The sequence below is a fragment of the Diceros bicornis genome, chromosome 1 (assembly GCF_020826845.1).
Source record: "Diceros bicornis minor isolate mBicDic1 chromosome 1, mDicBic1.mat.cur, whole genome shotgun sequence".
Taxonomy (NCBI): Eukaryota; Metazoa; Chordata; class Mammalia; order Perissodactyla; family Rhinocerotidae; genus Diceros; species Diceros bicornis.
Window position 1 is genome coordinate 40,105,244 of NC_080740.1, and position 288,358 is coordinate 40,393,601.

Sequence of the window (288,358 nt, forward strand, 5' to 3'; positions counted from 1 at the left end):
GGCTGGAATGTTTGAGCTAATTTTATATAAAGAGGTTACATCAACTTTGCCTGAGTATGTTTTAAAATGTCTGACTGGGAATGCTCCTCTTGTCCAAAATTAGAAGACCAAGACCTATTGATAAAAATCTTAATGATAACTATGTTTAAAGATATAAGAGATGATGAAATTTACATGAAATTTTGTAGGAAAAAACCGATGTTATTTCTATTACAGAACTGGTTAACAAAAATAGTAATTTAAATGATGGCTAATTTTATCTAATGTCTTATGAAGTCTTGTAGGCAATCTAAACAATTATTGGGAACAAGTAACTAAATAGTTGTGAAAAAGATGAAGGTTGGATGAACTTTAAACAATAATTATGTGTTATGGTGGTTACAGCTTCCAAACTCTTTTTGGTGACTTAAAACTTTAGAGTTTTGCTAAATTTATGATAAAAATTCTCTATCATCATTTCCAAATAAGATAAGATATTAGACATTGATTGCTAAATGTATGTTTGTCTACTTTTGGCTTTTCATTACAGGATAACTAAAAGGTGTTTTGGGTCTATTGGTAAACATGTGTTTTATTAAAAGATTGTACTATAAAGTAACATATTTCTAGAAGTTATGAAGTGTTCATAAATTTTCCAAGCCACAAGATACTAATGTAAAAGAAAGTTGATAATTGCTTACTTAGTTTTTACTTACAAATTAAGATTTCTAAAGGTTAAAATTTCTAATTAGTATATGTGATTGAAGCTACTAAAAATTAAAAAAAATATGTCTATGTACAGGAAAAGTAAGATGTATAAAGAAGGTACAAAGAATGGAAATATTTTGCTTGGTTGACTAAGATAAATTTGTCCTCAAGTATTAGAAGGGAAAAGAAAGACATGGGACAAATTCTGAATGTAAAAAGAAAGTTATAGAAGGTTTGTGGAAGAGGAATTCTGGAAAAGGAGTTTTTGCATGGTCAAGTTGGCTAAGATTGAAATGAATTTAATTAAGTAAATGAGTTTTAATAGCAGAAGTCAGCTGGTGCAAAATTAAAATTTGGTCTTCTGTCTCTTAAAAGGATAATTTGCTTAAACTTGATAAAGAGGTTACAAAAGCTTTTTTTTTTACCTTTGAGTAAGTCTACCTAAAAGACAGAAAATCTATGTTTTGTTAAAATAATTTCCTGCATTCAAAAGACTGAGGTCTCTCTACTAAGGCTTTTTGGACTGTTAGTGCTCTGTTTGCATTGACTTGACTGTTTGTATTTTTGACAAGCTCTCCCAAATTTCATATCTTAAATAAAGTCTTTTTTTTACTTTTTTTCTTTGAGAGTTTTCAAAGGGCCCTGGAACTTCTCAAAGAAATTTGCTCTCTTCCTATAAAGAGAAAGATACTAAACTTATTAGGCTGATTCAGTATGTTAAATTACATGGAAATCATTGTCAGACAAGTGATGATAAGCCTGTTTAGGTGGTATTATGTGGGTAAATGTTATTGATATAGGTGTTTTAAAATTGTATAACATTACTGAAAATCTGATCTGTCCTGGTTATCAGTCATAATTCTGGTTATTATTTTAAAGTGTTGTATGTCACAAAATTAACCAAATTTCTCTGTCAATTGCCATTTTGAGGTCTTGTTGTTTACAGACATTTCTTTGCTCTAATGCTTTTGCAAAATGTTTCAACTTCAGAAAAATTCATGGAAAGGACTCTGACATTTACACTGGAATACAGGTTTCTGACAAACTTTCTGATCATAAAACTGAACTTGATAAGAAATTACAGAAATCTAATGGAGAAACTGACTTCATGAAGCTGCTAACAAAAAGACTGGGATCAAGAATGGATTACACAGGACTGAATGAACTGATAAGGATGATTATAATTTTTATGATTTTTCATTTGAAGTATTGCTGAATTTTTAATGTTTTGTGTTTTTCAGATTTAAGGAAAATTTTTTCTTTCTCCTGAGCTAGCTATGACTTATAGCAATTTGGTGAATGATACTTTTGTAAGTAAAATTGAAATAGTTCTCTTTTTCTCTCTACCTGATCCCTCCAGGATTTGGAAACTCTTAGTGAGTATTGTTGTTTTCACGGCAATATAGTTATTTGCATAAGTTCAATAAGAATCTGTTCTCCTTATAACAGGACACAATTGGAAACACTGGTTATATTACCAAGGCTGTGACTGGAACATCATATTTGCAATATAACCATACAGCTTTTGAGGAATGAAGATTGGACTTTATGGAATAAAGGCACGTGGAAATATTGGCCTGGTACCTTATGTTCCAAGCAGCACTTACCAGGATAAGTAAAGAATGTCACTTATCTGGCAGGTGCAAGGAAGCTCGAAATATTTTGGGAACCTTGGAAGAGAGGAATTCACCCAAATCTGTAGGTATTGCAGGCAAAGTCTAATGACAAAATCCTTGGCTTGGCTTTCCTGGCCTTGAGAGGCCTTTAAAGTTCAATCTGAGATTCCTTATAAAAAGTTCCAGCAAAGCAGATTTAAAAGAGCTTATGTGATCAATGGCTATTCTTGCTGTACTTATGTAAATAATTGGGCCAACTTTATTGGAACTAGACTTATTTTACAAACTAGTTAGTCTAAATTTGGCTATCTTAATAAAAATGAGGGTGATTTTAGAGAGAAAAATTATATTTCAGTAAAAACTATAGTATACATTTGCGGATATTAGATCCTAGTTTTGTTAATTGTCTTTTAAGGTTTTTGTTTTATATCTGTTGACTGGACTGGATCCTGATTACTTCTAGTCTCCTAAAATATCTGGTTACAGATGTCCAAACTAACGTTTTTGATTTTTTCCATCATTTTCATTTGAAATCACTGAAAACTGAACCTGCCCTTTTTCCTGAAGCCTTACAAACTGAAGCCGATGGACTTGATATTGTCGGGGGAAGAGGGAGAATCTCCCTCTGCCCTTTCCCTTAAGGTTCTTCTGGCTGGCCAAATAATCAACAAGACAGGTTAGCAGGAGAAAATAATACCAAGTTTAATAACATGTATACATGGGAGAAAGCAGGGACACTGCGTTTCTCAACACAATAGCAGAAATTCTCGTCTTAAATATCATTTTCAGCCAATGACAAAGGAGGATTTGGGGGTGGGGGGAGTCAGTTACAGGAGATTACCACTAAAGCACAGTAAACAAGAGTAAGGTTTATTATACAGCCCCAAGGCCTCATCTTCCACATTGATAAGTTACTAGAAATGAGCTCACCCCCCCTTTTTTTCAATACAGAGAGGGAGATACCTTTACAAATGGAGACTTCCCTTGTAAATGATTGTCTGACAACTCCTCGCAGGGCCATCCAAAGAATGTGGCCAGAGAGACAGAACTCCCGATAAGATGGGCTTGTTGGTGCCTTTTCTATTGTAACCTCTGTCCTAAATTATCTTTTATAGCAGTCATGATAATAACCCCTTCCTAAAACAGATTTTTTGGTTTTAAATTCTTTAGGCAGTTTGGGAGGGGAAACTCAAATATTTTTCCTGAGCTCTCTGAGTCCTTATTGTCTTCAGCTCGAAATAATCCGCATACCAGAGTGGTGCTTCCTGGGGCAGCTTGCCCTGAGCACCATCAATATAAACTTAAGAGATGACCTGACGACACCATCAGAGACATTTTAAACTGCAAAAGATACTTTGACGCTGACATCTAAAAATCTTCTTAACTGGCTGTCCTCTTAATTCAAACTCGTTTCCAATTTGCTCCAACCATTAACCTTGTTTTTCTTTTGTTTATGTAGAAATGCTTCTATTAAATACTTGATTGCTTGCTTCCATAATATAGATGTAACCTTGAGAGCCCACCTGCATCACCACCTTCTAAAATGAACTTAATTGAACTGATCTATTATCAGGACTAAGAAATGTGTTCAGTGAGATGAAACAATCTACCATCTCAGCTTCTGGACTACGAAACTTATTTAAGTTTCAAAAAGACTGTGAAACTTTTAGTTTCAAAGGCGGGACTGTGGGAGACCAAGATTTGGCCACCCTGAAATATATCTCTTTACCTTGATTGTTTTCTCTGAGGGACATTTGACCTCCCCCACTAACTGCCTAAAGAATTTGACATAGTAACTCCTTCCTGGAACAGATCTTCTATCTGATGGCTATAATATAATGTAAAATAGATGTTACAATAGAAAAGACATCAACAAGCCCATCTTATGTCTCTCTGGCCACATTCTCTGGATGGCCCTGCAAGGAGTTGCCAGACAAACATTTACATTTATAAGGGAAATCTCCATTTGTAAAGGTATCTCCCTCTCTGTATTGGGAAAAGGGGGGGTGGCCTCATTTCTAGAGACTTATCAGTGTAAAAGGTGAGGACTTAAATCTGCATAATAACCTTACTCTTGTTTACTGAGCTTTAGTGGTAATCTCCTGTAACTGACTCCCCCCACCCCCAACATCCTCCTTTGTCGTTGGCTGAACATGGTATTTAAGACGAGAATTTCTGCTATTGTGTTGAGAAACGCAGTGTCCCTGCTTTCTCCCATGTATACATGTTATTAAACTTGGTATTATTTTCTCCTGCTAACCTGTCTTGTTAATTATTTGGCCAGCCATAAGAACCTTAAGGAAAAGGGCAGAGGGAGATTCTCCCTCTTCCTCCAACAGTATTCTTATAGGAATGATCCCGTAGAGAGGGGGAAATTTATGATATAGCAGAGGGGAGAATCGTTGGTGATATGCTCTTGAGTAGGTGAGATGGGATAGATTTTGTGCACAATCTTAAGGGACATGCTTTACAAAGCAAGTCAGACAGTTCATCTCATGAAAAGTGAGAAGGCGGTGCCTGGTGCTGGGAGACTATGGACTATCTCTTCTGATTACTTCAATTTTCTCAGGAAAATAGGAAACAAGGACATCATCTGGGAAGAAGGTAGACTTTGGAGGTTTGAGGAGATAGGAGAAGGTGTAAAATGGTGAAGTAGAGTTGGAAAAGTGCTGGACCCAGGCATGACCACTTGAGGTTTGTGGTCAATGAGAAGGGCAGCAGAGTTGTGTTTATTTTGTTTTGTGTTTTCTCTAGTCACTTCATCTACACAGGTGAAGGTACAGAGCAGGGCAAGAGTTGGATTTTGCCTGGATCGTAGTTTTACCAAATGAATGATAAAGCAAGAGAGGTTCAAGGGAATCAGGGATGTTTGCTAAGCGATGGTTACAGTGATTGACCATGAAATTTACATGAAAGGAAAGACATTGAGAGAGGTCCAAATAAATAAATACATGCTACAGAAACAACTTGAACTCTGACTCTACTTTTATACGAGAGTAAATATTTATTCGTTTTGTTTCCAACATAGAACTACTACTAATATATTATTCATATATTATAACCTTCACAGAATCCATTTTGAAATGCCACTCTTGGCTTATGGTATGCATCTATTTCCAATGAAACTCCTGCATGCAAAAGACACCATCAAAGAAGAGGTAAGCATGCAAATATTACAATAAAAGAATTGCTCCTTTTAAAAACAGCCACTCAATTTCTGGACGGCACTACATTTTCCTTCTCTTCATTCAGAATGAAGTAATTATTGATGATGTTTTTTCCCTAAAGGTAACTCAGATAGTTCGTTTCTTTTCCATGCTTTCAATCTTATTTCTGCCTGCAAAGTTGTCAATAGAAGTTTCAAAAACTTTTTTCTTCATTGCACACTGAGAAGAGATCACAGGAAAACTGTCCCATCACATAAATACAACTCACAGTGTCTTATCTTGTTGTCCATTCCCATAGTTACTGCGACCACAGACTTAGTTACACATAATATGGCTGCAGCTCACATACACCCACCTGTGGAGTAAAAGTGGCTTATCTCCCCAAAAGGATATCTGATTCAGATTAATGGGGCAATGTTCACGCTATGCCAATGTGTTATCAGAGTTATCTTATTATTAGACTCAAAATCATTTTAACGCATTATATTTCAGAAAGTTATGATCTTCATGTCAGATAGGTAGATAAATGAGAATTTCTTGCATTCAAGAATTGCAATTCAATCCTTTTGAAGTTTTTATGTTGGCTTCTTTTTCTCCTTCCATCTAGACAATCCCTTATGCCCATATGTCTTTACAGCACAAATCTATTTGTGCATAATGTCTCCCTCTGCTCCAATATAAAACTGCATATGTTAGACTATATGCCTGCGTGCAGGAGGGATCTTTGTGAACTGGACTATAACTGAAATAAACATTCATAACTGAAATAAACATTCATGCTGAGTCCATGATGAAAAAAATCCTCATCATTTAAAAGGAAACAATCACCTCTAGATTGCATTTTATCTTTCTTAACCTAGAAAATCTTAATAAAATTGAAAACAATGTTTTGGTCCTAGAGCCTGCTAAAAGGGGAAACTAAGGATTTTTTGGTTTGTTAGCTAGTTCTTTTTAATCATAGATATTACCCAGTTCTCACACGTTACTGTGACTTAACATACCTAAAACAAATAAAATCAAAACATTATAAAGTAAACTAAGGTTTAAAAAAATCAAACTGGTCTCTTTTTTGCCTAAGGGATGATGGGTCCATCATGACAAGACTGAGACCTGGAGGTGTGGGGAGTACATTTAGGAAAACAAGCCCCATGATGAACATTCACAACACTCTTATTACTCAGTTGATCAGGTTGTAAGCTAATTTCAAGTGTAAAATGTAGGTTTGAGATTTACGCCTTGTATAAAACAATCAACTTTCATTATTTCCATGAGTCATAACATTTTAATCTTTTCTAATTAGATGTAATTACTATTCTTTCTCACAGGAGGACAGCAAGAAAACACAAAAAATATAAAGTACACATTTATAAGGGGAAAATACCTACAAAAAGGAAAAATACAGGCATCATTAGTAAATAAGAGAGCTTTTTGTTCTCAGGTGACACTGGTCATTCCCTCAATGGGAAAAATGGACACTGACAAAGCAATGTAGGTAATTATTATCTTTTTATAATATTCTTTTGTAACAAGTGGATCAAGGTCTAAGGACAGAAATAATTTCCATGTGAAGAATAAAATTTTGATGTCAGAGTTTGTGTATTTTAATTAAGGCAATTTAGTTGATCAGAATAAATTGTTTTTTAAATATTATGAATAATGTACTTTTCCTCCAGTTTTCTGTTCCTTCTACCTTTACCTGCTGATAAATGAAAACCAGCCTTTTATATAGAACTCAAATAAGATATCTTTCAAATCTAAAAGAATCAAAGATACATGGTTCTAATGTTAGAACGTTGAGAGCTGATCCCATAAAGAGCCATCATAGAAGCAAAAGTGTACGTGAAAGATTCCAGATATCCTTATTCTCCATTTAGAAAAATTTTTTATCAAAAAATTATTTATTCATGTAGAGAAATTCTTTACACATTTTTTTGCATGTGAGGTCTTCAGTGAGCACTTTTTTCCCATGTAGATTCTGCAAAATCAGTTGTTAAGTAGACACTTGGTGAAATTAGGTCCAAACAACACAAATTTAACAAGTTATTTTACAATAATACAGTCTACTTGTCATACAAATCATATAATTCTTTTGGGGAAAACAATCTGTTTTGAGACCTGAATTAACTACTTAAGCTGTCTACATTGATCAAATCAACCAGCTAAGTGTTAATTTTAATTCTCCTCTTCACCTTATATTGTGCAGAGAGGGGAAAAAAGTCAATAAACCAAAATAGTGAGTTTTACTAATTAAAATTATAAAGATTTACCTTTTAAATGCTGTTTATGTTGATTCAATCTGCAAGACATGAAATTGGAAATTTTATACAAATATATTACACAACATAAGGGAACCCCCCAGGTCATTATTCTATTTCCAAATTTATGGCTGCCAAACTCAGATAAATCCTGGACAAGCAACGTAGATTACCCAGATTACCAAAGTTTTCCTAATTGGCAATTCGTAACTTCCAGCTGCTCTGAACGAAACCTATCACCCATTGAAATGCTGACATTTTCCTGCCTCATTAAAATCTTTCGCAATATTCTGTGTGACTATATTGTTCAATTAGCCATTATTTCTGAAGATATACAAGGAGGTGATAAATGATTAGGATACCAAATACAATTTGTGTGTCAAACAAGCCTATTTACACTGTACCCACCTGCATATTGAGACAATATTAGACTCATTGTCATGGTGGGTAAGAAGAGAGTTTTATCCCATGGAACACATTATATTTTGAACCTTAAAATGTAATTTTGTTATGGTTTCAGTTTTCTGATGACTTCATCATTATTCTTTCTAATATATTTTCATAATTAATGCATTTTAGGAATTTTCTATAACACAGTTAAGAGATCTTCTTACAAATCTCTTGATAAAATTTTGGCATTAGCTATAGTTTACTTTATTGGCAAAAGTTGTACAATGACGATCCCTGATTTCATCTTTTGTGCACTCACTGTGGGGATCTCAGCTATCTAAGAACACTGTATAGATTTTCACAGAAGATATGGATCACTAATAAGTAACTTCTGGATTTTTGGTCTATGCCATAAAATTTAACAGAATTTCCCAAAAAAAGAATTACAGTTAATGAAGTCTTACTCATACAACCCCAATCTGTTTTTCTCTATTAAAAACAAATATTTCATCACATAAAAATTAATAAAATCCACATAAATGAATTGCATTTTGTATGGAAATGTCTGCTTTTGGTTGCCATAAACCCACAGACCATGGCATAATACATGGTACAAAGGTAGAATATGTTCAAAATATTTAAGGTTTGTACATGCCAGTTTTTTCTTTTCTTTGTGAGGAAGATCAGCCCTGAGCTAACATCCGTCACCAATCCTCCTCTTTTTGCTGAGGAAGATTGGCCCTGGGCTCACATCCGTGCCCATCTTCCTCTACTTTATATGGCACACTGCCACAGCAAGGCCTGACAGGCAATGCATCTGTGCGCGCCCGGGATCCAAACCTGCGAACCCTTGGGCCACCGCAGCAGAGCGCGTGCACTTAACTGCTACGTCATGGGCCCGGCCCCTGTACGTGGCAGTTTTTTTTTCTGATAAGTAAAATATTTCAATTGTTATGTCATAGAACAAATTGAACCATAACATATTCCATATTTACATAGTATGTTTGGGGCAGTTATAAACATTCCCCACAGCCTTGGAGAATGTTCTACATTTATTAACTTCTATTCTCATGTTTCAATAGCAACAATAACCATAGTAATTTTCATAATCATATGTGATTTGTCTCTTATTTTTTTCCACCATCGTCTTGATGGTTCTCCAACCAATGCCCTTTGGGAGGAGTTAATGTAAGACTCGGAAGACTCTGAAAATATGGAACATAGTTAATAATGCAACAAACAACAATATTAATGTCTGAAGTTGTGAATGCAGGTTATCTCTCCTTAAGTTTCTATCTACTAATAAAGTCAAGTTTACCTCTCCCCTCAGCATCGTTTTCAGGGACATTATAATATTTCTTAGAACAATGCAATACAGATATCATTACATTGACATTTAAAAATCAATTTTTGCTGAAACTTGAGATAGAATTAATCTATTCCAAACAGAAGAATATTTGTACTTTACTCCATCCCAGTGTCAAACAGAATATTGTAACTGCATATGGGCATATTTGGATATTTAAAGACGAGGTTAATTTTTATATGTGGCTCATGAATAAAACCGTTCTTCATGATTTTTGGTCCCAGACCACTTCTCACACATTTTAATTATCGGTGTTTAGGATCTAAGGTCATGACTGTCAAAGCTAATGCCTGGTAGCTGTATTGTGCTACCTTGCTGTTTGACCTACAAATAATCCTTTTCTCCTTTCCATTGCTGTATATTGCAATGCAGTGGGATGTAGAGATATTAAACTAAATAGTACAACAGACTGCTCCAAAAAGTCAGACCCAGAGCACTCCTTATAAGGAAGCTGTCTCACTAAGCATCCCTTTTCTCTAAACCTGGAATCTCCAACCCAGGGCAGAGGCTAACCAGATTCCAGAGAGTTATAGTGTGGATTCAGGTAGCCATATTCTGGGAGGCCCTCCCCACTCTACAAATGTCTCATCTGGCGTCTTCAAAAAATTTAGAGTTTCACTGGGGTATAAAAACTGTACATGTTTAAAGACTGCAATTTAATTAGTTTTGACATATGTATGCACTCATGAAAGCATCACCACTATTAAGATGATAAACATATCTATCATTCCCACAGTTTCTTTGTTCCCCTTTGTTATCCATCTCTCCTACCATTCCATGACTTCCCCCCTCCCAGGCAACCACTGATCTGCTTTATGTCATATAGATTAATTTTCATTCTCTAAAATCTTATAGAAATGTAATCATACAATATGTACTCATTTTCATAGGGGGACATCTGGCTTCTTTCACACAGCATGATTAAGACTCATCCATGTTGCTGTGTGCTTTAAAAGTTCATTTTTTTAAATCATTGGTTAGTTTTCCATTATATGGATATACCACAGAGCTTTTATCCATTCATCTCTTGTAGATATTTGAGTTGTTTCCAGTTTTTAGCTATTACAAATAAAGCTGCTATGAACATTTATGTAAGTCATTTTGTACACAAATGTTTTCATTTCTCTTGGATAACTGTTTAGAAGCGGAATGTCTGGGTCATTTGGTAAGTGTGTGTTTTGCTTTTGAAGAAATTGGTAAACTTTTCCAAGATGTTTTACCATTTTACATTCCTACTAGGGTGTATGAGAGTTCCAGTTCACCCGAGTCGTTGCCCATTCTTGAAATACGTTTTAATATTAGTGATTCTAGAGGCTGTGCATGAGTAGCTCTTTGCAGTTTTACATTTCCAGAAAGAACTATTGATATTGAGCAACTTGTAAAGTGTTAATATAATATCTATATACCTTCTTTAGTATAGTGTTCAAATCTTTTGGCCATTTTTAAATTGGTTATCTTATTAATATTGAATTGTAACAGTTCTTTATATAGTCTAAATACAAGTCCTTTTTAAAATATATATTTTGAAAATATTTTTCACAATGACTTGCCCTTTCATTTTTATAACAGCGTCTTTTAAAGAGCAAACATTTTAATTTCAATGAAGTACTATTTGATCACTTTTTTTCTGTAGTTCATGCATTTGGTGTTCAATTTAACATATTTGACCAAACCCAAGCCACTCTAGCTTTCTATTGATGATTGTTAGCAGGTCATATGTTACTTCATCCTTTTACTTTTAACCTACTTGTGCCTTTAAACTTAAAATGTGTGGCTCATAGGCAGTTTATGGTGGCGACTCGCTTTTTAAATCTAACATGACTCTGCCTTTTAATTGGAGTGTTAGGCCATATACACTGTATATGGTTATTGATATGGCTGTATTTAACTCTACTGTCTTGCTTGTTGTTTTCTATTTGCCCCACTTATTTTTTGTTCCATTTTCTCTCCTTTCAACCTTCTTTTGGATAAAGTATTTTTATGATTTCATTTTATCTCCTTTGTTGATTTACAAGCTATATCTTTTTGTGGACCAGTTTTTGTTCGTTTGTTTCTGTTTTTGAGTAGTTGCATGGGAGATTTTGGTGTACTCTTTAACTTAGCATAGTTTATCTTCAATTAATGTTAACCTGCTTCACATACGATAAAAGAGCCTTACCACAGTACATTTATATTTCCCCTCTCCCAGCCTTTGTTCTATCGTAGTCATTCACTTGACGATAAACTCCACAATTCAGCATTGTTAATTTTAAACCCTCAATTATATCTTAAAAAGATTTTTAAGGGGCTGGCCTGGTGGCGCAAGTGGTTAAGTGCATGCATTCGGCTGCGGCGGCCTGGGGTTCGCCAGTTCGGATCCCAGGCGCGCACCAACGCACCGCTTGGCAAGCCATGCTGTGGTGGCGTTCCATATAAAGTGAAGGAAGATGAGCACGGATGTTAGCCCAGGGCCAGTCTTCCACGCAAAAAAGAGGAGCATTGGCAGATGTTAGCACAGGGCTGATCTTCCTCACAAAAAAAAAAGAGAGATTCTTAAGATAAGAAATACAGGACTTTTATATCATTTTGTCATTTCCAGAGCTCTTGCTTCCTTTGTGTTTACTCAGATTTGTATCTGGTAAAATTTGTCTTCTGCCCAAAGGACTTCATCATTTTCTGGAGTACAAGTCTGCTAGTAATGAATTCTTTGAGCTTTTGTATGTCTGAAGGAGGCTTTGTCTTTCTTTTAAAAGATATTTTCGCTGGACTTAGAATTTAGGTTGACCGGGTTTTGTTTCTTTCAGTACTTTAAAGATGTTGCTCCACTTTTTTCTGGCTTCCATTACTGCTGAGAAAAAGTCTGCTCTTATTCTTATCTTTGTGCCTCCGTACATAATGTACCTTTTTTCCTAAGTGCTTTTAAGATTTTCTCCTTATCACTGGTTATAAACATTTGATTAGGATTTTCGCAGACAGGATTTTGTTTTTTTGTGTTTAAACTTTGTTGAATTTCTTGGACCTCTGAGTTTATCATTTTTATCAAATTTAGGGAAATTCTGGCCACTATTTTTTCAATTAATGAACTTTATTTTTTGGAGAAGTTTTAGGTTCACAGAAAAACTGAGCAGAAAGTAGAGTTCCCATATACCCTTTGTCCCCATACATGCATACCTCCCCCACTACGGACATCTCACACCAGAGGTAGTTTTGTTACAATCAGTGAATCTACACTGACACATCATTATCATCCAAAATCTATAGTTTACAATAGAGTTCAGTCTTGCTGTTGTATATTTTATGAGTTTTGACAAATGTATGATGACACGTATCCATCACTGTAGCATCATACAGAACAGTTTCACTGCCCTAAAGAGCCTCTGTGCTCTGCCTATTCATTCCCTCCTTCATTTAATCCCTGACAGCCACTAACCGTTTTACTGACTCCATAGTTTTGCCTGTTCCAGAGTGTCATATAGTTGGAATTATATGGTATGTAGGCTTTTCAGATTGGCTTCTTTCACTTAGTAATATGTATTTAAGTTTCTTCCATGTCTTTTCATAGCTTGATAGCTTGTTTTTAGCACTGAATAAGATCCCACGTATGGATGCACCACAGCGTATTCACCCTTTCACCTACTGAAGGACATCTTGGTTGCTTCCAGTTTTGGGAAATTATAAATAAAGCTGCTATAAACATCCATGTGCAGGTTTTTGTGTGGAAATGACTTTTGGTTCATTTAGGCAAATACCAAGGAGTGCAATTGTTGGATCGTATGGTAAGAGTATGTTTAGTTTTGTAAGAAACAGCCAACCATCTTAAAGTGTCTGTACCATTTTTCATTCCCACCAGCAATAAATAAGAACTCCTGTGACTCTACATCATTGTCAGCATTTAGTGTTGCCAGTGTTTCGGATTTTGGCCATTCTCATAGATGTGTAGTCATATCTCATTGCTGTTTTAATTTATAATTCTCCACTAACAAGATGTTGAACACCTTTTCATTTGCTTACTTGCCGTATGTATATCTTTGGAGGTGTCTATTCAGACCTTTTGCCCATTTATTTTCAGGTTATTTGTTTTCTTCTTGTTGAGTTTTAAGAGTTCTTTATATATTTTGGATAACAGTCCTTTATCATATGAGTCTTTTGCAAATATTTTCTCCCAGTCTGTGGCTTCTCTTATTCTCTTGAGCCATTATTTTTCAAATAGTTTCTCTGTACTTCCCTCCTCTCCTTTTGGGACTCCCAATTACACATGTATTAGGTCACTTGAAGTCATGTCAGATCTGATGTGGTTCATTTGTTTTCTGTCTTTTTTTTCCTCTATGTTTAAGTTTGGATAGTTTCTATTATCATGTCCTCATACTCACTTATCTTTGCTTCTGCAATATCTAATCTGCAGTTAATCTTCTATAATCTCATCTAGTGTATTTTTCATCTGAGACATTGTACTTTTTTAATCTCTAAAAGTTTGAGTAGCATCTTTTTCATATCTTCCATGTATCCTTAATATGCTCATTCTTTCTCTACCGTTTTGAATATGTGGAATCGATTTATAATAACTCAATTTCCTTGTCCATTAATTCTACCACCTGTGTCATTTCTGTCTTTTTCTATTGACTAACTTTTTTCCCGTAATAGGTCACATATTCTTGCTTCTTTGCATGACTAGTAATTTTAAATGAGATGCCAGGCTTTGTGAATTTTTCACTCGGCTTATTGAGTGTTAGATATCTTTATATTTCTTTAAATATTCTTGAGCTTTGTACTGAGGTGCAGTTAAATTACTGAAAAACAGTTTAATCTTTTCAAGGCTCTATTTCAAGCTTTTTGAGGTGGGACCAGAGCAGCTCTCAGTCTAGGACTAACTTGGCTCCTTTACCAAGCGCCCTTCTGAGTGCTCCATCTGATGTCCCATGTATAACGAAGTTTCTCCATGCAGTCTGGAAGATCATGAACTCTTCCAGGCCCTGTGCAAGCTTTCTGGATTGTTCTGTCTGTCCTTGCTAGCAGTACTTTCCCTGGTCTCAAATGGTTTCCTCAGATGTGTGCACTGATCAGTAACAGCTGAAGACTCCAGGGAAGCCCTGAGCAGATATCCAGGCCTCTTTCTCTGTGCGTCTTTCTTTTTTTGTTCAGCTCTCTCATTTCCAGTATTCTGTCCTGCAAATTGCAGCCACCTTGGCTTAGTGAAATTTTGAATTCGGCCTCTCCAACTCAGGAAGAGCACTAAACTCCACCAGTCTTCACCCTTCCTGTTCTGCCGCATGGAAACTCTCTCCAGGTAGTAAGCTGTGACAACCACTGGTACTTATGTTGTTTGTTTTCCCTCTCTTAGGGATCCTGTGCTTCCTGGTGTCCTCTCTCTGCAATCCATTGTTTGAATTATTTTGTCTGGATTTAGTTGTTTAAGGTGGATGGGCAAATCCAGTCTCTGTTCCTCCATTTGGGACAGAAGCAGAATTCTCATACTTTTTGTTTTAATGTAAAAAATCTTTGTTATTTATTTGCTCCTCATTACACACTTGGCGGACAGATTGAAGGACACTAGAAAAGCTCCTTGGACTTAGAATAGAGGATCTTGGGGTCATCACACAGGTCAGAGTCTGCAGCTGTCCTGACTCAGAAGACCTTGACCTAAAGCAGCCTCTTGGGAGTGATTCTTATCAAAGTGCATTTGCCCACTTGGCCTAGAGGCCATGCAACTAGTACAGCTAGCTTCCTGGTGCTCTTTTACCTTCCTACAGGAAATAAAGCTATAGGAGCCTCCCGAAACTGGAGTTAGTGCAGGCAGTGCCTTGGGTATACAGATGCAGCAAAGCATGCTGTCTTGCAGGCTAGGGCAGCCATGAAGATATGCTCCTGCGTATTTTCTTCTGAGAGTAGCTTTGCATACCCTAAATGAAGCTCAAGTGTCAATCTGGTTTTCCAGCTTCAGGAGGCACTAGCCATCCTTTTCTTCTTCCATCAATACACAGAAACAGTGGGTCTTGCTTGCCAGGGCCGTGTTGCCGTAGTACACTCTGCAGTTGAGGAGAAGCAGGACTGGAGGCCTGTCTGCCTCTTTATCTGGCAGCAAATCAGGGGGTGATGTTGTCGTGACGCATATGGACTTACTTCTTTTGCTGTCATCACATTTGTCTATCAAATACTTTTTAAAAAATATATGTCAATTGTCCAAAATTCAAAGAAATGTAAAACTGAACATTCAAAGCATCCTCAGACACGTAAACATTGCTCAGTATCATTTTATAGACTTCCTGTCTCATACTGGAATACGTAGGGTTTTATAAATATGTATATTTGTGTGATAAATATGTGTATTAGGGTTTTATAAATATGTATATTGTATGTATCTTTGCATGTGCGCACACACACACATATTACACACATACATTATTGAATTTTTTTCACTTAACCTTGTTTTGTGATTATCTAAATACTCGCGTAACATAATCATTCATTGATGGGCATAACAAAATATATTTCAACATTCCTCAATAGCAAAATATTTTAGCTGTTGAAAGTTTTTGAGCATCATCAGATTATGCCAAATTAAATTTTTAAATGACAAACTACATTGGATAAAATTTTCTGTACATTTCTTGTTATGCTATTTGAATACATATCTTTTCATTGCCGTGCTTTCAGTCAGTCCACACGTGTGTTAATGTTTATACACCCTGAAGAGGTGAGAGAGGATCAGCGTGGGGGCGTATGTGGGTGTGTATCACCAGTTCACTGTTACCTGAATCAGCATGCATCTAAGAGTTTTAGGAAGCCGCTCTCTACTTAGCTGGCAAAAGTTGGAGAGTTATAAAAGGACTCACTCACCAAAATATCTCCTCTTGATTGGTCTGTCAGAAATTTCTAATTTTCCTGTCACTCTTTAAAGACCTTCTAAAGGTGCTGTGCATTTTAACTAGGCTAAAATTGACTTTTACTCAAGAAGAGTAACATTATCAGAGATTAGTCTATCGAATTATTCCATTAGCACCCATTATCATTTAAAAAAATGCACGGGCCTGAGGGAATGAGACTTAAGGTAGACAAACTGGGATTGCATGAAGATGGGCTGAAATATACGGTGGCGATGATGAAATGTTAGGTGCAGATATACACGGTGGGGTGGCAGTGAGTGTCAATCTGTAATCAGTGGGAAGCCTTAAGGATAAATATCAAAGTAGCCACATCATGTCCACGGCCATGTCAAAGGGCTGTGTCCAAGGGCCGTGAGCCGCATGTGTCTGCAGCTGTGCAGACATATTGGAAGTTATTCTGGCCAAGAGAGGAAGTGGGAAAGAGAGGACCGAGGATATTACCGCTGTGCTTTTCTTTATCTTCCTACAGCGTCTATATCCTGGCACTAAAAATCAAACTGTTAAGACTTCTCAGTAGCCATAGAGCCAAGCAATCCTCCAGTGATCTCAGAATGTACCAGAACACACATGAATGGGCATGAAGGGGAAGTTTTCATCATAAATTCAAAGAGGGAAGATACAATCCTTGTTTGTGTATTACAACATGAGCTCTCTGTATGTGAGCAAAGAATAGTTAGTAACAATTAGTAACACAGTCTCAGATCAACTTGCTCTCATAAATGATTATCAATTATTTTTGTAATCCTGAACGCACACTGAAATGGCCCAATGCACAAATAGTTTCTTTTCCGTGTAGAGAAGAAACACTAATGAAGAGGGGATCAAACACCAGTATACTCAGTCAGAAAACCCTGTTCATTCCGCCAGTAATTTACTCACAGCAGCCAATTGCAGAAAGAGCAATTTCTTCACCACCGAGGACTTTCCTCTTTCCTCCTAAGTTCTTCTCAAAAAACTATTTAATATTTCCTGCTTGGCTGTTAAACTGCCAATTGCACACACAAAACTACCAGACTGGTGAATTTAAACGATATTGCACTTAATTTTGAACAGCGAGTTTGAACAAATTACTTTGCTATTTTGACATCTTATGGGCATGTCTGTGCTATGTTAACTCTACTATTACATTTTTTTTAGGACTCAAAAATGGACAAAAGACAGAAAAGGAATAGGAATGGGAATAAAATAGAGTGGTGTTTCAGCCTGCCATCTTAAGACCCACTAACACTATGGTAAAAATTTTGGTACGAAAAAGTTTTAAACTCTTGGCTAGAATCAATTGTGTTGAATTAATTAATAGTTGTAGCATAGTGACTAAGACAACATGCTATGGAATCAGACTGGCCAAAATTACTGGTTCTATCCCTCACCAGCTGTGTGACCTTGACCAGTCACTTAACTTCTGTGTGCCTCAGTTTTCTGATCAGTAAAATTGGATGATAGTAGGACCTCCCTCACAAGGATGCTGTGAGGATTAAGCAATATATGTCAAAGCTCATAGAAATGTGTCAGACTCATAGAAAGAGCTTTATAAATGTTATCTACTGCTATTATTATTTTTATCATTATTATTATTATTGACTGAGTACCTACAAAGTGCTACCAATGTGAGGAGAATGAGAGATACATATATATGGTCTCTGTTCTCAAGGACCTTCAGTCTCATAAGGAATAAAAGCCCCACTGAGGAAACAGTGAGAGAGCAGAGGTGCTATAGTGTGTAATTCTGATTATTAGTTCAATAGAAGCTCCAAGAAGGTCAGGATGAGCCTGGGCTGCCTCTGCTGTAACAGGATTCTTGGAAAAGCAGGCATACAATGCAGGCCTTGAAGAATGAGTAGGATTTCGAAAGTTGCTTTAGGGTCACCCTTGGACATGTGGTCCACAGATGTGTTTTGTTTGACTTATACGATATTTTTAAAACATTTTAATTAGTTTCCAACATTTAAAATTAGATCATCATCCACCCCTCTTCACCCATTTAATTACCTGCCTGGTTCCTGTCATTATTTGAGTTTGCAACTCCTAATCTATGGACTTAACTCCCATTTTCATTGTCACTGGTAACTATAAGCTTTGGTAAACATATTAGAATGATTTATTTTCTTCATATAGTGTCACAAAGTTCTGCTCCACGCATACTAACAAAGGTTCATAAAAATTCTTTTAAAAAGTAGTCTTTCTTCTCAGAAACTGATTTCTAACAAGACCAGGTTGGACTGGATTCAAGGAATAATTATAAAAAGCATTATGATTTCTCCTACTGTTATGTCTCTATTGTTCCTTTTTTATTGGACTATTGGATTAGGGCTTAATGAACTATCTTTTATAGGCAGAGAAAGAATAGTCCATTGCAGCACGTTGGGAGAACCTAGCACAAATCATTGCAAAAATTGGCATCAAAACAAAAACTTCCTAAGAGACTAACTCCTGATTTGACCTTGGTTAGAGCTGAAAGAGCTGCCAGCATGCGTTTGGGGAAGGATAAGAGAAACACTGAGGTTTATGTCTATGTGCTCATCTGATCACCTCCCATTCACCCTGTTGGTGAAAGAGGGATCCCAGGCCCTAAAATGTTTGAGATGGCCAAACGCACAACACCCAATACTGGACAGTGACATGAACAGCAGTTTATTAGTCACAGACACTCACAGCCTGGGGGAGGAAGATACCGCACACCATGCAGGGCCACACAGGGGTAGCACTCGTGAGCAGAGCAGACCAGCAGGGGCTGTGGGAGGCAGGCTTTGTAGTGGCAAGAGATGACCCTTGGTTCCCACGAGAGGATGGGATGGGTTTGTTGAATAATTTTGCTGGCTGGCATGGGAGTGGAATCCATTAGGTTGAGGTCCAGGTGGGGTGCAGCTCATCCAGCTGATAGGGAAACTAGCCAGATGGGAGCCTTTCTCACTGGGTGGGGGGGACCTGACAAGAGCAGGGAACTCACAGCTAGTCTCTTGGAGCCGATGAGCTCAAAGATATCGAGGCAGTGCATGGAATTTCAGGTCTTGCCACACACATGGGCACAGTTTTTTACTATTTATCCTGATATTTTGAAATCAGGTATAGAACAGTGTAAGCTTCTAACTAATGGTTTTCATGTACTGACTATATCTCTTTTAACATCAAGGTGTTGGATTTTCGACTTTTTTCCGACACTTTTTTTATGAATTACTATCATGTACAGTTCCTTTCTCATTTATAATATGAATGCATGTTTTCTATAATTCCATATCAAGTCAACTCAGACCGTGCCTCTTGATGCCATCTCTTTTCAATAAATTCCCATAGGCCATACTTGATAAGTTCAAAGATACAGGTGCTATGGCCCAAACCTCAGTTCTCTCTCATCGTTCATTATTTTATGAGTCCTTGTACCATTTCCTTCAACATCAACTAGGTTTCGTTACTTCAAAATTGCCTTTTTAGATCTTTTAGAGTGTGAGATGACTCACACTCACATTGTGGCTATGTGAGAGTGTGACACCCTCCATAGAGAGGTAGTGAATGTCCATAATGCCAGCCCACAGGGAAAGAATAAAGGAATACAGCACCAGGAAGGGTGGATGATAAAATGATCTTCTCCAGCTTATAAACTACTTCCCTGAAGCTCTGGGAACCTGAGGATGCTTCCTGGATAGGTCTCCATATTGGTCCTTTGTAAGCTGCATTAGGTCATTGAGATCTCTTAAAAATTAATTAAGAACAAGTTTTCTGACAAAGGTACATCAGAAAAGCAAAGACAATATTGTTCAAAAGAAAAAATTTGATGTCAAGAAGATCCTGTGTGATTAAAAAGTGAATAGCTCAGGGACCAGCCCAATGGTGTAGTGGTTGGGTTCGGCGTGCTCCGCTTCGGTGGCCTGGGTTCACGGGTTCGGATCCCAGACACGGACATACACCACTCACCAAGCCACGCTGTGAAGGCAACCCACATACAAAATGGAGGAGGATTGGCATGGATGTTAGCTCAGGGCCAATCTTCCTCACCAAAAAAAAAAAAAAAGGTGAACAGTTTAAATTGTGGTTATATATTTTCTTATTATTTTACTTGACATCAGAGTTTCTTCTGTCCTGTATTTGCCTCACTTTTGATTACTTCAAATATATACAAATGTGTGGTGCAGCATATATTTCCTCAAAATGAGTTCTTATCCTAGATATAAAAATTAAGACATTGATTTCTCAAGAAATTTTTTTTTTTACAAATTTTCATAGAATGTTTTTAACTAGCACTTTAAAACTATTATTTTGTTCCACACTTCATAAGATATAACCAGTGACATGTATTTGCGAATTTTTTCAAGTGGCACAAATAGTGTTAAGCTTCACAATAATAATAGTAAAGATGCCTTCTGATCTACAAGACAACAGTTTAGGTTTTCTTATTCTTTTATACGTAATCTTTGCCTCACTGTTGGAACACATTTTCTTAGAAGTTCTAGTTGTCACAAATAATGAATATGCTGATCCTTGATGAAAAATTCTTCCTCAGATCACTGTCTCATTTCTCCACAGAAACCAGTGCATTCACTGCAGGGTCAGTGCAGAAGATTTTCTTTAAATAACTCTCCTAAAAATTTGGCATATAAATTATCAACAGGGGGAAGGATTTCTGACTTTCCTAATAGAGCTCTTATATTTATTGAAAATGTGAGACTAAATGTAGACAACCTAATGGAGGGTTTTTTTTTGTTTTTTTTTTTTTTTTTTTTGTGAGGAGATCAGCCCTGAGCTAACATCCGCCAATTCTCCTCTTTTTTTGCTGAGGAAGACGGCCCTGGGCTAACATCTGTGCCCATCTTCCTCCACTTTATATGGGACGCCGCCACAGCATGGCTTACCAAGCAGTGCGTCGGTGCGCGCCCGGGATCCGAACCAGCGAACCCCGGGCCGCCGCAGCGGAGCGCGCGCACTTAACCGCTTGCGCCACCGGGCCGGCCCCATGGAGGGTTTTTTAAACAATGATGTGTAAGCTTAGCTACACATCCATCATAATATTTCCTAGAATCCTTTTTATTTTTTGTGAGGCAGATCAGCCCTGAGCTAACATCTGTCAATCCTCCTCTTTTTGCTGAGGAAGACTGGCTGTGGGCTAACATCCATGCCCATCTTCCTCCCGCTTTACATGGGACGCCGCCACAGCACGGCTTGCCAAGCGGTGCATTGGTACGCGCCTGGGATCCGAACCGGCAAACCCCACGCACTTAACCACTTGCGCCACCGGGCTGGCCCCCACTAGCACCCTTTTTTGATCAAAGAACATCTAAAGCAACTGGAAACACATTGCTCTTGAATTAAAGATTATTATAAACAATAGGTTCTACGCTATGCTTTAGTATATCCGAAAAAGAGTATATATTATATTGTCAGAATTGTCAGTCTGAATAAAAAGAATGCATCTTTTTTAATCATCTAAACATTGATAGATTTATTAATTAACTTCTTGTCAAAAATCAGTCAATGGATTTTTTAAAATATGTATATTAGACTTTTTTCTTCTAATATTCTTTTATTGACCATTACAAAATAAACATGTTCTTTGAGTGGTACATCAGATTTTCTGAAAATAACCAAGAATCCAGGAAATGTATTCTATTGTTGAACTTAAAAATAGATGACAGAAGTCTTCTTTACTTGTTCTTGTATAAGTAATTTGTCTAAAATTGTTTATCTAACCCATGTTTTTTCTCTTTTTACACATCCAAACAGCGAGAAAGTTATGGATCTTATTTCTTTATGCTTTCGTTTTAGGATACTTAGAACAAATGAGTGAAGTGTATGCATTTCATAAATGTGTATGCTTCGATATGTGCCTCCAGTCTGCCTTAGGCCAACAATATTTAGAGCAATCAGCTAATAATATACCCTAAATTACAGGCACTGAAAAGTGTTGTTAATGTTTTCACTTCCTGTAAGTACAAATGAGCCAAGGGCATTATTTTGTATCCTAATTATGAAATAAACATGCTATTATCATTTCTTATTAAATTAGTATTTTGAAGTTGCAGATTTTAAAGTACTCATACTGATTTTTACAAAAAGAAGAATAAATGGAGACTGGCCTTAAAGAGATTAAAATATGCTATAATATATTTAGAGCTATAACATATTTAGTTTAAAGCACTACTAATACAAGTATAGACCTTTATATCAATGGAATAAAATAATACATAAAATTAAGGAGGTATTCCAAGTTAATAGAATATCAGAAGATAATTTCAACAAAATATTCTGGTAACATTTTTAGGGCTATTTGGGAAAAGGAATCCATTTTGTTGCACAGGACACACCTTATACCAAAGAATAGAGGTGAATTAAAGATTTAGTATAAAAAAATAAAATGTAACAAGTTAGAAGAAAATGTAAATAAATATCTGATCACAGGGTGGAATAACCTTTGTAAGCACATGTGGAAAGGCAGAATTCTCAAAGAAAAAGTTAAATAAAAATTCAAAAAGAAACCACAAATAAAGGTTACTTACAAAAGGTTACTACCTTTAATATGTACATATATAAAAAAGTCTTCCTTTTTCATTCTAATGAAATACATTATTTGTACCAACTTTTCTCCTAAAGAAGTCAACTAAAATCACTAAATAATGCATTTTTAAATATGCCTTAAAAGCTTTGAAAAGCTGCCCAGATAGTAAAGAACTGTCAGGACAAATTCTGGAAGGAAGCATAAACCCAGAGAGGGAAGCAGAATTCTAAAAGGATTTAAGCTGCTTTTGCCTTGAGGGCATTTGCATAAATCTGCCAATTTGGGCTGCAGTTAGGCAGCATCATCAAGTTACAAGGGCAAAAATAATGACCTAGAGTCTGCTCAAGGTGAGGAATGTCAGGATATCCACTCTGCCTTAAGCTGGAACCCCCTAAAGGCCTGGACACTGGATAAAAATGTGCTTGTATTCTCCAGGAGGAGGATAAAGATATAGATTAACCTTGACTTTGATAAGTTAAGAATGCATGTTGTAAATTTAGTATAACTGCTAAAATAATAAAAATTGAGTGTATGACACGAACTACTGCAGCGAAAAAAAGTGAAATGATAAATAATCAATCTACCAACAGGGAACCAATGAAATATATGTGTGTGTACAATATGTATATATACATGTACAATTGGAGAACACAAAATAGGATGCTTGATTTAATTTCAAATATATTCAGTAATTATAGTCAATATAAATGTTGCAGTTAAATAACAAAGATTAATAAGTTGGATAAAAAAATGTGTGTACCTGTATCAATAATTATAAAACGTTCAGTTCACCAGGAAGATATAACAATTATAAATCTGCTTATTCCTAATGATAGAGCCTCAAAATATATAAAGTTAAACTGACAGACCTACAAAGAGAAATAGACAAATCCACAATCACAGTCAGGATTTTAACACAAAATTCTCAACAACCCATAGGAAAGAAAGAAAGAAAAAATGTAAGGATATAAGAGAAACAAAAATAAAAAACATAATTGACCTAATTATGGGTCATAATTATGGGTCATAAGGATACATAGAGACCCTTGTGGAATAAATATTGGTTATAAGCATGTGTGAAACAGTTTTTTAAATTAACAACCAACAATATTGTTATAAAGCAAAATTCAGCAAATTTCAAAGGACTAAAATCATACAGACAGCTAGAAAATCTCTACATATTTGGACATTAAGAAAACTATTCACAAGTAAATCATAAGTCAAAAATAAATCATAACAGTAAACAGAAAACAATTTGAACCTAATTTTGAGATGAAGTTGAAGCAATACTTAGAAAAAAATTTACAGTCTTAAATGCATATATGAGAAATAAAGGAAGTCTGGAAATTAAAAGAGTTAAGTATTTATCTCAAGAAGGTGAATAAAAGAACAGCAAAATAACTTCAAAAAATATAGAATAAAGGAAATGTTGATTATAAAAAAGAGAATAAACAATAGAAAACAAATATACAATAGAAGAGAATAGTAAAGAAAAAAGTGGTTAATTAAAAATAATTATAACATAAAATTTGGGAGGAGTGATCATGAAAAAAGAGAAAAGACACAAATAAACCAATATCAGGAATGAAAAAGGGATTATCACTCTTGATACTATAGACATTAAAATGAGGGGCCGGCCCTGTGGCTTAGGCTCCACTACTGGTGGCCCGGGTTCAGATCTGGGCACACACCTACGCACCGCTTCTCTGGCCATGCTGAAGCCGCGACCCACATACAGCAACTAGAAGTATGTGCAACTATGACATACAACTATCTACTGGGGCTTTGGGGGAAAAAAAAAGGAGGAGGATTGGCAATAGATGTTAGCTCAGAGCTGGTCTTCCTCAGCAAAAAGAGGAGGATTAGCATGGATGTTAGCTCAGGGCTGATCTTCCTCACAAAAAAAAAAAAAAATGATATGGGATATTTTTTAACTTTATGATAATAAATTTGGACTTTAAATGAAATAGACAATTATCTTTAAAAAGATAGCTTACGAAAACTCAAAAGAGAGAGAAGGTGGAGAGAGAGAAAGCAAAATCCTTAATTATCCTGTAACGATTAAAGAAGTTTTTTGGTTTTTTTAATAAACTCTTTTTACAAAGAAATCTGTAGTTTCACAAGGCTTCACTGAAAATTCTTCCAAAATTTAATGGATAAAAACATTTCCTGTCTTCCATAATCTATCACAAAACAAAAAATGAGATAATATTCCCAAACTCATTTTACAAGACCATCATAACCTTGAAATTAAAATCCAACAAGGAAAAAGTGAGAAAGTAAAATTACTTGCCATTTTCATCTATGAACACACATGAAAAAAATCTTAAAAACAAAAAATAGGAAATGAAATTTGACAATATAGAAAAAGGATCATACATCATAACCAAATTGTATGACAAGAAGACAAGGTGTTTAAACATTAGAAAGTCAAATAATAATTATTTGATTAAAGAGAAAATTATGTTATCATCTCAATAGATGTGACAAAAAAGTGGTAAAATTCAAAATTATAATGAATATGCTATTAAAAGAAGAAAAAATACCTCCGCTCAAACTAAGAATAGAGCCAGTTTCTTATTCCGATAAAGGATATCTATTTATAGAAAAACTATATATCATACTTTATGATTAAATATTTAAAATATTTCTCTTGTATGTTCAAGATGAGGATATCACACTGGAGTTTCTATCCAGGTCAGTAATGGAATAAAAGGAAATGAAAGGCATAGAGATTAGATAAGAAGGAACAATAGCCTCATTAATTTTGGGTGATGTTTTGTATATGTAGAATTTCCAAATTCTACAAATAAATTTTTTGATTTAATGAGTTTATTGAGATTATAGATATAAAATGAGTTTACAAAAATAAATTTTGTTTCTATTTATTAACAAGAAATATAAAGAGATACCATTTATAATAGTATAAAATACATTATGTCTAGTAATAAAGACAGCAAAACAACATGTAAGACCTCTGCAAGGAAACTTACAAAACTTTACTCAGAGACATTAAAGAAGACCTTAATAAATTGTGAGAGGTACAATATTTATGGATTGAAAGACTCACTATTTTAAGGATTTCAATTCTTCTCAAATCAATTTATAGTTTCAATTTATTCCCAACCAAATCCCAGTCAATTTTTATTGTTATTGTCATAGTTGCTGATCTTGATGAGTTAGTTTTAAAACTACTGCACGAAAGTGCAGTATTTTCAAGACACCCTTGAAGAAAGATAACATGATAGGAATATTTGTAATATCAAATATCAAGATTTATTTTAAAGCCAAAATAGTTAAAACAATGTGGTATTAACACAAGAATAGACAAACAGCGAAGTAGAACAGATTAAGCCCAGAAACAGACTTACACATATGGACTCAACATAGAACACAAGAAGCACTGCAGATCAGTGTAAAAGAGTAGGCTTTTCAATAAAACTCTTTGTCCTTATCATGGTCTACACCATCTTGCACCCAGCTACTCCTCAAGTAATTTCCAACCATTATCCATGTCCCTCACTCCCCACCTGCTATGCTGTCCTCACAATTGCTCAAATATACCAGGCATATGCCTGCCTCTAAACCATTGTCCTACTGGTCCTACTGCATGGCATGCTTTGCCCTCGGATATTCCCATGACTTGTCTGGGAATACACTACATTTATCTCTCATTCAAATATTGTCTTTTCACAGTGGTCTTCCTTGACCTATGTATTCTGAAAATTCCAGAACCACTTTTACATCACCATTGGACTTTTACTAACCTTCTTGGTCTACAGAGGAAGCGAGAGGCAAAAGTTAAGCCCATCCTCCAACTCTGTGTGAGAGAGGAGAGAGACCTTATAGGTTGGACTCCCCCAACAACAGGCAATCAAATTTTGGTAAAGGAAGGAATATCCCATGCTCTACGTCACAATTTAAGGTGGTCAAGTTTTCCCAGTGTGTGACACTATACACTTGGATAGCTTCTTTTTGTAGAACACCATGATGTGCTTCATCTGTGCCACCTGATATGAGTCACTCTGGAGGCTTAGCTGAAGCAGTATAGCATGGAAATTTTATATTTTTAATATCATTTTCTTGATTTCTTTTTTGCTTTGCCCATTAGTTTATTTTCTCCTGAGCTGCTGAGAGCACAAGGAGTCTCCTCAGCAGACTATGCTAAGGGAGCATCTCTCCAATTTTTACCAATGTGTTACCCTGTCATGAACACCCCATGGGAGATCTCTGCTTGCCATTAAGGTCTACACTGTGCACACAACATCCAAGTAAGACACAGCCTAGCCTTGACCTAACCATGCCACGTTCAACTGCCAAATGCCTCTCAAGATCATCAACCTACAGTAGAGATTACTAAGGCTTCAGTCAGGTGAACTGTATATCTAAAGACAAGTTTTTGCCAATATAATTATAACACAACCATACCATAAATATTTTCTGAGCTGGAAATACTTACATCACTCCTTCCTACATCAGTACTCCAATGGCCAAGACAGTAACCAGAGTAAGTCAAATATGTCTGGAACATAAACTATTAGTCATATTTTCAAATTGTATTCAAAATTTTATCTATTGATGATCTTTTTTCTGTTTTAACCATGCCAATTTACTTTAACTCATATGATATTTTTCAAAGTGCTGATAATCTGGATATGGTTTCAAAAATAGAAGCTTTCCAGAGTAAACTTCAGGAGTTCATCTCTTCATCACTTTATCACTCCCTTCTCAAGAGTCTTTGAAAAGAATTTCCATGCCTGTAAATCAAGAATAATTATTAGCAAACTCAGTCACTTGTATCACATTAATATATTCACTGCCAAATAAATTTATTTTTAAATTAATTTCAACTTGTTCTAATATAGTCATCACTGCTTGTCAGTAAGTGATAACATATATGGCTTTCACAAGTTCATGAAAATTGCACAACTGTTAAATTTTAGAGCAAGAGTTTAATACTGGAGAGGAAAATTTTTTAGAGCAAGGGACAAGAACTTGGTATGCTAAAAATGACCTTTCATTTCATAATACGACTAAGACTAGGACTCTGTAGTCACATTCTGTAGATCAGGTTTGAGAAGAGAGAGCTGACTAAAGGACCAAGGGCGATGACTTCATTGTTGCATGATTTGAAAGATCAAAAAACCAGGACAAAGAGTCCAAATATAAAGCTCATGAGGACTCGATGAGAAAAAGAACAGGAGTTGATAAGGGAGGCAGTGATACAAGTACCCAAGGCCTACTTTCTCTCTCCTGAGCAGCCTGCTGGAATGTTAGAGTCCACAGAGGAGTTAGACAGGAATCCCCTCCTTGGAAGCTCTTGAGGTTTGTATTGGATGCTACCACCTGGAGGTCTGGGATCTGAGAGGAAGAAACTTCAAAGAAGTTTGGTAGACTGGCCAGGAGGAGGCCTGAGGAAAACAAGGAAGCCCTTCCCTGCAGCCCACTCTCTGCTCACCTCCTGCGTTTTTTGCAAAAGAATGACTACTGTCCAGCCTTTGAGTTCTCTCACGGCCTGCCACACTTTCTCTCTAAAAGGTAAAAGCCATGTTTTTAACTGCACTTCTCATTTTTAAAAATCATTACTCTTTCATGGAATTGCACTATTTCCTTTTGAGGCAAAGTCACTTCTAGACCAAACTGGACAAACCATACTTGACTTAAACACATGTTTTCCAAGCAGTTTTATTCCATTATCTGAGAATTTAACACCACTCTGCAGTCCTAAGTGGCATCAGAATACACTTCCACTATACAGAACTGTCAAAATATAATATGGCCTGCAATAAAACCTAATAGGTAAATAAAGTAACAAAACCAACTTCCTTTTCAAAGGGGCAGTGCCGTAATATTTTAACATGTACTTCTGATGCAAGATAGTAATATCTTACCAAATATGTTTATTTGCAGTTTGTATGCCTTATACCCAGGCGAGTACGTTATTTGGGATTAGTTGTGGTTTTTGTTAAGATTATCATCAAAGTCATAAATAAAAGAGAGAAATTTTGCCAGTTGGGAAGGAGCTGAAGTAGAATTGCATGCACAGCAGCTCTCAATGATTTCTCTGGAATATACTAAAATATCGCTAAAGAATTGTGGATTACGGCAAGTAGACTGTTATCAATTTCGCTATATTATGGAGTTGACTTTCAAGATGGGGATTTTTATTTCTTTGTTTTCTATCATAAATGTATATCTTTTTTCTTTTATTTCCTCTTTCTTGGTGCAGCTTCTGAACTGCATAGTCAACATTTTATCTTTTCTTGGGTTGCTTTCTGTTTGTAAATCTTTCAACTCAGTGTATTTCTTAAGGTGACTATGTGTCTATTGCTTTGTTCAAGGTACACAATTGAATTCATTTTATACATGAATCAAAGGACACATGGGATGGGGTCTGTTTTCTTCTAAAAGGTCATATTACATCTTAGTTCAACAAAATGAATATAATTCTGTTTTCAATGAATAATTTCTCTCTGTATATTAGATTTGGGACATGCATACAAATAATAATAAAAAAAGAAAATACAGCAATGAAAATGTATACTTCTAAAATACTGTAAAATGTTGATGGAAGCCTTGTCTTTTTTTCCCATATATGCCCATGTAGGAAAGGCACTGAACTCACAGGGCTCTTCTTACAAGCCGTCAGTGGAAATTGTATGGCCTCTGTGTAGCTAAAGGGGTACCTACTAAGATCTAGAAGAGTACACACTCCACTTGCCATCCTTATGCTTGTTCCATTGCAAAGATGCACTTCAAAATTTCTGGGTTGACAGCTATTGCTTAGACAATTTTTTAATCATTTTGATAATTACAGTTTCTGTGATTAGTAGGGCAGAGTGACAAATTATCAATGACATATTTACGCTTTCAACAGCATCCCCTGGCAGCCAAGATGTTGGAAAACATACTTGAGTAGCAACGTGTATAGAACATACTAGTCCACCATCTGGTTGTTTGGGTTGAATGCTGGAGGGAGTTCTTTTGTTTGAACTAGATAGGGTTGAGATTGTGACTGGTTCAGCAAAATCTCACTAAATGAAATTTTTCTATTACATGTCAATGTAACATTTTCCCCATGGAAGGCTATGTTGTTTCCCAACAAGAAGCAAGTGAATCTTGTTTATATGGTAGCTCTCAGCCTTCCTGGGGAAGAGTAAGCTTGAGTCACCAGGAAAACTTTGTGTATTTTCCCAAACGTTCATTCCCTGAAAGCTATGAATGTGTCTAAAAATGTCAACCAAGCATATGAACCACATCATCTCTGCATCCTTATACATGTGTATTCTTTCCTTAGACTAAAGTCATTTGTCAGCAGTAATAACTTTACTAATATTCAGATAAGTTACATATCAAGTAAAATGATTTGCAGGTACTACTGAATTGCTTAATGTACAGGCATTTAGTTATTCTCATATAAAGTCTGATATGTCACACCAGAAACATATGGAACATATTGTCCATTTACAGTGGAATTATAGTATAGTGGTTATCAGCATAGAGAGTTGTCTCAGAATTCCTTGGTTTGAATCTCAGCTCTGACACTATCTGTGTGTCTTTGGGCAAATTACTTAACTTCTCTGTGCCTTAGGTTTATCATCTGTAAAATGATTACATTAATAAAACCTCCCTGACAGGGTCATTTTGAGGATTAAATGAGAATACAGATGCAAAGTACTTGGAACAATTTCCTGGCATTTAATAAATAATATGTACCTGTTAGATATTATTGTTATTTTTATTATTATCATTACAAGTAAAGGAAGGTTATCCATATATCACTTTGCTGTTTTGCACAGAGCTTTTTCACATGAATTACATTGTTCATACGGACCATCTCCCCTCTTTCTGATTGGGAGCTTCTTGAGGGTGAAGGTCCATGTCTTTTCCCCTTCTTAAACTCAACACCCATCACACACATTAATTAATCATGGTCCTGCCATACCCATCACCTCTTCTGAGGGAACCTGCCTGGTCCACCGAGTACCATAAATTTTGCTCTACGGGGTTGTGAAGCCAAACACAGTCCTCTCCTAGGAACACAAATCACCTGATACAGAGAAAATCAGTGGGTTGGAAGCAGCTGAAGAAAGCTGAAAGGTTGTATCAAGAGAAGATACAACTAGAATAGGGCCATGAGGGGTCAGAGGGGGAATTTATATGGAAACTATGAGAAGAAAGAGAGACAAGTAGGGAAGAGCTACAAGGAAGAGAAAAATCTAGAGTAGAGGGCATGGCCGTCCATGAGAAGTGGGAAGAGAAGTGACAGAGTGAGAGAGAACGGGGCGCAGAGAGCAAAAGAACACAGATCTGAGAATATCTTTCAACAGCCTTCCAATCCCAGCCTCCTCAGCCCTCCTCTAACCGAAGCCTGACGTTTTCATTTTACTTAAGGTTTCATAGGCTCATTCCTGATTTCCCAGTAAGCACCTCTGTTAATTGAGTTATTTAAGAAAGATTTCTAACAAACAAAGGTATATTAACTATGTTTTCTTACTTTCTGTGTTTCTGATGCTCTGACGTCTGGGCCCCTGCTGACCCAGGAGGGACTGGCCTCCCTGGGCTAGCTAATTCCTAGAGATAATAAAAGGGCTTGCCTTCCAGAGCGCCTTTGTAATGCAAACCAACCAATCCAGACCTCATACCTCCAACCACCTCTTTTTTTGGGGAGGGGGGGTGCTTTCATAAAAGGGCCACTATCCCCCTGCCCTAATCACTCCAGGACCAGAGACCAGACAACTATATAGACCCTATAGCCCAGAACCCACAAAAATTATTCAAATTACCCAATTCTACACCTGCTTACCCTGCCTCACTTCTTTCTTCCTGTGGAAACCAAGATCAGGACTTAGCCCACTAGTCCTCTCTCTCTCCACCTGCTCATCTCTCCTCCGTGCTTCCCCACGTGGCCCTGCTTGGTATGCCATGCCACCTGCTTCCAGGGGACTGTGAACATAATAGAAACTTCTTCCTTCATGATGATCATTTCTGTGTCTGTGTGTCTTACCATACCTCATTAAAACAAATCCAGGTACAGTTAAAACGGAAGGCAAACCTCAGGTAGGTAACACACACTTTAGAGTGGCAGGTGCCTCAAGGGTACAGACTAAAGGGGCCAGGGACATCAGAGTGTGAATAAATGATTTCTGATGGTGAGAAGAAGAAAATGCTTCTCAGAAAGAGTGGCATTTGAGACCTATGTTGAATGACAGAATTTGGACATATGCTGCACGATGGGGCAGGGGAAAAGGCCAGTGGAGCGAAGCCTGAGCATAGGTAGAGACGAGCGAGGTATATAGTAGGATGGAGGCCTGATTAACTGAAAAGACCTGAGGAGGCCAGGCCTGGACGGAAGGTCAAAGCTGAGTTCACATTCACATTTCCTTGAAAGATTAGACCTCCATGATGGCTTTAATAGAGTACATGCTATGAACTGAATTGTGTCCCCTCCAAATTCATATGTTGAAGCCCTAACCCCTAATGTGACGGTAACGTGATGGGGCTTTGGGAGGAAATTAGGTTTAGAGGAGGGATTAGTGCCCTAATAAGAAGACGCACAAGAGAACTTGCTCTCTCTCTCTCTCTCTCCCCCACGTGAGGACACAGCAAGAAGTTGGCCATCTGCAAGCCAGGGATAGAGCCCTCACTGGGGACCCAAATCAGATGGCACCTTGATCTTGGACTTCCCAGCGTCCAGAACTATGAGAAATAAATTTCAGTTGTTTAATCCTCCCAGTCTATGGCATTTTGTTATGGCAGCCTGAGCTGGCTAAGGCAGTAGGGAAGGGATCAAACAAAATGCCAACTCCCAAAATGAACGTTTGCAAAGTTAATGTTGTCATTGCCTTGTAGTGTACTTCCTAACCTGATGAAAGCTGGTGGCTGGCAGGAGAGAATGTATGTACAGATAAGGTAATGATAATGGCAAGGCTTCTGAGGCTGCTTGCCTTTATGGCCTAAACACCATTTCCAGCAGTAAATGTTTCCGTCACAGTGTGACAAACGTAATAGGTTTCGGAGGTTGCATTTTCAAAAATTAATAATACACATGCTGTGTAAAAACATTATGTTCAGAGGCATGTTTTCAGAAGTTTCTACTAGAATATCTTAAGGAAATCACTCTAAAATGAACTCATAAACTTTCTCGATGTATAATTCTAGTAATAGTGCATGAGAAGTAGATTTATAACTGAAGGACATGAGAAGGTAACAAAAAACTGGGGTATAGTCAGTGCTCTGTCCACTAATCTTTTTAAATCACTTTAATTATATACTTTTGCCAGAGTACAGTGGGGAATCAGTTAGTAGGTATTTATGAAAGATTGAGACAGAAAAAATACACAGACATCATAAGTAATAAACAAGGAGGAAAAACTAGCTTCTATGGTACCAAGGCTCATTCAGAAAACTCTATGAAAAATAATCTACTTCCATATGCTGAATTCAAGGGAAATTTAACAACAGGATAACAATTTGAGGTAGACCTTTCCCTGAATTCATTGATCTAATGGGGAACTACTTGATTATTATAATTTGGATTATTGTAATTTTTAATGATAGTCTTTTGGCTTTGATTTGGCTTCTAGCATAATCTTCAAAAATCCTGTGCCTGATTTCTTCACACTGAAGAAGGGAAAATGGAAAATCAAATCATTTACTCCTTCGATAAGCTATGTTTTCCTTCTGCTTGTGTACATACAAACATCAAAGAACTGAGAGGATTAGGTACATGTTAAACATGGATTTTGAGACTATCATACTCCCAAGTACTTGCAAACAAACATACTTTGCTTAATCCCTAAGAAGCTTAACACCGCAGGACACATGAGGGAAGGAATGCACATTAGGACAAAGAAGACAGAAGGAGCTAAGCAGTTTGAGATTTTGTAATCATCAGAGCTTGAATTCTTCTTTATGCTTCCATTCAATTGTGATAGGCTTCCTTGACTAGAATGAAGGATTTTGTAGTTCACTGAGCTACAAGTATAGACAGCTTCTTCAGTTTCAGTTACTCATGCAATGTTGCTGTGGAATAGGTTTAAGTTTACCATAAACTGAAATTTGTTATCTACATCAAATTAGCACTTAGACACACTTCGATTGGTGAATTTGCAAAACTCCCCAGATCTGCCTATTGGATGTCAGGTGGACCTAAGTAACAGTATTTACTGAGCACGTCCTATGTACCAAGCATGATATAAAAGGAACATGGCATGGCTCTGTCCTCAAAGGGTTCACAAGACCCAGTGTACTGACAGGAATGGTTAGCCAGCAACACCCTCCCTTAAATGTTAACTGCCAAATGAGTGGGTCAGAAAGTTGGTGCATAGGAATTCCCACTTGCGGGTCACCACTTCAGTCAGAAGATTAGGTAAAGAAATTTAACCTAATCTTGAAGCAGGTAGCAGAGGATCCAAAGACACAACCACATTGTTTCCCAGTCTATGACCTGTGTCCAGGTTTGGGGGTGAGAAAAGTACGCATCCCTGAAGAGGTAAATAATACTCCAACAGTAGCAAGAAAAAGTCTGGTGTGTTTGAGGTATTCAATCCCCTCACAGGATTTACTAGGATTAGCAGTTGTTTGTTTAGTCATTTGGTTGTTTTTAACCTCTAGAAAGGTCAAGAAAGAGATCCAGGCACAAATACATGCAGCCAAATGTGAACATGCCATCTTTCACATCTAAAGATGAAGCCATAAATAGTCAAGATGCTTGGAGATTTTCCCAGTGGTCATAAGTGTTTCTGAGGCATATATTTCTATTCTTGCCCATGTCTCCCCACGGCCAGGTAAACATCTGAGAAGTAATCACTGGTTAAGAGTACAAACTTCAGAATGAGAGAGCTCTGATCTCACTTTCTAGCTTGGTCACTTACGAGGTATGAAACCTTGGCCAAATCCTCCGTCCTCCCGGAGCCCAGGTCTCCTGATAAACACTCAGCTCAAAGAGGAATGGTGAGGATTCAATCAGAGAATGCATGTGAAGCACCTGATATTTAGTAGGTACTCACACACACAAAAAATGGCCACTATTCTTGCAGATAAGTATGAAAGCTCACTCCAGCCATGGAAAACACATTGCCAAATGACAAATGACCCTCCCTGCTGCCTCCAGGATTGACTGTTGGCCTCATTACCACCAGCTGAGCTAACTGGCCACAGAGCAAGGAAAATAGGAAACATTCAAGGCAAAATGCTAGATGACTAAAGAAACAACAAAAAAGTTAGAACAAATGGGGAAATTGGCTAGAAGAGATCAGATCAGTCAAAGAGGAAACAGAGCCCCAACTCTAAGGCCATGTGGACACTGAACTGTAAATGACTTCACTAAAAATGTTCATTCGTAAGCAAATACCTACATGCTATGCTCTTTCTCCACATTTTAGTTTTATCCACTCATAGCCTCACTTCCGTATTCCAGTATTGCAACACTTCCAACGCTCTCCTTCCTCCTTCCTCATTAGGGAGTACACGTTGAACAGGCCACATGGAGAGATTTACACTGCCATGACTGTCAGTAGGAATTCCAGCACAGTGATTTACTTCAGCATCACATGCAAAAACTAAGACCAGAAATCCTTCATTATCATTTAATATGAATCTATTTCATTAACTAATTTAAAACTATGCATAATTCATCATATGCATTGTTCATTTATAGTTTCGCATGTATTTCCCCAGATGTAGTCTCTACATTAGCTTTGCCTCATTATTTTTCTTGCATAAAATGATTGAGATATACAACATTTCTGTATTGCTGGAAATAGGATGGCTCTTTATTCTTTGTCAAATTAGGTCACTGATTTCCCTTTGTAACATAATATTTCCCATCTTGTATTTTCAAAACACTTTCCTATACATTCTCATTTTACCATTCTAACAATCATGTTTTTATCAACCTGATTGTGTTATTTATTTGTTTTAAAAGCAAGAAATCTGTGATACCAAGAGACTGAGAAACTTATTCAAGTAAAATGTAGTGATAGGTTTAAATCTACAGTTCAAATCTCCTGGCTTCTAAGTCCTCTGATTTTCTAAGCAAAAATCCAAAATTTGGTTTTTTTTCTGTCTTGAGAAAATATCTATACGAAAACATTAGTGATTAAGCATTTCTATGGGGTTACTACAGGGTTAATGCATCAGTTTTAAGTCCTTTCCTAACTTAACATAATAATAGCAATAATTGTTGTCTAAAAATACTGTCTTAAAATGTGTATTTTATTATTATTTCAGGTATGGAGAGGCCAACAGATGAGGAAACAATTGCTATTGAAACCACAGCTTGTTACTCATAGTTCCCAAGAGGAGGAGGCATGCCACTGCCACACAGGGGCCACACAGGGAAGCATCAGAGTATGTTAGGAGGCAGAGGGAGCAAGGAGAAAATGTGGGCAAGAGCCTTTAGTGCGGTGTCCATGGGATGGCATTGGTGAGGCAGGGAAAGCAGGCTTAGGATTAGCTAGTTTGAATAATTTCAGTGGGCTCTGGGGCATAAGGGTTGTCTCTAATTGTCTGATACCTGACCCTGGGATGATTAAGGCAGGGGAATAGTGGCCCTGAGAGTGAGAACAAATAGAGGAGGTGGTGGGGATGTGCGTTCTGGATTGGTTAGTCCGCACATATGAAAGGTGCCCTCGCAGGTGAGTCATTTACTATCTCTAGGATTTGGCTAGCCCTGGGAGGAGCAGTCTCTCCAGGGTCAGCAGTACCCCAGATGTCAAAGCATCACAAACACAAGGTTAACACAAATACCTGGTCATTCATAAGTGCCAGACACAATGCTGAGTTCTCAGCATGCATCATCTTACACACACTTCCCGACAACCCTATAAAGTAGACACTATCATCATCATCATCTCTATTTTTCAGATGGGTGGCCTGACGTTTAGAGACAACAGGAACTTGGCATGGACCACACAGCTAGTAAGCGGGGGGACAGGGACTTGACCCCGTGCAGCCTAGTTACAGGGCTCATGCTTTTAACCACTGAGCTGCAGAATCTATTCAGGAAATTTCATTGATTTCATTGATGAAATGAAAATGAATTTCATTCATTTCATAAATTGACTTTAATTTTTCCATAACGTTTCCATTAGCCCCTAAATCGTATCCAGGGTTATCATGTTCCTAAGCTGATGAATTAGATCTGTTTGTGTGCAGGTAACATGGTTGAGAATCTGCTGCGTGAGTGGAAGTGGAGATGGGAGTTAAGAATAAAACAGAAATCTGAGAAAAGTCTCTTGACTTAGGAGCTTTTGTAGTCAAACTCCAATGTAAGTCTTCTGACATGTGGTTTTTTCTTTTATTATAAATTCTCTGTCTCTTTTCAAACTTACTGAATTTTGTCTCCAACTCTGGCTGCATAGCACTGTCAATGAATGGCCCAGAGAAACAGCATAATCTCCAAATCTCAAAGATGAGGCTGTAGCTCACAAGGGGATTGGAAGGATAAGTGCATTTAAAATATTATATAATAAAGCTCGAAAAAAACATGGGCATGTGAATCTTGTTGTTTATAAGGTAATCTGAGCAAGGCCAACTAGAGGATTCACCTGAAAGGGAACACCCAGATCCCCTAGTTGAATTCAGGGATCTACCAGAAGGCAAAAAGTTTGTGAAGATGTCCCTTCTGCCCCAATGATCAATTCAGGCATTCCCCACTGTCACCAAAGCAGGCTACCAAAGCCTTTGGGTTCCCTGGCTACCGCAGTTGTTAATTGTGCCAACCCCATTATGAAAGAGGATCAAAGACTCTGTATATTACCAGTAACAGGACCCACCTCTATATCCACCACACACCCAGCATACACACGCACATTGTCATAGCTCTGTGGAGTCATCAGTGTTACCTTGTGAAGATAAGGACTCACTCTGCTTGCAGAAACTTATTAAATATGCTGAACTCAAGAAGAAAGAGGTCTCAGCTCTAAGGAGGAAATCTTCTCGTTATTCCAATTTAGTTCCTGATCCCCTCTCAATTTATAGGTCTTCAATACTGTATTAACTGACATCCCATAATAAATAGAGGGCTATTATGAGTAGAGGTACTATATAATTTATTATCTAAACTAAGATACTTTTGAGGGTGCAAGGGGTCACTATTAATAGTTACACAGGGACAACAGGCACATCTAGGTTCTATTCCAGAGAAACAAGAATGTATGAGCACCTGAGTTGTGGAAAAGAGAAGACCCAGGTCACCATGACATTAATGCTGGCTTTGGAGATGCTGGTCCCCATGTGTCATCTGTGAGCCTTCAGTGGCCACCGGAGACTGCATTGGAAAGTCACTTGGTGATCAGGTAACAATATATAGGTTCTCCCAAATGCCTAAGCAAAGTGAATATCAAGGTTACATAGCATTTTGTGGGAAATTATGGCAATGTTAAAAAGTGGTAGACTTCATAATCTAAATTTACCCCCATCCCAAAAGGAATCTATAAAACTTCTAAGATAACCAAGAACTCAAGGTATCACTGAGAATATGGAATGTTATAGAGCCAAGAAAAGGTACTATCTATAGAACAAAATTAAGAGAAAATGGCTCACCCTAACACCATTTGATTGTTCAGCTTAAATGTGATCGAAGGAAAATTTAGGAGGTGCTACTGCAACCACTGGTTACAGAAGGGCTTAACATCCGAGAGTAAAAAAGAGACCAAGAGTCCTTACCTCTAAGCCAAGACACAGGGACATTCCTGATTTAATTATATATACAATACTGCATCACAAAATGTCTACACACCCTCACGAAGAGGCAAATCTAGTAGGGAGCTATAAAAAGTGCGCAAATGTGCATAATAAGAATTTGATGAGTACCTTCAAAGATACAAGAATAAAGAGCTAAGAGTTCTCAAAGGAAGAAAATGTCAGAGCTGGTGTAGGGTAATTATAATCTTGAAGGAGCAAGAAAAGCTTCCTGGAGAAGGCGAAATTTGAAACCAGCATTGTAAGATGGAAAAGATTTTGACAATCAAGGGAAACGAGAGGCATTCTGGGTACAGGTAATGACGTAAGCAAAGGAAGAAAGTGGAATAGTCCTCATTGCTGGAGCGCAGCACTGGAAAGGTAGGTCAGCAGCCAGAGGCGAGAGGATCATCAAGTTAAGAAGCTTCTAATACAGACTTTCTTTACAGCAATTGCAGAGAAATGATCCAGTTGTAATCTCTAAAACTTTGCCACCATAGTTGTGACTATTCACGAGAATTAGCATACCTTTGGGAAACAGAATATTGACGGAAGTATTTGTACTCGCAGATCCAGAGGTAAAATCTCCCAGTCAGCCCAGCTGTGGGTAACCTAGACAAAAAAATGAAACTGTAAAGTTTTTTTTTAACTAAAAGCAAAAATAGCAAAAGAGAGGTTGCAAACTAGCAAAGGCTCTCTTCGGATTTTTGCACATTAAAGCTTTACATAAAGTATAGCTATTTCTGAATATCATAAAAACTTTAAAGATGCTTTAAAATGCGTTTGAATTTCATGAAATTGAAGGACTGTCTTTCTTCAGAACAACGTGGTAGAATAATTAGGGCATTAACTCATGATTCCTACAGAATGCCTTATAAACTCTTTACTAATAATAGCAGCTAACACTTAAATAGTGCTTGCTATGTGGCCAGTACTGTTTTAAATACTTTACATATATTTATGGAAACAACCATTTGTTCAAATGAAATTTTAGTCCAAGTCAAAAATATTAAGACATATGTATAAGGAGCCCTGAGGGTCTGCCGGGCTCTGAGGGAACAGTTCTTAAACCACTGTTGCAGACTTCCCACAGAGGTGGACACCACCAACCCAGTGCCAGGGAATGTTTGCATAGCTCCTGCTGTGAGAATTATGGGAATATTAAAGAATGATGGCAGACATGTCTACTTGCCCTACACACAGTTTCAAAAAAAATTTTATTGGTTGCCAACATTTTTAAATTAGGAGATGTGATATTAAAATTTGGATGTCTGGCTTCTCTTAGAAAATCCAAAGATCTGGCAACCATGGATCCCCTCACCTTACATGGCAGCCATATCATATAGGGCAGAATCGTGGGTGCACCCTATAGACAGTGTGTGTGCTCTGCTCTTCAGCTCACCACTGCCCCCACCCAGCGTCCTTCCTGACCTATAGGTATCGGCTTTGAAAACCTTGGCTTATGGTGTAAATTCCAAATGCTGAATATAGATTACCTGGAGATATGGTTGGGATATAGTTGCTAGATCAGAAAGAGATTCACTTTGACTTTTTCCACTCAGCTAGGAGAAAGTGGAGGTTCACAGAATGTGGCCAACCAGGTAGTATTTGAACATACAATCTTAGTTTTCCAATTATTTTTCTTTACCTTTTGTTATAGAAACCTTCCATGATAGAATTTTAGAGATGATCTAGTCCAACACCCTCTTCTTCTATAGATGTGGATACTTGAGCCAGTTGGTGGTGGAATCAATCGTAGGACTCCAGTCATAGGGTTTCTTCATACATTACTGGTTCTCAACACCACCAAAATCCTGACAAATTATTAAGGGTTTTCTTTGTCACCTGGAAAAAAACATTCTTTTGGTCCACTCTTAAACATTTTAATTTATTGATATTGGAGTTTAAATATATTGTGTGTGCTCGTGTGTGTGTGTAAGCAGGACGAGAACAGATGTGGTCTAACCTTAAACTAAGTGAAAGAATTGGGAAGACAAATAAATGGTTCCAAATCATTAAATGTACATTATGGAAATTAGCCAGCTTTTTGTTTTTAAGAAAGGCACAGTCCGGGGGCCAGCCCCGTGGCTTAGCGGTTAAGTGTGTGCTCCGCTACTGGCGGCCCAGGTGCATGCACCAACGCACCACTTGTCCGGCCATGCTGAGGCCGCATCCCACATACAGCAACTAGCAGGATGTGCAACTACGACATACAACTATCTATTGGGGCTTTGGGGAGAAGAAGGGGAAAAAAAGGAGGAGGATTGGCAATAGATGTTAGCTCAGGGCCGTTCTTCCTTAGCAAAAAGAGGAGGATTGGCATGAATGTTAGCTCAGGGCTAATCTTCCTCAAAAAAAAAAAAGAAAGAAAGGCACAGTCCACCATTCAAGAATGACAGTGAGTCAATTTTTTTTTCTACTCTAGGCAATGACAGCAGGGAAACTTAAAGAACATTGAGCTGGTCCATTAAAATTTGCAATTCTATTCCTAGAGCAAAGAGAAGCCTCTAGAGGTCTTTCTTGGCTTGGCCTCAAATTCTAATTATAACCCATAAAGGGATTTCTTAACCCAAGAATAGCTTCTCTGAAGTTAAAGAGTAAAGAATAAAATGATAAAAACTAAGTGTTCATGTATGAGTACCCTAGAAGGTCATAGTCAGGCTAGGAAGGGAAACTTTTCATATACTAGGACTTTCCTGGCATAGCATTGGCCATATGATCACCTATATTTGTTTGCAAGGGCTACCATAACAAAATACCGCAGACTGGGTGGCTTAAAGAACAGAAATTTATTTTCTCACAGTTCTGGAAGCTGGAAGTCTGAGATCAAAGTGTCGATAGGTTTGGTTTCTCCTGAGACCTCTCCTTGGCTCCAGATGGTTACTGTCTTGCTGCTTCCTCACATGGCCTTTCCTCTGTGTACACACATTCCTGGTGTCTCTCCCTGTTCTAATAAGGACACCAGTCATATTCGATTAGGGCCCACCCATATGACCTCACTTAATCTTAGTTAGATCTTTAAAGGCTCTACGTCCAAAAAGAGTCACATTCTGATATATTGGGGGTTAGTGCTTCAACCTGAATTTTGAGGGAATGCAATTCAGTCTACAACATCAGCACAAGTGGAAAGAGGAGAAAAAATCAGGACCAGAATAGAGAACTTGATTTAGCCACAGAAAGCTGATACACAGGATCCCTCTCCTAGATCCACAGAATTCTTATTCCACTGATATATGGGTCAAACTGCTCCAGGACTGCAGCAAAAGTGTGATCTCCTCCTCCAACCACATTCTAATGTGTCTGAATGCCTACTGCATACCTCATTGGGAAAAATCAGGAGGGCCCAGGCTAGGAGGCATTCAGAGTTGGCACTTGCACTCTGATAATGAGTGCCTCCTTAAATGTTGCACCCTGGGCATTTCTCTTGGTTCATCCTCATCTCGGCCCTCAGGACATCCAATTATTAGGACAGTAGCACTAGAAAGACCTGAAACAGAGAAATCACATAGTTTCTGATTGAAATTTCAGGTTCCTGTTGGAAGGTAAGGAAGCATGGGACCACCAGAATACTTTCCTTCTTCTCTGTTTGAAGGTTTAGATAGCAGTCAGAAGAAGAAATAAAAACAAATAGTGAAAGAGGGCTGATGGACGTGAAGTTATTTGGAACATATATTTTGTCTAAAATAACTACAGAATGTGTTAAAATATGTTCGCTGTTTTAAAGGTAAGATATGAGTTGTTTTAAAAAGTGTAGAACAATTATAGCCAAAGAGATATTAATGGCAAACAAATACCTTGACTCTTGGCAAGGTAGTAAGGTAATGCAGCAATTGGACCACGACCACCACCCCATCCCCAGCAGAGGGCAGAAGACATGAGATAGGGAAGTATACATTAGATCACTTAGCCTAGTAATTCTAAGGTTGTTCTAGGCAGTTTCAGATTCACTGGGCAGGCATCAGATTCAACCTTGTTTGATTTGCAAGTTGATTTTCTAGCACATTATTGCAAAAACACTGAGTATCTTGTGCTTAGGATTTTTTTAATCAATGGGGTATGATTCATACTTTTTTGGGTAGTTCACTCAAGTGTCGAGCCCCACTGAGAGCCAGTGGTTATAACCATTTTCTTTGCTTGTTTCCTCGGGTCTCTGCCAGATGGAAGTTTATAGCACAGAATAGCACACAATATGAAACCTCTTAAGCTTTACAAGGCCACTAACCACAGTTCTCCTTGCCAGGCACCTGGTTTGATTGGGGGATATTTCAGAAATGTGATTAAACTCTTCTAGAGCAATCTTTAGTTTAATTACGGTGTAAAGGTTGACGTAATTGGATTATTAAGCCTGAAGAAGAAAAAGGCTGAAAAGTGACTTAGTAACTGCCTTAACTATATAAAGGATTTTTCATTAACACTATTAACTAAATGAAGGATTATTGTAAGGAATCGGCTATTCCATGGATACAATGATGGGGGAGGAGGCATAAGTGGATTTTAGGAGAAGATTTAAGGCTAGTTAATAGGAGAATCTTTTGAAATCTTATGAGGTTCAATACTAGACTGTATTTAGGAACTGTTAACAAGGGCAGTTGTTTTACAGAACCACAATCTCTTAAAAGTCTTTAAAAACTTCATGGATCCCTATCTTTCTGGAATGACAGATAGTCAAGTCTCTTAGCAAAAACTGATCATTTTAGTCATATACAAATGTGCTAGAAAGAAGCACGATTAGCCCAGAGCACAGTGTGTTATACACGGTATATACTCTGTAAATGTTTATTGAATGACAATGAGTGAATAGAAAAAAGAGTAGTTCAGTAGCCAAAATCCAGAAGCTTATTTCACTGAATTTGCTCTATTGTGGAACAATAGTAACCAGATCCAATTTTTCAGTGAAAAGTATACTAAGAAGCTTTTGCTTCAGTGATGGATCACATATTAATTAGAATAAAAGTGCTATTGCCATAAAGGACATTACAAGGCCCTGAAAATATATCTGCTTGAACACATCTCCATCAGCCCACAGACGTTTCCCAGGTATGCCTCACTTCACTAGGTGGATCCTCCTGGCAGTGAGAGATTAACACTCCTCAACCTTGAGACTCCAGCTCTGTCTGCATTTGGTAGCTCATAGACTCAAAGAAATTATTTTGCCTCAGAAAAGATGAAGAATTAGGGCATTTCTGAGAATATACATAGGAAAATGTAATGATTATCTCTTCAAGGCTCAGCAGCTGGGAAAACTAGTTCCTGGCTGATATTTCTACTCCAGATTTAAATTCCCAGGCGCAAATCTGATTGAGCCAGCAAATGTCACATGGCCAGGCCGTGGCCAGGGAAGGACAGATCCTCAATGGGAAACCAGAATGTTTTATGAGAAGAAGGAGAATGTATGCCAGGAGACAAAAAAGAAACAGGACCATTTCAGTATCCTCTACTTTGAGTGCTCACTTTCAGTTATCAGACTCATATGACGGCTGGTTTCTGAGAGCTCCCTAATTTCTTTCCTCTACTTTCTCTCACCAGTTTCCGTCAATGGCAGAAAGTGTTGCAGGACAAGGGAAGAATAACTTCAAGGTGCTCAGAACAGACAGATCAAGTCAAGGACATGTAGAAAATAGTGGACCTCTTCTTATCAGCCACTACAACAGATATTTTTAAACTTCTAAATTAATTTTTCATTACCTCTGTTCTATTTATAAGCTAAGCTTCTGTCTATTCCACTTCATTCTTTGGAGATTTCTAGTTCTGGTTTACTAACTCTCTGCGATTGCAAACGTGGGTCAAGAGCAAGTTACAAAGTCCTTTAATTAATTATGCTCCTCACAGCTTTAGAGTTTTCCTTCCAGTGACAGCTCATCACTTACTGCCCCATTTTCTTTTCTTTTTTGTTCCCAGCTTTACTGAGGTATAATTGACAATTTGAAATTTCATATATTGAAGGTGTACAACTTGATGATTTAACATACATCTACCTTGTGAAATAATCACCACACTCAAGCTAACTAACATATTCCTCACCTCACATAGTTACCATCCTTCGGTTGTTGTGTTGGTGGTAATGAGAACACTTAATGTCTTCCCTTTTAGCAAATGTCAAGTATACAATACAATATTGTTAACTATAGTCACAATGTTGTATAGTGGATCTCCAGAACTTACTCATCTTCAATGCAATCTCTATCAAAATCCCAATGGCATTTTTTACAGAAATAGGAGAAAATCCTAAAATTCATAGGGAACCACAAAAGAACCCAAATAGACAAAGCAATCTTGAGCAAGAACAAAGCTGGAGGCATCACACTACCTGATTTCAAAGTCTATTACAAAGCTACAGTAATCAAAAGAGCATGATACGGGCATAAAACCAGCTATATAGACCAATGGAACAGACTAAAGAGCCCAGAAACAAACTTACACACATCTATGGTCAACTGATCTTCGACAAGACCACCAAGATCACACAATGGAGGAAAGATAGTGTCTTCAATAAATGGTGCTTGGAAAACTGGATATCCACATCCAAAAGAATGAAATCGAACCATTATCTCATATCATATACAATAAATCAACTCAAAATGGATCAAAGACTTAAACATAAGAGCTAAAACTGTAAATACTCATAAAAAACATAGGGAAAAACCTTCTTGACTTTGGCCTAGACAATGATTTTTTGGATATGACACCAAAAGCATAGGCAACTAAAGCAAAAATAGAGAAATGGGACTACATCAAACTAAAAAGCTTCTGCATAGCAAAGAAAACAATTATCAGAGTGAAAAGGCAACCTAAAGAATGGGAGAAAATATTTGCAAACTATATATCTGCTAACGGGTTAATTTCCAAAATATATAGGCAATTCATACACCTTGATAGCAAAAAACACAAATAACCCAATTTTTAAAAGTGGGCAAAGAGGGGTCTGCCTGGTGGTGTAGTAGTTAATTTCGCACACTCTGCTTCAGGGGTGGCCTAGGGTTCGCAGGTTAGGATCCCGGCGCAGACCTATACACTGCTCATCAAGCCATGCTGTGGTGGCATCCCACATACAAATAAGAGAAAGACTGGCACAGATGCTAGCTCAGCAACAATCTTCCTCAAGCAAAAAGAGGGGGATTGGCAACAGATATTAGCTCAGGGCCAATCTTCCTCACTGAAAAAAAAAAAATGGGCAAAGAACCTAAATCAACATTTCTCAAAAAAAGACATAAAAATGGCCAGCAAGTATATGAAAAAATGCTCAACATCACTAATCATTATGGAAATGCAAAACAAAACCACAATGAGATATCACCTCCTATTTGTTAGAACAGTTATTATCAAAAAGACAAAAGATAACATTTGTTGGTGAGGATGTGGAGAAAAGGAAACCTTTGTACACTGTTGGTGGAGACGTAATTTATATAGCCATTATGGAAAAAAGTATGGAGGTTCCTCAAAAAATTAAAATAGAACTACCATATGATCCAGCAATCCCACTTCTGGGTATTTATCCAAAAGTATTGAAATCAAGACCTCAAAGAGATAGTAACACTCCCATGTTCATTGCAGCACTATTCACAATAGCTGAGATGAGGAAACAACCTAAATGTCCATGGATGGATAAAGAAAATATGAGATCGATAGATAGATACAGATAAAGATATAGATGTATAATGAAATATTATTCAGCCTTAAAAAAGAAAGAAATTACCATAGCAACAACACAGATGAACCTGGAGGACATTCTGCTAAGTGAAATAAGCCAGACACAGAAAGATAAATACTGCATAATCTCACTTATATATGGAATCTAAAATATCAAATGCACAGAAGCAGAGAATAGAATGGTAGTTGCCAGGGGCTGAGGAAAGAGCGAAATGGGAGATACTGGTCAAGGGGTACAAAGTCTCAGTTATGCCAGATGAAAAAGTTCTGGGAATCTAATGTACGACGCTGTCACTTTGTTTCTTAAGCCAACCTGAGCAATTCTGTTTGCATTGTTTTGTCTCTCCCTTACATCCCATTAGTCACTCCAAAATCCTGTATATCAAATTTGAAGATTATTGTAGGAATTCTAAACAAATGTGACAAGGAAATATTAGCTCAGAGAAATGAGTGAAAAACAGTTATTAGAATTACTGCAAATCTGTAAAGCCAATTGAAATCCTGGTGACTTTCTATTTCCAATTCTATACTAATTATTCAGGTAGTAAAGCTAAATCATAATGTTTAAGGGCTGGAATCAAATTGGAAGATGATGTTATCAAATATTATTTAAAGTTCTTTGAAGCTATTTAAATTTTTATTTTCACTAAATACTGCACATTTAACTTTTAATTCCCCCAATGAGTACCTATTGTGCTATGCCAGGGACTGGATATACAGAGAGAAAGAAAATAATGCACTGTCTAATTTCCACTAGAATATGTCGAAACCAAACAAAAAGGAAAGTAAACAATTATATATAGTGACAAATGGAGATCATTGTTTTGAAGGAAACAAATTGTTTGTTTAATATCATTCTCAGTCTTGATGATTTACTAGAAGAAATCCCAGGACTCAGAAAAGCAGTTATACTCACAGCTACAGTGTATTACAGAGAAAGAACAGAGATTAAAATCAACAAAAGGAGGGCTGGCCCCGTGGCTTAGCGGTTAAGTGCGTGTGCTCCGCTGCTGGTGGCCCGGGTTTGGATCCCGGGCTCGCGCACCGACGCACAGTTTCTCCGGCCATGTCCCACATACAGCAACTAGAAGGATGTGCAACTATGACATATAACTATCTACTGGGCCTTTGGGGGAAAAAGATAAAAATAAATAAAAATTAAAAAACAAAAAATCAACAAAAGGAGAAGGCAGATGGGGCAAAGTCCAGGAGAAACCGGGTGCAAGCTTCAGGAACCCCCTCCCAGTGGAGTCGCATGGAGATGCCTTAATTCTCCCAGCAATGATGTGAGACAACACATTTGAAGTGTTGCCAACCAGGGACGTTCACCCAAGCTTTGATGTCCAGGGTTTTAACTGGGAGCCAGTCACATAGGTACGTAGCTCCTACATGACTGACCTCCACTACTCAGATTCTAGCCCCCCATAGCAAAAGCAGTCATTCATCAATCACATTGTTAGGATAAGCTATGTGATCAAAATGGCACTGTGTATTTACACAGCCTCAGGCATACAAAAATCTCGTATCAGGCAGAATATTCCAAAAGGCTCAGTATTCATCTTCTAGGAGATAGTTCTAAAGACAGGACTGCCTTTGGAATGTGCGGGGTTTTAGCACCCTGGCTTGATGAATTAACTCTTTACAGCACACTATAAAGGGGAATAACAGGGTATACCTAGTTTAAATTAGGTCCTTCAGGGATTCCTTCAATGAGGAAGTAGCATTTAATCTGAGACTTGAAGGATGAATAGGCAAAAATTAGGGGAAAGAGTGTTTCAACCAGAGGGAGCAGCAAGTGTGAATGTTCTTAGATGGGAAAGAACTTTGCCCCTTTCAGAACTAAATTAAGGCCAGTATATTTGAAACAGAGCCATTAATCTAAGGGGAGAAGGACTCAAGATAAACACAGAAAAGCAGAGAGGGACCAGATTGCACAGAGCCTAAAAAGCAGTGATAAGGATATTCTACTTTTTGTTTATCTCAAATACAACAGAAAATCATTGAGGCGTTTTAAGTTTTTTATCACTTTAAAAAAAAAAACAACTATCCTGGCTGCTTCATAACAAGCGAATTGGAAGGAATTAAGAGCAAGATGGAGAGACCAGTTACAAGGCTACTGAAATAATCCTGATAAAAGTGACTGTGGCTTGGACTAGCAGTTTAGTGAGGATGAAGAGAAGTAGATAGATTCAGTATGTAGTTGGGGGCTGGCGGAGTCCAGGATCACTCCCATGTTTCTGGCTTGAGCAACTGGGTCAATGGGAGTTATATTTACTCTAGCTAGGAAGCCTGGAGGCAGTTAGATTCATAGGGGAAAGATCAAAAGTTTAATATACACTGAATAATTCTGTGATACATCCCCCCACAAAAAGCGAAAGGATCAGAATGAAAGATAGTAATTTCATCTAAGACAATCACTGCTTCATTAACTACTTATTAAACAGTATGATTTTTTTCCCATTCAGATTCCTCATTTAGCAATCTTGGTAGAGGGAAGTCACTAACCACTTTTATGACTATGTCAATAGGGAAAACTAGCATCCTTGCCCTGGTTATGCTTTCTTAGCCCCTCCATTGAGAAAAGTTGACTATTTGAAAAAAGAGAAAGCGGAAAACTCATTTATTTTAAGAATTCAAAGTAAATTCACAGTGAGTCTAAAATTCTTGATGCATAGAGACTTCTGGGTTGTGGTCCACCACCTGTATAAATATACAAGTACAACTCTGAGGTCAGGCCAATTAAGTACACAATAAACTGCTTTCAAGAAAGCAGTCACAGAGACCTGTAGGTTTAAAACCCGGCATAGAGCAATAAGCCATAAAGGAACAAGGGCTGATAATAAATAAAGGGATCTTGATGTAGTTTTAAGTCTTTCATCATGTGTCATTTCTAACACCTTCATTTTTATCCTTTTTTTATTTAACTTTCATGCATTTATGGGGTAACTAAAATAAGCAGTAAAATATATTTTCCTTAAATTCTAACCAAGGTGATAATAGCCTAGATAAGGTTAGCAAAATTAAGCATAACTTTAGAAAGAACAGGCCTCCAACAGTTAATTTGTGTCCTACGATCAAAGTACGCAATACATGGCTAAGGCCTGAGAAATGCAAATATTTCTTTTGACTGCCTTCGCAATAATATTTATTTTCAAATAAGCAATTTTAAGATCAAGTGATACAGACAACATTGTCATGCACTAAACTTGTAGTTAAGCTGCATGTCACCTGTACTGCACTTCTTTATCAATTTAGGTAATCCTTACATCTTATCATCTAGAACTCATCATCATTATTATTCCCCAGTGTGTTGTCCCTTAAGTCTATGACTTGGAAATAGCATTTAGTATATTAGTTTATCACTACAGGCTATTCATAGTTGGACAATGTGATGAGTTTTTATGTTTTGTATTGTTTTTCCAAAATAAAACTAATATGAAAAGTGCATAATCTAAAAAATCAGTTAATAAGTATGGAACATTTTCAAGTCATACTGAAAGTCCTATTAGTAAATAAACTAAGAGAAGCAAACTATAGAACATCCATCTATAAAACACATTGGAGTCATGGAAAGTAACTTTGTCTTGCTATTAGAATCTGTCGCTCCATTTGTTTAAATAGAAGATGCCTTAATGCCCACTTCAAGCATGGCTGACATCACTTGAGTGCTTGTCTTCAGGGAAAAGAGACATTATTCCATCCCAATGCCTTTCTACCAAAGGGCAAGTCTGTTCCAATAACTTTTTAGACAGCCAATACAGAGCTGCTCCTGCAGAGCTCTGGATCACTTTGTGTGATCTACACTGATTTGTGTTGACATGTAAATGGGGGCCAGCCACTTAGAAAAGTGTATCTTTGTGAACTTCACGAAGATCAATTGAAACGAACTATGGATTAGTTAGCTGTTGAACTACTTTGGCAGTTGCAAATTTTGATTTTCAGAACGGAGTTTATAAATAAACAGGCAAGGAAAGAAAGGCCTGCTTCTGAACTCTGAGGCTGCACTTCAGTGACCCAGAGTCACACTTGCTTCTTTGGCATCACAGATGGTTCAACTCTGTGTTCCCAGCAAGTTTAGAGTTAGATTATGCTACAGAAGTCAGAATGTTCACGAGCTTCTCAGGGATGACGGAAGAAATTTGGAAAAGAAAATGGGAAATTAGTGATTAATATTCTAGACCAGCAGATATTTCAAAGCCCTTCTGCTCTTAATTTTTAAAGTCATCTTCATGCAGTTAACAAGACAATATTATTGTCTTATTGGATGGATATTTACCTCTAAGTGTGTGTGCTGTATTATGTATGAGTGTGAGGGTATATATTAAAATTACAAACCTAAATAGAGTTGAGGTTGCCAAGAATCTGATCTTTCAATAACAATGTGTTACAGCAACTCAATTATTATTTTGGTAACTAGCATAATGCTACATACACTAAATAAAGAACCAGAGATTAATCAGTGATCTTAAAAGTTCAAAAACTTCTGAACATTAAAACTGGTATAATAAAAACTCCAAAAATGATTAAATACCTTGGTAACTGTGTAGCTAACAAAAATGAAGAAACTAGTGCTTTTATTCTGTTTAAATTGCCCTGTAGTGAGGCCACTTAATTTATTTACCAAACTGGTTTCCTAACATGCATTAGGTATTCAAATATGTTTATTGAATTAATGAGTCATTCATTAACTTGCCCTTTTAAAGCTTTCATCAACTACTCCATTCAACTGTCACTTTAACTGAAAATCAGTGGTCTTCTATTGAGCACTCAAACTAGAATCTAGAACTAATACAGGATCCTTTTAAATGTCTAAATTTTGTCTCCCTCTCAGCTTTGTTAGGTAGATTTCCAGACCTCTAGAAATTCTCTTTTGTTCTAATTTCTTCTGGTAAATACTGCTTGAGATTTTCTTTCCTATGATTTATATCATATTCTCAATTAAATTTTATGTATTTGGTTTATATATTGTGCATATAATCCCACAGATGGCACAAGGTTTCCTGGTCCTGAAGCAATACGTATGTTTTAAATAAGCCAAATGGTAACTTCAAAGTAAAAGGTCAAAGGAGGTGTTGTGATGGAAGTCAGCGAGGAAACATGCGCAATTACAGGCTGTGCAAGAAGAAAAGGAAAGGTTGGGTTCAAAAGGTTAGGAGTCAAGGATCCACCTCTAACCACATTTCACTAATATTTCCTGTATAGTTCATTGCTTCTTCATTTAGCTAATCAATTTATTCTCATGATTTTATAAAGATGTCTGTGCGCCCATTGTTTGTCATAACCAAAACCATCCTTCTCCAATGATAAATCCCATTAGGGCAGGAATATGTCTTTTTAATTTTCTGTAAACAACTCCCAGAACAGTCCAATGCCAAAGGCAGGTTTGTCTCTTGTTGATGGCAATGATTCTTTTATTATATATCTTCCTCCCTCTTCAGGAAATTCTTTCACTTCAAAAAGAGTTCTATACCTTTGGATTCAGACCCTGCAGGGACCTCATTGTAACTCCTCTCCAAGGTCCCCTGGTCTTTGTTTCACGGAAACACACTGGAGGCCAAAAGACAAAGAGTCTGTTTGAATCAACTTGAAGGGAGCTTCTCACGTGTTGAGTTCACATATGGTTACTGAACAGAGGGAGAAACGTACCCTGCTTGTTTTTGAAGTGTTTGGGTAATATTGTTTACGCTGCCATATGGCACCACACCCCTCTGCCCGTATTTCAAATCTTTTTTTTTCTTTAGGCCAGGCATAGTTATAAAAAGAAGAGGAGAAATTAGAGTTTGGAGGTTTAATTATCTTCATATGTTGAGGACCCAAGACATCCACATCCCTCTTTCCCATATTTTATCACATGGACTCACTAGGGGTGCCTCTTTTTATTGCTGCCTCAAATCATTGCTGGTGTTGCTCATACTGAGAATGCTACCTCCTCCAGACAGGAAGTGTATAATCTTGGGACGATTCCCAGATGTGGGGATTCATATTGGCAGCCAAATGCACACTATGATTCATTTAAAATAGCATTTTACATTTAAAAAGAAGGAAGAGACCTGTGCATACAACAAAATTAAATATACAACTTTTAAGCCCTTAAGATATCGCCTGGTAATTTTGATAATGGAACTTAATGGGGTGAAAACCAAAGATTTTAATGAAATGTATCTGTTTAGGACCTAAATTGATATCAAATATTTTAAACCACACATAAAAACATTATCTTCCAAACACTAGGGTAGCCACACTATTAAAAAAATAAATACAACCTTCAAAATGTTTTCTTTCTCATTAAATGTCAATTGCTGCAAGAAAAAAACACCAACGTGCAGAGGTAAAAGACTATCCTATCCCTGATGGGATAGTTTTTCAGGAATAGAATTCTTTATCTCTATTCATACCCATCCCTAAATGAAGAAAAACTTTCAGTCTAAGTAACGGCTTTTGAAACAAGCTATCCCCTCTATCCCAGCTAGTCAGAAACAGAATGCTAGTCCCTTTAACTATCTCCTTGATGATAAGAGCCCCTCCAGAAGGCTTGACAGCGCTCTGTTTCTTCCCTCACCTCTTCCCAAGAGGTTATGAAGACCCATGAGGGATAAACCAGAACTTGAGACTAGGCAGCTTCAGCACTTCAAAAACTAGATGAAGTCCAAGCTCAGGAGACCATGAAAAGCAACAGTTGGAAGTAACAAATTCTTCACTTCCAGAGTTTTACTGCCAATTCTAAACTTTTCTTTCTCCAGGTTTTCTAGGCTCTAGGACTAACATTTTTTCTAAAAAATGTTGTTTTTACTCAACATTAGATTGGTTAGAATTTTTTAAACTAACCATGGACAGCCTGTACGCAAAGCCAGGTTGTCAACTTCTATTTACATTTCAGTATCTCTGCCAGTAAGATATAGACTGGTAATTTTCCATTTGGAGAGCAGTGAATGATAATAGAATAATTAATATTAATAGAGCCATTACATCTCCACAAATCATTCACATATTTAAATGAACTCTCCATCTCTTCCTCTCTCTGGGCTATTTTTGCATTGATATTATTATAACCTTTAGATCTCTATTTTAACTTCTGAAAGCAATTTACCTCATCAGTTTAATATCAAAGACAAAACTGGAAAACCTCATTTAAATATAATTTTCATCTTTTACTTCTTTCAAGATTTCAAACTTTTCCTTATAATAGGCATCCTGCTGCTGCATCACTTGGCTTTTGAGCAATTACTCACATACTACCCACATCTACATATACCCCTGAATGTGCAGCACTCTCATAAAATTTAGAGAGATTTCTTCATAAGAAATAAGGCAGAATAAGAAAGTCAGATGGTAGACCAAATGACAAGAATGGCATTATCAGCTCAAGACAATGTATTTATTTCACACATCTCACTTGGAACCCACTAAGCAAAGGGAAATTGCGTGAATTTGTCTGATGCAATACTAGACAGCCTTTCAGAATGAAACTACAGTGAAGGAAAAGGATGGGTGCTCATTACTGAAACAAAGCTCTGAATCTGGGCTGAATCCTCTTCAGACCAGTGATGACTCTTTCGATGGTTTGAAACACTCGCATATGGTTTGTGATTCCTAATGAGAGACACAGAGTCTAAAGACAGAGGACAATTCAATCTATAAAATTTGGGAGCTCATTGAAAAGTACAATTGACCTTTAGCTTTTAAACGAGGAACAAAAGTAAGGAAACAAATTAGTTTATATTGCATATATGTGGATATTTAGATTTCTTACTTATTTGCACTAAAGGTCATTCTTCTTTTATATCTAATTTAAAGGAATACCATTTTCACTAAAGAATTAAAAACATTTGTAGAATAGGAAGAAATTGCCCCAACTTTGAACAAATCTCTTTCAAAACATAACTAGGAATTTTGCAATTTAAATGGCTTGTTTAAATGATTCAATTTAGAGTTATTTCAGATTTCTTTTGAGACTTATAGTATGGGCTACTACCAGCAAACATGACAATGAATTCTTCTCTAACAGAGAAGGGAAGAAAATGAGAACAAATTGATAGAACTTTCTTGTCTAGGATTTGCAATTGGCTCTATTTTAGATTTAAATATCTAAATACCCATTCAGATCCTTTCACATAGTCACATAGTTGCCTTTGTGCTAAATAACTTGCATTTCTAAGACAGCGTATAGGGTTTGTAATTTCAATCTGATGTCATGGTGTCAGGGGACCATACTGAAAAGAATACGCGCTTTACTCGAAGAAATGAGTAAGATCCAGGCTTAAAGTTAGGCTTCACTGCTTATTATCTGTTTGACTTAGTAGAGGTTACTTCACCTTTTGAGTCTCATTTTCTTACTTTGCAAAAGTAGTCATGAGGCTCACCTGAGATGAGGCACAAAAATAAAATACCTTAGGCAATGGCTGGCACATAATAGATGACTGATTGATAAATTTTAATTGTGCCCTTGTGGGTGACCAGTCCAAAGAGAAATTAAATCGTTAACCTTGTTTCTTTGGTACTTTCCCCCAAATAAATTCATGACCCAGTGTTAACATTGCCTGTGATCTCAGTAACAGGATCTGGGACTAAATGAGATAGTGAATCTAAACAGCTCTGAGATCTCCTTTAATGCACTCTTCAGTATGAGTTCAACAAAGTAGTCACTTCAGGACCTGAAAATGATAGAAAGGGCTTCCGTGAACATATGGTTGAGACCACAGAAACAAGACCAACGAAACTTACATTCTGCTGAACACTTCACTGCATTTAACTTTTTAAATCCTCTCAACAACCCTACAAGCTAAGTGCTATTATTATCCCCATTTTCCAGATAAGGAAACAGAAATGTAGATCAAATGAATGATCTGCTCTAGGTAGCAGTCATTGTAATATAGGATGACTACCATATATACCACTATATGTTAGTAGTTGAAGTATAACAGGGGTTACTTGCTTCTAAGTAGACCCCAAATTTGTTGAACTCCGGAACCTAACAAAATCAATTTTGCTAAAAGTAAAAGAAACAGTTTTAGTTTCCATGGGAAGAAACTCCTCAACACCACAAAATGTTCAAAAATAACACCATTTCAATTCAAACAACTCTATTTCTGGTGATGGGGGAGGAGAGGGAGGACTCTGTGTGTATGTCTGTGTATGTTTAATATTTTATTTCTGTGGCTTGTTGAGTTACTTTTCATTCACATCAATCTGTATTGAAAATGTGAAGGCTGTGGTAGAAATTGCCCGCCAGGAATTCAAAGATTCCATTTGTCTTCAAATTGCCTTAGATCTACTAAATACAGTTTTTAAAACCAACCCACAGACTCCTTCACTATCATGACGTCTATTTGGAAAAATTTAGAAATTATCCAGATAACACAACACATAAGCAAAAGTGCATCTGAACCCTATCATTTTCTTTCCATTATCTGTGTCATTGAACTATGCTTATTGTTTTTGATTCAATATCATAACATATGGCTACACTTGACATAAATTGAACTATCACTGGCCAGCCTTCACGAAGAGATTTCTTTAATTCTAAAACATATCATGGCTTCCATCTTTATTTTCAGATTATTTTTAACTTCTGAAAGCATCTTCATTAAATCCAGAAGACCATATTCCCATATGATTAAACCGAGTCAGTATATCTTCTTCGTTAACTTGAAATCAGATTATGCAGTATGCTGATCAAAAAACAGGAGGTGATTGTATTTCTTCTAGAAAGATTGATTGCCCAGCAGGATTTGAGGGAAAAAAAAAAATAATCACAATTACAGCTGCATAAATATACTTCACATGCTGTCTTGTATGTTTAGCAATTCAAGGCAAATGGTAAAATGTGGCCTGGAAGAAATACTCTATGTTGATAATGTTTAGCCAGGATCTGCACTTGCAAGCTATTATGCACATGCCATCTCTACTGCTGTGTCTCTGAACATCTGAGAAAAAAAAAAAGACATGTACATGGTGAATCCAATCTACTTGAAGAATCTAGTGATTTTTCCCTTTTAAGTACACTATGGACAAGGTGTGTTAAGATCAGCGTTAGAGTTTAATGAAAAACCCATGCTCACATGAATGAGCACGTGAATGTGTATTCAAAATGATATAACATATAACATTTACTAAGTCAATTGTATAGCCAGCTTTACTATTCTGACTGAACCCACAGATTTTCAATCAAAAATTTGTTACTAGCTAATTGTCTGGACTATTAACTGAACTGTCAAGACAGATTGATTAATACAGAAGAACCAATCGCTTATCAGTTAAGAGGCCACATATTCTGAAATGAGAATTAGGGAAACTTCAAGAGGGAACTAGAATACTGGAAATAGGGAAAGGCATCACTTTTTTATATAGCCTCAAAACTCTGAAACTAGATATCTCCCAGTTCTGCTCTCCAATTTGATTTTCAGGGCCTGTCAAGACTAGTCACTAAGATTTATTAGATTTCTTGTGCTAAAATGAACAAAGATGAAGTGTTAAAAAATGGAACAGAGAGAGGCTGGCGCAGTGGCGCAAACGGTTAAGTGCGCGCGCTCTGCTGTGGCGGCCCGGGGTTCGCCAGTTCGGAATCCGGGCGTGCACCAACACACCACTTGGCAAGCCATGCTGTGGCAGCGTCCCATATAAAAGTGGAGGAAGATGGGCATGGATGTTAGCCCAGGGCCAGTCTTCCTCAGCAAAAAGAGGAAGATTGGCAGATGTTAGCTCAGGGCTGATCTTCCTCACAAATAAATAAATAAATAAATAAATGGAACAGAGATAACGTGAAAGTTGCATTGGACTCTCTATGTCATCAACAGTCACCAGTTTGTCAATCATCAAGTATGTATTGAACGTCCACATTTATACAGCAATATATTCAACCAAAATGTGATTGAATTCATTGTTAGGGTGACCCATTATACTGCCGAATCAACAGCATAGTAAACTTCAGTGATTCAATCCCCAACTGCACCCATCCTTTTTGTGTGATCATGCACAAAGATTAAAGGAGATTAAGTACATAAAGCTTGTAACACACTGTGTGGCTTATAGTAAGCACTAAACAAATATTAATTATTATACAAGGATGGGAGAGATACTTTTATCTCTGGATGGTTAGAAGAGGGTTAAAAAGTAAGATATCAAGATAAAAAAATTTGGGAGACTGATAAATCAAAAAGCATAATACTATTTCAATATAGTTTAAAAATTTATAAAGCTTTTCTTGATATGCTTACTCGGAAACATGTTTTTCCCCCCCAAAAAGAGGTCAATAATGTGCGAACTCTTTTAGACAGCTATCAGAATTCTGATATAGAGGAAGAGATTTCCTAGAAACTGAAATAAAGTAAAAATTGTCCTCAGCTTAGTGAAGTTAGAGATTTTACCTTTCAATAGATTTATTTCTTTATGTTCTTAGCAACTTCATTATTGTTATCTCATTTTGTCTGTGTTTATATTTCACCTTTTCTCAGTAGAATGTCAGTCCATTAAGGCACAGATACATTTCCTTATACTTTTGTTTTTAACTCCTACAACAGGGTCTTGCCCAAAGGACACACCCAATAAATATTTGTTAATATAAGAATATTACCAATTTTTTCCCAATACTACTAGATTTCTTTTTCTAGAAATGTCATTGATTATGAACTCCTTTCACATAGTAATTCTTCAGCAGAATTTCTTTATAACTTTTCAAATATACATTGAAAGATAATAAGCAATAAAAGATGATCATACAGAAAAGCACATATCTGAAAAGTATACACTCCTCCTGGTGAAATATTTCTAACACTGAAAAACAAAGAAAAGGAAACAACAAGCTAAAATTAAAAGCTTTCAAATTATAAGGAAAAAAAAACAAATTCTAAAGTGATAGCTTGCAGTAACTTTACTGCCAATCTTATACTATTATTTTTTCAGAAATACAGAAATAAAAATTTCATTGTTCATATATTTCACCTCCTACAATCTGATATATAACCAAAAAAAAGAGAATCTGAATATTCCAAGCCAATGGATAATTCAGCCTTGTGTTTCTATAACTCTATTTCTCTATTGCTACCTGATATGTATTAAGGAATTAGATTACAGAGAACACATTTTCATAGATCTAGTGAAAGACTGAAAACAGTAGCTAAGTCTCAGGAAAATTAAAAATGCCAGTTATCACTGGATACACTGAGGGGTTTGCCACGACAGAATATTCAGTCCTGGGCAAAAGAGATCTATTGATAAGGACAAAAAGAAAAAGGCCTAAGTAGATTATTAAATAGGATGACTTCTGTAATAATCTAGGCTCAATACACAAAGGGTTATTTTGATCTGAAGAACTACTAAATCAATCCTAACAAAACACCATACTATATGACTCCAGACTGATTGCTGATCTAGAATGTGTATTTCTACCTACTCAGAATGGAAATGGCATCTATCTTTCTGTGGCTGTTTACCTGATGACATGCCAATTCACCCTTGTGTGTACTCAAAGAAATTTAGCAAATGGAGAAATGAACAGAATGCAAATGACTCAGAAGAGAAACGGCCATCTGGTCTTTCTTTCAGTTCTATTTCTTTACTGGACTTCCACTTAGAGAAGTGAAAATAGTGTGGACAATTCTTCTTCCAATCAGACTGGAGAAAGATGCCAAATACATTCAAAATAAAATAATACAACAACAGCAAGTGTGTGTCTGAGAGCACTTGGACATTACTGGAAATATAAACCCATTTCATTCAAAAGCGATTTCCATCCAGAGAAACAAAATCCATCTTATCTGCAAGATAGGAGTAAAGTAATAGACTGAGTACACCCACATTTCTTTTCTTCGCATCAAATTCTCTAGAAATGATATTAAATTATACTTACATTAAATTCATAACAGCCCCCAAAATCACGTGGAAGTGCCAGAGGGACCTAGAAATGTTGAGGAATCCTGGAAAACAAGAAGATACATAACAAATGAAATGGGAAACCACAATTCAAAGGGTGTGCAAGTCATTTCAGCTGAAAAAGATGGGAATGTCCTGAGGGGGGTCACATATGCTTGCAGTGGGATATACAGGGAGCAAGCGAAGCCTACGGCATCCACTAGGCTGATTGGTTAGATTCATGTGGCTCTCCACTTACGCACTCCACCCTCAAGACACTAGATTAGAAGAGTGATTGAGGGACTTGCATTTGAAAGGCGGAGCAGCATCCCAGGGAGCTGGTGATGAGCAACGAGTGGAGGAAACCCCCTGGTCAAAAGATAAAAAACCACTTCCTTTCACCCCACAGCATATGCCATCCTTTCGCCACAAAAAGAGATCATTTTTAGAAAAATTGATTTATTTCACATCAGGAGCTCCAACTGATTATTTATAGGAAAAAAAAATTTATCACATCATCTTGGCTCACTTAATAGAATAGGAGATAGGTAAAAATTAGACAAAATATTGAGATATGTGGTTATAGAACACTGATTGAGAATTCATGTGAATACAAAAAAAAATTGATTCAACAAATATGTCAGCAAGCTTTTGTGGAAGAATTTGCCTTAAATTCAGTATTAAAAACACAGAACTACAGGGGCCGGCCCCATGGCTTAGCAGTTGAGTGCATGCACTCCGCTACTGGCGGCCGGGGTTCAGAGCCCAGGCACGCACCAACGCACCGCTTCTCCGGCCATGCTGAGGCCGCGTCCCACATACAGCAACTAGAAGGATGTGCAACTGTGACATACAGCTATCTACTGGGGCTTTGGGGAGAAAAAGGGAAAAAAAAAAATGAGGAGGATTGGCAATAGACGTTAGCTCAGGGCCGGTCTCCCCCAGCAAAAAGAGGATTGGCATGGATGTTAGCTCAGGGCTGATCTTCCTCACAAAAACAAAAAAAAAACCCCACAGAACTACAATAAAGTCTTTAAAAATAAATGGGAACATCTTATGATCGAAATTAAAACGCTATGTCCAAATGAAACCTAACAACTTTGCTCATTAAGTTTCAGTGTAGGTCCAAAAGGCCTATTCCATATAAGAATAAGAGAACCAAGCTACTAGAGAGTTTCACATCTATTCCACATCTCAGAATGATATCCCTCTGAACTCTTCAGCATCTCTCTAATCCCTGTCGCGTGGTACCTGTTGGCCTGTGACATCTGCACTCTCACAAGGAAGCAGCGGTGACTCAGCAGTCACATCCTAAGGTGATCACAAAGAGCATTTTCATCACACCACTGGTTCTGTAGGGAGTGTTGGGAGGTTTCTGTTGTGGGGAGGAACTTGCCTGGCTCTCTGTCTGTCCACATTCTCCACTATCCCAAACCCCATCCTCTGCTCCTATAAGCCTTGGGAGAGCCAAGTTTCTTTCCAATGTGATGCACTTTCACACTCATTGGCTCAATTATCTCAGAGATCCTGCCCCCCTTACTTTATTTATCACAGTTCTTCCCACCTCAAGAATCAATATATTCTTGGACACCTCTATTATTTTCCAATATATTCACTAACTTCTGAGGCTTGTCTCTACGGTTCTCATCATCAACTTCCAATCTCAGCATCTCCTGAAATTGGAAACATTTAAGCAGGTGGTGTTCATCTTTGCTATCAGATGTTTCTCATGGGTATTCTGTCCTCTAATTTCTCATGGTAAATGGAGTCAGCTAAGCTTCTCCGTCTGACAATTGTGCTTGAAGTCTCTGAATTGGAAGGTGTCAAGAGAACTGTGTATGTGCAAGGGGAGGGGAGGGGCTTCATCCCAGATTCACAGAAGACATTGACAAAAGATGGGCCTACAGACAGAAGCCATGCATTCAGAATGCCTCAGCTCTTCTTGGAGACTTAATCTGGGAAATTAATTGGCTGAAGGCAAGAAAACTAGGTTCAAAGTGACAGAGGGGCTATTTTGATAGAAGAATCCTTACAGATTCTTTTCACAGTGCAAAGCTTCCACATACAAATCTCTTTTTGTAAATCCTACTCAGACAACCTCAATCTCTCTAGCATTTGAACAGGACATACATTACATTCTTCCTGAAAACAGGCAGATATTTATAAAAAGGTAAACATTTAAGCTCTTTCCCTTTTTCTCAATTTTATTTTCACTAATCTACTGCTACACACACACACACACAGCATGTTTCTCCAGATAGTCATTTTAGTGTCAATATCAGTGTTATCACATAAAGCAAATGAATTCAAATAGAGAGGATGTTCACTACATCAAGCATCACATCTCTTTTTTTTTTTCTTCAAGAAACACAAATTTAACTACTTTTATTTATTTATTTTTCCCCCCAAAGTCCCAGTAGATAGTTGTATGTCATAATTGCACAGCCTTCTAGTTGCTGTATGTGGGACGTGGCCTCAGCATGGCCGGGGAAGCGGTGCGTCGGTGCACGCCCGGGATCCGAACCCAGGCCGCCAGCAGCGGAGCACACGCACTTAACCGCTAAGCCACGGGGCCGGCCCAAGCATCACATCTCTTGATCTTGCACTGACAGCTTTAGAATTCACTCCTCCCTTTACACTGTCTGGATTGAAAAAACAGCTCTGCAATTCATGACAGGGTTACTACCAGCCCATCTCTGCATTTCATGGCGTCAATCTACGTTATGGCTAGAGATTTTGACCAAGAGATTACATTTAAACTGAATTTAAAGAACGTGGTTTACCGACAAACCTGCAGAGGTTCTCCAGCTTTCTAGCCTTGTCCAGACTGTTTTGCTTCTTCAGAATTCTGACTTGTCTGAGTGGAGCTCCACTGGTTTCTTTTGTTCAGTTTTGTTTATCTTCGCTACAAACTCTTTGGAAACTGTGCAAATGAGAGACATCAGTCTCAATTTCATTCCTTTCATAAAATTTGCCATTATACAAAATTCCATAACTTGCTTTTTTCCATTCCACTTGTACAGAGAAAAAAAAATTTTCCTTTTGATCCACTACTAAAGTTAGATGCACACAATAAGTCATTTTTTGAAGGCAAATTAAACTTTTATCCACAGGTTACTTTGGAACCTCATGAGCTTAGCCATCAAATCTTGACAGATTTTGGTTCCACTATATCTGTTTTCATGAGTTCTTTAGGACCTCATTTCAGTTAATAAATCAGGCTTTTCACCCAGTCATAGCGCAGCCTCTGACAGTACCACCAGATTTGATGCTCTGTCAAAGTGTCTTCCTTAAGAGTTCAGCCCTTGACTGACTTCAGCAGAATAAAATAAAACACCATTTGTTCTAAACCAAAGGTGTTCATATATATTCTTAACCCAACTAAAACCAGATAGTATGACAGAAATATCATGTTATGATCACAGACCAATCACAGTGTGTCCTTGTGTTTTGGTACATCTATTTTTCTAAATGACATAAACTTAAGGAACACAAATATGACACTGTTGAGGTAAAGAACATTGAAATAAAAAATTATTTTTTATTAGCAATAAAAAATTGAAAAAATGACAGAATGTTCCTAAGACTAATTTTCACTACAGTTCTTCAAGCCTTACTGTGAATTTTCTAATTATTGAATTATTATAATTCTAAATAAATAATATTTTAAATAATATAATAAATAATAATATCCTAATACTAGCCAGGATCTTCATATAGCAAGTTAGACTACAACTGGCCTACAAACAAGAGTCTGGCCATACCAAATATACTATATATTTGTTTTCTGGAATGAATGTATGGAAAAGAATAAACTGTAAATTATACTCTATATAAAAAAGTGTCACATTTGCAAATACTTTACCAGAAGACTGGCACACCCAGAACTCACTACACTGAGCACTCATCAGTTTATCTAAAATTCAAAGATAAAAATTAATTACAAATACCAAAGTAATTCAAAATAAATTAAAATTACAATTTTATTTGAAAGAGATTTATTGTGAATTAAATGTAAAATTACTAGCACTTTTGAAATAATAAAGAAAATGTTAAAATCTATCATCTGTACTTGGTATCTATATTAAGGTGCCCCCCACCCCCCCGGCAAGAAAATCCTGAAAAATAGAAATGAGAATGCCTTCTTGAGAATTAATCCTACTGTTTAAGACCAACTCATAACAAAAAGATCAAAACAAATTTAGATACAAATTTATCTAATGAAGCAGAATGGTCTCAAAGCCAGTAAGACTGGATTATCACCTGATTTGATATCTAAAGAAAGAGTTTCTCCATTTGCGAGGATTGACCAAGGTATATGTTGACAATGACAATTTTCATATCCTTGTTCATAAAAAAGAAAAAAATAGCAAATTATAAGATAATCCCTATTGTAATCCATATGCATTATCCTAAAGTTAATACACAGGCAAAATTCTTTTTCTGAGTCCATGCACACCAGATACCTGCTGATTTTGCTGATGTGCCCATGGAAAGGGAGAATATGAGGATCTTACAGACTTTAAAATTCTGATTCTTGTGTAGCACATTTTCATAGTAAATTTAAAAATTGACTGAATCTTATATGGTATTAACTCTGTTCCTTAAGTTTATGTCATTTAACAAGGTAGAAATAATTAGCCTTATTTATCCTTAAATCCTCCATTACCAGGGCAAAGTCTGACGTAGATCATATTTTCAATAAATATTTTCTCACTGGAAGAATTTTAAGAATGTGCATTCCAACCACCTTTAGAGTAATCTAGTCTCCATAGCAGTAATATTTGCTTAATAAGTAGACTTAGTAGAAAATCTGGTTTAAAATATCAGTTTTGAGATAAGGTATTAAAATGAGTTTACTCCTAAGAAAAGTGTCTTAGAGGGTGGACAAATCATATTTCAATATCCATAGGGTTGAGTGCCAGATGATGAAAAATGGAAAATTCAACAAGGTAATGGATGTCAACACCTAAATATTGCCATGATATTGAAAAAGTCCACATTAGTATCTACTAAATGTGTTCCAGAACTTGTGGACAACCCTGACGTGAGAAGAGTTTGTAAATCTTAACTACACCAATGGTTCTAAGCAACCATAAATATTTCTCCAAATGAGGTGAGAGTAGACAGGCCAATTTGGAGATAGTAATTCCTATCTCTCCAAATTTGAAATAAAAATCAATTATAAAAAAAATTATGAGGAAACAAATTTTAAACTTTAACCTTAAAAACGTTTACATTAAACTTTAACACCACCTCCAAAACAAAAGAAATCGGACCACTTGTACCCTTCATTCAAAGTGTCTCATGTAAAGCAAAATACAAAACATACTGGTTACAATACCAAATCTGCTTAACTGTGGCATAAGTATTCTCAGGGAACCAGCTATAGAAAAGTACACAAGTTACAGCTGAAAATAGCTATAGAATAAATACTGACTCTAAAAACTAGGGTTTCAGTTCTGATAAAATGTAAATCTAGTAAAACTGTTGGATCCCTTGGCCAAGATAGACTCTGAAAAAACTAGAGAATGAAAATGCAGAAAACTGTGAAATCCCCAGAATAATGAGGAGCTATTTTGAACTAGTGTTTATGTATGTGTTGTGTAGAAGGCTTGAGGGGGAGATGGAGCGAGTGGCATTGATCTTGGTTTAGAGGTGGGAAATCCATTGATAGAGAAAGTGCTAAGTTCCTGTCTTATTTGGAGAGACGTATAAATAAAAGTAATAAATTCAATCAACCCAAATCATAAAAGTAATAGAGAATTAAAAAGGAACAGAGAATAAGGAGCAAACTTAAATAATAAATTGGTAAAGTCAATAAAAATAGGCCTAAGTATATCAATAACTAATATAAGCATAAATATACCAAATTGGAAAATGGTGATCTTAAACAAATAGAAAACCAGTTATTTCTTCAGCAAAAATGAGTTTGTTCAGGATGAGCAAAGAATTGCAATTTGGGGTCTGCAACCATGGCGAGGCACAGGCAAGTACCCAAAGAGAGGAGAAATTCTTTTATAGAGGGGAAGAGAAATTTGGGAGGGCTATTACAAACAAAGAGTCCATTGGAGAAGACTGGGAGTTTGAAGTGTAGTGACTTTTCATTGGTTGAGTTGTGACAGTCTGTCATTGGCTGAGCTTCTTGCCAGTCATGAAGAGGAAGTCTTTCTTCTTCCTATTGAGTTGGCTATCCACCTAGGGTATGAGACCTCCTCCTTTTGGCCTCCTGACTTCTTTTTAATGAAGTTTCTGTTTATTAATTTTCACATTTCCCCTTTGGGTCAAGATCTTTCTCTAAAAGCATTGCTGATCAAGAGTCAGGTTTTTCTGGTTTCAGCAGCCTTTTGTCCCTTGGTGCCAGGTAGGACACTTCCTGGGTGTCATGTCCCACGTCAGAGGGAAAGTGCATAGAATAGAAACCTATTATGGCCAGATTTGAGTAACAAGAAGCGGTAGAAGGGAGGTTAAAGACTGACAGACAGGTGCTGCTTATAAGTAATACACCAAAAACATAAGAACATGCAAATATTGGGGGGAAATGGTAGAAAATGACCTATCAGGGAAATACTAACCAAAATAAAACTGGAATAGCTATTTAATATCAGATAAAATACACTTTAAAAGAAACAACATTATTAAGAATGGAAAGGATCATTACATAATGATAAGGGCCTTAATTTACCAAAGGATATAATAATTTAAAACACATGTGTATGAGTCAACCAAGATGGTGACATAAGAGGCTCCTGAACTCCACTCTCCCCACAGAAACACTGAATGTACAGCTACACACAAAGCAATTTCCTCTGAAAGAAATCCAGAAAATAGCTGAAAGATTCTTACACATCAGGCAAATGAGAAAATATCCACATGGAAACATGTAGGAAAGGCTGAAACACACTCTCGTTATAAATCCCACTACTGGCACAGCCCATACAATCGGAGGCAACTCCTAACTCCCAGCTTCTCCCTGAGGAGCAAAGGGTTTGGTCCCACATTTAGCACTCTAACTTTTAAGACTCCTGTCCGAGGGATGGGCCTCTAAAACACCTAACTCTGAGAGCCAATGAGGCTTATGTCCACAGAATCCTAAGACTATACAGCACACAAAGAAACAGTTGTTAACCAGCATGCAAGCACTTACCACTGCTATCCACTCAGGGCTCAGCTCAGAGGAAATGGGAAAATGCCCATCTCCCAGTTATGCCACAATGGTATGTAATTAGAAGTCAATTACAAGAAGAAAACTGGAAAATTTGCAAATATGTGGAGGTTAGATAACATGCAACTGAACAATCAATGGGCTAAAGAATAAATCAAAAGAGAACAAGAAAATCTTGAGACAAATTAAAATAGAAACACAACATACCAAAACTTATGGGATACAGCAAAAGCAGTTCTAAGAGTAAGGTTTATAATGATAAATGCCTACACATTAAGAAAAAAGAAAGAATTCAAATAAATAACCTAACTCTATACCTCAAGGAACTAGAAAAAGAAGAACAAATAAAGCCTAAAGTTAGTAGAAGGAAGGAAATGACAAAGATCAGAGCAGAAATAAATCAAATAGACACTAAAAAGACAACAGAAAAGATCAATGAAACTAAGAGCTGGATTTTTGAAAAGATAACTAAAACAGCCTAATCTTTAGCTAGACCTACCAAGAAAAAAAGAGAAAGGATTCAAATAAATAAAATTATAAATAAAAGAGGAGACTTTAGAACTAATACCACAGAAATAAAAAGGATCATAACAGACTACCATGAACAATTATATGCCAACAAATTGGACAACCTAGAAGAACTTAATACATTACTAGACTATAATCTATACAGCCTACCAAGACTTTATTTCTTCAATCATGAAGAAATAAAAAATCTGAACAAATCAGTTACTAGTAACGAGATTAAATCAGTAATCAAAAACCTCCCAAAAGAAAAGCCCAGGACCAGATGGCTTTACTGGTGAATTCTACCAATCTTTCTCCAACTCCTCCAAAAATTGGAAAGGAGGGAACACTTCCAAACTCATTCTATGAGAACAGAATTACTCTGATACCAAAGCCTAACAAAGATACCACAAGAAAAGAAAACTACAGGCCAAATTCCATAATGAATATAGATGCAAAAATCTCCAAGAAATAGTAGGAAACCAAACTCAACAACACATTAAAAGGACCTTACACCATGACCACATGGGATTATTACTGAGATGCAAGGATGGTTCAATACACAAAAATCAGTTATTATGATACACAATAACTGAATAAAGGATAAAAATCACATGATCATTTCAATAGAGGCAGAAAAAGCACTTGGCAAATTCATCACTGTTTCATGATAAAAGCTCTCAACAAACTAGGAATAGAAGAAAATTACCTCAACATAATAAAGGCCAAATATGAAAAGCCCACAGCCAACATCATACTCAATAGTGAAAAACTGAAAGCTTTTTCTCTAAGATAAGAAATAAAGGAAGGATACTCACTCTCACCACTTCTATTCAATATAGTAGTGGAGGTCCTAGCCAGAATGTTTAGGCAAGAAAAAGAAATAAAAGGCATGCAAATCAGAAAGGAAAAGTAATATTGTCCCTGTTTACAGATGACATGATCTTATATATAGAAAACCATAAAGACTCCATAAAAAAAACTGCTATAAATAATAAACAAATTTAGTAAAGTTTCAGGATACAAAATCAATAGACAAAAATCAGTTGCATTTCTATACATCAACAATGAACTACCCTAAAGGGAAATTAGAGAAACAATCCCATTTACAATAGGACCAAAAAGAATAAAATAGTGAAGAATAAATTTAATTAAGGATGTGAAAAACACACTGAAAACTACAAAACATTGATGAAAGTAATTAAAGATATAAACACATGGAAAAACATCTGATATTTATGGCTTAGAAGACATACATTGGTAAAATGTCCATACTACCCAAAGTGATCTACAGATTCAATATAATCTCTATCAAAATTCCAATGGAATTTTTTACGGGAATAGGAAAATCAATTCTAAAATTCATATGAAACCACAAGGGACTCTGAATAGGCAAATCAATCTTGAGCAAGAAAAACAAAGCTGTAGGCATCACACTTCCTGATTTCAAAATATATTACAAAGCTATAGTAATCAAAACAGTATGGTACTGGCATAAAAACAGACACATAGGTAATGAAACAGAATGGAAAGCCCAGAAGGTGTAAACCCATGCATGTATGCTCAATTACTTTTCCACAAAGGAGCCAAGAATATACAATGGGGAAAAGATAGTCTCTTCATTCAACAAATGATGCCGAGAAAACTTGATAGCAGTATGCAAAGGAATGAAACTAGACCCCTATCTGACACCATACACAAAAATCAGCTCAAAGTGGATTAAAAACTTAAACTTAAGACCTAAAACTATAAAACTCACAGAAGAAAACAGAGGCAGAAATCTTCAGGATATTGGTCTTGGTAATGAGTTCATGGCTATGATACTAAAAGCACATGCAACAAAGGCAAAAGTAGAAAAGTGGAACTACGTCAAACTAAAAAGCTTCTGCACAGCAAAGGAAACAAAAAGTAGACTGAAAAATCAATCTACAGAATGGGAGAAAATGTGTGCAAACCATGCATCTGATAAGCGGTTCATTTCCAAAACACGTAGGAAACTCTGATAATTCATTAACAGAAAAACTAATAACCAATTTAAGAATAGGCTAAAGATTTAAAAAGACATTTCTCCAAAGAAGATATACAAATGGGCAACAGGTACATGAAAAGATGCTCAATGTCACTAATCCTTGTGAAATGCAAATCAAAACTACAATGAGATTTCACTTCACACCTATCAGGATGGCTGTTATGAAAAGACAAGTGATGAAGTGATGAGGGGATGCAGAAAAATTGGAACTCTTGTACATTGTTGGTGGGAATGCAAAATTGTGTGGCCACTAAGGAAAACAGCATGGTGCTTCCTCAAAAAATCAAAAATAGGACTACCATATGATTCAGCAATCCCACTTCTGAGTATGTATCCAAAAGTATTGGAATAACAATCTTGAAGAAATAACAGCTGTTCATTGCATGTTCATTGTAGCACTACACACAATAGCCAACATGAGAAAACAACTAAATGTCCACAGATGGAAGAATGGATAAAGAAAATGTGGTACCCTACATGTAATGGAATATTATTTAGCCTTCAAAAAGAAGGAAATTATGCAATATGCAACAATATGGTTGAATCTTGAGGACATTATGCTAAGTGAAACAAGCCAGTCACAGAAGGACAAATACTGCATGATTCCATTTATATGAAGAATCTAAAACAGTCAAACTCATAGAATCAGAGAGGGGCAAGGTGGTTGCCTGGGACCAGGGGGAGGGGAAAATGGGGAGTTGTTCATCAGTGGGCATAAAGTTTCAGTTGTGCAACATGAATAAGTTGTAGAGATCTGCTATACAACATTGTGCCTATAGTTAACAATACTGTATTGTACACTTAAAAATTGTTAAGAGGGTAGATCTCACATTAAGTGTTCTTACCACAATAAAATAAAATGTTAAAAATAATAATAAAGTCAGGAATGGTACAAGGATGCCCATTATCAGTATTTCTATTCAGTACTGAGTTAGAGGCCTTAACTAGCACAGTAGAAAGAGATCAGAAATATAAAGATTAGAAATGAGGAAATAAAGCTGTTATTATTTGTAAATGATATAATCAATTGCATTTTAAAAACTCAGAATTATTGGATCTCTTGACCAGGTGGCTGGCTATACAAAGTCAGTTGCATGTCTATATAAGAGGAGCAAACAACTAGAAAACTTAGTTGAAAGGAAAAGACATTTTACAATAGCATCAAATACAAAGCACCAAAGAATAAATATACCAAAAGATATTCAGTATCTCCACAGGGAAACTGTGGAACTATATTGAAATGAACACAGTTTTATCTGACATAGGCTCTTTTCTAATCTCCAGAATATTCTGTTCCATGGTCAGTGAGGTTCTATAACTCAGGTTTTCAAAGGAAATAGAGTCCTTTCTGACCATATAAGGGCTACAATCCTTTGCATCAGGCCAAAATTGCCTTTCTGGCACTCCCTTAGCACCCTCAAAATGGCACTCTATTTCCCCTAGTTATCCACTGGTTTCACAGGTTATCCCTTTGGGAGAAGTCTGTGTTCTCAGAAACCCAGCCAAGCCAAATTAGACTAAACATTTCTCTCAACATTTTCTCTCCCTATGTTCAGTTTTTCCCTTACCTCTATTTAGTCCTCCCTTATCTCAATGTACATTTCCTACTCTTCAGCAAAGTTGATCCTAGCTTGTATATTTTTCCGTTATTTGTGATCAACACCAATTATCGGCTCTTTACAAAACATGAATTCCCAAAATGCACATTTGCATTGCATGTGTATAAATGTGTATATATGTGTATGCATATATCTCCTACAACATGATGGTTAAAAATCTGTTACATGCGTAACTATCAAGCCTATTCAGAATCTTTATACACAGACTTCCCATTATTCATATTAGTGTGGGAGGGGGAGGTAGAGGCAGATTTAAAAATAATGAAATTTACAAGTAATCAAATACAGTTTCTTAATAACTCTTAAAAAGCCATTTAAAGCATTATGTTGTTAATTGTTTTGTCTGACTTCTCTTTCTCTAATAGTGTATATACTGAGAAAGAGGAACATTAAAATATATACATCTTTGGGGATGTAGAACATGCAAACATTTTTTTAAAAGATGAAATTAGGAAAGTGCTTAATTTGATATATCAAAAAGTCTTCAGGCTTGATGTGACTCAAAGTGCCTGAAATATGTCTAAAAACCAATGAAATGACAATTGAATGAAGCAAAAACTGATGCAGTGAAAATTATTTTAAGCCAGGGAAAAAAGAATTCAGATCACACTTCTATTTGATTCAAGACTTCAAACTGCAAGCCAATTCGGTGACAAGTGAATTTGTCTTGGCATGCATAGCTATTCAAAAACCTCCTACCAATTTCCCCGGAAAAACCACAGACAAATATTTACCAAAGTCCACAGGATTCTGTTCTCAGAATAAAAAAATCTTGAAGTAATAAAACAGTTACTATGCATCCTGCTACAACATACTTTCTCCTTGAGTACAAGAATAAAACCTATGATTTAATTTCAAGGGTTCAGCTTTTCTTCTTTGAGTTGCCTAGGGAGAGTGGATAAATGTGCTGTTGAAGGAAAAGTCCTGGAAAGTCATTATACTTATGCACTCATAACCTCATTAACTTGTAATACATCCAATGCACCTTCACTCACTTGTCACCTCAGAGGTTCCTTGCTTGTCTTACATTCATTTTCAGCCAGCCTAATTGCCATCCAGTGCACCGCACTAAAAGCACTGTTGTTGCCTGACTGGTTTTCACCATGTATTGTCACTCAACACTGTAATTCACTCCGTGGCTTACCATCTGTCCTGACTTTATGCCACCCTTTCAGAGCGCCCACAAACCAGACACTGAGAGTCTCTTCCCACCCAAGAAGCACACTTTTAAGAATAACTGAGTGACTTAAGGTAATTTTTTTTCTCTTGGGGACTCAAGATGCTTTAATAACATATAAAACCAAAAGTGAGTTCATGAATAGCAGCTCTGCAGCTAAAGCCAGCTTTCAAAACTAAGCTCTGTTTCTTCTGCTACATAAAACTCTTCTCAACCTCATCCCAAGCTCCTTCTCCAGACTTGTCTCCAATCGCTTCTTACACACCAAACCTTCATGCAAACCCCACCAAACTCATGACAGTCACTTTATGACTCTGTGCCTTGGTCCATGTTGCTCTCTCTGCTGGGGAAGTCCTTCCGTCTCTTTTTTTCTTACTTGGCAAACTCCTGCCCATCTTGAGACCCAGCTCAAAATCACCCTCAATCTGCAGCTTTGCCAAAATCTCCATCCAACTTCTAGTCAAAAAAAAATCACATTCTCAGATGTTCTCCCACAGATCTTTATATATACTTCTATTACAGCACTGACTACACTGTATTATGATACTGGTTTTATGGATTAGTCTTTCTTGAATCTTCACACTCAACTAATTTCAATGGACATTTGTCATTTTGGGGCCGCTCAGCATCAAACACCTTTCCTATTTGGGATAGGGTTGTCAGAATTAGCAAAAACAAAAACAGGACACTCAGTTAAATTTTTGAACATACTTATACTAAAAATTAACTGCAATTTATCTAAAATTCAAATTTAACTGGTTATCCTGTATTTTATCTGGCATCCCCAATTTGGGGAAAACCTAAGACTGGGGGGTATCAGACTCTCACTTCCACTAGAAATCGCGTAGGGGAGCAGACGATCTCTCTGCAAAGCTCAAGTATGTGTGTAAGACTTATACTCAGCCATCAGAGATCCCTGCCAGTCTCTGACTCTGGAGTGAGGTACACAAGTAGAATCACGGTGCCAGAAGCCAAAGTCCAGAGTCCCAGTGCTCACAGCTTCCAAGGTATAGCTAGCAGCGTCCTTCCCAGACTATTTTGGCTGTGGCCATAACTGCTTAGCCTCCTATGATTCCTGTTTTTTTGAACCTAATTCATGTACTTCTCATCAACCCCAACTTCCAAACCCTGCTTTTTTTTTTTTCTTTATATCAATTTTCACCATTCAACATATTGCATGTTTGTTTGTTTAGTGTCCATCTTCACTAGTAGACATATAAGCTTCTTGAGAGTAAGACTTTGCTTTGTTCTCTGCTCTCCCCTAAGCCTAGAGTGAGGCTATGCCCTTGATAGGTGCATATTTGTTGGATAAATGGAAGGAATGAATGAATTCTTTCAAACAAATACCTTTTCCACTTAAATTTAACCCGAATTTATTTCTGCTTTGAAACCAAAATACTTGTTTTGTACATTCAGTTTTGAGGGGAAATAAATACACAGATAATTTAAAGCAGTATCATGTCTACCACATCAAAAATAAATTATACAAATCTTGGGTAAAACAACAAAATGACTCTGGCAAAGTCCATAAATTTTGGTACCATATATAGCAGACTCAGTAATTAAGAATCCAGACAGACAATCTTCCAGTTTGTACCACTAATACCTAGATGACACTGCTTCTATGGTGTAAGATTTGTTTCAAAAAGAGTTGATGAGGAAGCCAAGATCTTTTATAAAAAGAGAAAAACTTTCTAATAGATTAGAATGATCGTTTTCTCCCATCATTTCTTTCTTTTGTAATAATAATTTTATTTTATAAAATATAATATTAAATAAATCCTTATTCACATATATTGTAAAATGGTCAAAAAGAGAAGGTTTTTCTTTGACTCATATTTTCCATGTAACATTTTTGCAGAAATGAGCTGTTAGCAATTGCTTATCTAAAAAGAAATATCTTCATGAAATCAGATCTTGTTATAGTTGTTTATAATTTTAGAATAAAATTAAATATTTTTCCTCATCAAATCATAAAATTTATTATTCATCTATGAAAATGACTTTCAAAATTTGCTTTTAAATTCAGTTATGTCATTACACTCTCCCACAGAATAACTTGGATACATTTCTTTTCCTAATTCCATATTCCAACAGTAAAACTATCCCATGATCCCCTGAACTATGCCCACTCAAACACATACACACACACACACATACACACACACACAAACATCTCTCTATAAGAGAAAAGTGACATTCCAGAGGAGATTGATGTGTGAAAAGAAACCAAAGGGAAGAGGAATAAACAGTAAATCAATCCTATTTGAACTTTGTGCTTGTGGGCCCAGAATGTAAATGTTGGGTATCCTACATGTTGAAGGCTATGCTGGTCTTCACTCCCCTAATCACTCTTAAATGAAGGACCCCAAAGGGTCCAAGTGACAATCCAAATTCATTTAAACCTAACCATACCCAGATTCCATGGACAACTTCTGCTAGAATCCTGAGTCTAAATTTGCATTTATTACCCATACATCCTCTCTAGGACCCATGTTCACTGCTTTGCTATAAATACTCCACTGATTTGCAAACCTCATCAATACCTCTATGCATTAAAACCAATGTGAAATTTCCCCTCCATATTTTTCTTGACTTCTCAGCAGACTTCCACACAGTTGACTATTCTCATACACTCTCTTCCTTTGAAGTCTTAACATCACCCTCCACTGATTTTCCTCTTATCTTACTAGTTGTTCTTTCTTGGTCTTCTCTAACTGCTTCTCTTCTTCTACCTAACTTTTAAACATTGAGATTCTAACTTTTAAATATTGACTATTTTCTTCCAGGCTCTTTTCTCTTTGTACCTTCCACTTTTTCCTTAGGTAAATTTATATCAATTCCAGGGTTGTATGTAACACAATGATACCTACTTTGATACCTCTAGCTCAGACAGCTCCTCTGAACATCACACCTTTATACCCAACTGCATAATTGATATCCCAGGCAGATATATCACAGGTCCTTGATTTTACATAAGCAAAATCCAACTTATGATATTTCTTCAACAAATGGTCTTTGTTCTGGTTATACTATTCAGTCAATGGCAGTCACCAAAGGTCCATAGCACTGGTTAAGATTCAAACAGACATAGGCTCTCGTCTTACCTCAGACACCTAACTCAGTTCCATATTAACTAGCTCTTAACCTCTCTACGTTCAGAAAATACTTGTATATTATTAATTGGATGAATGAGTAGAGAATCAGCACCCAAGAGTGTTGTTCCCTCCATTCTTTCTGATTCCCAATTCCCACTGGCATTTCTCCAGTATATTTTTTCTCAGTCACATCTGTCTCATGAATTCCGTTTTATAGACTTACCTGAGCATCTGATCCCTCTCCACTTATTTCAGTTTTGGTATTAGAAACCATGATATTTTCCTTGCTAATGGTCTTTATGTTCCATGCCTCTAAACCCTTGAGTTCCTCATCTAACATTTTCCAGAATACTCCTCTACATCAGTGTTTCTCAAACATTTTATCTACAAAATATGTACTAGTTATTCAACACACATTGGTATCACTAGTTTAGGTAAGCTTTTTTTTTTTTTCTGAGGAAGCTCAGCCCTGAGCTAACATCTGATGCCAATCCTCCTCTTTTTGCTGAGGAAGATTGGCCCTGGGCTAACATCCATGCCCATCTTCCTCTACTTTATATGGGAGGCCGCCACAGCATGGCTTGAAAAGTGGTGCGTCAGTGCGCACCCAGGATCCGAACCTGCGAACCCTGGGCCGCCAAAGCGGAGCAGGCGCGCTTAACCTCTACAACAGCAGGCCAGCCCCCAGGTAAGCTTTAAGTGTTATGATTTTAAGTTCAAAAATAAAAATGTTGAAATTAGTACTTTCATTAATTTTCTATCAATGATAGGGAAGATATTGTTTCTAATCTTTAGATCTCTGTATAATGTCAGTGATAAATAGTAAAATTAGCTATAGGTTAGGTGCCTATCTGGGTTGGTTTTATTTTCTTAGTATTACAAGTCAACCAGAATGGCAGCAAATGTAGATAGTTCTGGCTAAAAAGTTAAACAGTGATCCAAAAATTATGAAGAAATTTCACATGAAACGCTATTTTAAAGCGCCTTCAGAACATAAATTGGCAACCACACCACATGAAAATGTTTTAATTTGGAATATTGCAGCAAATAGATTTATTTCCAGTTGCTACATGGTATTTGGCCCTGGAAAGTAATTTTGTGGTGGCATTTAGAGGTCGATGTAAAGTATAACTATGATATATCACCCATGTTTTTCCGACTCATGGTTTGAGCCATTTGTTCCATGATTTAGTCTTATTTTAAATCCCGGTATATTTTAATCAAAAAATAAAGTCATGATATTTCTGTTTTTAAGCAATAAAGTTAGCCTTTTCATGATTCAAACATATCACTAAGATTCAGCATTTGAATAAGCCATTGAAATTATTGGCATAATAAGTATCAAGAAGAAATGTTTCATATCATCTTCATTTCAAAAATTGGTGAGAGTACTTGTTTCCCATTGATAGCCAGAATACCCCAATGGAAAATCAGTCTTATAAATTCCGTCCATTTTTTCTCAAACTCTCAGAAAAGGAGTACAAACACTGACAATAATTTCATTGTATTCACAATTTTCACTATTTCATTTCATTGAATGAAGAGACATTGTTTCCCATAAAATATTTTCTGTGAATGAAGCTGTGTCTTCCTTGGTGTTCAAGGCAATCTCTTATCCACTCAGTAATGCTATTCCTTCCTGTACAGATGGCTTATATTCTGCCATAGCAGTCTCAGAATACCCTTTCTACTCTGCAACACAGCTCAAGTATAGTCATTAACGGTTTTTTAAAAATCTCTTCTGTGGCATTATATCTAACGATGACCAAAACATAGAGTCATTGAGCCCTTTGTCTCATACACTCACTGCATATTTACCAAGAATGTATTCATGTTCAGCACATCACTGGTTGTGTCCAACTGAAATTGCTTAGTATTTAGTAAGTGCATGAGAACTGCTTTTCTAAATCATAAATCCTTGATATAGGCAACATCCAAAAGGGTTGATTTAAAAATTGTAACTTACAAATAAGTTTTTATTTCTTTCTCAACATTAACTATACTAGTTTATAACCTTTTTGGCAATATCAGGACTTGTACTTTTTTTTGAGGAATGTAATATCAAAAAAATCCCACAGTAATTTTTGTGTCCTCTTTGATTTAATGATAAGACTCAACAATTTCCTATGTAGAGTAAAATTTTTTTTAGCTCTCAAAGATTTGGAGTTTCTCCAGCCTTCCAGTTTCATCAATTAACTTTTTTTTCCTTTCTTGTCACCAAAGCTTGTGATTGCTGTGCTCCAACAACTTGGAGATCCCAGTAATTCTCTAAATAAACATAATTTAATTCTCATTCTTGTTCTAGAAAAATCTGGATTAATTTGATTGTTTGATTCACCAGTACTTTGAAAATGGCATCATAATAAATATGGCTTTTTGTCTATGTTTGACAAAATTTTAGAAATAAATAGATTGCAGATCTTATAAAACTACATTTTCATATATTCATCTAAATGTTCATTGTATGTCTTATCTATGTTTTTCTTTTTGGCTGCTTGTGTGAACTTATTACACTCGATTAATTTTTTTCTGAGAACATATAGATTTATGTTTTATATTCATATAATTATTTTGAGATGATACATTTACTTTACAATTTTTATCACTGCTTTTATGCTTTTATAAAACATTTTAATCAATTTTCCATGAATTGGGGCTAAAAGTCAAAACAACTGTAAAAATAAAATGTGAACTTAGTTTAACCAATAAGCAAATGATGTGCAAATACTTTGGCCAAAACAAACTATTCCCTAATAATTGAATTTGAGCCAAGATGAACTGACCAATTTAGTACATGTAGCCCATATAAAACTGTAAAAAAGTTCTGGAATTTCTGAAAATCTAATAATTAACCTTCTATTTCAAAGCTGTGAAATATATGTAAATAAAGCTATATCATTACTTTTTTCTTTGTAAATAGCAAATCACTTGATAGGCCAATGAGTATCACCACGTATTCAAGAACCACAAGATGAAAAACTTTGTTCCACACATTAATATAGATGTTTACTGAAAAAGTATTCCATGGTCAAATATCTTTGGGAAATTCTGGGCTAAATGAAGTCTACCAGCTTTCTTTCCTGAGACTCTCCAAGAGCAAAGATTTAGCATGTGATATCGCCTGAGCTTATTTCAGCACAGAGCGTTTCTTTCCTTCTTATGGAAGTTTCCCTTGGAACATGGTTTAGAAACAAATTTCTTGTTTGTTCCTTCAATCCCAGTAGGACTTAATTGATTAGTGGGTTTAATGAGTCTAAGTAGGTCTCATTTATGGCCTCAGAAAATAGCTCAGCTCCTGGATAGGCCTGTCAATTTACTTTTCCTGGAGTCTTCAGTTGAAAGATATTTACCGTCATTAATTCTTAAGAGTTACGGTTGTATTTATCTACTTAACCAATGTCCATGCATTTTTTGCATCATTAGGATTTCATACAGTCTAGTATTTGTATCCTCTGGAAAAAGTACAGCTTAATTTTCTAGGATCTCAGATCTTTACTTAGCTCTCAAAATAGTGAATTTACTTTCATTCTCTTACTCTGCTTTGCCACATTCTTCCACTTACCATTTTCTTCATCTTGGCACTGATATTCCTTCATCTTCATAGAATGTTTTCCTTCCTTGCTCCCTTCTTGGATTATTTCTCTCACCTTGTCTAAACACATTCAACCCTTTAACAGCAAATCATAATACAAAAGAAACAGAAACTACTGCTTTAAAATCAAGGTGGATTTCTTTGTTATAGTTAATTCTAGTTCTGAAGAGATACTGTGACAGTAGAAGGATGAGATCATTCTGGGTTCAATGTCTGAAAATTACCAACAAGTGAATTTTATGAAAGTTTCTTCTCCTTGTTGAACCTCAATTTTCTTATCTGTGAAATATAATAATACCCAAATATAGCTTGGGGTATATAATATACTGAAAATAACAAGTATATAATAACTCTTGATTATCTTCATCCTGTTTTCTCGGGGCAATAAGTATTTGTGGAACTCAGACAAACTGCTTTTATCTCATTTACCTCATTTACCAAGCAAGAAGGTTAAACCAGAAGATGTTAAAGGCCCTTGAATTTCTAGCACTCTGTGATTGTTGGTGAGCTTAAAGAATGTTCCTTTCACCTTCTCTTACAGAAATCCAGCCACATGCCATCACACATAAGTGGGAGCTACAGAAAGGTAAACATAGCATGCACCTTGGAGGACACTGGAGCCATTTCCTGGGTGCCCCTACTTGGTGTCTCATGATGAATTATAGCCTTTTGAGGGCTTCTCTAAAAACTCCTCTTATAAACAGCCACAGAAATAGTTTACTTTGTATTTCTCCTAGGCCATATGTACTTCCCTGAGGCCCAGGGATTTCCAGAAGTTTTACTAAGAATTCACATATTCCGGGAACCAATTTCGGTCACCAGTTTCCGTGACTACTGGTCAAGGATGTTTTGGGCACCAGCCTTATTTATGAAGACTGGCTCTTCTGTTTCCAACTAGGGAAGTTTTACACCACTTTAACCGTCGTTTTTAGTGGAATGATAGTCTCTACTATTCTCTTTTCATTATAGTATTAAGAATGAAAGTTGTAACTGTAAATCATTGAAATAAAACTGACTTCACTAGGGTTGTTGACACTTATTTTCTTTTCTTTCAAACCTCTTCTAATAGAATGGATAAATATAAATCTAAGAGTGCATTTATTACTATACTTTTCTCTAAAACCATTGCCCAAAATGATAACTCGTTAGCATAAAGTAACTGCAATGTTCTCTAATATCCCATATGATAGCTATTGGCCGCTCAATACAGCCTTGAAAATTACATGGAAAATTAAACCAATCCAACTAGCTAAGATATAGTAATGTAACATTATATATCTGACAAACCACTCAAGCTAAAAATAATTAGCACTAAATCAATAAATTCAAGCTATTTACATAATTGTCCCAATCTTTTAGAAGGCTGCTTTGCCACTCCCTGTTCACTCTCTTTTCCACTACACATATCATAGTTAATAGGTTTTTAATTAACTTGCAAGCAGACAGTGTTTCTAAAAGGGGTTGGAAACTACTTATTATTAATGGTATCTAACATTTTTACACACGCTCCATGTTTATGTAGACTTTCACTTGCACAGTCTCATTAGGATCCTCTGATAACCATTTCTATTTTACAATCAAAGGAGGTAATGTTCACAGAAACTACACAACTTCCCTAAGACCGTCCAGCTAATAAAATGTAGAAGTGAGATAAAAAGCCCAGGTCACATGATTCCAATATCTACATTTAGACACTGTCTCTCAATTCATTACATCACAGCCATAAAAATTAACATTTAAAATATCTTCAATTTATTTCTAATCATTCAGGTCTCCCTACATTGTCCAAATATTTTTTAAAAGTTCTAAAAGAAATATGACCCAAAAAAAGACTTAAAGAAATATAATCCTATTTTTTAAGAAATGAGAAGCCATGTTTTACTTCTTCTGTATCATTTTTATTTCCATCAATGTTTGATTATCTAAGTATTGTCATTCTTTCAAACAGAGAAAGTAATTACGTGTATGATAGTGTTTGAAAAGACTCCCATCCCAGAATACCTTCTCCATCTTCTGCCAATTATTTCTTTATGGAACCTACAATCTTGTATAATGCAGCCACCCTAAGAAATGGGTCACACATCTAACTAGGATCAGGGAACATTTTAGAGAAGGAAAGTAATGGACATCAGCTAGCAAACCTGGTGAGATCAAGTCCAAACAGAAACAGAGGTTAGGTCTGTCTTATTTTGTTTTTGTGTGTTTGTGGATGGCAGGCAAGAGTATAGAGTATTAACTGGAGGTTGGAGAAAGGAAAAAAGATAGCTGTGAGGTATTAAAATGGAATGCTCAGTACAACAGTCTCTACTTCGTGATTTGCCTAGAGTCCATCTGCTCTAAATTGAGTTAATTTTACAGAGCATTAATGCTATTAGGTGACCGTGAGAAATCTTGAGGCTGCTTGCCCTCTAACCTCCACACTAGCAAAGGCACTAATTCAATATCCCTAGCTCTCTTTGACCCCTGTCTTTCTGTGAAAAGCAGGGGTCCTCACATGGCCAAAGGCATTGGGTATTAGGGAAAATCTTTGTAATAAGTCAATGTATCTTTGATAAAAGAAAGTGCCCAGGGCACTCAACTTTTCTACCTTGTGCTTTAAAAAAGAGAAGAGCCCGGATCTTGGCATATGCTCTTCAAATGTCCTAACACACATCACAATTTCAGCTATGTTCAGAGTTTGGAATATTGCACAAATTCAAGGTTTTTCTCCTTTTTTTAAAAAACAAGTCATGTGAAAAATGATGAAATTTGCTATTCAGGCTTCCATCTTTCTTCATGATTTGTTATCAGGCCCTGCTATGCTTCAAGCCATAAATAAAAATGCAACTTTCATCTGCATTTCAAACTGAGGTGGAAGTATAAAAATTAAACATTTTCATTTTTGTCTGAGTATCAGTCACTCTCTGTGTGCTCCAAAAACAGCAAGACATACTTCCCGCTGCCTCTCCTCCAGAATGATTTCGCGGAAAGGCCACCCGAAAAGAACAGCTTATTATTAGCACATCTACAACACATATAATTTACAGCTCTCCCTACCTATTCAGCACTGAAATGGAATTCCCATGCAACTTGACAAAACAGGACAAAAGAATTTTCTAACTGTGTCAGCTACAATCAAACAAGTAAAATAAAATACATCCACCTACCCCCAACATAAAGAAAACAACCTCTTAATTTCCACTAGAATCTGGAGGGTTCAATTATTGAAAAATAAGGATTCAGTAAGAACAAAATCATATAAATATCTATTTAATATGTCATAGCTCATCCAAGGGGAAAATTGGCCAAAGTAAAAATACTTTAAAAAAATTAATTAAAACTCAATCTATTTCCATGTAGGAAAGCACTTCTTGCCAGGTCTACACATTGCTACCACACTGTGTATAAGTATTTGTGTGTTGTGTGGTGAGCGCTTGTATAGGTGGATGGGGTTGTATGTTATATTTTCCTCTTTGGAATTTAATTTTACGAAAAGCAATCAGATCCTGCTGGGTAGCTAAATGAATCAATCTGTCTGAACTATTTTTTATAAGAACTATATCTACATTCCAGAATCTTGAAACTATAGTAAAAACACACAGCAAAAAAATTAAATTAATCCCCAGTGGACTGTAAAGGTTGCTGTTAATAATGCTCATCTGAACTTGAGGCTTTACGTGTTGCATGTCTGTCAAAGAAAGGAGACAGGCTTCGAGGAGGGGAAGCCAGGACAGGCTCAACACAGGGAGTGCACTTTCAGCTTCCACAGGTACAAATTGCAGATGGGAAATAGATCGTTAGCAAAATAAATTATTTCCTGCCCTGCTGTAATTTTTCACAATCTGTGTGGCAAAGATTTCACTGCTGACACTGTCAACATCTTCTTAGCATCTGTAGCCATTTACTGTGACCTACTGGGTAAAGCGGCCTTCTCCGAATAACCAAACACCACATTCTGCATGATGCAAAACGCCTTCTGCTTTCCCAAGTGTACAATGGAATTAGAAAAACGGAATTGGTCCAAATACTGCATTTGTTTAAGAAGGTGGTTATACAGCGAGCAAGTGTTTATGAAGTCTTTTCTTATTTTCAAACTTCTGGCTCAATTTACACAAAACAAATCCTAAACTGCTCCTCCAGGAAAACATTTCACAAATGATATTCCTCCCTGAATCTCCCCAAATACACATAAACACACTCACACACGTCCTTATCCTTCTCTCTGCCCCCTGCCTTTCCTCCATGAGTGAGGCATTCTAATCAATTTGTTGTTGTTTTTATTCAAAGTAGGGACAAGGAGAATAAGGCTATTTTCTGGGAAAAATATAGAGTCAATATCCAAACACTTGAGAGCAGTCTGAAACCACACAGAGGCACAGCTTATTAAAAAAAAAGTCTATGTGTTTTGAGTCTATAGTCCTGACTATTTATGAGTAGATCATTCTGAGTAATACTACACTTTGGAGCTTGAGAGAGAGCCACAAATATCACGGTTGGAAGATAGTGTCTCTAGACTCAAACTGGAAAATGGCCTTTATGAGTATAACTTTTGAAAGAGAATGCTGTGCAGACACAGCACAATCCCTATAGAACAAGGCAAAAAATAAAAAAATCAAATATAAAGAATCACACAACACAAGGGACTGAAGTGAAGGTCACTTAACTCTCAGGATCATGAGAAGCCCTTTGACCAAAAGGTCACCTAATATCACTAAATTGTAGAGTTGGAGAATCTTTTAAGGAACATCCAGTTGATCCCTTTTGTTTGTTAATGATGAGGAAATTCAGAGTCAGAGTTAAGTTTCTTCAGGATTAAATGTGAAATGTGTGGTAGAACCACAATAAGAACCCCAGTCTCCAGTTGGGAGACCAGTATCCAGTTGTGAAGGTTCTGTCCTTTACTGTGCTGTCTGAAACTCAGAATCACAAGGCAGTTCAGCTTGTGAGCTTTAATTTGGGCTTCCTAAGGATGGTGCGAGTAAAAACTGGAAAATTCACTATGGATCTAGCACTGTGTTTTGTACAAAATAATCCCTCAAATAAGTATGCTGATAAGGATGATGATTCCAGGCAATAAGGCTCACACGCTGTCCTAAAGAAGGAAAGGATCCAAAAACATTTGGATGTACACATTTGAGTAGTGGTACATTTCTATACAAAGATGAAATAGATAGAACACTGGTCATGGTAATGGATCTTACTCTCAGCTGTTCACACCTACCTCCCTCATCCTTGCTTGATTAAAAAGACCTCCTAGAGCTTTGATATGTGAGGAAATGAGATGGAAACACTACTCACCCAGCTGTCCAGCACAAAGTAACCTTGCGAGAAGAAGGAATTGAGAACTAAAATCAAAGAATACTATGCTTGCCATTACCTCAACTGATTTGAGTCAAAGTGTGTTATCTTGAACTGTCTCATCCCTGGGGAGTGACTGGATAGACTTCACTCTCACTATTAACTTAACCAGTCACATATGAGAGCGTTAGAAAAACAGTGACATCCCCCTCTGTTACACTGCATCAAGCAGCCACATGTTGTCCCACTGTAGACAGACTGTCACTTCCACCGCAGAAGCTGTCATAGGATGAAAAAAGTTATCTGAGTGTCTGACAGCCAGACAGCCCATTTGGGGGGAAGAGCACTGGGTCAAAGCCCTTGCCTAGAGTTCAAATATTTTTCTGTTAGAATAACAATCCTGACTGAACTGTCAGTATTCTGAATATATTTTCCTTAGTTCAAGGTTTTTCAATAAGTGGTTAGTCATTTCTGGGGCTAAAAAAAAGAGACCCGGTATTCTAAGAAGTTTCTTCGTCCACCAACAACCTTTTCTTTTTCAACAAAGAGTTACAGATGATTCAAATATCTGGGTCAATGATATTCTTGAAGAGGATAAGTGTTTAAGGCAGGAGAAAAAGCCCTCCTGGTAACCAAGTCTCTAGATGTAATTAAGAACACTGAGGTTAGAATGTGCTTGTCTGGATCAAAGTTCAGATAAACAACACTTTGTTTTAGCCACAGAAAGATGGACACTTTATGAAATACAAAAAGACGTGAGTGAAATGAAATCCACCAAATGAAATTATACTTTTGTTTATATCAAGACTAATTTTACTTTATTTTTTCAACAGATTAGGTCAACAATTAGAGAAATTGAAAGACCAAGCTTAGAAAACTTATAAGAAAAGTATCCCATGTAAACAAAAATGAGATAGAGATAGTGAATCAAATTAAATAGGCTTCATCTTATTTCTTGCTCCTGATGAAGGCACTTTCACTCATATTTTGTGTTTAAGAAGGGAAGTATGCATTTATCATGCTTCTAATAATACTGCTGTTTACATAAATTAGCATGAGATGGGCCTGGTAACTTAGGGTTCATGGAAAAGAACCATTCCCATGATAGAGGTCAATACTGTCACGGCAGATACCACCACAAGCCCAGGCAACAACATTTTTCAAACAGGATTTTCTCAAATAACTTTTTTATTTATTTTTTTGCCGAGGAATATTTGTGCTGAGCTAACATCTGCTCCCAATCTTCCTCTTTTTTTTGCTTGAGGAAGATTAGCCCTGAGCTAATATCTGTGTCATTCTTCCTCTGTTTTGTATGTGGGTCACCACCATAGCATGGCTGACAAATGGTGTAGGTCTGTACCTGGGATCCGAACCCACAAACCCGGGCTACCGAAGTGAAGCATGTGGAACTTTACCACTAGGCCACGGGGCCAGCCCCTCAAATAATTTTTTTTTTACTCTAATATCTTAAATGGAATCTGAACACTTTTGTTTTGGCCTTTGTTGTGATAAGATTATAGCATTTTGATCTGTGTAACAATTTTTTAATATCTACAAAGTCCAAAACATTGTGCTAAGTATTGGGGGTGAGTTTGGGGAGTGGATTATAAATAAGTTGTTGTCCCTCAGCAGTATTTGATGGCTGTGGCAAAATCTATTTGTATAGGGCAAAGAAAGCCACAAGGCTGGACAAGAAGAAAGCAGGGGAACAAGGGGAAGGAAGTGCGCTGAATACAGAATTTGCCAGTAGCAATATGGTGGTTTTGAGCTGCTTTCACACCCTGTGCAGCACTGCTGTCAATCTTAAAGAAGCCCAATCCAATCTGAGAGCTGCAGAATTGACTGGGTGGGGCAGCCATGCTGCTGGGATAAAGCTTAATGGGCTCCCCTGCTGGCCTGCTAGCCTGTATCCAAGACAGATTTGGCATGGGGACAATTTTATTGTTCTTTCTTGTGGGCCCTAGATGGACAGACATAGATTAATCATAATCCTTGCATGGCTCTCTTTTATGTATTTATTTATTTATCTGATCATTTTCATAACGGCTTTAAATCCCATTTTGGGGCTGATTTGACTCAGAAATGACAAAATTCTTAACTATAAATGGAAGGCCCAAGAGGAAAACCAGAGTCCAATAAGGGGCAAGGCAATGGTAGTACTAACCACAACTAGGGTAGAGTTGCCAAATTTAGCAAATATAAATACAGGACACCCTGTTACACAATAAACAATGATTTTTTTTTTTTAGTATAAATATGTTGCATGCAACATTTGGTGCACACTTATATTAAAAAAATTATTCATTATTTATCTGAAATTCAAATGTAACTGAGTATCCTGTACTTATTTGGCAAGCTGAGATTAGGGCTTCAGAAAATCTAACACAGCAAAACATTATTTACCTCTCATCGTTTCTCACTGAATTTATATATAAAACACGAAAGAATTGCCTTCTATTATCTTCACCAACCTAATTATGTCAAACATAGCATAATCCAAGAGCATCTGAAGCACCAAAGAGAACTAGAAAATTAGACAAAGTTAAACATTTTCCATTCTTAAACATTGTTTCCTACATATCTAAAAATATGATCCTTACAACCGTTCAAAATCAACATTGACAAAAAAATTGCTTACCATTCTCTTAATCACAGCAGTAGAATTTTGCTTTGAGATTCAAAATCTGCTTAAATTTAAGTTGAGAGATTCTTAAAATTGTTTACTAAATTTGAAATAGACACATACACATACATAAAACAAGTAACTCTGATCTATATAGCAAAGATTATTCAATAGGTAATTTAATCTCATCATCCTAAAAGCCAGATCAAATCATTAGTTCTGAGCTTTGTACCCCCAAAGTCACCTTAGGGAAATAATGGAGACTAATAAATATAGATACTCTTGATAGTATGTCAGAAGAGCTAAGGCACCAAGAGCCAAACTGAACCTTTTGCCAAGAAGGGAAAAGGTTAAGAAAAAACAAAATTCTGTATGAGGTAAAAATGTTCTAAAAAAAATAGAAAAGAAAAAAAAGATCCCAAATCTTGTATCCACAAGATGCCAACACCAAGCAACTCTTATTATGGATAACATCTCTTCTCCAAGCAGGGTATCCCCACACCTTGCCTGATTTACTACCCCAAACAAGGCTAAGACAGGACAAATGGCACAGTCTAGATCTACAAATGTCAGGATGACAAATATTATTTCTCTATTTCAAAGGACAAATCATTGATGCAGAGAATAACAAAATTTCAAAAGCACTCTGGCATGGTACCCTGAAAGGAAAATAAAATAAAACAGTAAATCCTACCTTGAAGTAAGAGCCTGTATCACAGTACTGACCTGAGATACAAAGTGAAGCCAGTGGGACACTCAAACAGAAAATGGAGAATAGAATTTTCCTTCACAGTAGCTAAGTCTTAGACATGAAGTTCACATCCTATAGATGAAAGGTAAATTAGAGAGGTGGTTTTAGCCAAGAAGTGGAATTTTCTAGAATGAAGCCATTATTTTTCAAATATAAGACACTGCTTCCTAGTCATGTAATTTTAACCTCTGGCAAGCTATTTAAATTCCCTTTGCCTCAGTTTCTTAGTCTATAAGTAAAGATAATCATTTATTTCATAATAAAGTTGTTATGAAGATTAAATGAATTAATATTTGTAAGATGCTTAGAATAGAGTCTGGCACATAGAACACATTAAAAAGTGTTTGCCATTTCAAGAAGTCTTGGGTATAAGGAACAGCAAGAAGTCAGGAGTCCTGGTTATTAACAATAAAAATAAATAATCATCATTGAGCTAACCGTGTGGTATAGCATTCTACAGAGCATACACATATATTACCTCAGTTAATCCTTCTGACTTCCCATTTAATCCTTCTCACCACATTTTATTGATCCCATTTTATTAAGAAGTAAAGAGGTCTTCCCAAGATGATGTGACCAATGCATGTCACCTGTGAGTAACAGGCAGTAGCAGCTGGGTTTTTTTTTTTTTTAACTTCTATTAATTTTTGAATGCACTTTTAATATGATGGCCTATCAAGGTTTCACACTCTTGATTGACCCACTTTTTTCTCTTCTTTACTTCTCAAAAGCACCACAGGAAATGCGCAGGATACAGAAAAAGAGACAAAATATAAATTCAGACATGCCAAGTTTAAGCATCTGACTTTGGCAGAGTCACAAGACCATAACTGAACTGTTTCGGCACTTTTCTAAATTACTTTAAGCAACATAAATAGTACCATCTTCCTCTCTGTCAGTCATCTTTCCATTCCAGCATAATTACAAGATTTTCTCCTATGAATATCAGTTTTTAAAATAATTTATGCAACTGTGTATAGCTCAACTATGAGCTTAAATCAAAATTTTGATCAATGTAAGTAATCAATGTTAATTTACATATTCCCCAATGATTATCTTTGGTTTAGTGTAAATAGTCTGAGATTCTTTGCTGCATCTTAAACAATCAGAGATGACAGTGCCTACATGAAACTGGTTAAAAGGTCACTTCAGGACAGAGACAAATAGTCTAGGTAGAGCCTAAGAAAGTATCAGCAAAGGTCCAAGCAACCCAAAGAATTCCATTATGATGAGCAAACGAGCAAAGGGCTTGGGCAACAAATTTTCATAAAAATGAGGTAAGAAGCTATTATTTGTTCATTTATACATATTAATGAATCCCTAATATGTGCCAGGCACTATACTAAGCATTGTAGAGTCTGTGGGGAGAAAATAAAGACCTGGCCCTGCTCCACAATAGTGTATAGTAATGGCAGTAGATCTAGTCTAGGGAGGCAGGGAGTGTGTTTCTGTACAAGTGAGGGTTGTGCTGAGCTATGAAATGAGATTAACTATGCAAAATATGGAAGGAGCGATATTCAAAGAACTTGTGGCAAAAGGGATGGAAAGTAGCTGGAAGAGAAGGAGCAAGTAGAAACACAGTGACAGATGAGGCTGGAGAGATACCAGGGATAAGAACAGTCACGGCGCATCAAGTCACACTAGTGACTTCTTTTTTTTAATTCCAAGAGCACTGGGGGGTTTAAAGCAAGAGCAGGGGGTAGGGGTGTCCTAGGGTGCATTATCAGCCTTTGGAAAGTTTGTTCCAGCAACTGTATAGATAGACTAGATAGAAGGTTATTGCAGTAGAGTAAGTGAGAGATGATGATAGCTTGGAGTAGAATGGATGAAATGGTGGGAGTAGGTTATACATAGGAGGTAAAATTGACAGGACTGAGTGATGGATTGGATATGCACTTATTTGATGATGTATATCTGGCACTAAAAACAATGCCTGATACATAACAGCACCTAATAAATATTTGTGGAATAAATGTTGAACGAGCATAAACAAGGATGAGGAAAATGGTTATCAAGGTTGATTCCTGAGATTCCAGGTGGCATATCTTAGGTGAATGGTGATGCTATACAGAGACAGAACACCCATGAAGAAGGCCAGGCTTTGGGTAAGAGTTTAGTTCTAATCTCAGTGATTTTGAGATGAGTAACTCATCTAAGAGAGAGGTCAAGAAAGCAAGGAGAGTGGATAACCTAGAGCCTGGAGGAGAGGTCTTATCTACAGATATAAATTTGTGAGTAGCTTATTAAAGGAAATGATTGAAGCCATAAGTATAAAGGTTATTGACTAGGGGAAACTAGAGAGTGAGAAGATGATCAGATCCAGGACCAAGCTTAGAGGAGCTCTGTATCCACAGAAAACAGTTGTGGGGAAAGAGCCTACAGAGAAGAAGCACACAGAGAAGTATAGATGCAGATAAGAAAGATACTTGAGCCAGCCCTGATGGCCCAGTGGTTAAAGTTTGGTGCACTCTGCTTCAGCGGCCTGGGTTCGGTATTATACCACTCTTCTGTCAGTGGCCATGCTATGGTAGCGGCTGACACAGAAGAACTAGAAGGACTATGTCCTGGGGCTTTGGGGAGGAAAAAAAAAAGAAGAAGAAGATTGGCAACATATGTTAGCTCACGGTGAATCTTTCTCTGCAAAAAAAAAAGAAAGATACAGATTGTGGAAAGCAAGCTAAGAGACTTTTAAGAAGACGACAGTGACCAACAACGTTGAATGCAATTCAAAAGTTATGTATGATAAAACCAAAAAACATCCTTTGGGTTTAGCAATATAAAAAACCTTCGTGAGTTTATAAAGGGCTATTTCAGTGGAGTGATGGGACCAGAAGCCAGATTAAATTGGATAATTGGTGAGCGTTAAGTGAGAAAATGGAGGCACCGTATATAAGCAAGAAGAAAAGGAAAATCGCATGGTGGCTGGACAGGAATGAGAGAGGGGTCAAATGACCAGGATATAAACCAAAGAGAAGCATTCAGTTGACAAAAAGAGGCTGACTATGTTTGTGACAACATGGATGGACCTTGAGGGTATTATGCTAAGTGAAATAAGTCAGACAGAGAAAGAAAAATACTGTATGATTTCACTCAGTGTGAAAGATAAAAAAACAAACACACAGATATGGAGAACAGATTGGTGGTTACCAGAGAGGAAGCGGGTAGGGGTTAGAGAAAGGGGTAAAGGGGCACACATGTATGGTGTTGGATGGAAACTGGACTTTTGGTGGTGAACACGATGTTGTCTATACAGAAGCCAAAATATAATGATGTACACCTGAAATTTACATAATGTTATAAACCAATGTGACCTCAATAAAATAAAAAAGAAGAAGAAGAGGCTGACTATACAACAGAGAGAAGAGATATTCAAATGTGAAAGTTTCCTGAGAAAAGCCAACTCTGAGTAATGTCAGTGTTAGAAATGCTCTCGGCAGGAGTTTTTAGCAGATTTGGGATACCAAAATATGGTGGTAGACAGGATGTCCAAGAATGGATCTAGAAAATGGCCAAAAGCAACCTTAACTTGTATCAGATTAGATATTTCATAACATCTAAGAAGAAACATCATTTGAAGTTCTCTAAAATTGTTTCATTAAGGTGAAAAAATACCTTAAACTTATAGACCATTTCCATATGCTTTTCATATGGGTGGAGAGTAAAAAAAGAATGAGAATAACTATTAAAAACTGCATCCATGGATATGCCCAATACTCCAAATATAGGGGGAAATCAAGGGATTTGGAGCTGGGGGACACAGGGCTTTGGACAAATTTATTAAATCCAGTGCTCTTTGCACCACGCCAACCATCTTGCCTCCTGTTGAAATATATTTTTTAAAATGTATTTGTAATTACTAAAGCAATTGCTGTACATATGACTGTTCCTTGTGGGAACAGTGGAGAAGACACCAGAACAGATAGTCTAGTGAAAGGAGGAAAAACCGACACTATCACTTCCCACCTTTTTTCTCTTGATAGACTGGATGGATGGATGGATGGATGGATGGATGGATGGATGGATGGATCAGTGGAAGAACAGATGGATCCATGGACAAAGTTTCTACATTTGTATTAGTACTTGATATGTCTTTACTTGCAATTAGCAAATGGTAAGGAGCATTCATTGTACAGAGAGTAATTCAGACTCTTAACGTGCCTAAACCCATGGGAGCCACCTACCCTACACTGTGTAAGGAGTAAGGTGTACCAGAGCCTTCCCCATTGGGGAAGTCATTGACACATCACTCACATGATTTACTTACACATGGTTGAATGCTCTGATTTCTTTGGTTGCTCCTCCTGCACCAATTTGTTGATCATAAAACTAGGGTTTAATTTTAGGGATAGGGAGAAACGTTCTCAACCCTCCAGCGGAAGCCTTCTGTTACAGCCTGGTTTAACAAAGAATCCTGCTTTGGGAGATTGGACATGTGGACTCAAGGGGTATTCGTCTTTGTAATTGTCCATCGTGTGCCTACACTCATCAAGGCCTCCTGAAGAGAAATGGCTTTGCCAAGGCAGGATTCGGACATTGCTGAACCCCTTGGGCTAATACCAATGACTTTCAGTTTGTCACATAAAAACCAAGCATTTGCTAAGATTTTAAATTAGAGTTTTAAATATTTTAATGATAAATGGGAAGTGAAATATGCCCAAGTCCCAGAAATTGAGTGTCAGCAGAATAAGGAAACAGACCTAGAATTATTGTCTCCTTCAATGAATTAGTTCAAAGGAAAGAAGCTGTAAACTAAAGATCCTTGATCATGAAAAATGTAACTGCTATATAATATACCCCCAAACTTACTGCTCTATCTCCTGCCCTTTGAACTAATTGCAAGAAAGTCAAGGGCAGCAGGTCTAGGGTTGATTTTGAAGTCATTTTGTGGTAATTTAAAGTAATTGGGATTTTTTTTACGACGGTTGCTATAAAGAAGAATATATAGCTTTGCTATTCCTTGTGACAGGTCTTTGAATTACACCTCCAGAATAAGAAGTATGAGACATGGCTGTTAATTTATAGCAATACACCCATTCCACCATCATGGGCTGGCATTACAAATGAGCAAAGGGAAAAAACAGCCTCTGGGTAAAATGAGAAGTGCCTGTGAGTGCTCTTACCCAGGCCAGCCGCATTTCGACCCAAGTGCACATCCACACAGATTCTAATATGGCCTTCTGAAGCCAATCTGCAGCTTGGAGCCAAATGGCAACTCATCTGGAATCCTGAGTGCTAAGTGAAATGCTTAAAACATGCAAGAATCTTAATTAGTAAAGGATCAGGGAAAAAATAAGTGTTCTATTAATAATTAGGCAAAATCGAAGCATGATGAAAAATGCTCTGACTGCCTGTCTCTGAGATGCTTGCTGGGGGTAAAGCTTGTCAGTTGCTGCCTCCTTAGCACAAATTGCATTTGATCTCAGGAAGGGCTCTTCAGAGCAAAAGAGTATAAAGATGTTTTCAGTATCTCCTCTTCCCTTCAGTGCCCCTGCTGTGTGGGCCCCACCATAATTAGATGCTGGCTTTTAGTGGGATGCTTTGAGTGTTCAATTAGGTCTCCGTTCTTCCTAGCAGTCCTGTTTTAATATGAATGAACACAAAGCCAATTATCTTTTAGAAGTAGGCTTTTGTGTCACATTGACAGTATTCCTGCATGTTTGACAACTATCGCCATGAGACACTGCCTTTAATTCAGATGTAGGGGAGAAAAAAAAAGCAATGGTCTAAATTTCTGTTTGAATCCAACTAAAATCATGATGTCTCTTCCTCTCTAAACAGAGAGATAGAACAAAGGCTTGCTATTCAAAGTGTGCTCTACAGGCCATCAGCATCATCACCTGGGAGCTCTTTAAAAATGCAGAATCTGGGGCCACACTTCAGACCTACTGAAGCAAATATGCACTTTAACAAGGTGCTGGGTGATTTGTATGCACAGTAAAGCTTGAGAAACATTGATCTAAAGCCATCAAAATATCTATGGTAATACACAATGTTTAGGAAAAAACTGCTTGTGGTTAAGAGAAATAAAGATAAAAAGAAAGAGAAAAAATGGTGCCCCTGTTTTGTCTCTTCACCAAAATGGTGAATATAAGGTGTAGAGTTTTAGCAATATTCAAGGAAATAAGTCAGAATATAACTGGTGTGATAGACATCAGTGGGTCCATCAGGACTTCCAATTCGCCTCCCATTCTGAGTACACGGAAGGATTTCATTTCCTTGCCCTCTTAAACTTGGGCATGGCCGGTTGACTTGCTTTGCCCAATGAAATGTGAGAGGAAAAGGATGCACGCCACTTCCACGTTGGAAGCATTGCGGAACTAGTGTGCCATTCTCCATTCTCCATGCTTTCTTTTCCACTGTCAAAGTGTTCATGGAAGCACATGTTGATGTGGAGGTGCTATAAGATAAAAGAACACAAGAAAGAAACAGAAGGGGAAAAAATGGTGTCCTTCTTTTGTCTCCTCACAAAAATGGTGAACATAAAGTATAGAATTTTAGCAATATTCAAAGAAATAAGTCAGAACATAACTCCACCAGCACCTGGAGGACAGCTGCCCCAGAGAGATGCCTTGACTTTCAGCAGATTTTAAGTGAGTAAAAAATAAGCCTCTGAGATGTTTGGGGTTTCATTACTGCAGCATAACCTCATCTCTCCTAACTGATACAACTGGCAATGTATAAATGAAATGAGGTAGAGAAAAGTAATCATTGCCTATTGGGCAATGGAAGGCTAAGAGCCTAGCAGTAGAGTCCAGCCTCCCCTCAGAGGCATCCATGTCACCGTAATATCTAGTGTAACTGGGAAATGCCCTACAACTTTCAAATTTGGCACAGCACAGCTGCATAATGCAATGTAATATCTTGAATTACAGCCTGTGGAAGTAGGACAATAGTCCTTTCTTGGTTTAGAGGAGAATGAAGAGACTCTAATATAATTCGGAACCTCCTCTTTTTCCTAAAATTATCCAAATATGTTGCTTTGTATTCATTGCAAGCTTTACCCATCTGTTTCTGAGGTGCTTAAAAGCATTTACAAGTTTTTTATGTAGCAAGGATGACATTGGAGATGATTCCTTTCCTTTAGAACATGGATATGCCTGGATCACAAGAGTACAGCTATGCTTGTTTCATTGATTACTCTTTATCCACCACTCATTGACTTTTAGCAGAGCCAACAGTGGACCTACAGCTTACCTTCATTTTTCAAAGCATTAAATGGCACTGAACCGTGGTTAATGACACTGAAATGTCTCCGATGGTGTCACCGGAATCTCTCTTGGCTCTGAGAACCTTATCTAATCCAGAGAATCCTTAGTGTTAAGCATAGCCACTATCCTAGGTATCCCTGCCAAAGGTCTACTGACATTATGTGGGAGAAATTTTAAAATGCTGAACAAAATGCTATGTTTGCATTCATTTCTAATTATTTGTAGCTAGAGGACACCATACCCCAATGAGAACACCTATGCAGTGATAGAAAAGGACCCATCAGATATTTGCTCCATTAGACAATGCCATTTGACAGAGAAATGTTGATACAACTAAGAGAAATACTGATATAAGAAAAAGATAAAAGAAGTAGTTATTGAACAAAACTCTGTCATGATCTTGAGTAGGTTTAAACACAAAACGTATCATGCCAATTTGTGATGAAATATAACGGGAACTTCAAGGCAAAGGACATGATTATTTGATCCAATCTCATGTTCAAATTTTCCCTGATCTATGCAACAGAAAAACATTAAACACAAATCAAGGAAATTTGTTTCAGGTGTGATACTGATACCGCAATTATATTTTTAAAGAAAAGATCTTGTCTGTTAAAGAATGTTGAAACATTTCAAAATGAAATAGTTGTGGAGTCTAGCTTTGCTTCATCATAATCTGGGTGGAGGTGGGATGAAGTAAGTGTTGATATAGATAAAACAAGATTGGCCAATTACGATCATTGCCAAGGCTAGGTGATGGGTATATCAGATTCATTACACCATGCTCTCTACTTCTGTGAATGTTTGAAAATTTCCATAATAAAGATAAAAAAACATCAAAACAAACAAGCCAACCAAGGTTCATGAATTAATTTCTTGCCATGCCAAGTCCTTGACTTATAAATCACAGTGGGTCAGCAAAGGTAAAACGAACCCACTCTCCTCATTACTTTACCTTCCTGCCCTGCACACAGGGTTGTTACTGATTCAATTTAATCAACTACACTAATTTACATTTGATAGTTGGATATTTCTGAAATATTACAAAAAAATACCATTGATGGGGAAAAAAAGAAGAGTTTTTCTAATGAGCATTTAAATCTTATTGCTCTGAGCTGCTTTACCCCATGTGCCCTTCTCTTACACCCCAACAGCAAGACTGGCTCTCAATTTAGACATAACTTTTATTTATCTTTTTAAAGAATTCCAAATGAGTCATCTTCTCCTTCTTTAAATTTAATTTAAATGTATTACAAGTCTAATTTTCTAAACTTTCTCATACTTATCCAAATTTCCTTGGGCTTCCAAAGTGAATTAGATATACTTCAAATTTTGTCTTAATCATGCTTCTCTTTGAAAAATAAAATTTCATGGCTCTGTGGAAGATTTTTTTCTCTGTCTCATAGGAATTTACAGAATAGCTAATGATAGTGGTTGGGGGTGGGGGGATAGTAGATGTTGTTCTTTAAAACATCATAAACCTGCAATAACCAGAAGATTTCAAAATAGTTAATGGACTAGAATTTGACTAATTTTGATCTCAGAAATCTACAACAAGGGATAGTTGCAGGATGATGCTTTGCCTTCTTCTAGTAATCTTTTCTAAAAAGAATAGAACAGAAAAATGATTTGGACACAGAAATCATTAATAACTAAGTTAAGAAAAGTAAATTAGTGGTAGGAATTGTTTAACAAGAACCGACCAAGTTCGTGTCTTCCATTAGGTAAGATCTATAGTTAAGTATCATTTTAAATACTTAATTATATATACAGAGAATTATCAAGAAAGAAATTTCCTCATTTACCAAGAAAGTCGGCAATATTTTCTAATCATCTGCATGGAAGTGTAAATTGGTACAACTGCTTCAGAAAACTCTTTGGCAACATCTACTAAAGCTGAAAACACAGAAGTCTTAATTACCAAGCAACTCTACTTCTAAGAATATACCCAACAGAAATGAATACATTTATTCACCAAAACACATGTACTAGAATGTTCATAGTAGCATTTTCATGATAGCCCTGAGCTGGACACTATCCAAATGGCCATAATCAGTAAAATAGATAAATAAATTGTGGAATATTCATACAGCCTCAAGAGTACAACCCTCTAGGTGTAAATCATTAATCTAACTGTTACCAATCTCACTATTTTCAGTAAACGATGCTGACAAGCTGGTACAAATCTCCCCAAATTCTGACCCATGATTACAAAGCAATACCCTTAATGTTTCATGCCTTTACCAGGAACTTAGTGCTGTTGAGGTACACTTTTTAATCCATTAGGACAGAAAGCTAATTCTAGGCCTGCTGGAATTAACCCTCAGAGCATACCAAGTTAGCCCATTCCAAGCCCATCCCATACTGCCTTCTGAAACAAATTCCACTGCAGATAATCTTAGGGTTAATGTATCATTTCCAGGAAATCCTTGGTAGCTTATAAATCTGTAAACCATGAGTAGTAATATATTAAATCACTGACAACCTTGGAGAATTTAGCAATATTTGTTTCCAAATACCAAGCAGAAAAGATTCTGAAGCAATGAGATATGGGATTCTATGAGCAAGTGGAGAAAGTTCTGGACATGGCGGGAGGCAGCTGTCCAAACCATGTGCTGGAGAGAGTGACCCTAACCCACAGATATGGAGTGTGAACTCTGGAGGCCTGCAGGATGCAAAAGCTGCAAATGAAGTCTCTGCTCCTGGGTTTCATTTAGTTCCCTATAAACTTGTTCAACACATCCATTCTTTACCCAAAATAAATTTTCATGATACCACTTATTCTCTTAAATATGTGTATGAAAATATATACGTAAATACTTAATTATATGCATATTCTAAACAAATATATCTTATGTCAGTTCCTATAACTTTTACCATCCATGTCACTCAAAACTATGCCAATCTTCTAAGGGACTAACTTAACTAGTCCTCAAGGAATTTAGAGAAATTTCTTATTTTCTCAACTACTTATATAGATATTGGAAAGAAATACAAAAATATTCAGTTCCTTTTTGCTTATTATCACAACACTTATTTTGTCTTTTTTTTTTTTTTTTTGGTCAAAATGAACATGGCCTTAGTATTTTTAGGATTATTAAAGTAATATATGTTAATTATAAAACACAGAGAACAAAACACTTTAAAAAGTAGGACATTCTAGTTTAAGAGGGCCAAATTCATTCACTGAAATTTGTTTTCTCGCAAAACTCCACTGAAACCAGAGTAAAAGTGATTTTTTTAAGACATAAACCCATAAGGAGAGAGTGAAGAAGAGAGGACAGCAATAAAACCCTGCATGCTGCAAAGGAGATGGGTGTGTAGTAATGATTTAGTAGATAGAAGAAAGCTAAATTCCCTGTCAATAGAGGAGAAGATTGTGAAATAACCTTATTTATACCACAGAATCCTTACAAGCTCAGGATTTGGCAGCATTTGATACCTCTGGAACTGAGGAAGAATTGGGGATGGGGGACTATAATTTAAAGGACTGTAGGAAAACTGAGAAGCAGTAGATCAGTAATTAGATCCTCTAATCTATGTTGTTGGGCAACTTTCCTTCCTTCATCTCAGCAGAAACTTGTGGATTTAATCTTTGAGGCTCTCTTTCTGGAGGGATACCTGCACAGTTGAGAGCATGGGTACCTATTTTTAGTTTTAAACTGTTTGTCTATATTCATTCCCAATTCTAAAAGAAAAACATACAACTTTACTTCCAGAATTCCAACAACCAGATTTTTATCTTCCAAGTAGGAGACTAGAAGGCTTTTCTCTAGGGAATCTGTCCAGCCCAATAAGAAACACCTAGAGGTATTGTTATTAGAAGTTGCCCCCACAAACAGCCAACCCAGATCACCCTACAATAAAGCATAATATCAACAAGCCCAACACATAGGGGGAGGGGGGAGCAGTATCTTCATCAGCAGCAGATTGTCAAGGATGACCAGAAAAAGGTCTAACCTAGAGGGTTGAGTCCAAACAAACTTATATAAAGAATGACCAAGAAAACAAACACTACAACAGGAGAAGAAAATTTTAAATAATGATTTTCATTAGCATTCTCAAAGAGATGAAAGAAGATACTGTAATACAAACTGGCCATTTATTTAAAAAAAAAAAAAAGAGCTTCTAGAGTACAAAAAAGAGCTCATGAAAATTAAAGACATGATGGCAGAAATGAAACACCCAACAGAAGCATTAATAGGTCAAGAAGAGGAAACTTTTCCAGAAATTAGAACAAAAGAACAAAAGATGGAAAATAGCTATGGAAAAATAAGAGAATTAGGAGGAATAGTTCCTCAGATGCAGCATCCATAAAATACATTTTCCAAAAACAGAGAATGAGGATGGGAAGTAATTACCAATAAAATCATTCAACCTGAACTTCCAGATTGAAATGGCCCACTGAGTGCCCAGCACAGTGGATCAAAAACCACTTGTAACAAGGCATAACTTGGTTTTTTTCAGAACACTGGTGATCTCCATGTTTCTGGCAGAGTGAGGGAGATGGGGAAGGCTGCATCACGTAGACAGTATGAGGAATCACATGGTTTTGGACTTCTCAATAGCAACCCTGAAAGGAAGAAGACCAGGATGAAATGCCTCAAAATTCAGAAGGATAGTGATTTCCAAAATAGCATTCTATATCCAGCTAAATTATCAATCAGTACGGAGATAAGATAAAGACATTTTCAGACTTGAACTGTCTTTTAAAAATGTCTGTCCCTCCCACTCGTTCTCAAAAATCTACTATGGAATGTGTGCTAACAAAACAAGAAAGAGTAAACAAGCAGATCAACAAAAGGATATTAACAGTATCAGGAAACAGGGGATCCAACCCAGGAGAGAAGCAAAGAGGCAAAACGAATTCTCAAGACAGGGAAGAGAGATCCCAGGGTGGCAGCTGTGCACAGGGATATACGGCAACCAGTCCAGGCTGGAGTAATGTCACTCAAGAGACAGATATGCAAGAGTTCTAATCATATAGCTCTATTTACCTGACGACAGAATGCCTGGATGAGGCTAGCACAGATTATCTGTATGCCTTGTTTGTCTTCATTATATGCTGATGAAGCTCCTGCTCTCCTCTAAATGCCCTGCACCTAGCAGCAGGCATTTCACTCATTTTATCTCACAGAACTGTTCTCTTTGGATAAACCTGAGACTTGCAAAGTAGGCCCTGGTGAACTTAAAATAAGAAAAGAGAAAGCAGTCTACTCCATTTGACTACATTTCTGTTGGGTATTCAGTATGAGGCCTGCTAGATACTCTGATTAGTGTGCGAGCCCCATTTTCCCAGGACTCAATCAGAACCTTGTAGACTGACTTTTCTAAGAAAGGACTCTTGGAAACTATAAAGATGCCTGAAGCCAATGAATCAGAGACTGTTCGTTTTAGCTTCTCTTGGGAGTCTTCATCTAAAGGTTTGTGCATGCTACTCAGTTTTTCCAAACCAAGCAAGATATTGTTTAGATAAAATACACAAAGGAAATCATCTTTTTTTTTTTTTAATTTTTTATTTATTTATTTTTTCCCCCAAAGCCCCAGTAGATAGTTGTATGTCATAGTTGCACATCCTTCTAGTTGCTGTATGTGGGACGCGGCCTCAGCATGGCTGGAGAAGCGGTGCGTCGGTGCGTGCCCGGGATCCGAACCCCGGGCCGCCAGCAGCGGAGTGCGTGCACTTAACCGCTAAGCCATGGGGCCAGCCCGTAAATCATCTTTTAAAGCAAGAGAATGAGTCAGGCAAAAGACAGATAGTGGTTACCTGGAAAAGAGGAGTCAGGATGAGAGCAGATGCATTTGGAGAGGAACATACCGGTAGCCTAGGTGGGTAAACAGTCTTTTTGTAATTTTATATATATACATAAAATTGTGCATATATGTATATGGTATGTACATGTATAATGTATATGTATTATACTTTTATGCTTAAATTTTACAGTAAGAAATTAAAACAAGTGAAAATAATTCATAGTCCAATCACACAGATATAATCCCTTTTATCACAACAATGTTTCTATGTGTGTTTGTGTGTGTTTTATGTGACATTTTCAATTGTTTTGGTTTTATTATTTTCTTATTTTTTCATTTAACAACATAGTGCAGACATTTTGTCAAGTCAAAACATATCGGTCTCTTTTAATGCATTATATAAATGTTTCATAACTTATTCAACTATTCTCAGTAGGCAACTTTCCATCTTGAAGTTTTTCTCCTCCTGAAATGGAAACAAGTATATCTGTCCCTTTTCCTCTGTTCAGAAATGCAGTAACTACCAAAAAGATAAGACAGTAAGCACTGAGAACTCACCGGAAAATAAGCCCTCTGAAGATAGCTCAGTTCCATCCACTGAGAGAGATAACCGTTAGTATCAATTTTTTTTAATTGTGATTTTATGTCCATACATTTCAGTATTTCACTATTTTGGGTTTTTTTGGGGGGTTTTTTTGGTTAAAAGTGTTTAAGTTATATAATCCCCTAAATAAACACAATAATTAATCTTCTTGGAAGAAAATAAAAATCCGCTACTATATTTTATTTAATGATTTTTAAGTAATTTTTTGGTATTCAAACAATAAGAAATGTATAAACAAAAGAGTTTAAGGTCTTCCTGTCACCATCCCCACTACTATTACTTTATCCCACTACTACCTCACGCACAAGGTAATTAGTGATAATAGTTTGGTATATACCCTTCCACACATTTCTCTATGAAATGTTCCCTTTCAACGAAGAGAAACTACTTGCAGTACAGATTGTTCCACATAGTCTCTCTGGAGGCTTCTTAGCATTAGACATAATAAGAAACTTGATGTCAGCTGACACGACTGCAGAAACAAAGGGACTGTGTAATAATCTTGTTCTTAGAAGTGCCCACGATTCTTTCACTTTCCTTTATGTATCCATCTACCCAAATCACTACACAACTGTGCAGTTTTCTATTAACAGATCCACAGGGCCCAATTCCTTTGACAGAGACCATTTGAATTCTTCCTGGAAATCTTACAGGCAACCCTCTTAAACCAACTCAGACTCCAGAACCCTGGGAACCAAGTTTCTTCCCAGCCTATACAGAAGAGGTGGCGACTCCCATTGACTCCCATGCCTAGGCTGGCTTCAAATCAAACAGTCTCTTCAGAGACCCAAATACCTTGAACTGACCATCAGGGCTTGTTACAAAGCACAGCATTCACAAGAAGACATCAATCTGCACTTTTTGCCAAAGCAGCACAATATCCTCGTTGAGTGCTTGTTAAACAGGGACTGAGAAAACACTTGAAGCCCAGAATCATGTCCATAACCCCAGTTCAAACCTCTTCCCACCCCATGCCCTCTCTTGTTCCCACCACCCTCCTCCTCCCCCCATCCTTCCTGTAGTTTAATAAAAGGGGTTAATAGCTTACAAGAAGTGGGGAATCGAAAACAGTTAAACCTAAAAATCTTCCCAAACGACAAGAGAATTAAGCTGGATCTAAGATTCCCAAACATCAATCAGGATCACACACACAGTGATCTGAATAAATTCATACACATTTCTTCCCTTTATAGATCAAGTGGAAAGAAAATACCGCAAGCTGATGTGGGTGAGGGCCAGATTTTTTAAGGTTACTTCCTAACTCCTAACTCATTCAATGTTTGGAAACTTGGTATGGTGAGCAGAATTAGTCACAAAGCATCCCTACTCTGGAACTTGGTAAATGAAAACTTAATGTTTTTAACCAAGAACATAAAATTTTATATTTTCTAAAACTAAATGCCATTAACCTTTTTAAAGAAATTGACTTATGTAAAATAAAAATTGGAAATACAAAGACATATCATTCTTTATTCATTTGTCACTGTTTTCATACTGTGCTATTTTATTTTCTATTACTGCTATAATCGGATTGTGTTTTCCTAGTATTTTATCATGATTTCTATGAATAGATTATTAATTATTTCTATTGCTGTCTTAGATTTATTGAATGTCACCTCAGTAATATCCTCTGGCACTGTGTGAAGTATGAAGCTATTAACAAATAATCAAGTGAGAAAGGAGTTTAAATTTCTTTCTTTTCTGTAGAAGTTCCTCTATTTCAGGGTGTTATTTCCATTGATCAATAGAACACAGCTTTGCCATCGTGCAATGAAAGTGAATATGCTATATTGTTTATTGGTGGTTGGCTAGCCTTAATGTCGTTTTCAAATTGGAAATTTTAAGTTTCCATTTCATTTATTCAATAAATACCTCCAAATTAGGTCTTCTGTAGAAAAAAGCATAAGACACTTCTCAGAACCATTTTTATCAGATCTATTTGAATTACGTTCCAGTCCTCTGAAGGGAGATAAAAGAAGCTTCTCTCTTCTACAACTACGAGCTCTCTGAGAACAGGAATCACGTTTTAGTTACTACCAGTACCTAGCACAGTTCTTGGCACATAGTAAGCAGCTGATAATTGTGAAATAAATGAATAAAGTTAAATAAAGGAATGAATTAACATTAAAGATATCACTAGAACTAACAATATAACCTTTGTATACTCAAGTCAGAAATAAATAGGTTTCTGATAGGATATGGGTATTTGAGTCAATGCAATATTTTGTGAATCTCTAATGCATTCATTCATTCCTTTGTCATAAAGAGAATGTTTTCAACAAGACTGTGGTTGTCACTTGCCTTCTACAGAGCAAAGAATAATTTATATCCATAGGAAAATAATCTCTATATTTTCCTTTTGCTGTTACTGAAAGAGTGAATCCAAAAAAGGTTGGTAACCCACCTCAATACCAGAGAGGAGCAGTAAGGGGAAAGTTAGCCCCTATCTGCCAGAATGTCTCAGAGACTAGGAGGAATAGAAAGCTCCTAATATATCCAGTGGAAAAAAACAGTTTCACTGGAGTCTCAAAGCCATGTTGGCTGATAACCATGATATATATTTAGTCACTCAGACTAATGGTGAGACAGGCAGGTAAATGAATGATACAGTAACATTATGCACAGAGTATTTAGAAGGGTGGAGGAGCCCCTAGCTCAGAAGTTTTGAGGTTTAGGATTAGGGAAGTGTTCCTAGAAATGTTGATACTGAGCTGGGCCCAGAAGCACAAGAGCAAGGTGAAAGTCAGGGGCAGCGTTTGAGGTGGAAGAGGACACATTAAAAGCTCAGAGGCAACGGAAAACCTGGTGCCTCCTGGCAGTTATGAGTTCCCCAGTAGACTGGACAAGAGAGGGTGAAACTGATGATGTTTTTGACCAGTACCAGACATGGAGGGCCTTGAACACCACACCAATGAGCATGGACTATCGTATAGGTGAAAATGGATCAATGAGGGATTCTAAATTAGAGCACGTTATGATCAATTTGCATCTGAGGACCGAAATTACGTGAAGAATGGATTGGCGATGGCCAGACTGTGGGCAAAGAAACTAGTTTAGGAAGTTACTACAATTATACAGGCAACAAATTCTGAGGACCTTAACAAATGTCCATTGTTAACATATAGTTAATCCTAAAAACCTTATCTCCTTTCATTTGCAGTATTTCCTTCTATTTCTTCTCCCCTTTGCTTAGGAGGATTCACTCAGATATTTGACCCAAAATATTTACTACACCATGGGACTCCCACTTTCTGGGACATCCACACACCTAAAAATACTAGCTAGCCAGTAACTGGGATATATAAGCACAGAATCAATTTTCAAGTCTAACTAAACAAGTCAACCTCAAAAAAGGCATGCCCAACACTCTGATATTCATTTTTTGCAACAGTCTCATTATCACCCACCCCAAACTTTATTCCAGGGCAGACACAATGCATAATTAGAGAGCATGTGCACTGTTTGATGTGAAAATATGAAATGGTAAGTTTATTTAGCTCTATCTAGCAGTAGTACATATTACTGATTTTATAATTGCCCAAAATGAGCATTTGAAATAAAATAATTCAATTTACATATGGTTAGAAAAATAAGAATAAATTTTTCTGTAATAACTATTGAATCATTTACTTGATTCTGGAATATATCCAGACACTAAATTATACCACAGGCTATATGATAAGGTGATATGCATACCATTGCTAGAGGTCTTGCTTGCTATACAGAAAGAGTTCTACATGTCAAATAAAATAAAAAGCCAAATAGTGAACATTATAAGATACTAGTTTTATTTAGTATATAAATTTCTCAGTATTCATAAAATAAAATACTGTAATTATATTAAACAACCATAAGAATTACATAACCTGGTTCTTCATAACCACTCTGATGATCTCTATATAATCCCGAGAAAACCTGTGACAAAACCAAAATTGAAAACTGGCTTCTGAAATGTTTGTGTTATGCCTTTTATTTAGGCAGTTATTTTATTCTTTTTACTATTATTTCTTAAAACAATTTTGCTTTTTTAAAAAGTGTTTCTTTTTCATTTTGTCCAGAGAGAGAAAAGAAGAGCTTACATTTTGCCATTTGGTATAATCGCTACAAAAAAACGGATGTTTATTCTCAAATAGCATGTGGTTTAGTTTCATTCTCAGTCAAGAAATGAAAAACATAACTTTTCAATAGACTTGTTCAACAAGTTAATGGAGGCCAAGCTGAGCAATGGCCTCTATGCCTGGAAGCGGAAATAATAACTGCTGTTTTGAAATAGGTCCTGGCTATTGTTTTTATTCTCTCTTAAGAAAGTTTATAATGATCTTGGATATTGTTGTGATTGTAAAATGTATAATAGAGAAAAGAGAGCAATAGACAATGAGAAAGAGCTGGAAAGTGGCTGACTCTTTCTAGTAGGCTACCTGAGTTAAAAATCATAAATACTTCAGATTTCCTAAGTATAGAAAAGTAGTTATAGAGTAAAGTGATCATTGTCTGGGATAATCAATACCAAACAGGGAAGTAATTTAGAACTTCCCTAAGTTCTACATGAAGTTAAAAAAAAAGGCCGGGGGGGGGTAAAAAAAATTGGAAAATATAAAGAGAAAAATGCTGAGGGAGAGGAAGAGGATGAAAGGGAGAGAGACTAGAAAGAAAACAGCATGTTATGCAATGAAAAAAGGAAGAAAAATAAATGAAAGGCAGAAATTCCAGTTTTCAATATCATTTTCTTACCTACAAAGCCCAACGTGTTCTAAGTAGAAATGTTTGTTGTTGTTTGTCTTTTCTAAGACGGAAGAAAGAAACCACTGAATAAAACAAAAACCATTTTGCCTTACCTGCATTCTCGTAAGTTTCTTAAAAATAACAAAAAAAATAAGAAGTTGTTTAGAGATAAATTATAAATAAGATGAAAAATACATTAAAATATGCTTCTCCGTGTAAATTACTCATAGCACATATGTGTTACATGACAAAAACATGTCACACTGAAGCATTGTCCTAATTCATCCTTCATACGTCCAATATTTTCAGAAATATATAATTAGATATCTTACAAATAAAGGAACAGTGGCAATTATTTCAAGCATAGAATGATTTTATGAATCAATTATTCAAGAAGCACTTTACCAATCAACATAAAATAATAAATAATAATTCAGAAATTAGATTGAAGTGTTTCAAACTGGAGCATATTCCAAGAAGTTGGCAATAGTGTGCTTTTGCAATCTGCTTTTCATCTCTCTAAAAAATAAATTGCTCCTGCATAAACAATATTTCAGTAACTGACAGAGTTGGCAGCCAGGTTGAAGACAGCAGGGATATCAGCAACCATGACTGATAGCAAAATTGGGGGTTGCAGAGAGAGGAAAAAGTATATATTCAAATTTAAGGAATAGCTGTTGTATTTCAGATTCCTTTCAAAAATGTGGGATGACATATTGAGGTCACCATTGATTAAAAAGATACATCTACAAGGGAGTCTTTCACCTCCTCTGAAATCTTCAGAGAAACCACTTGGAGATGCGCTCGCATACCTCTTCCTGCTGTGGGCACGCCATGGGTGCCTACAGCTAAATTCCTCTAAACTGGGGTAACCCACTGGATGGCGCAGCTAATTAGTGAATGAAGCTGAAGACACAGTCCTTTTTTTGTGTGTGTGTGTGAGGAAGATCAGCCCTGAGCTAACATCCATGCCAATCCTCCTCTTTTTGCTGAGGAAGGCTGCCCCTGGGTTAACATCCATGCCCATCTTCCTCCACTTTATATGGGACGCCGCCACAGCACGGCCTGACAAGCGGTGTGTGAAGACACTAGTCCTACTGGATGTAATGCCAGTACAAAACCTCACATCCACCAGAAGAGCGGGAAGAGCAAGTTGGTAATACCTTTATGTAAAACCCTCAATTTAATCGTAAGTTTTCCTCACCAATTTTCTCTAAACTATATTTACTGGGACAGCCTATTAAATATCATCTTTCAGATAATTCCATAATAAAAACTACTCTAAAAACTACAAAAGACAAACATATTACTTTTTCTGGGCTGCTTTCTCAAAACATTTTTCTCCAAAATTTTTATTGTGTAACTTGTCTTGAAAAAGAGATGGTCTACTTATTAAATGGAAGAGTGAAAAACAATACATTCCTTTCCAAAAGTTTCTCGAAATTTTCATTATCTACTGACTTAGAAGGAAATGTTCAAATTCAGTCTGTGTAGCAGATACTACTTGCTGTCCTTCAGTACCCAGTCTTCCCTCCTTCCTCTTACTAATAACTCCTGAGTTTAACTGGGAACATGGCACCCAGCCAAACGTTCCCAGCTTCCCTTACAGTTAAGTGTGCCCTTGTCACCACATTCTGTCTTTTGGGATGTGATGAAAGTGATGATTACAACTTCCAAGAGCTTGCCTTCTTCTTCACTTCACCTGTCCCTATTTTTCAGCCCTTTAAAAAGAGCAGCCAACTCAGATAGGGCAACCACCTGCCCTGGTTTACCCAGAACACTCACATTTGCTTCTGTTGTTCCAGGGTCTTGTGGTCACCTAATCTGAGACCATTAGATGGAAACCATATTGAGGGTGGCCAGGTTACAGAACAGAAGCTACTGCTATTTTGGCCTTCGTTAGAGCAGCTGAAAGAGGGGACAATATAAAATCAACAGAAAAAAATCTGAAATCCTTGTTAAATTTCATACTAAGACAATTATTTCCTTCAAGGCATCTAACATCTAGTAAGATATTGAACATTTAAACAAATCATTTTAATCAAGGCAGGATTTTTTTAAATGCTTAGAAACTTAAAAAAAGAAAACCAGTGGGTGGAGGTAGTAAAAAAAAACGCCAATAGTTTTTGTCTCAGGAAACCCAAGAAGCCTTCTTGGATGAGGTAGCATTTAACCTGTGCCTTGCATAATAAATATAATAGTCTTTCAAAATGCAGTAAAAAGATCATAGGTAAAGAGATTAACATGAGCAGGTGGTGACGTGAATGACATTTTCAAGAAATGAAATAGTAGAGTATCAGGTGGGTGGAACGTGGGAAAAGCTGAAACAAGTGTAACTGGGATCCAATTTTGGAGAAATTTGAATGCTATTCTGAGAAGCTTGGAGTTTATTCTGCAGGAAGTGTGAAGCCACTGAAACTTCCCTGGAGAGGACAGAATGAATTCAAGAGATAGCATAGTGTTCATATCCATATGACATATGTCTGATTAGATATGGTTAATGAGGGGAAAGAATTAATGATACATGGTGGGATATTTTCTAAATAACTAATACTGGTCTCCATCCCCATCTTCTGTTATTTCTAGGCCCTTTCTTATCCCCACCCCACTCTTTCAGTCAGCTAGATCATTCTTTCCTTCTAAGTTTCAAAAGCCAGGACCTTGGGGAAACTCAAGCCTTAGCGAAGAAAAATAAATAGATTTGGAAGAAATCTCGAAGAGAAAAAACATACTGCCTCCCCATACCACATTGTAAACACACCAAGATTTCCCTAGGCCTGGGAGAAGAGAAAGTTAGAATATTATTCATCAGAACCAAGGCATTGATTGGTCCCTGAGAAACGAACCCTGCACTGTGACTGTCCCCAGAACTCCTAGGAAATTTTGTGGGAGCTGGGAGTAGAAGAACAAGTGCTCCTTTCCTAAGTAGAAGAATGCAGTAAATCCTCAGATGAGCAATAGCAGCATGGCATTGCAGAACTAATAAGATCTTGGTCAACTGCAAGAGTTCATCATGACTTAGCCCAGGCAGGAGAACTGAATGGCTCCCATATGCTCATGAATGCAGAGAAGTAGCAGAGAGAAGTGGTAGCCTGGCAAGGGCCTTTCAAAAAAGAACTTGGAATTTTATTGGGTAACTTGCTTGTTCCAGTGACCAAGGACCAGACGGAGGATTGTACGGCCACAGATACCAGGATTGCCAGATGGCAAAGTGGGTCAGGTAGATGCACCACACCAACACCTACACTGTGGCACTATGGAAGCCTTCTAGAACTTAGGTTCAACTCAGCAGAAAAGGTGAGGGAAACCCTAATCAGAACAATTTTCTGGCACTCCAGAGAAATAGTTGCTCAAAATAGAAATTATGGGGCCAGTCCCATGGTGTAGTGGTTAAGTCCTCACATTCTGCTTTGGCGGCCCAGGGTTCGCAGATCCAGATCCCAGATGCGGACCTACGCACTGCTTATCAAGACATGCTGTGGTGGCATCCCATATAAAGTAGAGGAAGACGGGCATGGATGTTAGTCCAGGGCCAATCTTCCTCAGCAAAAAGAGGAGGATTGGCAACAGATGTTAGCTCAGGGCTAATCTTTCTCAAAACAAAAAAAATAAAAAAAATAATAATAATAATAGAAGTTAAGTTCACAGGGTCAGCCTGGTGGCGTAGTGGTTAAGTTCATGTGCTCCACTGTGGCGGCCCAGGGTTCGTAGGTTCAGATCCCGGGCACGTACATACACACCACTCATCAAGCCATGCTGTGGCAGCATCCCATATACAAAATGGAGGAAGATTGGCAACAGGTGCTAGCTCAGGGCCAATCTTTCTCATTAGGAAAAAAAAAAAAGAAATTAAGTTCAGTTGCAGAAAAAGTTACAGAATTTCTGCTCACCTGTGTTTTAGGAATTAAAGGCAATATCAGGTCACCATATAATGTCTCTGAAATCTCCAGCCCAGGAGACTTGAAAAGATGCTACTACCAACTATGACAGTTAACACAGGTAAAGAAGGAGACAATTACCAGCCCAACACAACTTTTTAAAATTCTGCCTCATTTAATTAATGATGAGAATCATTTACTTAAGAAATTACTCTTCTTAATTTCTTTGTTTCTTCAATGAAAGACTATTGATTAGATTTTCTTAGGGGCATTTTCTCTAAATCAAGTTAAATGAAAAAAGTGAATTAAATGATTTAATAAATTAAAATCTCAGAATCAAATTAGAAGTTACAGTGAATCTTAAAATTAAAATGAGAGCAAATGAAATGAAATATAAAATATGATTAAAAATTAAAAATTACCCTTGCCAACTAAATGTCTACTTTTAATTAAATGTTTTCTGTTGAGTTTAATTACCAATATTGCAACAATGCTGTTTTATAATCTCAATATAATATTTTAACAACACTAATAATTAAATCTTATGAAGTAGCATGGAATCTAACCATCATTTACAATATCACTTTATTGGAAAATATACTCCATGTGCCAAACCAGCTTACCAAGTAATTGTGAGGAAATTGAAGAGGAAAATGGAATTGGGGTGGAAGGGGAGAGGAGGAAGTGAAAGAAAGGAGGAGGAAAAAGAAGAGGAGGAATAAAAAGGAAAAAAAAAGAAAAGAAAAAAAGAAGATCCTTGCCACCTGAATGTGACAAGCAATAATGACTATGAGTCTCAAAATTTTGTCCAAATTCTCTATGCGCCTGTTGACTTGTGCTGCCCCAGTCAGTGAGCATGCCCAGTTTAGCAATGCACTGCACCTCCATGTGAAGTAAGAGAAAGGAAAGAGTCAGCAGAGAGCAAGATGGAAGTGAATCCTCACACAGAAGCATCACAACTGTTGGGTCCCTCGGGACCTGAGGGAGGTAGGGATGGAAACACAGAGTTCTAACAGACCAACATGTAGAGGGCAGTCCTGGGCGATTCTCCGAGGGTCTGTCACCTTTGGGGGCAGGTGTTCCTCATTACTGCCTCCTTTTCAGTGACCTAGGAAACACTCTACCCATTCTCACCAAAACAATACCTGCAGGATTGTGAGGCCTGCTTTTGTTGTTGAAAATGTAACGTTTTAAACCTTGAGTACTTAAAAAGAACCCAAATTAAAAGTAAAATTCATTGATTTCAAGTGCTTTACATTTGCTAGCCCTCAATAAAAACCAGTGTGAAATTAAATGAATTGTTCTTTTTTCCCAGAGGGCTAAAAATTTTTATTAAGTACCTACTCTCAGTAAGTATAATATAAAACAAGTATACTTACATCAGAATTAAAATCTGGTTTATAGTTATTTTTAAATCATACCCTTTTTCCCTCTTAACAGGCCATATGATTTACTTTTAATGAGTTTATGAACATATTTTTAAATAAAGTAATAGGTATTGCCATAAGCAGGCAATAAGATATCTACTCTGTTTTAATGAGGGCTATTTTGCAGTGCACTCAAAGTTGAATTTTACTAATGTTCTCTATAAATAACATTAAAGACAGATATTTTACTTTTGTTCCATGAGTTCATCATGCAACTGCACCACGAATTCTCTGGAAGAAAAGAACATATTAAGATGCTCTTCAAAATAGAAGATAAGAGTAAAAACACAGCAGCTGATTCATTTGAAAGGAAATATTCAATGTGGATGATTGTTCCCAGAAACTTAAAAAAAAAAGAAATTCATTTTCAGGTTTTTTTTCAGTCAGAAAATTTATGAGAGAGAGAAGAGGAAATATTTATGAGAGAACAACTTCACGCAAAATCTGTGACTTCTTGGGATGCCAAGATAATAGGATTAGGTTGAACCACACAAAATTGCCCCTATTTGACAATTTTTGACTTACACAAATGGAAACTTCATATAACTCACCTAATAATTACCTTCTGAAACACAAAGGTCAAAAAAAAAAAACCATTTAATGAAAAAAAAATTCCATTTTTCCAATGTCCCTAATAATAACACTTACCTAAAGTGTTTCCTCTTGAATTATCAAGGCAGTCCTAATGAATAAGTAGTTTCATATGAAGTCTTCCCCTCGGAACCATTAGTCTTTAACATATGCTACTAGAGAAAAGAAACTGAATATTTAAGATATGAACAAAAAAGATAACTTCTGTGTAATCACATATTTTAGGGAATTCAACATTTTCCTTAGGAAAAGATGTCAGAATTCCTCCAAATCCTAATGTTGGATTCCTGTGAAGCATGTGGCTCTGGTCTCTTGGGCTAAACTAGGAAAGGAGAAAAAAGTAAGCTCATTGGATATCATTTTGGTAAAAAGAAAAAGCTTCCTAGGAGAAAAGAAAATGATTCTGGGAAGAAAAAAAAAATGTATAGAAAGTGCAAACCAAACTATCCTGACCTCCTTCCCCAGAACCTTATAGGATCAGTCTCTTCTCATTCAAATTTTTTAAAGCCAAAATTTGAAGGAGAGAAGGATATTGGAAAGGAGGAAAGATTATAACATTACACAATTAATATCCCCTAAATTTTCCTGCTTCATCTATCTTCTCAATAATTCCAGCAAAATTTGGAGAAACACGTCAAGCACCAGAGCTCTATGGGGCCTCTTCTGCCTGGCTTTGTGGCGTTGGGCAGCATAACAGAGGTAAGAGGACTTCCCCAAATTTCCAAGCATTAGGATTTATGGATCTTCATGCTGATATCTTTCAGATGACTGAATCGTTGGTCAGTCTCGTGATAGGTATTTAAAAGCTCAGAGAGGTCTGTTCTCATAACATTGAAACAACACAAATAATCTAAAACCTCAAGAAATGAGTTATTCTGAATTAGCAAATGCTCCTTAGAGCTGGGAAATATTTCTCTTCTTCACGTTAGCACTTTTGATGGACCCCTTTTGAAAATGTATTCTGTACTTTCTTGCTTTCTTAAATTATTAAACCACACTGTAGATGGTGAGGGACTTAGACAGCACTACAGATGATAGATGAGCTTGAACTGAAATCAGATCACACTAGCTGTGTAATCATGGGAATGTTACTTAATATCTGAGTCTCAGGTTTCTATCTCTAACCATCTCTCTCTTTGCTGACAGGCAGAAATGTGGTAATGTATCCAAAATGAAAATCAGTGCCAAGAACCTGTGTCCTCAGTAAATTTTGGTTACTCTTGTTCCTTCTCCTCCTCTAACTCAAACACTACATATGCCTACACTTTCCCCACCCCATCGCAACTGTGCAACAGTACTGGTCAACTGTTGCTAAAGTACTTGAGATACAAGGGGCTTTTTGTACTCACTCCCACTTTACTCCTTTCCCCAGACTCTCCTCTGTTACCTCTGGCTTTCTAATTCATTGTCTCTGTGTCTCCAGGAGGGATGTCAATTACCTCACCCTAATCTACTACTCTCTCCAACCCATTTATGCCAGATAAAGGGTTTGGGCTGAAAAAAAACAAAAACAGAAATCCTGTCTCAAATTGGCTTAAATAATTGGGAAACAACCATCTCACATAAAAATAAGTTCAAAGGTAGAGGAGACTTCAGAGGTGTTTGGTTCACCCAGACTCATTCTCTCTCCCTTTTCTGCATTTACAGGATCTGCTTCATCCCAAGGCTGTTTTGCTTTAGTCACAAGGCTCTCAGAAGCAACTAGGGTGGCAGGCTTCCTTGGCACATCCAAAACGGGAGAGAGACTCTTTCCCAGTAATGAAATAAAAGAACTTCAGTTGCGTGTGATTAGGCTGTTAGGTCACGTGGACACCCTTTACTAATGAAAGTCACCTGGGGAAATGCATGGACGGCTTAAGGTTGGATTATTGAAAAGACACCACAACCAGAATGGAATTACTATGATTAGATAAAACTAATATCTATTCTTGGAGTGGGAGATTGGAGGGGATCCTCAATTTCCTCTTGAGTTACAAGAGCCAGTTGAGAAAGGACAGACACTTCTACACCTGTGGGTTCTACTAGACTAGAATGTGAGTTAGGTAAGCACCAAGAGCCCACTGCACTTGTGCTGTGCCAATGACTGTGTTGATCACGCCCAGCATTCAACCAGTTAGCCTGGCGAAGCCTCAAAACCTCCCCACAGTATAACAGGAATAATACTTTCAAGACATTAAACTGATAAACGTTTCATTCCATGTAAATCACTTTGCCCTACTCCCTACAGCTACTCACCCATTGAATCAAGGGCATGAATCCTCTGTAGGAAGGGCTGAACTCAGTCTAGAACTTAAACTCATCACTTCAGTTTTGTGTTTCCACTTAGATTATTGTTGATAACACAGCCAGCATTTGTTGAGAAAGTTAAGAGTCCTCTAAGTCCCCAAAGTTTCACTCCACCCATCAAAAGCAAGGAGGTCTGAGCATAGCCTAGAGAGGCAGATGGTAGAAAAAATGGGAAATATCTTCCTGGATGAGTAAAAAGTCCTTGTAGGATACAGGGAAAGAGAGGAGGTAAAGGTCAAATGGTTTGCCTGGTTTCTCACATCCACCCCCACATCTCAGGTTGAAAATCAAGGGTAGTGATGTCAAAAACAATCATTAAATTCCGGAAAAATCTCCAAGCTCGGTGCTTGTATCTTACTTCCTAAAGAATAACTTAGAAAAATATCAAGTGCCTTAGGAAAGGTTTACAACAAAATAGAATAATAACAGTGAGGTAGATATTGCAGTGTGACATAACTAGGCAGAGAGAGGCACTGAAAAATGATATTATGTATTGAACATTGAGATCCAGATATTCCTGTACATTCCAAGGATGATGCAGAGGATAGCCGAGGGTGAGGTTGTGAGCTCACCGGGGGTCTAGAGGTGGGGGGTTGGGCAGGGTAGGAAGAGTAGTCACTCAGTGAAGGACAAAGTGACCCTGTAGCAGAAGACCAGAGGGCAGGTGGTCCAAGCCAATAATAAAATGGGAACTACAGTCAGGCCTCAGAGAAACAGCAGTGCTCTCTTCCCCAACCCCCACCCCACCCTACATTGTGAGCTAATCCATTCCATCAGAGTCAGGAGCAATTGGCAATGTAGGTGGCAGAACTGAGAGCTAGAAGCAGAGATGACCAGTGCAGATTCAAATACATCACGAAAGCCAAGCTGTTAACCAGATATGACAAGGAACTGTCAGCTCTGTTTTCCCTGCTCCTGAGTTCTAGAAATCACTACATGGTTGGGCATACCCACCTCTGCAACTCCATCCCATCTGCTCTGCCCCATGCTCACCAAGCTCCACCACACTGGTTTCTCTTCCTTTTCTTGACTCATCACTGAATGAAATGCTCTTCCTCTTTGTACAGCTGGCTTCTCCCATCATTCAGGTCTCAGTTTGTTGTTGTTTTGTTTTTTGTAAAGATATATTTCAAACCAAACCATCATGCTTTATGGCTTTGAAGCATTCCTGTTAACCTTCAAGAAGAAGAAATCAAAGATGCCCACTATCACCATTATGACTTCACTTTTTCTAAAAGTACTAGCCAATGCAATTTCCAAGAGAAATAAAATATAAATATTGGCAAGATGTAGGCATGATTATGACATATACTTGATATAATTATAGACTCAGAAAACCCAAGAAAATTGAAAACCTATTAGAAGTGATAAGAAAATTAAGTACAGTGGTGGGTATACAGAACAATAACATTCATATATATAAGCAGTAAGTATGGTAGGAGTTCTTAGCTAAGATTACAGATTGAATAAACACAACTAATTTTGCTTTCTCCTGAACTTTAGCAAAACTAATTTTTTTCAGGGTGTAAACTCACAGGAATGGGGAACAACAGGGAGTAAAAACACCAGTAGAAGTGGAAAGCTATAGTGCAGATGGACAAACGATAACCCACTCAAGAAAGCCAAATCTCAAATCAATGGGAAAACGGAGAATTTACCCAATTTATACAACAGAATCCTTAAAAGGTACAAAAGCAGAAAATATAGAGCCATCTACTTCTGGTCATCTCCCTGCTGGTGGTCAGTACCTGTTTTTTTTAAAAAAGTTTTATTGATATATGCCATATACCACAAGGTTCACCTGACTAAAGTGTACAATTCAACGGTTTTTTAGTATATTCCCAGAGGTGTGCAACCATCACCATAATCTAATTTGAGAACATTTTCATAATTGTGGGTCTCAGTTTAAACAGCCTCTCCTTATAGAGGTCCTCCCTGATTATCCTTAATAGATCCACTCTCTTTATTTCCTGCGTCTTTCCTTCAAGCACTAATAATGATCTGTAGTTATTTTATTTAGTTATTGGCTTTCTTGTTTACTGTCAACCCTTCTCACTAGAATGCAAACTCTATAAAAAGGCAGTTTGTCTCTCTTAATTGTCTTTGTAGTCCTGCTGGTAGCACAGCACAGGGCCTGGCACATACTATATGGTCACTAAAGACAGTTGCTGAATGAATGAATCAGTAAGACATAATTACAGCAGAAGACGAGCTCTGTTGCGTGCTGGGGGATTAGTTGTCAAGAACAGCATGTAGCTCTTCCATGGAATGGAACAGCAAGCAGGAGGGCACTGAGCAGATAACCCAACTGTCAACCTGGTGTTTGGAAGATGAACCAACCCTATGGGACTGAGTAGATCCTTTAGGTTCTTGTACCATTGGGGACAGTGGGGAGGGAAGGCCTCAAGAAGATAGCACCACTAATAAGAGTTGGTCGATCTCATGCAATTAATTGGAAAAATAAGACAATATGATTGTATATGCAGCTCATGCTGAAAAAATCATTCATATTGCTTACACTAACACATTAAAATATACAAAGTAAATGTGCCTTTGATGCATCAACTCCATATCTAGTGTAGTGAATTAGATTCTGAGTGGTTATACAGGGTAGTGTAAAGTTCTGGAGCTAGAATTTGTATCCCCATTCTGCCACTTACTAAGTGTGTGACTTTGAGCATGTTACTTAACTGCTCTGTGCTTTAATTTGTACATTTATAAAATAGACATATTAATAGTTCCTATACCATAAGAGCTGCTGTGAGTATTAAATGAAAATAATCAGAACAGTGCCTGTCACATACTGAGTTGCTTATAAAAGTTATCTAGCAGTTGTAGAAGTAGCAGTAGTATATTATAGGTAGGTAGTGGTGGTGGCAATAGCAGAAATAGTAGTAAGTAGTAGAAAAATGATAGAAGTCCCATCATGCCTGTTTTATGGGGCAAGACAGTTAGATTTAGCTCAGTGTCAAGCAGTGTCAAAGTACTAAATTAATATCAAATTGACTTGTGCTCACAATGTTTCCTATCATACTGCAAGATGATTTGACACAATTGATTTTTCCTCAAGAACTGAGTGAATCAGCAGATTCATGGTCCCTGTTGTTGGCAAACTGGTGCCAAGTAATTCACTTTCAACTTTGGCCCAGAGAGAGTGTCAGAAGGACGGCATATTTCCGAGCGCACGAATATCTGCATGTGCCACAGATGACATGCATTGGACTGTGACTCCGGGTGTTGCAAGAAGAACCTGACAACATCATTCTTTTAGAAAGCAGGTGGGAAAATAGTGGACAGTCCTGAAGGCATAAGCCATGGTATTCATAGATCAAGAGAGTCATTCTTTAGAGGAGAGAGTCACTGGTCTGCATTTATTAACAATATCTTCAATGCTTCCTCTTCGAAGATGAATGAGAGAAGCCTTCATTTAACTTTTTAGTTGACTTCACATCTTATTTGTCCAGTGGACTCAAATGGTCCTTCACAGTATTATCTAAGGAAACTGGAAAGCAGAGTGGGAAAGTGGTTTTATCTTGTGATCTGCATCAAAATCAGCTGCAGAATCAGGGCAAGCCTCCAGGTTGTAAAAGCAGAGAGTGAGACCAGTTATTTAATTATCCAAGGGAAATCAGGAGAGAGTTCTCTAAAAGAAGAAGTTTTCAGCATAAACAAGGGTAAGTGAGCTGACTTCAAGTTAAGAGAGAATGTGTTATTTTTTAAAATAACCTAAAGAATTATTTTCCATCTATGAAATAAAACACATCTAGAGAACATTCTGCAGAACGGTAAGTGGAATAAAGTTAAACACTCAAGATAAGTATAGAGTAGAATTATATGACTTACCCTATAAGAAGACAAGTAGTGAAGAAAGTAATGATAACTCGCTCTTATAATAAGCTGCCTGATCCTTCCACTTCTAGCTCCTCCTAAAAAATAAAATTTCAGACACATGTAGAAGAAACTTCCTCCAAATCACTCCTGTGGCTACTTACGAGTGAGATTCACAAATAAAGAGCATTTTTGGCAATTAAAACATATAAATTATGTTCCATTAAGCACAGACATAGTTATTCTTAAAGCAACAACTAATTATACTGAAAAATGGGAATATTAATGGTTTTGTTAGTCCTTTCCTCATTACTCAAATAGTGACTGAGTTTCCAGTACAGGCCTAGTGTCTTATTAGCTATAGCCAATGTCTTATTATTTATAGTAACTCAGTTTCTTTAATCTAAATGCATTCATATATACATAAAAGTATGCATTTGCATCTTTGTGGCAATGAAAATATACTAAGAGTGGGAAAATGAGGATCAGTCTTTCACCTGACAATCCTAGGCAGATAAAAAGCACAAAAACTCCTAAAAGAGTTAATATAGCCTGTGTCAGCAGCACCTGGGAGCAAATATAACCAAGAAAGGCAAAGGTGATATGTCTTCTGGAATAATGCAACAAGAAGGACCTGGAGATTGGGTTTGGGAGGTGAAGCTGGGGGATGGCGCCAAGAATGTGCAGGTGCACTTGCGTGATTCGTCTCCACTTTCACTTCTAAAATGGAGCAGAGATCTTCTCTGAGTTTGTAGTAGGGTTTGAAATTTAGGATGGCCAGTATGGCATTGGGAGAGGCAGAATGTTCGAGAACAAGGCTCTGAAAACCAACAGCCAGGGTTTAAATTCAGTCTCTACCACTTAATAGCTGTGTGACATTGTGTCAGTCTCCGTTTCCTAATCCCTTAAATGGGAATAATGATAGAACCTATTGTTATCATTACTAAATGCAATAATCCTTGTGGAGCACTAAGGATGTGGCATATATAAAATGCTTAAATATGAGCTGTTGGTAATATAATTACTATTAATCAACCCATGTTTACTGAGCACCTTTTACTTGCCAGGCACTGTTCTAGGTGCTAAGGATACAGCAGTGAACAAATACATATATAATATAGTATTCAGGAAGTGCTAAGTGTGATGAAAGAAAAATAGTAAGTTGGAGCGATAGAGGGAACCAGAATAGTGGTAGGGGAAATGGTAGATGAGATTGGAAAGGAAAACAGGTGCTAAATCAGGTGAAGCTCATGGGCCATGATAAGGACTTTGGACAATATTCTATGCATTGGAAGATTGATAATCAGAGAATAATATGATCCAATTAACAATCTTAAAGAAATCATTTGGCTGCTGCTGCATAGAGAATAGACTGTGAGGGGGAAAAGGTGGAAGCAGTAAAACCAGATTGGTGAGTATTGAAATTACTCAGAAGAGAGATAATAGTGGGTTGGACTAGGGTCGACTCAGGGTGGATATGGTCATAGTGATTGGATCAAGATATCTTTGGATGGTAGACCTGGTGAGTTTTGTTGGTGGATTGAATGTCAAGTATAACAGAATGAGAAGAATTAAGCATGACTCCAAACAAATGTATGAGTGCTGCTGTCACATAATGAGAGAGGGCTGACTGAGAAAGGAAAGGGCTGGGGCTAGAAATCAAGAGTTCTGTTTGAAACAACCATTTTGTGATGTTTAGCAGATATCTATATGGAAATGTAAAGTTGGCAGTTAGATGTTTGAGATTAGAGTTCAGGGTAGAGGTAAGGGCCAGAGACATAAATTTGGGAGTCACCAACATTTGGATAACATACAAAGCCATGGAATGAATGAGATGAAGGAAATGATGGAAAGAATGGAAGGCTGAGGACTGCACTTTGGGGCACTTCAACATTTAGATGTCTGGAAGAGACAGGCAATGAGAGGAGTAGCCATTGAAATGGTATGCTTCCCAGACTTGTGGTTTAACTGAAAATGTGTGATTCCCAGAATGCGTGGTCCCCAGAAGTAAAGAAAGTGTTTCCAAAAGAAGGAAGTGAACAAATGTATCGAATGCTGCCCAGAGGACAGGTAAGATAAGGACTGAGACTGGCCAGTGGATTTGGAGAGGTAGAGGTCGCCTAATGGAGGCGATCCTTACAAGAGCTGTTTATCCAGATTCTTGGAGATGGAAGTCCAGTTGGAGTTGAAGGTGAAGATCAGTGATTAAAGACAACTCTTTCATGAAGTTTTGTTCTCAAGGGAAACAAAAATGAGAAAATGCCTTCAGAGGGATATGAAGACAGGTGAGAGCTTTTCAAATACTGGAGACATTACAGCATATTATGTGCTTATGGAAATGATCCTGTAGATGGAGGGAAATGGTGCTGGGGAGAGGGAATGGCAGAAGCAAAGGACACAACTGGAGAGGTCTGCCTTCAATGGGAACACAGAAAATTCACCTATTGTTACAGGAGGGACAACAGAGTATGTGAGCACAGTTATGGGCACATTGGTAGATTTTGTGATTAGTGGATAAAAAGGTTCTACTCTGTTTCCTTCTATTTTATAAATGAAAAAGAAACAAGGGCATCATGGGCATTAGGAGTGTGAGAGGAGTGAATGAGGTTTTAAGAATGGGTAAGATGTGAAATAGGTATGCGAGAGGGGAAGAATTAATCAATAAGAAAAATGTATGTAATAGGAAGACTGAGCAGTATTGAGAGGCCATTTGAGGTTTGTGGTCATAAATTTTAAGTGAGACCAGTCAGCATTTAAGTGTGTTTTTCTCCAGTCATGTTCAGAGGCTTGGGTTCAGGTGCAGAACTAACCAAAAGTCAGATTTAGCCAGGGTCATGGTTTTGCACAACACATTTCACCAAAGGAAGGAGGAGAAGTCTGTTAAGGGTATATGTAAGAGAGCGATTATAACGAGAACCTTGCAATCCAAGCCAAATAGGGACGGAAGTAAGGCCATAAGGAGGGAAGTGAGGCAGTGGGGTCAATGGATGGCAGGTCCTATGAGGATAGCAGAATTGCTAGACTGGAACTTTTAGAAAAAGAGGGCTCCCGAGATAGGAGACGGAAATCAGAGAGCAGGATGCCTACAATTATGATTATTTCCAACAACAATGTAAAGGTATTTTTCAATTGCCTCTGCAGCATCCATTTCCCCCTTCTAATAATAAAACAAGCCTTGATAAGGGGCTTCACCCTATTATGGGTTGAATTATGTCCCCCAAAAATAGATGTGTTGAAGTCCTAACCCACAGTAGCTATGTGACCATATTTGAAAATAGAGTCATTGAAGATATAATCAAGTAAGATGAGATCATTAGGGTAGTCCCTAATCCAATATAACTAGTGGCCTTATTAAAAGAGGGAAATTTAGACACAGATGCATGAAGAAGAATGACATGTGGCGACGGAGGCAGAGATTGGAGTTACACAGCTGCAAGCCAAGAAATGCCAAGGATTGCCAGCAGCACTAGAAGCTAAGAAAGGCATGCCAAACATTCTAAAGCCTTCAAGAGAGCACTGTCCCACCAACACCTTGACTTTGAAGTTCTAGCCTCCAAAACTGTGGGAGAATAAATTTCTGTTATTTTAAGGCACGCAGTTTGTGGTACTTTGTTATAGCAGCCCAAGCAAACTAATACACATCCCTTCCCTGTTTTCAGCCAAATCCTTTGGGTAGAATGGAACCTACCCCTAACTCAAAGGAGATCAGCAAAGCCCATCTCCCTGGTCATATGGTTGCTTCAGGGATAAACATGTGACTCAACAAGAGCCAATAGGACTTGAGATCTTTTCTGGGCTTCTAGGAGGAAAAAGAGCTCCTTCTTCCTTTTCCTGAGTTGCTGCCAAAACTTTCTTTGCCTGTTGGATGAGAAGAATGTTCTAACCCTGGAAACTGCTGGCAGCAATCCTGAAACTCTAAGAGAAGAACCTCCCTCACACTGGTGTCAGGATCAAGGAAACAAAGCAGAGACACTGATCAAGAAAAAGAAACTTTTTCTGCCCTGGATCAAACCAAACTTTACCTGGAAGTTTTAGTTACATGAACCAAAACATTCCTTTTATTATTTAAGTCGGTGAGTTGACTTTTAGAGAAGCAACCATTTAGATCTTTACCTGATCTCACTGGCCTCTTAAACACACCGTCAGAGACCCCTAACCTATATTGACTAAGATGGACTTAAGATTCCCCTCGGCTTCGCTAAACTTTAGACAGGCTTCTTCCAGACTATAAGCCCCTGACCTCTCTTTACTTACAGCATGTAATCTAGAAAATTTTCTATTGTAAATTCTTTCTCTGCCCCTTTGAGATTCTTTCCCTGCCTCTTTGACTAAATCTTTTAAAAAGCCTCTTGCCAGTTTTACAACTCGAGAATGTCTTTCTCAAGGACCTGGGAGCCATCTCTTTGACATGTAATCATCGAGGGAGATAGCATCCCTGCCTCCCAGTCTTTGTGGAAGGGTAGGAGCTTAACTTCAATACGCAACGATTAGCAAACACAGATGGCCTAATCACATTGACCAGCCTCCCCCTTGACATCTTCCAGTAATTTCCACTAGCTCACCTCAGCACTTAAAACACGCCTGCATTTTGCTCCAGGGGAGTTGAGTTCAATCTCTGTCCTATTGCAATGACCTTAAAGTCTCTCTTCCCAGTTTAATTACATCCAGTGCAATTTTTCTTTTATATCTATCTCCTTTATTCTAAATTCTGCTTTAGAAAACCAGGCACTACACAAATTATTAAAACTTTCACAATAAAGTGTTTTTGCTAGTGTACCCTTAATCTGACACTTTCCTGAGGAGCATACAATACTGGCTTGTTCCAATGAGATGAGAAGCTTCAATCCTCAGAGAAGGGGACCAGCATTCCCAGAATGAGTAATCCAGCAGTAGTTTCCCACTACACCTTGTTTGGATTTTTTCCAGTTCATTTTATGCTCTAAATTTCCTTCCTCTGGCTTCTTCCCATGCTTTTTTCTCTTAGCCCCAAAGCTTCCTTTCTCTCCCACAGCTAGGTTTTCCTTCCAAGTCAGAGCACCTGAAGGTCTTTTCCTTGTTTATAGGAAAATAATCAGCTACATCCTCTCACACTGAGTGGGCAGACACTTCAAACAGGAAATGTCTTTGAAACGGCTTGTGAAGGCAGCCCCATTTAATTGTTAGGAAAGCATGTCCGGAGGCCAAACACTTTGGTCTATTTCATTCTGAAGTATTTCTCTTAAAGGGACATAGGCTGTAGGTGAAATTCTCAAATGAAAAATCTTTTTGTTCTTTTTGTTTTGGTTTTATAATACCAACATTTAATCAAGTAAAAATTAGAAATTAGTCTTTCAATGTAAGTTTTGCTCTGGCAACACAGGTAGCCCCATCACTGAGCAAGAATGTTCCAAAAGATACTATAATTAGCCTTTAACTTTCTTACTTCCTCAGGCCACATCTTCCAACCTGATTATCTGAGCGTTCTGTTTCTATTTAGGCTCCCTTTAATTATTCCAAGCTCCCATCCAGAGTTTTTGAACTTCCTTGAAAGAATCATCAGGAAAAATGCATATAAAACAGATCCTCCTCCTCAGATCTAAGGAGCCTCACGCGGGGATTGAGGATAGAATCAGCTGCTTTCTGTCCTTCTCTCTTTGGAGGAATACTGCAGCATCTCAGCAACGGTGGCTGCCAGTGTCTCTCATCTCACTGTCCCAATACTGGCAGAGCTCAGCCCCATGAGCAGCGCTAATGAGGGAGCCACCACTGGCTTTTACAAGTGATAGTGATATGATCAGATTGTTGGTAATAAATAGATTTGGCTGTACTGTGGAGACTGCCTAGGAGGGGACAGGAGTAGATTAGGAAAATCAGCTACTGGGGTGATTTTCAGTCCAGATATGGGATGAAGATTGTAGTAATGGCAATAGCAGTACACGGAGAGATTTTAGAAATCTTTAGTCAGAAGAATCACTAGAATCTGGTGATTGATTGTATATAAACAGGAGGGGGTTAGGGAGTTGGAGATTTCAGGAATGATACCCAGGTTTCATGTTGGAGCAATAGGGTAGAAAATAATAGCTGACATTCATTGATATTTTCTACTTGTGTAGCACTGTTCTCAGCCCTCTACATATAGTCTCATTAAGACAATGAAATTTTGAGGTACGTATGACTACTATTATTCACATTATACAAATTAGGAAACTGAAGCATAGGAGATAAGTAATTTGCTCTAAATTACACAGCCAGTAAGTGTTAGAGTGTAGATTTGAGATGGGCAGGAAGCTAGATATGAGCTGGGAGCAAGGTTACTCCACCGGGTGCAGCGTCGTCATTACCGGGCAGCGGCTCTTCAGACATACAGCACTGCCCCGGCTCCTACCCTGACAGAGAAGCCCCAAGCCTCATTATACCCTCATTTGCAATGCGGTTTTGACCTCCCTTGCGGGGGATCACCGCCATGACAGTTCCAGAGATCCCTATGTAAGGAAAAAATCTCCCCCTTCCAACGTGAGAGTGGAGACAATGCCCTGATTGGCACATGTTCCAAGGCCCTCCCCCGCCCAACTTTCCAAAGACAATGACCACCACAACTTTCCTGCAGTTGCGCCCCCTCAGGCCTGCCTGCTCCTCCCCTTGGGGGTGTACTTCCATTTTGCTAATAAATCCTCCTCTGTTAAAACTTATGCTGTGCGTCTGCTCTCAAATTCTTTTGTGTTTGTGGACCAAGAACCTGGAACCCCACCGCACCTATCCGACCAGTGCCCGCGACAGATTCAATCCAGCCACACTGTTTCAGAGTCCATGTTTCTAACTTCTATGACATTCACTAAGGAGAGTATTTCAAGGATAAGATGTTTACTTGAGTTCTAAACAAGCTGAGTTTCAAGTGCTTTGTAGACCTCCTATGAGAGATGTTGCGTAAGTCATTGAAATATACAGGTCTTGGGCCAGCCTGGTGGCTTAGTGGTTAAGTGTGAGCGCTCCACTACTGGCGGCCCCGAGTTCGGATCCGAACGTGCACCTACGCACTGCTTCTCCGGCCATGCTGAGGCCGCGTCCCACATACAGCAAATAGAAGGATGTGCAGCTATGACCTACAACTATCTACTGAGGCTTTGGGGGAAAAATAAACAAACAAATAAAAAAAATTAAAAAAAAATATACAGGTCTCGAACTCAAGAGTAAGGACTAGGTGAAAGGTAGAGATTTGCGTCATTAGCATGTAGATAGTAACTGAAACCAAGGAGTAGATGAGATCGCCCAGGGAGAGTGCAGAAGCACAAGAGCAAAGCTCCAAGACTGAGCCCTGAAGAACACCAATATTTACAGGATGGATACAGAGGAGGACAAAGGGGGTAAAAGAAACTTTCTGACAGGTAGGAAGAAAAAACAGGAAAAGGTGGTGTCATGAAAAGCAAGAAAAAAGTGGTCAACAGTGACAAATACTCCTGGAAGAAAAGTGAGAATTTAAAAGTGTCTATTGTTTAGACGTGAGAGAACTAAACCTGTGTAAAGGCTGGTAAGAACGGAGCTGATACAGACGGACAGATGAAGATAAAGCAGAGAGGAAATGAGCAATAGACTAGGCCCACGAGAGTGTGTGCCAGAGGGGCTGGTTCAGAGCACAGGGGAGGAAGAGCCTAGGTAGGAAGCAGACCCCTCTTCCCCTATGAAAGAAGGGAAGGAGGATTGAACGGAGAAGCTGTAGGAAGATTTCTGGATTTGGTTGAAAACATTATGGCCTAATGGTTTCTGTATCTTCTATAAAGGAGGAAAGGTTATCAGTCTCATCTTATGCCAATGTCCCCTGGATTTTCTACATTAGCGGTTCCCAAACTTTTTTGTCATTGAGAATCCCAAACAGCTTTAATTTATGTGGATTTTATCTATCTATATTCACTGTCTAAGAGATTAAAACTGAGACATTTTTAAATGTTTGTTTATTGTTCTATTTAAAATAATAATAGTAAAACTGGTACATATTAACATAAAAACATATTTTATGGAAAAAATATATACTTTCCAAACAAAAAATAGTGACAAGAATGACATTGTTTTACATTTCCTTGCAAGTTTCTTTAATATTGGGCTTAATACAAGATAGCTGGATTCTCATATTTGCTTCTGCCTTCAATCTGTTGTAACATGCTATGGAAAGGCTGGTAAGCATTGTACTAGCCTTGCCAGGCAATTGTGGATATTGTTGTTTGATATAACCCAAAGTGGACAAGTATAGTTTCTCAAATATTGGTTGCAATGAAAAATCTGAAATCATATCAATGTACTTTTCATATTCTGTTAAATTAAAATCCATTGATCTGTCTTGCATCCAGTCCTAGTAGATTATGTAAGGACAGAAATAAATTTAACTAAATGGTTATACTTGGATCAACACTATCCAATTAGATTATGTAATTGGAGACATTGGCAAAGAGATACAAACAAGAGATCAGTCAATAACAGAGCAGAAATTAGAGATTTCAGAACAAAGTAAGTGGTTCAGAATGAGATTGAGAGGTAGAGCCTGGATTCATTACAAGAGGTGGGAAATAAGCTGGGACAGTGTTACAGCTTGAATTGTGTGCCTCCAAAAGATATGCTGAAGTCCCAAAACTGTACCTGTGATGTGACATTATTTGGAAATAGGTTGTTTGCAAATGGAATCAAATTAAGATATGTTAAGATGAGTAAGGTGGGCTCCTAATCCAATATAACTGGTGTCCTTGTAAGAGGAAAATGCGGTATGAACAGAATGACACACAAGAAGAACGCCATGACAACAGTTGGAGATTAGAGTGGTGCATCTGCAAGCCAAGGAATGCCAAGGATTGACAGCTACCACCAGAAGCTAGGAAGAAGTAAGGAAGGATTTTACCCAGAGTCTCAGAGGGAGCATGATCCTGCTAGCACCTTGATTTCTGACCTCTGGCCTCCAGAACTGTGTGAGAATAAATTTCTGTTTTAAGCCACCCAGTTTGTGCTCCTTTGTTACGGCAGCCCTAGGAAACGAGATGAAGGAGCAGAATGTACTAGGTTCCTAATTACTCACTCCTCTTTTCCATGAGAAGAGTTCTAGATCACCACCTATTGCCATGTGACACTCAGCACCTATTATGGGAATGAATATACCTCATTGCTCCGCTGGAGTTGAGCTTGACCCTGTGACTTGCTTTGGCCAATGGGATGTGAATGGAAGTGATGTATGCCACACTGGGAGCAGAAGCTTTAAGAACCACCAGGCATTTCTGTTGGCTCCTTTGCTCCTTTCCTTTTGCCAAGAGTATGGCAGGTCCCAGATAGGGACTGTTCCTTTCTCCTGCGGCTGTTTCTTCAGCCTATGTGTGAGAGAAACAACCAACCCAAACGCCACATAAACATTGTTGAAACCTATAGAGATTTGGGGTCATTTGTCACTGCCATAAAAACTAGAAATATCTAGGGCCTCAAATCCATTCACACAAATGAATTTCCCTCCATTAGGCCTAGTGCTTTTGATATCAGATTGTCATCATAACCATTAAATAATTCTATCTATGAAGGCTACTGTAGACATTGGCATTGCAAGTCTCTTTTCGCAATGCTCTAGTACTCTACTGCTTACTGAAAGCAAATTACCTCAGTTTCTTTAATGTATAAAATTTCAATAATATAAATCTCGCTTATGGTTTTATTAAACTTATCAGTTACCTGTATATTGATGTAACATTCTGATTCTATTTCTTACACAAATGGAGCCATGACATTGTTACCTACCTTAGCCATGGGTGGGGGATGTTGCACATGGAGGTGAGAGCTGAAAGCAGGAGGAGGACCACAGGACAGCTATGTTGTTTCACAGTCATATGACTATGGCCAAATTTCCTAACTTCTTAGAACCTAGTTTCTCAAATTTGTAATAGCAAACTAATACTGCTTAGTATTCGAGGAGAGGCACTCAGACAGTTGAATGGACAGAGGTGGATTTTTAATATTATATTTCAAGTCTAATCCTAACGAACTAAGACAGTAAATAGTTTGGAAATTGCTATAGACTGAATATTTATGTTTCAATATTCATATGTTGAAACCTATTCTCCAACGTGATGGTATTTGGAGGTGGGACATTTGGGGTGCTGATTAGGGTAGAGCCCTCATGAATGGGATTACTGCCCTTATAAAAGAGAACCCAGTGAGCTCCGTCACCCTTTCTGCCATGTGAGGTTACAGCAAAAAGATGGCCATCTATGAACCAGCAAACTGTCTCTCACCAGACACTGAATCTGCCAACACCCTGATCTTGTACTTCCCAGCCTCCAGAACTGTGAGAAATAAATTTCTGTTGTTAAAGCCACCCAGTCTATGGTATTCCTGTTATAGCAGCCTGAATGGACTGAGACAGAATAAAACCTTAAGTACTCAGGAGAAGATGGATCACAGGATACTATACATGACTTTCATTCATTCAACAAATATTTGTTGATAATGTACCATGTGCCAGGCATTCTTCTAGGTGCTGAAGATATAGCTGTTAACAAAACAAACAAAACCCCACTCTTGTGAAGCTCACATTCCTAAATGATATGTTATTTATTTCTGTATCTATCTTGTCATGGGGCCTTGAATACAAGTTTAATTGTCGTTAATTAGTACTGCTACTTTTTTAAAAGTACATGTATACTATCTTTTCTAATGTAATTCTAAGGCTCCCATATTGCCTAATTTCTCAACAGTATAATAATCATAATTGGTATCAATACCCATTTAGAATTACATTAGCAGCACTAATTTTACAGTCCCTCAATGGATATAATCAACAAAAGAAAAATGTTTACTAAACATTAGTTAGTCTGGAGACATAGATGATACTTTACCATTCACATAATGACAGACTTTACTTACAGACAATTTGAAAGAAATGTCACTCTCTTTATTCAAACGGTACAATAGTGCAATTAAAAGAAGACATTTGTCTTCGAATGTGCCTTCTCTATCACTACTAATGCACTGGGTCATTAGCTCCAACACTGAGAATAGGTTCTCACTACCCCATTCAATTTAATTAGTGTACCAGATAATATATAAGAGCACACTCTGTACTGCAGCTAATAGTAGATAATGGGCCTTAAAAAGAGAGAGCAATTGCCTTACTCTTTGATGGCTACCCAGAAGAAAAAAAATATATATATAATATAAATATATAATACATATTTATATATTGGTATATATTTATATATATATTTAAAGTCATTGAAAGATGTCAAATCACAGCTCCCTTATGAAGAGCAAAAGTCATAATTATCTCTCTAGAAATTAAGGATAATCTCAGATTGGAATAAATCATTGCACACACAAAGAGCAAATATGTCAAAAGTAGTCTCATCCTATATTTTTGGTTCAATCACAGTAAACAGACAGAGCATGGGATTAGCTGGCCATGATCATTTCATACTTCTTGATAGAGTGTTCAAATCCAAATACTTAACCAATATACTCTAACATTTTCTTGTAATGTAGGCTGATACTCTGTCAATTTACCCTCAAATATGACATTGAATCAATATTGAAATCATACCCTTAACAGAAAAGGAAAGATGTGTTTCTCACTGTGATGGTGTTAGTTCTACACATTAAAGGATTTAAGGTAACTCCTCTGCTGAATTCACTAACTCCTTAAATCTATTTTCAATCAGTATCTATAGGCAGTTATAGAAATCATCAGGATACACTGGCAACAGAGAATTTTACATTCAATAAACCTCAACTAAGAACCAGCCCTGTGTCAGACAGAGCACTGGGTCCTGGCACCAAGGCTCCACCCAGGCCTCAAGTTGTTGACCATTTAGTAGGAGAAACAGGTAAGGGAAAGTGTGAAGAACTGGGAAATAGTTTGGCTAGCCAAGAATTAGGCTTTGAAATCAACACAGGGCCGCATAATTGAACAATTTCCTGTAGTACCACTTGAATACTGAATCAACAGGTAATGGATCCGATCTGAATATGTCAAATCCTCTTAAAATGGTAGAAAGGCTTCTAGGTTACAAATGCATGATTGATTTAAGGTATTGTGAGAGAATCAAAATCTTAAATTAATGCCTGGAATTAGATTGTTATTAAATTAATGGTTCTATTAAATTCATGTCTCAAACATTTTAGGGAGAGATTGATTTTGCATGTACCACCACCTACCATCCTAGAGCAGGCTTTTAGGCAGCCCCATTTAATTTGGATTAAAGTTTTAACATATATAAAGCCAAAATGCCTAGGGCAGAAGAAGGACAAAGGATGGCTCTGTCCCAGGATAAGAGACAGAGATAGTGAAAAGTCAGAGGCAAATGGTTACTGTCTTGTACTTTGAGAGACCAGGAGGTCTCAGAGTTTGAGGCTCCATCTCTCAGTCCAAAATGCAATAGTTGTTTATTTTGGAAAAGAACTTAAAAGAGATAGATTGGTGTTGGCAAGGACTGATTTTTATTTCCACCAATAAGTGCAGTGGAGAACTATCACATTCAATAAATCTCTACTAAGTACTAACCTATTGAATCAGAAATGGAGCCAATTTCCATTTGGCCAGTTATGTGAGGAGTCACATGCAGAAATCCAAAGCTGTTTAGACCACCTTGTAGCTTGGTACTCTGGCCAGTTGTCTGGCTAATCTGCCTACAGTTCAGCTCTGCCTACAGGGAGAAAAAACGAATTGGCCAGACAGTCGCAAATATCTGATTTGGATGATAGCAAATTTCTCATTTTAAATAAATAAGATGATATTCTGGCCTTAGGTTAGTCTTATGGGTTTCTCAGCATGAAGTTGCAGCATCCTGACATCTCTCTTCTGGGACCTTGATAAAACAAAGTTCCTGGACCTGCAAAGTGGCTCAAGTCTAGGATAAATTTACCAATAAAATCCAACTTGGTAAGGACCCACTGTGACAACCCAACCTCTCCCACTCTGGCCATACCGAATTAGACCAAGGATTGGTGTCCAATCCTTGCAGGCTGTAGAGAGCTTTAGTGCAAGAAGTGGGTGATAAAATACAGATTTTGTTAGATTTTTCTTAGGACATTTTGACGTAACTTCAACAGACATCAGGATGGATAACAGTGGAGAGAGAGAATGCGGTAGACAGAAGCCAAAAGGCAATAGAGACCATACGGCCACAGAAGTCATAAGCAGAATCCATAAGGTACAGAGGAGAGTTGGGAGATGTTGGTCGGCAGTGGGCAGAGACAAATTTGCAGAGGCCCATAAAACTGGGAAGATCACTGAAGCTGCTGTTGTAGCCTACACAATATCCTGGTTTTCCTTGAGGCCTGTTTGTAGTTGTAGAAACAATTCCTTGCCTCCTTTTATTTCTGTATCTAGCCTTCCCAGAAATCCCCACTGAGATAGCTAATAGTGTTCTATTCCTTGCAACATGGAAGAGCCTAACATCATTTTTTTAGAAACATTAAAATATAGACCTTCTCATTCGAACAACTTTTTGATTTTCACAAGGCTATTTTTAAAAGTTGAGGGCCCTGCCCGGTGGCATAGTGGTTGGCTTCCCGTGCTGTGCTTTAGCAGCCCGGGGTTCACGTGCTCAGATCTTGTGCAGGGACCTGCACACCACTCATCAAGCCATGCTGTGGCAGCATCCCACATACAAAATAGAGGAAGATGTTAGCTCAGGGACAATCTTCCTCAAGCAAAAAGAGGAAGATTGGCAACAGATGTTAGCTCAGGGCCAATGTTCTTCACCAAAAAAAAAAAAAAAAGTTGATAAAATGGTTTCCTGTGTTCATGTGCTGATGTATTATCAAGAGAAACCCTTTTTTGAATGAAAACTTCTTCAATATTTTTTCAACCAAACCAATAAACATATTTTTGTAAATGAATGACAAAATAAATCAAAAAGTTCAGAACTTGCTCATAAATAGAAAATTATTACTTGTCATATGTTCTGAAAACAAAGCAAAATAATCCAAGTGAATCATTTTCTAATTCATAAGATAGAAGAAACATGATATATTTTGTCACTGTTGATTTAATACAGTTTATATGTTTTTCTGAGGTTCAGTAATTTGATCCAAGTATATTCATTTAGCTCAATTTATCCCTGTCCTTACATAAACCTGTTCTAGTCTCATTCAAACCAGTTGAATCTCTTGTCTCCTGCTGAAGAATACATTTTCCTTGAACCATTAAATAAAATTCTATTCTGTGCTTAGTCCTACACTAACCACTGATCTCAACCCAAAGTGTAGAATGAGAAATCTCTCCAATTAAAATAAAATTAATAATTCAAAAAAAAAACTTGATTGCTAGCTAAGAAAATAGGCTTAATGGATACTAATTTAAGAGACTATACCAGAGAGTAGCATAGACTATATATGAAAGTGTTTTTTCAAATTGGAGAAGCTCTGTGACAACACTAGTTATTTACAATGAAACAGAAAATTCATGTAAGGAGGAAGTCACTCTGGTCTAGAGTTTGACTGGAAAAACTTGGTGAAAATGAGTGTTGGCTTGGGCTTTGCCTGACAGATAGGATTAGAATGGCAGAGAAGAGGGGAGACCATCTCAGGCCGTGGGGCGTGGAGTCAGGGAAAGCTTTTATCCGGGGGCAGGAGTCAGGATGGCAGGAGCATGGAAACAAAAAAGCTAGGCAGTTTCATTGAAGAACCCTAGGTGGGGTTCATTGGTGACAGATCTAGAATACAAAGCACAACTGCTTGAACCCGTAAGAACTGTAGACCTTAAGCAGGAAATTGTCCTAATAAAAGTGGTTTCAGGAAGAGACACATTGCCAGCAGCAGGACCTGCTAGGAGACCTCTGTAATAATCTAAGTGCAACATGACAAGTTACCAGAGTACAGTCAATGGAAAATGGCAAGAGGCAAACTGAACAGACATAATAAGTGAGTGATTGGAAATTAATGGATTAGGAGATAGATGTGAAAAGAATTCAAGATAAAAGTTAACTACCATCTTAAGCCTGTCATCAGAGTTTGAAAGTGAGGGTGGAAAGTAAGGGAGACGATGTGTTGGGGTGACAAAACTATAATTTAGAAATCATCAGAGAGCCAGCCTGGTGGAACTGGACATAAGACAGGAGAATAGTATGTCCTTTGTCCTGCCTACCTGGTGGGTGATGATCACACGAATTCAGAGCCATTCTGCTGTGCTCACTGACTGGCCACATACAAGTGCCTGTGTTGTTTGACAATCTAATAAGGTGCAACCTCGCATCCATGAGACCAATCAGCAGCAGAGAGCACAGGTCTAAAGAGTGGGAGAAAATTCTCGTGCCAAAGCCATGCCATAGCATGATAATGAAACTTATTAATAAAAAACAGTGGACACATGCAACCGATACATAAGGCTCAAATAACAGTAGAGCATTTCTAAAGATACTAGAACCTTATGCTCAAAACAAGGTCCCTGAACTCTCCCTATAGAAAATCTGACTGACATTTACCACTGTTTTGGGCAGTTAGTTCCTCTGAGCCAAACCTCCCAATCAATCCAGTGTGCTCGCCTGAGGTTCTCCTGTCTTCTCTGGAATCTGCTTGGCTTCATGCCCTGACACCCGTTTAGTCTTTGAAACTGAGACCACTGTGCTCACTTGTATGTTTGATCTGGTCCCACACTCTGGATCCAATACTATCTTAAAAGCAGATAGAATTTAAAGAGCTCTAGGCTAATAATTTTGTGGCTCTGTGCTACATCTCAGCTATACGGCCCATATTGTTCTGACTTCATATGCAGAGGACACCTAAATAAGAGGACACTTGCCTTCTTCTGTGGGACCCAACCAACCACCCAAGCCGGGTCACTTTGTCTGAGGTTTGTCTTCTTTTTCTCTCTTGGAATTCTTTAGAGCTCTAAGTCCTACACTGACCAGAAATCATTATATCTGGGTCCCCAGTCATTTGTGTGGTATTTGTGGTAAACTTGTGCTAATAACTCCCAAAGACATATTCCATATAGTTAGATGTATAGAATAGTTCCCTTTTTTTCCCTACAAACAGGACTGTACTCTTCTCATTTTCAACTTCATCATCTAAATTAAACAGTATTTAATCTAGTACCAAAACTCCTCAAGTCAGAAAACAGTATGACATTTTTCTTGTTAATAAAAGCTATGGTTACATCATGAAAGGACTATATAAGGACTTAATAACTGTATTTCAGGAGAATTGAAAGTATAAACATGAGCCCTCAAATATCTGAAGAACTAGTTTCTTTTTTATAATTCACTATATCATACCCTAAAAGACTTAAGTTAGACTAATCCTAAGAAACCTTCTTTTGACTAAACCTTCTGAATGTTTTCACCATGCAAAAGGTCATTCTACAAAATCTATTCATGATAAGTTTGGTGCCTTGGATAGATACTATGACTACTTTGCTTAAGGGAAGATACTTTTTGATCAGTAAAAACAATATTCAGCAAAGAAAACCTACCCATCAAAAGTAAAGAAATCTGGCTCAGTATTTTGTTTCAACTCCAATATCAAAGCAAGAGTAGAGACATTATGTGATTCGGTATATGGGTAATCTATACTCAGATAAGCGCGAAGTCATAATTTAGGGAAGTTTGGCCTTTAGGTTAGCTTTGATTTTATTTTGTTTTAGTTTGTTTGTATGTTTGTTTTTTGGGGGAGAGGGGGAATGGGGATAATATTGCCCAGGTGGTTCCAGGCTTCCCTTGCTTCGCCAAGGAGCCTGAGAGGACGATCAGAGAATGCAGCCTTGCTGTCTCCTACTCAGGGGAGATGCATACTTTCCTGTAGACCTTTCCATCTAATAGTCTTAAGTGGTTGGGGGGCTGAGGGGAGCCCTCAACCCTTTCTCATCCAGGGCCCAACCAGCTGATCAGGACATTGTCCTTCTCCAGCATCACCATGCCCATCCTCCCCCACTGAACCCACACTGATGCACAGGTATGAGCAGTTCTTTCACTGAGGCATCAGACAAGCATCACAAAGCAAATCAGAGAGAGAAGATTGGGACTTGGGACTCTATTCCTAGGCCAGTTTCTCAGGGCAACTCAGGGAAGATCCAAGAGGTTAGAATTTAGGCCTTGGGAGATTGCCCCATGTGGCTGTTTCCTCCCTTACTAATTCTCTCATCTTCCCAGCTCTCCCACATCATCTTCCCTCAGCCTATCTATAAGCAACTGTCCTGGCCAGTGTTCTACCTTTCTCCTGCAAAAAATCCAGCCCTCTACCATTTGTGCAATGCCAGCCCCCTATTCCTTATTGTATCTTGCGAATTCTCATGGCTTCAACTTCAGCAGGAAGTTCACGTAGGTTTTATTCTTCCTAAGGCTCCTGTTGGCTTCAAAAGGATGGATGAGCTCTGGTACTGTAAATGTGTAAAGGGAAACAGTATATAGTCTGATTTTGGTTGACTCTCCTCCAGTGAACCAAGAGACTGAATATACAAACAGACAATGGCCAGACCATGTATAAAAATGGAACTCTGACCCACCATCTGCAGCAACCACCAACTGTTATCTACAGTAACCAGCCCAGGAAGCCAGCATCACTTGTAGGATGTCAGATCACTGTCTCTAGCAATCAATCCAGGAAGCCAAATAACAACTCCGGTAACAATCAGCCCAAAACAGCCAGAACTCGATTAATAACTGATGGATTCCTTAATTTTGTCCCTGCTTGCAACTGAAGACCAACCAGAGAAAGCCAAATATGCACACCTAACCAATCACATAGGATGTTCCACTTCTAGTTAGCCCACCTATGTCTCCCCATGCCAACAGCCTCCATTCAGGATATATCTGAAGCCTTCTTTTTTTCCACTATAAAGTTTTCCCACTCCTCTGCCTGCCTTTGAGTCTCCGCCAAAACAAAAGTGATGGTAGCTGACTCCCTTGCAAGCTCTGAATAAATAGCCTTTGCTTCTTCTCATTTGGTTGGTCTTCATTTATTTCCACAGAAGCCTGGTGCTAAGTTCCTCCCTGACTAAGGACAAGCACATTTCATCACCGTATAAATTAATTAATTATTAGTTAGTTAATTAATTAATTAATTATCCTAGGGAGGCTCAGTCTACTATTCTCACATGAAGGAAACATGATCCTCAAATTAAGATGATTTGAAAGCTACTTCTTGAGAACCTTGATAAATAACTGACATCATTTTGCTAAAGGAACATTTGACTCCTACTTGTTCCCGCTTTTATTACCAGGAGCCCACACATTAGCTGAGAATGGCTCTGTCTGAGTCAACGAGAATGGTTGGCACAATCTCCCAACAGATTATTTATAATCCTAATTGGACGGGGGGAGGGTCATTTCATTCCATCCCACTACCTTAATTTACTTTTCCCCAATTTGAAAGCAAAAGACTTTTTGAAAAGTCATACAAACCAATGTAATAAAGGAGATGTAAGATTAGATAGCATCTTTGGAGAGAGCAGGAGAAGGAGAAATAACTAAAAGACAAGCATTTACCTAAAGGAGATTGTTTAATTAATTACTCCCATTATTATGGAATGGGGATAGTAGGGACAGGATTCAAACATTTCAAGGGTTTCTTTAATTTGTCGAAATCATTTGTCAACCCAGGAAGTAAGAGACCAAAATATTTACAAGGGATTGCTTGGTACATTTACAGATTTAAACAGAAAGCTGTAAATCTTTAATTTATTTAAATTATATGTGGAGGTAGGAGCCCCAGATTAAGAATAAATTTTACTACCATCGCGATATAGTATCTGGAAAAATGGTTGGAAGAGCCTACAAGTTATGTGTTTGCATGAGGAATTAAGGAAACTCCCAAAGACCAAACACACAAAAAGTATACCAAAAAAGGAAACAAGAGTTACAGGCTTGACCCAATAGCAACACCCCAGGCACCAAAAGAGGAGCAACAAGGTTAGTTTTGCTCTGTTCTGTCATAGCCCATGATGGAACTATGCTATGAGTGGCAGGTTAACACTGAATAATCTTTGTACTCTCAAAAAAATCCCTGAGAGACTTTAAGAAGTATGACTAGCATACTAGGAGAAGAGAGACCTTCTTGCCATTTCCTCATGGCCCAGTGTAGAGAGGCTTCTGCACCTCATGAGTGCAGCCAGAGCAGAACAGGAAGCAGCCAGGAGGAATGACCCTCCCTTCCTGGGGCAGCAGCAGCACAAGCCTCAGCAGTTAGGTTCCCCAAAGACCCTGCACCAAGCATGTCCAGAGCAACGGAGGGCAGTCTGTTCGTAGGTAGCTGGAGACAGCATCCTTGGCCTAAGCGTCGTCACCCTCATCATCAATGTTGGACACCCATCGAAGGGATGTGCAGGGCTTCCCAGATAGCAGAGTCCATGGAGGAGGATTGGTCACACTCACACTACTTAAAGAAATACATGAGGAAGAATCACAGAAATACATGCAGAAAACTTTGAGTGGGAACTAGAGTCCCCAAATAAAAGGTAAATATGAGAACCAGAACAATAGTACATATTACCATTCATTTGATCCCTATTTTTCTTCAAGGATGATACGTGGTTTGGGGAAACACTAGTTACAGGTATATAATTTTATTTCAGGATGCTATTTTGAAATTTTTAAAATGATGTGTTTTCTATTTCTCTCCCTCCATTCACCACCACCTTGAATCATGATGTCTGGCAGCCTCTCTACCCAAATGACCCCAGAGAAAGTTCCTTCCAGATTGGAAGCAGAAATAAAGGAAAACCTCTAGGGAAGAAGGAAAGTGAAGGAGAAGGAAGGAAGAGGCAGCCATACACATACGTCCTACTTCCAGCTCCAGGTGAAAATCCTAGGAGACAGTGATGATAGTGAGGTGATGGGAACACAAGGACATCAGGGTAGTGGTTGGCCTCCTCAGGGGTAGCCCGAAAAACTTGCAAGCTTCTTGGAGTAGCCTGGTGTGTGGCTCAGTGCCACATCCGGCGTGCACAGGAGTGAGGTAGCCCTGGCAGATGAAGGAGGCAAGGCAGATGAGCCTCAGGTTCTGCTCCTGGCTTTCCTCCACCTTCACATTCTTCAAGGATTTATGGAGTCCCGCATGCTGGTGGAACGCATGCAGAGATGCACAGGCACTGAGAGAACTGCTGGATTGGCAGAGGCATGGAATCCAGACATGCTGCAGTATGTGAGGATTTCTTCATCAGAAGAAAATGGCCAGAGTCACAGACTTCAGCAGCCAGTGACAGCACACATTTCCAAGAGTGCAGGTGGGGTCAGATGCACCTCCACGCACACCAGGCCAATCAACACAGAGAAGATCCAGAGGATGCCTGGCAGACAATGAGGCCCCCTGCCCATATCACAAGATGACATAAGGACCTCCTCCTACATATGGCAAGATGCCATCTTAGAAAAGGGCTGAGGAGGGAGAGCAAACCTGAGAACTGAGCATTCACCTGAAAAAGAATGCCATACAAAAGAGGTCATTAAGGAGTCACAGAATCATTTTGCAACTTCATAATTTCCCTCTTCCACCACCGGCTGCCCCACCCTATACATACATCCAAGAAGATAAGCCTCATAAGGAAATTATATAAATTACAGAAAAGGCAAAGTTCCACTTTATTTTCACGTCCAAGTTAATCCCATACATTTCTATTCTAAGATTCCCTCAAATATTTATATATATATATATATATATATATAAAGTCTTAAATATTATAGTTTATGAAAGACAATGCAATTAACATGGAGGGAGAGAAAGAAAGTTCATAAGACAAGTGGATGAAGACTGGTTTGGAAATTCCCTGTTTGGTCTGAGGATGGCCAGGGGACTTGGTAGGAAGTTGAAGCTGAGAGCACACGGAACACTGGAGAGAGCCACACTGAGGTGGGTGAACACAGTCTGGCGTGTCAGAGAGAGGAATAACGGTGTGAGTGAAGAATACAATAGTACAGCAGGAGCTGTCAGCATTAATTATGACAAATCTATAACTGATGGAGATATTGGCATTTTCAAAATGTGTTTCCAATGTTGTGATGAATCTTTGCCTTTACCTTCAAATGACAGCAAGAAAAATGGTGAGGCATTTTTTCCACACACTGCATACTAAGCTTTAAAATTCAGCATTATTTCAGAATCATATTTTATTGACTCCTGTGGAGTGTGAGGTACATGAGTTGTATAAAAAAATAGAATCATGACAGAAAGATCATTCTGATTTTAACTTATTACAGGTGCTGTATGGACTTATTTACAATAAAGAAGTTGCTGGTTTCCAGTAAGAGTCTAGAATTTTGTTCACGCCATTTTTCATAGTACTGCACTGGCTTGGATGTAGGACAGAGTAGAATTACAAAGAGCTTATCTTTGGACAGACATCACAGAGATCTGGAAGAGCTCTCCAACATATCCCCTAAAAATATTATGTCTAAGCCCCAAAGGTCACACTATTGTCTACATTATTCTTAAATATTGATGTTCTTGAATTCCCTAGTTTAAATCTATGCTGGGTCCATTCCTCTCTGAGCAGCAATTCTGAGCATCCCCAATGAAGTGAGGGGCAGGCCCCTGGAATGGCATTTGCATGAGGAGCTCCCAAAGGGAAAGTGAGTCTGGCAAACACCACTGGACCAGTGACAAACTTCAATCATGGGAGAGGATTGAGGATTCTGAGTACAATCTGGGGTGACTTGGGTTTGCCCTTCATCCCAAGGAGGGGGGAATTGGAAATAAAAGTTAAAGATGTGTCTTGCTGAAGACCATCAAATCAGAACTCATTAGAAACTGCCTAATTGTAATAACAGTTACACAGAAGAGAGAAAAGCATTCTCCCTGACAGTAGAGTGCCTGAAATCATTGAAATTCTGGAGAAGACAGAGCATACTTGGCCCCTCAAGGGCTCCAATGCTCCAGCAGAAGGAGAACACCACGGACCCCAGCAAAAGTGATAGTAATGTGCAGGCTGGGCATCAGTGCCTGACACAGGTGGCAGTACTCAGAGGAATAAGAGACATCCAACAGAGAGGGCATCAGTATCCAGCAAAGGCATCAGGACCCAGAGGACATCATGTGACCACCATCCGGGCTTGTTCATGAACATAACAGAAACGTTTCGAGGACTTCCAGACATAACTACTTGGGGGAGGGAAAAGGATTTTGCAGGAGATGGAGCCCCCGAATTGGCAGATTGACATAAAAGGCACACGGCACAGGTTATTACTGTTAACATCTCCCTGTATATAAGATTAGGTAAGTATAGCTGGCAAAAACAAATTACACAGATGTCAAGGTAAGTTTCCATAATCATCCTCAGAGTTCCAGGGATTCTTAACCTGGGGTCCAGGACCCCTAAACAATCCAGAGAAGTATTTAGGGAATAAATACTTTCAAGTTTTTATAAGTAAACCCACAAGTCTGCAAAATTCTATGTATGTGCCTTTATGGATATTTTTTTCTGGGAAAAATATTCATGATTTTTATGTGATTATCAAAGGGGTATGTGACGTCCAAAAAGTTAAGAATCTAAAGTCTTTCTTGCTGCATCTCAAATATACATCTTATTTCTCAGGACTCAGTGGAAATGGGAAATGCCTATTTTTGTCCACTCTGAAAGTTTTAGAGTTGCTTTCAAAGATCAATGATCAAGGATATCTTTGATCTTCTGAATCTTTGCCCTTGCAATGTCAGAAACTCCCATCCAAGTGGTAGGGTTATGCTTTCTCTCCTCCATCCCCCAGACTAGCAGCACAGAACTGTGTTCAGTCTACCCAAAAGAATCTCGATGGACCCCAGATGACAATGAATGCAAGTTGCAAAAATACAGCCCATTTGCACATTATTTATGAACTTTTCATAGGAATTTTCCCGCCACTGAAAATGGAGGAAACCAGAGTTGAGTGAAGACTGGAAAATCAGGCTTTGTGTATTTAGCAACAAGCACTGTCTGGATGGAGAGATAAGATACTGGACCAGTTTTAGTGGGCATTCTTCATGGGCAAGGAGACAAAGTGTGATTTTTTAGTTTTATGGTCATAGCAGCTCTAGCTGATAGCCGAGAAGCATCCCATTTTCTTGCTGCGATCTGTAGGCATTTTACATTGCCTTGGAACCAAAAAGAGAAGAAAAAAAGCATAAGGGCATGGTTAAACTTCAGATGATTAACAGACTTTTTTTTTCTCTTTTTAGTAACCACATTGCAACTCTCCTCAGCATTTTAAACTAGGTTATTATAATGATAAATCCAATCAAATATGTGAGAGTTATCAGTATGTAACCTTAGTCTAGCTCCATTGACCTTGTAGGTATTTCAGTTCTGTTGAGATAACTGCAAAGAGAACAAATTATATATATAGCCCGTTACTACTGTAAGCAAAATCCACTGCAAAAGCAGTTAGTTCTGAGATAAATTGCTTAAGGAATCCACCAGATCCCCAAGGTCTTTCCATTGTGTTCACTAGTCAAGATTCTAACATGAGCACTAAATCAAAAATTCTAGTTTCCAGGGACTTCTCTCCTCAGAACTTTAAACAGTGTCTTAAAAATGCATTTCACTATGCACATTAAAACCTAGAACAGAATTGTCACTTCAAAAATTATTACCCTGTGATCTACGGTATTCAGACAATCTAGCAAATTTTGGTGACACATAAGGACACATTTATAACAAAAAGGGAATTTTCAAAGGACGTTTCTTCTGGTGAAACTATTTTTTTAATGACAATAATTACTTATTCTGGAGACACTTAACCACTAATGGTGGGATAATCTCAAGATACCACTGCGCATTTTTAGAAATTTAAGCCAAAATTAATCAATCTATCTAATTTCTACTAAGGGGAGAAGAAATGTTCTCTGAAGACCACACTTTCTTATGAGGCTATAAGTTTAAGGCGGCAGTATAATTGGAAAGTAATTTATTAAACGGCTGGAAATTATCCTCAAATTAAAACATTTACTGCTTAAAGGTGTAATTAGGGCAAAGGTAAAGAGAAGAGATTCACAAAGCAATCCTGGCTGCTTCTGACTGCTCCTTGGATGCCGTCTTTGCTGATTCATTATCTTCCTTCCATTGTTAATTATGGAGACTCCCCAAGGTTTGATAGTGACTCATTTGCTTCTTTTCCTTTCCCTCTATTTTATTCATTAACTGACATAATTTTAACAATTCACATAGAGATTGAGCTAACACTGACTGATGCCTCCTGAATGCTAAGCACTGTGCCAGGCACTTTGAGAGTTAACTGCAAACTTTATGTGAAGCACCTAATTCCTTTCTACCAAACAATTCCCCATGACTTTCTTAGCTCTATCAAAAACCTGTTCAGAATGTGGTGCAGGAAAAGACAACTGGGAGTCAAGGGGCGAGGTTCTTGTCCCAGCTCCATTATTGACGAGCTGTGTGGCCCTGGGCAAGTCACTAGATCTCTCCTAGTCTTAGTAAAATAAAGGTGTTGAACTAGATAAAAAAGTTGCACCATGATCAAGTAGGATTTATTCCAGGGATGCAGGGATGGTTCAACATCCTCAAATCAATCAACGTGATACACCATAATAACAAAATGAAGAATGAAAATCACACAATCATCTCAATAGATGCAGAGAAAGCATTTGACAAGATACAGCATCCATTTATCACAAAAACTCTGAATAAAATGGGTATAGAAGGAAAGTAACTCAACATAATAAAGGCCATATATCACAAACCCACAGCTAATATCATTCTCAATGGTGAAAAACTGAAAGCTATTCCTCTAAGAACAGGAACCAGACAGGGATGTCAGCTTTCACCAATCCTATTTAACATAGTATTGGAAGTTCCAGACAGAGCAATCAGGCAAGTAAAAGAAATAAAAGGGATCCAAATTGGAAAGGAAGAAGTGAAACTGTCACTATTTGCAGATGACATGATTTTATATATCGAAAACCCTAAAGAATCCACCAAAAAACTTTTAGAAATAATAAAGGAATATGGCAAAGTTGCAGGATAAAAATCATATACAAAAATCAGTTGTGTTTCTATACACTAACAACGAAGTAGCAGAAAGAGAAATTAAGATTACAATCCCATTTATAATTGCAACAAAAAGAATAAAATACCTAGGAATAAACTTAACCAAAGAGGTGACAGACCTGTACACTGAAAACTATAAAACATTCTTGAAAGAAATTGAAGAAGACACAAAGAAATGGAAAGATATTCTGTGCTCTTGGATTGGAAGAATTAACATAGTGAAAATATCCATACTTCCTAAGGCAATCTATAGATTCAATGCAATCCCTATTAAAGTCCCAACAACATTTTTCACAGAAATAGAACAAAGAATCCTAAAATTCATATGGAACAACAAAAGACCCCAAATAGCCAAAGGAATCTTGAGAAAAAAGAACAAAGCCGGAGGTATCACACTCTCTGATTTTAAAATATACTACAAAGCTATAGAAACAAAAACAACATGGTACTGGCACATAAACAGACATACAGATCAATGGAACAGAATTGAGAGCCCAGAAATAAACCCACACATCTATGGACAGCTAATTTCAACAAGGAAGCCAAGAACATACAACGAAGAAAGGAAAATCTCTTCAATAAATGGTGTTGGGAAAACTGGACAGCCAAATGCAAAAGAATGAGAGTAGACCACTATCTTACACCATACACAAAATTTAACTCAAAAAGGATTAAAGACTTGAATGTAAGACCTGAAACCATGAAACGTCTAGAAGAAAACATAGGCAGTATGCTCTTCGACATCAGTCTTAGTGACATATTTTCAAGTACTGTGTCTGACTGGACAAGGGAAATAATACAAAAAATAAACAAATGGGACTACATCAAACTAAAAGCTTCTGCACAGCAAAGGAAACCATCCACAAAATGAAAAGACAGCCTAACAATTGGGAGAAGATATTTGCAAACAATATATATGATAAATGGTTAATATCCAAAATATATAAAGAACTCATACATCTCAATAACAAAAAAACTAACAATCCAATTAAAAAATGGGCAAAAGATCTGAACATACATTTCTCCAAAGAAGATATACAGATGGCCAATAGGTACATGAAAAGATATTCAACATCATTAACTATCAGGGAAATGCAAATCAAAACTACAAGGAGATATCACTCACGCCTGTCAGAATGGCTATAATTAACACGACAGGAAACAAGTGTTGGAGAGGATGTGGAGAGAAGGGAACTGTGATACACTGCTGATGGGAATGCAAACTGGTGCAGCCACTCTGGGAAACAGTGTGGAGATTCCTCAAAAAATTAAGAACAGAACTACCATACGATCCAGCTATTCCACTGCTGGGTGTTTATCCAAAGAACATGAAAACACGCATGCATAAAGATACATCCACCCCTGTATTCACTGCAGCATTATTCACAATAGCCAAGACTTGCAAGCTACCTAAGTGTCCATCAAGGGACAAATGGACAAAGAAGATCTGGTGTGTGTATATATATATATATATATATAAATATATATATACACACACACACAATGGAATACTACTCAGCCATAATAAATGATGAAATCCGACCATTTGTGACAACATGGATGGACCTTGAGGTCCATTATGCTAAGTGAAATAAGTCAGAGGAAGAAAGTCAAATACCATATGATCTCACTCATAAGTAGAAGATAAAAACAACAGCAAACAATAACATAGAGACAGAGATTGGATTGGTGGTTATCAGAGGGGAAGTGGGGAGGGAGGGGGGCAAAAGGGATGATTAGGCACATGTGTTTGGTGATAGATTGTAATTAGTCTTTGGGTGGTGAACATGATGTAATCTATACAGAAACTGAAATATAATGATGTACACCTGAAATTTATACAATGTCATAAACCAATGTTACCACAATAAAAATAAATAAATAAATAATAAAATATCTAAAAAAAAAAAGTTGCAAACTGGTCCATTGGACAAATCAAGCCCTTAGACATATTTGCTCGGCCTGCACAATGATTTTTAAATCTGGAAGATTTAGTAAAAATCTAGATTTCTGTCTTTTCTCAAAAAAGTGGAAGATCTAAGCCTGATTTCTGTGATGGCAGTAATTGACTGCAGCCAAGCAGCAGCTGCCCCTTTCAATTGTTCCCTACAATTCCCAATAGTCCCTATTGTGTTACAAGTGTTCCTCTTCACCCATTTACTTTATATGACTTGCCTCTCAACCAGATGGCCAACCTCAGCACGAAAATGCACTGGTTTTACTTCTAAATGCAGCTTATTATTTACTTTGTTCCATGCCTTCTCCCCATCCTAGTTCAGCAATATAAGCACACATTTGAAATCTACCTCAAATTTTTCAGTGTTAGATAAACTCAGATCTTCTATTGGAGGCTACTCATCCCTTTCTAACATCTGTTGGACCATTTTTTGTCACGTCTAAGCTCCCAAGGCTTTAAAAGCTTGTTTTTATCTCCTTTCATACTTTACTCATAATCAAATCCTATAAACTCCTTCTCAGAAATTAAAATTTCCATCCTCTTATACCCAGGTCATTATACCCAAGCCCAGTATTCTTACTTAGACTCTCCCTAACCAATTCATACATTGAAAACAAGAACAACCGTATTCCTTATAAGTCTACAAAGCTTCTAACAACTCAGTGTGTCTCTGAAAGAAGCAATCACGGGTTTCAAGGGATTTTTGTAGCAGAGACTACAAGTTGCTATCTAAGAGCCATTCTCTCATCCTTCCTTAGTTATGAAACCCAGATTTTACTTTTTGTGTCAATGCAACCAGCTGAAAGACATTTCCCAGACACTCTTGCAGCTAGATGTGACCATGTGACCAAGCTCTGGCAGATGAGATAAACAGATGTCTTGCATGGGAATTCTGGGAAAACTGCTTAAAGGAAACCAACTTAACTCAGAGAAAGTCTCTTTTCCTTCTTCCTGACTACAGAACAGATTTACTGACTGGAGCTTCAGGACCCATTTTGGACCAAGAGAGAATACCTTTGAGAATGGAAACCATGCCCTTAGATGGTAAAAGAAGATTGATGGCAGGCTGAGTCCCTGACGACCACAAAGCACCATACTAGTGTTTAATGTGTTACATTAACATACTAACATACTAGAGTTTAACAAACTCCTTTAAAAAAAAATCACTACTAATCTTTCCTATTAGCAGCTGAACCTAATTCTAACTGACAAAGGTGGACTCTCTTCTCCAGCTGGCCCACCTTCCTGGTCATCCTTACATTTTCTCTACTTAAATCATGAAGACACTCCTTTTTTTCAAAACTTTTTATATTTTACCTTGTCTATGAAGACTTGCCAAATTAAAAGCATCAAGAGTCCTTGTCACCCCTCTTATCCCAGGAACCTCTCTGCTCCTCATATTACAAGTTTCTTTCCTAGCTATTTTCTTAGCACCAAGGCTGAAATGTTTTACGTAATGGATCAGAATCAAAAAGCAGGTGGATAATCTCAGCAGAAAGGAAAAGAAGGAGAGTTGGAAGCAATCAAAGCAAAGAGGGTCAAAAAATGGAGAGGACTTCACTTGCTTCTCAATTTGCTGTGGAGGAGTTATGTTTTAACACATGAGCATCTGTATCCCCTCAGCACAGAATGAGCCACAAAAAAGAAGAGTTTAGGGAAAGTTACAATTAAAAGGGTATAATTAAAAGAGGTACTGTATACCACCAGGAATAGGAACTTTTCCCACAGGGCATTTTTAGTATTTGTAAAAGGCTTGAAGTTGGCCCTGAGTTTGGAACACGGATTAGGCTTCAATACGATGCCCAGAACTAACCTCAATTCTCACACAGTCCATGGTCTATAGGGGAAGATCCCTAGGTCTGTCTTTGTTCATTGTATGACTGGAGTCTTAAGAGTTTAGAGATCTCAATATGCGGTGTTTAAACCCTACTGCTCAGGTCATCATTAGTTTCTCAGAAAACCACGAGATGCATAGTAGTGAGAATCATGGGGCTGCCTTGCCTCTAACTACTTCTTTGCCTTCCCTGCCATTCTGATCCCATTATAGTAAAATCTATTACAGAAATTGCTTTCATCATCTCTTCCTTTTATGAGAAGTTACCAGCAAAGTAGAATGTCACAAAGGTCACTATCAAAGAAAGCAAAATGATATAGCAATGTCTACAATGGAAAAAGAAAAACTCATGGGCCAGTGACCTTAATATATTTATGTATCCAGGGGTCAGTTATGTGAAATTCCTTGAAGCCTCCCCACTTTGAGTTATTGAACAGATAATTTATTTGTTGAGTCATTAAGCTTTCCTAAAATACTCAAGGGGAAAAACACAGTTGCTATATCTTGGAATTTCATCCAGACTGTAAAAGAGCATCAGGAATGAATATGAAATATCAGCATGTTCCAACAGGGGATAAACCCAGCACAGAAAATATGAAGGTGGGTGGAGATGGTCAGAGACGCAGGTCACAGGTGATATCAAGAAGGCTGTCAGCAAGTGAAAGCCCAACCATTAGACTGAAACTCTATCACTTTTTTTAAAAATTCAAGCTACAGAAAATCCAATACAAACTTGTTTAAGCAAAGTAGAGAACAAACTGACTCAGAGCTGGCTTAAGATATGGCTGCTTGAAAGGACTCAAATGATGTCACCAGACGTTCTCCATCTGTCACAACTACTTGGCTCTTCTCTCCTCTGCATATTTTTTAACACAGTTACCCTCAATGACCCATAAGTCTTTGCTACAGCTCTAGACCTTAGATCTTACAGCTTCTTAGACCTTAGCCTGGAAAAACTAAAAGCATGCGTTTCCTGGTAGAGTCTACAAAAGTGCTCTCATACTCACTCTGGCAGAACCTGCTTAAGTCACATGCCTAGCCTTGAAGAAATGACAAGGGCTAGTGAAACATGAATGATTTAAAACTGGGTCATGTACTCTATACTCGCAAGTGGGGAAGGCATGGCCTCTGAAGAAATTCGGGATGTGGTTACCAAAGAAGGCAAAGTGGTTGAGGCATAGCCATAAATAAACGCTTACTGCACGAGTATATTGGACTCTGATTATGGAAACATGCAAATATAGTCAAGAACAAAGACAGGGGCACCCAGAAAAGCAGGAGAGAGAAATCGTTTTATCAAAACTGTTAACAAGGTTGAATCCTAGTTCACAACAGAGTTACAGATCAGCAGCAAAGTAACAGCAAGAAGAGATTCGGGTAAAACTCTGTAACTCCCACACGCTGAGGTCAAGATTTGTCTTAGTTTCTGGTAAGGGTATGGTCACATCACTCTGTCTACAGCAAGAGAAGCACCTCAGAGGCAGAGCTTGACATTCTTCTGCTGAAGAATGGAGTGGGCTTGAACTGGGTCCAGAGTAAGAAAGATTAGCTTCATCCAGTTTTCTTAAACTCTCCGTCTTTTCATTTCCTTGGCAATGATGAGTATGAGAAGAAAACGCCCAGCTACTCAGCTTTCATGTCCCATGGAACAGTCCTTGTGAAGAAATTAATGGTTGCATCTAAGGTCTTGAAATTGTCAAAACCATGTAAACTTTGCCCAAACTGCAAAATAGTGACTAAACAAATTAGACCAAGTGTGTAAGAGGGCAACTGAATGCCTCAATTTGGATTCTGAACTTGTTTCTTATCTCAACTCCTATCAAAAGATGCAATTCAAAAGCTTGTGAGAGAAGAGCACTCAGTGAAAGGTCTTGTGTGTCAGCCAGGGGCTGCCTAATAGATGATGACAGCCTGATGCCTCTCCTGGAGAGCATCACGACAGGTCTGGATACTTGAAATCATCAGCTGCCAGAGGCAAGGTTCCAAGCAGCTATTGCCAGGCATGGACAAAATGTAGACTCATGTGAGCAGGCAGCATGCTAAACCCCAAAAGCAGGAGGGAAAGGGGGGTGTTTTGTGTTCTGATCCTGATTCCCACACAAAGCTCAAATCTAGCATAAGCAAGTGCATGCCTACTCTCAGTGGAGCTTTAAAGAAAACTGTCAGTGGATCTTGTTTTCCAGGGCTCTTACTAACTGCACCTTCTGTTCTTGCTGGACCCGATGCTCCAACTCTTGTTGTCAAGGCAGGTCCTGGTTCCCACAGATCACTGCTGACTGCCCTTCATCTCACAGTTCTACACGGAAGGTCTGAATTCCATTCTAATGAGCTTATTTTTAATGTAATATTCTCATTCTAACTAGATTTGGTTTTACATCCCGATTGGTTTGAAAACTAGAGAAATCTTATTCTAAATCTGAGTACATACCATAGTAGAATGCACTAGTATTCCTTCTCCAAATACTAATTTCCTGCCAAGTTTAAATTGGATTCTGTTTCCAAAATTCCTTTGCAAATCCAAATTATTTAGTACATACATTGATTAAAACATTAAATTACGTATTGACATTTAATTTGAATGTGTTTATGTGTTATGCCGCCAAATAGGTGGCATATTCATTCAAGACAGAAACAGAGAATTAAATAATTTTTGCACCTGCATAACAATTGGAGAAGTGCCAGTGGCTTTCCTTACTTCTCACCTGAGGCTATACCACCACTGTCTGCATTTTCTTCCCTATTCTGCATTCTGGAATCAGTCCCCTTCTTAGACAGGGTAACTGTGAGGAGCCACTCAGGTCAGTACTGAGGGATCAGCATTAAACCACGCTTGCTGTCAACCTCACTCCAGTCTCATTCAAGCAAGCAGACTTCTGCAAACCGCAAACAGGCTTTATCACAGATGCCTGGTAGGTTCCCACATACTGAATCCCAGGTTGATAAATATGCCATGTGCCTCAATTCCTCTAAACTATGAGTCTTTACAGTCACTTCTTCCAGCTCCTGAGGACTCAGTTTTCCTACCTGCAACCAGACCTCCTTGACGCTCCCCAAATGCTTCCTCCTGGACGTGCCATTACTTTGTTGACCTGCCTGTCAATATAGTCTTTTTGCCTCTTCTAGACCAGCCTGAGGACTCTGACCTGCTAAGAAACCTCCTATACCCACTTGCCAGTTTCAGTATGTTACGGGACATTATGTTCCATCCACCTGCTAGACTTGTCTTGCTCCCCTGAAGCTCGGCCAGGGCCTGCCCTACCTGTGGCCATGAACGCTGCCTGTCCTGGCCACTTCACTACATACAGTTCTGGCTTGTATATAGCAGGTACTCAATAATGGTATTTATTTGTTTTGTTTTTATATCCTCAAATAATTGAAAATGGGAAAATGGTCATCTTAGTGTAAACCCGGATCTGTGTCCTATTTCCAAATACCTGAAGCCAAGTATTTTTTACCTTTTCAGACCATAAAAGAACATATTAGTTTATTTCTTGTCCAAACACCAATTTCCTGATCGTGCAGATCAGCGTTCTCAAGCTTTGCTACTGAAAAAGTCCTTACTTGAGAGGAGAATAAATACATACTTCATGGGTCTGACTTGCTTTCCTATAAACTGTAAATGTCTTTGAACCTTAATGTTTTATCTTAAAAATAAATACAAATTTAACTTCTATCTCATTGTGTGTATGTATATATACATATCCATGGATTCAGTTTATTCTGTGGTTTCACACATTTTCATACACATAGATGTTCCTCTAGCATGTACTCACACTCTAGTTTGATAATATATGTAGACCAATTAATATTCTTTTCAGAAGGAAATCTTATGATCTATTGGATTGAATATAAATATGTCTGAGAAAATCTGCCTCCTTTAGCTTCCTTAAAAATCTACCTTATTTTCTATTTTTCTATGTCCCATATTTAATTGGACAGCTATGTATCCCTAAGAATGTTGTGAATTGAAAAGCTTCTATTTTTCCTTTCAAAAGGAAAATGGCAATTCCTACCTACTTGAAATAAGATGAAATAGATGATGTGATTTTTATTCCTAACTTCACTGAAAATACATTAAATCTGTGTACTAACTTTGGATCTACATTCATATCTTTAATTAGTAATATCAATAAAAACTTTTTTTTTTTTTACTTTTTCATCTCTGACCCCTACCTTTCAGAAGAGAAAAAAAAAATTAAGCATAACATACTTGAAATAAAAGTCAACTTTATTGACTTTGATTAAGACACTTTTTGGTACCCATTAATAAGGAAAATTTTATGCCAATTAAGATCTTCAAAAAGATAACGTAGTCCAAAAATGTTACTTTCATGAGAATTTGAGGGACTTTTACAGAAGACTTAAAACAAAACAAATGCCAATTGACCTGGGAGCTCAATCCTTTAAAAATGAAAAGGCAGGTTTTATTATACAGTAAAGTTTTACAAAATAGTAGCATTTATTACAATGTGGTGGGTGGGAAGAAAGAAAGGATAGTGATCAGAATGACAGATTTCACAATTCAGAAGATCATAGTCCTAGAGGAGTCCTCAGGTCCTTCTCGGCCTCACCATGTCCTCGAGTATTGGATACAACTCCCTTTGCAGGAAACAGGAGAAGAGAAGAACAAAGGCCTCTTTGAAAAGCAGTGATAAAGGGGTCCCTGGAGGATTTCTGAGCTCTTGAAACAATCTTCATGGCAACAGCTTGACTCTGCTTCCTGCTTCAGTGAAGGTTGCTGGAATATGAATTAGCGGTGAAGCACTGAGGCTACTTGCAAGTTCATGTTAAAATTTGATTTCCCAAACTCAGGAATACAGCCGATTCAGAATTAATCAAAATAGTGCTTGAAAGGTGCTCTATGAAGAAGCTCAGTGCATTAAGTAAGCACCAACCAGCTTTGCTCTTACAAGTGGTCTCATGGGGTAAATGTAGAGAAAATGCCATCATCCCCATGTTAAAGACCCAGAAACGTCTGCAGAATACGGTATCTCATCAATGGTCCTAATATCAGAGAATATTGTCAAAAGTTATGTATGGAAACTGCTTCTCAGGTCAGTATTCTAGCATCCATATTATACCACTTCCCATTTATTTTTAAATCTTTTAATAAATCTAGTTAATGCCTTCTTTACTATTATACCATTCCTTTCCCATCCCAAACCATTGCATGTTTTTCTTCCATAAAAGTACAGACTCTAAAACAAATAAACAAACCAACAAGTCTGAAAAACAGAAAATAGGGGGGAAATGTATAAAATAGGCACTTTGTATAAAATATGTAATATAGATACCTACTTCCTGAAACTATCTAGGGCACTTTTGACATGTGGCTCCACGTTCTCTTATTTCCTCAATTCTCAGTTTCCACCAACTTAACAACTTTTGGGGGACAAATACTAGACAGTAACCCCTTTATTCTCCAGGATGAAAACCAGTTTAAGTATAAGTGCTCTTCCGATTCAAAAGTCTAAAATTTCTTCAGCATCACTTTTGGCATCAACAGTTTTCATAGCATCATGATGACAAATTGTTTATAAGCCATATTTTCAAATCTTTTCTTACTTAACAATTTTAGGATTGATAGTATAATTTCAAGCGTTTAATCTGCACTTCTCACAATTTGAAAAATCACAGGATTAAATTTGTTGGGTTATTGAAAGTCCTTATTGAATTAGTTATTAAAAGTTAAATAGCTTCTTTTGCATGTCACTTGGAAGCTGGTGATGGTGGCAGTTATTCAGTGATGGTCCTTCATGACACATAAATTGTTCCTGCAAGCCTGTCCTAGCTTGGAAAAAAAGGAAGCTCTATCCAAAAGAGTGGTGACTTCTATTACAAAATTATACTGCCTGGGATTTGACAATCATCTGCATTTACATTCTCATTCAGTGCTGCACCATGGTATGATATTTTCAAAGGCATTTACATGACCCATGGTGCTACCAATACCAGTAACATAGCTGAGCCACCCTCAGATGAACTGATACCTTCTGTGAATGAGCAAGTTCCTACATGCACAGGCAATGTGTCCTAAGTTTTGGTCCTCTTATTGTTGGCTACCTGGTTTCTTGTGCTATTAACCAAATAGAATGTCTCAATATCAGAAACTATGCTCTAAAATAGATCTTCAGGGAACTCACTGGGGCTATATGCAAAGTGACGGTGTTTTGTTAATAGACTGTTAGCTATAGATATCCTCCATAGAAGACTGACTAGCCTCTATCTGGCAAAGTTTTCCTTTTCGGGAAGTGTGGTAGACAGAATTTTTAAGATGGCCTCTTAAAAAATTGCCCTGCCCTAGTCCCCAGAAACTGTGAATATAAGATATCATATGTGTGAATATGTTCTGTTACATGACAAAAGGGATTTTGCAGACGTAATTAAGGTTACTAGCCTGTTGACCTTAACATGGGGAGATTATCCTGGACTCTGGGTAGTCCAATGTAATCACATGAGCCCTTAAAAACAGAGAATACTTTCCGGCTGGTGGCAGAAGAGGAAGGCAAAGGTGAAGTGCAAGAGATTTGAAGCAGGCAAAGGATTCAATGTACCATTGCTGGCTTAAAGATGGAGAGGGCCACATGAAAAAGAATGCAGGGGGCCCTTGGAGCAGAGAGCAGACACAGGCTGATGGCCAGTAAGGAAACGGGGATCTCAGTCCTACAGCTGCAAAAAACTGATTCTGCCAACAATCAGAATGAGCTTGGAAATGGATTCTTCCCCAGAGCCTCCAGGTAACAGCCCAGCATGACTGACACCTTGATTTTGGCCTTGTGAGACCCTGAGCAGAGAACCCAGTTGAATCCATAAAGACTTTGATCTACAGAACTGTGGGTGTTATTTTAAGACAGTAAATTTTGTGGTAAATTGTTATGGTAGCAGTAGGAAACTAGCACAGGCAGACTGCATATGGAAGGAACAGTAGGAAAGGATGGAGAGTCCTGTCCAGTCAGCTTGAAGAGGCAGAGCAGCCCAGGTGATCAAGGGTGTGACTGGTATCCTGGCTAGTTCAACTTCACTTACTATAGGTAGAGATAACCATATAACCATGTGAGGAATGCATGGGGACCATCAGGGTACAGCTATCTGTACCTATGATTAAGATTTTTGTGGGGTTTCTACTTTTTAGGAAAGAAGTACTTAAGGACTTGTTCTTCTAAGCCTGAATTTTTAAGTGGATATTATTTTTTAAAAAGAATTGTTCCTGGTTCAGAGCTTAAGAAGTCAAAAATCCTTAAGATTCATGCCAAAATGGCAATGTTGTATAAGGCGATGTTTTTGGCGAAGTCAGCATATGTAAAATTCAACATATCATATGTCATGCCAGGCGTTTTCCCACTTTCTCAAAGATTTATATCTATTTATTTTACTTGTATCTCCTTCTTTCTCCCAATCTCACCCCCAAAACAATTATTCCCTCTGTCAGAAGGGCCGACGTTTGTCTTTATTCATCCAGCATAGATTAAATGACCCCTATTAGGTGCCAAGATGTTTTATTTGGAACGGAAGGTGATCAAAGATGAAGAAGATGTAATCCCTTCTTTCATGAAGATTCAAGAAGTGCAGTACGGAGGACCTAAAACAAAAAACATTCACTTACTCAGCTGTCACAGATCTTGAGAAGAAATCTAGAAACTGGAAACTAGAAGATAAACAGCTTGCTGAGGTTCAAAGTGTTACAGCACACAGAGAGAATGGAAAAACTGCCATGGCCCTCATGAGAGATACTGTGTATTTGTTTAATTTTTTAGTTCACCTTTAAAGCAGACCTCTAGATCCAGAAGTGGTAGAGAGGTGTGATAAATAAGTTTAATAAGTGAAAAACATAGGTGAGAAAAATACCAAGTGTTACAATTTCATCTGCACACATCTTAGTCTAATCAAGAGGAAAAATCAATCAGAAGGCATTTGATGTGTGTTTTCTTGATACCATTAGTTCTATAGCTAATCCAGCATCCCAGGAGCCAGGGTTTGTTTTTCTTACGTGTGTTATTAATTTATTAGTATAAATTTACACCTGTCAACACAGATTTACAGCAGTGGAACTACCTACCACAAATATTATAGGCTTCAAGGACACACAGTTAAGAACTCGAAACACTTAAATGGCTTTAACACTTGCTAATATATTTCAGTTTCACTTACATCAAAAGATAAATAGCCAGAGTCCTGCTAGAAAAATTATTTTGGTAATAATTCTGATTTTTCCCCCTGGCTTTTCTTAAAAATTCTAAAGTTATTTTCACCTGTGAATCATTGCTTCCAATACCAACTAATGATGATGGTAATTCTGCCCACATGGGGACACTGCAGAACAGAGGGCTAAATTTCACTTCCTGTCTTGGAGCAGTTCAAATGCTAAAGGACTCGCATGCTTTGCAGTTTTCTCCTCTGGGATTCTTTTCATTGGTTTTATAGCAAATGCAGCTCGTAGCATTGTGGGCATAAGAAATAGGGGATTTCATGTGCTAGGGATTGTGCTGTAAGGCCAACAGAGTATGAGATGACTACTGCCCACAAGAAGAATTCAAGGTGATCCACAGGAGAAAACTAGACTGGGTGTGACTCCATGGACTACCTTCCATTCCCACCCACCGCTCCTCACCTAATCCAGGACTTCATCATCTCTTGCCTGGGCACGTGCAACCGTCTCCTCACTGCCCTCCCATCTACTATTCAAATACCTTCCAAACAATTCCCCTACTACATACAGCCTTAAACATGCTTAAAAATGCTCTGTTTTGGATTATATTGTACCCCTGCTTAAAATCTTTCAATGCCATAAGAAATAATGAGTAAAATTCAAACTCAGTAAGTATTCAAGAAGCCTATGTCCTGGCCTGTGCCCACCTCTCCCTCTAGCCTCTTCTCTGGGTATCCCCATTGCTCTGCCATTATAATGCATGATCCAACCATACTGAGCTATTTACCATTAGGCAGCACAGCTGGTTGTGTTTCCTACCCCTGGGCCTTCTTGTTGCCTGGAATGTGTTCCTTTTTGAGCTTCTCCCCAGGACCTCCTCTCCTGATCCAAGTCTTCTGGTTCCTGACAAATACCTGCTCATCTTTCAGAACTAAAGTATCATCTCTCTACAAAAATCTTTTCTGCTCCTACCTACCCTTACCCCAACCTTCACAGGTAGAAGAGAACATCCCCTCCTTTGTGTCTCCTCAGTATTCTCGTAGACGTCCATCAGACTTCCTATAAAGGGTGAGGAAACGTCTTTCTTTTCACGTCTGTAACTCTGTGCCAAGCTACCATGACGTGTAGGCCACATCTTTGTGTTTCCTGGAACTGCCGTCAAGTGCATTAAAAAATCTCTGGAAATAGAAAATCCACATGTGAAACCATCGCTAATACCAAGCAACAGTAAATAATGAAGTGCTAAGGAATGTGTATCTTGCTCTAAGTACCTTAACAATTCTAAGAAGTCACCGGTGTGGTGGAAAGACTTTTACTGTCAGACAGACCTGAATTCATGTCCTGACTGTTCCACCTCCTGGCTGTGTGACCATGGATATGTCAACTCATTTCCCTGTGCTAAAGCAGGACACAGTACCTACCTCACAGAGGACTTGTGTAAAGATTAGATGAGATTTGTGACAATCCAACACAGTAGTTGCTAAGAAAATATCCATTCTTGTCCCTTTTCTATGAGAAAGGAGAGTAATTATATGTGCTAAATGACTCAAGGAAGATTTAGGGTTGACCTTTAAGCAAGGATTTAGACAGTAGATTTTGATAGAAAGTGCCATCCATATGGGGAAGTAGCTTGAGCAAAGGCAGTTGACCTGCTGAAAACTCTTCCCAGATGTACCTAAGACCCAGCATTCAGATGCTATATCATTCGCACAATTCGGCCCCTTGTAGCAATGTGAGAGTAATTATACATGAACATAATCCAGCTTCAAAGCCCAAGAATACTGTAAATTAGAGAGAAGACATAAAATAGTCATAATGTATTTAGGAAAGACTCGTGCTTAGTGGAGGAATGTTCCCAAAAAAGATGTTGAAGTGTATTGGGGCTGTTCACTCATTTGCACAGAAGTAAGCATTATACTAACAGACAGCAGATCTGGCACGAAAACATCTACTAACATTTAAACAAACAAAGGATAGGTAATAATTTCCACGTGTGGATGGTTCGAGTGTTAACAGAGCAGTCTAACGCAATCTCATTTACTTTTATGGCTAAGTGTTCAACAAGCATCTTTTTTTTTTTACATCTGAATGTTTTCATGGCTGAAGGGAGGCCAGTATAGCCTGGAAAACAATTTACAATGATGTGTAAAGTAGTTACATTTTCCAAGAAGTCTGGTTGCTCAATTATTCCACCTATATTAATAGCTCTTGGTGGCATCTGATGTCTAATAGTCTCAATCCAATCACCCTCTTCAGCTGGAGGAGAGCAAGTGCTATTCAAATGGAAGAGTCCAAGTTCAAAGTAGATTACAAACTCAGACCTCTGTCCTGACCATTTCCAGCATTAGCTGGCTGTCACTGAGAAAGGGTGCTGTCGGCAGGCTGGCCTGCTATCACTCTAATGCCAGTTCATTTTGTTTCAGGTCTGCAGCTGGGTTTGTGCTATCAGAAAACCAAAGCAATCGATTTCTTTCTACCTCTGTCGAGATAAGTGTAACAATGTGTAATTTGGTTTAGGTAAAAAAAACATCTAGATTGTAAGAAAAGTTGTAAAGAAAGCGATAAAGACACAAATGGCAATTTTCACAGTATCTTCAACATAGTAGGAATTTAATAAATTTAAAGAGAATTACAAAGGATTGAAATAAAAAATCCGAAGATAAGAACAGAAAGTGAAAGAATGAAATGTTGAAATGTTTGTTTCCGATACTGTTCACTTTGGGGTTTCTCGTGTGTGGTCGACTGCAATAGACTCTGAACTGGGCTCCTCGCCCCCTCAAATCTAATCTACGCTCAATATCCACAGTGAGTCTTTTTAACTGTTAAGTCAGAACCTATCACTTCTCTGCTCAAGATTCTCGAATGGCTTCCAACCTCACTCAGAACAAAATCTACAGTCTTCACCAAGGCCCACAAGCCTCTCCTGAACTTTCCACTTTTACCCCCGCCACTCCCCGGCCTTACACCAACTCAGGCACACTCCGAACTTCTTACAAAACACTAAATGAGCATCTGCCTTGGGCTCTGCATGCACTGTTCATTCCCCACCCCACCCCTTGCAGGCTTTCTCTTCATTCAGGTCTCTGCTCAAATGTCATCTACTCAGACGTCACCTACTCAAATGTCACCTTCCCTGACCACCACATCTAACATAGAAGCTAAATCATTGTTCCCCCCTTGCCCTGCTTTATTGTTCTTAGCAGTTACCATTACCACACATTACCTTATTTGTCTAGATGTTTATCAATTTATCTGTCTTGCCCATTAGACTGGTAGCTGCAGGATGATGGATGCTGTACCCCAGAGCCTGGAATACTGGGTGCCACATAATAGATAATAAATGTCGTAGGAGGGAAGGAGGAAAGGAGGGAAGATGAGAGGAAGGCTCCCTTGTCTTACTATTCAAATGTTTGTGACTTTGCTCCCCAAATAACTGGACGTGGGTCTGTTTAAGCAGCAACTACTTATCTCCCTTGATCTATCTGCTAGAGATTGTAACCCCAGGGAAAAAGCATGGGCTTTGGAACCAGAGAGACCAGAATTTAAATCCCATCTCCATCACCAAGTAGCTTTTTTACTTTGGACAAGTTTTTTAACCTCTCTATAGAATTTAACAGTTGATAAAACTTTAAACACCCACAAGTATTGGGCTAGGCACTGGTGATACCTCAGAAAAATTGAGAAAATTAAATTAGCTAACTTCCATTAAAACTAACTTGACAAAAAATGCATATTTGATAAATATTAGCTCTCTGTCCCCCACACCCTCCACCCCATCCTCCCAGCAACCTCACATGGTATTATGCCCAATAAATGCACCTAAGACAAGCAAAAGAATGAATGGCTGCTGTGAGTTTATGAAAACCAAGTGAGCAAACAAAATCACTCAGGTGAAAGTACTTTGAAAATGGTAGCACAGTATAGAAATAAACTGCAGGAATTATCACTACCATTGTAAAAACTTATTTTAGAACCAGGTTTCTATTTCTTGAACTTCTAGTCAAGTAAATTGAGGATAGTCTAAGGAAAGAGGACTTTGGGGTAAAGAATAAGCCAAGTGAAGATGGAACAGGGAAGAGACAGGAAGAGTTTCAAGGGGAATGGCCACAGGTGAGAAAGCATTCAGGAATCCCAGGGTCTGAATGTCAGGGCTCTGGCTGGCCAGAGGCTTCAGGAAGTGCTCCATCAGACTCACCATGACTAGAGTTTCCATCTTTGTGGGAGAAGAAATGGAAGCAGGCAACACTACAAACAAGCACATGGCTCCTCTGTGGCCATCTTTCCTGCTGCCATGGGGCCACCATCAAGCGCAGGGAAGATTGGGACATATGATACATTAAAAATCATCCTGCCAGGCGACAGAGGTGAGTAAAATATAAGCAATGAGAGAACTCGGTGCATATTTATCATCAGCCTACGTGGACTCTCCCTGAATCACTGCCCTCAAGCACACAGCGCTGCAGGGAAGGGAGCTAACATTTTTCTAAGTTCCTGCAATATGTTGGGTCTTGTGCTAGACACCATCATATACATTATCTCATTTTTATCCTCACAATAACCCAAGTAGGCTTTATTATCCCCATTTTCTAAAGGAAAAAACTGAAACTCAGGAAGCTATTGAAAATATTAAAGCCAGAAAATAGCATTCAGTTCCAGCTCTGTAAAAAAAAAAAAAGTCATCCCTCTCATTTGTATAATAGCACCTCATAATTTACAAAGTGTTTTCATGAGTAAATGCATGACCTTCACACACACTTTGAGAGGTAAATAATATAGTATCATTATTCTCACTAAATAACGGAAGAAGCTGAGGCTCAGAGTAAGATTTGTCTATAACTGCACAGCCGGGAAGTGGCAGAACCGGGCCTTGGACCCACTTTTCTAATTCTAAGACTGGTGCTCCTTCCACTAAGAGAAGATTCCCTACTTTTCAGAAGAGGACTACGTTTGTTTGAATAAACCATATGTATTTTAAATCTGAGCTGGGAAAGAACATAGTTCTTATCTAGAACTGCCTAAATAATAGGCCACGTTCCATGAATTACCTAGGGTAACAAAAGCTGTTGACACCTCAAAATCTCAGGGGCTCAACACTATAAAGGCCTACTTCTCACTCAGGTGAAAGTCCAAAGCAGGTACTCTTAGACATGGAGATCCAGTGACCCAGTTATCCCTTATTTGGGCCTCAGAATACTCTGTACCCAGGCAGAAGGGGAAGAAATGGACACATCATTTCAGCTCCATTCCATTGGGAGAACTAGTCACAGGCCATTCCTGGATTCGAGTTAGCCACATAGTTATGACTGGGCAGCCACTTCCCAGGAACAACTGCGTGTTACATGCAAGGGAGAGCACAAACTGTCAGTGAGTAACTAGTCATGTCCACCACACTCTGCTAACACAACCAATGATGAAGTGAAAAGTGACCGTGAAATAATGCCTTCAAGCCAGAAGTCAGCTTAGATTGCTTTACATAGCCACAAGCAAGGATCATAGTTTTAATTATTTGCTGCTGCTGCTATGTGTTCTTTTGAAGCATACAAATAATAACAAATAAATGTACACTTGCCCCCTAGGATAGTGGATTCTTATCCATCAGGGAGTATGAGATTACCTGGAATGCATGCTAAAAAAAAATGTAGAATCCCAGGACCCAGACTCAGAGATTTTTATATGAGTGATTCTGATGCCTAGGCCCACAGACAGTACTTTGTGGAATACTGGCATAGAACCACAGATACTTCATGATGGGATAATACAATGGCTTCTTAACATTAGACTGAAGAGAAGAGGAACACATCTGTCTTCCAACAGCCTCTCACAAATCCCCAGCAGAAGTCAGCTCCAGGAAAAAGCAGGAAATCTACATGGTTTCAGATTTTCCACATTCAAGCAACACCCACTCCCACAAAAGGTTTGTTTTTCTATCCAGGTTCTATTTTCTGGTCTCCTTGACAATGCGGAAACAACTTGGCCTGTCACAGAGACTCAGCTTACTTCAAATGGCAGGAGTTGCCTCACAAGGATGAAGGAGACAAAGATGGATTGGGTGGACCCGAGACCTAGAAAAAATGTCTGTATTTAATAACTTCTATTTTACCTACAACACCGCGGCTCTCTCTAGGGCGGGGAGAAACTAGGGTATACGGTATGGGCCACGCTCAAGCTGTGAAACAGTTGTTGCTCATTAACCTTGTATAACATGACATCTGATTCTTCCTCAACATGGGTAACAAATCACTTCTCATATCAGGTGGTTGCCCAGGAAGGCTTCAAACTATTTTAAGCCCAGTGCTGTGTCCCAGAAATCATTCTGAATGTTATCAACAGTGATCCTGAGAAATGCAAGAACAGTCAGTCAAAGAAAGTAATTCAAAATACTTTCCACTTTGGGTGTCTTGAAAAGACCTTTTTATTGGAAAAACAGAAAAATAAGCTAAGATTTAGAATGCTCGGCTTCATCCTGATTGCCAGGTTTTACAGTTGTTTATTGAACTAGCTAGGATAAAAGAAAGACAGAGATTCATAAAGCACCTGAATGTGAGCTGGGACAGGTGGCTGGGGACAAAAGTGACACCAACATAATTAATTAGACCTGCAGCAGGGCCTAGCAACTGTGGGGAAGGGGGGAGTCATGGTCTGGGCACACAGTAATGCCTCCACCTATGTGGGGGTCTCCTCGAGCATGATGCTCAGATAAGTCTCCAGTCTTGAGAGCACTGGAGGGTAACCCAGTAAGACATACACACCCTCCTCAGAGCCCTGGGAAACTCCCATTTCTCCAACATGATGAATCCAAATTATTGTCCATGAGCATCAATCTCCTGGCCTCAGCACACTTCCAGCACTCACAGTCATTATCCTCCCACCTGCCTTGCAGCTGTAATCACACAACCCTTCCCTCATGTTGCTTTCCTGCTGCTCTGTCTCCCACATACCTGACCTACTCACGTCACCAAGCTTCTCTCTTCTTTCACAAGTTATCTCCAGGCCTTCACCTACTTGGCATGAGTGGGTTACCTGCCTGTTATGGTCATTACCACCCTCCAGATCACTGACTCCAGAGTCAATCTTGCCTCCTCCATCTCCTTTGCACTGTACCCCCATCCATAGCATAGCCAAGGTAGGCAATATCTCCCACCACTCGACTCTCATTTTCCCAGTAACTCCAGATTCTGGCATTGCTATTGTTTTCCTGGACGGGTTCCTGTCCACGCTCCCTGCCTCTGGTTTCTCCCTCCTCCAATCTACCCTTCGAACTATGCCCAGATTGTTTGGTAGATAATTAATCCTTAACATTCCAACCTTGTATAACCCATAGTGTTACTGATTCATTAATGGTCCCAATTCTTCACCTCTCCTTGAATCCATGTTCTTTGCCATGTAAATCTGCAGTTCCCTTCTGCACTGACTCTGGGCTTAGTCATGAGACCTGTCTGGCCAATAAGATGGTTGCACAGTTGGCCTTGACTGCTCTCACTCTTCTACAATTGCCATGAGAACTTGTACAGGCTGGCCTACTGGGAGAGAGACATGTGAGGAGCTGAGCGGGCCTAGTCATGCCAGCAGGAGCAATCTTAGATCATCCAAAAGCCCAACACTATACATAGGAATGAGCCTAGCTGAGACCAGAACAACTCAGCCAAGTCCAGCCTATATCACCAATCCACAGACTAAATAAATGCTTATTGTTTTAAGCCACTGATATGTGGGGTGGTTTGTTATGAAGCATTATTGTGGCAATAGATAATCAATATGATAATACACAATACAACTAGTGATTTCAGAAGATGTCTAGCCCCATCCTGGTCAGAACTGAAGCTTCCCCTTCATGTCACCACCATCTGTCAAGGTCCTGAGTCTTCCACCCTCTTGTCTGTGGAGTTTGCATGCCCCTGGGTGAGTAGACAGAATAGGTCAGATCTAGACAGAACTTCTCCTACAGACAAGCATGACTCCCCACTGGATAAGAGGAAAAGACTCCTGGTGATTAGTGATATTCAATGTCCAGCAATGAAAGCAGTAAGTCAGCAGTGACTCAGTTTCCTCATAGCTGGCTGGAACTGGTGACACAGGGCGTTTGCTTCAGTAACCACTCAGGGTTTACAGTATAGACTCTCAGATCAGGGAAAATGAACACAAAGTGTGCATCAGAATCTTTCCCTTACACTGACTGGCAGCTTCCCAAGAGAATGGTCGAGTTTTACACGGTTTGTTTCTGATTTGTCTCATATCGACACCTGGGGGCTCTGGGGGACAGAGGGGGGGCCGTAAGAGAAGTCCTCAGGATACAAGCGAAGGGATTTTGTGAGGATTGTGGAGAAAGAAAAGAAACCAATTAGTACTTTGAAATGTTATCCCATAAAATATTTTGTGTTTTCTCTCTCCAACTTGAGTATGAACTCCTTGAGAAGAGTTTCCCAATCCAATCCCCTTTTGAGGTGGCAGTCGAAGTAATGGAAAGAAAACTGTATTTAAAATCATGAACTCTATGATCAGGGAAAGAGACTTAATCTCTGTTTTCTGAGAATAAATAAGAGTCATCATGCTGTCTTATGTAATCAAAGAAGATAGGGTAGATAGATGACCGATGAATAGAATAAATTGATCAGCTAAATCTTACCTCCTGGGCCGGCCTGTGGCTTAGCGGTTAAGTGCATGCACTCCGCTGCTGGCGGCCCAGGTTCGGACCCCGGGCTCGCACCGACGCACCGCTTCTCCGGCCATGCTGGGGCCGCGTCCCACATACAGCAACTAGAAGGATGTGCAGCTATGACATACAACTGTCTACTGGGGCTTTGGGGGGACAAAAAATAAAAATAAATTAATTAATTAAAAATAAAATAAATTAAAAATAAATAAATAAATCTTACCTCCTCATCCTAAGAAATTTTACCCTGTGTTATCCCAGAGCCTGTTATTCTCCATTATGTTACTCCTTTTTATTCTCTTCATAATACTTTATCATTATCCAAAATTGTCTATATATTTTTTTACATGTTTATTTTCTATTCTTCCCAACTTAAATATAAGCACCATGAAGGCAGGGTCTCCATTAGAGGAGGATCCCATGAAGGCATACTATTTTACTGTTGTATCTCTAGGTTTTAGAAATTGTTAGATATATAGTAGATAACAATTTAAATGAAGGAAAGAAAGAAGGGAAAGAGGGAAGGAGATGATTGAATGCATGGATACTTTATCTTTAGGGTTATTTGACTTCTTGTTAGTAACATCCAGTCCATCAAAGAAATTGTATTTCTTTGGTCACATTTGGGTTTACAGAAATAATTTCAATTCATAAAAAGAAATGTAATATTGTCTATGCATTAAAAAAATTTCTTAGTATTCATAGAAATATTTTAGCCCAAAGATTTCTGTGTTCTCTGATACTTAATTCATTCTCTAAATAATCATGAGTTTGGTAATTCTGCATATAGATATGCAAACAGACCCACTCAAGACCAAAAATAAGCCATTTAACCCTTCGGAGCATATTTCCTTGTCTGCATAATTGAAGAGTTGAATAACATGATTTTTGTGGTTGCTTTTTAAATTCTGTGAGTTAATGATAATTAGGAAAACTATTTTTTCTGGCTGCAAGTTCTCCTCCAAGAAACCATAATCTCTACCAGGCATATGCTCAAAATTAAATAACTACAAAAAAACACTAAGATTGGGTCTTCAAAGTGCTATGTTTGTATGTTTAAGCTTGCTGCAGAAAGATCAGCTGAAATTGCAAAATCCTGATTTAAAAATACCCCTCCACCAACATTAATTTTGAATCTGAGAATCAGACGCCTTTGGCCAGACCCTAAAGAAGCATTTTGTAGCCAGGAGCCTCAACTCCCACGAGGCAGGCCCCGTCATAAGCTCCAGCTATAGTGGTAGAAGCACAAAATGCTCCCTGGCCGACAGAATCATTATATTGCTCTGAATCTTTCTACAGGCTTCCTTGGAATAAAGCATGAATGAGGACCCAAAATGACATTAATGGAATCTCCTTCCCATTCTCTTGATTCATCTCCGTCACAGTAGGGTTTTAGTCAAGGCTCTTCTGTTTGCGAGTAACACAAATCCTCTTAGCAAGGTTAAGGAAAAAAAGGACATTTTTTATAATGTTATCTTGTGGAATCTGGGGCCAGAATGCCTGGGCCCCAGCACGGGTATAAATGTTGACTAAGAGCCAGCAGTAACAAGGCCACCACCTTCTTGATCTTTCTCAGACCTTCATCTTTGCTCCGCTCTGTCCATCAGCCTCAGGCCTCTCTCTCTGCAGACCTGATTTTTACTTTCACTATGTCCATGGCCACCCTCCAGGCCCTAAGTTTACACCATCTCAGTTCAAGCCACATGCAGAGGCTGTGCCTAACCCCTCTCTCAACCCAACCCAAACTGCTGGGAAAGAGATTCTGATTGGCCCAGACTGGACCAAGTAACCTCTTCTGTTCAAATCAACTGTAACCAAGTGGGTAATCCTATAGTACAAACATGACTGTGAGTGGTTCATCTGTGAGTCAAAAGGGGGTAAGCTACAGAAAAATAGGGTCCTTATTAAGACACTCCAAAGGGGGCCCACCATAGCATGTTGTCAAAAGGACTCTATTAGGAGAGAGGCTTTTATGATAAAGGCTAAGAAATTGCCAGAGTTAAGATTTTCCCCAACAGGCATCTTGAGAACAAAGACAGCTATACCAGTAGTATATACACAAATTTATTACCTTACAATTCTGTAGATCAGAAGGCCCTCACTGGGCTAAAATCAAGGTGTTAGCAGGGTTGTGTTCCTTTCTGGAGATTCTAGGTGAGAATAAATTTCCCTTGCCTTTTCCATCTTCTAGAGGCTACCTCATTGGCTCATAGCTCCCTCCTCCATCTTCAAACCCAGCAATGTTGCACCTCTCTGACCATCTTCCACCATCACATCTCTTTCTCTGACCACAGTCTGAAAGGTTCTCTGATTTTAAGGACCCACGTGATTAGATTGGGCACACTCAGATAATCTAGAATAATCTCCCCATCTCAAGGATTTTAACTTAATCCCATCTGCAGAGTTCCTTTTGCCATGTAAGATAATATATTCACAGATTCCAGGGATTATGATGTAGACACATTTGAGGAGTCATTAGTCTGTCTACCACAGAAGCCTCTTGAAATTAAAAATTTTCTCTGGAAAGTTATAGTTTTCTCTTTGACATGTTTTTTTCTCATTTGCCTAAATCTCATAATTATTTTCTACCTTTTCATCCAGTGATCACTTCATAATGGAGATATATAACCACGTGCATATGAAAATAGGAAGTTTTCAGCCTCACCTACAAAGGCTTTATCAACATTTGATTTAATTAATATCAAATATCTGCAATCACCAATTATCAGTTCTATAAAAAAGCAGAAGTACACATTTTGAACCTCTACTAATGCTCAAGCACTTTCCCAGGCACTTTATAGCTCTTATTTCATTTAATCTTCACAATGACCCTGCAAAGTGGATGGTATTACCCTATTTTACAAGTGAATAAAACAATGATAAATAAATTGTCCAAAGTCAAACAAATAGTAATAAGTGGGGCCAAAATACACAGTCAGAGCCTTGTCTAACTCCCGAGTTACTGTTCTTTCCTTTATATCAGACAGACACTTAGAATAAAACCCCATCCTCAGGTGGCCTTATAAGTTTCTGCTCTCCCACAATCAGAAATGCCATTAACAATATCAATCATTCCATTAATAAACAAATACTTCAGGAGTGTGGGACACAGAGACACGGGATTTACTGCTGAGCAGAACCTCAGTGAGTGGGGCTGACAAGGTTCTGAGGATGACCAGGATCTTACAGACAGCTGCTTTTTATTACTTATCATGCTTTAGCTTTTCTTTCCAATCCTTCCCAATTACTTAGAAATAGAGGTAGAAATGAGGAAGAGAAAGAAAGAGAACTGTGCCTCAGTATCCTCATCCATAAAACGGACATAACCAAAGGCATTTAACTAACCTAAAATGATTGTTGAGGGATTAATTAGTTAATATATGTAAAGCACTTAGAACAGTATCTGGCAAATAGGAATCATCATCAACCTTACCACCACCACCACCACCATCATCATCATCATTTTCATCTTCATCATCTCTTCATCAATATTTCAGACTTAATATACTAACAAGTCAAAATATAAGGGCCAGACATGGGAAAGAATTCTCAGATCAGCTAGACAAACTATGCCCTTGTGTTTCCGGTCTTCTTTGGTCTCAAATACAGGCATTGGTTAGACAATGACCACTCTCTCATAGAATTTTTGTTGCTTCATTACAATTATAGGCTTTCATTTTTTAATGCTATTTCTTTCCCCTAGTAATCCAAGAAAACACAATTCCCAGCCAATCCATTTTTAAAATTTACTTATGTGTAATTTCTCTCATAATAAAATGACATATTGAACTTCACTTTCAGGAATATCTTAGAAATACAATAGTGCCTTTGTAAGCAGATAACTCAAAATATATCATGCCACTCAAACTCTCATCCAAACTATTTTCTTTTATCAAAAATTGAATCAACTCACTATTTTCACCCAAAATATGTTTCAACCCCCATTTTTTCCCATCTCTTCCAGACACTCTATACTGCTCTAACTTTCATCCCAAATGTTCTCTTTGAACTTTTTGTTTGTGCTTTTATTTTGTTCCTCTCATCACCTCCCACTGTCTTCAATTTATCCTACTTTTTTTGGACACTTAGGGCCAACTGTTTCCCTGCTTCTTTGCTTGGGCTCCGCATCTCTCTCCTCAGTGGAGTTCACCCTGCTGCGTCCATAGACTTCCGGCGTTTCTCCCCGCCCTCCTGCAGCTTTCTCTCTCCTCTCATGCTGACTCCCTCTGCTCCTTGCTCCATATGCTGCCACCCTCTCTCTTGCCCTGTAGCTGTAGACAGTAAGAGATTGGCTAAAGCTGCTCATCAACCTTCTTCTTGTCAGCACCCAGTTGTTTGCCTCAACAGAGTGGAAGCAATTTAAACCCTTCTTTTTCCACCAGCGCCTCATGATTTCATCCTGCTGTGCCGCTTCCACTTCCTCCTCTGCAAGGCTCCAACCTCAGCAGACTGTCTCACCTCCTCTCCATTTCCATTTCTTCACCCCTGTCCCTTCTCTAAGAGCCCCCAATATCTCTCACTAGCTAAAATCCGGAACAGAATCCTATCTGCTAGGCTTATAATGTAATTCATTTCCTCATAGCTTACTACATGAGCAGAGTACTTCTTAGAATGTGTGCCACTTGAGAACAGAGGCCTGAAGTCAAGTTTTAACTATACAAACATGCAGGGCTGACAGCAAGAGCTAGGAAGGTACATGACGTAATGAATAGTGCATGGAGCTTCATGCCTGAAACCCAGTACTTGAGAATGATTCTACCATTGAGTCCTTGTTTGAATAAAATGATTTATTTAACCTCTCTGGGCCTATGTAATCTCCAAAATATGGTAGTCAAATTGTGATTCTTTGTTCCAAGCATCTTTGCTGCATAACAAACTACTCTAAATTCAGTGCCACAAAACAACAACCATTTTATTATGCTCATGGGTTCTGTGGGTCAGGAATTTGGAAAGGATACAATGGAGCAGCTCTTCTCTACTCCATGATGTCTGGGACTTCCATGAGGAGACCCAAATAGCTGGGGCTGGAACAGTGGGGGCTGGAAGATCTACTTTCAGATGGCTTCTTGATTCACGTGTCTGGTGGCCTCTCCATGTGGCCTGGGCTTCTTCACAGTATGGTGGCCTCAGGGAAGTTGAATTTCTTACAGGATACTGGGAACTTCAGAATGCGATGATCCTATCCAACAAGGGAGAAACTGTATGACATTATATGACCTAATCTTAGAAGTCACATAATGTCCCTTCTACTGTATCCTACTGACTGAAGTAGTTACAAGCTTGCTCAGATTCAAATGAGAAGAATTAGACTTCACCTCTTGGTGGGGGGAATGACAAGTTCACACTGTAAAAGAGAATGAAGGATGGGGTTTATTGTGGCGACCATCCTGGAATATACAACATGACACATCCCTACATTTCCTTCTAGCTCTAAAAAACTAATTCTAAGCTTTATTTAGACTCTCAGTAGATGCTCAATTAAAATTTAGCCTCTGCTTTCCAGAAGGCGACTTGAGAAAAATGGGATACAGGCTTTTTATACATACAACACAGCAAGAGAACTATTCAAAACTATACTTGTTCAAGCATCAAGGCGAATGTCATAGATTGAAGTCTCATAAGTGTAACAGGAATTCAAACAAAGGAGGTGCCATTGAAGGGCACAGTAGTCAAAAACAGTATCATAGAGTGGAACTAAATTTGCTACCCACCAATTGCTCACATTATCTCATTTAATCTTCATAATAATACTGAGTGGTAAATATCACAATCCCTGTTTCACAGATCATGAAGCTGAGCCTCAGAGAGGTTAAAGAGATTAACCCAAGATCCCACTGCCAGTTAGAACAGTCTCAATGCCACACTAGAGGATGTGGCACTAGACTGAACTGGGATTGAAGCAGATTCTCTGTGTAGGATTCGCCATGACTGAGCACACCAAAGAGCCATTTCTTAGCTTGAGGACGATATAAACAAAGACAAGAAGTAGGAATGAGCAGGATAAATAAGGAGGGCAGCAGCACTGCACGGACTACTCGAAGAGGAGAGTTACTATTGGGCTGCAGTAAATCCTAAATCCTAAATAAGTCCCGTGCAGCGATGTCCACATGTAACAATATACAGCCTGAGGTTATTTTACTTGATCAGAGAAAAAGGACATTAGCATTTGCCAATCTCTGTGAAGGCTCTCAAACACAGACTCTCCTGCTTAATCGCCTTGTTAATCACTTATGCCAATGGGGTATAAAGACCTAGTTCCTGACCATTACTATGCAAATTACTATTGTGGCTTAGCATGTCATATTTATAAAATATTTGCCAATAATTTAGTGCCCACTACTCTCCACCTACAAAGAGAAGAGGGTAATAACCAGTACGATTTTCATTTGCCAAATGAAGACTCTGGGCATTAAAGTAAAGATGGGTATCAAAATTATAATTTCAAGTTTTTCCTTAAATCTCTGAAGCCACACACATTCCCCCACCATTTGATTTTTTAAATCATTTAAAAATGTTGAGCACTCGTGTGGTTCTTTAAAATTTTATAACACCATGCCTTTCTCCCTTCAGTTTTAATTTTCAGTTATATTTTTAAGATTTCTGCAGTTACAGATGAAGAATCCGAAGGGTATTGGGAGAAAAGAGAGGAGAACTAAGACAAAGGCACGAGCACATTCTTCTTTCGTGGTTCAACTTCATTCAGCACATCTTTTTTGAATTTTTTTTGTCCTCTAGGATGGCTAAGTCTTCAGAGAGCAAACAAGCCCAGGAGGAGAAAGGGGGTGGGGGAAAATACCAGAGCCTGCAGGATGTTTAAATTGCTATCCAGGCTCTGCTATTTAATCAAGAAAGTTTTCCCTCCCAAACATCCATCAATTGGAGGACTAGTTGACTAGACTATGGTACCTCCACTCAATGGGATACAATGGTAAAAAGGAACAGAAAAGACTGATAACATACTTCTACAAAACAGCTCCAGGATATATTAAGTAAACAAAAGCAAAGTGAAAAACTATGTTTCACCACATTTATGTGACAAGAAGGGGTGGGAAACAAATCTATATATACTTATTTCCTCATATTTTAAACAACAAACAATGGAAGAAAAAAAACAAAAATTAATAAAATTGGTTATACAGTGTGGGGAGAAGAAAAGTTCCCCTGCCCACAGACACACAGACATAAGCACCAGAAGGTTCAGCTGTAAATAGAGAAAGCTCTTGAAAAGAGCATAAGTCCCTGGCAGAAGTCAGAGTAAGCACCATCTCAGATCTCTCTGTTGCCATCATAGGCTCCAGGAAGCTCTGCCCCACTAATGTTTCAACCCCAGTCCTGAATGTGGCCCTACAGCAGCTCTGGGTGTGATTCCAGATGCTGGGACCAGGGTTGTGGGACCCTTTGACTATGACAGCTGCCATGACTCTGGGCTGACCTGTCTGGCTGAGCTAGTGTCCCTCTTTCCATTCTCTACAATATGCATGTACCTTCTTAGGTGTAGGAGAAACACATTTCAGACCATAATATACAGGTAACTGCTCATCAGCTACAACCACTTAACATATGGACTAAGGGCAGTGCCTCATTGCCTCTTAGATCTATAAGGAATGATCCAGCCCAGCTAAAGAGATCCCAGGCTTAGCTGTAGTACTTACTCACTCAGGACCTAGACCTGAGGCCTTAACAATGATAAAGACATAAACAACTAACTTTTATGGAGCATATACTAAGTCCTAGTCACTCTGCTGAGAGTTTCAAATACTTATCTCATTGCAACCTCACAATAAACCTCACAAGTTCCTACCAATATCCCTCTTATTTTACCAGTGAAGAAAAGTGAGGCCCCAAGAGGTATGGAAAGTCAGTAGTGAGTGATAGTAGCATTTCAAACCTAGGCATCTTAAAACCATACTCTTAACCCCATTCCAGTCTGTCTTACAGACTGTGAGACTGTAAGTCTCTGCTCAGACAAGAACTGGCTGATCCAGAAAAAAATAGCACTGAGTGAGGTGCTGTAACAAAGCTAAAGAATAATACACAAGGATCCTGTTCTCTAGGCCAAAGTATTGTCAAGATAAGATGTCCATACAAACTGGAATAAGTGAATAACAGCACAAGACACAATGCTACACAACTGTCCATCAGACCCTCAACATCCCAGAGAGATACAAGATGTTTTCAAGAATCCCCAAATTCATCAATTCCCTTTTAGCATGCAATTTTCCTCAGAAATTGTGACTGTGCATGGCTTCATACATGGAACAGTTTCACACCTGATCAGAGTACAGACAGACTGAGCAGCAGGTGTGGCTTGCTCGATCACTGGGTGACTCACTCTGTCCACAGCTTCATAAAGATTGCAATTCATCCCTAGGCACAGTTATCGATCCCCAGTGAACCATGGGACAACCTCAGATTTTAAATAGTTAGACCTGTGAATGCTAATCAGAAATTCCCAAGATTTAGTGAGTATGTTTAAGGCCAAAATGAGAGAGGCAAATAATCAACAATAGTATGACCAAGTCCCCTTCAGAATGACTTGCCCACTCTCTCACCTGCTTGCAAAACTCTGATATTTACACCTACCTCTAAGGCTGAATCACATCCCTAGAGACTCTCTTCGCCTTCCTATCCGCCTTCAGGACTCTTCATCAAAGGGGCACATCAAAACCACACACAGAGCATTTTACACCTTTCATCAATACTGGGCAGAGGGAGATCAGTTACTGTTAATTACAGATGCTTTCTGTCATAATGGGCCAGATTTTCAAAAGACTCTCAACTGCAAAGCTCCCAAATGCCATGCACAAACCTGGTAATGGTCCATGCAAATTGAATACTTGGTGGGTCTGTGTGCATTCTGTTCCAGAAACTACCTTTGAAAATTTAGCCCCATAACTCCAAAGCATTTGTAGCATCATAATCTGTCATCATTAGCAACAATGCTTGACTTAGTGCTCAATATTCTTATTAACCATGCAATTATGAATGCAGACAATGTTTAATCACTTTTACAAAAATACAGCTGTGTTGTTGGGGAGCTGTCATCTACTGCTCATTAATGATTGATTTTTTTAACCATCTAGATTGTTTTCACGAGAACAGCAGATTAACTACAAAGAATTCATTATTGGTCATTAAGGGATATTAAAATGGAAAACCTTTACAAGATGTGTCCTGTCTTGTTGCATTCAGATGCCTGAGACTCTCTTGCCAACCTGGGGGTGGAAACAAAAAATCATTCTTCCAGAGCTCTGGCAAGGAGATCCAGCTGAGGAGAGGTGGACTGAAGAGAGAAATTAAGAAAAAAATCTCTTTTTGCTGTAATAAAACATTGATTACATTTTACACTGGCAATAATTCACCCCCAATAATTACTTCAGCTATTATCCAGCTTGTTTAAGGGCTGACTGAGCTGTAGGTATCAATCGATTTGGTGTAGATTACTAATAATGGGCTATTTTGAAAACTTATAGCTGTTTCTCTATATCTCCTATACACTGGAAGACACTAATTCCTTTCCCACATTGCACACTTAATTAAAGAAGAGTCAAGGCATTATTTTATGGCCAAACTTTCCTTATACCCTGGATGCAGAGAGCTGGGTTCTGCTCCATCAAATGTCTCCTGGACGTACTGTGATAAAATGCACTTTACCACTGCCTACCTACAAAGATAACAAGTTTTGAAACCTAAGACATTGGAGAGATCAGATTTCTCAATGCCATGCCCTCCCTGGATTTCCAGTTCTGATCCCCACACCCACATGCGGGGCGCTTCATTTCCTCACTTGCTCAGCGGCTGCCAGGATCCTGGAGGACCTAACCTGAGGGAGAAGGTTTTTAATAAATTACAACTCCTCTTTCTCCTGTTCTGGCTTACCCTTACTCCAGGTCTCTGAAAGTGCTGCCTTAGTTCTTTTCAATAATTTTTTGGTTGCTGTTGTGTTTTTTTCCTGATAACAAGTGTAATATGTATTTGTTCTGGAAAATATAGAAAAGCACATAGAAGAAAGTTAAAGCTATCTGTAGTACTACACCCCGAAATAACCACTCTGACATTTTATATTTGCTTCCAGTATTGCTCCTATGAGCATTTTTTATAGTGGCAAGACCTTGGCAAGTTACTTATCTTCTCTGTGTTCAGTTTCCTTCTCTGTAACATAAAGAAATAATAGCACCTACTTCACAAGGTGATTACGAGGATTAAATGAGTTAATATTTAGAAAGCACTTAGAAGAGTGTCCAACACAAATTAAAAGCTATGTACAGTTTAGCTATCATGATGCTATGAATTGTGGAGTGAGAAATATAAAGAAAAGAAAGACATCATAGTTAACTAGTACAAATTTTTTAAAGTATAAATTCCCAGGTGATGTTGATGCTACAGGCCCAAGGAACCACACTTTGAGCACCACTGCTTTATGTTATATAACTATAATGAGAAAAACCAACTGCAAATGAGAAAAACACAAACAAGAGATGGAAGTGTATTTGTTCTAGTGAGCTCCCCCTTGAGGGAAGGGTTTGGAGGGATTTGAGAGGGGTGTTGTGCTACAAGGCATGATGTGGTGAGTGGAAATGATGACTTACATTAGGTACAAGAGCTGTGAGGGACTGCTGACCTATCACTTCTCCAGCTGACTTTGGTCCAAGTCATTGCTAGGCAGTAAATCTTTTAGTTACATTCCCACATTGTCTTGCCGAGGATATTCCAGCATCATGCTTGGAAAGAATTACCAGAAATTGGAAACTCAGGCCTGGAAAAAGCAGATAGATCCTCAGACACCCCATGCCTGAGTAAGTATCCAGGACAACTGAGGCAATCTGCTGCTCTCCCTAACTTAGCCATCACCCAGAAGTGCCCAGGCAATGGAGAAAAACAGAGTCAATGTGAATATGCGTGCATTTTAGAGAGCATCATACTATTGCTATTATTTTATATTCAGCTTTTTCTCTATATAATATGAGCATTTCCCCATTTTCTTTTAAAAAGTTTTAATCTGTATTATAACATTGCATCATATGAATATGCTATAATTTTTAACTAAACCCTTTTGTTTAGTGTTTTTACTTCTTTAATTTTCTCTATTATAAATAACAGTGCTTATTTTTATTCTTTCATTCCGTTCATGATTACTATCAAAAGTTCTCTGATTTAGAAGTCTGTGTCTTAAGTACAAAAGATTTAGAACCACTGCACCAGAATTTGGTGATTGTTTTAGAAACTCCGAGTCATTACGGAAAGTTTTCTAATGGCTGTTGTCCAACAAAAGTAAAAACTGGCAGACTTCCTTTGCTGGAAAAGCCATACAATTGCCTATCACATGACACTTTAAAGCATTTGTCTCAAAGATGTTGTGGTACCAACAGTAACTCTACAAAATGATTTGTCTATTTCCACAGTAAATTTTGGTTATGAAGATACTGGTGTGTTGGCTTGTAAGACTGTTTGGTGCCTGATACATAAAGGGATAAATCATTCATTGAATCAATGAATGATTGAATGCTGAAACATTCACTTACTAACAAGAGCAGAAGTCACTCTTAATATTGGTTAAATCTCATAGTAATGGAGGATAAATAACTAAAAAATTCATCTCTTTGGGTAACATAAACATTGCCGGAGTCTATTTGGTTTTCATATTTTTACTGTCGTCAGGTTAACCATAAACTAATAAGTTATAGTTAGTCCCTTGAGATGAAAACAGAACATTTGAGTGTTAACACATGCAGCCATCATATTAAAGCCATCTGCAATAAAACTGTCAGCTACAACTCTTTTTTTCATGATGGCTTCTAAGTCTGCTAAAGCATGAGTGCTTTCTAATAAAAGCATCTCTTCTCATTACACAATGCTACAAAGGAGTTATCACTTTCCATCAGTGGCTCTCAACCCTTGCTGCATTAGCTGGGAAGCTTTTAAAAAGGAGAAGCTTGCTAAATTACCTCAGGAGCTTTCAAAAACTACCAATGCCCGGGTCTCATCCTAGGATAGTTAGCGTCACCAGGGGTGGGGCCCAGGCATTGGCACTTCATACAAGGTGCTCTGTTGATTCTAATATACCACCACAGTTGAGAAGCACTGCTTTAGAAGATGTGGATAACCAGTATAACATCCCATGACTTCAAAAGGATGGTGACCTCAAAAAGTTCTCCAGGCATCACTTTGCTATGTCAAGACAAATTCATTCAGGCATTGATTAGCTCTGTCAGTACTAGAAGTAATATACCTCTCCAGGGGCCATAAATAAATCTTGGCAAGTTGCAAACTTGTGGAATAATACGGGAAAGAGTGACGAAATGCCAAACTGGAATAATTGGTGGGCAATCTTGGCACCAACATATCTTTGTTATAAATTAGAAATGTGGTATCAGTTATTTTGGATTTTCTACATCTTTTTATACTAACTACTAAAATGGACTCACTTGCACTCAAATTGATAGCACCCTTAAGTGGCAAGAAATTCTCTTTCAGCTCATTGGGACCCACTATCTCTGAGGATTTCTGTGATATAAATTGCATCTTATCCTCAGAAAGCCACAATCCCTGAAGCCTGCCAGCTCATCTCACTGAGTCAAGTAAACTGGCAGTCACAATCTGTTCAAATTCCATAAGTGCATAATGAAGCTGTGGCACTTTGATCTCAGAGTGAGTGACTTACCACCTAATTTACTTTATTACCTCTATGTTTATAATAATAATAATATATTGCTACCCAATAACAATGCAAGGCAAGCAGTTAGCAGAAAGAAATACTCTTAGACCAGGGTAGATTCTCGTACAGGGTCTCTTAACTAAACAGATACTTGACTCTAGACAAATACTCAGTCTTCTTTGGTCTCATTTTTCTCAATTGCTGGCCATAAATAAGAGTAGGGAATTTCCATAGCTCCTTCAATTTCAAAACAAAACTTCTGTGAAAGTTTATCACCTCCCTAGAAATGACCTTTGTGAAGTACAGTGCCTGGTAGATCTAAAAATCCAAGGACTGCACAACCATGAATCCAATGGCCACAGCCCTTCAGGTGTACCTGGGAGATGATGTAATGGTATAAATGCAGGGACCAGTGAATGTTACTGAACCTACAGAACTGTGATTTTGCAAACAGATTATTCAGGAATATAGTCATTGTAATGTGAGCTCTAACCCCTTGGAGAACATTTTTCTTTAAAAATGTTTCTATTTATACTTATTCAAGAATTGATTGATACAGAATTTTCACTCAGGACCACCTCAGATCACAATCACAAAAGGAACATTTATTAATGTTTCAAAGCATTAATATTAGAACAAGCCTAATAGGTAATTAAATAATAGAAGGTATAGTACATCAAATCCACCCTACAGATTTGCAGGGTGACCAAGACTCACTTCCAAACACAAACAATCAATGGATGAAGGAGAGAAGTCATTTCCTCCTATAAAATTAGGCTTACATCTTTCTATGGGACTGAAGCTGGGCATTGTCATATGAATAAATATGATCAATAATAGTCCATCCATAAATAGTAACTCTTGGGGTTTTAAGACCTTAGGAGATGTTTTAAAGGAAGCTACACACAAAGCTTTGAAAGGAACCGTTAAGCCATGTCTGCAAAGCCTTCAAACAAGAGTTCATAATGGAAACAGTGATAGACTTTTGACGATAGAAACATTAGCAGACTCCATAACAATATTGTAAATCATTTATAAATAACAATATTGATAAGACAAGTCCTTCAAAATCACCCAGGACACCTCTTTAACAGCTAATTAAAACTAGGGAGTAGGGGCAGCTCTTTTATCATTCACAATATTGTAGCTCTGATCATCCCACAGTGAATGATTTTACTTCAGTAATAACCCCGATCCGACATTCAGTTAGCAATTACCACATCAGACTTTATCTACTGGTAACAACTGGTTCGGAAGATATTACCCTGCATGCATTAATTTCATCATGCTAATAAAGTTCCCTGTTATAAAATGCAAAAACATATTAACCTGTCTAATACAATAGAAGAAACATATATATCTTTCTTGCAAAATGATGATACACCAGCATTTCATTTCTATTTCAAAACTTAAGTGGGTAAAGTACATTAGAGGAACAGAAAGTAACAAGCTATAATCTGTAGTGAACACAATAACATAACTAAGTGCCAACAAAACTTCCTAAGAGTAATTGCACTTATTGTAATTTATACGCATTCTATTACCTTGGTGTTTGCATAACAATGCAAGACTGCTCATTTCCAAACACTGAACACTGTAACAGAAGAAGCATATGCATCTTGTCTTTTGCACAGAATTCAGGGAGGCCACTGCTGACTCCAGTTAACTCTCTTGGAGCACCTAGCAAGTATGGACTGGTGGAAACATTTAATAAAGATGTAGATGTGACTAATGAGGACAAGCTAGCATCCCCAGGGCACAATCCCTGGCACAGAGTAAGCAATCTGTAAAGATGTGTTGAATGAAGGAGGAGAGCAGCACTATTATCTTGCTCAGGAGTAATAAAAGTTCTGTTTATGGTTCCAGGCTCTGTCCTGGATACCCTTTTCCCTTCCACCCTCCTCTTCCCCTCCTGACCTTGCCCAAGTACAATCTCCATTTCTAAGTGAGGAATCCAAAGCAGAGATGCCTCACTTGCCCCTGATTAGTACCCCTCACCCCACCTTCACTAACTTCCCAGTCCTAGTATTTACAGTGTGACACAGTACCGCTGCCTGAACTATACTCAGCATTGGCTTGCTCTATTTCTTCCTCTCTGACCCCACTGCCTCTGGTTCCCCACTGCCTTGTTCGTTTTTCAGAATTTTAAATGTGAAGATGTTACAATGTTAAAATCCCAATGGAAAAACGAGTCATGTGATTCAAACTAATACATGTGACATTTTGCTTTCCCATCTCCAAGGACTCATCCACCATCATCAACTCTTTATTAAAGCCATGCCTTGACTTTCTACAGGAGATGGTTTCACTGCTGGCGCTGCCAGCCTTGGGAAGCCCAATCAATCTACTAGGATGAAAAAAAGTGTCTGCGACTCAATTAAATCTGAAGCAAAATAAACACATTGCCACCTTCCATAGTTAAAGCACCCCACTGTCAGGGGCAGTTGAATGCATCTATACACAAACGCTGGAGCCCCGCCCTTGGACGTTGGTCAAAGGAGACCACTGTATGAGCTAGAGCCCATTCCTGTCCCGTGTCTGGAGGTTTATCCACACTGTCCAGCCAGGAGTGCTCAGCTCTCTCTCGGGAAATGTGGCATTCTCACATACGATATAGTACTAGCTGGAGGCCTAGCAAACAGGCATGGGAATGTGGAGGATTTACAGACTGAAAATGTGCACACAGACAGCAGCACCGAGTTGGTCAGGAAACACATGTGCTGTGGCCGCACTATGGGAGGCCTAGGTGGGATCCCCAGAACTTGGCAGAAACTCTAGTGGAGACCCAGTGTGGGTGTGTACAGATCAGAGCTGTAAATCTAATAACAAATACTCCTCAGTGGTCTTACAAAGATTATGAAAATACAGGCATTTCTAAGACTGCAATGTCAGGAACGAGGGAGGCCATTTGGAAGCTGACTCTCATACCGAATTGTTTCTAGGCTTCCAGAGTGTACACAGGATAAGCCAGAGCTGGGCTTCCCCTTTTGCCCCAAGAGGCAGCTGTGTCCACAAGGCATAACCTTCTGGAGAAAGCTGTGCCTCTGAAGGGGAACACACTAATTTGATGACAGTTTCCTGTTCAATCCAAAATGCTAGCCAAGACATCTCTTTAAAATTTATAACAAAACCTTTTTTTAAAAAATTTATCCAGCAAAATTTACCATTTCACTAAGTTTTATATTCTCCATTAACTGCAGGGTCACACTCAGAAAGCAACAAGTGGGTTAAAAAGAGGAGGAAGAAGTGGAGATGGAGGAGCCCAGAAGACAACTCACCAATTGTACTTTGCAGTTCAGGACAAAAAAACTTTATTTACTTGGCCCCATTTACTTAGCCTGCGCTCTGGGCTTTCATAGCACTTTCATTCCGCAATCCATTTCCAGAGTTTATGGCCACCAAGGTTATGTGGTCCTTCCCAAGAAAGCTTTCTTCACCTATTAATATGCATTATGGTTCCTCTTCTCAGAACGGTGGTTCTTGTCAAAGCCAAGCAATTTTTATGTAATACACATGTAGCATGAAAGGGAACTTTTCAGTGGATTTGGATAAGAGTTTTGTTCTGTGTTTTTAGAGTTTGTGTGTGTGTGTGTGTGTGTGATTAATCATGAGCAGATTCTAACATTTCTATCTGTCCATTCTACTTAGTCTGAAGAAAGAAGGAAAAGGAAGAGATAAAAATACTCAAATTGCAAATTTTCATTTCAAATAGAAATTTCATTTCTATTCCCTTGTCTTGTGATTTCAAAATAGACTACTGGTCTGAAATTATAGTCCATTAACACTTAATTTGCCTTAACTTAATCCTACAGTGACAGCAGAGAAAACAGCAAAAATAACAACAAAAAACTCTCAGGTCAACTGTTCTGTAACTAAAATGGCCAGTCATTTTATTTCCTGGTACTTCTCTTCTCAAGGCCATTTCTCCAATTCATCATCTAACAACTCACTCACCAGCATCACAAAGGAGTTTTGATAACCCAAGTGAGCAAATGCTGTCACACTGACTTTACTGATCAGAGGATGTCTGTCAACTAACATTACCTCCAGGTCTCAGCTAGGAATACTGACTAAATTCCATAGATTCTCCTTGTCTTTCCCAGAATAGCGCTGCAGTTCATTTTCTGATTGTGTTTTGTCCTGTACATTTGGCCAGATTGCAACTCGTAGGCACAAGGGTTACTATCACATTCTAGAATCTGCCTATTTCCAAATAAACATCCCTACCTTTAAGTGCTCAGATGGCTACCATCTAGATTAGGCTAACTCTAAACAGTGACACCCTTTTAAGAGGGCAGGTACGACTTGAGGTAAGCACGGTAAGCAAACGCCTTATCAAGTAAGAATTATTTTCACTGCCTTGCTGTGCTTTCTGAGTCATCTCAGTCAGGTTCTCAAAACTATATGCCTCCCAAAGACCATCTACCACCATAGCATACATACATACATATACGTACATATAAGTAGACATATACACATATTTATAAAATATGTTCTTTATTTAATTATACTTAATATAATATAAATAATAATGTTTAAAAATAATATTTTCTTCCTTTCACTTCTATACAAATGATTTGGCAATATGCATTTTCTACGGATTACTGTTTTTTAACAATAATGGGGGGACAGTAATAATAACGGCAAATATTCCTCAAGTTCGTATAATGTACCAGGCACTATACTAGCATTGTGCCATATATGCAATCTCACTGAATCCTTAAAACACCTCTATGAGGCAGCTACTATTATTATTACCATGTTACAGAGGAGTAAATGGAGGCATATGTCAGAGATTCAAACTCACATCCTTCTGCCTCCAGCACCCAAGCTCTTAACTGCTTTGGACCAGGCCTTAGCTTTGATTCAAAAGAAAAAAATACATAACAAAAATATGTATGTCATAAGTATGTATATGTATATCATAAGAATGACATAAATGTTTAGACTGTATAAGTATTTTTAAACTCCAAACGTTTCTCTACTTTTCCAGTATAATATACACACAATTTGTGAATTAAAACTTAATTGAGCACACCACTATTGGCAAATTACAAAATACTCAAAACTTACATCAACTCAGCCTCCATCCCATTATCAGGAGAGAAGCTGCTTATGCATTCCTACTCTGGCAATTAAGGACAAGTGTATTTTCTAAAGTGAAGGTTGTTCTGACTTTGATAAGTATATTGCTCACTGTCTGATCATAAAGGGCCAGAGCTGGAGATGAATAACGGAATACTTTGTCCTTCACTCCAGGCATGATGGCTGGACCTCCCTGGCTGTAAATTTCCCAATATTTGATGGCCCCGATGTCAGCCGCAAAATGATGCATAATAAACACAACAATACATTATGTGCCACTTCTTGATTTGGTGCCGAGGCAGGGAAGGAAACAGTCTACTTCTGAATGGGTTTTCTGAAATAATACACAGACAGTGTGTATTGGAGAGATCTGAAGAGGAAAATTGAAACTTGTTTTTCATCCCTCTGTCTCCAAACTATCCTTTGAAGTTGACAATCCAGAGTGACGTGAACCCTTCTCCCACCATCGTTGGGTTGATATCAGGAAAAGCAGGGTACACAGGCTTTCATCTAGCCAGGAAAAAGGAAACACAGCTTATTTTCAACAGGAAGGAAAAAAGATATTTGATGAAAGCCAGAGAAACAAGCTGCCTAAATCCTTTGATGAAGAAGAGACAAAGGGAATGGGTTTGTGAAATAAAGTGCAGACCTAAAAATAATGTTTCAACCAAGTTTTTAATTGCGCCATTTTATCCAGAATGTTTTTTGCAAAGTCTAAAATCTTGCTTTAGAGTGGAAAGAGAAAACACTGTTCTAAGGCCTGCATCCATGAAATAGTATTTCTTAACCACTAAGGAAATGTGAGCCATAAAAAGGGAATGACAGTGCAGCTATGACATACAACTATCTACTGGGGCTTTGGGGGAAAAAATAAATAAAAATAAAATTATAAAAAAAAAAAAAAAGGGAATGACAGTGACAGTGGGGTGCACGTGCAGCTTCACCTTCATCTGCCTGCATCCAGATCAGAGTCTTCTAGTGCTGGCAGGGACCTCAGAAATCACGGGGTCTAATCCTGACATTTCATAGATGACAGTCGTAAAACTGTTACATGACGTTCCCAAGGTCATGCTTGGTGTTGTATGCTTATTATTTTCTGAATAATAGATGACAAGTGGATAAAAGCAAACGATATCATGTTTACCCAATTTACCCAAAGACTCCCTGTAAGGAAAATGATGGTAATTATGGTTCCTAAATTCACGTATCTACCCAAGCACATTATCAGAAATGCAAGAAACATATATACACAGCATTTCCTAACGCAAGAGTTATTTTTAAAACTCAGACATTCTGCCGGGCATACTTGTTTAATTCACTATCAGGTTAGGGTGGCCCACTCAGTTGTTCTTTCCAGAAAGGATAGTGAAAAAGTCCAGGAGTTCTTCTCAGGGAGCAAAAACAAGCCAAACATTTGGGTAGCTCTTTCATTTGGATCTCACATCAAGTCTACAAGTGCAAAAGCACTTGCACATCAGTCAACTAAATTCTTATTGGCAAACCTCGATATAAACAGCTTGCAGTGGAGAAATGTTATTTTCCAGCTTCTCTGCACTCTACCATCTCAACCCAGGAGCTAAAAACTGACCCTTCACTTTTCTGGAAAAAGCAGAAATGAAAATCCCTGGATTATTTGCCTTCTCCCCACCTCATTATCCCAGAATTTGGGCCACATCTTAAAGTTCTGGATGACATCCATTCAGCCCTGGGGACCTGCTCCAGTTCACAAGATGGTTTGCCTAAGGCCACTCTCCATCTGGAAGGTCCCTTGGAAGATGGGATAGACTTCAAACATGCCAGAGGCTATACATGCTCCCTTCGATCTTAGACCATCACCCAGGAGACATTAAGGTGGGCATTCAAAATGGTAAAAAAGACTCCTTCTGATACTCAAGCTTCCCTAACCGCCCCTGCCTTACCATCATAACTTTTTCATAAAACAATTAATTAGAGTCCAGGAGGGTAATTGTTTTCCCCAAGGCCAAGCTCTTTATAACCTGGTATCCAGGAATTGCCCATGATTCTTGGCTATTGTGGGCAGATCCCAACCACTGTCTTTACAAGTGTTATATTCATCCATTTTTCCAAAACTGAAGTCTGGAGGTAGCCAACATTCAAGCTGTTCTCCACCCTCTTCTTATTTCCTACAGAATCCCACTTGCACTGAGGACTCTCACTTAGGAGTATGTTTTCTGAGACAAATCAAATTTTTTCTTCTCTTTTCCCCCATCCTTCTTAATCTTCATCGCATACAAATAATAGAGTGGGGAAAGAACATCAATGAAACAGTAATATTCCTTGAAGAGCAATCCAGGGCGTTCGTATGGACACAGAGAGTGGCATCCTCTCCCAATTTTCCTTAATGTTGGTGGGTGTGGGCACTGTATTATGTGTGTATAAGCCTCGGATCTTTGTTAGCAACAGCAGCTGGAGCACATCTCTCTCTCCAAACAGCAGGCTCCTGGAGTTTCTCAGCATCAACAACAGGAAGACCCTTCAAAGCAGCGGGCCAGAGCCTGCCCCTGATTCTCAGCCACATGACTGATAAAAAACAAAAGGAAACTATTATTTTGCTACTAACCCAGTTTGAGTCATCCATCACATATTAGGTTCTAATTATGTGTACAGTACTGGTCAGACCCTATGGACACCTAAAAATGAATGAGGGCCAGCCCTGCCCTCATGGGTCTTACAATCTAGAGAGTAGAATTTAGGTAAATGCATAATATGACTAGATATAAATTCATAAGCCAACATCCAAATTAATATACAAAGGGCAACTATAAAGTGGATTGACTTCTCTTTTCTTTTTAAATAAATATTCCAAATGAATGTCACCTCTTTCAAAACACTCACCGTAGTGGGAGCAACACATTCCAATCACATTTCTATTGCCCAAAAGTTTTGAAAACTCCTCCTTGTAACTGCTTTCTGAGCAGCTACGTAACAAAGAGGGAAAGCAGGAGTGGGGAAAGGAGGAGTATTTTGTCCCTAACACTGTTTAGAATGGCACCTTTGCGGTGATAATAAAAAACAGACTGTATCTCGGTCGGTTCTATTATTTTTAAGTTTTCTGTAAACAAGACACCTTCTTATTGCCTGCACTCTACGTGAACTGCCTCCATATCCCCACTCCCACTCTACCCTTTGTATGCTACTGCTTCTGAGGGGCCCATTCCTTCCAATAGGCTCAATGGTGTTCAATCTATTCTTTGCAGCAGATGTAGTTAAGAGTCAAGTCTAATGAATGGAATGGAGGATCAAGACGGGCAATACTGCCAGACGGCAGAGAGCAAATATGGCTTTACACTGATACTGTGGTTGTCACAGACTGCCCCTTAAAGCAATTCCACCAGGAGAATCACTGAAATGTTTTGAGCAAAGACAGAAATATTGGAATATGTGTGTAATCTCCTCTGTTAGTCTAGGCAGACCATGAACAACAACCCCAAATCTCAGTGGTGCAATGCAACAAAAGTTCATTTCTCACCCATGCTATATTTTTAACATGGATTATCAGAGGGATCCCGCTCACTATAGTATCTCATGAGCCTAGGCAGACACAAGCCCTATTTCAACCTTTGCTTCCACTATCACAGCGGCAGTGGAACGGAAGCTTCTAAAGCTTCCTCCTGGAAGTGACACAAGTCACTTCTGCCCACATGCCATTGTCCACAGCAAATCACATGGCATGACTAACTTCCAAGGAGATGGAGAAGTATAACACTGTCGTGTTCCTGGGGGGAGGAACGTCAGAATATTGGTGAACGGACCTATGACTACCACACCTCCCCTGTGCGATCATTCTTTGATGAGGACTAGAATCACTTGGCCTTATAAACTTTGGAAAGTTAGTTTTCAGAAAACCATCCTCATTATTACATGGTCACTCTCCCTGTGGCGGATTTCTTTATACTGCAGAGCTCTGACATAGCTGAAGAAGTCATCATAACACCAGTAGGTGACTTGTGAGGTACAGGCAGGTTTGTGAAGGGCATCGGTATGACTGACGGGAGATGCAGTGTGGCATAAAAGAAATGGGAAGAAAGCTGACATTCCAGGTAGACTTGTAGGTGCCAGGCATTGCAGTAGACACTGTACTCGTGGTATCTCATTTACTCATCCCAACAACCCCACAAGGCAGGTAACGTATCCTCATTTAACAAAAGAGAGAAATGGACAGAGAGCTTAAAATACACTGTACCGACCATGTCATGGGGAATTGGTGTTGGAGTCAGTGTTCAAACTCAGATCTGCCTAATTCCAGAACCCTTAGAGTGAGCCATAGGAAGTTCAACCCATACAAATTCTCTTATTACTTTATCTGTATCCTTTTTATAGCCTTTCCAATTAGGTAATTAATTTTTTAAATGAGAATGTGCTAAGCTACTTAAAGACAGAAACTTAGCTTCATTCATATTTGTATGACCCATAATGACTAGCAAATACTCCTGCACATGGTAGGTGCTCAAGAAAATGTTGGTCGTTAATGCATGTTGAAAGTCAAGGTTATTCCCCAAAGCAGTATCCCCTTTCCTTTTGCTTGCACAGCACACGAAAGGAGACTGACTAGAAGAAATGTTTCCTTAGTGATTCTAAAGAAAGGCAAAGTTGTCAACATTTTCTCTTATAAGGATGTTCTCTAAGCGAGAAAATAGAGAGCAGCTTCCACAACCTAGACCTGAATGTGAAGATAATGGTCAGCAGGGCTCCAGGAACTATCCGTGTTCCCACTCTGAACAAGCTTTTGACAGGAACATGACTGCCAGGGAAACAGAGAGAACCTCATTTTGCTAGAAGACAACACACAGCGGCACAGTTTCATACTCCACTTAATCCCAGAGATAAATACACAAGTTGCCTTAAACGTATCATTCTACAGGGGATTCTTTTTCTTTTTTTTTCCTATTTCCAGCCAGTGTCTGCTGTTTGATACACCACAAATAATTCATATCTCTCTCTCCTCTCTCTCTCACACACACACACACACAACGTTCTATCCTAAAAAGTTTACGTTGATTTTGAGTCTCCTTTAAAATCTCCACACAGGACACTGGAGGTCACAACACAGACCGTTTCTTCACACTGGTACTATGATTTTCTCCCACGATGAGGGATTGTTCCTGTCACCGCTCCTTCCCTGAATCCTTTCTAAGCCTTTTTTAAAGCACATGAGCCATGCTTTTAATTGAGCATTTCATTAGAGAAGAATGAGACATAAAGGAAAACAAAATGGTCTGTAGTCATTTGTTTTGAGGAGATCATTCTAGTCATCAACATCTGAACCCTGATGAAGTACAGTTTCATTTTCCCTTCCCAACCATGGGTAAAGCAATGTTGACAACATATATTTCTCTCTGTCAAAACATTTCACTTACTCGGGAATCTGTAGACAGTTTGAGAGTCATATCACCAGTGAGCAGTGCCATAGCATTCTTCCCATTATTTTAAAATCATAATGCCACGTGCTTCATGAGAGGGGCACAAGGCAGGCCAGGATCCAAATTGAAAAGAAAAATGCTAACAGAGTCAGAGAGCAGAGAGGGCACTGTAAATAATGGGCCTTGTTATTGAGCTGTGAAGAAAGATGGGGCTGTCTGCATTCCATTTCATCTGGAGAGCTAGGCCCCATTGCCCTTGGAGCTGAGTGTCTGGGGGGTCACTCGGGGAATTCTGTGAACTCTGTGCTCAGTTGAAGTTGCAGGCTTTGGCTCACATCCGAGAAATGGATTTCATACCATTGGACCTAATTAAATGATTATTTTTGGCTGGGGGTGGGGAGAGGAAAAGTGAAGTGATCACTGATTAAAGAATTATATTCAAGTACCACTGAAAGACCAGCCTAGTGTGTGTCCCTGACACAGGAAAGGAAAAATAATAGGGGACTGAAACTAGACATATAGTGACAAAAAGAGAGAATGTTCAAGGAAATGGAAATGTGCTGCCCAGATAATGGCCTTAGGCTGCAAGACAGATACTGCAGGGCATCAAGGCCATGGCACTGGCAGAAAACAAAATACTGAAGCAAAGCTGAAACACTTATTGTCAAGGCCAGAGAACATGTACCAGTCATGAGGTTCAGATTCATGGGCATTATTGTTAAAGCTCATGGGAGAAATACACTCAACAAACGGCAAATACAGTCAATAACATGCCCTCCAAGCAATGAACAGGCTCACCAATGGGCGGCCACATCTGTCCCCAGGCTCTCAGGCGAGAAGGCTGTTTACCAATTATTGCCGATTGGCTGGGTTAGTAAAAGTGCTCAGACCTCCTATCACTCACCTGCAGTCTATCTTTCAACATATCTTGCTAGGTTTTGCTAAACTTATTTTCATCCATTTATGAAAGGTCAACGAGGCTGTTTGTTGACTTGACAGTAGTAAGTGCTTTTGCTGTAATCCCTAATGATATTAGTTTGGCTGGGTTTCACAGGAAGTGTGCAGTTTATCTTTCTTATAAAATTCTTTGATTTGTCAGGTTGGTACCAGCTGTTATCATTTTAATAGAGATCACTGTATAATTTCAAAATATCTTATTCTGTCTGAAATTATTCTGATGCTCAAAACTGTCTGGAGCTCTAAAATGTGCTTCTTGCTTCTGTCACTTATCTGGATGGGTTAATTAACTTCACCCATCACGCTGTTAAGCTGTGCTACAAGCCAGGCATCAAGCTTTACCACAGTAGCTGCCTTCCACCATGTTCCTACAGACACAAACAGGTACGGCCAAGGGGATAACTTTGGGTTTTTCTTTTTTATTTTCTCATGAAGAGGAGCAGTTGGGTGGTAACTACTTGGTGGGGCAGAAAGTGGCAGCCACTCAAAGTCCACTTGTGTGGTTTGGGGTAACTCAGGCATTTGATGGCAAAGGCAAAGTCAGTTGAAGAGAGAAGAGTAAAAAGAGAGACAATAGCAGGTATATAAAAAGTAATGAATAAATATTTCATAAAATACTATATAAAGAATCTCTTTCCTCACCCTTCCCAAAATGCACATATCTGCCTCGGCTACGACCCTAAGAAGCATTTTAATCCTTAATTCCTAATATGAAGGTAATCTTGGTGGACATCCACCTTTAATATTGTCCAGCCACTTTGCCCTAAGATAGTGCCAGTCGAAGTGTTCTTGGCCACAGCCCTCACCTCCTTTGCTTCCCAGAGCTGGAGACACAAGTTTTAGGAGAAGACTAAGTCAACGTGGCATTAAAAACAGCTAAATTCCCCAGAGAGAATCCCATTTACACCACAATGGAGTGCCCTAGATATTCAAGAAAGGCAGATGTGACTGTCACAGAGAAGTAATGAGGGATTCCCACCTGTGCAGTGCCATAGGGAGGGGTCTCCAGGGGTTGAGGTCACTTTTGTTTCTGCGTGTCCTAAATCCTTGTCTAGAACAAAGCAAACTGTCTCTAGAACAAGTGTTCTACCATCATCTGGTTTACTCTGACCCTTAAAATGTTTAAATAAAACCATGGGAGAAAAGGTGCAAGTGACAACAACAACAGATGGAAAGAAGGATGGATCCAGGAGACAGTAAATAGGTCTGGATCTTTCAAAATGCAGATGGCTTATTTTAAAGGTTCAAATTCTTGATATAAAATGAGGACCTCTGCATATGCCAATGAACTTATTAAAAATCAAATTTTTATTGCAGAGACATAAAATTGCAGATATGTAAATAGGCTTGGGCTAAGCTATACAGAGCTTCCAGTTTAAGGGTCACAGCATTACTAAGTATTTCAAACTTGCCTCAGCCTGACTGCTCTCATCCTTTCCATTTATCTGGATAATGTCCAATGACACCTGCATTTCTTTTCCTCTTAGAATATTTTATAGTGAGTTCTTAGTGAGTGGGCCACCATATTGATTCACCATATTGATTCACCAAGTTGATACCATTTGGTTCTTTACCTCAATAATGAGAAGGACACCTTAGTTTGAGCAGTATCCCTGATGCCTGGATGACCAGTGCATATTTAGGGACCAAGAGATCAATGAATGACTAAGAGCAGACACATCTCAAATGGGGTCAATAGGTCACTATTTACGCCTTTCTCCCTGCCCTGACAGTCATCTATGGACTCTCCTACTAACTGGGAGGGGACCTAGGTCAAGCACTCTGCACATTAGAGGCATAATTCACTGGGTAGTGACTGACAGACCCAAGAAGATCCTCCTTCTTAGGATGTCTGACTGTAAGACATGAAGAGGGATAGAAGACACCCACAGAGAAAAAGCAGAAGCAATGAGACAATGGAAGCCACCAGTAAATAGAAGCCATGGGGCAGGGAACAATAGAAGAGAGAGATGGCACTCAGTAGCCTCAGAAGGAGAAAGTCACTGAACACAACAGAGAGGCAGAGACACAAAGGCAAGAAATGTGGGCAAAGATAGCAGACTCATATGTTTCTGTTGTACCTGAACACCGTCCACTTCTCTTTGAGGTCTTCTTAGGGGACTACTGAGATGGCTTTTCCTTCTCCCTATTCCTTACATCCTAATGAACTCAGGGACTTCCCCCCTTCAGCGTAGTAACAACGTGACATTGCTCATAGTATTTGGGAACTCTCTGGGGATTACTTCAAAGCCTGAATTAGATTCCCCTGAATGTCCACAAAGTGAAATGAAATCTTTTATCTCTGAGGAAAAGTTTGAATTTTGAAAAGTAGAAAAAAGTAATTGAGTCAAATATGCAGCAGAAATTAGAGGATCTAATTGAAGAATCTTTTTTAAAAAAATTAGACGTGATCCTAAAGACATGATTCTGTAAAAGACCAGACAGTAAATATTTTAGGCTTTGATGGCCATATGGTCTCTGTCAAAACTACTCAAGTCTGCCATTGTAGCATGAAAGCAGCCATAGATAGTACGTAAATGAATAAAAATTGCTGTGTTCCAATAAAATGTGATTTATGAAAAACAAAATTTGAATTTCATATAATTTTCATGTGTCACAATATATTATTATTCTTTTGATTTTTTTCAACATTTAAAAATGTAAAAACCATGCTTAGCTGTGGGGCCATACCAAACAGGTGGCAGGCTGGATTTGATCTGCAGGCCATATTTTGCTGACCCATGTTCTAAAGAAATGAAAGTGACAATGAGTGCACCTGTGTGTGCATGTGTGTGTGTGTGTGCACGTGCACATGCACATGTGCAAATGTGTTAAACTGGCTCTGAAAACAATTCCAAAGGAGTTCCTAACCATTTAGCAAGAGCGATCTCGTTGCAAAAAGATGATAGCTTCCCAAGGTGATTATATTGAAGTGCAAATTATTACAATACATAAGCTCCTTGGAGACAGAGACTATGTCTTATGCATTTCAGTTTCCCTCACTTGCCTTACAAATAGTCCACATTCAATTTATCTTTTGTCAGTTGAATGCGTTTTAATGAGTTTGTTAAAAGCTATCTCATTACATGATAGCCATCTCTTGAATACTAACTAATGATTCAAAGATTCTTGAACAATTTAGATCAATATGCCTTTACCAGAGTATTAAAATATTACCCATCATTAACATTTGATTTATTCGTTACCAATTTCAATCTAGAAAACTGTAACCTGTTTTAAAAAATATCCTCTTAAAATTACTGGAAAACTAAAGCCATTCATTTCTATTCCCTATCATGTTATCAAAATCCTATTTGACAACAGAAATACTCTATTCAAAGTTCAAGCATCCAATCACATTATACAGCCCTAGACTTAAGACGGAGTCAAAAGTTAAGTTGGTTTTTGAGTCAACAACTCAACTATTTCTACAGACTTTTAGTGTGACCCTCACTTAAATTCAGAACTATAGATAGCATCAGAAACTATAGACAACATCTCAATGTCTCAGATTGATAAGCGCAACACTTGCAACACAAAACAAAAGTTTTGTATGTTTTTTTTTTATGTTTCAGGAATTTCACCTTCATCCTCAATTTGGGCAAAGCACACCTTAGAACACTTTTTACAAAAAATTTTGGAAGATAAGCTGAACTCATCAAAATGTTGTCAAAACCTTTCACTTTCTCTCTTCTTCCTCTGTCCTCTTCCTCCCTCCCTATCCTACCCACTTTCCACAAACACACACATAAACATACACTTTCTTTCCAGGATAGGAAGCTTTCTCAGACAACTTCTCTCAGATACAATTTTCCTTCACTAAAGCCCAATTTAGAGAGACCAGCCTCCAGGAATGGCCCAGATTATCATGATGCCATAGAATAGAAATAAGAGCAAAGAGGCCTAGGGAACATGCTGGACTGCAGGAAAGGACCTCATGCAAGCCAAGCTCCTCCTCAGGGACACTGTGCCAAACATTCACATAGAACCTTGCTCTCCTCACACAGTGACACACAAGGATGTGAGGCAGTTTTACATGAGGGAGGACCATCCTTAGCTAGTCAACCCAGTGTTAAGTTTCAGACCAAAGTGAAAACTAGAAATAGTGCCATGGTCAATCTCCCAAACAGCTGTAATACTACCACCCCAACCCACCTCCACCATGTCACACTAACCTCAAACAACACCCCAGCATGTAACATTTATGTGTGATCCTGTACAAAGGATCAACCAGCTTTACCACATCAGGGAGGGCCAGGAGCCAGTTTATAGTGACTGAATCCTACTGTGCAGAGACTGGGTGGCAGGCATGGGCCATAGCACGGGTCTCCTAACAAGGCAGCCTGCCTCCACCTCTGCCTCATACAGTCAAGTGTCCACACAGCAGCCAGAGTAATCTCTTCAAAACATACATCAGACCATGTCACTCCCCTTGTCAAAATCCCCTAATGGCTTTCCATTATGCCTAATATTAAAATCCAAATTTGTCAGCAGAGTGAATTGGATTCTTCTCCACACCCTGCTAGGCACACCCTTAGGCCTACATCAATGGGTTCCTATCTTCCTGCTGCTGGTTGGTTTGGTCAATGGGAGACATCTATGGGAGCTCTGGAATGTGGAAGGGAATGAAGGGACGGTATTCCCCCAGCTTCCTCCCTGTTGGGTCACTATGCTTTGGCTGCATCCCTCCACCGTCAAGAGCTGTCCCCTCCCCTTGCCCACCTCCCTAACTCTTGTTACTTTTCCTAAACAGTGCCCACATCAAAACTCTCCAAATAACTCAATTTAATTACACCTTTGGTTTCCTGCCAGAACTCTAGCCAATACGTATGGACTACAAGGCCCTAAATTATCTGACCTTTGCCTCCCACTCTAGCTTCATATTATTAAACTCACTACCACTCACTTCCCTCACAGATACTCAGGCCTTCTCTCTGGTTCTTAAGCACTCCAAGCCTGTCCCTATCTCCGAACATTTGTCTTTGCCTAGACTTTCCCCTAACCCCACCCCTCATTGACATGGTTGGCTCCTTCCCATTCTTCAGAGGCGGTTCAAACATTCCCTTCTCAGGCCATCACTCACCACCCACCCTGTCACTCTCCAGAACATGATGCTGCTATTTTTTTTTTTAATTGTACACAGCACTATCTAAAATGTCCTTGTTTATTTCTTTGCGTATTTTGTTTCTGTCTCTTTCCTCGTGCTCTCTGGACAGCAATGATCTTGTCTGTCTTGTTCATCCCTTTAAAGCCTGAACCCAAAACCATTTCTGATACATAGATATAGTGATGCAAAATCATTTTCTGTTGAATTAATAAATAGCATCTAATATGTTCCATCTACCATGGGAGAAGCAGAATATGACTACAGAGAGGCCAAGTAGAAGAAAAACATTAAACTTATGCTGGAAACTTTAAAGTAGACTTTCAAAAGTAGCAAATTAATATTATTTTAATTATCAATGATTTTTTTCAATCAATAAGTACTTAAATCAATAAGTGCCAGTCATTGGGAAAACAATAGTAAGCAAGATAGATCTGACCCCTGTCTTCAGGGGGCTTACAGGAACTTGGGAAGAAACTAAGGAATCAGGTGTATATCAGATACAGTAACTCCCCTCAGGAAGTACAGTCACTTATTATCCCTCAGGAGGTATCATCAGTTATTATCAGATACAATAACTCTCCTCAGAAAGTACAGAGTGACTTGGAACACATAGAAAGAGCACTTCATTTCATCCAGAGAGGGTCACGAAGAATCAAAATGCAGAGACTTCTAGACTGAACTGGGCTGAGACACCACGGGTACTCTCACTGGGCAGAGCAGCAGAGGAAACCAAAGCTTCACAGACAACTCCTCTACTGTGTGTAGTGATGCTAAAAGAACTTCTCTATTGGGGCCGGCCCCGTGGGGTAGTGGTTAAGTGTGCGTGCTCCGCTGCTGGCAGTCTGGGTTCAGATCCCTGGGCGTGCACCGACACACCGCTTATCAGGCCATGCTGTGGCAGCATCCCACATAAAGTTGAGGAAGATGGGCACAGATGTTAGCCCAGGCCCAGTCTTCCTCAGCAAAAAGAGGAGGATTGGCATGGATGTTAGCTCAGGGCTGATCTTCCTCACAAAAAAAAAAAAAAAAAAGAACATCTCCACCTACTCACATACCACCCAGTCCTTACCTGGGCCCCTCCACACCTGGGAGCCTCACATTTTTTAGTGAGTAATCTCCTTTGTGTATCATCTAATTCATTCTTGTTCATATGTCTTATCTCCAATACTCTTGTCACTCTTTTAGAATAGAAACCCGTTTTATCTTTCTCACCACATGCCGTAAAACCCAGTACAGGAAAGGAGGCAAAAGTCTCCCTTATCCACCTCCACCCAAAATAATGTTTAAGAACAACAAAAGGTGCATTAAACAGAGCCAACTATACACATAGCCCTGATATCTTATCTAGGAATAATGAGTTGAGTCTGATCATACAGCTCTTTTTAAAAATTAATAGAAATATTACAATATTGTGTTGAAATATTCAATACTTAGAAAGAAGAAGTCCAAGATCTATTTTTTAACTCCAAGAGAAAGTATTCTTAGCTCTACTTCTCTGAATAAGGAATCTGCGTGCAGTTCTGGTCATTTATCGGCAGTGAGAGGCAGGATAGCAAAGGTGCTGAAACCTGGATGTGTCTTCAGATGCCAAGGCCAGAACTGGCAGTCAAACTACCTTGGCCACCACGGCTCGTTGGTGACATTACAAAGCCAGACCCATAGTAAGGTTAAAAATCACCCACATATCCACTTTACTGTCCATCAACAGAAAAGAAGTCAGAAACCTACAGAATTCTAGCTCATGTGGGCCTCCAGCCTTAGCCTGCATTCTGCCATTTTATAAATGAGGCAACTGAAGAGCCGTCAGGTTAAACGACTTGCCAAGGTCGCACAGCCTGTGAGTTGTAGAAGGGGAACTAGAGTCACTAGGTTAACCTCATGACTCTCTTGAAAAAACAGCTCAGTTATTGGGTCACTGGAAAGCTCTGTTGAGCTGGGAAAACAATTTCCCATCACTCATAGTTTTCCTCTAAAATCAGCAGCCGCACACCTGAGGTAAATTGGCTTAACAGAGCTTCTTCAGGCACGGTTGTCACCTTGTCTGAATAGCATGAGGTGATTCTCAGAAGAGGAAAACAAATGAGGAGTTTCTGGCTCAGTGCTGAGGAAAGTTGAAACCCATTCAACCCTCAGCTTTTCAGCATTGCTAGTGTAGCCTTTTAACCGTGATTGCTTCAACAAGCATTGCTGAACTGCATTAAGTTGGGATCAATCCACCGCAGAGCTCTGGGCCTACAAATGCATGTTTCAGTAGATTTCAGAAATGACTGACTAAATCAATCTTTTCTCCTCTAAAAAGCACTGCTTGAAAACAGGGGAGTCAGTCTTTTCCTGAGATGCACCCACAATTTCAGCCAAAAACCGATCTCCATTTTATACTGATCACCTCCTCAATTTCTCCAGATATTGTCCCTTCTTTATTTCAGCAAGAGTCCCCATAACAACAGTGGAAAGGAAAACTCATCTTCCTCCCAGGCTGTGGCTTTGACTATGACTCCTGACCCACTATGAATTCTCACTGCAATCCTTGTCATGTGTTCAAGACCACTTCAGGTAATGACGGGAAGAGAGATTTGAGGGTGAGGAGAGGAAAATGGGGTTAAAGTGGAAGGCAGAAAGGAAATAATGTTTACAGAATTTAGCCTTGAGAACGCTAATAGAATCAGAGGCAAGGCACTCCAAGGCCTTGATCCTGCATTCCAGTAAACTAGGAAGAAAGAGGCCAGACATGGGTGGGGGGTTGGTCAGGGAGCCAGGTCAGAACGTCTCTGCATCATGCTCTGATCTACCATAATATGGAGCTATTGTGGGGAGGGGTGCAGCTAAAGTGCCTCTAGTGCACATGGAAGTTCTACCTTTCCTAAGACTGGCTAAGTATATTTTAAAAGATTACCTAGGGGGCCGGCCCCGTGGCTTAGCGGTTAAGTGCACGCGCTCCGCTGCTGGTGGCCCGGGTTCGTATACGGGCGCGCACCGACGCACCACTTCTCCGGCCATGCTGAGGCGGCGTCCCACATACAGCAACTAGAAGGATGTGCAACTATGACATACAACTATCTACTGGGGCTTTGGGGAAAAAAAAAAAAAGGAGGAGGATTAGCAATAGATGTTAGCTCAGAGTCGGTCTTCCTCAGCAAAAAGAGGAGGATTAGCATGGATGTTAGCTCAGGGCTGATCTTCCTCACAAAAAAAAAAAAAAATTACCTAGGACTCTATCTAAAGCAACCCAGCTATTTTGCATTGGTGTACCAGGCATTGGATAGCAACAGCTGTAGCTGTTTAATGGAACAAGCTACACACCGTAGGGTACAAGCAGGAAACAACTGATTCTTTCATTTACTACCCATTCAAACCTCATCTGCAGACTCATCCTTCCCTGCCTCTTGGATGAAATCTCTGGCAGATCCCTTAATTTTTTTCAGTTGGTTTTAGGCACAAGAACAGTTTCATTTTGGAAATAATTGCCCAGTAAACATGAAAATCAAAACTCCATCTCTCATCACTTTTGAGTCCCTTTCCCTCCCCAGCGTGTTAACTGTTTTAGGCCTAGAAACTTAACGAGGGAGGAGGCCTATTGGGCTGCTTCCCTTTCTCCCAGCTTTACTCTTCCACTCCTCCTCCCTCAGCCCATAGGCAAGATATTTGACCCCTTCAGGACTGGGCAGGAAAGAGAAAGGCTTTAAGGGAAGGCACACAGTCTTAGCATGGCTGGTTCTTTTAGTGATCTGACATTTGACAAACATTAACCCAGCTCTTTGTCTCATGAGGCCTTTGGAGGGTAACGTGGAGACGACCCCCTTCTCGTGCCTCTAACTGAGGCTCCCTGGATGTGGGTGGTGCCTCCTCCAGCAGGCCCATTCTGACCCTCTTAGCTCCTGGGCCCCCAGCAGACTCCCCATATAGACTCTCCTGTGTTGTCACATCCATGTGGGCTTCCTGGGCCGAGTCCAGGTCAGCTTCCCTCCACCACCATCGTTATAGATGCACATGCCCCACAGGAAAACTCGCGCATTTTTGTCCTGCTATCAAAGGAGGGTGACATGGCTTCCAGTGTAACCTTTTGTGTGTGTGCCATTGCTGCCATGCACACAGCTCCAGCTGCCTCCTCAGGAATGTGTCAGACATCCGTCCCTTATGCCCCTACACACTCCACAGGAGAGTTGGAAATTCTCAAGTGGACTTCTTAAAGCCCTTCTCTCTCAGCTTGAGGTGAGGGCAGCATGGGAGGAGAGAAGAGAAAGCACAACTCCCAGACAATCTTTTCCTAAGGCATTCTCTCCTTTTCAACCCCAATCTCCTAGGTATCCTCTAGGTAAGGATACAGAACTGATTTTCAGCCACTTCCTATGCCAGTCCTGCATGGGAGATCTGGCACTCACTTTGAAACATAGGTTCTGAGGTTTTGTTCCAGCCTTTAGGACCTCTGCAAAACCGAGAGGAAAAAAATCCCATTTTGACAAGTGATTACATGATCATGGTACTGCTCTGATGTCAAATGGATCCCTTACTTGAGCCAAGGTGCGAGTGAAAAGGAGAAATCTAACTTACATAACCAGTCCCTTCCACTTACATATGAAAGTTCTTGCCTTTGAAAGGGTTCCAGGCCCTATCATTTTAGACCTCACCGCTACAGATGTCACAGGATAGCATCGAGTGCCTAACTGAATCTAATGAGATTTTTTTTTCCCATTTTCCTAGCTTTAATTACTAAGGACCATGGCTATGAACTAAAGGCATTAAGCAACCCACTTTCTCAGTGCAGAGAACTTTATTACTTGTGGCCAGCCACATATCACCTTGCCTTGCCTTCTCTCTCTCTCTCTCTCTGTCTACACATGCACACACACACACACACAGAGAGAGAGAGAGAGAGACTGCTATAACAAATTACTACAAACTTAATAACTTCAAACAATACACATTTCTTCTCTCCCAGTTCTAGAGGCCGAAGCCCAATATCAGTTTCACTGGGCCAAAAATCAAACTGTTGGCAAGGCCATGATCCTTTCCGAGGCTCCAGGTGAGAATCTGCTTCCCTGCCTTTTCTAGCTTCTACAGCTGCATTCCTTGGGTTATGGCCCCTTCCTCCATCTTCAAGACAGAAGCATGTCATCTTGCTTCAGTCATCACATGACCTCTGTCTCTCCAGTCAAATCTTCTTCTGCTGCCCCTTGGATGAACACTTGTGATTACATTTAGGTCCCAGGTGGATATCCCAGATAATCTCTCCACCTCAGGATCCTTAACTTAACCACATCTTCTAAGTCTCTTTTGCCATATAAGGGCTAGAAGGATTTAAGGACAGCTCCTGGGATTAGGACCTGGATATCTTTGGGGGACATTATTCAGCTTTCTACAAGGAATAATAGCATTCTTGGGAAGAGAATGTCCATTTCCTGGCACCTGCCCCAAAGCCAAATAAGGGAGACCTCCAAGAAATCAGGCCTGGTGGAAGACACTGTCAATGGTCTCACCCCACAACCAAGCCCAAACCACTGCTCTTTTGCCTGTTCAGTTGTAAAGGTTACAAAGCCAAACACTGACGATCCCAGCTTCCTCTAGAGCTAGAGATGGCCATGTGGCAGAGCTCTAGACAGAGAGACCTACGTGGGAATCTCACAATACCAGTCATCCCCCTTCTTCCTCATTTGGAGGGTAGGATGTGATAGCTGAAACTACAGCAGCCACCTTGGAGGGAAAGCTCGAGAGACTGGCAGAGGTGTTGGCACTGACACGTCTGAGTCACCAAACTAAGTCCAACAACCAACTACACCAGAAAGGAAGAGAACCCATGGGTGAGAGCACTGGCTCTGGGGTTAGATTGATAGGGACAGATCCCAGCCCACTTCCCAATAGTTGTGACCTTGGGCAAATCACTTACCCTCTCTGTGCTTCGTCTTTCTCTTCTGTCATCATAAAGACTAACTGAGATAATATAAACAAATGCTACTACACGATAAGCGCTCAACAAATATTAGCTACTGTATTCTTTTAACCCTACCCTATTAAATGTTTGTGCCAATTCCTTATTCAGAAGGAAATTCACAATTAATATAATCCTCTGCGAATGGTGCATAAACTTAAGACATATGGGCCTGTCCATGGACAAAAGGGAGCCAAAGAGTACATGGAATCATAGAAGTCCTGACACCCGCAGTTGAATTGGGGTGAGAGTGAGGTTTTCTATGTGCAGCAAAGCAACTATGCTTTTCTGCTGCCCACCCACCCCCAGATGCTGAGCACAGCCCCATACCTCCATATGCCACCCAGACCAGTCAGGGTCCCTGAACACCTTCTCTTATTTTGCTCCAACTACAAATTTCATACTCACAGGAATGAGATGAGATTGTTCCTAGGAGGCAAGACCAGTACTTAATTTTCTTGTATTGCTGAGCATCTTGCTCTGCTCAGGACATGAATGCTCTTACTAAATATTATTCAAAAATTAGGGCCAGAAAAACACAGTCAAGATGACTGCCTAGGTCTTAAGGATCATTAGAAGGAGTATATCATTCAGATGCTCTTTCTATTTATGGATTGCTGAGGCAGGGCTGCAACGATTCAAGGACATGATTTCAAAGACAGAATGGGGACCAAAGGAGGACAAGTGAAAAATCTAATGTGGACCATTATCATGACATCTCACTACTGTCCCCTTTTGGTAAGATTCACTGTAACCCCCTAGGAGTATTTTCTCCCCTGACATCCTGAACTGCATCACACTGGGAAAGACAGTGAGCATTACAGAGAGTTCATGTGTTGGAGTGAAAATACCAACCTGGACCCTCACCTGCAGTGGGCGGGGGCATGAAACCTGACAGTTGAGGGGGTCAGAAAGGGAAGTATGAGCAGAGGCTAGAGTACGGAAGATCATGACAAGTGAACCACCTGGAGAAGAGGACACCCAGGCTGGTAGAGAAGAAACAAGTCCAACGTCAGGAGACATAAGCCTGGACAGATGGGGGGCCAGATGAAAACATGCAGTAAATTACAATAAAAAATTTTTTCAGAGAATGAGGAAGACAGTCTGACATTTTGGGCATTTCTCATGTGGTCTTGGGATTGCTGACGTTTTTCTGAGTCTAAAAAGATGGCCAATATTGGTGTGACTTGGTGAGGGTACTGGGAAAGTTCCCATGACTCCAAACCAATATGTAGAACTTCCAGGAACAGCAGAGCACTGTTACTTTGCAGTTTGTTCAGAGAAATTTTAAAGTATCTCACAACCATCCTCTGCAATAATGTGCCCCAAACACTTATTGTTTTCAATATTGTAAAACATTCTCCTCTTATCAAGGGAGCTAACTCAGCATCCACTCACCTTACCTGACTCCTGTCGCTTGGAAGGGCAAGAGTGCTCCAGGTAGGAAAATAAAGATGCTACTAATAGGAACTGCCCATGGAGGAGCGGGATGTACTGGGGCCTCACCTGATTTATCTTCAGTAATAGCTTCGAAGGGAAGAGAGACAATGATGAGAACGAATTGCATCGTATGTAATGTTTTGCTTCAAAGAATGCTTTGCCTCATTTTCCTGCTGCTTGAACATGCTGCAAATGAGAAAGTACCCAGCTGACAACTTTCCTTCTGATTTATAGGAAAGGTCATTTAATCCCAAGTAAGCATTTTACTAAGTATTAAGCTCTCCCATCCTCACCACCCCTTCCCCATTCCCTTTATGTTTTCTCCATGTACCTTGAGATTGTGATCTGTACCCATAGCAAGAGCAACACAAATGTTCTAATGACTATTGCTCAAGGTGATTTGTTGGTGTGAATATGCAAATTTTTGAAGAGAGTAATTCAGGTTATATATCTATGACTTTCATAATTACTTTGAATATAAATATGATGACACTATATATTTGTCATGCATGTAGCTAGAATAGTCACAGAACTAACCAGTAAATACTATTTGAATCAATGATATTTTCATCTAATATTTATGGCATTGCCAAAAAAAGAGCCTGGATTCTGAAAAATACAACAATATTAGGAAAACATAATCTATTCTCCCTTGTTAACTTCTGAATTTTAAACTATTTTCATATCATATTGGTTCAGGTTAAAAAATTGTGCAGAATTATCATATACAACTACTATATTTTTTGAAGTATATGCCTTTAAATGTAAATAATGACCTATTTCTCCTTCCAAGTATTTAATGACATCATTTGCAATTACCCCCAAGGATAGAAAACAACAGAATCCCCAAACAATTATCTTCCTTAGAGGAAGAAGCAAAAAACAACCACCACCACCAGAGATATCAGAAAATAAATTAACAGAAACAGAGACATTTACATCTCCTCAATAAAGGTACATCAGCAGGAAGCCGGAGCATAAATAAAAGCAGAGGAAAAACTCTTGCACTTGCCCTCAAAAAATTTTGCTGAAGTGTCCAGAACCTCATACTCTATAACACTTGCTATATTAAAATAGTATATCACACCTGCCAAGAGACCAAGGTGAAAGCAGAAGGTCACTGGCGATCTTTGCTGTTGTGTAATTGTTCGCCCAGTAGCTCGGTTATCAAGGAGTGGGTCCTGCGATTGGGACCTGGCAGAAGAGGTCTGACATGGTGGACTGGTATATGCACCTGTCAAAGTCTCAAGTAGGGACACCAGACCTGCCCAGGAGACTAGAAAAGGTCAGGTGAAACCAGGCTTGCCACCAAGCCTCAGTAAAGCCCCAGACTGTCTGCAGCTCCACCCAGCACTATCATAATTCCTCCTCAGGTTCTAAAGGCTTATTTTCAATTCAAATGGCTATCCTCAAAATTAAATTGAGCCCATTTTGCAAGCAAAATTTCATGAGACACTGCTTCCAAGACGATACTTCACCCTGTACAAATGCGTTCCTTCTCCTGCCTTCCCCTGATCCAATTCCATCAAAGCAGTTCAGTTGTGCAATTCTATTAAGACCATTATTTGTCTTACATTTGACATATCCACTTGGCTTGTATATTAGCTAACCTGGGGGGAAGAAACCTTCCCCGAAGGCATTCCTGCCTTCTATAATAAATCGTTTCAGATTTCCCTTTGATATCTGCTCTGATATTTTGTTCATTTGGACCTCAGAATATCTTGTGATTTCTGGGGTCATTTTTCCCTTCATAATAATGCAGTTGCTTTGTATCAGAACAAATAGATTTTGTTCTCTATAGATTTCTAAAAATAAGTTCAGTTTTAGCATTCACTGAGTTATGCTAATTCCCTAGCACCTGAGAATTTTGGTTGTTCTCCAAAAAATGGTCATCTATCATGTTTAACTTGCCTCTCAGATATTTTCCATGTTAAAAATATATGAGTTTACTCTTTCAGCCACGGCAGAATCCTCATCTTACTTCAGGTGCCTTACTGCCAGAGTAAGCATCCCAGACTGCACAGTAGAGCACTGCTCATTCTGGTACCCCTCTTTCCTGAGCGTGAGCCTGAAAGAGGGGTGATATTTTGCTGAAATACATCTCTGCCATGTTTCCCGTACTGAACGACAGTGGTCTTCAAAGTAGGGTATGGACAGCCCTGAGGGTAACACAAAGACATTCTAAGGAGTGTGAGGCCGCCGTGCAGATCCTCACCTTCTCTATGTACACATTCCTAAAAGTGATTTTCTTGAGACAGTGCCTGAGGTCGTACTGGTCCTCACCCGCTTCACAACATACCTTTTGTTACTTAACAAAAGAAAAGAATTCATGGCAAATCTTGCCTTGGTGCATCTTCCCAAGTGGCCAAACTGGGTGGCCAAACAAAGGGCCAAGATGTATGCTCTTTTAAGCAAGGCATCTTAATAATTTCCCCCAATCCATTTCATTACGGGATGCATTCCCAATAAAAATTTTACTTTTGTGTGTAATAATTGGTCATAATTTGTAACAACTGCATGTTGTTTGATCCATTGTATATGAATAATAATTGTTATGATAACTCAGTCTAGAAGAAAAATATTCACACTTTAGAGCCTTAGGGCATAGGAAATTTTTTAAATTTAAATTTATATAGTTATTTTTGTTCTAGAGAGGTACGATGAGGTAAAAGATTTTCAAATGTAACAATGTATGACATTAGAATACATTTCTGTATAGGAAGTGAAATAGAAATATGATAGCTAAGACAAGAAGAAATGATGCAGATTTCCTACTGTTAAAAATGAGCTTCTTCATGCCTTTTTGAAAAAGATGATAGTGAGAATCAAATTAGTATGAATGTCATATTTGTTGGATATATTTAAAAGAACTTTCTAAAAGTTTTATTTTAAGATGTCAATATTTACAAATACTGGAAATTATATCCTTTGAACATCTAAACATATAATGAAAAATTTTGTGACAATTTAAAAATGTGAAAGGTAGTACTTAATCTGAAGATTATTGTCACATAATATCTAGGTATCTGAGAGAGAGAGAAAGAGAGAAAACTTGCAAGCATCCATACCTGCAGAGTGACTGACAGACCATCTCTGACATCCACCTAGAGGTTGAAATACTGTGGCCTTTCGGTCTAGAAGGATTAAATAATTTTACATTGGTATTTTTCTTATATCAAATAACCCAATATAAATATAAATAATTTGAAAAAGCCATATTTGGTCAAATTCCACTTACTACATCCAAGCCAACAGATCCAACGTAACACGATTTGTTACCACCCAAGGTGGGGGTCATCTGCCCACCGCAAGACATGCCAATAGTCGAGAGGCAAGGTGGTAGGAGACAAAGGGATTTATTACAGCTTGCTGGCAAGGGGGAAGACAGCCGACTAATGTCCAAAAGAACCATCTTATAGAACAAAGACTACAGGCCAGGTATACACGGGGCTGGTCTCCAGGTGGGGGCAGACATCTGATCTCTGGGTGGAGGCAGACATGCAGTCGTAGTTCCATAAGGCTTCCCTTATGTCAACCTTGTGTTGAGCCAGTATCAAATTCACTGTTGGGTTAGACCTCTGCAGTTCTGACAATACCCATGAGGAGACCATACTAAAAGAACAGTGAGCAGGCCAAAGTATAGGTAAAACCAATTGAAACACCAAACTTACAAAGGAGAAATGAGGCTATGAACTTCTGCTTAAAAGGCTATTTAAAGATGCAAAGACAGAAAATATGCCACAGAACAGGGATGAATCCAAGCCTTGCTTCCTTTACTTCTGAACATCTCAGCTTAGCTCTCAGACCCTCATGGTGGAAACCTGAGTGTGTCAATTCAAGTAAACCGGGCCCATCCCAGAGGTTTATTCCTCCTCCCTCCCCACACTCAGACTCATTTGGATAAACACACAGTCCTCATCCCCTCTCACTCCTCCTTCTCTTTCCTTTCTCCCTGGGAGTGATCTATGGTCTGTGTCTCTTCTGCTGGCATCAGGAGGAATGGGGCATCTTGTCCATGAAAATTCTCTGCCCACATTGCCCTCTGCTGAGATGCAATTTGCCTCTTGTGGGTCTCAATATTCCACATTGGCATGCAGTGTGAAGTCTGCAATCCAGTCATAGCCTTAGATGGCCAGATCACGCTCTCTGAGTCCTTCTCAGCCAAGTAGGATTGGGCAAACTTGTGTCTTGCATCACCAGAGAGATGCTTATATGGCTTAGACTCATCAGGACTTACCCTTGAAGTGGAGACTGTATTAAACATTCTTTTAATTTCTGTAAATCAATGCCCTAACATCTACAAAATGGCTACTAACTTTTCCCAAATAAACCCTGGCTCATTGGAAAACATCTGGAAACTTTAGATAACCCCAAACCATATACTCTCAGTCACAGTGAATGTGAATTTCATGGAGGCACCACTTTTAAATTTAGGTAGCCAATCCTAAGACCGCCTATCCTGCCTTTCCCATTCCTTCCCACGAAACCACAATAAAGGCACTTGACCACAGTTCTGCTCCCTGTCTCTGCCTCATGAAGGACCTTGATGCTGCCCCTGAGTATCCCTGTGTGGTGGGCTGTATTCTCCTCAGGGAACTGCAAGTCTAACAAAACTATAAAACTCTTGCTGGTTTCTCTTTATTGGCATCTGGCCTCATCTTACCTCACCCAAGGTACCATGGTTAAAACAGAGTGGGGTCAGTTTTCTCAAGATCCCATGGCTGTGAGGGAAGGATGGATCCCTAAAGAAAATAAAGGTTCTGGGGCCAGCCCGGTGGCATAGCAGTTAAGTGTGCATGCTCAGCTTCAGCGGCCCAGGGTTCACATGTTCGGATCCCAGGCATGCACTGAGGCACCAATTGTCAAGCCATGCTGTGGCAGCATCCCATATAAAGTAGAGGAAGATGGGCACGGATGTTAGCCCAGAGCCAATCTTCCTCAGCCAAAAAAAAAAAAAAAAGAGGAGGATTGGCATCGGATGTTAGCTCAGGGCTAATCTTCCTCACAAAAAAAAAAAAGAAAGAAAGAAAAGGAAGGTTCTATTATGAAAAACATGGTGAGGCAGAGGGGAGGGTAGATGCTGAGTTGTCAGACAGTGTCAAGTTCAAGGAGCAGGGAACTGAGGCAGAGACCAATTTAACATTCTTTAAAATGCTGTTAGGAAGACAAAATAAAAGACTGTCGACTAAAATTAAATAGTGAAAAGAAACAGGTAAATTAAGCAAATTGGTCGTTCACTGAATTGTCTTTCAGCAAATTAACCTAGAGTGGATATAATTGGTAATAAAGAAGGAATGGAATTTAACAAAGATTTAGTAATTGTCCCTGGGGGATGACCTAACAATTGCAAATGTTGGATATCGTTGTAAACAAGCCATTTAAAGATCACTTTTAAAGCAATACACTGAGTGGTTAGAGCATGGTAATCATAAATACATACTCACTGGACAAGGTAAAAAGAAAAAACCTGTCCTAATGTTACACAAATGGGTTCTAGTGGCTTGGTATAAATTTCCAGTGACAGCATCATGCATGATTCAAAAAGTGTTGTATCTCGAACAACTTAGATGGAAGTGAAGGTGACAGGCTTCACAAAACTGCATTAGAGAATTCAAAATGTGACTTTAGTGATGATGAAGACATGATGTCAAAGATGAAAGTAAAGAGTTTGGAAAAAAGAAAGTAGAAAAAAGCATGTCTCTAAATTCACATTATTTTCCATAATGTGATTTTAAACATGTAGTACACCTAAATGAAAGATAATTAGACTCTTGGTTGTTTCATCTATATCCCTTAGAGTTCACTAATTCATGTGTGAAAAAAACTTTTAGATCTTCTCATTGAGAAAATAAAAGATCTAGGTCACTCTACAGATGAATGTTAACAGCAAGCGGTAAGTGGGACGGGACCACAGTCCTGTATAACAAAGCACATGACATGACCTTGGGAGTCAGGAAGGCAGCTCTGGAGAAGCGCTGCTTAAGCTGCTGGCAAGATAAAGGGGGAGTAAGGGGAAAAGAAAAGATATTCCAGATAAAGTCACAGGCAGGTACAGAGTCCTGGGGCAAGAAGAGGCCCAGCACCAGGGAACTGAAAAGAAAAATGCGGCTGGCGTAGAGGGAACAAAGGGAAGTCTAGAACAAAATGAAGCTGGAAGGTCAGTCAAAGGACAGACAATGCAGAGCCAGGGAGGGATGCTAACCATTTTGTTTTCATCTAAGAGTGAAATGAAGCCAATAAAGAAGTGGTTCTTGCAGTAACCCAAACAAGAGATGTTGGCACCTTAGAAAGCAATGGCCAGATCCCAGATCACACAGGGCCCTGCAGGCCATGGTAAGGATTTAATGGCTTTTGGTTTTGGTTTGGTTAGGTATTTTTGGTTTTCAAGCCATTGAAAGGTTATAAATGACAGAGCAAAATGATCTGACTTGTATTTATAAAACAGCAATCTAGTTGCTGGAATGAACAGCAAAAGGGCAAGAATTAAAAAAGGGAGGATGACTGGGTGGTTATTATCCTGGTCCGGTATTACAGGTGGGCCCTTGGTCATTGTGGTAACAGTGGAAATGAAAACAAGTAAATGGACTGATGAGAGGGAAGGAGTTTCAAAGACGCCTCCTAGGTTTCTATATTACCAGGATGCTGATGTATTTCACTGATATAGGGAACACTAGGAGAGAACCAGCTTTGGGTAGAGAAAATCACATGACAGGACAGCACATATAGAGGTGGAGTGAGATTTCCTCCCTCTGTACTTTTCTTTCACTGGCAAAATGGACAATAGCATGTTAATGTCCTGTATATTACAGGCATGGAAACTTTCATGTTCCACATACTGCATTAACAAAGGAAAGTTCCAGGATATATTGTAGAATCACCCAATTTGCTCCACAGGATGTGGAGTTTAGAATGATTGTCACCTGACCTGTTTGGGAAGAAAAAAGGTACTTAACAGTGTACTGAAGGAAGCCCGGTGGTCATCACCATGTGTTGGTGCTCTGTTGGACACCAGTGGATTAAGAAGCTAATCCTGGGATCCTGAATCCAGGAAAAGGTGCTGAAAGGTTAAAACCATTGTGGCTAATTAGAGAGGATGTCCTCATACTCCTAATGACCCTAAAAGATAGTATCTTTTTTCAGAAGAGAAAGCTGGTTTTGATATAGAAACCTGATGCACAAGAAGAAAGTTCTCATGTTTCTTACCTGTTCTGATGACCTCTCATGTGGTTCAATACTATTTCTCCTCCATTAAGAATATTGTAAGATGGAGCCTTAGGAGCAATGTTATCTACAACATTGGAGCCACAGGGCAGTCAGCCAGCACTAACACCGAGGACCAGCACCATTCAGAACCCCAGGCTATATCACCTACACTGATGCTGAGCAGACAACTTCCAATGTGGATTTGGGTAAATACCTTCTCATGTGGGAGAAGGAAGGGAGAAAATACATCTCTGACACATCCAGCAAACAGGGAGTTAAGTGTTCTGGGCCATCTTCCCTAATGTGTGGGTAGTGAGAGAGTCAAGGAGGTCACCATGGATACATCTGGCTGCATCTGCCTGAGTTATTTGTATTGAACAGATTGCTACAGGGTGTTTTTTTCTGGTCTCATTATGTGTGTGTAATGCCAATTAAATAACAGGAATGAAAATTAAAAAGGAAAATATCTGCCCCTGCTGGGTTTAATCTCACTAGTGCAAAGTCAAATGATTAGTCCTAAAAAGGGCTCCAACAGGCAGGAAAGACAGCATTAAAGTTGCAAGTATCTTTTGCATCATAACAAAATGAATCAGAATTACTCACTCTGTTGAAGACACCAGAGCCATCCTACAATAAGAGCACACTATGGCTTAAGTAGTATTGAACCTAAATGAACAGCAGGGAGACAACCATGACACATCCCAAACTTCAAATCCATAACATAAAATTACCATGACAGGCATTTTAAAGACAGGTGTCATGTTTCCCTGGGTTGATTGTGAAACATGGTAGATGCTTACTTTACAGTGCTCAAAGGCTTACATAATCTTCAAGCATCAGACTTTTTTCTAATTAGTCAAACCATCCAGCTATAAATTTGCCACCAGCACTGGGTAGCTCTCGGAGAAAAATGCAAAATGGAAGAGTCTGTCCAATTTAAGCCTCAGAGTGCATTTAAAATGAAGGGCTTGAGCAGCTGGAAAGTACACCAGCAGGCAGCTAGTCCTTAGCTAAGCCTTAGGTGGAATACCAAATTTTTCCTTCCTTCAGAAATTTTGAGAAATGTCAGCTAAGCTGTTTTGAATCAAGATGATTCAAGAAGATTTGGAATGGTAGGCTTTGCAAAAATGGCCAACCCCAGAGGATTTTCCTTGGTGACACACTGACATGTAGCTTTACTTTCAAAATGTCCTTACATCTTATTCCATTTTATCTTCAAACTGAGAAGCATAGAAAACAGGAATCATGCCAATATTTCAGGTGGAGAAAGTGAAGCACAGATACGGACCCCAGCCGTATTAATCATCTTCAGTTAATTGCCTCCCTGAGCTTGCCAGTCCAAGGAAGCCAGGCACACGTGTGCAAACATCTATGTAGAAAAACTTCACCTGGGATGAAGCATGGACACCATGTCCTTGCATGGTGCTGAAAAATGAGTTACTTCACTTACCCAGGATACAGAAAATTGAACATTTCCCCAGCCCCTGACCAGTGAAAAATAATCTTTCTGATCAAACAACATTTAACAGGGTCCAGAGTTAGGCTTCAAGGGGCCTCTGAATCCCCTGTAATTATTACACAAAAGTGTGAAGTGTGTGAATTCACAAGGATAACTTTCAACAAATTGTCTACCTCCATGATCTGTAAAAGGTTAAGAATCCTGATCTCTACAGATGAAGGGATCCCACGCTTATTTTGGCGAGGCTGAAAAGAAAGTTAGAACTGTCTATCTTAGTGTGGAATTAGAAATAGTGAAGAGAGAAGGGCCCTCTGTGAGGCACCAAGATCCTACTCATCAAAGCTAGAACACAGTGGTCAACTCTTCAAAGCAATGGAAACCTGGGAGGCAGGACACTCTCAAAGGGAGGCAATGCTCTGCAATAGGAAGATCATAGGGTTCTGGACTTAGATAGATGTAGGTTTGCCAATATTAACCATGTGACTTTGGCAAAGGCATTTAACACCTCTTCAGTTTCCTCCTCCTTAAAATGAATTAATAAAAATGATGAAAAAATGAAAGTAATTGGTCCCATCGCTCAGCATTGTTGCAGGGATTCAGTGACATGATATAGGTCATGTTCCTGGCAAATAGAAGACCCTCAATAAATGTTGGTTCACTTCTTCCCTTGTTTGGGAACCTTGAGCAAGGATAATAACAAAAAAAAGAGAGAGAAAGATATTGACCCTGCCTCTGGCCTGGAAAAATTATAAGGAATCAAAGGAAGAGGGTCAACATGTGGCCTAACAAGAAAATAGAAAAACGACACACAGGGACTCCACAGAATGAACCAAGCAGTGGACAGAGCTTCAGATATTCTTGGACCAGCCCCAGCAGATGGAAACCTGGACAGCAGGACTTAAAACGCAAACCTTGGGATTCCTAGTCCAGGGATCTTCCCGTTGTTTCTCCCTAAATCCTGCTCCCCCACATCTTTGTTGTTTCATGTTTGTATTCTGTCTCTCTCCATTTACTTATAAGACTAAACATAGTTTGCAATTAAATGGTAGATCTATTAGCTCTAAACAACAAAATGTAACGTACCTGTATAAAATAATATCCATACCTCAAGCCAACTGTCAGAGCAAAACGAATGATCCAGCAAAGAGTCTGTTAGCACCTGTAAATAATGCCACGTGGAATGGTCAAGGCACAGTGACTGAAGCACTATCGGGAAGGACTCCCGTCAAAAGACACATGACAGGTAGCCTTCCTCCCCACCCCAGCTTTGGTGGCTAGCCATAATCTAGTGCAGTACTTTCCAACATTTCCTAGCTTCTGTGTCCTGGATTCCCTAGGACAGCACTGATTTTAAGTTACATAGTGTGACAGTTCCCTTGAATTCCTTGCCAGAGTAGTAGAAGCTAGAAGGTCCTTCACATTGGGCCTCACAGCAGTTGAAGGCCTCTTGGCCTGGGTGGGTGTCATGAAAAGAAAATCTCACCTTGACCACGGGGGAGAGATGGTGCAGAGCACGCCCAGGAGCCCTGGCTTCATGGCTTCTAAAGAGTATAAACTAGGGTAAGCACTGAGACACAGACCAAGAGCGTGTCCCCACACACTGTTGGGGTGAATTTACTTTTCTTGGTCAAGATAACCATCACTTAACACAATGCTATAATTTATAAAGCTTTTTTTAAAGAAATATAGATACAGATCTCCCTTTTCTTCCTCTTTCCACGTTCTGATGGTGATTTGTTTCAACTCATGCATGTTTGTATACTTTTACTTCATCTGCACATCTCTTTAAATATTTCTTACCAGAAACAATCAAATCAGCCCATCAAACAGAATAATGGATAAACTGTTTCATCATAAAAATATATATATATATACCCAGTCAACATCTACTGTCCTAGCTTATTCAGAGGAAGAACAACAACAACAAAAGTAATAGCTAAGGTGCCTAGATTTATTGGAAGCAACATAAGAGTTACTCACATTCTTTCCTAAATATATATTGATCATTACCTGTCCCAACTCATACAAATGCATAGACACACGCCTACCCTGGAATTAAAGTGACCTCAAGGTAGCCAGTGTAACACTATTCATTTCCCTGGTGACTGTCAGAGAATGAAGACAGCAGAGGGACAGTGCTTAATAAGGTTTGGATTGACTGGAGAAGAAAAAGTCTGAAAGCACTGGGTTCCCCAAGAACCGGGGTGGAGACAGAGGACAGAATGGCGGGCAGGGTCTGAACCCACAGTCTCCTCCTGGTGAGTGTCAAGTTGACAGAAACTACAAACCAAGGGGAAAAGGATGAAGGGCAGCTCTATTCTCTGTCTCCATACAGCCTCTAAAAACAGTGCAGTCTGGACACCATGTTTTTCTCCCCTTTCTCGAGCTGCCCTATTCTTGGTACTCTGATATACTTGGATATTTCCTACCAGGTGAAACTGAGAGAAATTTACTGTCTTAAATTTTGTTTTGTGTTTTCAACACAGTACTCAGAACATTCCCTTTGGACCTATTCTGGTGCCTGATACGGAGAAAATTTGACACGCGATGCTTTCTAATTTGGAAATAAATATTCTGAGGGTAAACGGGTATTTTCTCCCTTGCACATAGCAGGTGCTAAGGAAATATTGACAGTCCTGGTGGAATGGGAGGTAGCTCTTGTATCAGAACACTGACATCAGTTCAGTTACAATCTATCTAGAGCCAAAGAGGATCCTTTAGACCCTGTATTAGATTTTTCAACAGAAATTCCACACTCAGCAAACCCGCCACAGATTTGCCTCCAACAAGAAAATGATTGTGTCACATTTGTTCAGCCAAATGGTAGCGGAGAACAATGAGGTCTCTGTAGACAACTGTAAAACGACCCCCCAGGAAATGCCAACGCAGCTGGAGGACTTAGACCTCTAATGAACACTTTGAATCCTTTTTGGAAATAGGGAATACATTATGTACAAAGTAAATAAAGGGAAATTTATCCAACGTGTAGCATTTGGGAAAGAAGCAGAGGTCTTGGGAATTAGCTGAGGCCGTCACGTAAAGAATCACAATCATTCCACAGCCACTAAAAATGTTTCCGGTTCACAAAGTCAAGCAGCGACTGACAGACATGAAGCGTGGTGGCCTCTGCATGATATAACAGCAAATGTCTAGGGTTTGAGATAACGACAATCACAACCACAAGCACTTTTTGAGCACTTGCTCTAAGGCAGGAATACTCAGGATTATTTCCAACACATGTTAAACACGTACTGGATATACAACTTAAATTATCATTAACTTATTTAATTCCCACAACCTTACGAGTTAGACCTCTAAAGCACAGAGAGGTTAGGTAACTTAGCCAGGATCTCACAGCTAAAAGTGTCAGAGGCAAGATTCAAAGCCAATCCGGCAGTCCAATTCCAGAGGTATACTTTTGTCTACTATACTATTTTGGGGTCATTTTGTAACACCAAACTTGCATTTAGATCCTATTTAGCATCCTGTTTATTCCTCTAGAGCGATCCTTTCAGAGGATTAGCTGTGAGTAACTTTAAAGAAACTGCTTTTTTTTAAAAAAAAAAAACTTATTTCCCAGTCCTGTTTATTCTTCCCAGGAGCACCATCTTCTAGAAGAGGAACATTGGAAATAACCATACATCAGACACCTGAAGCAACCACGCCTCAGAATGTAACACCATTAAATAATCTCACTGTGGGTTAGTACTCAAACATTCAATGTTTCATTACCGGCAACTTTAGTCTCTATATAACCTTCTTTGGAACAAATATGAACATTTTGTCTCCTGGAAGTATAAAGTATTATGTTTAACATGTATCGAATATAGCCCCATTTTATCCTTCATTTCTTTCATCTGCCACAATGATCTTGAAATAGAAAATGCATGTGCTCACTAGGGAACTGCAGAAAATTAATTCCCAGCAAATTTTGTCAATGACTGCCACTCACTTTCTCCTGTAAAGGATTGTTCTATTGTTGCACAGACACATCATTAAGCATTGCTGTGAAAGCAGATAGCTAACACATTCCTATTTTGCAGGACTCAAGTCTAAAGGGAAATCAGATCTTGCTTAGTATTGTCATAGTTGCATAATTGCCCTTAAAATCCAGCTGTGAGTCGTGTTCTTACATGTAGTTACATGTGACCCAAGTCTTTTCTGAGCTGAGTACATGAATACCCTCTCCTCTGGCTTGTTTATGTGACAGCTGCTCACAGGCTCTGTCACTGTTCCCACTTCAGTTCATTTGCTTCACAGACAGCACTATGTCTTTGATTAGACTAAATCACTCCTAGACACATTCTCCTTGAGGGCAGGAAACCTATAGTTTACTTTATGTATCTCATGATGTTGATATGTCAGTACCACGCACTCAATAAATAATGATTAAATGAGTAAATTGTTTAACTGTACGAACAATGGGTCAGTAATCTATCATTTCTTCCTATAAGTCCATGGAAATGCCAGAAATTTGTTATGCTTCAACGCATCCCTATATTTTTATTATCCAGTGATGTTCTGCTAAACATAAGACAAGGAGCACCAAGTGCCTCATTTCAGCCTGCCATATGATATAGTCGCTTAAAAATATTATCCAGGAGCAGATGAGGGAAGACAGTCATCTGATTACATAATTTTTTTAATAAGAACTACTCTGAGTTCTCTGACCCAGTTGTTCTAGCTTTGGCCCTCAAGATGTGAGTTCAACTTCTATTCAAGTCAAATTCTCCCCGATTGACTAGGCAAGAACACAAAATCACAAGGGAACTAAGTCTTCAGCTTTGACTGACAGTCTTGGCTACCATCCTCCGGAAATAAACTGACTGCAAAGGTTTCAAGGTACCCAAGAGAGAGACTGTGAGGCAGACGGGACACTGTAGGAGGGAAGGGCAGTCATAACGAAGGGCGCTGGGCATGTGAAGAACAGATGGACCTGGACACTCTCTATTGAGTGTTCATTATTGATTCAAGTGAACACAGAGAATTCTGTAGCCTCATCAGTAAATCCAGAGCTTTTGAACATCACAAAGCGTACATTAAACTGTTTAGCTGTTTCATTAAAAATAATGGATTGCATTCAACTATAGGCCCCAGAAAATGGCAGGGATTTTGATTTAATCTAAAAGGATTGTTGTCATGGTTCTCACCCAATTATTAATTGATTATCTATAAACAAAGTCCAGAATTACCATCATTATCCCAAACACCTATTATATTGTAACTACAAACCCAAATACAAATTTCATCAGTAAAATCTGCATAAGGACAGAATATGCACTTTGGGAGTTGAGTCTCAAAAATTTTATTCTAAAATTCTAAACATCACATACATTTTCTGGGAGATTACATTTCACATATCCTGTAAACTACTGAGGAGCAATCTTTACCTTTCTCACAATTCAGGATGAAATGAAAGCAGAAGAAAATACTGACTACTGTACAAACTTTTGTTTTAAGCCCTACTCCACCCAACAAAAGTACCAAGTTTATTCAGGAAATACAAAGGGACACAGTTTGAAATTATCCCATCACCAGTTTTCGATATCAGGCAAGCTTCAAAAAATCCATCTGGACATCACCATAATTCTTGCCAACAATATACACACCATTTGGAGGCTCTTATACAAGCATATCTGCCTTAATGAACAGGGAAAGGGTCATACGATCTGAGAGCCTCCTTTTCCTACTCCCATGTCTATAACAAGATAGGGAAAACCAGCCAAGACAGGAACTCCACCTGTGTCTGGACTCTTAAGGTAGGAGCCATAGAGGAACACTGATCCCAGTTGGTGACTGGGGGTGGCAGTAAGTCACCTAACAATACTGCCAGCAGGAGGAATGCTGAACAGTTAATTATCAGGCTGGCTTCTGAACCTAAGGGGAATCTTAATAGACAGAACTAATTAAAATCAATACTTATGTGGTAATTGTGAGAAGAAAAAAAAAGCTCAAGATAAATTTTAAAATAGAGAAAAATGAGCAATCTAAGTTCTTCATGCCAACCTTGCTATCTGGCTCACCAGCAAATGTGTGCCAACAGGTATTCTTTCTGGGAAGGCCTAAGCACGTGGAGGGAGAGAGAGTGTACACAGAAGCCCACCTAAAGGCTTTCCCGAGCCTCTGGGATGTGTGGTCAGAAGCGGTTAGAGACACTGCATTTGTGAAGACAGGGCCACGCTAACATTAAGTGTTCTGATACAGGAAATGGGAAAATCTGACTTTTCTTCTGGCTGTGTGACCTCGGGAAATCTATTTAATTTCTCTGGGTCCCAATTTTTTCATCTGTAAAATGAGAGTAACAAAACAGATGACCTCTGAGATCCCTTCGGTTGTGTGATTCTGGAATACCACATCTCAGAGATGCAGATGGGAGCCTAGAATATATGTTTAAAGACATAAATGCAAATAATGGCCATCCCTTTTAAAAAAATAATGTTTCTTGTTCTGATTTTCCTTGAAGACAGTGGGAGTGTGTTCTTCGTTGATAGCTTCCCCAGCTTCACACTAACACGTGACCTTCAAGAGAAACATGGAGTTTGGTTTTGTTTTCAAAAATATCTTTTGAAAGTAATTAAAGAAAGCTTAAAATCATGTCCCAAAACTTAATTATAACAGTGTATTCTGGTTTCTCTCCAGATTGTTGCAGTACTGTTCATTACAGGGCAGATTCTGGTAAAAGGTAAATCTTCCCAATACAGCAAAAATTGTCCTAGCACAAGATTCCAGTGTAACTGGAACAACATTGCAGTTCTTTTCCTTTTCAATTTAACGATATGTACTAGTGCCAGCCAAGGACAGCTTTACATGACCATATAACAGGATGAATAGGAAATGAATTTGAGGGGCCGGCCCCGTGGCTTGGCGGTTAAGTGCGCGCGCTCCGCTACTGGCGGCCCGGGTTCAGATCCCGGGCGCGCACCGACGCACTGCTTCTCCGGCCATGCTGAGGCCGTCCCACACACAGCAACTAGAAGGATGTGCAACTATGACATACAACTATCTACTGGGGGGCTTTGGGGGAAAAAAAGGAGGAGAATTAGGCAATGGATGTTAGCTCAGAGCCGGTCTTCCTCAGCAAAAAGAGGAGGATTAGCATGGATGTTAGCTCAGGGCTGATCTTCCTCACAAAAAAAAAAAAAAAGAAATGAATTTGACATGTAGTGGTTGTGGTGGAAGGAAAAGAAATTTTTTTACTGTATTATTTATCTTTTAATTGTTAATTTTTTCACTGGTTATATACACTTATGGTAAAACATCTGGATAATGCTAAAAGAAACACAGTGGAAAGGTAAGTCTCCTTCCCACTTCTGTCCTCCAAAATCCCCCACTGTGATATGCCCCAACTGTCATTAGTTTCTTACGTGGCCTTCCAGAGATACAAGTCATATGTATATATCGGACTTCTTCTCTTCTGAAAACACAAATTATAGCATTTTTTACGGTTGTTTTGCACCTTCTTTTTTAACTTAAACTTATATCTTAGTGTGACTAATCATTACATGCCTCATTATTTTAAAGGCACATTTAATTTTATGGATAAACACACTTTATATAATTGGCTCCTTATTGATGGGCATTTTAAGATTGGATTGTCTCCAATCTTTTGCTATTACAATCATTGCTTAAATAAATATCTTGGGACATACTACTCTGTGCATGTGTGAATGTATCTATGGGATACATTAGAAAGACAAAATTGCTGGGCCAGAGGTATATGCATTTGTGATTTTGAGAGATAATGGAAAATTGTGTCTGGGAAGGTTATACCAGTTTACATTCTCATATCTAAAGGATGAAAGTGCTGTTTCTCCTTTCTCTGTCAACATAGTGTATTATCAAATAATTTTAATATTTTACCTATATGAGGGATGAAAAAAGAATTTGAAATCGATTTATTAGGAGGGAGATTGTCCACCTCTTCATGTGTTTAACCTCTTTAAGTTAACAGTGGTGATCACAAGAAGGTGTCTTGCAGACCTCCAACTACAGGGAGTGTAACTGACCAAGGGTCCCCGCTGCTGTCCTCTGCTCCCAGCCAATAACTGAGTATGGCAGAGATACTCAGGCAGGCCCATTCCACGGTACTTCTCCAATGGCAATTTTGGCTCAAGGACTCCCCAACAACCTTGCAGAAGTTTCCTTAGACTGCATGGTGATTTAGGACACTTTTACTCAAACATCCTCTCTTCTCTCCTTCACTTAGCGTCAGACTCACACTGTGGTCCAAGCCTCTCCCAGGCCCTTCCTCATTTCCTCTCAAATATATTTCCCCTTACACATTTAACCCTGTCTAGGCATTTACTTCTCAGAAGACCTGGACTAACACATTAACTGTTCATATCCTCTGTACATCATTTTATTGTTCTGTTGGACTTTTTCTTTATTGACTTATAGATGTTCCTAATATAACAATGGCTTAGCCCTTTTCTGCCATGTGATGAATATGCAAAGGTGAAATGAGAGGAAGAATGGAAGACCTACAGCAGTCACTGGTCTGGAAAAATTCTGAAATTCCTCTGGGCAGGCATAGCAAGGGTCCCCCACTCTGATGGTGGAGAATGCTCCTTGAACGGCCCCATTTATTCTCTCTTGGGGGAGCTCTCCAGTCTCTCCTCTCCATGTGCCTTGGCTCTCACTCTCTGGGAGCTTCTTCTGTTTCCATTATCATCCTTGGAGATCTCTGATATGGGTGTTGAAGGACATAGCCTCAATGAGGACTGAGCAGCTATCTCTGTTCACTTCTGCCCAAAGTCATTTTAGGTTTTCAATAGCCCTAGTTTCCCTTAGTACAGGCTAGCAATTCTTTTGACAATACAACTCTCCTGAAAACTTAACTTTGTTATTATTTGAGGCCTGTCAACTCCTTGTGCCAATAGCCATGCCCATGGGTTCTCTTCTAGACACACTTAGACTTGCTGGATTTCTTTGCTTTCTCACCTCCTGCCTCGACCTCCTTCTCTTTCTGTCTCAGTCTCTTCCTCTCTCTGTTTCTGTCTCTCTCTGTCTCTTCCTCTCTGTGTAGCTCTGTCTCCATCTCTTTCTCTTTCTATATCTCTCTCTCCCTCTCTCTGTCTCCGTCTCTCCCTCTCTCTCTCTCTGTCTCTCTCTCTCATCTTCATTGTGGGGACCATATGTCAATCAGACTATAGAGACAGAGCCACACCTTTAACCTCTTTTCCATGAACCATTTTGTCCTATTAAAAGGACTTTTTGGGTACCACTTCATCAGTTGGACCCTCATTCCAAGGTAGGTAAATCCATCCAAAGGTTTTAACAACATATGACAACCATACTCTTGATTTGCTATTTGCTGTGAGGATGGGTTTTAATCAGCCTTTGTTGCCCAGTTTTCTCTTTTACCAGTTGGGCTTGAGAACAGTTGTCCCTTCCAAGCCCACAAATTTCCAGACTTCTGGACTCCCTCTCTTCTCTTTCACTCCTGCTTGTGTCAGCCAGTTCTTTTCTGAGCTTGCTAAGCACAGTCAATGGCAACCAAAACATACTAAAGATTCTGTTTTCCAACCTCTTTTCCTGGGGTTACAAATTTATTAGGTAAATGAATTGCCTTCAGAGTTACTGCAAGCAACACTTCAACCAACTGTTTTGCCACTATATAATACGGATCATGGTCTTTCCAGCTTCTGACAAGTTTCTTTGCTATGCAGCAGCTAGGCCAATGCCACCTATTTCATAGTTTTGTTATACCAGCTCCGTCTTTCTATGTCCTAATTTCTGTATTAGATGGGCTAAGTTAGGTTATGCTATGGGAACAATATCTCAATACCTCAACGTGGTTCACACGACATGTCCAATGCAGGTTGGCAGAGGGCCTCTGCTCATTATTGTCACTCAGCGATCAAGCTGACAGGGCTTCATCTCAGCAGGCACTTCCACGATTACAGCAGAAAGAAGGAAACGTGGAGAACCACAGTCTTTATGTTTTTGCCTGGAAATGGCACATATCATGTACACTCATGTCGTATTAGCCAAGTAAGCCACAAGGCCAAGGCTAACATCAGAAAATGGAATTGCCTGTCCATTTTCTCAGGTAAGGAGACTAGAAATACTTAGTCAACAGGACTCTAATTACTACAACAATTATTGTCTCTTTCTATTCATTCTCCTCGCTTCCTCTCCCCCTCCTAGATTCCTCTCCCACCCCCACTCTATTTTCCCTCAGCAAACTCTCTCTCCCAAGGCTTCATTGCAAAAAGTCTTGAGCTGACTTTAATATAACCCTCAACATCCCTTTCTACGCCAGACCCGAGCTCCCTCGTCTTACAGTAATCACCCATATGAATAGCTTTGCAATTCACAGGCTCTAAAACCAAATGTCTCAGAGTTCAATAAAATGTGTCAGAAGTTAATATGGAATAGGCTGAATTTCACTTAAAGGAAACCTGCAATTTGGTAGTTTGGTCAGATCCTTGGAAGGAAAGGATTCACGAGTCCATTGTATGAGCCAAGAGTGAGAGCGCTTCCCATCTGCACAGAATCTACATCCTGACCCCACAGGAAAGTCGGGTTGTTAGGGCTGTCCTGCCAAATCCAAAGCTATGATTTCAGACACATTTACTGACAGATGCAGGATCTGCACAATGCATACCCCGGTGAGCTAACCACAAGCTCACAGAAGTGCTTTTAGTTATCACTTGCAGTCAAAGACAGGGCGCAAGGTAAACTAATTAGGTTTGGCAGAAATGCTATCTCATTCAATAAGATATCACCATTCCAGGTGACCTGTTTGACCCACTGATAAAAAATTTCCTACTTAACTTTGAGAAAAGTGGTTGCTACTCAACTTTTTAAAAATTTATCCAAAGAAATCCTATTATGTAAAGTACTACCTTTAGATCCACAGAGACTTGGGCACTTTGCAATCAAATTCATTTGATTTCAGCAAGAGATCAACTTCTGTGGCCGCTGCTGTAGATGCCATGTCGTAGCCTATAATGCAACGTTACGGTACCACTGTTTTACGGCCTTTCAGAACAAGGACAGCACCAAATGCCAAGACAAACAACTCACGTGCTAGTAGGTTGTTCTACAAAGTCATGGTAAGGTTTTTGGAAATCGAACTTCTCTAAGATGTGAGTTCCACAACTGCAAAGTGTATTAGTTGGACTGGACAGTGGGTAGAGTGTATCCTACTGTGAAGCCATGATTTCTGTGACTCATAACCACTTGAGCACCCGACACCCACAGATTTAACATTTCCATCCATCTTACCTCAAATTGTGTCATAAATGTATCAAAGTTGAAGCATTTTATAATTTGTTTCAGTTAGTCAAAATAAACTCTCAAAAGACTATAATACTTTCTAAGCACTATTTTTAAAAACAAAAAACATCACTATCATGACAACTCCCCTTCCCACTGCTCCCCATCACCTCCATCCCACCACACCACCGACCCAATTTAGTATTGAACTTGCAAACTAATCTGGCCTTACTCAAGCAAGTTCTGAGTTTTATAATCATCTTCCTTGATCCCCCACTTCTGGGCTGCCAGCCAGAATGTGAACAAGAAATGTGAAGGGTCATTTCCTGAGGTGAATGCTGAAAGTTTTTCAAAGTGATCGTGGGTGGCTTGAACTGCCTCCTCTTCAAAACCACTTTTTCCTGTTTCCATGCTTGATTTTGTGTCACTGACCAGCGTGTAGGAGAAGTGAGATCCTTCCAGCTCTGTTCCAGTCCCCTCTCTATGGGTCAAGCCCTGGTTCAGACAACTTTTCAAAATTAACCACTCCCATATTCAAATCTAGGTATCAAAAACTCACAGCTCGGGGCCGGCCCAGTGGCGCAAGCGGTTAAGTGCGCGCGCTCCGCTGCGGCGGCCCGGGGTTCGCTGGTTCGGATCCCGGGCGCGCACCGACGCACTGCTTGGTAAGCCATGCTGTGGCGGCGTCCCATATAAAGTGGAGGAAGATAGGCACAGATGTTAGCCCAGGGCTGTCTTCCTCAGCAAAAAAAGAGGAGGATTGGCAGATGTTAGCTCAGGGCTGATCTCCTCACAAAAAAAAAAAAAAAAAAAAACTCACAGCTCTTCCTTCTTGCAGCAATCCTGCACTCTGAGAATTCACTTCTACAGAAACGGACTCCCTCAAGTCTTCAACTAACTAGCCCTTACCTCTATTACCGTAAATAAGATTTTTTTTAATAAAGTATTTACTGAAAGAAGCCCCTTTTTGAGTTTTCCTCATTTCTTTAAAGAAATCAATTTATTTTCTCTAGATTTATCCAGAAAAATAATCATGGCTATACGTCTGGTATTTCAATTCCTAGAAACCCTTACTCGCACAATTTAGGCATATGTTGTCATTATATATATTGGAGACAGAAAACTCCACACTCAAGAAGATATCTATTTTTGCTTAGATATTTTGTCTATTGTTTGGATATGCAGCCATCAGAAAGAGGAAAGGTGCACACTTATGGCATTAAAATTTGTATATTCAGTACTGCCATAAGTGTGGTGAACTGAGCAGGAGAAAAAAAGAGGACAGAGAAGAAGGGATATTTTTGCTACTCAATAATCCTTTCCACTTAAAAAAATAATAATAATAAAAGCCTCAATATTAAGCCCACGAAAATTTATTTTGAACAGTATTCTTAGTCTCTATATATTTTTAAAGAATTCAATTAAAACGAGATGTAAAGAAATAAAAATATCTGGACTACTATTAGTTTTGTTATTAAGTTTCAGCAGCTAATAACAAATGCTGTTTCTAACTCTAGGTTCCTATTCCAGGCGTAGACAGACTCCTCTTCTAACTTGCCCTGAATTCTTAACTTGGAAACCAAATCTTCCCAGGTGTCCAGGGTTCTAGCTCCTCTAGTACTGTTTTACATCAAAAGCCCTTCAAATTGCTTTCATAATGTTAAATCATCCTTCCCCCCAGCTTGGTTGTTTTTATTTTAAAAAGAGACCTAGCCAATTTAAAACGAGTCCTAAATAAGGTGTTTAATTGCCTTCGGGTGGAATGAGAACCTAGGCATTGGCGTCCCCGCCTCAGATGAGGGGGCCCACGGTTACCGGAGTGAGCATGCGCGGTGACACATCCCCCCTTGGTAGCCGTGCTGAGAGCTGCAGTGTGCCTGACTCCAAGCGCAGGAACCCATTCTATTCGCATATAGTAGTGTGCTCTTGATTTGCTTTCCCATCAACACCAGGCTGGACATCCTTTCTGTGGGAAAGAGAACCATAGAAGCCAAATACTGTGCCCTTATAGTCATTAACATGAAATCTCATGATCGCCGTTTTTATAAGCACAAGGCAGTCATTTCCATTTCTTTTCATCTCAGTTATTTGTAGCTAGAGCTTGTTCTTTGTCTGATTTAGAGTGAGTAGGTCCTTACTCACCACCATAAACAAAAGATTAGATACACAACTGCTTTCTCTAAGAGTTTGGAATGGTAAAAGCAAGCTTTCCAAAACTTAATTCTTAAAAATACATTGAGTCATGAATTAGAAGTCTCTAAACAGTGAGATTATCTCAGCACCAAACAGGGACTCGCTGAGCCTTTCTTACTAAGTCTCAGATGTTACTGGAAATACTTCTTCCCTACTCCTGACATTTCCCTCCTGTGAAGGGTGCTAATCAGTGTAATCCCTGATCTCTTGCTGGCCCAGACTCACTCTATTCCTAGAGATCAGTTAATTTGCAGAGCACTCAGAAGCATGCTAGGCACAGCCTCATCCTTCTTTTGTAGAATGGGCTTTATCTGTGGAAAGCACACATTTTTCTCTACTCCCACATGGCATGAATTGTGCAGAGCCTATCCTTGCAGGGAGAAGCCTGCCTCACTCTAATGCTAACTTGAACGGAATGGTTAAATCTGTCCAATTTTGGTGTTCAATATTAACCCGACCATTTAGCTAACAGACTTTAAACCATATCTGTGATATTTTGGTCTCCATATTTTCTCTGTGTTTTCCCAACTAGTCTAAAACTTGAAATGAGGAAGGTTTGTTTTGTTTTGTTTTGTTTTTAATGGGGGGCCCCAAACTTATATGATACAAAATATAATTAAGACTTTAAGGGAAAAACATGCATTTATTAATAGTCTTAGAGACTTTACAGATACATGGAAGTAAATATGTATTCTTATATTCTAATGACTAGAAGCATTCACTTGCAAGGAGATTGTCAATAAATTCTAGATTATGTTACAGACAGAACTCAGCATTAGTATATTGGTAACCCAATAATACTATACAGATGATCCATAATTTAACCATAGTGCCTTACAGAAAACCGGTATGCAAAAGAACCAATTTAAAACAGATTGTACTTTGCCATAGATATAATATTAGAGCTGGAAGTTGTAATCCTACCTAGAAGACAATATCAGATAAATCAGAGACCTGATCAACAAATATCTACTCAAATATTAATTCAAAAAAATACAGGTTAAAAAGATCCTTTGGGGCTATTTTTCCCTAAGGGTATTCTATGAAACATGAGTCTCATAAACTGTTTCTTTCAATATAAAAAGTTTCCTTGGTCAACGAATCTTGGAGAACACATAACGCTATTATTTCTCCTCTTGAAGCTTGACAGTGTTCACTACCATATTAAAGGCCCAATGAAGCCTTGCTTAATTTGTCTTAATCCGGTATTCATCAAACATACCTAACTACAGAACATTATTTTTAAATAGCACCAATTAATTCCCATGGACACACTTCCGGAAATGCTATCTTAGAACAGCAAGTACTATTAAAACATAACACCTGAATCCTATAAGGAATGCCGACAGATAACATATCATCCCTTTCCCTGTACTTGTGGGGTTACATGAAACGCAGGGAAGAGAACCAAACTCACAAACTCTAGTGAGTTTAAGTAGCATGAAATTTTTTATAATGCACACATCAAACATTACACTGAGAAGCTCTATAGACACTTTGACTCTGCTCACTTTGTGTGTGTAAAATTCATTCTCCTCACCAGCAATCACTGAGACTGGACACTTGGAGTGAACTTGGCTCTGTCTTCCTAGGACTATCACTGTATTCCTTGAGTCAGAATAAGCCAAGAATTTTCTCTCAGCTCCTTCCCAAGAAAGCCATCATCCTTTCTCCTTGCTAATACCACACCTGCCTTCCTGGTTCCTCAAATTTAATTCCTCAAAGTAATTTCTCAACTTCCCACCATCTGGACAGTGACAGGCTGTGGAGAAGTTGTTAGTTGTTTAACTAAATCTCTACTGCAGGAGAATTTCTTTAAATTTCACTTTTTAAGTTCCATTATCTAACCTCAGAGTCACAGTTCCCAAACTGTGCAGCAAGGCACCCTGGGACACTGCAGTGACCTCAGGTGTTTTAAATTTTTGAAGAAAACATTCTAATATTTGACGTCTTTCAGACATAGCATAAAGTCCTAGCTGGAGATAGTTCATAGTTTCAACATTAGGTCACTCTATATGCCTTTTGATGATGGTTACATCTTTGCAAAGCTAAGTTTGGGGCAGTTGCTATGATAAAAAGTAATTCATGAAAATCAATATGGAACAAGAAGTGAGCATCATTCAACCTGATTCCAAAGTTTGAGAAACTGGGAATTGCCAAACAGATACACATATCCTATTAGTAAGTAATTTGGTTATTTAAGCATAAAATTTTTTAAAAATTTTCAATTCATGTATATTATTTTTTCAAATGGCTATTAAGTTGTTGAGTATAAATACTTAAGTTGTTTGGACCTAACTATTTAAATGGAACTGTTAGGTCTTTCTTTTGGCCTAAGTGTACTATAAAAAGATGTACTGAAACACTAAGGTCACCTTGATCGGAGAAAGTTTGAGAACCTCTGCCTCAGAAGTTTAGAGTAAGGAAATATCGAAGAGATTCCAGCCTAGGCAAGGAAACATCCCTCTACAGATTTTTTTATCTCTCCCTTCTGTTAAAAAAAAAATACTATAATACTGTGAAAAATCTAAAAAGTATTATATAACAAAGGATTACTCTCTACTGATATACTAAAACCAAACCCCTAAAAAAGTGCATTTTAAATTTATAAAAATTATATCCCTATGTAAAAGAAAGTAATTAGATGCATTCTCCATTTTATGAGTCTGAGGAAGAAATAAAACAATGAGAGATAAATATCCACTTTTGATGTTCTAGAGAAGAGAAATCAGTGAGAAGACGGTTCTACTCCAATGCACAGAAGCTGGGAGAGTCACAGTTGCTACAGCTGGCATGATATCTATCCCCTGAGACCCATTTCTATTCCGTGGTTCTCTTCAAGGTCACAGTTATATGTGCCACTCACACAGCTAAAACCACAGTCCACAAGGAGTGATTAATATCTCTTCATTCTATGCCACACGCCTCCCTAAAGAAAGTATTTCTGGATTTGTGAACGCCTACATCCTGGAGCCAAGAACCTGGGGACCAGGAAGCTAAGAAACTATTTCTGCCACTCTTTCCATCGTTTCTCTTTTGTGCAGGCACCCAATGCATAGCTTTCTATTCTTCTTTAAGTTCTCAGGGTTAAGAAGATCAAATAACTTAAGGAAAACAGAAATAAGCTGTAAATTATTGAGTTTAGTCCACAAAATATCATCCTGCAAATCCACCCAAGGCACAAAGATTTCCAAACCCCTGCCTGATGTCACCAGAGGGTAAGGACCTTAATTATTTTCTCTAGCAGTCAACATCCTGTTTCCATTCTCCAGCTTATTGTTTTTCCTTCCTTGACCAACTTGTCACCCCCATCCCCAAAGGCTGCTCCAAGAGCCTCTTGCCTTTTATAAGCCCTCATCCCAGTCAGTCTGCAAATCATAGCCTTATGTTACAATCTTGCTTCAAAGATTTAACCGTGATCTTCTATAAGCATTCAAAATCATCAAATTGAGTTCTAAGTCACAGAGTATTCGTAACTGTTAGAAATTTTTTACATCATCTTATAATCCAACCCCTTGATTCTTCAGATGATGAAAATGGGTAACATACTAAATGACTTGCCTAGGTTCACACAGACTTAGGGAACTATAAGTATAGAAACTACCTCTTCTGTCTTGCTATAGGACATAGTATACTTTTTTAAGTCTGAAATAAGAACAAATATACACCAAATATTAATGCACTGTAGGGATCTTTAACCTTGAGCTGTGAGTTTATGAGGCTTCAATTCAGCTCCACAATATCACCATCCCACCCCTCTGAGTGATCAGGGCCTCGCTACTCTTTCTGGTCTTATGCTGGATTGCTGTGAGAAGAGGATGGATGTACACATGGAGTAGGTCAGTCTCTGTACTGTACTGGGCAGGTACCTCTCCGGGTGGAAGGACTGCTCTAGATTTCTAAATGAAATCTTCCAGAGATGTCCATGGAAAGGAGAGCTAGCCTAGTCCTTATGTGCAAACATGGGCAGTACGCCCTCTAGTGACAGCTGTCCAATCTGCAGGACAGGACTCGAGTTGGAACAGTGACCCTACTTTGATGGTCCTTTGATGTTTCCATGATGGAAATCTTTCCACCAGGAATCTTTTACAAAAGTGCCTATGATCTCATGGGCCCAGAAGCACCAATCAGTCATTTCCCTCAGGGCAGTGCTGCTAGGAAGCTGGACCCAAGGCCACTCTCCTACCACAGCCAGTCTCTCACACCAACTTAGGGGATCTTTTAGATATAGGGAAAATTCTTCTCCATCATGTTTATCTAAGACATTTCTTCTATGCCTATTAATTCCTTTTTCTTTCTTCTCTCTTGACATATACTAAAAGTGTCCATGCAAAGTGCCTAGAAAAGAGCCTGACACACAGTAAGCACTCAACAAGTTTGAGCTGTTATCATTCTCTCTCTTTAGTCTTTCAGAATAGGTTTTGATAGCACATTATTCCAAGATCTTGAGTCTAAGATCTTGAGATATTATTATTAGTCAAAACCGAATAATAATATATGATGTTAATTGAACATTTACCATATGTATGCATTGTCCTAATTGCTTTATATATATATTAACTTATTTAATTCCCACGTCTACTAGAGGCTGGTATAAGTTTTATTCCCATTTTACAGATTGGGAAACTGTGGCCACAAAAATTGAACAATCTGCCCAAGACCATGCAGCTACTAAGTGCTGGAACTGGGATCTGAACCTATGCAGTCTGTCTCTAGAGCTCACACTCTTAGTTATTACACTAAACAAACTTTCCAAATTCTCTTTTCCTTGCAGGCAGACAGAACTTATACTTTAGACCCTCTCAGGGAAACTAAGAATGGAAAGAACCGTAAAATGGTTAAGCTCCATATTAAAAGGATGTTCCTTTTAATGCTAATACATTACTTCTATGAGGGGCCTCAAAGTACGATAGCATATAAAATACACAATTCTACTCCATCATAATTTTGATAAATATAAATTGCGAGTTATAATAAACATTAATTCAACAGTTGATTAACAATCATTTTTCTTGTCTTCTCAGAATTCATACAGTATTATAGAATTCATACTTTCACAATATTTTAAATGCACATTTATTATGGAAAAAATTTATTTCTACATAAAATAATAAATTGTTATATGCGGTTTTGTCCAAACTCTTTAACTTTTCCACTCTTCCTAAAAGATAAGTTAGATGTGAAATCATTTCCCAAAGCACATTTATCACAGAAAGTTTTATGCTTAAATGATATAGTCCAGCATCTAGAGTCATTACTTTGAGAAAAATATTGATTTTAACTGTAAATGCTTAGCATTAGAAACATTAATGAGAGTTTAAAATTTATTCATTTAACTTTGTCATGATCTGATTAACCACAGATTAAAAAAATACTTAATCATATGTATTTTAATTTATGACACCTAATTCTCCTGTTAGACCTAAAGACGTGTATAATGCAAAAATGTCTGTCAGCTTGGATAGGCAAAGACTGCCTCCTATGGACATTTCCTGCTGGCAAGATGTCAAAATGAGGCCCATCCAGGGTTCAGCATCCCAACAAGTACATGGGCATCAGGGAGCAATGCCACCTGGCATTAAGATTATGCATCTCGGTTCTCCCACTCTAGCAGACGCCCAATGGGCAGATGTAACATATCCTAAACTGAGGCACCCCTTTCTCCCAAATCTCCTCAGCCTCCATCTGCTCTATCATCACCAGCACTTGTGGCCCATGGCAGAAACCTGCCAGATACGCTTCACCTTCCCATCAGCGAGTGTGTAGCCCAACGAGGTAGAACTCACAAGTCACCAACAACTAAAGCTTATTTCTCCCTAACAGCCCCCCAAGCCAAACCCTCCTGTCCTGATCTACTCCCTCTCTGCTTATGCAGATGCTTACAGTTTCTACATGTATTACTGCAACAGCCACCCAGTCTCCCTGACTCCAGTCTTACCCCAGTTGACACATCTACCAAGTTATATCCCTTTTCATTGAAAATAATATGAAACTAACACCTGCACAGTATTGAAAAAGAAAAATTTGTGCAGCCCAGAAAATATATGAGGCAAAGTGAGTCTCCACCTATCCACACATCTCAGCAACTTCCTAGAGGCCATTCTTTCTGTATCCCTCTCACAGATTTTTTCCTTCTCTTTTAACACAGATGCAAACAAACATTTGAGTTTGCCTCTCTGGTCTTAACCACCCTACCATGGATGGGAGGGCTGGTCAGATGAGTGTATGTCTGATGGCCAGAATGGCCATTCCTTCAGAATATACCTATGGTGCCACTTGTCACCATTCAGCAATCTTAAAAATTTCATCTGGGGCCGGCCCCATGGCATAGTGGTTAAATTTGGCAAGCTCCACTTTGGCGGCCTGGGGTTCATGGGTTCGGATCCTGGTCACAGACATACACCACTCATCACCATGCTGTGGCAGTGACCCACATACAAAATAGAGGAAGGCCGGGAACAGGGATGTTAGCTCAGGGCAACTCTTCCTGAGTTAAAAAAAAAATTTTTCATCTTCCTCTTGGGCATGGAACTTTTCAATTGAACTGACAAGAATGGCCTTTTTCTTTAGGAAGCAGTCTCTCAGCTTTAAGAAGAGAACACGTGGATCTGGGAAGCATTTTCCTAGAGAGGCAATATACACAGTGGTTAGGTACACAGGCTCTATTGCCAGACAGCAGAGGTTAGAGTCCTGGCTGTATCATTCATGTGCTGTGTGATCTTCAAGTTACTTAATCTCTCTGTGCCTTGCTTCCTTGTCTGCAAAACAGGAATGATAACAATAGTATCTACTTCATTGAGTGGATATGATTTAATGAGTTAATATTTGTAACGTGCTCATAGCAGTGCCTGGTACATACTAAGTATTATTAAAATGTCCGTTAATAAAATCAAAAATAGTCCATGACACTAATTATATAAACACATTCCCTGACTCCACGTGTTCCCACTCAGCTTTACTTCCAACTCCTCCTCCACATCCTCTCTTTGTAAGTATTGAATCTACATGCAGAGACCACAACTTACCAAGTTACTCATTGCATTTTATAGGTAAAATTTCAGTTTAAATCTTCAGTATTTGGCTTTCAAATTAAGTGTATGATCAAGCATTAATGGTGTGATGATGGTTAACCTTAAAACTGGAAATATTTTTACAAAGAAATTTCCCTTCCTTTTGAGGCAGTGGAAAATTATTTATTATGTATTAAATTTTTGCTCTGCAAAGCAATAGCAGATTGATGAGCTGTTGGGCCTGAATTATTCTCCAGGTTGAAGATGCCTTTTGGTTATATTAATCACCTAGCCCAGAACTAAAGTAGGCACAGGAGAGCCCTGCTTCTGACGATCCCCTGCCCTGCCCAGCCCAGCCCAGCCCAGCCCACGCCAGCCTGCACTTTATGGCAGCAGATCCTTTCCCTGCAGCGTTGGATAAACCAAAGGTTCTCTACCCAGGTTGTCTCATCCATCCTGCAGGGTCTATCAAGTTTCCTCATTTACATTGAATTTAAGAGCTTGAATCAAAAGTTAGATCGAAGTTAAAAAACATCATTTTAAACCAAATAGAAGCCCACTTCTCATTCTGAAAAATCCTTGTGTAAAGAATGCTCCTCTCAGAGCCCCTCTCTTCCCACCTGGGTGAGGAGACCTCTGCTACCCAGGAGTGAACCTTAAAGAAGGTGTCTTGGAGAGCCCAGAGGACACTCATGTAATTCAGGTGTCCATTTTAAGCATCTTTAAAATATTTTATATATAAAAATAATGCCCTTCCCTGTCAGTGCCACCAGTGGTGCAGTTCCATCCATTCGGAATGGAAAAGTGGAGCCTGCCAGTGCTTTTCTTAGTCTTCCCTTCGACTCCCTCGATGTGTTGTCCCCTCACCCTCCCGTCCATTTCACTGTCGTGGCTGGATAGCAGAGGGCACCGTGCAGTCCTGACGCAGTCCTGTGTGATTCTGTGATCGGTTTTGGGTTTTTGTTTTTTTTTTTTTTTTACTGTCTTTCCAAACCAGCTGGCGTTTGGAAATTAGGGAAAAAAATAAATTCTCACCAATGGTTGCTGTTACAGTTAAATCAATAAAGATCTTGAGTATCAAAGAAAAAGAATGCTCCTCTCAGGAGCCCACTTCCACACCACTGACCTCACTGGGCTCCTGTTCTTTCTCTTTCTCCTCATCTCTTCCTCCACCTGACTGCCTTATGTGGTCACTTATAAGGAAAAACTGCCAGCACCCCTCACATCTTAAGTAAATTACTATTTCAATAAAAGTGATAAATGCTGGCTTTAAAAACTGAAGCATGGATACTTTGTGATTGGTGATTAACTTTTTACAGAGAAATGACACATTCATTTTCATTTACCCAGCACTATACAGACTCTGAGGATACAGGAGTGGATAAGATAGGCATGGTTTGTGCCTTCACAGAGCCCATGTTCTGCTAGGAGGGACAGACAAAACAAGGTATCAGACAATAAATAAAATGTTCACAAATAATGATTAAATTAAGTGATGAAATCAAATGAAAGTCTAGAGAAAAACAGAAGAGAACTTACTCTAGAGCAGGAATTTTCGGCTTGGCCACCATGTTAGAATCTCCTGGGGAGCTCTTAAAACTCCATGTCACACCCCAGATCAACTAAAGAATGTCTGGGAGGTAGGATCAGGCACCAGTTTGTAAAGCCCCCTAATGATTCTAAAGCAAAGTCAAGATTGAGAATCACTGCTTTACTCTTCCAGAAAAAACTACAGAGCTACAAACACCTAAGAGCAATTTGGTTCCTTTTTGATTAAATTTAACTTATTATTAATACTAGTCTTGTGGCCTTAAGCAAGCGATTTAACCTCTGTATACTTCAATCTCCTCATTTGTAAAATGGGCATAATAATATCATCTTTCTGTGCCTACTGTATTAAATAAGATTATGCATATCAAATGCTTATCACAGTAACCTACACCTAGAAATTGCTCCATAAATGTCAGCTTTCCATACTATCATTGCTGCTGCTGCTATCTCTGTCATTTTTATTGTTATCGTTACTTGCTCTATTGCAGAGGACTGGAATTTCCTCAGGACCTCAAGCTGTCCACCACACAAACTTTTCTTGGGCCTTTAACAACCTGCAAAGATTTACCTTCAGATTTCTCCGTGTTGCCTGTACCTCCCTGGCACCATTTTTCTGTCCACACATTTCCTTCTTGCCTTGAGGAAAAAGAATTGTAACTCTCTGCACAGAAGAGACAGGAGGGTACATGATTTCCCTGGGGCCATGAGACACTCTGAGGACAGTCCTCTCCCCACCTTTATCCCATCCAAACCTTCTGGCACCTAACTCTCCCAACTCATCCTAGAATCCTCTTCCCTAACTAAAGCCCAACCACCATTGAATCTATTTCTTTGCTAATAAGTTAAGTAAGTTTCTACTTTTCTTTCTTGACCTCTGAATGCAACCTCAGAAAAAGAAACTTGACCTTTTCCCTAAACATGCAATTTATATATATATATATATATATATATATATATATAAAATAATGACATGCACTATTTCCACACAACTTCCAACTTACTCATCTACAAAATGAGGACAATGTCAAGAATTATCAGGCCTTTATTTAAAACATGTTGCCACCCATGGTAGAGGTATAACACCACCACACCCCAAAATCTATCTCTATGACAGTACTATGACCCTGTCCCAGTGGATGATATGCTTATTTTTGGTGATATCAGACACAAGAAAATAATGTTCCTATAAAAGATGTAGACAGACACACATTCAAGCTTGCTGGGGTACAGTTGTGCACAGCTGCTTTTGTGTGACAGAATCGGTCACATTATGAAGACTCTCAGGCATGTGTTCAGAGTCCTCACCAGCTTTACTCAGAATGAATTATAGCTAGCAGGCACCTATGCGATAGATTATTAATATTCATTTTCATTTCAAATCACTTCTCTTTGTTTCGCAGATAAGGACTGAGATCCACTGTGGTTAGCAGAGTGGAGGAAGCAAATAACCAATATGTCAAATTGATGTACTGCAAGTAGTAAGCACACAGCCTCTACCACAACTGAGGAAGCCCAACCTCGGATGCCCAGCAGACAATTATGAAGCATCTCTTACTAAGTCATGAGAGAGTAAAGCATACCATTGCTTTCAATTTCAAATTATAAAGATGAAAAGGAAATATCTGATGGAACTGCACTGGTGGGTGTCAACTTAAATATCCACAACATAGCTCTGATCACTTGTAAACAGCTGGTACAGTCATACGGGCCACTGGATTCAGAAAATCCGGAGACATGGAAATTTTTTCTTCTCCTTCTTCCTTTTGCCCCGTATCTCTCTGAAACCCAGGACTGCTCCCCTCCTGAGAATAAGAATAGGCTGAAAGCTCTCTGATCCAGCAATCAGGCTCCAGAGGTGTGATCTCTCATTCAATTACCCTGGGTAATTGGATTGGGTTGGACTGGGTTGGAAACATCAAAGGAACTGCTAGTCAAGACCTTTACTTCAGTTCGTAGATACAATGAGATGGGCAAAAGCAAAACAAGCAAAAAAACAAACAAAAATCAAAGACAATGAGAGCATAAGGACATTTTCCAAATCTCAAAATATTGTCAACTGCAGTTTAGGATTAAAATTTGGCTCCTGCATTAGACATTTAAGTATTCGTCCCAAATCAAAAACAAAGTACGGCATTCTATACTCTACTAATTTTCATTTCTCTTTTTTAAGTGATTAAAAAATAAAGGATCTATTTTTAAAACCAATGTAATAAATATAACAGATGCAGGAGGACCAACCCAGTGGTTGGTGCATGTGTTAGTGAGGGAAAATGCAACATATCTGAGACATACATTTCAGGACATTCTTTAACTTCATTGATTTCTGTTGTTTGGAGGATGCACTTGCAAAGAACAGTTGCCTCTGGGCACATATTACACAGTGAAATAGAAAGAGACAGTACCTGCCAAAAGAATTTATAATCCTCAGGAAGAAAATAAACATCCCACACTCACACCTTGTTAGTATGCATAAGCGCACAACCTAATTGTGGAAAAAGGATTTAATATTCTGGGTGCTGATGCTCCATCAAGTTAAGCATCAATGAGCACAGAGAAGAGATCTCAGTTATTTAAGAAACTTTTTCTGTAACTTTCTATTAAAATCTATTGTTTACAAATTATCAGCAGGAAATGCTCTACATGCCAGGGATTTGAGTAAATATTCTAGTTCATCTTGACCTCAGGCGTCAGAGTATACCCAAGGACCAGCAATAATCTTTGAGAAATGCACTCATAGCTAGCTCACATTGCTTAAAAGTAGAATGCCCTTTCTCACAATGAAATGCCTCCAGGTAATTTTGTGTATAACTTGGGTCCAAACACTTGGTGCTTCAGAATCCCCTAAGCATGTGCTTCTCTCCCTTTGGCTTCAGAGAGAATGTGTGGTGCAGAATTCTGATATATTCTTTGTGAATCCAGTTTTTGATAACATTAAAATATCTCAGATAAATAAGCAAATAGGGGAAAGCAAGTAATTCTAATAAATTACCAATGGCACAGAGTTGGTGCAGTTCCTGGAGATATCAGGGAACGCATCTCAGTGCACAACTCCAGGGGTCATTCTCTGCAAGGAATTCGGGGTTCTGTTCACACAGGACACGATGTAAATGGTGCTTGGGGAACTGAAGAGTGAAAGTGCCAGGCGCCTATGCAAGCTCCATTTTATCTGTCTTATAGAGAGCTTTCAGGTAAGATTTCATGAAAGTTTGAAAAGATTGATCTAGGTTACTTTACGAGAAATCATATTGCTTTAAAAAACTGTGTTTCCTCTACTTGTGGTTTTTCTACTTGTTCAGCAAAAGTAAAGAAAGAAAGCGGAAAAGCACATTGTGCACGCATATGCATCACACCCCACGGTAAGGGCTGGGCACTTTAAACATGCATAATTGCAATTAATCATCAAAACAACCCTATGCTTTGGTTGTTAGCACCCAGTTTGCAGCATCTCAGTGAAAACGGGAGAGGTGGAGGGGCTTCCTGAAGATGCACAAGCTAGGAAGTGGAAGAGCCTAAGTATGAAGCCAAGACTCTAACTCCAAAATTTGTGCTTTTGTGACTACATCTTGCTTTCCAAAATGGCAGGACTCATGACGGCAGGGAGGTCTCTCAGAGCACTGCCCAATGGCAATCTGTTGAAATTAAAATGCTGTCATTTGGGTTTAAATTATACACCATCTTGTTCCAGATTCTACTATAGATAAGCAGCAGCAAAAGCCAAAGATTTGACAACTTAAATTTCTATTCATTAACTTATCTTTCAATAGAAATTAGGGAAACCATGATTGTTTTATTTTAGCATGGGAACCCTCTTATTTAAGAGAATAAGTAGGAGAATTTCAGACGAATCCCAAGGAACCTTCAGGCAGCCCCAATACAGTTCCTTCCCTACAGCAGCACTGAGCTGAGGTCATTTCTTCCTTCCACCCGGCCTGGCCTCCCCTCTTCTCAGCAAACCTTCAATTCTATAACCCGGCTTCACTGTAGAGAAACAGGCAAAAGCCTAGAGGGCTCAAGGGTCTGTGTCTTTTTCCATTTTAAGTGAGGGCTCCATAGCAGCATACTAGAGGTTCGTGCTCAGTATTTTTCATGCAGTATTTTTGTGAAGTCACTCTCTTTTCATATTTTGTGTTTGAGATAATTCTGAATCGGCTCTGTTAAATTTTTCTACTCTCTCTTCACCCTGCAATCATGACTGTATCCTCAAGTGCCATCCAAAGTACAACTGCCACTTGATCCATGTTCAAGAGGTACCTTTTGATGTAAAAATTCTTCAGCTGTGCCAAGTTTTAAGGCCTTTATGCTACTTCTTGCTGCCATCTCTCGTCCTCCTTTCTCAATGCCATTCTTTGGGACCAAGTGCTCTACTCCATGACAAGCAGGGAAGAAGGAGAAATAACAAAGTGAAAATACATTAGGACAAAGGGGAAGAAAAGAAGAGAACAGAAGGGTGGTGTGTAAGGTTGTAAGAGCATCTCCTTTGTGCATAGTATCTGAAGTGGATTGTGTGTGTGTGTGTGTGTGTGTGTGTGTGTTTGAGAGAGAGAGAGAAGTCTGGCAGCACTGAGTATTCGGGATGCAGGTGCTATCAATATGAATAAATGCATCCAACATACACATATGAATAAGGCAGGAACCATTAAGGGTGAGGGGAATTAGAATTTGGCGAACACTACCTTGTGCTGGGCCCTAGATATACTTATGAAATCAGTCTAAACAACTCAGTAAATATTTATAAAACGAAGAACAATTTTCTCTCACACCCAAAAATCTCAACATCCTGAGAATCTAGTGTGTCCACTCTCTGACCCATTTGCTTCTTCTTCCCCCTAGCAGGCAGAGAGTGGGTTGAACAACTCATCCAAATGAGGTTTGAAATTACCAGCGCATTTTGATTATCATTGTCCTCCCACTTTCAGAAATAATCTAGTTGACTGTACAGAGTCATTTTAAAAATAAGTTGGCATCCTTAACTACACAGCTGGCATAGATTGTTACTCACCCTTGGTTACTCTGACTTGCGAAACTGATCTATATGTAGATGTAAAAATCTCCATTTATTACTGTGACATTCTTAAATGGCCACAAACAGGCTAGGAAAGTACATCTAGCAATAAGGGCCATCTTCAGCTAAAAGGTTAATTCTTTTTAGCAGCTGAAAAGTCTGCCCTCCAGGGCATATCTCAAAGCTGAGAACTTATTACATAAGGTACAATCTCATTAGGCATGCAGAGTAAATAACCTCGTTAAGAGTGTAGCTAAAGAACTGCTCTTCAAACGGGGTCAAAGGGGGTGAACAAGGTAAGGGGAGGAGGCAGTCAAGTGTAAGGCTGCTATGGGATGTAATTTATGGCACTTCAATAATGTGGGCATGTCTGGTGTTAAGAGAACTGTTTGCTTGGCACCAGGCAGGGGCTAATGAACGCACCCGATGAGGAGACCTCAATGTAAGGATGCTACAAATCCGCCCCAATGAACTAAGGGGATGATGGCAAAGGGGCTCTGCAGGGTCAGCCAGCCAGGCTAGAGGCAGCTAAGAAAGAGCTTAATTATCCAGCCATTTTTCATTCAGATCAGGGCTAAACAGCAGGAGGAGTGTGTGCTGGACCACCAATTAGGTTAGTTAGGAGGTTATTCAGTCTATGAGCAGAAATAGAGGTGAGGCAGAGCCTGCGAGGGCAAAACATCAAAGGTCCTCTTGGCCAGCAGGGGGTTCCCCTTCCTACCGTGGATCAGGCCGTTCCCATGACCTAACACTTCAGTAGGTCTTAGTTTCTGGCATGACTGAAATGCTGACCTTCTCTCTCAGAGAAGAATGCCATAACCCATCATGCCTACTGAACTTTAGTCAGTGCAATTTTAAAATATTTTGCTGCATATTGAGTTTTATTGCCAACTGCTATTATTATGACAATGTTCTTTTTAAGAAAACTACGCTATAACAAAAGCATGTTTTTCTAATGGTTGCCATTGTCAGAGCTCACAGAATGAACTTCAGGGGCAGGATCACTCAACAAGACATTTCAGGCAGGAAATACTCAACCTGGCTCCTACTTCAGTAGTGTTCCCAGAGAAACCCTTCTCCACACTGAAAATATCCCAAATATTTGATAATAAAAGTCTGAGTAACTAAATATAGTAGCACTACACCATACCCTAAGTCACTAAATCACAATCGAGAATTTGGTATATGACAGAGGTTAAGAGAATTTTAGCCACTCAACTATTTAGAGGGTCTTATTTTACTGTAGAATTAAGTGCAGACACACGTCCAGTTGGCTAAGCCTGAAATACAGAAACTCTCCCTGAAATACACAAACTCTTCCTAAAATACACAAAGTCACCTGAAATACATAAACTTCATACCTGAAATACATAAATGATCCTAGCTGAAAACAATCCCAGAACCTTATATCCTTACTTTCACTTTTTGGTTGAAAGATATATTCATACTCACCTACAACATTTCCTAAGATGTTTTGATCGCCTACTTCTGGCCATAAATAAGTAGGCAGGAGAAAATTAATAATTTGATATTATATATCTCTTTAGTAACTTTGAGAATTTATACTGTAAATATTTGGATTTAAATTGGATTTAATTAGCAAAGATTTATTTGTGCAGAAGTACTTAATTACAAAAATATGATGTATTTTATTAAGATTATGCTTAAATTTAATAGATAAATTAATAACTTAAAATTAATAATCGATAAATAATTATTAATAATGCTTTCAATATTTCATACCTTAGAGTTAGCCAATGTCATGGGTCTTGCTGTTGTAATATAATATATTCTGTTTTTAAATATACTATATTTTCATTTATATACATATTTTTCTTTCTTTCTTTACTGAGTTGTTTCTTTCTTTCAGTTTAAAATACCTTTTGAGTTCAGTGTTCATCTGAGGGGAAAGAAAAATCCATGTTGCCTCAGTGAAGCTCACGGTGGAAGAGGATGTGGCTAAGAATGAACTCCTATAATTTTACCCCTTCATTAAAATTCACCATTTTAGTATTTGGTGGGGTCGGGAGTAGGGGGGAGGAGTGGCTCTGACCTCTGCACCACAGCAGCTTCTTTCTCAAATGGAGAATGAGCAGGTATGAGATGTAGCCTGACCCAGGACAATAGCTCAGGATAATACATGCCACTTGGTGGATTAAAAATTTATAAGAGGTGGAGGAGTCAAGATGGCGGCGTAGGCAGACTCTGAACTCACCTCCTCCCGTGGACACAGCCAATTTACAACTACTCGTGGAAAAATTACCCCTGAGACAGAACTGAAAACTGGATAAGAGGAACTCCTGCAACAACGGACAATCCTAACTGGGGTAGAAGAGGCAGAGACTCCCTTCCGGAGAGGAAAAATGCCGCCTTCGCCGCCTTCACAAGCCGCCAGCTTCACGGCAGCCAGGAGCAGCTCACAGGTACGCAGCCTCCCTGGAGGCTCGGGGCCCTGAGCCGGGGAGCGCCCCCGCTGTGGGCATTTTGTGGACCCAGCACAATCGAGACCAGCGGCATAATATCTGACTGTGCCTGCTACTAAAACACTGGGGAGACCCCCAGAAAACCCGGTTCACAAAGAAACTAAAACTGGCTCTTAAAGGGCCCACGCACAAACTCACCCGTTCCAGAAAGCATCCTAAAATCACCAGAAAGAAAGGTACACAGTGCTTTGGTGACAAGAGACTCACCTAATAGGCCCTGAGTACATCTCGGTGAGGGGTGAGACCTCTCCAGGGACTGGGACATTGGCGGCAGCCATTGTTGTGGCCCGGTGTGGGCGTGCTGACACAAACGCCATTGGAGTTCTCCCTGAGGCCAGCTAGCCCAGGGTCTGCTCCACCCCCATTGGAGTTCTCCCTGAGGCCAGCTAGCCCAGGGTCTGCTCCACCCGCTAGAGCACCGATTTAATCCAGCTCAGCCAGGGCAGGCAGCCCACCCTAGAGACTGGCCCCACCCAACAACAAGCCCTCAGGCAACATGTGGGCCTACATAGATTGGTGACTGGATTCTCTGCAGCCTGGCAACTGAGCCGACTTGAGCGGGGCAGGGTATGCACAAGGAGAGGGTGGAGAGTGTGGGGCAGTGGCGGAGTGTGTGGGGCTCCCGCCATGGAGAGACTGGGTCTGCTTGGGGAGGTCGGGGCGCTCACACGGGGCAGGACTGTGTTGACTGTGTGTGTGGACCTGTGGGCAACAGGGCTTGTCAGCTGCAGAAGACTTGTGCTTCTCAAAGACCCACATAGGAGGTTTGCCCCACCTTCCAAAGCGTGAAACAATTGGGTGCTCCTGTGCCTGAGGCCAGCCCCACCCAGCTGCAATCCTCAGAGAGCTGACAAGAAACATAATAGGCTAGAGGCTTGCAGCAATTGTAAGGCCCTGAGCCTAACAACCTGCCACGCTGGGGGCCTACTCAGTTAAAAGAAATACTGCAACACAAATGTGGTATTAGAACTTACAGCCAGCTGTGCTGGGGTGCCCCACACCTGATAGAGACTGAAGGGCCCACAATAACTACAAGCAGCTGAGCATTACAACAGCTGGCCAGGAGCATAACTCAGCCTCCCTGGGCGCCTATAGGGAGAGCTAACAGGCCACAATAGAAGGACACACGTAGCCCACATAGGGGCCACCCCTGGAACATTGAGAACTGAGGGAAGCACACTGGAAGCCTCCTAAGGCATCACTTACATAAGGTCACCTATCCAATAGCAGGAGACGTAGCTGACCTACCTAATACGTAGACACAAGCACAGGGAAAGAGGCAAAATGAGGAGGCAAAAGAATACATTCCAAGTAAGGGAACAGGACAAAACCCCAGAAAAGGAACTAAGTGAAACAGAAATGAGCAACCTACCCGACAGAGAGTTCAAACAAAGAGTGTTAAGGATGCTCACTGATCTGGGGAGAAGAATGGATGAACTCAGTGAGAATATCAACAAAGAAATGGAAGATATAAAAAAGAACCAATCAGAAATGAAGAATACAATACTGGAAATGAAAAATTCATTAGAGGGACTCAAAAGCAGAGTAGAGGATACAGAAGAACGGATCTGTGAGCTGGAAGAAAGACTAGAAGAAATTACCCAGGTAAAAGAGAAAAGAATTAAAAAGAGTGAGGACAGTCTAAGGGACCTTTGGGACAACATCAAGCGCACTAACATCCGTGTTATAGGTGTCCCGGAAGGAGAAGAGCGAGACAAGGGGGCAGAGAATCTATTTCAAGAAATAATAGATGAAAACTTCCCTAACCTAAGGAAGGAAACAGATATCCAGGTACAGGAAGCACAGAGAACCCCAAACAAGATAAACCCAAAGAGGCCCACACCAAGACACATCATAATCAAAATGTCCAGAATTAAAGATAAAGAGAGAATCCTAAAAGCCGCAAGAGAATGTCAAGTTACATACAAAGGAAACCCCGTAAGGCTATCAGCTGACTTCTCAGCAGAAACCTTACAGGCTAGAAGAGAATGGCACGATATATTTAAAGTGCTAAAAGGAAAAAAGTTACAGCCAAGAATACTCTACCCAGCAAGGTTATCATTCAAAATGGAAGGAGAGATCAAAATTTTCCCAGATCAGCAAAAATTAAAGGAGTTTGTCACCAAGAAACCAGTGCTACAAGAAATGTTAAAGGGACTGATTTAAGGGGAAAAGAGAAGACCACAAATAGGAAAAATTATCTATTTCCATGATTAGAACGTAATGGATACAAATGCACAAAAAAGAGGTTAGATATGATGTTAAAAACATAAAAGGAGGGAGGAGGGGAGTTAAAGAGTAGAGCTTTCAGACAGAGGTCAAACTAAAGTGACCATCAATTCTGTGTAGAAGAAGTAAGGAACAGAGAAGGACTACTAAAACACTGAGAAGAGAAAAAAAAAAAAGTTAAAAAATGGCAGTAAGTACATACTTATCAATAGCTACTTTAAACGTCAATGGACTAAATGCTCCAATTAAAAGGCATAGGGTGGCGGACTGGATGAAAAAACAAGACCGATATATATGCTGCATACAAGAGACACACTTCAGAACTAAAGACACTCACAAACTGAAAGTGAAGGGATGGAAAAAGATACTCCACGCAAATGGCAATGAAAAGAAAGCTGGGGTAGCAGTACTCATATCAGACAAAATAGACTTTAAAACAAAAACTGTAAAAAGAGACAAAGAAGGGCATTACATAATGATCAAGGGAACAATCCAACAAGAGGATGTAACACTTGTAAATATCTACGCACCCAATGTAAGTGCAACCAAATATATAAAGCAATTATTAACAGACATAAAAACAGTAATAGACAGTAACACAATAATAGTAGGGGACTTTAACACTCGACTTACACCAACGGACAGATCATCCAAACAGAAGATCAATAAGGAAACATTGGCCTTAAACGACACACTAGAACAGATGGACCTAGTAGATATGTACAGAGCATTGCATCCAAAAACCGAAGAATACACGTTCTTTTCAAATGGACATGGAACATTCTCCAGGATTGACCACATATTAGGCCACAAAACAAGTCTCCATAAATTTAAGAAGATTGAAATAACACCAAGCATCTTTTCTGACCACAACGGTATGAAACTAGAAATCAACTATAGGAAGAAAATCAGAAAAGCCACAAATACATGGAGATTAAACAAAATGCTACTGAACAACGACTGGGTTAACGAAGAAATCAAAGAAGAAATCAAAAAATACCTGGAGACAAATGAAAATGAAAATACGACATGCCAGAATTTATGGGATACAGCAAAAGCGGTTCTAAAAGGGAAGTTTATAGCGATAACAGGCCTATCTCAACAAACAAGAAAAATCTCAAATAAACAATCTAACAATGCACCTAAAGGAACTGGAAAAAGAAGAACAAACAAAGCCCAAAATCAGTAGAAGAAGGGAAATAATAAAAATCAGAGCAGAAATAAATGAAATAAAGACCAAAAAAAAATAGAAAAAATTAATAAAACCAAGAGCTGGTTCTTTGAAAAGATCAACAAAATTGACAAATCTTTAGCTAGACTCACCAAGAAAAAAAGAGAGAAGGCACAAATAAGTAAAATCAGAAATGAAAGAGGAGAGGTTACGACAGACACCTCAGAAATACAAAAGATTATAAGAGAATACTATGAAAAGCTATATGCCAACCAATTCGACAATCTGGAAGAAATGGATAAATTCTTAGAATCATACAACCTTCCAAAACTGGATCAAGAAGAAGTAGAGAATTTGAATAGACCAATCACCAGTAAGGAGATCGAAACAGTAATCAAAAACCTCCCCAAAAATAAAAGTCCAGGACCAGACGGCTTCCCTGGTGAATTCTACCAAACATTCAAAGAAGACTTAATACCTATCCTTCTCAAACTCTTTCAACAAATTGAGGAGGGGGGGGAAACTCCCTAACTCATTCTACGAAGCTGACATTACCCTGATACCAAAACCAGACAAGGACAACACAAAAAAAGAAAATTACAGGCCAATATCACTGATGAACATCGATGCGAAAATCCTCAACAAAATACTAGCAAATCGCATACAACAATACGTTAAAAAGATTATACACCATGATCAAGTGGGATTTATTCCAGGGATGCAGGAATGGTTTAACATTCGCAAATCAATCAATGTAATACACCACATTAATAAAATGAAGAACAAAAATCACATGATCATCTCAATAGATGCAGAGAAAGCATTTGACAAGATACAGCATCCATTTATGATAAAAACTCTGAATAAAATGGGTATAGAAGGAAAGTACCTCAACATAATAAAGACCATATATGAGAAACCCACAGCTAATATCATCCTCAATGGTGAAAAACTGAAAGCTATCCCTCTAAGAACAGGAACCAGACAAGGATGCCCACTGTCACCACTCCTATTTAACATAGTATTGGAAGTCCTAGCCAGAGCAATCAGGCAAGAGAAAGAAATAAAAGGGATCCAAATTGGAAAGGAAGAAGTGAAACTGTCATTATTTGCAGATGACATGATTTTACATATAGAAAACCCTAAAGAATCCACCAGAAAACTTTTAGAAGTAATAAATGAATATGGTAAAGTTGCAGGATACAAAATCAACATACAAAAATCAGTTGCATTTCTGTACACTAACAATGAAGTAGCAGAAAGAGAAATTCAGAATACCATCCCATTTACAATTGCAACAAAAAGAATAAAATACCTAGGAATAAACTTAACCAAAGAGGTGAAAGATCTGTACACCGAAAACTATAAAACATTTCTGAAAGAAATTGAAGAAGACACAAAGAAATGGAAAGATATTCCGTGCTCTTGGATTGGAAGAATTAACATAGTTAAGATGTCCATACTTCCTAAAGCCATCTATAGATTCAATGCAATCCCTATCAAAGTTCCAACAACATTTTTCACAGAAATAGAACAAAGAATCCTAAAATTTATATGGAACAACAAAAGACCCCGAATAGCTAAAGGAATCCTGAGAAAAAAGAACAAAGCTGGAGGTATCACACTCCCTGATTTCAAAATATACTACAAAGCTATAGTAACCAAAACAGCATGGTACTGGCACAAAAACAGACACACAGATCAATGGAATAGAATCGAAAGCCCAGAAATAAACCCACACGTCTATAGACAGCTAATCTTTGACAAAAAAGCCAGGAACATACAATGGGGAAAAGAAAGTCTCTTCAACAAACGGTGTTGGGAAAACTGGATAGCCATATGCAAAAAAATGAAAGTAGACCCTTACCTTACACCATACACAAAAATTAACTCCAAATGGATTAAAGACTTGAATGTAAGACCTGAAACTATGAAAATTCTAGAAGAAAACATAGGCAGTATGCTCTTCGACATCGGTCTTAGCAACATCTTTTCAAACACCACATCTGACCGGGCGAGAGAAACAATAGAAAAAATAAACGAATGGGACTACATCAAACTAAAAAGCTTCTGCACAGCAAAGGAAACCATCAACAAAACGAAAAGACAACCTAACAATTGGGAGAAGATATTTGCAAACCATACATCTGATAAGGGCTTAATCTCCAAAATATATAAAGAACTCATGCATCTCAACAACAAAAAAACTAACAACCCAATTAAAAAATGGGCAAAAGACCTGAACAGACATTTCTCCAAAGAAGATATACAGATGGCCAACAGACACATGAAAAGATGTTCAAAATCACTAACTATCAGGGAAATGCAAATCAAAACTACAATGAGATATCACCTCACGCCCATCAGAATGGCTATAATTAACAAGACAGGAAACAACATGTGTTGGAGAGGATGTGGAGAGAAGGGAACTCTCATACACTGCTGGTGTTAGTGCAAACTGGTCCAGCCACTATGGAAAACAGTATGGAGATTCCTCAAAAAATCAAGGATAGAACTACCATATGATCCAGCTATTCCACTGTTGGGTATTTATCCAAAGAACTTGAAAACACCAATTTGCAAAGGTACATTCACCCCTGTGTTCATTGCAGCGTTATTCACAATAGCCAAGACTTGGAAGCAACCTAAGTGCCCATCAAGGGACGAATGGATAAAGAAGATGTGGTATATATACACAATGGAATACTACTCAGCCATAAGAAACGATGAAATCCAGCCATTTGTGACAACATGGATGGACATTGAGGGTATAATGCAAAGTGAAATAAGTCAGAGGGAGAAGGTCAAATACCGTATGATTTCCTTCATTAAGTAGTAGATAATAACAACAATAAACAAACACGTAGGGACAGAGATTGGATTGGTGGTTACCAGAGGGGAAGGGGGGAGGGAGGAGGGTGAAAGGGATAATTCGGTACATGTGTGTGGTGATGGGTTGTAATTAGTATTTTGGTGGTGAACATGATGTAATCTATGCAGAAATAGAAGTACAATGATGTACACCTGAAACTTTTACAATGTTATAAACCAATGTTACTGCAATAAACAAAAAATTTAAAAAAAAAATTTATAAGATATTTTTCCATCTCTGCTTAGAATACAAATGAACATACTCTTGTCTCATTTAAAGTGATTTCTCGGGGCTGAAGAGATGTGTAACACCTTAAATTCTATGGGCTTTGCTTTTCTGATTATATTACCCAGGAAACAGGCTAAACAACTAGAGTGCTTGGCAAGAGAGTCACATTCCACACACCAACCACATATAAATAATCTCCCTTTACATAAAAGTCCCAGGAGTTGGGAATGGTACAGCTTCACCATCACACACACACACACACACACCTGCACCATGTCAATGTAACATTTTTCAGTAAAGTCTTCATTCCACATTAAGTGTATGTGCGTGTGTGAGTGCATGCACTTAACACGCACTATGTAACATAACAGCAATTTCATGCTTCCAAATGTCACCTTCACGTTTTCTGCCAGCCATGTGGCAGCACCTTGATGGAATGCTTGGGGGACGAGGGTGGTGGAGAGTCGCCCACATGAAAACAGCAAAAGTCTGGATCCTGTCTTTTGCCCCATCAGTTACCTGGAGAGTAGGAAATGTTTTGTTGTAGGTAGTCAGGTAACTTGGCTAAATACATCAATAGGGAAAATTCTTTTTCCCCCTTAAGGCAAGAGTTGAAGTTAATCTATAAATATGTGTTACCTTTTAAAAGATTTATATTACTTCGGTTTGATCTCTGAAAGTGTTAATTAACAACACTCTTCCTAATGAAGGTGTGTCCCTCCCTCCAGGCCCTTCTCTTCCTTTCCTCGCCTTGTACAGCAGTGGCTACTATGAGACAATGCAATGGCATCATAACTTCTGCAATTAGAAATCATTCTGTATATAAGTAGATTCAGAGATGACTAAAATCATTGTAATACTTGAGCAATTTTGGGCTCAAAGACTTTTGTTAAAAATAAACTATTAGTTTTTAATGAAATAAAAGAAAAATGTTATTTATGCTACCCGAAAAGAAAGAAAGCAGTTTAAAGTCATTGGTAAAAGGATATGGGCAGAGAGCAGAAAGGAAAGATGTTTAAGACCAAATAAAAATTGAATTCCTATAGTCATGTAGCAAGAATGGAACTTGAGCCCCAGGCTCTCAGAGATCCAAGAAAAAGGCTGAGAGTTTCAAGGTGAAATTCAAATTGAGGAGATATTCTGCTAGCCATTGTAACTATCTCGGGTGATGAATGCAACTTCAAACACCCAGCAGAAGGCAACTCTCAGAAGTCAACAATTTTTTCTTACAACTAGTCTTATACACGCTCACACGTGCACACACTGTCCTAAGTGCATTTACTAGCTGTGCTTTCTGAATCATATACCATTTTCCCTAGTCCATGGATCAAGTCCTTGAAAATAAGAAAAGACACACAAGAAAAACATTCTACCTCTGTGATTTCCAATATTACAGATAAGTTCTGATAAAATTCCACCTAAAATAAACAACAGGACTTTATACCTAAACATTCTACTTTTTTCAAAAATTAGATTTCTAGAGCTAGAATTTTGGAGAGAACTATAGAAGGTCATTTGGAGCGTACTGTGATATGGCGTTTTAATTTGAAAGGAGAATAACTCAAGAGAATCAGCTGAAAAACTACTAGAATTAATTTTTTAAAAGCTCAGTAAAAATGGTTACAAGGTACATTTTTAAAGGTCACCTTTCATAAACCAACATGAACCAGTTAGGAAATGTATTGGAATAATAACTCACATTTACAATAGCAATAAAAACATGATACCTAACGATAATCCAAAGAACAAATGTGTATAATTTATATGAAAAAAAACACAAAGTCTGCCAAGACATGTGAAAAAAGAAGACAAAAATGAAAAGAGAAGCTATTTCCTTGGGGGAAAATAACAGTCTTGTAAAGATGTCACTTCTTTCAAAATCAATTAACAAGTTTTGTGTGATTTAAAACAAAGTCCCAGGGAGATTTAATTTTCTTGGAACATAGCAAAAATGTTTAAATTATCTAGAAGAATCAACAAGCAAAAATAAACAAGAAGAAAGTGTATAAAGAATAGAAATGAAATAAACTAGTTCAACCAGATCTGAAAACATATTATAAAGCTACAATCATTAAATCTCCAAACAGCATTGAGAAAAAAATCAATTGTATAGAAACAAACCGTAATGTATAGAGCAGTGGTCCAACAGAAATGTAATATGAGCCACATATATAATTTTAAATTTTCTAATATCCACATTTTAAAAGTAAAACATGAAATCAATTTTAATAATGTTTATTATATTATTTATATATTATTAATATATTATATATCATATTATAGATATTTTATTACACCCAAAATACTATCACTTCTACACATCATAAATAATAAAACATTATTGTGTTGTTTTACATTCTTTTGTTGTTGTTGTTCTAAGTATTTGAAACCCAGTCTGTATTTTACACTTACAGAACATCTCGGTTTGGCCTAGCCATATTTCAGTTGCTCAAAAGTCACACACAGCTACAGGCTCCTGTACTGGACTGTGCAGGTATAGAGTAAATTAATACGTGATAAAAGGAGTACCATGAATTCAGTAAATGGTATTAAAACAGTTTCTCCTTTGGTAATAAAAATAGCTTCTATAAATATCTCAAACGATGAGCAGTATAAGCTCCAAGGGGATAAAAGAATTAAATGCTTTAAAGAGTCAAAATTTACAAACTTTGGAACAATAGAAGTGACTCTGCCAAATCTCTAGAGAGAGTAAAACTCTCCAAACTTAAACGCAACATAAGAAGTCTCACAACACGTGGTCAATAGATTTGGTTATGTAAAAGTTCAAAACTTTTTCATATCTGAAATCAAAAGACAACTGGTAAAAACAGATATTTGTCACAAATACGACAAACAAGGTTTTAATAATTTTGAGGAGCTCAGGTAAATCAAAGTGCAAACCAGTATGAACCCCAACGGATAAACAGACAAAGGACAGGAACAGACAATTTAGAAAAGAAAATAATCAACCAGTGAACAAACAAATGGGAGGAGGACCCACCTCACTAGTAATCCCAGAAAAGCAAATTTAAACAAGAAGATGGTTTAATGTTCCTTCCTTCCTCCAACAGCCAACATTCGCCTCTTCTAACTTTTCTCATCTTTAATATAACCTTTGAGGGTGCCGCTACTATCAGCAAATATCACGACATTGTATCTTCTGGCATTTGAAAGAATTCTGTACATAAATAGATTCAAAAATGACTAAAATCATTGTAATGCCTAAATTATTTAGTGCTCAAAGAATTTTGAGAGAGAGAAAGAAAAAGGCAGAAAGAATCGTGGCACTCCTGAATAGATAGGCCCTTAGATATCTAAAAAACAGTAAAGGAATGAAAATGAACCTGTACATAAAGGCAAGGTACTTTTGTTTTCCAAACCCTCATAACTATCACAGGTGATCTCAAATGTTCAGCTGCTGCAAGGACATATAATGAAAACTAATAAAAATAATAATCAAAAAGATTAATTTTAATACCCATGTTTGCAGCAGTGAAGGAAAAGCATCAGTTAAAACATTAAGACTCAGCCTACCCAAACCGTAATGAATGCAGCAAATGGTAATATAGTACCTACTATGTGCCGCTACTGTTCTAATCTAACTCTCACAATAATTGTATAACGCAGGCATTATTAATACTCCCATTTTACAAATGGGGCATCTTAGGTACAGAGAGTTAAGTAACTTTTTAGGAACACATTGTTAGTAAGAGTATGGATTAATTACTATCCTGCCCATAGGAGACTTAACCATTGTCTAAAAAGTATGCTAAATTTTAGCTAAGTAAATGTTTAATGAATGCTTATCGTTAGCGGATTGGTTTTAAAGAGATCCAACTTACGACACAGTTGAGATTCGTTTTACATGCTAAAGTAACAGTTATGATACCATGGAATTTCTTACACATACCAAGGTATAAAGTACATTAAAATAATTTTGTAAGATTTAGAACAGCTTTAGTATGTAAGTTTTTGTAGGGTTTTATGGTTGTCCTATCTTTCCTTCAAGGGTTGTGGTGGCTTATATCAACTGCGAAGTCTTTGATCAGAAACACAAGCTCCCATCATTAGTATCACCAGAATAATCGATGTATTTTCACCTCCCTCTTAGCTCTAGGAAATGAGAACGAGGAAGATTACCTCTTTAAGGAAGTGAATATGACATGGAGACTGTCCCACAAAACAAATGGGGAGTTGAAAAGCCTGTTCTTTCCAGCCCCTTTGGATCTGGAGAAGAGGGAAAAGGAAGAAAGGAAAGCAGGCAGCAGACAAGGCCTTCCTGACCACATACTCCAGAGATTCAAGTCATGGAGAAGAAATTATAATAATTAGGTTGAACAGAAAACTCAAAGCAGAGAGGAGCTGTGGCCACATTCTCATTTGCGACTAAGAGAGCATACACCCTTACACGCCCACCCCAACCTGCTGCTTCAGATTGGGAGTGATAGCCCAGTATTTGGGAAGGAAGAGCATCAGAGTTAGTGCTCCCCAGCCACCCTGGGCTTCCTTGTGGAATGGAAGGGCCTGGATAGTCTCCCTTATGGTGCAGTTGCAGAGTGGAAGTCAAGGATGGTCTATCTCAGGAGCTTATCTGGGGGTTTATCATGATGGGGTGAAATGATCCTGTGGCTCAGGGCTACAGAACAGTTCACCCATCCTGGGGGTTGAAAGGAACCACAACTAAACCTCAGGCAGTGGGCAAGAGCCAACAAGGACTAAGCTGAAGCTTGACCAGGCTGACAGAATCCATCATGGATTCGCCAGCCGTAGACGTGAGGATTAAATGGCAACACCAGGCAGACAAGCGTGACCTCAAAAACCAGAGGCCCAGAGGGAATGATAAGGCCACAGTGGGTCTCAGGCCACTCTCTTCCTCCCACTTCAAGAGTGTCCAAATTCCACCCCCAACACCACACACCCAGACTCCATCTTGGAGATGAGTTTGGAAGGGGAAGAAAATCTGAAAGATGTTAGCATTGATCCAAAAGAGACTGAGTCACCATTGTTCAAGTTTCTGAAGAAGACTAAAATTTTTTGTGTTGGATTAAATTTGTTTTCATGTACTCAGCAGGGCAGGGCTCAAGAGGACAAAGAAATTTACAGAAAAAAAATGAGTGACATTTTTGTGTGTGTGTATCTGAATGTATGTACCAGTTATTACTTCACTTGGATAACACCTCCTGTGGCAAAATGGGATCTGCTTTACAGAGACTTGCTTTATGAAAGAGTTTCCTCAGAAATATTGTCACATTATGGCAGAGAAAGAAAGAGAGAGAAACGGACAGAGACAGAGACAGGAAGAACGAGACTGCTTTGGAATTAAAGTTTCTTTGTTCTCCCCTATGTTTCAGCATCAAAGTGCCGGTAGCAAACATTGCTTTCCCATCATATTGCACAGTCCAGTTACTGCCCGAAGAGAGCAATCCCCTCAAATGGCAGCTTGGCTTGTCACCATGCTTGCCCCCAAAAGGCCCGCTGACCTCGTGAAGGTTGTTAGTCTGTTATCCTAGGTGATCAGATTCTGTTAATAATAATTATTATTATTTTTTTTTTTTGGTGAGCAAGATCAGCCCTGAGCTAACATCCAATGCCAATCCTCCTCTTTTTAGCTGAGGGAGATCGGCCCTGAGCTAATATCCATGCCCATCTTCTCTACTTTATATGGGATGCCGCCACAGCATGGCTTGACAAGCGGTTTGTTGGTGTGCACCTGGGATCCGAACCCGCGAACCCCGGGCTGCCGAAGCGGAGCACGCATGCTTAACCACTGCGCCACCAGGCTGGCCCCTCTGTTAATAGTTCTAAGCAATGGAAACCCAAAGTAGGGAATACAGACCTTAGAGCAAATTTAGTCTTCACAGTTGCTAGATTCTTTATTTTTAGTCCCATCTCCAGCTCAGGCGCAATGATCTCTGTAAAATGTCTTAAGAAATTTACAGTAAATAAAAATGATAAACGTTGACCTTCATGGTCTCATTCCAACCCTAAAAATCTATGATTCATTTCTTCTCAAGACTTCACATTTTCAAGGCCCAAAGAAGTTTAAGTAACAAACCAATGTAAATAGCAGGTAACGGGCCCTGATAAATGACCTGAACTGAAAGAGTAGCCAAAAGGGGAAAAAAAGTAAAAAAATTTAATAAAGCTGCAAATATCTTTATAGCTGCATCAGAGACTGTGGGAAGCCTCAAAAACTGCCCTTGAGGGCAACTCAAAACTAAGCAGGCTGTTAACACAAGCAGATACCATTTCTTGCCTTCTCAAAATTGTTCTTTCAGAAAGTCAATAGTTTTAACTTCACTATTCCAGTGTCAAGATGAGGCACTAGGCAGCCAGCTGTCCCCAATGCACTGTATTATCAAGACCTGGGTTTGCTACAGGTATACAGATTGTTAGCAGCCAAAGGGGGAGTTGTATTCTGGCCAAATGTTCAGCCTGGCAATAAGAAATGTATTTTCATCTCTTCCCAGAACAGAAGGAAGTTTTACCTAGAAACTGGACAAAACAGAAAAGTCAAATCTATTTTTGGCTCCTGGACTCTCTTCCCACAGCTTCCACATCTTTCCTCCAGCCATCTTCCTGGCCAGCCTTCCGCTTAGATATTCTGGGACCAGATCCATAGCTACCATTTTCATTCTACCTTTTTGAGTCAGCTGAAAATAAAATTGCCCAAAACACAGAACAATTTCTCTGAAATTCCCACAACATCCTTTCTTTGCTATACTTCCTGCTTCCATTTTCCTGAACCTCTCACACTCAAAATCTTTATCTAATACTTCAGATTTGGGGACGTCTTTTAGTCTTTGCTCTTCAATTTCCTTCATCATCATGTTTTTTGTAGACAGCCCGCCTCAAGTACTCACTAACAGGCAGCTCTCATGGAACTCAATAAAACTAGTAAAACTGTCATTGTTTATATTGAGTGTTCACACCAGAAGCCTGGAAGGATCTAGGACAGGAAAATATTTGTCCTTTTGGTTCCCTGTCAGGTCAACAATGAAATCACAAGCTTACAGACCAGTCCTTTTACATGCTGGTCTATGATCTCTGTTTAGAATTATCAGTATGACATCCAGAATATTGAGTCATTTTTCTGCAATAATTTTTATTTAGAGAGCTAAAAAATATAGTAAGTGATTTTCATTTGGCAACTGATAGAAATGACTAACATTACAAATTCTGTGTAGTTTTGTTTCAACAAAGCAAATATTTCTCTTGCTGTTTTTTGGTACAGCACATACTCAAAGGGCTAATGTCCTTGGTGTTTAATCCACTGATAGCATCTAGATTGGTCTCTTTTTATCCTCTTGTATATTCTTTGGGTCAGGGACAGCATGATGTTCTGTCTTCCACCTTTTAAAGTTGTGTTTCCCCAAAGCATTAAGAGTAAATAACTTACAAGAGAAAAGCTTGCCACAGCATCTTACTAATGAAGAAGATTTCGGCTGTTTCCAGAATGTTCTTCACAATGCGACACATCAGGGTAAGTATTCCACTTCTGAATAAGTACATAAATGGAGCCTAGTCTTATTAATCCTAAAAACAGTAATCTATATTTTCCTCTTTCAGTTTCCAGGCTTCAGTGCATAACGACGTTGTATACATAGCTGTCCTTTTTTCATGAGGCCAATTTCCTCCCTATTAATTAACCCCAATGCTAATTAGGTTAGTTAAGACCTACTTGTAACGTTTACAGAAAATAACAACATATCCATTATGTCAGCAATCAAAGCCAAACAAGATTGGGATGATGCCAGGGATCAAAATTCATCAGTGAGATTCAGGGACAAGGAGAAAAGGGTGCTGTGACTTCAAAAGACTTTGCATGATAATGTTGGCAGCCATTTGCTTATTTTTCAGAGCCATTTCAGAAGGAATCATCTGAAGAATAAACTAAAGGGGGAAGCTGTAGCCATATGCCAGCCCCACTTCACCTTGATCCTTCAATCCATTCACCCTCCACACCTCCCAAATCACCACGCCTGTGAGAGAGGTGGAATTGTTTGGCTTACCAGAAATATCTGATTTGCTCAGACTAGAAAAGAAAAAAGACAAGTGCTACTCATGTTTACTGAGGATCCAATCATGGTGGACAGATTTTAAAGAAATTCCTTCCCTTGGTAAGATGTAAAGCACTGATGTCTAAGCAGGTTTACATGATCAATCAGGTGGTATTACCTAATAGTCCTGGGTGAGTTTGCCTGCTCATTTCCGGTACAAGGTGGGGTGGGGTAGGGAACTATAGCAACTATCTTTCAAATCCCAACCCCTTTGAACGTCTGGAAAAAAATGCTCCCTGTACCACCAACCATCCCCAAACATCAATGTTATCGATTTCGAGTGCTGACTTACCACTCTAAGTACCATGAGGCAAACCACAATGGTATACAATATGGTCCCTACTGGTCCTGATTGGGCATTAGAGGAGAGTATGTGTGTGGCTGTGCTACCCCATACCCTTGGATTTGACCTGCTTCCCTGTTTCTAATATTCCTACAGTTACTCCTTCTAGACTGCCTCATCTACCATCATCCAGCCACAACCATTATTACTCAGAGAAGTCCAGCACACACAAGTCAGATGAAAAGCCAGAGAGTGAGGGAATTTCGCACAAATCATATTCCACTGAAGTACCACCATACTTACACCTTCACATTGTACGGTCAGCACAGCTCAGATTTAATTAAAGCACTCAATCGCACCGTTACCATTTTTGGTGACAGCTCAGGTATAAATATATTAAGCACAATTCTTTCCAGGCACTGCTTGTCAGCACTCTCCTTAAATGCCCTTTTGTCTTCTCTAGCCTCTTCCCAAGCCCTGAACTTTTAGCTTATAATGATTAGTACCTACACACTTCCACCTCCAATTCCCAAGTTAAATTACGGTCTTTAGCCGTTTTCTGGATTCCTCAGGAGTAATAAGTCTCTTCCATTGGGCTATAATTCCTCCCTTTTAACTTTAATCAAAACTTCATTGACATCCCAACCTCCTTCCTCACAGCTGACTTTTCTATGTCTCCTCTCTCACTGGCCTGGAAGTAAGTTTTCGCTCTGTCCACATATCCTGGACATTGCATCCTGTTTTCTCCATACCATGCTCTTACTGCCCGGTTCCCTAGTTTTTTCCTCCAGCCTCAATCTCTGTATTGCTCTAGTTTCTCTATTTGCTGTTGGAATCCCTTTCTCCCACACATTCATTCATTCAACAACTATTTATTGAGCACCAACTATGTGCCAGGAACTGTTCTGGGGGCTTGAGGTAGATCAGTGAACAAAACAGATTAAGATCCCTGCCTTACATTCTGGAAGGTGGAGACAAAGAAATTAAAAAAATGAGTATCCTACTTAAATGTTACTATATTGTGGTTAATACCTTAGAAAAAAGAAAAAAGAGATCAGGGCAAGGAGGACGGGAGTATGGTGGCAGCAACCTTATGGAGGAAGACTTGGACTTGGCAAGGGAGTTAGCTAGCAGATATCTTGGGGAACGGCATCCATGAGGAAAAAATAGCCAGCTGTACAAAAGGCTCTCAGGCAGAAGGGTACTTGGCCTTGCCTGGAACATTCAATGAACAAGGTGGCAGCCAGTGTGGCCAGAGCAACGTGGGTGAGGAGAAGAGCAGGGACTCGCTGATTCCCCTTGAATATCACCTACCCTTCTCTACTTGCTGATGGACTCAGTGTCTCTCACTCAAAGTAAAATTGTATCTCTTTAAAACTGCACAATATGCATCTGTGTATAGGTAGTCTCCATACATTTTAAAAAGTAGCTGCCCCAGGTTAGTAAAAAAATCTTAACACAGACTACTTTGTATCACCTCCCCTAGATGTGGGCTACCTTCTTAATCTTACAACACTCACATTTCTGGGGAATACAGACTATCCTTGCTCTGAATAAATAGACTATATCTCCCATAGGATGCACTAGGAGAAGGCAGAGGCTGATGGAGCACAATAGCAGGGGAAATGTGTGAAGAAAATGGGTTAGCCACCAGGCAAGTGAGATGAGGGGCAAGGCAATCTCCCTCTCCCACTGAAATGACTCAGCCCTTCTCGACCCCTTCTTGATACCCCTAACAAGTATGTAATGGTCCATGGACATTAGACAGATTGCAAGCAGCTTGCAGTAGACAGTGTTGAGGTGAAGAATTATATAAGGAAGAGCGTTTTTTAAAGTTTATTTATGCATTAAACAAATATTAATCACATATTATCCTGTGGTGACAAAGATAAGCAAAACATGGCCCTGAACCCAAGGAACTCACAGTCTCTCTAGGTTAAAAAACCAACACGTGAACAGAATATAAATTAATAAACCCTCTTAGTTTTAAAGGGAGGAATTCTAAATCAGGGTGCTCTTCAGATTTCACCTCTGGAGATGTTTTTAAACATACTTCCTAGATCCCATCCTGGCACATCTAACCCAGTGGATTTTTTTGTTTTTTGTTTTGTTTGCAGAGAAGGAGTCACCCTGAGCTAACATCTGTTGCCAACCTTTCTCTTTTTTTTTTTCTCCCCAAGCCCTCCAGTGCATGGTTCTATATCCTAGTTGTAAGTCCTTGTAGTTCTTCTATGTGAGATGCTGCCACAGCATGGCAACTGACAGACAAGCGGTGTGGTCCCGCTACCAGGAAACGAACCAACAACTAGACCATCAGGGCTGGCCCTCTAACCGAGTGTTTTTTAATCTTCACTGCATGCACATTGGAATCACCTGAAGAGCTTTTTTTTTTTTTTTCTTTGTTTTGGTGAGGAAGATTAGCCCTGAGTTAACATCTGTTGTCAATCCTCCTCTTTTTGTTTGGGAAGATTGGCCCTGGGCTAACATCTGTGCCCATCTTCCCCTACTTTGTATGTGGGACACCTGCCACAGCATGACTTGATAAGCAATGCATAGGTCCATGCCTGAGATCCAAACCGGCGAACCCCAGGCCACCAAAGCAGAGCACGCGAATTTAACCACTACGCCACCAGGCCGGCCCCTCACCTGAAGAACTTTTAACATAAGCCTGCCTGGGTCCCAGCCCAGAAATTCTGATTTAATTGTTCTGAGATGCAGCCTGGTTATAAGAATTTTTAAGCTCCCCACGTGATTTTAATGTTCAGCCAAGGTTGAAAACCACTTGTGGTAGGCGGAATAATTGTCCCAAAGATGACCATGTCCTAATTCCCAAAACCTGTGAATGTGTTACCTTACCTGATAAAAGGACTTTGCAAATATGATTATGTTATGGATGTTGAGATGAGGAGATTACCTGGGTATCCAGGTCGGCCCAATGTAATCACAAGGGTCCTTATAAGAGGCAGGCAGGAGGGTCAGAGTCAGTAGAAAGACGTGATGATGGAAGAAAGAGGTTGGAGAGATGCAAGGAAGGGCCAGGAGCCAAGGAATGTAGGTGGCCTGTAAAAGTTGGAAAAGGCAGGGAAACAGATTCTCTCCTGAATCCTCCAGAAGGAATGCAGCCTTGCTGACACCTTGATTTTAGACTTCCAACCCTCACAACTATAAAAAAATACGTTTTTGTTGTTTTAAGCTATTAAGTTTAAGGTAATTTATTACAGCAACAGTAGGGAATGAATATACCACTGCTCTAACCCAGTAGGTCTGGAATGGAACCCAGGTATTAGATATTTGTGTATATATGTGTATTTTAAGTTCCCCAGGTAAATGAGAACAGTAGGTTCTCATTTGAAAACTACCGAGGGAAGAAAAATCTCTCCCATCTCCTTCCTGCCCCCTCCACTGGCGTACTAGTAAAAGACCAGCTTTCCAAGCCAATGAGTGAGGGGGGAGCATGCGAGGATGGGGAGCACTGATTTGTAGAGTTTGCCACTTTCTATGTTATAAATACTCCCACTATGGCCAAGTTCAAGTTTAACAGCTAGCTTGCAAATTTCTTGAAAATTTAACAACGGTCTTTCAGGAACTGGTACAAACTGGCTCCAGCACACCACTGGTAGGGCACTGAGGGAAAGACAGAGAAGTCTCAGGCCTATTTGAACTGAGCCATCTGAGGCCTAACCTGCCTATGAAAAAGGAATCCTCCACATGGAGCAGCCTAGCTCACTGGGTTTACTGGAGTTTGAGTCCCAAATTTAGCTAATAATAAGATGTTACTTTCATTCATTCAGCAAGTACTTTATTCAGCTCCCCTTCTTCCAGGGGGAATTGTTCTAGGCACTAAGGACACAGCATTTAACAACATATCCATTTTTCCTTCAAACATGTAATACATATGTATCAAGACCTACTCTATACCAAGCACTATTCTAAGCCCTGGGGATCTAGTATAAAAAAAATAATTTTTTAAAAAATCCACTTATGGAGTTTCATTCTAGTGGATAAAGACAGTTTATAAACAAGAAATTAAGATGTAAGAACATCGTACGTTTTATAGCTATGGAGAAAATGAAGCAGGGAAAAGACATAGGGAGTTGTAGAAGGAAGGTTAAGATTTTAAACATGGGATCATGGAAGGCCTTCTAAAGAAGTAACATTTGAATAATGATCTAAAAGCAGTGAAGGACCAAGCCCTGATGACATCTGAAGAAAGAGCATCTCAAGTAGAGGGAGCAACATATACAAAGGTCATCAGGTAGAAGTGTACCTGGAGAATTCCATTTGGGAGTAAAATGATCATGGGGAAAGAGCAGTGAAAAATGGAGTCAGAGAGGTAACAGAGGCCAGACCACAGGGCTTTGTAGCCCTTAATAAGGAATGTGGATTTTATTCCAAGTGCCATGGAAAGCCACTGGAAGGTTTTAACCCATCTGAGTCTTTATGTTTAAAGTGGGTTTCTTGTAGACAACATATAGTTCATCTAGTTAGGTCTTCTTTTCTTTTAATTCACTCTTTGTCTTTGTCTTTTAATTGGTGTATTTCTACCATTCACATTTAAAGTGATTACTGATATAGTTGGGTAAATGTCTACCATGTTTTAACTGTTTTCTATTCATTGCATTTGTTATTTCTTCTCCCCCCTTCTTTTTCTGCCTTTTTTATTTTTAATTGAGCATTCATATGATTCCATTTTACCTCTTCTCTTAAAGTATCAATTATACTTTTTTTTAAAATTGTAGTGACTTGCATAGATTTTGCAACATACATCTTTAACTAATCTAAGTCCACCCTCAAATAACACTAGACTACTTCATATGTAGTCCAGATACATAACTGACATTCCCAAATCTTCCCTTCCATTCCTGTGACATTACTGTCATTCATTTCACTTATCCATATGTTATAATCACCCAACGCATTGTTTTTACTATCACTTTAAAAAAGCAGTTATCTTTTAAATGAAATATTTTATTTTACCTTCATCTATTCCTTCTCTAATACACCTTCTTTCTTTATGTAGATTCATGTTTCTGACCTATATCATTTTCTTCTCCCTGAAGTACATCTTTTAACATTTTTTGTAGGACAGGTCTGCAGGCAATGAATTCCCTCAGTTTTTGTTTATATGAGAAAATCTATTTCTTTTTCAATTTTGAAGGATAATTTGACTGGACATAGAATTCTAGGTTGGTGGGAGTTTTTCTCTCAATACTTAAAATATTTTACTTTCTTCTCTTCTTTTTTCATGGTTTCTTATCCTTGTTCCTCTATAGGTGAGGTATTTTTTGTTTTTTGTTTTGTTTTTTAATTCTGGTTAAAATTTTTCTCTTTGTTTTGGGTTTTCTGTAACTTGAATATAATATGCCAAGATATAGGGGTTTTGGGGGTATTTATGCTGCTTAGTGTTCTCTGAGCTTTCTGGATCTGTGATTTGATATCTGTCATTAATTTGGAAAGCTTACAACGATTATTGCTTTAAATATTTCTTTTGTTCCTTTATTTTTTTCTCTTTCTGTTATTCCAGTTATGCATGTTATACCTTTTGAAATTGTCCCACAGTTCTTGGATGTTCTGTTCTGATTTTTTCATTTTTCTCTTTGCATTTCAGTTTGGGAAGTTTCTATTGTCCTACCTTCAGGTTCACTGATTCTTTCCTTAGCCATGTTGTGTCCACTGATGAGCCCATAAAAGGCAATCTTCATTTTCTGTTTTTACTTCTAGCATTTCCTTTTGATACTTTCTTAGAGTTTCCATCTCTCTGTTTACATTACCCATCTGTTTTTGCATGTTGTCTACTTCTTCCATTAGAACTCTGAACATATCAAAGTTATTTTAAATTCCCTGTCTGATAATTCCAACACCTTATGTCATATCTGAGTCTGGTTCTCGTGATTGCTTTATCTCCCCAGACTGTTCTTTCTTGCCTTTTGGCGTGCCTTATCATTTTTTGTTAAAAGTTTCACATGCATCAGGTAATAGGAACTGAGGTATATAGGCCTTCAGTGTGAGTATTTCTGTTAATCTGGCTGGGAGTTGGGCTATGTTTAATGTTTGCTGAGTTACAGGTGCCAGAAGCTTCAAATTCTTCCCGTGTTCTTGTTTTTGTCTCCCCTCTTGACCTTGGCTTCACTAAATACTCTCCTCCCCAGAAAGAGTCTTTGTCTTACAGCTCTTCCACCTATAATTGACGGTTATCACACTGGATCCGTATTGATGTGTGGTCAAGTCTGTGAGAAGGGAAGTGTACTGTAATCTTCCCAATAAACTTCACTAGTCTTCTGGTTGGTCTGCATCTTAGGGCTGTAATCTTCACAGAGTTTCTCCAGAGATATAGCTTCTTTATCTCCCTGACCCTGTCAACTATGTCCACCACTACCCTTACTCCATCCTTAGGTGAGACAGAAAGGTTAGAGGGAGCTGAAGTGAGAGGAATGCTCCCACTCCAGCTGGAATATGGTAAGCCTTTTCCCCTGGAGAGTGTCTGTTGGTTATGGAGAAGGCTCTGGGCATATTTCACAATAATTACTATCCCCTTGTCTGTCAGAGCCATAAGAAGATCTTTCTCAGATCTTCACAATAAGAACCTGGTGGGGTTCCTGAACGTAAAGCCCATCAAGTGTGGTCCCCCAGTTGTTTCTCACGGTCAAATTAGTCCATACTCAGCCTCTGGCAATTCATCAAAACTGCCACATAAGTGTTCCTTCCAGTCTAAGGCTTCAGCAGCTTCTGCTCAAGGTAAACAGATCTGGGCTATGGCTCTCTGGATGTACCTGTCTCTCAGATTTCATGTTGGTGGTTTTCCTGAGACCTCAGTTCTCTGATGGGTCCCATAAAAGTCACTGATTTTCAGTATATCCAGCTTTTTCTTGTTGTAAGGTTGAAGGTGCTGACTTTCAAGCTCTTTACCTAATAGAGTAGAGCTGGAAGTCCTTTGGAAGATTTTAAGCACAGGAGTGATATTATATGCTTTATGTTTTTAAAAGACCACTCTGTGCACTATATCTCCCTTGAAGACCTCAAAAAGAAGTAGGCTGGGCCAAAGTATGTCTCAGATATTTTAGGTTTCCTCAACAAACACCATCTTAATTGCAACCCAACACTTACAAAATAAGTGGAAGAAGAGCATGCAGTGACACTTTAATTCCATCTGGGAACATATGGAAAATGTTCCATAGAGGAGGTAATCTTGAGACATGAGGATTCATCCTGCACACACTCCCTGGTGATTTCTTCAAAATACCTTGTCCATGTTAGCCACTACTTCAAGTCAAAACACCTTCATGGTGGTGTCCCATAGTAATGTGGTTTGTTTGTCTAAGTAAACTCCCTCCACTCGCTTTCCTCTGCTCATAGCATGATTGGTATCATCTCCATTCATTTGCTTATATGACTTTCTTCCACCCTTCTACTGGAATGCCCCATACCTTGCCCAACCTTCAGAGACCAATTCATGTGCCACAAACCTAATGAAGCTTTCTCTAACAAGAACCACTTTCTATTTTTTCCTCTTTCTTAAATCCCTATTATGCACACAATTAATACCAAAGAATGTAGCACTCGATGGTTCTTAATTGTACTACATTTTAAATTTCTTCAATTGCCCTAGAGTTCCTAGCACAGTGTGAACACATATTGGATGCACAATAATTGCTTGTTAATTGAGAAAGGGATTGATAGTAGTTGGCTTTGGTGGGCTACTAGTTTTGCAGGCTGGTGAAATTTATAAGAGGGTCACAAATAATTAGGCTAATGAAATGAAAATTTACTGCAAAGTTCAGTTCAATTACTAATAAAAAAGACTAGTCTTTTAATGTGTTGTGTATATGTATGTTTATGTATCTGTATATATGGAAACATATTTTCCTTTTTTATTAACGAAAATAAAGAGAAGTACAACGTCCCTTTCCCATATTCTTTACCTATTTTACATTTTAATTTATGTGATTAGACCTAACCTGTTTTAAGAATGGCAGCAGCATATAAACCATAGACTAATGGAATTGGAGAGCTAGAAAGCATGTGAGAGTTCATCTGGTCCAATCTTCTGACTTCAAAAAGGGAAACCACGGTTCAAGAGAGATTCAGGGACTTGTCCACAATCAAAGTGCCAATGTTTGGAATCCACGTTCTCTAGATTGTTTCTCTACTCCAGAAAGAATTCCCCATCAGCAGGTTCTAGGTACCCCAGAGGCCTAAGGTGGATACAACAACGTGATCTTGGAGTACAGGTGTGTACCTGTTTCTGTGAGTTCTTGCTGAAATGAGATACAGTGAAATCCCTTCTGCTATCTGTTCCCAAAACTAAAAACATAACCTGTGGACAACTACTTCAATATGCATAGGAAATATTTATAAGCCACTTGGCTTTTCTACAGTCCTGCTGTTAATTCCTCTGTAGAAACATCTACAGCATAAAAGGTGTTACACTAAACTAAATTGTCTGTTAGTGCCCTAAGGAGGTCAGCCCAAGTGGGGGCCAATTTAACTATAAATGCACAATCTAAAGAGTGCCTCACATAAGAAAGGTTTGGGCTTTGCTTTTTTTTTTTAACAGAACACTAATTAACATCAATATCTGCATGTATCCACTGATTAGCATACAGAAAAGCTAGCATCAATTAATAAAACTATATGGCAACAAGCACACAGCCTAATAAGCCATATTAGGCAAGCATACGGCAAGAAGCTTTGAGCTCTGGCTCTGAAGGACTTCTGTTTCAGTCTCCCCCAGTACTTTTTATTTTATATTTTTTAATTAAGTTCTTCAAATAAACACTTGTACCAAATAAAGAGGGAGGGTAGAAGGGCAAAAATTCCAATAATCCTGAACCCTTTGCTTAAACCATAGCATAAATAGTGTTTCTAAACTAGAGCAGGTTTCTGATTGATTGTGCTATTGGCTTTTTCTTTGCCAGCCACCTGGGTGCTATTTAAATCCAATTCATTGATAGGGACTTTATGCCATTTTATGCCATTTTCCTGTGAGGTTCTTTTTTCTCCCTCACCAATCACTAAAGTACTGAATGGAAATAGGATCGCTGATCCAACGAGGAAGACAATAAGGAAGAACAGAACACAGGTACCTGCCCTGAAATTTGGACTTCAACTGCGTCTGACTTCTTCGTCTTCCCTCTAGTCTTTTCACTTTCGTGTGCCAAACAAAGACTTTTTAAAGAATTTTAAAACGTGTTCCCTTAAGGGTTTTCTTTCAAAATGAAGCTTTGCTTTAAACATCTCTTTTGTGCAGCTCCGCGGGATGGCTGGACAATTGGACAATTTCCAGTGTTGCCTCAGCCTGTATACCCTCTGTTATATTTTCTTTTTACAATTTCCACCCCAAACACACTACAGAGGCAGCTGGCACACAAAAACCTTCAGTAAGGTGTAGTTTTAAGGAGAGTAGCCATGGGCAGAACTTTGATTCTTTATCTCCCAACAACAGATAAACAGGACCACAGAAAGTCACCACCAGCCCTCGAGTAGGGCAGAACAAAAACATCTTATTCAAAGGCTTCCTGCACTTTGGAAAGGGGTCTTTTCCTCTCTGTTTGTTTTTATTTTCTTTTCAGTTCCAAGTCTGTGCACTACCTGCTTTGGCCATTACTGGGATTACTTAACTATCACATTTCTTATAAAATTTGTTCCTTGGTTACAAAAGCAGAAAGCATTGAAATACAACTCCTCTGTGCCATCTCACCCAATTCAGGGATTTAGCTGTGCTTGGTGAAATCAGAACTTTGAACCTTGTAGGTTTCACATATAATCTTAGTATTTTTCTCCCTTTAAGATTTCCAATTGATTTTTTTTCAGTCTCTCTGTTTAACTATTTGAAGACCTGTTAGACTGTTTTCCAAAGCAGTTGCATCATTTTACATTTCCACCAGCAATATACGAGGGTTCTGATTTCTCCACCTCCTCACCAATACTTGTTATTATCTGTCTTTTTTACTATAGCCATCCTAGTAAGTATTAAATAATGTCATTGTGGTTTTCATTTGCATTTCCTTGATGGCTAATGATGTGGAACATCTTTTCGTACACTTGGCCATTTGTATATCTTCTTTAGAGAAATGTCTATTCAGATACTTTGCCCATTTTTTAATTGGGTTGTCTTTTTATTATTGAGCTGTAATAATTCTTTATATATTCCAGATTCAAGCCCCTTATCAGATGTACAATTGGCAAAACTTTTCTGCCATTCTGTAGCTTGTCCTTTCACTTCTTGATGGTGAAGCACAAAAATTTTTTATTTTAATGATGTCACAGAAGCATCCTTGCCCCCAGGCTCTCACTGAACTTGAAGCCAGAAGTTCACATTCACACCATTCCAATATATCCACTTCTTAGCTAAGAATCATTTTAATGAGTGCAAAAGAATGGTTAAGAAGCACCCCATAGTAATCTCTGAGCCAAACTTTATTTCAAGATATCTCAGGAGCACAGCTGTTCTTCCCCTTAAACCTATGTCTGAGGTCTGCTGATTACTGGTCTCTACAGAAGAGAAGGACAAATTGCAGATTTCAAACCCAGGCCACAAACGGACATTTGCCCTTAAGAGTTGCTCCAAATAAGCCCTGGTTGCTGTAACTACTGCCGTTCAGAATTATGGGCTTGATTCCGTTTGAAAGGGACTTCAAGATAAGAGATGCCGTTTGTAAAATGCAGCCAAAATTCAATCAAAAAGTTTGCTTCACATTTATTTGTTTGGTAAGGTTAACTCGTGCAATTTTCTTTAACTGAATTCAGTTAAGTGAGTTGCGCAGATACCAACCAAATAATACAGATTCTCAAAAGCCAAGTTACTAATTTGAGTTGTTTCAGTCAGTAGTGCTATTGAGAGCTTTTTCAACAAAGGACAAAGAAGACTGAAACAGATTTAATGAGTCTAGGGTATGTGGTGAGCCAGGACTGGGTCATTATACTCGAAAGTTTTCTCTCTGTAAACAGATCAATTTCTCACAGCACTTGTTTTGTTAGGGGGAATAGTAGTGAAGCCAGGGAGGGCTATAATCATTTGTTCTGCTGCATGACCACCATACATCTCTTTTGTTTTCTCCCTGTCACAGCGGCCTTGATCATGTAACAGCCATACCTAAAAGTGACCACTCACAGCCTCACTGGATGAATTAAGGCTGCCAAGATGAAAGGGATGACTGTATGCTCACTATGCAGGTAGAATTCAGTGCTGTTGGCAGATTACCCAAAAAAATTCCAATTATTTCTTCTGCCAATTTCTAAGAAATTATGGAAATCAGGAAAATGGCTTTAATTAGATTGGGGGTTTGTTTTCCAGATCCTTTCTAAACAAAAATGCCCTCTCCCTCCCACTAACAAAAAATAACAGAAACAGATAAATCAAAGCTACATGCTCAGTTCTATAATTCTACCCTCATCTTCTAAAACATAGTCCATGGGAGACTTTGCAGAGGAGAAAAGGGAACTTTCACTAGAATTATAAATGTAATATTGAAGAGCATCTTTTACTTTTCCAATAAAAACTTCAGAATTTTTGGAAAATTGTGTTTCAACTTCTTGACCATGTTCACGAGAAAATATCAGGGTTGTTGGCAGAGCAAAAATTGCTACATTACAGTAATAACACCTTGCGTTCACACAACTCTGTCAACTTCAAGCGCATTTGAGAATATTGTATCTCCCGTGCACTTACGACCCCAAGAGGAAGGAATGATTCTACCTGTTGTAAAGACTCAGAAGCTACAACACAGAATATTTCAACAACACAAGTCATTAGTGGCTCTTTGATTGCTTTATTCCTTGCTGTTTCTAGACTTCCTGACTTCTACACCTTCCCCTTCCCTGCTGCTTCTCCCCTCCAACTCCTTAATCTGGGTAAACCATGCAGAGAAACAGCTCTCTACTCCATAGCTTGTAGTTTGCTGACCCCCCACCCCCAGTAGGCTATTCCTTGAGTCAGTAGCTCAAATGTAACTATTTGATAGAGACTAGGTACCATTTGTTCAGGTCACCTGATTCAGAGTCCAAACAAACTCACCAAGCTCTAAGGTTGCTGTTTATGCCCCTATAGCTGTCAGCCAGAGGGCTCAGAGATCTGCAGTCAGCAACAACCCCCCAATAGACACACATTATTGCTTTCTATTGTCTTGCCCAGAAATGACCCCTTTGCCAGAATCACATCTCTCTTATTTCTGTTCTAGATCATACCCAGACATACCTGGAAGTTACGGCAACCACCTGTCATTATCCTTAGCCTAGGAGGAGGGAGTCTGGAGTCTGTGGTCGTCTTCCACTTGCTGTGGCTTCTTCCAGGAAGTAAATCCCTGCACACACATGCCAATCCTTGGTTCTCCAGGATCAGTGAAGCTTCCAGGGATGCTGGTCCACTTGCCCAGGATCCAGTCCCACTAACATAACCAGTGAAGCTGTGCAATGAAAGGAGAAGAAATTGGAGTCAGGCGGATCTAGGTCTAAGTCCCAGCTCTAACATGACTTAAGCTTGAACAAAAGATATAATATCTATGGGCCTAGTGTCCACATCTTAAAAATAGCCTTACTACTTTCACAGGTTGTGGTGAGGATTAACAGAGATGCGAGGTGTACAGCACCGAGCATAGCAGAATGACACTGAGGCTTGGCATGCAGGTAACATGTTGTGATGTGATGATTAATGATCAGTGAATGGTCTCCAAGGCCATTGGGAAGACATGAAACTCTGCTTTCCATAGACCTACCCATGGCTATGGGCTGTGAGCCCCCCAGAAATTGCTCTTTGTCTGGGATCTCGTCTATCTCAGGAAACCACCAAAGGTTAGAATCCAACAATTTAAAACACGTGATTGATGGCAGCATATCCTGACTACATGACCTCCCTTACCTATTAAACTCTTAGAAGTTGAGTGAGCAGGGGCTGGCCCGGTGGCGCAAGCGGTTAAGTGCGCGCGCTCCGCTGCGGCGGCCGGGGTTAGCCAGTTCAGATCCCGGGTGTGCACCGACACACCGCTTGGCAAGCCATGCCGTGGCGGCATCCCATATAAAGTGGAGGAAGATGGGCATGGATGTTAGCCCAGGGCCAGTCTTCCTCAGCAAAAAAAGAGGAGGATTGGCAGATGTTTGCGCAGGGCTGATCTCCTCACAAAAAAAAAAAAAGAAGAAGTTGAGTGAGCCAACCTTAGCACATAGTACAGAGTCCCTTTTATTCCAAGAAGCATTTATTGAGCACGTACTAGGTGCAAGGCACTCTGCTTAGTGCTTCCAGGAAAGCCAGGATGGATGAGTGCATTTGCTTTTCTCAAGGAACTACAATCTACTGAGGGAGTTAAACATATGGTTATATGTAATGGTGACAGACAAAATGCAATCCAAAATAACACATCCACAGAGCCCCTTCAGAAAGCACAAGCCTTCTGTGGGCTTCACACAGGCTCATATAAGGACCGACATCCGAGGTTATGCCTCAGGACCAGCAGTAAAGCACAGCAAAGAAGAGGTACAAGCACTGATTCCTCTGGCCAGAGAAATTGGCAACCCTCATCCCTCAACCCCAGCACACCTTACTGAACTTTCTGGTCTCCAAGTGTGAATGGGATGTGGTACAGCTGCCAAATACCTGTGTTCTCCCACATGTGTGCTTCTATTTACCTGGACTCAGGAAGGCCTTGCGACATACAGCTAAGCCTGTTTTCCTTTGTAGCCCTGCATCTTTCTGGGTGTCTGGCAGACCCCTCATCCAGGGCCCTGCAGCCCTTTGCAAGCATGACCAAGATGTCTGCTTCCAACAAATGAGGAGTCTGCACATTCTTTGGAAAGTCCAGATATCGTATGAGTCAATAAAGTAAAAGCTGAGAGTGACAAGGTCATTCAAGGGCATGGACAGGAACTGTGGGGCATATGGGCCCATTTGGACAACTCAGCCAGGCAATGAGCAAATCCTGACTGATGGTGTCCTGTGGAGCCTCAGCTCCTACCTATTAGCCTGTAAGGGAGTTGGCTCTTCTTTCTCCACTCCTGGTGAGGCTGCAAATGCCAGCCCCAATCTGGACAGCAGACATGCCTCAGTTAGCACCCAGGTTAGAAAAGGCAGTGAGCAGCTCCTCTCCAGCCTGCTGAGGCACTCACAGAGAGGGTCCAGGTTTAGAGAGCAGCATCTGGTGCCCTCTCATCATTCACTCTTAGCTCAACAGCCTCAGGATCTGCATCTACCAGCCTGGAAAACTCCTCCAATTACACAGCTGGTGGCCCTGTCAAGAAATGGAAGCATCTTCACTGGTTTTCCCCTCCGGTCCAGCATTCCCCAGCCAAGCCCCTTCCCCCATCCCTGCAACACCTTCCACACACAGCAGCCAAAGATCCTTCTAAAGCAAAATGCTGATAGCTTCACTCCCTGATTTGAAAGGTCCCGTTTCTCTGCCAATATCCAAACTCCCTGGTTCAGGCACAATACACTTCATACCCTGCTCTCAGCCTGCTTTCCAGCTGTCTCTTGCCATTTCCTCCTTCCTCTTTATGCTGTGGCTTTCATGCTGAATTCCCTCCAGTCCCACAAGAAATCATTCATTCTCTCTCTGTCTTGCTGTCTTTCTTTCTCAACCCTTGTACAAATGTTTTCCTCTGATATGACCCACTCTGCAGCTATAACCCCTCATCCTCCTGCTCAGCAGCACTCTTTCAGGTCTGAATTTACATGTCATTTCCTCCTGGAGGCTGTCTTTATCTGCTTCCACCTCCAAAGACTAAGTAAGGTATCCCTCTCTGTTTTTCCAAAGCCACCCTATACTTCTCATAGATTATCATGCATTACATCATATACCGCTATTGATTTTTCTGTATCAATTATCACCCCCACTTCCCACAAGCATACTATATGTTGGGCTTCTTGGTACCAAGACTCTGCTATTCACCATTATAGGCAAATCCCTTAACCTAGCATAGTGCTTGAAATATAAGTACATAGTCTACAAAATCTATTGAATGAGTGAATGATAGGAAAGTGAACCAGCATCAACAGTGAGTAAAGGACTTTCCTATAACTAAGGCAAACTTTGGACCAAGAAGAGATCAAATAAAGCATCCAATTCAATCCTCTTTCCTTTAAAGAGAGGGAATGGAACCCACAGAAGATAAGTGATTTCTTGGTTGACAATTAGAATCCCAGCCTGAATAAAACCTAGACCCCTAATTTCCCCAGCAAGAGCTCATAAGCACCAAAAAATTCAAGAATCTACCATGAAGGGGATAATTTCTCCTTTTGGGATAGGACCCTTAAGATACTAGCCTCAAATCAGATTAAAATTCACTAGCACAGTGGTAGTGTTCTCTCCAGAGGAAACCCCAGCTTTAACCTCTCCTGCTGGGTATATCATATTATGGAGAGACTTACTCTAAGGATTTCACACTGTTATTTCAAATTCTTCTTGTTCTGTGTTGAAACAATGGGCATGGACAACCAGACTATTATTCTACTGCAGTACCCTCAAAATCCCTTTGTGGTTTAGCATAACGAAGAGGAAAGAGAGAAATCTTGGGCTCTCCCATCTAAGTTCTATTGCTGATTTATTGGGTAATTTATGACAAGTTGATATATGATAATATTATTATCTGTAGGACAGTAACTGACATAAATTCATAATACTGCATTTGCTTCCTGTGGAAATTTATTTTAATGGTATATTATAATCCAAATTGTTGTATTTGGTGAAAATGAGTGTATTGGATTTTACAAATATTCCACCTGGAAGCTGAACTCAACTCCCAGCTTCTTTCTATGCTGCAGTGACATGCAAGCAGAGAAGAGTTAGTGCCACTGGTACCGGGCAGAGGGGAACAATCAGAGGCCCCTGGTTGTTCAGCACCAGCTGGCTGAGGGGTCCCGCCAAGAATGAGCGACGTTACTCTGCCCTTTGGGTTCAGTAGGAAGTCCTGAGTGATTACCCAGGACTCCACTGAGCCCAGTTCCTGGCCTCTAGGATTGACAAGAATGATATTTAAAATTTATCATCAATTTTTTAAAAATATAAGTTCCCCTGTTCAAAATAATCTCTCTTTGAGGCCTTTCGTGAGTTCTAAATGAACCTGATTTCCACTCCCTATAGAGGCTTTCCTGGCTCCTTGGTGAGAAGCAGCAGCACAGTCCATTCCTCTGGGCCCAGTTCCAGCCCAGCAAAAGTTCTTTGCCTTCCATCATCTCAACACTCACAGTTGCTCAGAAGACAGCTTCCCCCAGGAGAAAACAATGCTGGAAACTCTTAGATATGTCCTGCTCCTCAGCGTAGGAAGAAACAGAGCAACTTTGCCTCCAGAAATATCCTGAAAACACCAGATGTTTGAACGGTTAATATCATATTCAAGGAACACTCTATTTAGAGAAAGAATGTGCAGCCAACTCATCAGTGACATAAATGTGTTTTATGGAGAAAACAATAGAATTATTGCACTCTGGGAAAAAAAATCATAAATAAACAAATATAGTTTGATATGAGGCTAAGAAACATAACCAAGTGTTCCTCTTTCTTCTCCTTTATTTAAATTAACCACTCTACATTCTTTCATAGAGTAGCCTAAACTAATTTCTTTTGAAAAATGGTTTTTAAACTAGAGGAATGGCATACTTTTAAATAAAAACTAAGATTCAATTACAGACGATGCAATTCTCAATTAACCAAAGATATCCCCCACTAGATCCTACTCATCACTTCACTTGCTCACATAGTTCTGTTGGGGTGGCTCTCAAAGGGACACTAAGCCCACTCCCTAGCCTCTTCCACATCTACTTCTGAGCTGAGGCAGCTCCTTCCATATTGCTCTCCATCCAAAGGTCTGGGTTGGACAGAAGCCACACTGGTTTTCTGCTTCTGTGAAATGACTTTTTCTAGGGCCACATTTATTGTATCAAGCAAACATACCTACCCTCTGAAATGCTCTTTTCTTAAAAAACTAGAATGAGGTGTCCCCAGAGCACTGATTCTTTCCCACTTAAAACATTGCAGATGTCATCTTTCCTGAGAGGAATTTTTCTCTCACAACAGAAGAAGGAAGTTTCTTTCATCCTGACTCCCAACTCTGTTCTTACTGGTTTGATGCAGAGCAGGATTTTGAGAAAGTGCCAGCAAAGGACTGCTAAAGACTAGGTTGTTTACATGTTGGTCTCTTCTTTGATAGGGACAGTGTCCTGTTCATCTTTGTAGATTAAGCCTATGACATAATTCCAGAGTCTTCATAGTTGCTTAACAAATGCTGTGGAAGGTTGACTGAATAACTATACTTAATAAGAAACAGGATAACCGGAGATCCTCACAATGTTTGGATAAGCAAGTTGCCATTCACCCCCAGACTCCCACCCAAAGGAGAAATCATGTTTACAATAGTCTGGCTTCCGTGTGAGCTCCAGGGACAAGAAGTTATTTCACTACTTGAAACCCGCCCTCTTGTTCTGGAAAATCCGACTGCTTATATTGAACTGAAAACAGCCTTCTTGAAATTTCCATTTGATTTGGTACAAATTAGCTTGAAATCCACATCTTAAAATCATCATGGAGGCACTGCTTGGCTTTTGCTCTTAGCAGTGGAACACCAGTTTCCTTTGCATGCTCTAACAAAAAAACTTGGACCGGTAAAAAGAACTTTGAGAAGGGAAACTAGGTAATAAGCTGATCTTCACATATACCTCCCCATCCTGGGAGGAACAAAATGAAACTGATGGAAACTCCATTGCTAAGGCAAGAGAATCACCTGCATTGCAAGGGCCATGACAAAAGTACATTCCTCTTCATTCTGAATCTTGATGTGGCTAAAGTTTTACCACGTTGTTTAAAAACATTTGGCCACTCATTCATTCTCAAGTATCTTTTGCATGTCTAGTAAATGCCAGGCATTGTGGTAAGTACCGGACATACAGAAATTGAAGACATAGTCAAGGCTCTCAAGAAACTAACATTCTGGTTTTAAAGAAGTAAACCAATAAATATAACACTCTGTAATAAATGCTCTGATGCCTGTAGACACAGAGTTCTAGAGAAATTTAACCAGAGAAATCCTTAATCAGTCAGCAAAGATCATGGAAGTCTTTCCCAAATTGGAAATACTTGACTTGACTCACTGGATGACCAAGTTTTACTTAGCCAGCCAAAGAAAAGGAAGGGTATTGGAAGCAAAAAGATTAACCTGCATAATAGCATGGAGGATACAGAGATCTAAAAATGTTCAGGCTTACAAACGGCTTAACGTATTTGGAATAGGAGCTGAAATAAGGGATTGACAAAGAGGTGAAGCAGGATGCATGTGCCAAGGCCTGATCATGAGAGAATTAATATACCACGCTAAGGAGTTTAGCCTTTATTCTTTAGAATAGAGAGCCACTGAAAACTTTTGAGAGGGGAAGTAGCAATATGCTATTTGTATTTTGGAAAGATCACTCTAGAGGCATGGTAGAGAGTGGACTGAAGGGCACAAGAGTAAGCCAAGGAGAAAGAAGATGGTTGGGATGATCTAGGATTGAAGGAAGGGAGCAGCAATAGGAATAAAGAGAAAGGGTCTGATTTGAAACACACTGAAGAAATAGAATCAATAGGTCACAGTAGCCCTTTGGACATGGGTTGAGCAGAAGGGATGAGTCTAGGGTGATTCCAAGATTTCTAGCTCAGGTGACCAGGTGGAAAGAAAAACATTCACTAAGCTGCTTTTCTCAGTGTTGTATATAGACCACAATCATCAGAATTACTAGAGGTGTTTGCAAACAATGTCGATTCCTCACCTCATCCTAGACTTAATGAGTCAGAATTTAGGAATGATGAAATTTGATACACACACAAAGTAAGAATTGCAGGAAGAAGAGCAGGTGAGATAGTAAGGAAGGTAATGAGCTTAGGTTAAAGCCTGTTGTTTTTGAGAAGCCAAGGGAACATCCACAAGGATGGGTTATATGAGCAGTGGGTAACAGGACTCCAGCTCAGAGGAAAGAAAAGGTCTAAAGTTGTTTTCGTTAGGAGTCCACAGCTTTTAAGTGGTAGCTAAAGATATAGGTGGTTTTTAAACAAAATCATCTTGGAAAGGATAGAAGGGAAGCAACAAGGAAAGGCCTGAGATTAACCCTGGGGACACTGATATGTAGGATATTGTCAGAGAAAAAGTAGCCCAGAAGGAGACATGGCAGGTAATAGTACAAAAAGTACTGCATTCAGCCCTGGCCTTTGCTGAACCAGCAGAGATGAAACCTAGGGCAAGCATAGCTTTTCTGATGATTCTAATCCATTATATCTCCAGAGAGGGAAGGAGAGCATGTCAGATCGCTACCACTTAAATCTGTAGTGAGAGATTCATAATGACTTAACCACGAGTTGCTCAGGTTATTTTCTACCTAATTACTCCCCCAAACAAGAAGACTTTGGTCACTACAAAGGAATGCACTGTAGCCTTTGGTGTGGTTGCATGCGGACAAGCTTTATGAACATCTCTTAGATCCCAAGTTAGCCTAGGAATGTGGGGATGAGTGATGGGAAAAGCAGGATGATATAACTGTTTCTCATGTGTTCTCTTTGACAGCAGAGTCAGAGTAGTCACTGGGCTCTGGGATCCAAAAGATAGGCCAGCCTCCAACTACATTAAGAGCGAATAGCAACAAGAAATTCTTCAAAGATAGGCATTGGGAACTAATCCTTCAAATCTATTCAAAGTAACTTCTCCCCTTCAAGCTGGGCACTGCAGCCCCATCCAGTCCCTCAGTGACAAGGCCAGAAAGGATTTACTCACTTTCCTGTACCTCAAATGCATTCAATTCAAATACCTCAGACATTTAAACTAACCCAACCTATGCAGACTTCAAACAGAAAACCTAGCACAGTGGAGTTATCATCATCCAAAATATTTTTTCTCATAATCAATAAAATTCATTATATTTGAAGATTCAGACAATTCCCATAACATATCACTTACCCATAAGTGATTCATCCCACAACCATCACTTCAAAACAATTTATTTACAGCTATCAGAACTACTAATGACCTTCCTAAACCATCATTCATGGAAGCAGCTTTAAGGTTTCTATTTGGGCAAACAAGTCCTCAAGGGGTTTTCCTAGTATTACCTCCAGAGAACAGGAAACAGCTGATTGGCACAGCTAGATACAGACTACAGAAAGCCAGTTGTTACAGCTTGTCCAATATCTTGGCTAACATTCACCAAGAGTCAGAAAGGTAGAAGGCTAAGCTGCGTTGACGATTCTGATCCCAACCTACTTAATGGTTTATCAAGCAGTTTATTGAAGTCTCTCAGCATTATCTCTCTGTGCCTCAGTTTCCTCATCGATAAAATATGGATAATAATTTTACCTACCTTGTATGGTTGTTGAGAGGACTAAATAAGGTAATCTATATAAACAGTATGTGCTCTGTAAGGTTTGCTCTTATTATTTTAATTGCAAATCAGGTGGATTAAAAAAATTACTTTAAGGAAAAAAATCCTCATCATAAATAAGGCTTTTTTACTTTTTTTTATTATCAAAGACTCTTAAACACGTGCTTCTAAAGTCCAAATGCAGCCTATTTAACGAAGCTAGTACATGTTATCTCTTCAGCAATGTTTGAATTTTAGCCTAAATAGATGCCACAGGATTCCACTGGGTGCGGCAGTTTGCTGTAGAGAAAAGCAAGGACTTGTACAAAGAAATAAGTTCTGGTTCCCTTAACTTCCAGCTTTAAAACTCTGAGAAAGGTTCTTAACTCTGAGCCCCATTTCCTCATTCGTGGAAAGAAGACCATATCGCTAACTTGGAAGGATTAAAAATGAGACAATATAATAGTTTTCAATTAATGTGTTTCTCTTCCTGTCTCAGTAGAAACACCACAACTTGTCACAAAGTTTATCCTTTATGGAACATTTATCTAAGTTCAAGAGCTAAGGCCTGGCAATGGTTAACTATAGTCCTCACATATCAATAAAACCACCATTTTTCTTCTTTCCTATTATTCATTGCATTTAAATCATGAAAGTTCAAGCAATGCCTGTCACTTATCATCCCAGTGGGAGAAAAAAACAACTTACTAAATACAGTTCGTTTAAGACTGAATATGTACTTGAAGCTCAGTATTTGTACCAGGGATCACCAACTCAAATATCTACAGGGATCATCCATGTAATAGAAATAAGAGAAGCAGGTTGGGTGTAGCAATAGGGAGAGGTGAGGACTGTGGCAAACTAGAGAGTATGTGCCCTCTCTAAAGTGAGCAGTGGCAATAGTGTGGTTTACCCCAATTGTCCCTATGCAAGAATTGTCCCTAGGCAAGCCCAGTGTTGCCAGAGCTAGATTTTTGAAGAGAAGCCAGAAATCACATTTGTATGTGAAATATTCTGAATTCTAAATATTGGCATCAAGTTCTATCAAAAACAAACAAACGCTCTAGGCCGAATAAAAATCCTTTGTGCCAAATTCAATCCACGGGCCATCAAGTTGCAACTTCTGATTTATAAATCATCATTAGGATCACCATATGGCCAACGCTGGCAGAATCTCTGAAGTGGCCACTAACATGAACCCTTTCTTTCCTACCACCCATAACTAGCTTTGTTCTCCTTCACCTTATATTCAACCAAGCCTAACAAGATAATGTTAGACTAATTCTAGACTAACTATCTCCAGGCAAGTTTTTTTTTTTAACTTTACCCAAGATCTACTCAAATGCTTTCTTTGACAAGTCCTGAGCCCCTTGGACTTCTGATGCAGGGGCAAAGGACAAAAGAGGCAGGTCTGTCTCAATGTGGGAGCTCCCCTCTCCCACCACGCCAGCTGACCTTGACAAGAAGGGTAGTGAAAGCGGCTGGCTCTCAACCCCACTGACATTTGGAAGCACAGGTGCAGCCCAGAGCCCTGGCAGGATCAGGCCAGGCGCTCTTGTGACAAGCCCAAGCCTGATGGGGAGGCTCCCCTGACAGTCTGAGCAGGAGGCTGAATCTGTCACTGTCTGGCTGGAGTGGCTGGAGCGGCTGTCTGCGACAAGTGCTGACACCGGATGCCTGAATAGGGGCTCAGTCAAGCAGGCATTTGTTACAGAGAACTCCCCAACTCATATTTCACAGTGATCAGAGGTGGCAAGGCGGAGACCCGAAGTGGCTCATCACTAGAGTATTAGCCATGGTGGTTATCTCACAGGGACAGCTGGGCTGAAGCCAGAGAAGCCCTCTCTGGAGACAACAAATGTTCAGTGCCCCGGGGGTGGAGAGGAAGGGGCCAACTGGGCCTCACTCCATGCCCCCAAACCCCCATCCCCCATATATCAATGCATGGCACTCCAACACCCCCATGAGGCTCCAAAAGGAAAGAGCACAGGAGGCTGCCGGGCTGGGAGGAAGGTGCGCACTTGGAGGTAATGAGAGCCTGGGGGCTGAGCCCTGCTATGGTCACTTCAGACTCAGGCCCTGCCCTTTTGTTTCCACAGCCTCTCCTGAGTCAAGGCAATGAGAGCTCTTTGGGACTTATCTTCCTAAAGAGAAGGGTTTTATTGTTCTTTCATCAATGCTGCTCCACAATGCGCTCTACGATGCTCGAGTCTGTACTCAACCAGTCTGATGGAATGGAAAGACAAATGAAAGAGGCAGAGAAAACACCACCAAATTTAGTTTTTGTCTTAGGAGTTTCACAAAGAAATGCGTTCTCTCCCCTCCTTCTTTCTAATCATATTGGCAGGGCAATCAAGGATGGTGATTATTTCCAAGTATGTCACCCATTAATGAAGATGCCCCCACAGCCCTGCTCCAAAGTCCGTCCTGCATTGTTAGTGACTTACCTCCTTTGGGAAATTTGAGAACCAAGTTTAAAATGATAAGTGAAATATGAAATCTTTCTTGGAGTAACCATGACTCTTTTGAATTCAGAAGCCAAATGGCTTTGACGTGACTAGCAGATCTGCAGTTATACAGTTACAAATCGGGGAAGAAAAAGAATGAGATAATCTCTAGAATTCTGACAAGCATCCAGGTCTCATATTCAACCATTATGGCAGTAATAATAGTAAGAATAACCACTTACTTTTATTGGACACTTAGCATGTAATAAGCCTTCTTCTAAGCATTTACTTGAACAATACTGAATCCTCACAATAACCAATGAGTTAGGAATATTATTATCCCAGTATTACAGGAGAGGAAACCAAGGTCCAGGTGGCTCAATTAAATTGTTCAAGTCACACAGCTTGGAAGAGGCAGAGTAGGGATTACAAGTAAACAGTGCCTTATACATTATACTAAAAATGTTCATTGATTAGAGTTGCTAAGGATCGGTGGTGAAAAAACTCAATTTAGAATCAGAACACCTTGATTTAGCCTTATTATATAAATAACACCTACCAATTAATGAGGAAAAAGATGACTACTTCAACAGAAAAACAAGCAAAATGTAGAAAATTCACATAAAATTTTGACAAGTAACTGAAAAAAACATAAAATCTCACTAGTATTCAGATATTTTGACATGATATGCTATCTTTTGCCTATCAAACTGACAAATATCTCTTAAAACTGTAACATCCAGTGTGGGTAAGAGTGGGTAAAAGCCACTACTGGAAAAAGTGTTGATTTATATAACATTTCTGGGGGGCAACCTGATAACATATGTCAAAATCCTGAAAATAGTTTATGCCTTCTCTGGTAGTTTTAAAACATGGCTATAAATTCTTTGACACTCCTTCCATTGAGAGGTGGGGGTCTATATCCTCTCCTTTTTCAGTCCGGGCCGGATTGTGACTGTTTCAAACAATAGAGCACAGCAAAAGTGACACCGTGTTACCTCCAAGGCTAGTTCATAAAGCTCATATACATCTGCCTTGTGCCACTGAAATACACTTGGAGCCCAGAGCCAAGTCATAAAAGTGCTACTACACTAAGATCACCAGGCTGGAGAGGCCACATGTAGGAATAGTAGTCAACAGTCCCAGCCGAGCCCGGCCTTCAAGTCTCCCAGCTGAGATCCCAGACATCACAGAGCAGAGAACAACCATCCCTGCTGTATCCTTTCTGAACTCCTAATCTACAGCACCCACAAGCATAACAAAAGGGTGATTGTTTAATGCAGCTGAGTTCTGGGTTGGTTTGTTACACAGCAATAGATAACTGGAACAACTTCTTATGTAGTAATTATTCTTCTGAAATCTATTCTAAGGGACTAATTAGAGACATGCACAAGAATTACATACAAAGATGTTTATGGCATCATTTTTTAAAATAGGGGAAAATGGGGGGCCGGCCCGGTGGCGCAAGCGGTTGGGTGCGCGCGCTCCGCTGCGGCGGCCCGGGGTTCGCTGGTTCAGATCCCGGGCGCGCACCGAGGTACTGCTTGGTGAGCCACGCTGTGGCGGCGTCCCATGTGAAGTGGAGGAAGATGGGCACCGATGTTAGCCCAGGGCCGTCTTCCTCAGCAAAAAAAAAAAAAGAGGAGGATTGGCGGATGTTAGCTCAGGGCTGATCTCCTCACAAAAAAAAAAAAAAAAAAAAAAAAAAAAAAAAAATAGGGGAAAATGGAAAACATACAGTTGAACAATAAGGTCTTTCTTCATCCACATAATGAAATGTGACGATTAAAAATCAGGTTTTGGAAAACGATTTCATAATATGAAAAAACTTTCACAGCATATTGTTTAAAGGAGGATTTTAAAACAACATAGGCCAGCCCCGGTGGCCCAGTGGTTAGGTTCGGCATGCTCCGCTTCAGGGGCCCAGGTTCAGTTCCTGGGTGCAGACCCACAGCCCTCGTCTGCCAGTGGCCATGCGCTGGTGGCAGCTCACATACAAAAAAAAGAGGAAGACTGGCAGTGGATGTTAGCTCAGGGTGAAACTTCCTCAGCAAAAAAAAAAAAAAAAAAAAGATTAAAATAATATAGACAATAGTTCACTTTTGCAGGAAAAAACAAACATATACATACACATTAAAATTGGATGAAAATACTCTAAAATTTAAATAATGCCTATTTCTTTGTTGTGACATTATGGGTGATTTTTATTTTCTTCTTGATGATTTTCTATATTTCTAAAATTCCCTAAAATTCACAAAAGTAGTAGACAACATGCAAATAATACACGGCAGGACCTCATTAAATCTACATAACTTTTAAGAAATCTTATTCAAGACCTGAGTTCAAATTCCAGCAACTTCTATCTTACTGCCTTTGGAAAGATTCTAAACTTTAATTTCCTTATCTATAAAACCAAGATAACAACATCCACCCCAAATGGTTTTTATGAGGTTAAACTATATAAACTATATAAACTATATAAACTATATAACAACTAAGTTCCTGGTATGGACCCACATACCTATAGGCATTCAATAAACACCTTTTTTAATTCAATGATAAGCACTTTATCCAACTTTTCAAACACCATCAGAAAGAGCATTTGAAATAAATACCCTTAGCTCCCAAGTGAATAAAGAACATCAAGGTTTGGCCTCATGTTTCGCCACTCATCCAAAACAAGTGGGATCTGGCAAAACTGCAAACCACTCTGCCTCTCGCTACCACATGTTGACCTTATTTATTACCACTGGTGATAGGCAAGCACCAGGCTTTCCTGCTATGCCAAGTAGACGGCAAACAAATACTTGGGGTGAAACGAAGAGGCTGGGCAGTAGATGATTTTCCTCTCTGGATGTGGAAGCCATTTCAGCTATTAATTGTATCTGTTCCCACCCTGACAGAGGAGAAAGTGTTAGACCCAAAGCCTTCCAAGGAGCCATAAAGAACCACTCCTCTTGTCTTCCTGATTTATTTTCTATTCCTTACTCCCATGCCACATTGTCATGACTTTGTTAAATTAACACTTGTTAAGTAGAACCCCAGGATGTCGGATGGTGAGTCTAAGTTCAACAAAAGACCACAAGGGAAATTGAAATAGAGAAGGTTATTACTCACAGGGCCTGGAGGAAGTACACAGCACATGCCTGGAGGTGCCACATGGGGAGGTCAAGGCAGGGGGCAGGTTGAGAGAGCAGCAGGATCTAGCACACATGCCTTTATTAGGGACCATTAGGGTGGAGTGCTTTGGGATTCCTGGGCTAAGGCCAGAACGGTCAATTCAAACCAAAAACAGTAGGGTTTTGGTAAGCTCCAAAGGGGTCTTTGCTTTGGACTGCTGCTCCCAAGTGCTGTTGGGGAAGTTATATCAGGAACTTGCATTTGCTGTGACTCTGCAGGCTGTTCTCTATGGGCTATTATCTAGGGCATGTGATCTCAGGATGGACTAGTGTCAATTCAAGGTCCCTGCAGACCGCTTGGCCACACAAAATAGATGCCAAAACAGCAGTATCATGGAGTAGTTTAGCTAAATTCTCAACACACATGCACATTCTTGATGATAGCTAACAACAACAGGAGCTAACCTCTGTTGAGGACTCTCTATACCAGGCACTATTTTCAGCACTCTACTTGTACTGGCTCACTTAATCCTCACTGTAACACTATGATGCGGGTACTATTATCCTTGTTTCTCATGTGAGGAATCAGAGACACAGAGGAGTTAAGTAACTTACCCAAAGTTACACAGCTAGAAAGCAGGGACGTGAACCTAGTCAGGCAAGCTTTAAGGTACATATTCTTTATCTCTCATCTATACTATTCTATATAATTAATACGACTACTCTATCCATTATACAAAACTCGGCATGGGAGGAAGAACATCAGACTACTTTACTAGTCTTATCATCAGGATGACACTTGACCCTACAGCCTAACCCAAGTGCTGGTTATTCAGTAACAGTGTTATAAACAAAGAAAAAGAATAACCACTCTTCTACGTTGACCCCTGGTTTACTCTCTCTCCACTCCCCTATGCCACTACCTTTTATAGAATCCAAAGCTCCTTGGGTGTGTCCTATTAATGTCTGCATCCTCTGGGCCTGAGGCACCACATAGCCCATCTCAGGAGCTTAATTATGACTTGTTCAGCTGAATTGAAGAGGGTCTACCCAAGTTAGCTGTTCCTACCTAATTCCTGCCTCCCAAGAGTTTCTCTTTGGAAGAAACACACACACACACGCACAAAAATGTTGTTGAATAAATGCTGATCCATCTAGCATGAAGTGGTCTGGGTCTGGAGTTAATGCCTTAGGAAACCCTAACACCTGACCTTTAGGATTGATTGGAGATTGATAAATGACATTCCTAATCCCTACCTGGGCTTTGAACCAATCAGGTTTAAGTTGGGAATACGATAAGACAGATGGAATCTTAAATACAGTATCAGCATTTTACTAACTAAGCTGACTTCAGAGAATGTGATTTACATTTGTGGGTCAATGGGCTTTACAACCCTGAATTCCACAATTAGACAGACTTAATACACTCGGTTCTAGGAAGTGCTGCACCAGGACAGGATTTCCTCTGGTAGGAGAACTTGGGCACTTTATGAGCATGTATTCCCCTAAAGAGAAAAGAAAGAATGTAATGCTTATGCCATTATCTCCTTCCAAGTCACCAATAAAATAAAGTCTCTTTTTCCCCTGAGGAGGAGTAATTGAGGGTAGAGAAAGGCCACAGAATGTTGGCCCTCTACCTGCTATGACTCTTGGTGAATGAAAACCTGAAAGCCATGAAGAGAAAGCTTTGTAAGGACTGAGAACGGCTGATAGATTTCACCACTGGGTTGAGCACTTAGTTATTACAAATTATTTACATTCCTATTGCTCTCTTATCTGTACAATGTATATACGTTGCATTTAACATCAATAATTTAAAATTTTCTGTTTTAAGTTTGTGCTGCAAACCCAGAAGAACTAAATATCACATAAACAGAGTCCTCTAAAAATTCAGCCTTACTTCTTAGTGTGTAATACAACCCTGAACTAGGCTGTAAGCTCCCCAAAAATACAGATTCTTTTATTTTCATTTTATTCCCTAGAATACCATGCATACAGTAATTTATTTACAAATGCTTTCCCATCAATGCATACATGAAGGAAGAAATAGTAAACAGAAAACAATTCCATTGGCTATTTAACTTGTAACTCAAGGAGGAAGAAAATATAGGCAGCCCCAACTTACAAATAAGCCATGTTCTAATCATTCATTCATATGCCAGTTTGGGGTGCTAGGAAAGGATTTTCCCATAGAAGGTCTACAAGGCGGATCTTCAGATACAAAAAAACCTAGAGCTAAGATTTATCTAAGTTTCAGATGAAAGGTCTATTATCTTACCCCACAAAGACTACTTTGGCATTTCATTTTTGGACCTAGGATGGGCCACTAAATGTAAAGAATAGAGCCTAGGGGAATGGGAATGGGGACTGGAAAGTGGGAGACAGAGGCAGAGCGCCATGAGTCTGGAGACCAGGAGAGTGGTCCAGGGTTTTTACCTCTCCTTCCTTCCACCCTTCCTAGTTAGGTCAGCTCTCCTGCCGCAAATCATGCCCTAGTCCATCAATAGAGACAAGTAGGAAGCCAGAGAATGAGGCTACAGCGGGGAGGAGAGAACTCTGTAGAGGGAAAGGAGAGGGGAAGGAAAAGGACAGGGGAAGCACTGTTGCCCAGTGAAGGGAAGGAGAGTTCTGCAGCCAGCCTTGACTAGGGAGGTTTTTCTTGGTTCTAGGTACTTTCTCTGTAAGCATCTTTGCCATAGGCATGTTTGTTGCAAGCACTTTTGTCGCAAACATTTTTGCCATAACTGATTGGCCATAAGGCAATTTTGCTGTAAAAAATCAAATAAAAGATGGACATTAAAAAGGACATAATGAAACGTGGTACATATCTGGACTACATTGAAATGTTCTATCAACTTCTAATATTGCATGATAACTTTGGTAAAGATAGCATTAGAGAATAAACTGTTGTATCTAAATCAGCTAAAGAATCGATAATTGATGCGCTCAAAGACCCTTGTGAATTACTGGCTGTCTCTTTTATATTTGCCATAGCTTGGAAACTTTTGGTTTTGACGGGTGGGACGGATGACTGTGCTCACCGAAGGATTTGCACACTGATATGTTATTATTTTCTAGTATAGTATGCAATCTGGCTTTATAGTTTCTTATTTCACACTTCTAGTAAGTTTTATCACTGTATTTTTCTAGCTGAAACAAAACTGTCAAACCAAATTGTCAACCAGTTATTTTATCTTTTATGGCAAAATTGCCTTATGGCCAATTAGCTATGTGGCAAAAATGCTTGCAGCAAAGATGTCTACAACAAAGATGCTGATGGCAAAAACATCAGACACTGTCTTTTCTTATGTGAGGTACAGTCACTGAGCAAACAGGGCTGAAATAAACCTATTCAAACCAATATGGAGTCTAGCATGTTAGATATTTGATGTTATAACTAAAAACAGACTGGAGAGAGTCAGTTCCAAGGCCATCTTCATCACTTACCACTGGGAGAACCTGGGCAAATTATTTAACCTCTGCCTGGTACACAGCAATAATTATTTATTCCACGCCAAGCAGAGTTCTAAGCACTTTACATATATTATCTCGTTTAATTCTCAAAAAAATATTCTTAGGAAACAGAGGCCCAGAGAAGCTAAGCATTGTGAACACTGATGCCCCAGATCTCCCTTCACTGAAAGACCTGTTGCCCCAGCTGCTGGCAGAAAGCCTTCCACTCCTGGCCCCTCAAGGATGCCTCAGCAGCAGAAGTGCCTTGTCCAAAGTCACTCCCCTTCCCAGGGCAACCCACCTCTGATGACTGATCAGTGTGAGGGTATCTCTGCCCAGCTTGGGATAATTCTGTATGGCCATTCTAGTTCCAGAGCCCCCCTGCACAGCTGCTTGACTTGTCCCTCTGCCCAATCCTGCTTTCTGTCCCCTCCCTCCCTCAGATGTTGAACCAAGAACACTCCAGAATAAACGACCTGCCTACCAAACTCATCTCAGAATCTGCTTCCTGGAAAATCCAGCCTGGGACACTGAGTAACTTGCCCAAGGGCCCAAGGACTCATGGTGGGGATACAAAGTCAAGCAGAATGACACCAGAGCCTGAGCTCTTAAATGCTCCATCCCACTGCCTTCTACCATTAGCCATTACTACTTCGTTACCCCTGGACTCCTACCACAGTCTGTACATCCCCTCTTGTCTAGGCCTTACTTTTCATTAGGAAGATGGCCCAAGTAAAGATTTTGTCTCCAAACTGCCACACAGAATTTTAAGTAAACAAGGGAAAGGCATGGGGAACATGCCCCCTAGCATGGGGGCATAGGGGAAAGCCCCCTAGCTTTAGGAAGTAGATCTCATATTAATAGAATCTCTCCTAACTCCACCTCTCTCTCCTTTTTCAAAGTATTTTCAGTGGCATGCCTAGTCACTGATGCAGAAAGAAGTTAAGATTTCCTGAGCCCCAGATGTAAAGATTAAAAGGAGAGAAACTAAAGTCCACAGAGCAAGCTCCCCCTTTGGCTCTCCCAGCTGAAAACTGGGACCGCTTTCAAATTTGGTGAGAGATTGTCCACCCAATCTAAAAAGCTAATTTTCTAAAAGATCATTTTCTATAATGTACAGGCTAAAACATTTTCCAAGTTAGTATTTTCTTCCACTCTGTTGATATCCTCAATTTAAACAGTGAGCCCAATTTCCACAATATACAAGGCCACAACTGCCTGATGTTGAGTTAAACAACTGTGAGTTCCCACATATAATACCTTGTTTTAACTTTGTTTTCTTTCTGTTTCTGCTGTGGGATCCATAGCCATCTCTTCTACTGTAACAGTATTTCATTTACAAACGTGTCACACTATCTAACTTTAACCTAATTAGCAAGCCAGAGCACCTGATCCTCAGAGCATTCTCCCACTGCCCCAACCCCCCAGCTTGTTGCTCTCAGGTGTCAATGTAAAGTCATTCCCAAAAACCATGACAGGATAAATAGAAACTGGTCATGACCATAGAGAAAACAGTCACGTCCTCACTATTTTCCAGCATCTGACTTCTTTTAAGGGTTTCACCTCTCATTGAAGGGTATATCAAGTTCCATGGCTGCCAAGCAGCCCTGGGATAAACCAATTTGACACCTTCCATTCCATTTCCTGGTGTGTTGGTAATCAATCCCGTCCTAGATCTGCTGCTGCTCTGTGAAGTAACAGTGTTCAATCATCATGCATTGCATTTTCACCTTGCCTCTGATTGTTCTGGTCATGTCAGAGATGTAGCTTTGATGCAGACATTGCATTAGAGAAAAGAGGAAAAAGTAGCAGAAAGGAAGGAGAGGGATTAGCAGCTTGAAAGCTTTGAAAATCTTGATTTCATTGAAATGAAAACATGCCTTATCTACCTTCTTTAGAGGTTGCTGTTCACATTAATTTCAGACGAAAAGTAAGTCAGTAGGTGTCATTCTTTTTTTCACACTGGTGAAGTTTTTCTACAGGGAGCCTGTAAAGGAAAACTGTCTCTCCTAGTGCTCCTAGGCAAAGCACTGAAGTACAGTTCCACAGAAATCAAAGTGACAGCTAGAAGGCACCCCTAATCACCAGCTCTCTGAGTTCTTTCAGGACTTGACTACAACTGTCAATTACCAAGGTCTCTTTGTAGAACAGTCAAGTAACAATGAATGCAAGGTCTAAATCAAACTTGCCAAAAAGATATCACTCCCTTTTCACATCTGATAGCAGTATCCAATGGCAGATTCAAGATCCAATGGTAAACTAAGGTATTAGGAGAAATCATCAAAGCAACCATAAAATAAATTATTAAAGTGTGTTAGTAATTGTGTTTAATGCAAAGTTTTATGGCCATAGTCATCATATTTTCCAAACCAAAAATGAACACATATCCAATACATGGTGTGACCATAAAAATTACTTCAGTAACTCTCTATCAAGCGACTATGGTGCTAAGTACTGTTCTCAGCACTGCAGATGAAGTAGTGAACAAAACAGGTAAGGTCCCTGCCCTCATGGAAGTTACATTCTAATAACAATTAGATATGAAATATAATATTCCATTATCATAAGTGCTATGAGGAAGATGATCACCATTGTCATATCTCTTCCATCCCCCTTGCACCTAAATCACATCTAAATCATAAGAAAATAATGAAAAGAGTTGTGATTTAGACCAAGAAATACTTAGGAATTAAGAAATTCCACAATGCCCTTGGAAGGAGGGGCTGGGGAAATCTGAAGGGGCTCACTCTCTTTACCATCATCTCCCTTCACTGATTGAATGACAGAGCTGGTTGTCCACCCAGTCCAGTCTCCTTCAATGCCAAATCACATCTAAATCATTCTAGACTAGAGAGAATTTACTCTACTTTTAAATGTCTTCATAGCATTATAAGGAGATTGGGTTCTACTGGACAAGAAAAAAGGCCTTAATGAAACCATTTGGGCCTGTCAATTGAACTGGAGTCCGGAGAGAATAATGAGAAAATGATCAGACAAGGAGAAATTGAGCTAAGTGTCTTCCTCCCCAAGCTTTCAAGACCAAGGTTATTCTGTCAGGAGAAATAGGAAAAGAATCACGTGACTTAACAAGCCTTCAGAGGGAGCTCTTATTGGATATAACATCATTGTTAAATACGGCCTTCAGGCAGCTAGAAGGAAGTGGTAAGCAAGTATCTATGGTTTTGCTACCTTAATACCTAGAACTATTTGCCTGCTTGAATTCTCCTTTTAATGTTTCCCCCTTTCCTGTTGGCTGCTGTGGCTTCACTCAAAGTAGAAGTAGGGTTAGCAGGTTGAGATACTGTCTCACTTAGATGATTTATTACTGGGGAGAATGAGGATGAAAGAAGAACCGATTTTTTTCTCCTTCTCTGTGTATACATTGCCTAAGCATCTTCACCCATTCTTATGGTTTTATCCATCATCCATGTCTAGCTCCAAATCTCTGCATCCAAGTACATTTTGTAGATGTCGTACTAGCATTTAAAACTCAACAGGGCCAGCACTGGGTTCATGGTTTTCCCCACACCCTGCATACTGCTTCTCTTCATGCATCCTGTATCTCAAGGAAGGGCACTAGCATCATGCTCAAAGTTGCCCACAACTCAAGACAAACTATAACACAAATATGCAGTCATCTTGAGAACCATAAAAAGATGCTGCTGAAAGAAATTAAAGAAGACACAAATAAATGGAAAATCATCCCATGTTCATGGATTGGAAGACTTAATATTAAGATGTCCATAGTTCCCAAAGTGATCTACAGATTCAATACACTCTCTTTAAAGAGAGTGACAGCCACAAAAAGGTGGAAAAGAGAATGAATGAGAGGCCACATTATTAGAAAAGAAAAGAACTTGAGAAAAAAAAACTTAAAAGACTAGGAGACTTGATTGTATGAGAAGAAATGGGCAGGAGTAAAAAATGGCCACTGGACTTGACATGTGAGCCTGTCTAGTCCTTTCCTCCTGATGTCTGAATTTGGGGAGGGTTGAGGTGTGGAAAGAGATTAATTTAAGAGTTGATCTCTACATTGACTTCCTTGCCCCTGTCCCTATTTAAATGCATTCTCTTTAGGCATGCTATTTTTCTCTTTCATTTAAAATGACTGATTTCTGTTGTTGTCTTCCCAGCTGTCATCAGCTCTGCCCAACTGAAAATGTAGTAATCAATTCTCTTTTCCAAGTTATTTATAAATATATTGAAAAAATGCAATCCTCAGAATTGATGTGTTTAACATGCACTTTCCTTCTCTTTACTTTTTAAACTGAAACCAATCTCCCATCAGTAACTACTCAAGGAACTGTTAAATATTCAAGGCTGCACCTTCTCCCCTTAATGGGGAGAATGCCAGAAAATGCCTTAGGAGGAAACTTCAGAATAATATGGAACATCCAGAGGGATGGGGAACAAACTCCTCCCACTCCAAAGAGGGAAGACATATAAGACTGCATTGTGCTTCCAGTAAACAAACTAGCAGGCTCTGTGCAAGTGATTTTGCATAAACAACAAAGAGCTCCCCAAGCATTTCTCTCAGTACATTGAGCAATATGCCCCAACGCAACTCTGACCAGGAAGAAGAAGCAAGACTATCAGCCAGGGTACACTTGAGTTTTTGCTTTCATGTAGTTTATTTCTTGTAAGTGACCTCTGCCGCTGTGGCTTTATGTGTGGGCACTCATCCTTCACAAACAAATACAATTGTGAGTCGTTTCCTCTGTGTATAGTTAGATAATGAATTCTTCCTGTTGCAAAGTGACCTCTAGAGCCCGGGACCTCATTTCATTTCAATTTGTGCCAATGAAACGCTTGACAAATTGCTCTTTTTAGAGTCATGTATAACTTTGGGTTTTAGTCCTAAGCATTGTTGCTCTTCTGACAAGGACAAATAGGGCTGTAGGATTTGTTCCCTATCCTTTGCAGTGCCAGTGATTACAGGACCAGCTGGGTAGGATCAGCAGTGAGTATTTCTCAGTGATTCATTCACTTTGAGCACAATTACTACAAAATCACAAAGTCCTAGATGGGCTAAAATCACCAAATGGAGAGCAAAGCTTACTTTTAAATATATAAGCACACAAAGACTCATACACATGAAAAGTAATGTTTCAAGAGTATTCTTAGAATGTTAGCCATTCCTTATTTTCCAACACAAATAATTTCACATTTCTAGTCAGAGTTTTTGTTCTATGAGAGACCTAAACAGAATAACGTTTTTGCCGGTGCTCTTGGCAAATGCTGAAGGTCTCCTGCTAGAATTCTGTCATCTCTTTTTGAACACAGGTGATAAACCAAATTTGCACATTGTTGATCTAAAACTCAAGTCTTTAACCTGTGCATAATGAAATCACATTAGGAGATATGCCTGTCCAAGCACCACAGTAACTATGCCAGGGCTGCTTGGAATAGCTGCCATTTGCTCATCTCTTCTCAGCCTGAAATTATTTGAGCTTCACCTGTTCCCATCTCAAATTATCCTATAATTGTTTTTCATATTATAGAGTTATATCAAAAGTAGCAACTGTACCAACTGGCACCCAGACATCAAGGACATGGAATTGGCTGTCCCTTTTTTTCCTCACCTCATATCTGATCAGTGCTTACAGAATTATCTAAGAAAAGAAAAGTTTGCCTTAAATCCAGAAATTTGCTAAAGGAGTCATCTAGTACATTCTCTAATATGAAGTGTTCCTCAAAGTCACAAAACTTTACGTTTAAAAACTGCCAAAGTTTTTGTTGTTTAGAAAATATACCTGCATAATTTGCTTCTTGCTTTCCAAGGGGGAATATCAAAATCACATAATAATCACCATGTACTATTTTAAATATTTTTGTCTAAATTATTCAAAAACTGTAAGCTACTTTCAAACTTCCCAAAATTGACTTGGAAAAAATCTTATGCATTATCCTTAGCTGGTTTTGAATTCCTGCTATGCCAGTCTCTAAATCAAAAGATATTAATGCCTATTCTGTTTTATTAATAAAAGATTATTAAAGAATCAATTTATAAGCACCTTTCCAAATAGGAAAAAATGCTTTAAAATCTTGCAGAAAATGGTCTCTCTAATTGTATGTTTATTACATATATTCCTGGTAACTGATGGGTGAAGTCTTCAGAGAGCCAGGAAATGACAAGAGCAATTGGCATGGTAGCAGCAATCCTGCACCTTGACACCTTCAAGTCCTGAGACCTGGGGAAGACATTTGGCCGCTCTGGACTTGAATTTCCTCACCTTTAAATATGGGAATAACTGGACTTAATTTCCAACAATATAGTGGAACAGATACTGTGAACAGCCCTCCCACTGACAATAACCAAAAATACTGAATCATATATCAAAAACATTGTTTAAAATTCATCACTGACCTGGCAAGCAAATAATGACTCTTCAGAACATAAAAAAAATAAAGTGAAAAACCTCAAATCCAGAAAGGCAAACAGAGCTCTGAGGGAGGTTTTCATCTTGAGGTCATCAAATTAACCCAGTGACCTTATGCCTCAGTTTTGAAAAGGGGAAAAAAATAAGCCTAGAACTGCCTACAGTCTAATAGGAGACACCTGCATAAGAGTGGATTCCAAAGGCCTATGTAAGAGTAAAATAGAAATAAACGTTCCATTTAGAAAGAGCATTGGTCTCATCTGATATTTCATAACCACAACCAGCCTCTGCACATGCTTCTAGCCTGAGTTCTAACACTACCATTGTGATCCAAAAAAAACATTAACCTAATTATTTAACTTTTTAGGTTTGTAGTGTCATCAAACATCCATCAAAAACAAATGCAAATCCTATGTGGAGGAATGCACATTTTTCTCAGACTACAAAAATCCCATCAAATAACTTATAAGCTCACAGTCCATACAATAATATCATAAAACACATAAAACACAA

The 288,358-nt window shown here is 38.9% G+C and overlaps 2 long non-coding RNA genes across 4 annotated transcripts; both read right to left on the reverse strand.

The window, feature by feature from the left end:
• Window positions 1-6,968: 6,968 nt before the first annotated feature.
• On the reverse strand, window positions 6,969-237,626 carry LOC131404408 (uncharacterized). Of its 3 annotated transcripts, XR_009219789.1 has the most exons (7): window positions 237,509-237,626; window positions 86,787-86,915; window positions 61,789-61,928; window positions 59,004-59,070; window positions 41,832-41,999; window positions 40,161-40,357; window positions 38,955-39,124 (listed from the first exon to the last, which is right to left on the reverse strand). It is a non-coding gene; the product is annotated as an uncharacterized LOC131404408 (long non-coding RNA). The 3 variants fall into 3 exon arrangements; XR_009219791.1 differs by lacking the exons at window positions 38,955-39,124; window positions 40,161-40,357; window positions 41,832-41,999 and adding exons at window positions 6,969-7,445; window positions 7,738-7,766; XR_009219790.1 differs by lacking the exon at window positions 61,789-61,928.
• Window positions 237,627-249,592: 11,966 nt separating this feature from the next.
• On the reverse strand, window positions 249,593-264,537 carry LOC131404559 (uncharacterized). The gene is made up of 3 exons (XR_009219813.1): window positions 264,338-264,537; window positions 251,201-251,299; window positions 249,593-249,713 (listed from the first exon to the last, which is right to left on the reverse strand). It is a non-coding gene; the product is annotated as an uncharacterized LOC131404559 (long non-coding RNA).
• Window positions 264,538-288,358: the final 23,821 nt, after the last annotated feature.